General features: G+C 44.2%; 3 protein-coding genes across 4 annotated transcripts; 1 reads left to right on the plus strand and 2 right to left on the minus strand.

Moving 5' to 3' along the window:
- Positions 1 to 18,914: 18,914 nt before the first annotated feature.
- On the minus strand, positions 18,915 to 194,622 carry LOC128406025 (cullin-4B). Of its 2 annotated transcripts, XM_053373078.1 has the most exons (20): positions 194,205 to 194,622; positions 190,008 to 190,123; positions 186,905 to 187,008; positions 182,947 to 183,016; positions 179,634 to 179,707; positions 176,784 to 176,946; positions 176,598 to 176,687; positions 174,818 to 174,900; positions 173,865 to 173,932; positions 151,896 to 152,014; positions 150,911 to 151,109; positions 60,407 to 60,511; positions 53,835 to 53,945; positions 45,203 to 45,288; positions 33,670 to 33,777; positions 31,320 to 31,433; positions 30,362 to 30,467; positions 30,116 to 30,288; positions 21,598 to 21,750; positions 18,915 to 19,501 (listed from the first exon to the last, which is right to left on the minus strand). In XM_053373078.1, exons 1-20 carry the CDS (start codon positions 194,374 to 194,376, stop codon positions 19,406 to 19,408), a joined length of 2,310 nt encoding a protein of 769 aa, XP_053229053.1. In that variant the 5' UTR covers positions 194,377 to 194,622; the 3' UTR covers positions 18,915 to 19,405. The 2 variants fall into 2 exon arrangements, with proteins under 2 accessions (XP_053229053.1, XP_053229054.1); XM_053373079.1 differs by lacking the exon at positions 53,835 to 53,945.
- A 23,868-nt stretch (positions 194,623 to 218,490) lies between these two features.
- On the plus strand, positions 218,491 to 230,109 carry LOC128405976 (tigger transposable element-derived protein 1-like). Its single transcript, XM_053373031.1, has 3 exons — positions 218,491 to 218,785; positions 220,044 to 220,731; positions 230,017 to 230,109. The coding sequence occupies exons 2-3, from the start codon at positions 220,228 to 220,230 to the stop codon at positions 230,107 to 230,109; spliced, it is 597 nt and encodes a 198-aa protein (XP_053229006.1). The 5' UTR covers positions 218,491 to 218,785; positions 220,044 to 220,227.
- A 22,954-nt stretch (positions 230,110 to 253,063) lies between these two features.
- Positions 253,064 to 256,765, minus strand: LOC128406029 (jerky protein homolog-like). The gene is made up of 2 exons (XM_053373086.1): positions 256,059 to 256,765; positions 253,064 to 253,372 (listed from the first exon to the last, which is right to left on the minus strand). The coding sequence occupies exon 1, from the start codon at positions 256,753 to 256,755 to the stop codon at positions 256,384 to 256,386; it is 372 nt and encodes a 123-aa protein (XP_053229061.1). The 5' UTR covers positions 256,756 to 256,765; the 3' UTR covers positions 253,064 to 253,372; positions 256,059 to 256,383.
- Between the last annotated feature and the right edge of the window lie 31,593 nt (positions 256,766 to 288,358).

Consider the following 288,358-nt stretch of genomic DNA (forward strand, 5'->3'; position numbering starts at 1 on the left):
AGCTTGACCCCACAGTACAACCTGTCAGGCTCAAAGCCCGCCGGGTCCCATTCGCCCTGAAACCCCGTATAGATGAGGAATTGGACCAGCTTGTGGAGCAAGGAGTGCTGGAACCTGTGCCTAATGCCCCCTGGGAAACCCCGATCGTCACACCCGGCAAGCCTAATGGTTCGGTCCGTGTCTGCGCAGACTACAAATGTACCATAAACAAGGCCCTCACGGCCCACGCATACCCATTGCCAGTGGTCAGTCATGTCCTTGCCACCCTGGCTGGGTCAAAATTTTTTGGCAAGCTGGACTTGGCCCAAGCATATCAACAGCTGCCGGTAGATGAGGCCACAGCAGAGGCACAGACGATTGTGACGCACAGTGGAGTGTTCAGGGTAAAGCGGCTGCAATTCAGTGTCAGCGTGGCACCAGGCATAGTTCAGAATCTAATGGACTCTCTCCTTAAAGGGATTCCTGGCGTCACCCTCTTCTTCGATGATGTGCTGATTGCTGGGCCCACGCCAGAGGAGTTTGAGGACCGCCTCCGCACCGTTCTGCACCGTTTCCAGATGGCGGGTCTCAAGGTGAAGCGGGAAAAATGTTTACTAGGAGTGCCTCAGGTGGACTTTCTGGGATTTATGGTGGACGCAGAAGGGGTCCACCTGACTGGGGACAAGGTACGGGCCATTTGTGATGCCCCAGCGCCCAAGAGCAAGACTGAACTTCAGGCCTTCTTGGGACTACTGAACTTTTACCATTCCTTCCTTCCCCACAAGGCGGCGGTAGCGGAGCCCCTACACAGACTCCTGGACAAGTGGGCCCCTTGGGTGTGGGGCCAGCGCCAGGAGGCCGCATTCCAGGCAGTCAAGGACTTGCTTGTCTCAAACTCGGTCTTGGCACACTTCAACGAGAGGCTGCCAGTGGTGCTAGCATGCGATGCCTCGCTCTATGGCATCGGTGATGTCCTGGGACACCAACTCCCAGATGGAAGAGAGGTGCCAATGGCATACTTTTCCCAGACACTCGACTCAACCGAGCGGAACTACTCGCAAATCAACAAGGAGGGTCTGGCAATCGTGAAGGGAGTAAAAATAATCCATGATTTCTTGTACGGACGGCCCTTTACTGTGGTAACTGACCACGAGCCGTTGCTTGGCTTGTTTGCCCCCAAAAAGCAGACCCCCCAAGTGCTGTCTCCTCGCGTCCTCAGGTGGTCAATTTTCCTTGCCAGCTACCAGTATGCACTGATTCACCGCCCTGCGAAGGCGATGGGCCACGCGGACGCCCTCAGCAGGCTACCACTACCGGAAACAGGCCCCGACTCAGCACCCGCGCAAGAGGTTATGAGCCTGGAGCTGCTTCCCAACCGCCCCATTCAGGCACAAGAAGTTGCACACCATTCCAAGAAAGATAGGGTCATCTCCCGGGTCCTGGACTGGGTGTGGAGGGGATGGCCCAGCAGCAGCCCCGGACCAGAATTCGCCGGCTACACAACCCGCAAACATGAACTGTCGGCCCACAAGGGGTGCCTGTTATGGGGAAGCAGGGTCATTGTTCCCCCGCCCCTCCGCAAAAGGGTCCTCACAGCCCTACACGAGACACACAGGCTGTTTGCAACCCACGGGCTCCCTGACACTCTCGTCTCAGACAACGGAACTGCATTTACATCAGGAGAATTCCCAAACCTTCACAGCGCTTCACAACGCCATCTGCCACATCCGCTCGGTGCCATTCCACCCTGCCACCAATGGCCAAGCAGAATGCATGGTGCGGACCACCAAGGACACCCTCCGCCGCATGATGCAAGGGGATTGGGAGTACAGCCCTGCCACATTCCTTCTAGCACAGCACAGCACCCCCAGCTCAACGACTGGCCGGAGCCCCACTGAACTACTAATGGGCCGGTGGCGCGGCGGTAGCAGGAGGCCCCATTAGCTAAAGTGATGCGTCAGGTTAAGAACAGTTTCAGGTTAAGTACGGACCTCCGGAACGAATTAAGTACTTAACCCGAGGTACCACTGTACTGTTTGGAGGGGACAAGCAGGTGTTGGGGACTCCCTGGTCCTGAATAGGGTAACTGTGCCCCTGAAGGACCAGGTGTGCAGCCTGTGAGTAATTTTGGACTCACAGCTATCCATGGAGGCACAGGTCAATTCTGTGTCCAGGGCAGTTGTCTACCAGCTCCATCTGCTTGCGCACTGGTTCATCAGAGTGGTATATGCTCTGGTTATCTCCCACTTGGACTACTGCAATGCGCTCTACATGGAGCTACCTTTGAAGGTGACTCAGAAACTACAACTTATTCAGAATGCAGCAGCTAGACTGGTGACGGAGAGCAGCCACTGGGACCATATAACACCGGTCCTGGAAGACTTACTGTCAGAGGCTCAGGAGCAGAAGAGCAGGGGAGAGAGCAAATAGAGAGCGGAGGAGAGGAATCAGAGGGGAGCGTAGGGGAATATGACAGTGACCCGAGAGATTCCATGAGCTTCTCCAGCGAATCAGAAGATTCCCAGAAGGGGGCGCCTATGGTAAGGGCGAGGGGGGTCCCAGGGGGGACGCTCCATAAACAAGGGACCAGAGGGGACTCCCAAGGGAGCAGCGGAGGATCAGGACCAGTTCCCCCACCAGAGCACAGTGGGGGGGAAGAGTCACATGAGTCAGGACCAGCTTCTCCTCCAGCGGGGAGAGAAGATGAGTCAGGGGTAACCACGCCCCCATCGGGAAGTGGGGAAACGGAGGGAAGGCCAGGTCCAGCTAGCCTCCCCGAAAGAGGGAGCAGTGACACAAGTGTAACGGTCAGAAGGAAAGTGGGAGGCTGCGCGCGCGCGCCAAGTTCAAATGTGGAGGAGCGTGGGACAGCAGAAAACCCGGATTGGGAGCCAGGTCCGAAAGCCCGAAGGAGGGAGGGGGAAGAGTCAGGGGACTCAGCATCAGAGGAGTCTAGGAGGGCTGAGACTCCGACTAGCAGGAGGACCCAGAGAAGGAAGGAACAGAGGAAGAGGTGGAGTAAGGCTAGAATCTTAAACTGGTGTCAGGGGGGAGGAGATTCAGATGGAACTTCAACGGTCTAAGGTATAGACGTAGCGTTGCGCGCTGCGCGTCTGGAAATGAAACTGAACTTCAATAAAGACCTTTTTACTTGAGGAAGAAGCAGCGTTGGTCTTGTGTGAGCTGGGACCTTGGGCAGCGCTGACACTTACATTGGCTCCTAGTATGTTTCCAGGCACAATTCTAAGTATCAGTGCTGACTTTTAAAGCCCTAAACGGCCTCAGCCCTGTATACCTGAAGGAGCGTCTCTACCCGCATCATTCAGCCCACACACTGAGATCCAGCTCTGAGGGCCTTCTGGCAGTTCCCTCACTGAGAGAATTGACGCTACAGGGAATCAGGTAGAGGACATACTCGGTAGTGGCACCCACCCTGTGAAATGCCCTCCCATCAGATGTCAAGGAAATTACTAACTATATATCCTTTAGAAGACATCTGAAGGCAGCCCTGTTTAGGGAAGCCTTTTAATGTGTAATATTTTATTATATTTTTATATATGTTGGAAGCCCCCTAGAGTGGCTGGGACAACCCAGTCAGATGGGCGGGGTACAAATGTTGTTGTTGGTGGTGGTGGTTGTTCTAAAAAGCTTCGGGATTTCAGTCCTGACCTTTTTTTAGCCTTAGCAGAGAGAAAAGACTCTGCTTACAATCTGGAGTGAATCTAAAGTATGTTTCTATTAAAGCTATGGTATTGCCTCTGGAAAAATATTGAAAAAAATGAAAGTGGAAGGGCCTAAAGAGGAGATTGGGATACCATTGTAAAAGCAACAGGATATGGAATTGGGTATACAGAACTGGAAATTAATTAGGAGATATGTAATGAGAAATTAAAATGGAATAATACAATAAGAAATAGAACTAAATAGATGGGACTGGATCTGAACAAGTGGATAGATAATGAGAAACAAAAATGGAATATTGGTCTAAATATGTGATCATAGTGGAGAGAGTTTAATATGGACACAGACAGAAAAAAAATACTATTCAATATGGAGTAATGGTGGGAATCAATATAAGTAAAAGAAAAAGAAAAAAATGGTTAACATTAATAATAAAAATAACAAGGGAATCTATCTTGGACTTTCTGTGAGAGAAGGAAATGAATGACTGTGAGACACTTTAAGATGAAATATTGTTTACAAGAAAGTGGAGTAAATAGATGTTCACAAAATATATGTTTTAAATACAGTGAGGGGGGGAAAGTATTTGATCCCCTGCTAAATTTGCCCATTTGCCCTCTGACAAAGAAATGACCAGTCCATAATTTTAATGGTAGGTTTATTGTAGCTGTGAGAGACAGAATAACAACAGGAAAACCCCCAGAAACACAGAAGACAAAAGTCAGAGGTTGATGTGCATTATAATGAGTGAAATAAGTATTTGATCCCCTATCAACCAGCCAGATATCAGGTGACCTGGTATCTTCACTGTATGTAAGGAGCTGAAATTAGAAGCACCTGCTGTAAGGGAGAGGTCTTACCTGTAATCCCAGCTCGTTATAGCACCTGTACAAAAGACACCTGTCAACAGAAGCAATCAATCCAGCAGATTCCAAAGTAGCCACCAAGATCAAGACCAAAGAGCTGTCCAAGGATGTCGAGGACAAGATTGTAGACCTGCACAAGGCTGGACTGGGCTACAAGACTATTGCCAAGCAGCTTGGTGAGAAGGTGACAACAGTTGGTGCAATAATTTGCAAATGGAAGAAACACAAAATAACTGCCAACCTCCCTCAGTCTGGGGGTCCATGAAAGATCTCATCCCATGGAGTTGCAATGATCATGAGAACGGTGATGAAGCAGCCCAGAACTACACAGGGGGAACTTGTCAATGATCTCAAGGCAGCTGGGACCATAGACACCATGAAAACAGTTGGTAACACACTATGCCATGAAGGACTGAGATCTTGCAGAGCCCGCAAGGTCCCCTTGCTCAAGACAGCACATGTACAGGCCCGTCTGCAGTTTGCCAATGCACATCTAAATGACCCAGAGGGAAACTGGGTGAAAGTGTTGTGGTCAGATGAGACCAAAATTGAGCTCTTTGGCATCAACTCAAATTGCCGTGTTTGGAGGAGGAGGAATGCTGCCTACGACCCCGAGAACACCATCCCCACCGTCAAACATGGAGGGGGGGCATATTATGCTTGGGGGTGTTTTTCTGCTAAGGGGACAGGACACGTTCACCGCATCAAAGGGACGATGGACAGGACCATGTATCATCAAATCTTGGATGAGCACCTCCTTCCCTCAGCCAGGGCATTGAAAATGGGTCGAGGATGGGTATTCCATCATGACAATGACCCAAAACACACGGCCAAGGCAACAAAGGAGTGGCTCAAGAAGAAGCACATTAAGGTCCTGGAGTGGCCTAGCCAGTCTCCAGACCTTAATCCAATCGAAAATCTGTGGAGGGAGCTGAAGGTTTGAGTAGCTACTGTAAGTATATATTCCTCTAGTACATGACCGGCAGATGAAAAATCAGAGTCCCTCTTTTGGAATTTTTGTTAGTACATCTCCATTTTTGCTTTATTTGATTCTTTTTTTCTCTTTTCTCTCCTTATCTCTATTATTTCTTTCACTTTCTCTTTTGCCCCCCCCCTCAATTTTTTTGTATTGTGTGTGGTGCCCGACTCAGGGTTAAGGGGTGGTTAACATGCAGATGAAGGTGAGGATTAGCTGATGAAGGACCCTGCATGAGAGGCAGGGAAGGGAAGGCGGGAGAATAGGAGAAGAAAGAAAAGCTCCCAGGTGAGGGCTGGGAGGGTTCACCTTTCTCTGTTATGATTGATTGATTGATTGATTGATTGAAGCTAAGATCTACCTGTGAAGGATGACTTTATATTCTTTCCCCCTTTTCTTTCTTGATTCTTTGTTTTTGTTTAGATTAGGTTGTTCTTTTATTGTAATATATTATGAAAAGTCTTAATAAAATCTTTTTAAAAGAAGACAAAGAAAAAGCGATCTTGCAACACAGTGTAACACACAATGCAGTGTTGAGGATTTAAGAAAAACAACAGCAAAATTAATGTTGTTCAGTTTACAGGTGTAAAGGGGGTGGGGGGAAAGTAACTCCCCAGTCAGTGAGAGGTTGCAATGTTTTGAAAACATAATTTTGTTACCTTTCAGAACTTAGAGCAACAGAACTATAGCAGAAGAAAGGATGCCAAGGGTCATCTAGTCCAACCTGCTGCAATGCAGGAATCACAGCTAAAGAATCCCTAGCAGATGGCCATCCAATGGCTGTTTAAAAATCTCCAACGAAGGAGTCCACCACTTTCTAAGGCAGTCTGTTCCACTGTCCAATAGCTCTAAACATCAGAAAGTTCTTCCTAAAGTTTAGGAGGAATCTCCTTCCTTGTAATTTGAATCCATTGATTTGGGCCCTACCCCTCTGGAGCAGCAGAAAAGTGTGGGGCGGGGGGGCTGTAGCCCAGGGCACATAATTTTCATGGGGTGCAAACTAGACCCCCTCTCCACAGGGATCCCCATCCTGTCTTGCCTGCCACTGGGGGTTTCTGGGCCCCAGCACCTGAACTGGTCTTGCCCCTCACTGAATGGCCATCGGGCCAGTGTTGGGAGGATGCACCCACCAAGGGCAGTGTTGGGAGGCCGGGCTCCCCGCTGTCTGGATGGACAAGTGGCACAGCACAGCCCTGTGAACACTCCATGACCCACGCCTGCCCGGCGGCATCAGCAGTAAGGGCTAGACTGGTGCAGCAGGTTTTGTTCACCCTCTGCACCCCGCCCTACCTGGCACACATGTGCGCACGTGTGCATGCCCTGGGCACTGACAAACAGCACAATGCTGCTGACCAGAAGAAGGTGGGGTGTGACCAGGCTGAGGCTGGAGCTGTGTGTGGTGGAAGAGAAGTCAGCTTCGTGTTTTCGCCCAGCATTCCAGAGCTTGTGGAAGAGGGAAAAGGCCTGGGCACAGCAGAGCTGCTTCTCCTTAGTTTGTGCTTTCCCAGAAGTGAAGGATGGAAATGCAGAGCCATGAGTCTGAATGTGGAGGAGGCGAAGTTGAAGCAATGCAGCTGTCAGCTGTGAGGAGGGGAGAGCAAGATCAGAGGGGAAAGACACGGAGGAATGACTGAACAGCTGCCAAACCTGCACAGGTCCTGAGCCTGAGCAGCAGCAGTGAAGAGGAGCAGGAGGACACCAAAGAAGCCATGGAGGACAGTATGGAGGAGGCAGAGAGAAGACGAAGGAGGGGTGAGAAGTTCAGAAGCCAGAGAGTTAGTCCCCAAGAGAGTGCAGGTTTATTATTCTGCAGAGAGATTGGATCGTGGCCTCCAGTGGCTGAAGATGGAGCACCTACCTGCAGAGAACAGAGGCAGTAGGTGATCAAGCTGCAGGGAGCTGGCTTGGAGGAGCATTTGCAATGCCTGAAGGACACACTATGAGGGTGGGAGGTCCTCCTCTGAAAGAAACACTTGAGTGTTAAAGGAAAGGAGCATATCCTGGAGTTGGGTCTGAGCCTCATCCAGCCAGTGCGGGAACTGCAGCAGAGAGGCAGATACACTGGAATAGGAGCCAAGGACACAAGAACAGGCCCTGCTTGGCTCCTCCACCAGCCATCCCCAGCCCAAGGGAAAGCAGACTGCAGGGTGGATGGAAGCACATAGTGCAGTGCCAAGGAGAGGCCAGCCTGACCTGGCCAAAGAGATGGAAGAGAAGGCAGCCATGGATGATAGCCTTCTGAGAGATGCCACAGAGCAAGTTTCTTGGAGCAGGAAAACACGAGGCTGAAACCCAAGAATCCACAAGAACGGCAGGACCAGCCCCAGGGGCAGACAGGCACACTGCAGTTGTCAGGGGTGCAGGTCTCTCCCAGGGGACAGGCAATGGGGAAGCAACACAGCAGGGAGAAAGGGGGTGGCAACAAGGAGGGCAACTTGCTGTGTGAGGTAGCCAGCCAGCAGTGGCAGAAGGAGCCAAGGAGGTGCCACAGGAGGAAGAAGTGGCACAAGAGGAAGCGGGAAGTGGGGCATCTGGAAAGGGGAGTTGGAGCTGGTAAGTACAGTGGAGCTGTTGCTATATACCTCCATTTTACTCATTGCCTCCCTATAGGAGAGGCCACCCTGTTGGGAGATTCCATTCCACCTTTAGTTGCAGACATGGGATTGTTACGTGTCATATGTCTGTTTACATTCCAACACAGTTTGCTGGCATAAGCGGAGCTTCCACTGTATTGCTTTTGTTTTGACTCTCTGAGAAGACGGGAAGGAGAGACAACATGTTTCTTTGTCTTGATTTATGATTAATAAATCCGTAGTTTTTAGTAGGTATCCACAAGCCTCAGCCTCTTCTGTTGCGCAGTTCACATTGCTGAGTATAGTGTGCTCAAGTCTGGGAGGCTTGAGTCACTGATTTGTTGGAGCCAGAGGTTGATGGATCTTCGCAGCGGCACGGCTGAGAAGGAGACGATCCAACTGGGGGCTAGCCAGCTGGCCTTTTGACCCCCGGAGGCCGACATCAAGGCTTTACACCAGAGTAAGACTGCTGTTGGCTGCTGCAGTGTTCCAGGAAGGAAAGAGGTAATGTGGATCGTACTTTGGCCGTGACGGCAGGGAGGCTTTGAAGTCCGTGCCAGGCAATTAAAGCCGAGAAAGGCAGGCACTCCTGATTTACGAGCTGCCAGATAACAGACTGTAATTGACTATTTTCCTGGCTGAAAGAAAGAGCAGGAAAATGGATCCTTTGCAGGATGCATTGGGGAGCACCCAATGTCCCCAGTTAAATGAGGGGAATTATCAGACCTGGGCTGTCTATTGCCAGGCTTTGCTGAGGAGGGCTGCAGTGTGGCACACGGTCACAGATGATGCACCTGCTCCAGTGATGGCAGAATGGTCTGCTGCTGATTCAAAGACCATGGGCGTGATCCTCCTGTCTGTGTCTCTGGAGGAATTGATAACACTGGCTGGCAAGACTACATTGATTTTTATGCAGTATTTGACTGTGTTCTTTCCTTTCGGTTTTGAGAAAGAGAGGGGGAAGAGAGAGATATTTAGTGGCAATAGAAAATTTGATATTTTGTTTTTTTCTCTGACTCTCTCCCTTTATTTCTCGTAGTGGGTGATAAAATATTTGATGTGAGATGGCGGGGGGGGGGACCAACCTCGACTCCAGCTACAGTGCAGGGGAGAAGGGCCTCAACTCAGGAATTAGATCCTAAGTCTGAGATTGCAGAACTGATTTCAGAATTAAGGAAGGATTTAACTAAGGAAGTAAGGGAGAATGCCAAAACATTGGCATCCCAAATGGATCAGAATGCAAAATTGGTTTTAGACTTGACAGGACAAATTAAAGAACCACAGAACTGGGACTATCAGTACAGGATTTCAAAACTAAAACACAGGGACAAGAAGACAAAAACAAAGAAGGTACAGACTATGGGGAGGGACTTGAAAAGGGACCACGAAAAATTAAGAGAGGAGATGGTGGTGGTGGCTAACGACTCCCAGGAAGCAACCTGCGACATGATAGTGGTTTTAGAAATGAGACAGAAATAAATGATTCTCCGTTTTCAAGGAATCCCAGAGAAACCAGAGGAAGATTATTAAGGAGTTGTATGACTGGTTAGAAGTGCCGCGAGAATTGATCAAAAATTTGATTGATAGAATTTTCAAGTTTTGCAAAGACAAAAAAGTTACCAGAAGACTGTCTGGTAATTTTTAATTCATGTCCAGTTAAAGACAGAATAATACAAATGAATTATCAAAGCAGGCTACAGACAGGAGGAAAAAACATTATTCTAAAGGAGATTCCAACACGCCTTCTTAAAAAACGAGCTAATTAAAAATTCCAGACAGACGCTCTGAGAAACAAATACCATACAGATGGGAATTCCCAGAAGGAATCTCATTTATCTATAAAAGTAAGAAACAAAGATGTCAGGGATTGGTTTGCAGGGGAGGGGGGAGAGGCAGGAATGTACAGAGAGCCTCCCCCTCTGTTGAGCAGCTGTACTTCGTCAGAATCGGGGGAGGAGAAGCTTTCAGGAGACATGGAAGATGAGAGAGGGAGGAACCCAAAGGCTGCTACCAAAGAGAGAAAGGAGCAGTTTCCGTCGCTTAGTTTTCCACGTAAGGAAAGAAAAGAAGGGGGGCTTCTGGGTTTTTTCTGCTGGGGGGGGGAGAAACCAGCGTGGACCACTTCCGGATTCTAGCGATTGAGGCAGACATGCTTTTGAAACCTCTGCACTGTAGGGAGAAGAGTCGGTGGAAGAAGATTTACAGAAACATTGTAAAATGTATGAATGCTGATGACATTGAAATGAAATGAAGGGGGCTGTAAGTGGAAAAATACTGGCTGAACTGGAAAAGACCTCTCTCCTGGGAAAACTGCAGGAGCAGACAAATGTTTTGACTGTGAATGTCTCAATAATGAAGGGAACAGTAAATAAAGTTGCTGAGCCTGGAAGGGATATGATTCAAGATCCTGCAGATGAACAGGGAAGTGTTGTTGTTGATCCAAAAATCCTTACAGCCAAACAAGAGAAGGAATTTGAGTCATTTGAGGAGGTGTTTAAAGAGGAACATGAGGATCTGAAGGAAAAAGAAGGAGGTGCTGTGATGCTGCAGACGATTAAGGAGAGCCAGAGGCCTGTTAAGTTGGACACAAAGGAAAATAAGAACAGGATGATGAAAATTTGGTTGGAAGTGAAGAATGGAAATTGGAGAGATCTCCTCATATGGGGATCTGAAGACATATGGAATACAAATTTGGCTAATGTGGAATTTGGAGCCTTTGGGACATTTGGACTTATGAGAAGTAAGAAACAAGATCTTGGCTCCATTGTTAAATATGGAGGTCTGGCTGGAAGAAATATGGACCTTATTGGAACAGAGCTTCTTCGAGATTCGGAATTTAAAAGAAAGGACTATCAAAAAAACCGGCAGAGAGAAATTGAGAGAGAGTTAAGTGCCTCGGATGTGAGGTCGCCAGGCTGATTGTAGATGGACTGATGGACTTTGGTTGGGGTTCGAAACCGGGAAAAGGGGTGGTAGGGCTTCGGGAATCCAAAGGGTGTACAAATATATTTTGTTTTAATTAAGTTGGTTTTGCCACTAACATAAAAATGGGGATTTTGGGGAAGGGATTTGGGGCCGACCTTAGAAAAAGATTGTTAAGAATAAGTGTTGATGTATAAAGATTGAGGTTTTTAAGTTAAAATGGGTTAATTAAATTGATGGGGTGAATTTAGGAAAAGTATTTTAAGAATAAGTTTTGAAATATAAAGATTGAGGTTTATAAGTTAAAATTGGTTAAGTAAAATGAATCAGAGGAAACAAGGTAAAGTGTGGGGACAAAAATTTGCTGAGCTAAAAATTGGAATTGGAATACAAGAAGGGCAGGTGTGGGGAAGTCAAGGAAATTGGGTATGGAAAACAAGTAATGTAAACTTTTTCAACTGTTGCTTTTTCTTTCTTCTCTCTTTTTTCTTTTCTGGTTTTCTTTTATATTTTTTTTGAAAATTTCAATAAATATATTTTTAAAAAAAGAAATGAAATGAAGGGGTTCTAGCAACAAGATATAATGTAAGACTGGATTGATGACAGATAAAAATTTGAAATTATAATTTGGGAGGAAAAACAATTAAGGATAAAGTAATAGGATATGAATTTGCTGAACCAATTTTCAAAAAGGGATACAAAAAAGGGAGGCGTGAGGAAGTCAGGAAAATAAGTTAATCAAAGATGAGCAATTAAAAAAGAGGGATTTGTGTTTTTCTTTTTTGTGCGCTTATTTGTTTTTTCTGTTTTCTTTTTCTTTTTCCCCTGTTAGGTTAAATGTTTGTATTTTTGTATTGTGTAATTTTGTATTGTTGTGTTTTATATTTTTCTTGTGTTTTTATTGTTCTCTGTTTGTTGTTTTGGAATTTCTTTATTGTTAAATTCAATAAAATATTATTATAAAAAAAATGAAACCTCTGCACTGTACATAGTTTTGCACTCAATAAATCCTGTAAAAGACAGGCTGGAGTCCCGGGCTGTTATCTCCGCAAGCAGCCACATTCTTTTCTGACACAAAGATGCAGAGATACAAATGAGGCACAAAAGTTTTGGAGAAACTATAAAAAAGAACTAGGAGATGGGAAGCCTGTGACAGAAGGAGGGAGAGGGAGAAGAAACTCCTGAGGATATTACTGATAAACAGGAAGAAGTGAAAGAGAACTAAGACTCATAATTAAGTAGGTATATAAAATTTTAAAATAGACAGAATGGCGGACCTAAAAATATTAACTTGGAATGTAAATGGTTTAAATAGCAAAGCAAAAAGAAATAAAATATAACACATATTACGGAAACAAAATTTAGATATAATTTGTTTACAAGAGACACATGTTGCTAAAAGACATAGAAGAGTCTTGATAAACAAAAGGATTGGATTGGAATTTATAACATCAGATACTACAAAGAAAAGAGGAGTTGTACTATATAGTAAACCCACACTAGACCCGAAACAATTATTTAAGTATGACAAGGGAAGAATGATTGCAGTACAAATAACGACACAAGGTGAGAAAATAGTTTTAGTTGAAATATATGCACCGAATAAGAAAAAAATGGAATTTTATAAAATGTTAGAAAACAATCTGTTGGACTATATGGATCAGAAGATTATACTAATGGGAGATACAAACGGGGTAGTCTCTCTAGAGATGGATAGAACAATAAGGAAAACTGATTCAAAGGAAGGGAGACTACTTGTAACATTTTTCAAAATGGTGGAGAATTTAAATTTAGTAGATATATGGAGATTTAAACACCCACTGGACAGGAAATACACCTTTTTTCCCTCGAAGGAAAACCGATCTAGTGGAAGAATCGACTCAGTTTTGATCTCTAAAGAATTATCAATATTGGCTAAAAAAGTAGAGATACAACCAAGAACGCTTTTGGGACACAATTCAATAATCCTTGAATTAAAAGGAGAGAAAAATACCCCATTTAAATGGAGATTAAATGAATAATTATTAGATAACCAGAATATTACACAAAAAGCCGAAAAAGCCCCGAAAGATTATTTTGAATTAAATTTAAATCAAGAAAATGATAAGAGGACAATTTGGGATGCCAGTAAGACGGTAATGAGAGGTTTCTTTATTCAACAAAATGCTTATCAGAAAAAAGTTAGAGAAGAAAATAAAGGTATTGGAAGATTAAAAATGAGAAAGAATTAATTAAAAAAAACTGGAAAAGAATCAACAAAACAGGCAATAAAAATGTTACAAACATAATATTCAATGATAATTAACCAGGAAGTAGAGTGGAAAATAAAAAGGATGAAACAGAATTTTTTTTAATACGCTAATAAGCCAGGTAAATTACTGGCATGGCAATTTAGGAAAAAACAGGGCATAAATTTAATAAACAAATTAAATATAGAGGGGAAGGTAACTGACAGTCTGAAAGATATAAAACAACTTGTAAGATATTACACGGATCTATACCAAGCCGGTCCTGAAAAGAAAGAGGAAATTGAAGAATATTTAGAACAAAATTACCACAAATTACAAAATAAAAATTGGTTTTACTAAATGCAACAATAACGAGATCTGAAGTGCTAGATGCAATTAAGCAAGCTAAGACAGGTAAAACGCCAGTTTGTCAGCAAAATATTATAAAAAATTGCAGAATTTACTGGTACAACCGTTGAAAGACGTAATGAATGAGATTTTAAATGTAAGTAAAATACCAGAGAATGGGAAAGAGGCCTTTATCACACGGATCCCAAAGCAAGATGCAGATCTACTTTTAGTAAAAAATTGTAGGCCAATTTCTTTATTTAATAATCATTGCAAATTATTTGCTAATATATTGGCCAATCGATTGAAAAGAGTTTTGGTATAAATATTTAATCACAATCATGCTGGTTTCCTACTAGGATGCTAGATGAAGGATAATATAAGAATTATAATTGATATCATAGAATACCTGGAGGTCATGAATGAGAAGCAAGCGGTTTTAATGTTTATAAATGAAGAAAAGGCCTTTGATAATAGTTCATGGGCCTTCATGAAGAAGATGATAGAAATGATGAATTTTGGGGAGGCTTTTGTGTCAGGTTTGGTGTCTCTCCCACACACGGCAGATAATTATTTCAGATTTATTGGTCAATTACAAATGCCTGGTCGGAGCTCAGATAAAACATGCCTTGCTTGATGATCCAGTTGCTGAAACTGGGCTCCTCCTCTTCCGTCCCCAACAGGAAAGTCCCCACCTTCTCTTTCTCCCAGGCCCTCGCTTTTCTGCTAGCCTAGTTAATCTACAAGTCCCAGGCAATTCTACTCCCCCTATCTCTTCCTCTATGTCTGTTGTGTCATTATCAGAGCTTGCAAGCTGCATTCCTGCAAGCTGTGCCTCCCTGTCTTGCTCTCTGTGTACAGGGGTCAAATACTGCCGCTAACTGCTTCTCCCCCCTCCCTTAGGAATTCTCTCTCTTCTTCTGCTGTGTCTGACTCTTCTCCGCTTGTCAGTAATGGAACGTTTCTGACATTTTGGTAGAGGCATTGAGGCAATTTATTCAGGTAGGCCATGCTGATTGTGAATACAGTGGTACCTCGGGTTAAGTACTTAATTCGTTCTGGAGGTCCGTTCTTAACCTGAAACTGTTCTTAACCTGAAGCACCACTTTAGCTAATGGGGCCTCCTGCTGCTGCCGCGCCGCCAGAGCATGATTTCTGTTCTTATCCTGAAGCAAAGCTCTTAACCTGAAGCACTATTTCTGGGTTAGCGGAGTCTGTAACCTGAAGCGTATGTAACCTGAAGCGTATGTAACCTGAGGTACCACTGTAATGGGATTACGGGAAAATGTAAAATAACAAAGGGGAAAAGGCAGGGTTGCCCCCTGTCACCATTATTATTTATTTTGGTATTAGAAACCCTGTTTTGCCAAGAATGTTATTGCCAAGAATGTCAATCCTGGTGATAGGCGGTACTGAATGTTTTAAAGAATGGCAAAAAGATATTTCTAGATTCATCTGGCAGGGGAAGAATGAAAGGATAAAATATAAACTATTATCAGATGCTAAAGAGAGTGGGGATTTCACCTTGCCAGATTTGAAATTATATTACGAGGCATCCTGCATTTGCTGGATCCGGGAATGGATAATATTGAAAAATGGAGATATTTTAGATCTAGAAGGACATGATAATAGATTTGGATGGCACGCATATTTACGGTATGAAAAAGCAAAAGTACACAAGTACACAAAGGATTTCAGAATCATAAAGAAGAAAATCAATTTTTAGGGTATGGGAGAAGTATAAAGACTTATTAGAACAAAAAACAAACAACACCATGGTGACTCTCCCTATTAGAAGCAATATCTTTGAAAAAATTGAACATCACTGCTAATTGGCCGACATATAGAGAGCTGTTAATCAAAGTAGAAAATCAGGTAAAATTAAAAGACTTTAAAGAGATAAGGGAACTGGTAACAGACCCGTTACAGTATCATCAATTAAATGATATTTTTAAGACAGATAAAAAGAAAGTTTTTAGTTATGAGTTATCAAGATTACAAAAAGATGTTTTAGAAAATAATATAAAATTATTGTCGAAAATGTATAATTTGCTCCTGGAATGGCATACAAAAGACAAACAGGTTAAATCTGTAATGATACACTGGGCAAAGGATTTGGGGCATAACATTCAGATTGCAAGGACTTCTGGGTTAGCGCCATCGCCTAATGGCGGATTCCCTCCGAGCTCCGGAGGGAATCGGCTTAGTAGGGGTCGGGTCCTGCCACGGCGGCGATGCGGGGACCCTCAGAAACCACAGGCGCTGAAGCCTGTGGACCTGGTGACTTGGCGGGCACCATTTGCGCCCCCCCGACCCGCGAAGGAGCCTTTTTAAAGGCTCCGGAACGGGGGACGGAGAGCGGTGCGGTGCTGTGAGTCGACTGCTTCCCCTACTGAGTGAAGCCGCATGCCATGGACGGAGAGCGCTGACTTCTTTCTCTGAACATTTGGACTAAAAGTAACAACCCGTGAGTAATACGGAAATTGGACTTAAAAAGGGAAATTTTTCTTGGGAATTAGGCACGACCGGGTAAGGTGCAAAGAGGAAGTCCGCCTACCCGCCTTGTAAACATCTTAAAGCAAGGATTTTATAACTAAGGTTGAGAGAACACCTTTCTCTTTTGTGGATAAAAGCAATTAACTCCACATTTTGGCAATATAAGTGATTGTGCTGGAGGATAAGAGCTAATAATGAGAGCGGAATTGTCACCCCTCCCCCAAGACCCGGGAGCGATCGGTGAGAGAGCCTGCTGAAGAGATATAGAAGACTTTGACAGCTGTCAAACTAGCTGTCAAAGTAGGGAAAAAAGGAGAACTTTGTTTCTGTTGTCTTTGCTGGTTATATTTGTTACAATTTGGTAATAAATTGTTAAAAATAAAGAAGAAAAGGCTAATTTGACTTTTGGGTTGGAACTGGAAGATACTAAGAAACCAGAACCCCTCTAGAGGGGGTTCAGGACATTACAAGAATGGCTGTAAGTGGAAAAACACTGGCTGAACTGGAGAGGACTTTTTTTCTCTTGGGAAAGCTGCAGGAACAGAGTCATGTTTTGGCTACAAATGTTACAATATTGAATGGAGCAGTAAATAAAACTACTGAGCCTGGAAGGGACTTGACTCAAGTCTTTGCAGCTGAACAAAAAGGTTTTACAGCTGAACTAAAAATCTCTGCAGCTGAACAAGAAAAGAAATCTGAGAAATTTGAGAATGTGAGGAAAGAGATACATGATGATTTGAAGGAAAAGGAAGGAGGAGCTATTATGCCACGGATGATTAAGGAGAGCCAGAGGCCGGTTAAGATGGATACAAAGGAAAATAAGATCAGGATGATGAAAATTTGGTTTGAATTGAAGAATGGAGAATGGAGGGATCTCCTTATGTGGAGATCTGAAGACCTATGGATTACAAACCTGGCTAAAGTGGAAACTGGAGCTTTTGGGACATTTGGACTTAAGAGAAGTAAGAAACAAGATTTTGGCTCCACTTTTAAATATGGAGGCCTGGCTGGAAGAAACATGGACCTTATTGGGACAGAGCTTCTTCGAGATTTGGTGTTCAATATAAAGGACTATCAAAAAAACCGGCAGAGAGGAATTGAGAGAGAATTAAGAGCCTCGGACGTGAGGTCGCCAGGCTGACTGCAGATAGACTGATGGACATTTGCTGGGGTTCGAAACCGGGAAAGGGGGGGTGGGGCTTTGGGAATTCAAAGGGTGTACAATTATATTCTGTTTCTTTTAATTTTGTTTTGCTACTAATATAAAAATGGGGAATTCGTGGAAGGGAATTGGGGTCGACCTTAGAAAAAGATTTTTAAGAATAAGTACTGATGTATAAAGACTGGGGTTTATAAGTTAAAATTGGTTAACTAAAATGAATTAAAGAAAATAAGGTAAAGTTTGGGGAACTTGCTGAGCTAAAAATTGGAACTGGAATACAAGAAGGGGAGGTGTGGGGAAGTCAAGGAAATTGGTTATTGATAGTAGTCAAGCTTCCAAGACTCCAGACACATCCAAGTAAGGCGCTGCATGTGGCAGTTTGCCATTAAAAAAAAAAAAAAGATAGTAAGGAATGTAAATTTTATGTGTTCTTAATTGTTTTTTTGTTTTTTCTTTATTTTTTGAAAATTTCAATAAATATTTATATAAAAAAAATAACATTCAGATTGCAGATTGGGAAAGGTTATGGAAAACAGATTTGAAATTTATGGCAAGTTGTACGCTGAAAGAAAATTATATGAAAATGATGTACCGGTGGTATTTTGACTCCTAGTAATTTTTATCATATGTGGTGGATGTGTAAAGTAATTAAAATTTTCTGGGAGATGATATACAGTCATACATTGGGTTACAGACGCTTCAGGTTGTCTGTTTTCGGGTTGCGCACCTCGCCGAACCCAGAAGTACTGGAACTGGTTACTTCTGGGTTTTGGTGCTCGCGCAGAAACACCAAATCACGACCCATGCGGGTTGCGAACACTGCGGGTTACAAACGTGCCCCCTGCACGGATCACGTTTGCACCCCGAGCGTCCACTATATAATCAAATGAAAACATGTTTAAAATAACTTTTGTTAAAAAAACCAGAACTTTCTTATTAAGAATTATAGGTACCGAGATTCCAAAGGTTTATGTACGTGACAACAGCCGCACAGATGCTACTAGTCCAGAGATGGAAGAAAGAGACAACCCCGACCAGAGAAGAATGGCAAACCAAGTTGATGGACTATGCAACAATGGCAAAATTAACTAGGAAACTCAGAAGTCAAGACGACAAGAACTTTAAAAAAGAATGGGAAAAATTTATAAGTTATGCATCAGACCACTGCAAGCAGCTAAAAACATTAGCAGGATTCTATGTGTGGGGTATAAATAATAAATTATTATTATTATTATTATTATTATTATTATTATTATTATTATTAAACCACACTTTTAAAGTAATGGAAATTATGGATAATTTACAAGGATAAAAATTTGGATAAGTATTGATATGCAGTTGTAAATCTTAACATTAGGACCCAGGGAAGGGATGGGGGGAAGTCAGGAGATTCAGAGTAATCTCAAAATTTTGATTTTGAAATTTTTTGTGGTATGTTTATACTTTTGAAAATTAAATTTAAAAAATATTTTTAAAAATGAAATGTTAAGTTCATTAGCAGGATTAACTTAAACCAAACAGTTAAAATGAAACTTAAAAGGAAACCAAGGAGTAATTAATAATTGGATTAATGAAGAAAATGCAGTGTTATAAAATAGGGGGGGAAAGAAACCGCAAAAGGGGGGAAGTCAAAATATGTTTATTATAATATTGGATTTGTAAAAACTGAAAATTATATATATATCAGATGAGCATGAAGCTGATGTTTATTATTCAAACTAATGTGTGAAAACACATCCAACATTTTTATACAGCAGTTAAATGTGCATGCAGTTTATGCATTTTTAAAGACTACTTTAAGAAAAGGAAAAAGTTTATATTTTACCCTTACATTGTTTCAAGATGGAAAAGGGACAATCATCATATACTAAAGAAGGGCTGCTTTAAACCAAGTGCCCAATGGTATCACAAAGACCAGATACTTCCTTACAGTTTTCTGCACATCATACCAAACATCATGCAAAGAGTTCAGCAGCATTATTCTTAAAATGTAATTTCTATTCTTAAAATGGGCATGTTAAATCCACTTAGAAAGTCCACTCTACTATGTACCCTCCTCCCCCGGTTACGTTGCTTTCATTTCCATCACTGGTAATAGAAAAGGTTTAATGGGATCAACAGGCCAAGTAGAACATCAAGTGTGCAGAAAAGAAAGAAAAAGACACATTGTGTATTTATGCAATATAGTTGTACTGGTTTGGATTCTCCTTGTCTCTTTCCATGTAGTCCCTGTCAATTAGCGACTCTATTCTCTTCTTAAGGTCAGTGGGCTGTGAAAGCAATTCAGGAAGTCAGTAATGATTTTTGAATATTTTTTGCATTAAAATATGTATATAATGATCATTCAGCTTTTACTTGATATCAGGCTCAACCCAATTCCTTCAAGTGGGTGTCACGGTTTATAAACAGAAAGGGGTTAAGGGGATCATTCAGTTGTTTAGAGTGTGGTGCTGATAACACCAAAGTTGCAGGTTCAATCCCCCTATGAGGCAGTTGCATATTCCTGCATTGCAGGGGGTTGGACTAGATGATCCTCAGGGTACCTCCCAATTCTATGATTCCTAAGATTCACAACTCCATTCTATTTACATCACAAGTAGCTTCTTTGGATATGCACTCCACTATGTCCACAAAGTATTCCTATCCTGGAGGGCAAATTCTGACAACACACAGCATACAGGTACATGTTTTGAGTGCTTAAAATGACAGCCATCCTAATGTATTCTGTACTGGAATTCTTTATCATTGGCTGACTAAATCTTTTGAAGTTGCCTCATCGGACATTCTCAAAAACAAAACAATTTTTCACTTGAAAGTACTGTCACAATAAAAGTACAGTGGTGCCTCTCAAGACGAAATTAATTCGTTCCGCAAGTTTTTTCTTCTTGCGAGTTTTTCGTCTTGCGAAGCACGGTTTCCCATAGGAATGCATTGAAAATCAATTAATGCGTTCCTATGGAGACCGCCTTCAGACCAGAGAAGGACTTTTCTCCCCACCGCCAGCCTTCAGAACGGCCTTCTGAAGGCTGGCGGTGGGAAGAAAGGCCCTTCTCCTGCCGCCAGCCTTCAGAAGAGTTCCCGCAGGGCTGCCTAGGCTGTGGATAGCAGCCTGCTGCCCGGCGCGAGGGGCGCTCTGAAGCAGACATCTGCAGCTTGGGAAGCCCTGCAGGACTTCCCCGCAGGGCTCTCCAAGCTGCGGATAGCAGCCTGCTGCCCCGCACGAGGGGCACTCTTAAGCAGAGCGCCCCTCGCGCGGGGCAGACATTCGCAGCTTGGGGAGCCCTGCAGGACTTCCCCGCAGGGCTCTCCAAGCTGCGGATAGCAGCCTGCTGCCCCTCACGCAGGGCAGACACCTGCAGCTTGGGGAGCCCTGCAGGACTTCCCCGCAGGGCTCTCCAAGCTGCGGATAGCAGCCTGCTGCCCCACACGAGGGGCGCTCTTAAGCAGAGCACCCCTCGTGCGGGGCAGACATCTGCAGCTTGGGGAGCCCTGCAGGACTTCCCCGCAGGGCTCTCCAAGCTGCGGATAGGGGTAGCAGGCTGCTATCCGCAAGCTGCGGATAGGGGCAGCAGGCTGCTATCCGCAGCTTGGAGAGCCCTGCGGGGAAGTCCTGCAGGGCTCCCCAAGCTGCGAATGTCTGCCCCGCGTGAGGGGCAGCAGGCTGCTATTCACAGCTTGGAGAGCCCTGCGGGGAAGTCCTGCAGGGCTCCCCAAGCTGCGAATGTCTGCCCCGCGTGAGGGGCGCTCTGCTTAAGAGCGCCCCTCGTGCGGGGCAGCAGGCTGCTATCCGCAGCTTGGAGAGCCCTGCGGGGAACTCCTGCAGGGCTCCCCAAGCTGCGGATGTCTGCCCGGCGTGAGGGGCGCTCTGAAGCAGAGCGCCCCTCACGCGGGGCAGCAGGTTGCTATCCGCAGCCTAGGCAGCCCTGCGGGAACTCTTCTGAAGGCTGGCGGGGGAGAAGGGCTTTTCTTCCCACCGCCAGCCTTCAGAACAGCCTTCTGAATGTTGGCGGTGGGGAGGAAAACCTTCCTCCCACCGCAAGTCTTCAGGACAGGTCCGGGAACAGAGGAGAAGCGCTGCGCACCTTCTCCTCTGTTCCCGGACCTCCCACCGCAAGCCTTCAGGACAGGTCCGGGAACAGAGGAGAAGGCGCGCTGCGCTTCCCCGCTGTCCCCGGAGATTTCCCTATGGGCTTTCGTCTTGCGAAGCAAGCCCATAGGGAAATTCGTCTTGCGAAGCCGCTAAAAATCGGAAAACCCTTTCGTCTTGCGGGTTTTTCGTTTAGCGAGGCATTCGTCTTGCGGGGCACCACTGTATTGTAGGAATAAATTACTGCCAACAAGTAAAGGAAGAACATCCATACCACACCTTTACTGGGAATTTCAGTTGGTTGTATACTTCAGACACAAGAAGATTGTGGCTCAAAGTCTTGCGCATTTTCATGATTCTCACAATTGCGGCATCAATTTGGTATTGCCGATCCTGAAATACCCTCTCTGTAGTGCTTGCTTGTTCTTCTACCTGCAGGAGCAGGAATTTGGAAAAGAAAGTATATCAGAAATTGAAAAAGCCTGTCTTTGCCATCCCTCAAGTGAATGGATTAATTTCAATCAGTAGTGTAGTGTGGGCGTGGACAGGATTTTTGTTGGGGGTGGGCAGGACTTCTGTTGGGGGGCTGAACTGACGTGATTGGTCAGTTAGCTAAGTATATTGTTTTACTTGATCTGGGGGGAGATGCCCCCCCTGTGGCTATGTCCATGTAGTGTAGTTAATTTGGGTTGAGTGGATGAAATGGTATTGGTGTTCTTGGGGTACTACTTCTGATAAGTAAGGCCCTCCCCTTAAAACCACATATGAGAGTCCTTGCTTGTCATCATTGTAAAGGGGGAAAGAATCCTTTAGACTCCATCCACCTCACCATTTCACTATGCAAACTTTTGAAATAAATGTACAGAGCCAGAGGCAATTATGCTGCTTAAGGTCACAGTCTTGTATCCTAAGACACCTACTTACAAACAAGCCATGTCTGTTCATCAAGGTCATCTTAAGAGGACTGTCTTTTGGTGTCCCCACCTACTGAGGTCAGGCAGGCAATGACTGAGGATTAGGCTCTCTGAGTAGGAGCACACTGGCTTTAGAGTAGGGTTTCCCAAACTTGGGTCTCCAGCTGTTGTTGGACTCCAACTCACATCATCCCTAGCTAGCAGGACCAGTGGTCAGGGATGATGGAAACTGTAGTCCAAAAACAGCTGGAGTGTCAAGTTTGGGAAAGCATGCTTTAAAATACCCTTTCCATGACTGTGCCTATTCTCATGAGTTTTAAGAACCAGGTGAAAAAGTTTTAGTTTGTCCAGGTCTTTTCAATAGGATGCCATATTTTATTTAATGGATGCTTTTTGTAGTTGATTGTTCTTAGCCAAGTAAAAAGCAATACAATAAACAGGAGTTCTGCTAAATCAGACTAAAGGCCAGCTAGTCCAGCAAGGTGATCTCACAGTCGCAAACTGGATGCCTCTGGGAAGTCCAAAGCAGGACATGAGCACAACAGCCCTCTACCATTCAGAGCCCTCTACTGGTATTCAGAGGCATACTGCCTATGCTACTGGAAGTAGTACATAGTTCTCATGCCATTGACAGTAGCCACTGGCAACCTTAGCCTCCATAAATTTTCTAATCCCCCTTTAAAGCCATCCAACTTGGTGACTTACCATTACATTGATTCAAAAGGCGTTTTACAGTTTTATGACCTTTATACCTTTTTAATGCTGTGCTGTTTAATTGTAAGCTGTCTTGAAAAGAAATTTCATTTAAAAGCAAGATTAAAAAAGATTTCCATAAAAGAAAGTCATTTTGGGGTCAATGGGAAGGCTACACATTTTACAATGTGTAAGGTCAGATCACTTCCTGGTGCAACTGGACATCTCAGAGACTCTTCCCCTCTGCAGGGAGGTGGAACCTATTCGGATGTTCCGCCCCCGCCACTTAATGGATCCAAATAGCTTCCAGAGAGTGGTAGGGGATGTTTTAACCCATGCTGATGGCCTTTCAGCTGATTTCCTGGTGACCTGCTGGAATGCAGAGTTAACCAGGGCTATTGACTGTCTGGTTCCGAAGCGCCCTCTCCGATTGCATGGAGCTCGGACAGCCCTGTTGTTTCCCCCAGAGCTGAGGGCGATAAAACAATCATTCAGACGGCTAGAGTACCGGTGGCGGAAAACTCATTCTGAATCAGACCGGACACAGGTTAGAGCTCAACACTGAGCCTACCAAGTGGTTATGGTGACGGCGAATAGGACCTTCTTCACCTCCTCTATTGCATCTTCAGAAAACAGCAGCAGGAGACTCTTTCAGGTGGTTCACAATCTATCAGAACCACCTTCGTCATTGGGCCAGGTAGGGAACCCAGGATCTCCTGCAATGCTTTTGCAAAGTTTTTTGCAGATAAAGTCGCTCAGATTCGGAAGGAGGCAGATTCCACCATGGAAGCAGGGCCGAGGTGGGAGAGTGCTGGAGTCCTGTCTAGTCATATTATATGGGAACAATTCCAATCTGTTACCTCCAAGGATGTGGACAGGCTGCTTGGACGAGTGAAACCAACCACCTGTCTTCTTGATCCTTGCCAATCCTGGCTCATAAAAGCAAGCCGGGAAGGGCTGGGCGATGGGCTCTGCGGGGTGGTGAATGCTTCCCTCTGCGAGGGAGCCTTCCCAGACCCGCTGAAAGAGGTGGCCATTAAACCACTTCTTAAAAAAACATCTTTAGGCCCGGCCAATATGGCCAACTATTGCCCAGTCTCAAATCTTCCATTCTTGGGCAAGGTGATTGAGCGGGTGGTTGCTAAACAACTCCAAGCATGCCTGGAGGATGCAGACCATTTGGATCCCTTCCAGTCGGAATTCAGGCCTCATCATGGGACTGAAGCTGCCTGGGTCACTCTGGTTGAGGATCTCCTGTGGGCTAGGGACAAAGTTGAAAGCTGTTTCCTAGTTCTGCTGGATCTCTCAACAGCCTTTGATACCATTGACCATAACATCCTTCTGGACCATCTAGAGGGGCTGGGAGCTGGGAGGAGTGGTTCTGCTCCTTTCTCCTGGGCCGTGTCCAGAAAGTGGTGTTGCGGGATGAGTTATCAGACCCCTGGGCTCTCACTTGTGGGGTGCCTCAGGGTTCCATCCTCTCCCCCATGCTTTTTAATATCTATATGAAGCTGCGGGGAGAGATCATCAGGGGGTTTGGGCTGGGTGTTCATCAGTACACAGATGGTACCCAGCTCTACCTCTCTTTCAAATCAGAACCAGTGAAGGCGGTGAAGGTTCTGTGTGAGTGTCTGGAGGCGGTTGGAGGATGGATAGCGGCTAACAGATTGAGGATGAATCCTGAAAAGAAAGAAGTACTGTTTTGGGGGGAAAGGGGGCGGGTGGGTGTGGGGGACTCCCTGGTCCTGAATGGGGTGACTGTGCCCCTGAAATACCAGGTACACAGCCTGGGAGTCATTTTGGACTCACAGCTGTCCATGGAGGTGCAGGTCAATTCTGTGTCCAGGGCAATTGTCTACCAGCTCCATCTGGTATGCAGGCTGAGACCCTACCTGTCCACAGACTGTCTCGCCAGAGAGGTGCCTGCTCTAGTTATCTCCCGCTTGGACTACTGCAATGCGCTCTACATGGGGCTACCTTTGAAGGTGACTTGGAAACTGCAATTAATCCAGAATGCTGCAGCTAGACTGGTGACTGGGTGTGGCCGCCGGGACCATATAACACCGTTCCTGAGAGACCTGCATTGGATCCCAGTACATTTCCGAGCACAATTCAAAGTGCTGATGCTGACCTTTAAAGCCCTAAACGGCCTCAGCCCAGTATACCTGAAGGAGCATCTCCACCCCCATCGTTCAGCTTGGACACTGAGATCCAGTGCCAAGGGCCTTCTGGCGGTTCCCTCATTGTGAGAAGTGAGGTTACAGGGAACCAGGCAGAGGGCCTTCTTGGTAGTGGCACCTGCCCTGTGGAATGCCCTCCCATCAGATGTCAAGGAAATAAGCAACTATCCTACTTTCAAAAGACATCTGAAGGCAGCCTTGTTTAGGGAAATTTTTATGTTTAATGCTGTAATGTGTTTATAATATTTGATTGGGAGCTGCCCAGAGTGAGTGGGGAAACCCAGCCAGATGGGCAGGGTATAAATAAATAATAATAATAATAATAATAATAATAATAATCATTATTATTATCATTATTATTATTATTATTATTATTATTATCATTATCATTATCATTATCATTATCATCATCACAACACCAAGAACAACTAAAAATATGTTCAGCTCTAATTTAAACATTTGCAACAAAAAACAATTTCCATCCTCTTCCCTATCTTCCAAAAGACTGCTTGGCAACAGGAAGAAAATGGAAGTACAAGGAGATATTACAATAATTATGAAAAATTAAAAAAAATAGTATTCAAAAGCAGCTTCTCCCAGTTTAAATGGGTGCTGGATGGCCATAACCTTGAACAGATTAAATACTTCAGTTATCTAGGGCTCACATTCCATCATACAGGATCTTGGAAGCACCACTGGCAAACCTCCCTTCAAAAGGCGGAGATCACAAAGCTAGCCATACTCAGATTCTTTTTCACAAAGGGTGGCAAATGTGTTCCAGCATCCTTAAGGGTTTTCAACGCAAAACCCATTTCCCAACTCCTGTACGCAACAAATGTCTGGCATAATGGGGACGTGCCTAAGATAGACGGCTTTCAGGTAAAATTTCTACAATCTCTACTGCAGGTACTCAACTGTGTCCCCAACTCCATACTTATGTTAGAAGCTGGTGAATGCCCAATTTTAACTAAAGCATGGTGGGCTGCCCTAAAACATTGGCTCAGGATTGCAGTGTTTGATCTAGGGAAGGGTTTGTATCAACACCTGACCAATGAGGAGTTTGTCAGCAATTGACAGAAAACCATGGCTAGAAAAGTCACCTCTATTAGTCTGTCACCCCCCCCCAACTCTATTACCTGGTTATGAAGGCACCCTAAAGACGTTAAAGCAAAGATTATGGGATAATGTACACAGTGACTTGCGATCTCGATCACACACAGTTTGTAGTCCGCTGGCAGTAGGAGTACACTATGGGCATGTCTTTAAGTTAACACCTTACATTCAAAACCTGACAGTACCAAATTACCGAAGGTTATTCACCAAAGCCAGACTAAACATTTTTCCTTCTGCAGTGTTGGATGGCAGGTTGAGAGGAGTTCCCTACCAGGACAGACTTTGCTCGTGTGCCCAAGACATCAGTTCTATAAAACATATTTTGCTGCACTGTGCGAAATACAAATAATCCAGGGCTGAATTGATATTACCCTTGCTGGTACCTTTCCCAGGAAAATCAGAGGCTCACTATGTCAGGAAGACCGGACATACGCTAGAACATTAGCAGTGGCAAAGTTTTTGTCGGTGGTTGCAAGAACCAATGATCCCTAACTTTAAGTCTGAACAAAATGCTTGTTTAACCTGGAGGTAGGCTGTCTGAATTGTGTATTGCTTTGGAACTTCTGGTTAGCGCCAGCGCTTAATGGCGGATTTCTCCCGGAGCTCCGGGAGAGATCTGCTTCGTAGGTTCGGGTCCCGTCAGCTACGGCGGAGCGGGGACCCCCAAAAATCACAGGCGCGTAGCCTGTGAACTGGAGACTCGGCGGGCACCTTTGTGCCCCCCCGACGCTGTGAAATAGCCTTTTTAAAGGCTGCGGATCAGCGGAGGGTGTGTGGAGCGGTGCTGAGAGTCGTTTTCACCCAGCCTGCGAAACGAAGCCGCGTCGCCATTAGCGGAGAGCGCTGACTTCTTCCAGTGAATTTGGACTAAAAGGAACATCTATCCGTGAGTAGGATTGACTGCTAAGATATAATTGGGCACTAAAATTAAAGAAATTGGATACCGAGACGGACAAGCACCAAAAAGGAAGTCTGCTTTCCGTTCTGTAGCAAGATCAAAGCGAAAGGCATTTCAGCTGTAACTGTCTGAAAGGAGAGTGGTGGGAACTAATAAATCCATCACCAAGTAAAGAACTCCCTCCCCGAAGGCAGGGGGGGGGGGAGAAGATTTTAAAGTGTTTCCCTGCCATTTTAAAAGAAATTGAGCTATTTATCGCTGCTCCTGTACCTGGGGATCGGACTGCCGGAGAAAAGGCACCGGCTAAGGATTGTTGATATAAGAAGGTAAAAAAGTATCTTTAACTGACTTTGGCTACTCTCAACCTGAAACATTTATTTTGTTGCACAGCAAAGCTACTTGCAGGACATTATTGACTTGGATTTTTTAGAAAGAGTAAGAACAATAGAAAAGAACTTTGTTTATTTTCTGGAGAGTGGGGGATTAATTTGAAAGTAAAGAACTGACTGCACGCCCTCTAGAGGACTTATACATTGTTTCAGCAACAAGTGGAGCTTAAAATTTGAGAACTTTTGTCTGACAGCTCAAGAGTGTGGGAATGACCTTGAGTAAAAGACTTTGTTATGGCAGATGGTAAAGAGAAATCTCACAAGAAAGAGGATTTACAAGAAACAACCTTGAGATCTGGCAGACAATACAAAGTTGAATCTTTTATGCAAAGAAGGGCTTCTGTATCAGGAGCCCCTGGAACTACAGTTATTCCAAAGGCAAAAGTGAAAATAATGTCTTCAGAAGAATCCTTTGCTAAGGTATTGGAGAAGATAAATGACTCTTTAGAGGAATTAAAAAAGCAAGGTGCAGAAACCAAAGTACAAGTTGCTGAAACAAATAAGAAAATTGAAGAAATCTCTGGGAAAATTGATTCAAATACAAAAAGTATAACTGACCTTGGGAATAAAGTGAACTCAAATGCAGAAGCAATTGGGAAATTATTGGAAGAATCATCTACAACAAGAAAGATAGCTGAGGAAGCTAAAGAAATTGCAACTGCTGCTGAGGGAAAGTTTCCACCAGTGTTCAAGAAACTAGATGAATATGAACTGGCACTTTCTATGCAGGATATGCAACGCAAGGAGAGGAACTTAAGGATCAGACTTGTGCCGGAAAAGGAAGAAGACAACCTGGTGGACTATTTGACAAAAGAATTCTCTGACTTTTGGAAGCAGGAGCTGGACAAAGAAGAATTTAAGATAGAAAGTGCATTTAGACTGGGAGCAAGGCAGAGGAAGAACAGACCCAGAGACTGTTTAATAACTCTGAGATCAAAGGAGGAACGGGACAAAATACTGAACCTGCATTACCAAACAACCCTTCGAATTGAAGATTTTCACATTGAGATTTTTAAAGATATTCCCAAAAGCATTTTGGGAAATCTTGGAAAAGGAAGGGGATAAACTGAGATTGCAGAGTTTTGAGAAATTAAAAGGGAAGGTGAGAGATTGGTTGCATTATCATCAAATAAATGAAGTGTTTAAAATGGACAGTAAAATTGGCTTCCAGGTGGAAAAATCAAAATTGGAGACAGAATTGTTAGAACCAAGTACCAAGAATTTGTCAAAAATGTATAATCTGCTGCTGAAATGGAATACACAAGATGAAACGGTTAAATCAGCTATGATTAAATGGGCTCAGGACATTGGTCATAATATTTTGTTTGCTGATTGGGAAAAGTTGTGGACCACCGGGATGAAATTTACGGCATGTAATGCCTTAAGAGAAAATATTATGAAAATGATCTATAGGTGGTACATAACCCCAGTCAAGCTTGCAAAGATTTACCATTTGCCTGACAATAAATGTTGGAAATGTAAAGAAAAGGAAGGTACATTCTTTCACCTTTGGTGGACGTGCCCGAAGATTAAGGCATTCTGGGAAATGATCTATAATGAACTTAAAAAGGTATTTAAATATACTTTCACCAAGAAACCAGAGGCCTTTCTCTTGGGTATTGTCGGCCAAGGGGTGTTAAAGACAGATATAACTTTCTTCATGTATGCTACAACAGCAGCTAGAATACTCATTGCGAAGTACTGGAAGACGCAAGATTTACCCACACTGGAAGAATGGCAGATGAAGGTGATAGACTACATGGGCTTGGCAGAAATGACGAGCAGAATCCGAAACCAGGGAAGAGAAGCAGCGCAAGAAGACTGGAAAAAGTTTAAGGACTATTTAAAGAAATACTACAAAATTAATGAGAGTTAGAATGATGTTGGATTGGAAAGTAAATGGTTACTATTAGTAATGGTTAAGACAAGGAGAATAAGGAAGATTAGTTTGAATTTTTATTAAAATAAGGGAAGATTTGCTGAGTAATTGATAAGAACTTGGAATACAGAGAAGGGAGGCACGAGGAAGTCGGGGAAGAAAGGTGTAAGAAACTAAGATATGAAATGGTACATGTTTTTTGTTTTGATTGTGTTTTTTGTTTGTTTATGTATTTGTTATATGTTTGTGTTGTTATAAAAATCTGTAATAAAAAATTATTATAAAAAAAAAATGAATTGTGTATTGCTTTGTAATGATTTGTTGGGTCTCTGGACTGTAATAAAGATTGATTGATTGACAACAATAAGCTACAGCTAACAAGTCACCCAGCATGCAACTCCTAGCCATAAAAACCTGAACCACTAAGCATTCAATGTAAATAGATACTTAACCAAAAGCTAGGGAAATAAAAATCTAATTTAATGTACAAAACAGCTCACATTTCTTATAATGAGACAAGTACAAGTGTCTTGATGTCCCAATCTCAGGAAGAGAGGTTTTTGTAACCCATGCCCCTGGCATATAAAATGGTTCAGGATGACTCAAGCAGTATAAATTGAAAACTGGAGCCAAAATAATTGCCACTGAATTGCTTCTGGGTGATTCAGGGCACTCCCCAGGCACCCAGAAAATATACGACAGTAATCTGAAGGGAAAAAAGAACCAGAGACCGTTTCTTTCATCTGGATCTGATTGATTTTTATCCTGAATAGCTTATGTCTGAAGTCATCATTGCAAATAAATTTGTCGCCATCTTCCACATCTTTGCCTCTGGGGCTTTTTGTTAGCACTCTGGCCTTGCCGCAGGCTAATGACTGGAGGGTTCGTCGAAGGTCTCCATCCTCTAAAACAGAAAGAGATGGTTTAGTTTTTTAGCCACTAGCACTCAGAAGCCACAAGGAACATCCAATACGGACCTATTCCAGTAGCTTGTTTTATCTCCTCTAAACTGAATTCTTCACCTTCGTTAAACATAAGCAGCACTAAAGTCTGGAACAATGAGACCTGTAGCTCTTTTTTGCCCTGTCAGGAACAAAAAAAAGTGATAAAAATACTTCTGCATTTACTTATAAAATGTAAATAATTTGTTTAACAATAGTTCTAGATCCATGCACAGGGAGGTCCTACACTTTGCATTTATTTAACATTCATTCCATATAAAAGGAAATAATATCCATATGATAGCTGTGTTATCTTTATAGCAGAGTGCTTATACCTTGGGAAGACACTATGTGTAATCATGTTTGCCTTTTTAAACTACAGTTAAGAACTATATCTGAAACACTTCAACCACAGTTTAGCATTGGCCATGAATTTAACCATGGTTAAATCTACATTGAGCAAACCCTTGTTAGGACAGTTTCCCTGATTCTCTAGCCAATCTGTTTGCAAGGTGATAAACAGATCTTTCTGGTGTTTCCCTATTTCCAAGACCAATTCAAAGTGCTGTTTTTAAAGCCTTATACAACTTGGATGTAAATACAAGTCCATGGTCACCCAGCAAAAAGGAATATTTTTTGCAAATATATTTATGTAAGCCAATACAAATGGGCCCCTATTTACACCTGAAATTGGATAATTTTGATGGAACATGGAAAGTATTGTTCTTGGGGTGGATGGTTCATGAAAGGATGAAAGTTTCGTGAAAGGATGGATGTTTCATGCAAATGATAGCACAGGATGTTGGTGGCAGAACTGATGAAGAAACAAAATCAAATGAAATGAAATAAAGTAAGAACAATTCACAAAAGCTGAACAAAACCTAGAGACCAATATTTTAAAATGGGAATGACCACTTAAAAATCCCTGCTACATTCCACATCTACTAAATGGCTTCAACAAGTCATTAACAGTATACCAGAAAGCAAACAGTACCTCTTTAAATTCTGCTTTGAGTACGCAGTGTCCTAATGCTGATTGCCACTGTAGTTTCCTGCCACTGTGCTTTCCTAGATAAAATGTCTTGAATATCTCCTGCAGTTTTATCATCTAAAGAGAAGAGAGATATGAGCTTCAAGTACAGGGTTGCCATATTTCAAAAAAGGTTTGCTGAATTTTGTTCGGCAAAATTTCCTCATGTGCCATTTTTACACCTGAAAACCAGGACATGTCAGGAAGTTTCCTGACGTATGGCAAGTAAAAATAATCAACTAGTACAGTCTTATCTATGCTGAGCCATTAAAGGCTTTATAGGTCAAAATCAGCACTTTGAATTGGGTCCGGAAGCTATTTGGAAGCCAGTGCAGTCAGGCCAGGATTGGTGTGAGATGATCAAACCTTCTTGTCCCAGTGAGCAACCTGACTTTATTTTAAAAAGTCATTTATCCCAAATTGTTCTTTTAACCATTTTTTTAAAAGTACAATAAGTTTTAATCTTTTTGTATAGTGTTGCAACTACAAAGGGAGAGGCCCACAAATTACTTACTTAAACTATTTAACTTAAGTAATTCTCCCCAAATATCAAACCCAAAGGCTGATGCCAGAGGTTTCTTGGCAATTTGCCTAAGTTTTCCAATTATTAGATAAAGAAGTTTTAATTTTAATCAGTAGTATATAGCAGTGGTTTTCAACCAGCGTGCCGTGGCACCCTGGGGTGCCTTAAATGATGGTCAAGGGTGCGTGCAACGGGCAACACTGGCCTCTCTCCCTCTTTCTTCCCCTGTCTCTTCTGATGACCTCTCGTGTCTTTGCCTCCGAAATGCTTGCACAGTTGTTTGTTGCAGTAGCCCTGGCTACAAGCAACTGGTACCTCTGGGGCTGACCAGGGGATGTTGGTTGCCAGAAGCTGAGGCAACCTTGGAATAAACAAGCAAGTGGGTGAGGGAGCCCAGCCAGCCAGTCCACCAGCCCCTGCTGTTGGGAATGGACAGACAAGTGTGAGGCCGGGCAGGTAGGCAGGCACCGTGCTAGCCTTTCTTGTACTTGCTGTGTGCAAAGCCTACCAGGGAGTGGAGTGCCCAGTGCTGAAGGGGAGCCTTTCCACCATGCAGGCCCAGCAGCACCCACTGCTGCCACCCAAGGTAAGGTGCTGTCCTCAAGTTCATCTTTGGCCAGTCTCTGTTGGGCTACTAAGGCTGGAAGCATCCTCTTCCCAAGCCCCTGTGGCAGTGTGAGGAAGCACCTCTCTTGGGGGGGGGGGCGGCTCAAAGACCAGGGGCAGAAGCAGTGGCTGCCCAGACGACTCCCAAGGAGAAGGGAGAGGAGAGGAGGCTGAGTGAACACTCCAAAAGGGAGGGTGTTGGGAAAAGAGTGAGAGGTTGTTCGCTCTGCAGGCAAGGGGCGACATAACTGGGCTCCTGAGCCCCACAGGGGTGCCGCAGGAAGTATGCAGTGTTAGGGAATCATTCTGGCAGAAACAAGTAGACAGTTTCTAAAATGTTCCAGGTTTCCTTTATATATGGGAGTGGCACTCTGAGCTTAATTAGCATCAGCTGGAAGTGCCAATATGAAGAAAACCACACCACTTCGTTTTTGCAGATGCCTGATGGCAGATGTCTGACAGAAGAGTAAAGGTAAAGGTAAAGGGACCCCTGACTGTTAGGTCCCATCGCGGATGACTCTGGGGTTGCAGCACTCTTCTTGCTTTATTGGCCGAGGGAGCCGGCGTACAGCTTCCGGGTCATGTGGCCAGCATGACTAAGCTGCTTCTGGCGAACCAGAGCAGCGCACAGAAACGCTGTTTACCTTCCCGCCGGAGTGGTACCTATTTATCTACTTGCACTTTGACGTGCTTTCGAACTGCTAGGTTGGCAGGAGCAGGGACCGAGCAATAGGAGCTCACCCCATCGTGGGGATTCGAACCACCGACCTTCTGATCGGCAAGCCCTAGGCTCAGTGCTTTAGACCACAGCACCTGCCTGTAAAATCTGCTGAAGGACTGTTCCTGTAATTTACGGCATGTGGGAGATAAGAGAGCATTTGTTTGAAAGTGTGCTGTTAATTGCAGTTTATTTTAACAGTCGAAAATATATTTGCTACCGTAATGTTTCCACAGAGTTTGTGAGTTATCTTTAAAACAACTTCTGTTATTGACCACTGCTTCTGGGAAGATTAAGATTGCTCTGCTAAACAGTTTAAAGAGGTTTTACCTAAAAGTGTGTGGATGGTAACCTCTAATGGTTAAGGGAGCCATGGACTCAAAAAGGTTGAAAAGCTCTGGTCATCAGTATCAAACAAGAGTAATAAAAAGTTATTCCATTTTGGATGTGTTGTCCAGCTATCTTACCTCTGATGGCAGGAGGACCTCCATAGTCACGTAGGTTGGCCAATAGCCCATAGTCAAGATATTCACTGTGAGTTCAATGCTACCAGGTACATTCTGATTTTGCATATACTACAGCAGAATCAAAGTGACAGAATAACCATATGAAACTACAAACAAGTTAAAGGCACTGTTAACTGCACACCTCACATTAAATCAGTATTTGGATTCTGTCGTCCCTCCAAGGAGCTTAGGGTAGCATAAATCAAATCCCCACCTTTAATCCTTACAACCACCCTTAGATTAGCTGAGATAGATAGATAGATAATACTTTATTCGGCTATAAGCCCACAAGGTAAAACCAATCAGTAAATAAAATAGCATTTTACATTCTAAAATATCAACTAAAATATTTCAACGCATAATCTCCTTCACGTTACATACAATCTCTAGATGTACCATATTGTGGCCTTGAATATAAAGATGGTGGATAGAGTTTACTAGATTTTTAATAGTCATGCAGCATTCCATGAAGTCTTTTATATGAAAGAACTGAATTCAGGAATCTGGCAACCTGTAATGTTCTATAAGAGTCAATGTCCTGGAGTAGATAGGCTAGATGTAATTCAGGTGGTTTAGCAACAGTTTCCAAAATGATTGAACTCAGAATCCTTGATCGGGGAACAATATATAAAGGACAATTAAACAAGATATGATAAAGGGATTCTATTGATTTGTTGTCACATGCGCATAAAACAGAGGTTTTACCATTAGAAAATCTATTGCTCAGCACATTTGAGGGGAACACATTAAATCTGGCTCTAACAAAAGCGAATCTATGCGACGCAACCGATAAGGTAGACAGATATCGAGGTATCTGGGACATAAACGTAATGCCCTGATTTATCGGGGAACATGTACCTCCACCTGTAGTAAGATTTTGTTGCAAATCAACCTCCTCCAATCTTTGTTTGATGACCTTTTTTGCTGTAATTAGATCTAAATTTAGTATATCAGAAGGCGAGATTCCATAAGACAACAGTTTGGAATGGATTTTTGTTGCCCATGGGCTGGTAAATTCATCTCTCCAAAGGCACTGAATAAGATGGTAATTGGGCAATTTATGCCAAAGGGACAGCCAGTAATTAAAGGCATGTCTCCACATCAGGATCTCTAAGGAGGGGGTCTTAAGTTCTAAGCGAACAGCCGAGTTGCTTACACAGGAGGGTAGTTTCAAAAGGCGTCTGAGAAAAAGATTTTGCAATGTCGCCAGAGGCATGAGGTTTACAAAAGCGCCCCATAAAGGGACCGCATAGGCCATAGTTGCAACCACTTTTGCACTATAAACTTTTAAGGCAGATGGAACATGCATAGCCCCCTCTGTAAAGAAAAAGCGCAATAGAGCGTAGATAAGGGCTTTGCCCTTATTTTGTAAGTATGTGATATGCGCTTTCCATCCCATATTATGCTGGAAGTAAATTCCTAGATATTGAAATTTGTAGACCTGTTCAATTGGCTTCTCCTCGAGTTCCCACCTATACAATTTACGACTCCTGGAAAAAATTAGGACTTTAGATTTGGAATGGTTAATAGTAAGTAAATTTGTTTGGCAATATAACGCGAAGATCTTAAAGGCCCTCCTCAAACCGATTCTTGAATATGAGAGGATCACCGCATCGTCAGCGTACAATAGTAAGGGGCAGCGATAGTCTGCAAGCCTGGGTGCATGAATGGTGGTTTGGGCCTCAACTAGGCGAGTTCTCATGTCACTAATATAGAGGTTAAAGAGCTAGGGGGCAAGGATGCACCCTTGTCGTACCCCCTTATTTATTGGTACAGAGTTTGTGAGATCACCCTCAGGTGTTAACCTCACCCTAGCGGCCGTCCCTTCATGTAATTTGATCATAAGCCACAACAGCCTTTTATCTATGCCCCACTTTGCCAATTTTTCCCATAGCAGCTCTCTAGAGATACTGTCAAAAGCCACCTTCAGGTCTATAAAAGCGGCACATAGAAGACCATGAGTGGGGGAAGAATACTTCCGCGCCAAATGATATAGAATTATTGCATGGTCGATAGAAGCACGATTTGGTCTAAACCCGGCCTGTTCATGGCCTATCAGATTGGAATCTTCGGCCCATTGGGTTAGTCTGGTTAGCAGGAAACGAGTATAGATTTTTCCGATGATTGATAATAAACTGATATTACGATAGTTTCCTGGGTCCTCTGGTGGTCCTTTTTTATATATAGGAATTATGATGGACTCCTTCCATGATCTAGGTATCTGGCCCGTGGCATTAATTGCATCAAAGATTTTTGCAAGAATTTTGGCCCACCATGCTGGGTGTTGTTTAATAGCTTCCGCCGGGATCAGATCGGGCCCAGGGGCTTTATCAATTTTCAGTTTAGCAATTAAATAAACTATTTCCTCCGGGTCAGTATCTGGTCATATGGGCAAGTGACATGAAAGAGTATCAGAATGAATGTTAGAGATAACTGTCTGGGAGAAATAATTTCTTAGAAATTGTTCCCATGTTGGGGCTGGTATAACCGTCAATGGGTATTTCCTCGATCTTTTGTTGATTAAATTCCAAAAACCACGAGAGCTGCGAAGCTTAGAGGCAGCAATCAGCGCTTGCCAACGTCTTAGCTGCCATTCATGCTTGGCTGACTTCTGTGCCTGTTTGTAAGCAATTTTGGCCTGCAAGTACTCTGGGGGAAGAGTTTCAGCTCCAGAAGATTTATATCTGTTGTAGATACAACAGAGAGAGAGTCTAGCTTGCTTACATTTGGAATCAAACCAAGGTGCACCGAACCTGGGTTGATCTCGGTTAACCAGGTGAGTCGGCATCGTAAAGAAGCTAGTTAAATCTACAGAGAGGTGGGAGAACCACTCCAATATCCTATTTGGTTCAGACAACTCCGCCACTGAAACAATAAGGTGTTCGGAGATATTCCTCTGGAAGAATTCTGCGTATTTTTGGGCCTGTTTCATAGACCATTTAATGCTTCTTACTTGAGCTGCGGCATTTAAACCTACATGAATTGGGTGTGAACCGCTAACCGGGTGCCAGTCAAGCGTTAGCTTGGCCGCTAGAGGTAGGTGGTCACTGGATTGTACATTGTCTACTTTAAAATAAAAGAAGTTTGAGAATAGGTCTTCTGAAACTAGAAGGTAGTCTAGGACACTATTTGATGTTGTGCCCAAATGAGTGAATTCTCCTGGCCACGTCCGGAGGGCAATTGCCATTCAGAATGTTCAAATTCATACGAATGGCCAATTGATAAAGAAGGACTCCCGCCTCATTCACTCTGGTGTCCTTAGATCTTCTTGATGTAAAAGAGATTAAATCAGATTTTGGATAGGGGGGAGGTACCCACCACTTGGCCTTGATTATCCCATCCCAATTGGCAGCTGTACGTGCATTAAAGTCACCACCCATTATCGATGGAATATTAGGGTACATAACATAGCATGCCAATAAATGATCTTCCAGAGAATCCCATCTATAATGAGAGGTTGCAGGGAAACAGCTATTATCTTTACTGTAAGGAACAGGCTTGTGGAATTTTCCAACTGAAAGTAATTCCCGTGGGAACGACCTTGGGATGAGTGGCCCAACAGAAGACAGAATAACAACAAGAGCTAAGAGTAAAGTTGAACACAAAAGAAGGGGATCAATTACAAATCCAGCTGCAGCTGCTACAACTTTTTCTATGGATACAGTGACAGTGACACGGGCATTAGTTAAAATAAATGAATCTTTGGAAGTGCTCACAAAGCAGAGCACTGAAAATTCCAAACAGCTGTCTGAGTTGTCAACAAAATTGGATTTAAATACAGAGACAATAAATAAATTAGTTCAAGAAAATGAAATAACTAGAAAGATTGCGGAGGAGGCCAAAATTTCCGCAGAGGAGGCAAAAAATTCTGCAGAAACTGCACAGGAAAAGTTAGTTTGTTGTTTAGTCGTTTAGTCGTGTCCGACTCTTCGTGACCCCATGGACCAGAGCACGCCAGGCACCTCTGTCCTCCACTACCTCCCGCAGTTTAGTCAAACTCATGCTGGTAACCTCGAAAACACTATCCAACCATCTCATCCTCTGTCGCCCCCTTCTCCTTGTGCCCTCCATCTTTCCCAGCATCAGTGTCTTCTCCAGGGAGTCTTCTCTTCTCATGAGGTGGCCAAAGTACTGGAGCCTCAGCTTCACGATCTGTCCTTCCAGTGAGCACTCAGGGCTGATTTCATTAAGAATGGATGCATTTGATCTTCTTGCAGTCCATGGGACTCTCAAGAGTCTTCTCCAGCACCATAATTCAAAAGCATCAATTCTTCGGCGATCAGCCTTCTTTATGGTCCAGCTCTCACTTCCATACATCACTACTGGGAAAACCATGGCTTTAACTATACGGACCTTTGTTGGCAAGGTGACGTCTCTACTTCTCAAGATGCTGTCTAGGCCTGTCATTGCCCTTCTCCCAAGAAGCAGGCGTCTTTTAATTTCGTGGCTGCTGTCACCATCTGCAGTGATCATGGAGCCCAAGAAAGTAAAATCTCTCACTGCCTCCATTTCTTCCCCTTCTATTTGCCAGGAGGTGATGGGACCAGTGGCCATGATCTTCGTTTTTTTGATGTTGAGCTTCAGACCATATTTTGCACTCTCCTCTTTCACCCTTATTAAAAGGTTCTTTAATTCCTCCTCACTTTCTGCCATCAAGGTTGTGTCATCTGCATATCTGAGGTTGTTGATATTTCTTCCGGCAATCTTAATTCCAGTTTGGGATTCATCCAGCCCAGCCTTTCGCATGATGTATTCTGCGTATAAATTAAATAAGCAGGGAGACAAAATACAGCCTTGTCGTACGCCTTTCCCAATTTTGAACCAATCAGTTGTTCCATATCCAGTTCTAACTGTAGCTTCTTGTCCCACATAGAGATTTCTCAGGAGACAGATGAGGTGATCAGGCACTCCCATTTCTTTAAGAACTTGCCATAGTTTGCTGGGGTCGACACAGTCAAAGGCTTTTGCATAGTCAATGAAGCAGAAGTAGATGTCTTTCTGGAACTCTCTAGCTTTCTCCATAATCCAGCGCATGTTTGCAATTTGGTCTCTGGTTCCTCTGCCTCTTCTAAATCCAGCTTGCACTTCTGGGAGTTCTCGATCCACATACTGCTTGAGCCTTCCTTGTAGAATTTTAAGCATAACCTTGCTAGCGTGTGAAATGAGTGCAATTGTGCGGTAGTTGGAGCATTCTTTGGCACTGCCCTTCTTTGGGATTGGGATGTAGACTGATCTTCTCCAATCTTCTGGCCACTGCTGAGTTTTCCAAATTTGCTGGCATATTGAGTGTAGCACCTTAACAGCATCATCTTTTAAAATTTTAAATAGTTCAGCTGGAATACCATCACTTCCACTGGCCTTGTTATTTGCAGTGCTTTCTAAGGCCCATTTGACTTCACTTTCCAGGATGTCTGGCTCAAGGTCAGCAACCACACTACCTGGGGTGTACGAGACATCCATATCTTTCTGGTATAATTCCTCTGTGTATTCTTGCCACCTCTTCTTGATGTCTTCTGCTTCTGTTAGGTCCTTACCACTTTTGTCCTTTATTATGGTAATCTTTGTACGAAATGTTCCTTTCATATCTCCAATTTTCTTGAACAGATCTCTGGTTCTTCCCATTCTGTTGTTTTCCTCTATTTGTTTGCACTACATTATAGGGGATTGGAATGCTAAAGTAGGGAATCAAGAGATAAAAGGAACAACTGGCAAGTTTGGCCTTGGAGATCAAAACGAAGCAGGGCAAAGGCTAATAGAGTTCTGTCAAGAGAACAAGCTGGTCATCACAAACACGCTTTTCCAACAACACAAGAGACGTCTCTACACATGGACATCACCAGATGGGCAGTATCGAAATCAGATTGATTATATTCTCTGCAGCCAAAGATGGAGAAGCTCTATACAGTCAGCAAAAACAAGACCTGGAGCTGACTGTGGCTCAGATCATCAGCTTCTTATAGCAAAATTCAAGCTTAAACTGAAGAAAGTAGGAAAAACCACTGGGCCGGTAAGATACAATCTAAGTCAAATCCCTTATGAATACACAGTGGAAGTGAGGAACAGGTTTAAGGATTTAGATTTGCTGGACAGAGTGCCTGAAGAACTATGGATGGAGGCTCGTAACATTGTACAGGAGGCAGCAACGAAAACCATCCCAATGAAAAGGAAATGCAAGAAAGCAAAGTGGCTGTCCAACGAGGCCTTACAAATAGCGGAGGAGAGAAGGCAAGCAAAATGCGAGGGAGATAGTGAAAGATACAGGAAATTGAATGCAGATTTCCAAAGAAAAGCAAGGAGAGACAAGAAGGCCTTCTTAAAGGGGAAAAGTTAGTACCAGTCAGTAAAAAGCTGGAAGAACATGATGCGGCCCTGTCTCTATTGGAATTACAGAGGAAAAGTAGAAATTTGAGATTAAGATTGATCCCAGAAAATGAAAAGGACAATTTGATAGACTTTCTTACAAAAGAATTTCTGGAATTTTGGCAGGACGATTTGAAAGAAGAGGAATTTAAGATAATAACTGCTTTCAGACTGGGCAGGAGACAAAACAGAAAGAGCCCAAGAGATTGCTTGATAACTCTGAGATCTCAGGAGGAGAGAGATAAGATATTAAATTTACATTTTCAAAGACCCCTTGAGATTGAAGATTTTCGTGTGCAGATTTTTAAAGACATTCCTAAATATATCCTGGAAGTGAGGACCTACTACAAGGATTTGGTCACCCTATTGAGAAAGAACAACATACCATTCAGATGGGAGTTCCCACAAGGCCTATCTTTCAACTATAAGGGAAAGAAAATCAAGATAAAAACAGTGCAAGATAAAGAACAATTTTTGGCAAGGAACGAGGAGGACCTTTTGAAGGAAACGGTGGAACCTACGGACCTAGCAGAAGTACCAGACATCTCAAACCTATCCTTCGGGATCAAAACACCAACAGAAGAAGACTTGCTGGGAGCAGCTGGAGGAATAACTAAATAAATAACAAGATGTCTCTGCAAATTCTAAGTTGGAATTGTAATGGACTGAATCTCCCTAGAAAAAGACGTGAGGTTTTTCATATCTTGAAAAAAGAACAATTGGACTTGATTTGTCTACAAGAAACCCACGTGACCAGAGTACACCGAAAATTACTTATTAACAAAAGATTAGGACAAGAATTTATTTCATCGGACAAAGTGAAGAAAAGAGGAGTGGTGATTTATGCAAAGGAAAAGTTGGCCCCTAAATTAGTATTTAAAGATGAACAAGGAAGATATTTGGCAATTGAAATTCAAGTTCAAGGAGAAAAATTATTGATTATAGGAGTTTATGCACCGAATGAAGGGAAGTCAGAATTTTTTAAGAAATTGCATGAGACATTAATGGACTATTTGGATTATAATGTAGTTTTAATGGGAGACATGAATGGAGTGGTCTCTACAAATATGGACAAAGCACAAAGACAGGTGGTCTCCAAAGATGGGAGACTACCTAAGACCTTTTTTGAAATGACTGACAACATGAACCTGATTGACATTTGGAGAACAAGGAACCCTCTTGAGAGAGAGGGAACTTTCTTTTCTGAGGCAAAAATGACCTGGACTCGAATTGACCAAATATGGGTAACTAGTGGGATGGCATCAAAGATTAAGAAAGTGGAAATCTGCCCAAAGACTTGCTCCGACCATAATGCTGTAAAGATGGAAATGAACCTAACAACAGCTGGATCCTTTAGATGGAGGATGAATGACTCCCTGTTTAGAGATGCAGAGGTGTATAAAAAGGCCCAGAAGGCATTGAAGGACTACTTTGAGATAAATCTGAGAACACAAGTGGAAAAAAGAGTAATTTGGGACGCAAGTAAAGCCGTTATGCGAGGATTTTTAATACAACAGAATTCCATAAAAAGGAAGAGATATAATGAGAAGAAGGATAAGATTTTGGAAAAGATAAAAGAAGGGGGGAAAAATTGAGATCTAAACCAAAGTCACATGAAATCTTGAGAGAAATTAAGTTTTACCAGAGACAATATATGGATTTGATGAACCAAGAGATAGAATGGAAAATAAAACAAATGAGACAAAGGACATTTGAATCGGCTGATAAATGTGGGAAACTTCTGGCATGGCAATTGAAGAAGAGACAAAAACAGAATACGGTTACAAATCTAGAAGTGGAAGGAAAGAACATTTATAAACCAAATGAGATTAGAAACTGTTTTCAGAGTTATTTCAGGAGACTTTATGCACAAGGGCCGGTGAATGAAAAAGAAATAGAAGAATTTCTTAAAAAATACGGATTACAAAAAATTTCTGAACAAAGTAAAGTGATTTTGAACCAGAAGATAACTGATCAAGAAATTGAGGGAGCCATTCAAAGTATGCAATTGGGAAAATCTCCAGGACCTGATGGACTAACCTCCAGATATTACAAAGTTTTGAAAGAATGGCTTATACAACCGTTGAAGGAGGTTTGTAATGAAATTTTAGAGGGGAAGAAGGCACCTGAATCGTGGAAAGAGGCTTACATCACACTTATACCAAAGTCAGAGACTGAGAAGAACCAGGTCAAGAACTACCGCCCTATATCATTACTCAATGTGGATTACAAAATTTTTGCAGACATTTTAGCAAAAAGATTGAAAAGAGTTTTGGTGGGGGAGATTCATAAAGACCAAGCGGGCTTTCTTCCAGGAAGACATTTGTCAGACAATGTGAGAAACATAATAGACATTATGGAGTTACTGGAAGTTAATATTAATACCAAGGCAGTATTAATATTTGTAGATGCGGAGAAAGCCTTTGACAATATTTCTTGGAGCTTTATGAAAAAGAATCTCCAAGGGATGGGGGTAGGCCAAGGTTTCGAGAATGGTATAAGTGCGATTTATTCTGAACAAAAAGCAAAACTGATTGTAAATAATGTGGTTACAGAAGAATTTGCTATTGAAAAAGGGACACGACAGGGATGCCCAATATCCCCACTGCTTTTTATATCTGTCCTGGAGGTTTTATTAAACATGATTAGAGGGGACCAGCTGGTTAAAGGGATTCAGGTCGGAGCTAAACAGTACAAACTGAGAGCATTTGCAGATGATTTAGTTTTAACTTTACAAGAGCCAGACACTAGTACGAGAAGAGTTTTAGAGTTAATACAAGTATTTGGTCAAGTAGCAGGTTTTAAGCTGAACAAACAGAAAACGAAAGTACTGGATAAAAATTTAACAGTTGCAGAAAGAGAGAAATTCCAGAGTGATACTGGTTTAACGGTAGCAAAGAAGGTGAAATACCTGGGGATAAATTTGACATCCAAGAATGTGAATCTATTTAAAGATAACTATGAGAAATGTTGGGCAGAAGTGAAAAAAGACTTAGAAATATGGTCAAGTCTGAGACTTTCCTTGTTAGGCCGAATTGCTGTTATCAAGATGAATGTTTTGCCGAGAATGTTATTTCTATTTCAAACATTGCAGATTGTGGATAAAATGGATTGTTTCAAGAGGTGGCAAAAAGATATATCTAGATTTGTCTGGCAGGGCAAAAAGCCCAGAATAAAATTTAAGATACTAACTGATGCAAAAGAAAGAGGGGGGTTTGCCCTGCCGGACTTAAAACTGTATTATGAATCAGCGGCTTTTTGCTGGCTGAAAAATTGGCTGCTTCTTGAAAATACAGATATTTTGGATTTGGAAGGGTTCAATAACAGATTTGGCTGGCATGCATATATATGGTATGACAAGGTTAAAATCCACCAAGGTTTTAAAAACCATATTGTTAGAAAAGCCCTATACAATGTATGGATTAGGTATAAAGATTTGTTGGAAAACAAAACCCCCAGGTGGTTGTCACCGATGGAAGCTAAGGAAGTGAAAAAATTAAATATGGAATCCAAATGGCCGAAATATTGGGAAATTATAGAGTATGAGGAGGGAAAAGTTAAATTGCAGAGTTATGAGAAATTGAAGTTTAAAGTAAGAGACTGGCTTCATTATTACCAGATAAATGAAGTTTTTAAACAGGACAGGAAAATTGGCTTTCAGGTGGAGAGGTCGAAATTAGAAACAGAGCTTTTGGAACCCAGTACTAAGAATTTGTCAAGAATGTATAACTTGCTGTTGAAATGGAACACACAGGACGAGATGGTTAAATCAGCTATGATTAAATGGGCACAAGACATTGGACATGACATTATGTTTGCTGACTGGGAACAGTTATGGACCACCGGAATGAAGTTGCCCTAAGAGAGAATATTATGAAAATGATTTATAGGTGGTACATGACCCCAGTCAAGCTTGCAAAAATTTATCATTTGCCCAATAACAAATGCTGGAAATGTAATGAAACTGAAGGTACTTTTTATCACCTTTGGTGGACGTGCCCAAAGATTAAGGCTTTCTGGGAAAGGATTTATAATGAAATGAAAAAGGTGCTTAAATGCACTTTTGTGAAGAAACCAGAAGCCTTCCTCCTGGGCATGGTAGGCCAATTGGTGTCAAAGAAAGATAGGACGTTTTTTATGTATGCGACAACAGCAGCAAGAGTACTTTTAGCAAAGTACTGGAAGACACAAGAACTACCCACACTGGAAGAATGGCAGACGAAGGTGATTGACTACATGGGACTGGCAGAGATGACCGGCAGAATCCGCGACCAAGGGAAAGAGACGGTGGAAGAAGATTGGAAGAAATTTAAAGTTTATCTTAAGAACTGTTGTAAAATTAATGAGTGTTAAAATGTTTTGAGTAATGCAAAATAGAATTGCAGCGATAAACAACTGGACATGAGAAAAAGGATTTAAAGGAAGTGTTATAAGTAATTAAAATCAGGGGTTGCTGGAAAGATTTAAAACAGGGATGCAGAAAAAGGAGGTATGGGGAAGTCGCTGAAAGAAGGCTTAAGGAAGAGAAGGTTAAGAAATTATACGTGTTTATATGTTTGTTTGTTTATGTATTTTGTTTTGTATTGTCCTTTAATATGTGTTGAAAAATTAATTAAAAAATTTATTAAAAAAAAAAAAGAGAGAATCCCATCTATAATGGAGGTCCGATATAAGACCACCTGGAGGAAGATAAACATTGGTGATTAATAGGGAGAATTTTTCGCTTGAAATCAGACCTGTAAAGGCAAAAGGCGGAAAAAGATTAGCTGAGAGATGGAAACTGGGCCAAGGTCACCCTGTGAGTTTCTGAGTTTGGGGAAATTCAAACCCAGGTTTCTCCAGCCAGATTTCCTTATCTAGTGCTCCACCATTCCACCCAATAACAAAGAGCTATAAGAGCATTACCAATTTGGCATACAGAAAGCAAAGCACATTGATGGAACTAACACGAGGGGTAGCTAGCCCTGTTGTGAGGAAGAAGGAAAATGGAATATTTGCAATGTCCTTTTCAGATGTAACTGTACATGCTTAATTTATTTTGCCAAAATACCCAAAACTTAATCCAATTAAAGGATAACCCAGAAGCCAAAATACACCCAGAAAGAAATATTGATGCCAGGTTTTGTACCCATACCTGCTTAAACTGTATCATGATGTCTTTAGAAAGCTCCATGTCTTTAAACATTCCTTCAAGTTTGCTTGTGAAAGCAGCTCCACATTCTATAAAATGATAGTTGTATTGAAATTGCAGTTAGATATTTTGTCATTGTCAACAAAAGATTTAAAGTGCATCAATAACCAGATAGCAGAGAGGTATTTCCTGTTTCAGATAAAGGTAAAGATTACAACAGTATTGCAATTCTGCTCAGGAGTGGCTGGCTTGGTGGGCAGCTGTTGCAAATTGGTTCTGTTGGTGTGCCCTTGCTGCCCTGTCCTGGTAAAGCAGCAGTGATGCTGCTGCTGGAAGGCAAACTCTGTGGTAGCCAGTGGCGTAGCAAGGTCAGATGGTACCCGGTGTGAAAAATTTCTTGTCATCCCCCCCCCCCATTGAAATTATTAAAAGAAGGAAAAATAAGATACAGTCGCAAGTGTTATTTTCTGGTTTATTTACTTAACACTGTGAGCATAAGCACTTAAAAACTTTTTTTCGCAATGGGAATTTCTTATGAATGAAATTTTTTACTTAATTTTGCAGATTTGGCTTAACGTATGATGATCACAATGAATCAAGGAACTAAAAAATGTAACAAAAATAAATTCAGCACGGCACTTCAGTAATGATGCACAACTAACTCAACAGAATGACGTGGGGTGACTGACCGGCATGGCAGCGGATAGGATTGGTTGCGGGTTGGGTGATGATGAGTTACTGGTTGTTTACGTCTCGCTCAAGTATAAACTGTAGAGACAGACTGCGGCGAATCGGTAGAAAGCAACACCCACTCCCCTTCCTCATCCATATGCTCTCCACTATACAACATCAAGTTCAGCAGCGTTTCGTTGCATTTGTTGACTAAACTAAAAAGTTTCAATACGTATTATGTTGACTTGTTGAGGTTAATTAATTGTCAGACGAAGTTATTAAACTCGTTTTAAATAATTTTTTTCAAAAAAGTGTTGTGAGCCCCCCATTTTTTTTAATTTTAAAAACACATACTTTTGCCATTTTTGTCACCCCCCTCAGTGATGACACCCGGGGTGGCCCACCCCCCTTCCTATGCAACTGGTGGCAGCACCTTGGCAAACCAGTTGCTCTTCATTTATACTGAAGACTCTTTTAAAAAGAATGTGGGCCAAATTCTTAAATTGCTATCTATCCAGTTCAACTCCCAAAAAAGTAGCTACATGCAAGCTATGCATGTTTAAAAAGTGGCCTGCACTGCATTAAAATATTCACACACTGATTTTGTTATGGCACTTGCAGTTTATTGTGTTATGGCACTTGCAGTTTTTGCTTACTTTAGATCAGAGGTTCCCAAACTTATTTGGCCTACTGCCCCATTTTCAGGAAAAAAATTACTCAGCGCCCACCTGAAAATCTGCCTTCTTTAAGCGAACAAAAAGAAAGATGCAGTGACAAATTTGCATTCTTTTATGTATCTATATTTCTACCTACATCCTACAACCTAGTAAAGAAGGATAATTTTAAAATAAAAATTATAAATAATATCAAAAATAATTCTAATGAGAAGAATGAACCTGGTGTGCTGCTATCAATTTATTAACGTTTGGCTCTATTTTTGTCAGCAGGATTCTTAAATCACCACAATTAGCTATTTGGGGGCAGGTTCTGTTTTCAGTTAACAGATTTGTGACCGCACTGAACCCACATTCCACTAAATATGATGAAGGAAATATTGGCAAAACCTATTTGGTGTTTCGCAACTTTCTGACTAGTTGCAGGACCTTAGCCAGACCTAGCAGAGTACACGCAGAATCCACGGAAGCAATTGGCAACTTGGCTGCAGACAGGATAGACGAAGCAGGAACCAGGAACTTGTAGTTAGGTGTTTATTATATACAGTGGACTATTTACAGGAACAGAACACGGATCTTATGCTAGGTCTCTCTGACACGACTGACAACTCCTACACTCACTGACACACTGAACCACTCAACTCCAAACTCTGAACTAACAGTTAGTAGGCCATTAATTATCACTCCCTTGAGAGAGCTTGACCAATCAGGGAGCGGTCTCCATGTCTCTGTTATTACCAGGCAGACTTACTCCTTCAGATTGCCTTCTGGCTGTCTGCCAAACCTTAATTGACTCTGTGTGAGTAGCTGCATGTACACAGTTTCCCAACAGGAAATGCTATAGTATTGTACAGGGGAGGAGTTGACACTGTCCCACAACAGCGCCTGACCTGGCGGTAAGTGTCATTACACAACAAAGGAAACATGTACAAATGGTTTTTCCATTTTTCTTCTTCTCTTCTTTCCTTATGCTTCCACTGCCCCCTTATTTTTATTCCACACACCCCAATTGCACCTGAGGCTACTACTGCCCATCCTGAATCGTTCCAGTGCCCCCCAGGGGAGGTATTGACCACTTTGGGAAACACTGCTTTAGATGAAGTAAATACAGATATATTTCTAAGCCACTTCATGCATCCAGTGAAGTAAGTTGTAGCCTATGAAAGCTCATGTGACAATAAGTTTGCTAACTGCCACACAAATTTATTGTCTTTATGTCAGTACAACCTAGGAAATCTAAAAGGGCCATTACAGAACATGGTATTCTGAAAGGCGAAGTTTGAGGAGGTAAAACTCAAAACAGTGGATAGTTTACCAGCCTAAGCCTGGGATTCAAACAGGGGCATACCATGGGTTGCTGGCACCCAGGGCAGGTAAAGTGTCCTGGTGGACTGGGCAGCTGGGGCGGAGGCCACATTGGCATTGGCGGCTGCCCTGCTACTTCCCTCCTTCCTCCCCACCTTGTCCCACCCCACCCCAGAGGCACCTTGTGGCCACTGAATGGAGCGGCTGCCTGGACAATGAGGCAGCTGAAGCCCCTCGCAAAAGAGGGGGAAGCAAGCAGGGAGGCGTTAGTTACAGGGGTCCCTCACACCTATATTAAGTCTCTAATTGGGAATGTCTACACAGGTAGGACTTGAATGCACTCATTCAGTGCATTCAGTCTCTGTAAGAGTGTAAGCTAACTAGGAGGGGATGTTTTATCCCGTGTTGATGGCCTTTCAGCTGATTCCCTGGTGACCCGCTGGAATGCAGAGTTAACCAGGGCTATTGACTGTCTGGCTCCGAAGCGCCCTCTCCAATTGCATGGAGCCCAGAGAGCCCTGTTATTTCCCCCGGAGCTGAGAGCAATGAAACAATCGTTGAGATGGCTAGAGCACCGGTGGCGGAAAACTCATTCTGAATCGGACCGAACACAGGTTAGAGCCTACCAAGTGGCAATGGCAACGACGAAGAAGACTTTCTTCATCGCCTCTATTGAATCTGCAGAAAACAGCAGCAGGGGTCTCTTTCAGGTGGTTCACAGTCTAATGGAACCACCTTCGTCATCGGGCCAGGTAGGGAACCCAGGATCTCCTGCAATGCTTTTGCAAAGTTTTTTGCAGATAAAGTCGCTCAGATTCGGAAGGAGGTAGACTCCACTGTGGAAGCAGGGCTGAGGTGGGAGAGTGCTGGAGTCCTGTCTAGTCATATTATATGGGATCAATTCCAATCTGTTACCTCCAAGGATGTGGACAGGCTGCTTGGACGAGTGAAACCAACCACCTGTCTTCTTGATCCTTGCCCATCCTGGCTCATAAAAGCAAGCTGGGAAGGGCTGGGCGATGGGCTCTGCGGGGTGGTGAATGCTTCCCTCTGCGAGACCCACTCAAAGAGGTGGTCATTAAACCGCTTCTTAAAAAAGCATCTTTAGGCCCGGCCAATATGGCCAACGATCGCTCAGTCTCAAATCTTCCATTCTTGGGCAAGGTGACTAAGTGGGTGGTTGCTGAACAACTCCAAGCATGCCTGGAGGATTCAGACCATTTGGATCCCTTCCAATCGGGATTCAGGCCTCACCATGGGATGGACTTCATTACAGACTTACCAGCCTCAAGGAAACAGACAGTAATATGGGTGGTGGTAGACTTGGTTACTAAAATGGCGCACTTCATGCTGTGCCAGAAGCTGCTATCGGCCCAAGAAACAGCGCAGATGTTTGCAAAACATGTGTTTAAGCTGCACGGGTTGCCGTTGAGAGTGATTTTGGAAAAGGGGGCACAATTTACCTCGCAGTTTTGGAGGAAGTTAATGCAGCTTTTGGACGTAGAGGTGTGCTTGACCTCGGCTAGGCACCCACAAACCAATGGCAAGTCAGAGAGAACCAGCACTACGTTGCAACAATACCTTCGTTGCTTTGTGAAATATCAGCAAGAAGACTGGGTAGACAAGTTGGGACTGGCAGAGTTCGAGTACAGTAACGCAGTAAATACGTCTACCCAGCAGACTCCATTTACGGCAAACCACGGAAGACACCCAAGAGCATTTCCAGAGCCATGAAGCAACTTGTCGGTGCCAGCAGCGGAGCAGTTCATGGAGGAAATGCAGGCTCTACAGGAACTGCTGAGGGGAAACTAGACGCGGCTAAGGCCGTGTACAAGAAGAATGCTGATGAACATAGGCAGCAGGGGAGGAGATCGAAGTGGGGGATAAGGTGTGGATGTCAGCTAAAGACTTGCCAACTAAGGGGAGGTGGAGGAAGCTAGAGCCAAGAAGGCTGCGGCCATTTCAAGTGGTAGAGCAGGTAAATCCTGTATCGTTCAAACTTAAATTGCCTGCCTCAATGAAGATACACCCTGTATTCCATAGGACTCTCCTGTCACCATTTGTTCCTGCACACCAGTACCAGAAACTTAAGCAGGCACCTCCACCTCCAGTCATGGTGGAAGCCCAAGCGGAGTATGAGATCCAGGAAATATTGGATTCGAGGATTTGCAGGAGGCAGTTGAGGTATTTAGTGTCTTGGAAAGGTTATGCTGCTGAAAATTCCTGGGTACGAAGCCAGGATTTGCATGCCCCTGACTTGCAGAGGCAGTTCCACCGTAGGTACCCCCAGAAACCCAAACCCAGAGGGTGGAGGCCGAACCCAGTGAGGAAGAAGCTGACGAGAGTGAAGAATGGTGGGAACCTGCATCAAGAGAGCCCTCCATGGCAGGCAATGAAGCAGAGGAGGAGGAAGGGGGGCTTAGAGGAGGGGGTGATATCAGAGAAGCGGCTATTCTGACAGGCAGAGAAGAGTCAGAGGGAGAAGAATCAGAGAGCAGCAGAAATCTGCTTTCTTCGCACACAGAGAGTAAGGGAAGCTTATCTCTCCCAGGAATGCAGCCTGGCAGCTCTATTAATAGAACAGAGCAGAAAGAACAGGACACAACAGAGGGGGAGGAAGAGATCGAGGGGGTAGAGACTTGAGTCGTTTAGTAGAAAGGTGCATGTCAGGGAAAAGGAGGAAGTGGAGGCTTTCCTGTGTTGGCCAGAAAAGGAAGCCAAATCCAGCAACTGACTCAACTGGCAAGGAATGATTAATGGAGCTCCGACCGGGAGTTATTTTAATTGACCAATAAATCTGAAATAATTAACTGTCAGAGGTTGTGTCATGTGTGAGAGAGACATCAAACCTGACACTGCAATGCGCTCTACGTGGGGCTACCTTTGAAGGTGACCCAGAAAGTGCAATTAATCCAGAATGCAGCAGCTAGACTGGTGACTGGGTGTGGCCGCCGGGACAATATAACACCATTCCTGAGAGACCTGCATTGGCTCCCAGTATGTTTCCGAGCACAATTCAAAGTGTTGATGCTGACCTTTAAAGCCCTAAACGGCCTCGGTCCTGTATACCTGAAGGAGCGTCTCCACCCCCATCGTTCTGCCCGGACACTGAGGTCCAGCGCCGAGGGCCTTCTGGTGGTTCCCTCACTGCAAGAAGCAAAGCTACAGGGAACCAGGCAGAGGGCCTTCTCGGTAGTGGCGCCTGCCCTGTGGAACACCCTCTCATCAAATGTCAAGGAAATAAGCAACTATTTTACTTTTAAAAGACATCTGAAGGCAACCCTGTTTAGGGAAGTTTTTAATGTTTAATGCTGTAATGTGTTTTTAATATTCGGTTGGGAGCTGCCCACAGTGGCAGGGGAAACCCAGCCAGATGGTTGGGGTATAAATAATAAACTTATTATTATTATTTTATTATTATTATTTATCATCATCATCATCCCTTCAGTTCTTTCTGATAGGCCAGAATTGCAAAGTCAACACAGGTGGAAGAGTCCACATGACGGAAGGGGACACAAAACTCTGCAACACAGAGACTTTTTTCTGGTAGTACATTTTTAAGGTGTCATGCCTAGGCAATGGATTCTTCCTTGCAGGGGGTTGGACTACAGGACCTTTGGATGCCTTCCAAAACTACAATTCTATAATTCTATCTTCTTCTTAGGAAATACGGTAACAATCCTTCATATGCAAAGCTATCATTTTTAAAACACTTTCTACAATATGGATGTATTGGAAAGCCACTCTGATTTCTAAAGAAAGAAACATCTTGAGTTTCTGCACATTTTGATATATTAGGCTAGAGGAGTGGTGTTGATGTTGGAGAGAACATAAAATAGACAGCAAGCAATACATTAGAAAAAATGCAAAAAACGTTACCAACAAAGGGAGATTGGCAAAACAAGCTGTGTATCTGAAATTGGCAGTGGAAATTAGACAACAACCAAACCAAAAACTTAAAAAAGAGTGGGAAAGTGTAAAAAAATATTTGGCATAACATTGTTCTCAAATCAAACCCTTGATGTGTTTCAAATAAATTTCACAAAGTCAAAATGCAGATAAACAAGTTATTTATTATGTATTAAAAAGAAAATAAAGGTAAACAACACAATTGAAAGGAAAAATAAGATAGAAAAAGCTGCAGTGAGGTGGTGGGTAGTCACGGGTGAATAAATATGGATATTGTTTGGTTTACTTATGTATACAGTATATGTTAAATTATGGATTGGAATGTGTAAATAATTAACAAAGGAAAATTTAATAAAAAGCATTTTAAGAAAACACCAAAAAACAAAACTGCAACCCTTCCATACTGTTGAGGTTCCTTTAATTGCTGTTAAGTAAACTCTGGTGCACATGCTTCCCTTATCTTGCACCTGCAGGTCTTACGATTAGTGTTTGAAAGTCACTGTGACCTGACAACAGGCCAAGGGTGTGGTCATTCTTGAGTATATTGAGAGGGGGCTGTACACTGCCTGTTTGCTTTGGTGCAAGGAAGCTCTGCCAGATTGATACTGAACTCTGTGCTGTATGTATGCTGTGAGTTGTACTTCTTTGCATTTGAAGCCTGTACTTTATGTATATAGTGTATATAGTAAAAAGGTAAAGGGGGACCCCTGACCATTAGGTCCAGTCATGGCCGACTCTGGGGTTGCGGCGCTCATCTTGCTTTATTGGCCGAGGCAGCCGGCGTACAGCTTCCGGGTCATGTGGCCAGCATGACTAAGCCGCTTCTGGTGAACCAGAGCAGCACACGAAACACCGTTTACCTTCCCGCCAGAGCAGTACCTATTTATCTACTTGCACTTGGACGTGCTTTCGAACTGCTAGGTTGGCAGGAGCAGGGACCGAGCAACAGGAGCTCACCCCGCTGCGGGGATTCGAACCGCCAACCTTCTGATCGGCAAGTCCTAGGCTCTGTGGTTTAACCCACAGCGCCACCCGCCTCCCTTAGTGTATATAGGAAACTGCCTTAATGCTTTGGATCCGTCAGTAAAGGACTGAACTGACTGAAAAGCCTCAAAGCCTTGAAATAAAAAGCCAGGAAGCTCCCTCCCCACCTCAACACTGTGATCTTTTAACTCTTTATTTTACATTAGAAATGGAGATAAGTATGTGGAGGGTGGGTGAGGATTTCTAGATAATGGAGAAACTACTGAGGAACTTGCGAGCCCGTTTTGTGGGAGAGCTGGCTATTCCTTTTCCTTGATAATAAATGGGTGGTGGTGGCAGTGGCAGGTGAGAGGAAGAAGAGAAGGACCTGGAGTTTTGTAGATTTGTAGAATTGGAAGGAACCAAGAGCCCTTCAACGATTCTCTCTCCCTACACACACACTGCATTGCCAAAGCAGCCAGCCGACTGAGACGGGCTCAGGAAAGACTATGGGAACGGACAGAGTGTGGGCTGCACAGATTGCAGAAGCTCCTTTTCCCTGCTTCCTCTATGCTGCTCCCAACCCAGGCTACCTGCCTCCCCTCTGCTCCAACAGCTCCTTTGCAAGCACGGGGAAGCTGTGGCAGCCTCTGCAGCAGCAGCCACTCTTCCTCCTCTTCCCTCCGTGCCTCTTCTTCGTCATCCATTTGCTACCCACACACCACCATGCAGTGGCCTTCCTCTGGCCCAGGCAGCCCCTCCATCCTCCTCCGTTGTCCCCCTCTCATTTCCTTCAAGACCCCAGCCCTGCACTGGGTGGGCTCACCAGCAGCCAAACAAGAAGCAACTGCCCTTGCAGCGCAGCAGAAGGCTGGCGTGAGGATGCAGCAGGTGTCCCTCCAAAAATGTGCCTCTAAAAAAGTGCACCTGGGGCCACAGCGATGGTAGCTCCACCCACGCTGCAAATAACTTTTAATGTAAATAGCATAAAGTATACACATCATAATATGTAAATAATATTCAAGTGTCTTATCCTTTACAAACACAGGTTGGGGAGCTGCTATGACAGTGAACATAGAAAAAATTACAGAGTACTAAACCAAGCAACTTACCATGTTTGAGCTTGGAAAGCATAGATTTTTCAGCATCTACTGATGCACTTTTGCCTACCAATAACCGCTTTGCTAGATCTTTTTTGTAAAATGCCTCAAAAACATCCTTTCCTGTAGAAGACAAGTTTATTTAAAGCTCAGTTTGAAGTCTACATTACAACTGTCTCTCTTTAAATTACGGATCAGCAACTTGTGATTCCTGGATTCCATTTTAGCTCCCTAAGGCAGAGGTTTGCAACCTTTTTGAGTCCACGGCTCCCTTGAACAACTGCATTCTTTCTACAACTCCCCTGTGAGGAAATGTGCTCTGAGCCTCAGAAGCCCAGTTATGTCACCTCTTGCCTGCAGAGCCAGCAGCCCCTCATCCCTTTTCGAACACGCTCCCTTATGGAGTGTTCCCTCAGCCTCCTCTCCTCTCCCTCTCCTTGGGAGTCCTACAGCAGCCATCGCAGCCACCCTGAGCTGCTGCCCCCAGCCCCAAAGAGCTGTCTTCTCATGCCACCCCACAAGGGCCTGGGAAGAGGATGCCCCCAGCTTTAGCAGCCTGATGGTGACTGGCAAAAGGTGAATGCGAGGCCACCATTTTATTCACCTAGGGAAGCAGTGGGTGCCACCAGGCCTGCATGGTGGAAAGGCTCCCCTTTGGAACAGGGCACTCAGCTCCCAGGCAGGCATTGCACACAGCAAGCACAAGAAAGGCCAGCATAGCGCCTGCCTGGCTGGCCTCCCACTTGTCCGTCCGTTCCCAACAGCAAGGGCTGGTGGACTGACTGGATGTGGTCTGAGTTCACCTCAGCTCCTAGCAACCAGCACTCCCTGGCCAGCCCCAGAGGCACCATTCGCCTGGAGAGCTTGTAGCCTGTTGGTTTCTATTTCCCTCACTGAGCAGCAACTGCAGTCACAAGACATTGTTTTGCATTCCACAGTCCAAGTTACTGTTGGATTCCCACGGGAATGGGAGACTGGATGTGACGTTCACTGGTTTCCTGTTTTTCAGTGTTCTCTCGGTTTCTTTGTTAGAGAGACGGTTGCTTCTCTGCTCTCACAGAGGCAAGATGCATGTTTGTATTCTCTCAGCATAGAGTATAAATAAAGTTAAGAATGTGGCACATACTGCTTATCCTTCTGCTGTGTGGACTACTCTGCTTGGGCTCAAGATAAGACGAGCCTGTATCAGCTTCAGATGGGCCGAAGCTGGTCAAAATCTCACATTTTTGGTTATGGGCCCAGAAAAACGGAATCGGACTGAAGAATGGCTGCTGGCAGAGGAACAGAGAAACAGAGGATCGGAATGCCGGCAGAGGCAGAGAGACGGATCAGGTCTTATCTGCTCTGCGTGTCAAGAAGATTGATGAGAGGTATGTGCTCATTGCTCCGGGCAGCCTGCCAGCTCCTAATTAATGGCTTTATGGCTGGACTTTGAACTTTTAAAGCCGTTTGCCGCAGCACAGGCTCCAAGGCTTGGGAGGCTTGAAAACCGAAAGTACTTTTACAAGTGCTTTTGGTAGCAGCTGTACACAGACGCAGCTTGATTAATGCCGCAGAAGGCTAATGCCAGAGTCATGGCGGCTCTTCAGGATGCTTTCGGGATTCCAAAGCTCAATAAGAATTATGCGGAGTGGGTACTGTACGCAGAGGCTCTTCTGCGTAAAGAATGTCTGTTTAATGTTATTACAGACACTCCCCCAGCTCCAATAACAGATGAATGGGCAGCTAAGGATTCCAAAGCAAGGGGAACTCTTACATTGATAGTCTCCCCAGAAGAGCTCTGTCTGTTGCATGATAAGACCTCAGCCAGAGAGATTTGGGACACTTTGAGAGATGCTCATTTGAGAACACAGGCGGGTGCTTCTTTGTTCTACTACACCAAGCTGCATGATATGGCACTTGCTGAAGGTGCAGATGTGCGTACACATCTGATGGAGATGCAGAATCTGAGACATGAGCTGCAACAGAGAGGACTCACCTTTCCAGACATTCTTTGGGTTCAAGTTGGGAGTCCGTTGCCACTCAGATTGCTGTTCAGCCAACTGCTCAGATCACAGTAGCACATGTTACTGCCGTGATTCTGAATGAAGCGGACAGGCGAGGTGCTAGCTGCATAGGTAAGGGGGAGTCTTCACAGACGTCATCCCAGAATGCAGTGGAACCACCTGATGGCGCCAAAGCTTTGAAGGCAGTGAAATGCTACTCGTGTGGACGTCTAGGCCATATGAAGAGGGAATGCAGATTTCCCAGGGCCAAGACAGAGCAACGCAGCGAAGGCTCATCGCGTGGAAAAGGCAAAGGCAAAGGCAAAGGTCCAGTGTCCAGGACAACGCAGCACAAGACAATGGTCTCACGCTTCACTCCAAAGGTTGCAAAGGTCCAGAAGACATCTAGATCTTTCTTCGTGGTGGATTTGGCCGCAACACGCGACTGTTCGTGTCTTTTACACCGCAGGAAGGTGCGATTCACCAGGCGGATGACCACACGATCCCCAGTCAAGGCTACGGAACTGTTCTTCACAGTTTGGACTTATCGATACAAGATGTTCTCTACGTTCCAGATGCTTCACACAATCTACTCAGTGTTGCGCAGCTGAATGAACGGAAAATTGACGTTTCATTCAAGAACAAGAAGTGCACCATCACAAAGAAAAACGATTATGTATTGCATGCTGAATATGTTGATCGTTTGTTTGTTTTGTATTTTGATGATGATGTGCAGGATGAAACTTGTTGCATTGCAGGTTCTAACAAAAGTTTGCATGCAGGATGTATTCATGATTTTCACAGGAAATTTGGTCATTTGCATTTTGAGGCAGTATCTAAAATGCCTGCCTTGGTTGAAGGTATGACTATTAAACCTTGGAGGTACCACATGAAGTGCAAGGCATGTGCAGCAAACAAGGTGAAAATGGCTGCGAAAGGTAAGGTGTCTAGTAGGCAAGCTACAGAACCATACCAGGTTGTTCATGCTGATTTGGTTGGTCCACTGTCGCCCTCTTTGGGTGGAAACAGGTACTTCATGGTTCTCATTGATGCATTTTCCAAGTATATTTATGTGTACAATCTTGAGCAGAAATCAGAGGCATTTCCAAGGTTCAAGGAATTCTGTGCTTGGTTGGAAAATGTGCATGATAAGAAGATAAAGACTCTTTTCACTGATCGCGGGGGGGAATTCACTTCTCAGAAGTTTGAAGCTTTTCTGACTGAGAAAGGAATTCAGCACGATTTGTCTAGTCCTCGTTCGCCATGGCAGAATGGACTTTGTGAGAGGGTAAATCAGACATTGCTTCAAGGGTTAAAAACCTTGCTGCATGATGCCAATCTTCCAGAGAGTTATTGGGCCGAATCTCTCTCGTGTTTTGTTTACAGTTATAATCACAGGTTATCTTCAGCGATTGGTTGTACCCCCTATGAGAAGATGTTTGGCAAGAAGCCTTACATCAAACACATGAGGATATTTGGTTCTGACATGTGGGTTCACACACCAGAAAGCTCCAAGTTAGGCAAGCGTGGATTGCATGGTATCTTTCTAGGTTATCAGAAAGGTTCTTACAGAATAATGATGACTGACTCTAAGACAATTAGGCTCACAAGAAGTGTTGAGTACAATGCCAAGTGGGGGGGAAATGTGGGAATTTTCCAATGTTATCCTGATGACAGTGATGAGACTGAGGACAGGCCACAGCAACAGCAGCAGCAACAGCCACAGCTGCCGCAACCACCCACACCCACTGATGAAGGTCCTGATCCTGAGTCAGAGACTGAATCAGATGATTCAGAGGATTTCAAGAGTGTGAAAGCCTCTATGCGACCCTCTGAAGGCTCTGATCAAGAATTGGAGGAACCTTTATTCACAATAGGTCACTTTTCTCCTAAGAAGGAAGAGGAGAGTGTTGAAGACTTAAGGCTAATTCGCAGGTCTCAGAGAGCCACAAAAGGCAGACCTCCAAAGAGATTTGCAGATGAATTTGCTAAGACAGCAGTAGCAGCTGATAAAAGCTCCAAGAAGGTATTTGAACCTTCAAGTTTCCAAGAAATCCAGGCTTTGGGTTCAAAGGAGGCTGAGCCATGGTTAACTGCCATGAAGGCTGAGCTTGATTCCTTAGAGAGGAACAAAACATGGGAGCTAGTTCCAGTAGTTCCAGGAATGAAACTACTTGGAAGCAAATGGGTCTTTAAAGCAAAGACTGATCAGAATGGCAAGATAGACACAAAGCCAGATTGGTAGCCAGAGGTTTTTCACAGGTACCAGGTGAAGACTATCACAAGACCTACTCACCCATCGTGAGGTATGAGAGCATTAGGCTTATGCTCAAGCTTGCTGCAGAAGAGAATCTTCACGTTAGTCACCACGATGTGAATACAGCGTTTTTGTACGGATCTCTAGGTGAATCTCTTTATATGCTTCCACCTGATGGCGTACAGGTAAAACAGGGATTTGTTTGTGCTCTGAAGAAGTCCCTTTATGGTCTCAAACAAAGTGCACGGTGTTGGCACACAAAACTCACTGAAGTATTGTTTTCTCTAGGTTTTCAGCAAGGGAAAGCTGATCCATGTGTATTTGTCAAAGAGGAAGGGCAAAAGAAGCTGTATTGCTTGTTTTATGATGATGATATTCTGTTCTTTTGGAAAGATGTCACAATGTACAATAACGCCTTAGCTCAACTGAAAGAGCACTTTGACATGAAAGATCTTGGTGAGGTAAACAACTACCTATCTCTGGAAATAGAGAGAGATCAGGATGGTAACATTCTAGTACACCAGTCACGGAAAATTGCTGATGTGTTAAGCAAACTAAACCTGATGGATGCTAACCCTGTAGACACACCGATGACAACAGGTTATCAGGTAGATGACACTGAAGAAGCATTTTCTGACACTACACTGTACAGAAGTGTGCTAGGCAAACTAAACTTCATTGCCAGATGTTCAAGACCTGACATTGCTGTTAGCTATAATTTGCTAAGCAGACAAGTCAACAATCCTACTGTTAAGGATTGGAAAGCTCTGAAACGCATAGCACGCTATTTGAAAGGCACTATGCATTACAGACTGAGATTTAACAATCAGAAGTCTGGTGGTCTTGAGATATTTGCAGATGCAAGTTTTGGTGGTGACACTACAGACAGGAAAAGTACGTCTGGAGTTTGCTACATGTACAATCAGGGTCTATTTGATTGGTCATGCAAGAAGCAAACAACAGTTAGCTTAAGTACTTGTGAAGCTGAACTGTGAATAAGTCTTATTCGCTTAAGGATTGTGAATGGTTGTTACAATTGTGCAAAGACGTGAAAATTCCTGTCAAATGTCCAATCCAGGTTTATCAAGACAACAAAGCATGTTTGGCTTTGCTGAATTCTGAAGGTTGTAAGCAAAGCACGAAGCATTTGCAATTGAAACTGCAACATGCTAGGGAATGTGTTCAGAAGGGACTCGTAACGGTGTCCTATATGCCAGGTAATGAAATTCCTGCTGATGTATTGCCCAAGATCGTATCAAGGGATCAACACTGTACCTATGTGCAGAAGTTGGGTTTGTACTGATATTGTACGAACATGCTGCCCAGTGATGTTCACAGAAAGGGGGAGGATGTTGGTTTCTATTTCCCTCACTGAGCAGCAACTGCAGTCACAAGACATTGTTTTGCATTCCACAGTCCAAGTTACTGTTGGATTCCCACGGGAATGGGAGACTGGATGTGACGTTCACTGGTTTCCTGTTTTTCAGTGTTCTCTCGGTTTCTTTGTTAGAGAGACGGTTGCTTCTCTGCTCTCACAGAGGAAAGATGCATGTTTGTATTCTCTCAGCATAGAGTATAAATAAAGTTAAGAATGTGGCACATACTGCTTATCCTTCTGCTGTGTGGACTACTCTGCTTGGGCTCAAGATAAGACGAGCCTGTATCAGCTTCAGATGGGCCGAAGCTGGTCAAAATCTCACATAGCCAAAGCCACTGCACCAAACAGCCGTGCAATCCTTTGGGAGGCAGAGACATGAGAGGGCATCAGAGGAGGGAGGGAAGGAAAGAGGGATGGAGGTCACTGTTGCCCGTGGCACACCTGATCATCATTCAAGGCACCCCAGGTTGTCACGACACACTGGTTGAAAACCACTGCCCTAAGGGGAACCATTGAGCATCAACCATTCCCAAACCAACTCAGATGTATGGGCTTCCTAGCAGCTTACTTTGAGAAACGGAAGGGTGAATGGGAGTGGAGTGTTTGACTCCAAATCCTTATTATTTCCTCAAAGTAGCTCTACAATACAAGTAGCTGCTGTCCATGCATTCCACCTCATCCCCACCAACTCTTTAACAAGTCAAATAGCTTACAGATTCATAAAACACCTATGTGTATACAGTCATCCCTGTGAGTTAAGGGCAAGGAACCAATGTTATGTGACCTTGAGTAGTTAACTAGGGCTTAACCCTCATTTCTGCAGATCTAACCCAAAATAAAAGCCATTCTACTAGCTAAGAAACTGGGAGAATAGCAGTTAAACTTTGGATTCATTCAGCCTTATTGAGCCAATTTTTGCTGATATGTGCAGGTGTCTAATGCAAATAGGAAGTCCAGCTCTTACCATAGATGAACCTAAATATAATCATAATTTTATCCAACATCTTTTCAAGCTCTTCATCAGTAGCCTCTTTGTTTCCTGCACGAAGCTTTGAATCCACATACTTAGCTGAAGGAAAAACAAAAACAAAAAGTGATCAGATTTGAACTTGCATGCTTAAACAAAGTCTTAGTCTTACTCTAGACAAGGCTAGTGCTCTGCAAACTCTACTGGCCCATTGCCAGGTCTAACAGACAAGTGCCATGCAGACAACAGACTTGCCGTTCCCAAATGTCACATCATTGTGAAAAACAAAACAGAAGTTAATTCTCTGACCATTCGAAAGCACCATAATCTTCAGCCTCCTTCCTTGCTTGTAAGTATACCCTGTTGGGATGCAGCCAAGGAATCAGAGGCAATTGGCAGGCCCCCAGCTGGCCCCAGCCCACCAGTCGAACTCCACTCCTTGGATCAGCATGAAACTGCAACCCGAGCTTCAGAAGCTGAGCATGCAAGCCAGCAGAGTAAAACACTTCGCAACAGAAGGGAAGGGAGAGGCATATGTGAGCATATTTACAGTTTTATTCAGCATACATCAGGACAAAGGAAAACATGTCTTCTCCCCTTCGTGTCCAAAGCAAGGCAGGAAAACAATAGCCATATACAAACGGAAGTTCCCAGCAAACTGTGCTGGAGTGTAAACAAGCATGTGACACACAACAGTCATGCCTTTTAAGGTGGAATGGAATATTCTAACATACCCAACTATTAAATAACAGGTCTGATTGGAGGTTGAGCCCCGCACTCCATCTCAAATTCAGCTAAGGGGCTGCAAAGCTCCATCAGAGGAACTGGACTGATTTGTTAAACTTTGAAATATAGCCTTGTACAAGATATCTGTTAGTTATAATAAAGTTAACTGACAGTTCGGTTCTTTAGTTTATTGTTCTACCCAGAGGCCAAGACAAACTTGTAGCAATAGTATTTAACAAAATACAGAGCATACATCCATAATATAAGCCGACATCCATGATGTAAGAGAGATACCAGAGATAACCAAAAGCAAAAATCTAACTTAATTTCAGTTTAAACATCTGAATCACCAAAACAACTTATAGCAATTTTATCTATTTCATTTTTCCTGATTATTATTATTTTGCAGCCAGTGCATAGAGAGCCAGTCTGCACTACAAAGCTATTATTATCACTCAAAAGAAACTGAACCATTTCTGGGACTTCCTGAGAGGAATCAAGTAGGTTGGTCGCAGCTTTTGGAGCTCCCCAAAGCTGTAATTAAGCAGTGACTAATTACAACAAAGGGACGCGGGTGGCGCTGTGGGTAAAACCTCAGCGCCTAGAACTTGTCGATCGTCAGGTCGGCAGTTCGAATCCCCGCGGCGGGGTGCGCTCCCGTTGCTCGGTCCCAGCGCCTGCCAACCTAGCAGTTCGAAAGCACCCCCGGGTGCAAGTAGATAAATAGGGACCGCTTACTAGCGGGAAGGTAAACGCCGTTTCCATGTGCTGCGCTGGCTCGCCAGATGCAGCTTGTCACGCTGGCCACGTGACCCGGAAGTGTCTTCGGACAGCGCTGGTCCCCGGCCTCTTAAGCGAGATGGGCGCGCAACTCCAGAGTCGGACACGACTGGCCCATACGGGCAGGGGTACCTTTACCTTAATTACAACAAAGTTACAGAGATAACAGGAATAAACTCCTAGGTACTCCAGATGGATTGCTCACTGAAGAGGGATAGAGAAATCCCATCAGAAGGGTGAGTGAACCAGAAGTTCAGGTCAGGTGAGTTTGCTGGCCAATCAAGCACAGTAATCCCATGGGCATTGAACCAGGTTTCGGTACTTTTGGCAGTGTGGGAAGGTGCCAAGTCCTGCTGGAAAATGAAGTCAGCATCCCCATAAAGCTCGTCTGTGGAAGGAAGCATGAAGTGCTCCAAAATCTCCTGGTAGACGGCTGCGTTGACCCTGGACTTAATGAAGCACAGTGGACCAACACCAGCTGATGACATGGCTCCCCAAATCTCTTCTGATGAGAGCAGCTTTTGCATCTCATTTGGAAACCAAGGACCCAGAGTCTGGAGGAAGAATGGGGAGGCACACAATGCCAGATGCTTTAAGTCCAGTGTGAAGTTTCCACAGTCTGTGTTGATTTGGGGACTTGAACCCCACAGAGAATCTATGGGGCATTGCCAAGAGAAAGATGAGAGACATGAGACCGAACAATGCAATACAATGCAATACAATACAAAATGAGAAGCAGAGACTGGAGGGTGGAGCAAGGCAGGTGGAAGGAGGCCTTGCCTGATGAAGTCTTTCCCCTCACAGTTCTTCCTCCAGGCACAGCTTCCTTATGAGACGACCCAGGGCCAGGGGGTGGGGCAAGGCAGGTGGAAGGACGCCTTGCCTGATGAAGTCTCTCCCCTCACCCTGGTCTTCCATAACACCTCAGTAGTGCCACAGGCTGATAGCATCCATGCTACGCCGCATTGAGGCAGTAATTGATGCAAAAGGGGCCCAAACCAAGTACTGAGTACATATGCATGCTTCTACTTCTCAGAAGTCCAATATTGCTCTATTTGCAGTCCTTGTTTTGCTGATTTCATTTACTATTCTAATTTTCTGAGATTGTTAATTTGGGGTTTTCATCAGTTGTATGCCATAATCATCACAAATATAACAAATAAAGGCTTGACATACCTCACTTTGCATGTCATGAGTCTATCTCATATATAAGTTTCACCTTTTCAGTTGAATTACTGAAATAAATGAACTTTTCCATGATATTCTAATTTTCCAATTTTCACTTGTACTTTTGAAACTGCTATAAACCACTAAAGTAATTAAATAACTACTCAACTGTCGATAAACATGTCAATCTGAAATATGACCCTAAAGCTGGCTCAAAAAGAGTAGTAATTGAAGGCTGATTGTAAAACTGCTATCCAATAGTCTAATTTATTTATGGTAATGAGAATTAATGGTGGCATTGCACTAGCTGTGGCAAATGGAATGCTAAGGAGTGTAGGAATGTGTTGACTTTGAGCAAGTTCCTCTAGCAGCACCCATGATTGCAAGTATGTCAACTGTGGTGGATTTGCAAAAATTACTTCATGGGCAGAGAAAACAATTAAGAATTGAGATGCAGAAGATAATAATAAGCAAATCTCTGAATAAAGCGGAGGCCAGTGAGGAAGTACAGCCCCTGAGAAAAATTATTGGAGAAGATTTGTCAGATCAGGAAGAAGGTCTTACACAGTTCCCTGAGGGTCACAGCCATGCCTAGAGGATGGCTCAGTGCCACTGGAAGTACAATCTGGAATGATTTTAGAAGACAAAGCAACTAAGCCTCCTGCAGTAGCTGGAATGCTGGAAGGATCAATGTAATGCTGGAGCCAGGATGTTTAGAGCCAAGATGTTGAAGAACAAGATGTTCCAGAGGGGGAAGAGACATGTGTTAGTGATAAGTGACTCTTTACTGGGACTTCTGGGTTGGCGCCATCGGTAATGGCTGAATTCCTCTGACTAAGAGGAATTTGCTCCATGGAAATCGGGTCTGGCCGCCACGGCGAAAGCGGAGACCCTTCAGAAATCACAGGCGGGTGAAGCCTGTGAACGCGGGATTCGGCGGGCACCCTCAGCGCCTCCCCTACTCGCGGGGAAACCCATTCGCGGGCTCCGTAGCGAAGTGGGGTGAGCAGCGCGGTGCTGTGAATCAACTGCTCTTTCCACAGAGTGAAGCCGCATAGCCAGAGAGCGCTGACTTTTTCCTGTGAACAATTGGATTTAAAAAGACATTACCCGTGAGTAGAACAATTGGATCTCAAAGATATTATTTAAGAACAACTATATTGGAACTTTTTAAAGGAAGAAATCTGTAATTTGGAACTGTAGCGGGGAGGTATAAACAGGAAGTCTGCCTTCTGCTTTTGTAGACAGAACAAAGCAAAGAGGCTGCAAGCTAGAGTCTTGGAGAGCCGACTGGAAAGGATTAAAATCTCAATTTCTAAATTAGAAAACTCCCCCCTGGAAGCAGGAGAAGAGGGGGGATAAGTTTTGGACTTTTCATACCTGCGAGAGAGAGGGAAGGAAATCAAAACTCCACTGCTCAGACCCTGGGAACGGGCTGCAAACAGACAATAAGGTTGCCGCAATTGGAATGCGCTCTGTTAGCTGTCAAAAGAGAGATACATTCTGCTTAATTGTTTCTAACTGCCCTTCTGACTCTTAAGGGGGAGAAAAAGTAACAGAAAATTGAAACTAAATTTCTTTTTTGAGCTACGTTTTAAAAGGAGTTATTTTGGATATTTATAAGCAAAGATTGCAAAGATTGCAACTGTTTCCCCCTAGAGGTAGTAGTCAAAACTGTTGTAAGAGCCGGACCAGGGGAATTTTCCATTAGAAAGATAAAATTGTTTGACTGTGGGATTGACGTTGGACTTTTTGAGTGTTATGGCAAATGGGAAAGAGAAAGTAGATTTATCAACAACGAGATCTGGGAAGCCTTGGCAGCGAAGAGCGTCAGCATCTGGTCCTTCTGTACCAACTGCAGCTGCGCCAACTCAATCTAAACAAAGAGGAATGTCTTCTGAAGAGGCTCTAGCGGCGGTGCTGGGTAAAATAAATGAATCTTTGGAAAAACTCAGCAGGAAAGTAGATGAGACAAATATAAAAGTGGATGCATCTAATGCGAAGGTGGATGCCGCAAATGCCAAAATTGATATTAATACAGAAAGTATAAATAGTCTGGGACAAAAGGTGAATACTAATATAGAAGCAATACAGAAATTGATACAGGAGTCTGCCTCGACCCGTCAAATTGCAGAGGAAGCAAAGGGAAAAGTGGAAGTTGTGGAAACCAAAGTAACACAACTGGAAACAAAGAGAGTTCCAGATATTCAGAGACAGGTTGAGGATCACAGGCTGATTTTGTCTATGATTGAGTTTAAGGAAAAACAGACGAACTTGAGGATTAGAGGTGTACCCGAATTGGAGAAAAATACTTTGATAGAATTTCTTACGCAGGAATTTGCAGAGTTTTGGAAGTTGGATTTGGAACAAGAAGGAGTGAAAATCGTGAGTGCCTTCAGGCTTGGAAGAGGAGGGAAGAACAAAGAATCCCTTGGGTAGAGAGGGAACTTTCTTTTCTGAAGCCAAAATGACATGAACAAGAATTGACCAAATATGGGTAACTAGAGGAATGGCACCAAAGACAAGAAAAGTGGAAATTTGCCCAAAAACCTGCTCCGACCATAATGCTGTGAAGATGGAGATGAAACTAACACCAACTGGCTCCTTCAGATGGAGGGTGAATGACACCTTATTTAGAGACGAAGAAGTGACTAAGAAGGCCCAAAAAAACCTGAGAGATTATTTCGAGATAAACATGAATACTAATGTTGAAAAAAGAGTAATCTGGGACGCAAGCAAAGCGGTTATGAGAGGGTTCTTGATACAACAGAATGCAATAAAGAAGAGAATCCAAAATGAGAAGAAAGATAAAATTCTGGAGAAAATAAAGGAAAGTGAGAAGAAATTGAGAGCAAAACCAAAGTCGCAAGAGATCTTGAGAGAAATAAAGCTATATCAAGTACAATATATGAAAATGATGAATCAGTAAATAGAATGGAAAATTAAACAAATGAGACAAAAGACATTTGAGTCAGCTAACAAATGTAGGAAATTGTTGGCCTGGCAAATGAAAAAAAGACAAAAACTAAACACTATCATAAATTTAGAAGTGGAAGGAAAGAACATACAGAACCCAGCCGAGATTAGAAACTGTTTCCAGAGGTACTTTAAACAACTATATACACAAGGGCCACAGAAAGAAATTGATATAGATCGATTTTTAAAGATAAATGGATTACAAAAAATCTCCCAAGAAAATAAATTAATGTTGAATTATAAAATAACTGAACAGGAGGTAGAAGGTGCCATTCAGAATATGCAATTAGGCAAATCTCCAGGACCAGATGGACTGACTTCTAGATATTACAGATCTTTAAAAGAATGGTTAGTACAACCTTTAAAGGAAGTCTGTAATGAAATATTGGAAGGGAAAAGGGCACCAGAGTCGTGGAAGGAAGCGTATATCACACTTATACCGAAAACAGAGACTGAAAAGACTCAGCTCAAGAACTACCGCCCCATATCACTGCTTAATGTGGATTACAATTTTTTTGCAGATATTTTGGCTAAAAGACTAAAAAAAGTGCTGGTGGAGGAGATTCATAAAGACCAAGCAGGCTTTCTCCCGGGTAGACACTCGTCTGATAATTTGAGAAATATAATCAATATTTTAGAAAAACTACAAGTGAATATTAATACCAAGGCAGTTTTGATATTTGTGGACATGGAGAAAGCTTTTGACAATATTTCTTGGAGTTTTATGAAGAAGAACCTACAGGGGATGGGGGTAGGTCAAGGTTTTGGAAATGGTATAAGTGCAATTTACTCTGAACAAAAGGCCAAATTAATTGTCAACAATGTGGTGACGGAGGAATTTAAGATAGAAAAAGGGACACGACAAGGTTGCCCAATCTCCCCATTGCTTTTTATATCGGTCCTGGAGGTTCTGTTGAATATGATTAGAAGGGACCAGTTGGTTAAAGGTATACAAGTCGGAGCTAAACAGTACAAACTGAGAGCATTTGCAGATGACTTAGTATTGACATTACAGGAGCCAGAATCTAGTACTAAAAGAGTTTTGGAACTGATTCAAGAATTTGGTCAGGTTGCAGGATTTAAACTGAATAAGTTAAAAACAAAGGTTTTAGAGAAAAATTTAACAGCGATTGAGAGAGGGAGGTTTCAGAATGAGACAGGTTTAACAGTGGTTAAGAAAGTGAAATACCTGGGGATTAACATGACAGCTAAAAATGGGAATTTATTTAAAGACAATTATGAAAAATGCTGGACGGAAGTGAAAAAAGATTTAGAAATTTGGTCAAATTTGAAGCTTTCACTGCTAGGCCGCATTGCTGTGATAAAGATGAATGTATTGCCAAGAATGTTATTTCTGTTTCAAACATTGCAAATTTTGGATAAAATGGATTGTTTCAAGAAGTGACAGAGAGACATTTCTAGATTTGTCTGGCAGGGCAAGAAGCCTAGAATAAAATTTAAAATACTAACGGACGCAAAGGAAAGAGGTGGATTTGCCCTGCCAGACCTTAAACTTTATTATGAATCAGCCGCTTTTTGCTGGTTGAGAGAATGGATGCTTCTTGAGAACACTGATGTGTTGGATTTAGAAGGCTTTAATAATGTCTTTGGGTGGCATGCATATCTGTGGTATGATAAGGTCAAAGCACATAAAGCGTTTAAAAACCATATTGTCAGAAAAGCACTGTTTAATGTTTGGACAAGATATAAGGATTTGCTTGAGAATAAAACCCCAAGGTGGCTGTCACCAATGGAAGCGAAGGCTCAGAAAAAGCTCAATATGGAGGCTAAATGGCCGAAATATTGGGAAATATTGGAACAAGAGGGAGACAGATTAAAACTGCAGAGTTTTGAAAAATTAAAAAATAGAGTGCGAGGTTGGCTTCATTATTATCAGATAATGGAGGCATATAATTTGGATAAAAAAATCGGCTTCCAGGTGGAAAAATCAAAATTGGAAACAGAACTGTTAGATTCCAAAACTAAGAATTTGTCAAGAATGTATAATTTGCTGTTGAAATGGAATACTCAGGATGAAACGGTGAAATCGGTTATGATTAAATGGGCACAAGATGTTGGACATAACATTATGATGGCTGACTGGGAACAGTTATGGACCACAGGTATGAAGTTCACGGCATGTAATGCCTTAAGAGAGAATATAATGAAAATGATATACAGGTGGTACATGACACCAGTCAAGCTTGCGAAAATTTATCACTTGCCCGATAATAAATGCTGGAAATGCAAAGAGACGGAAGGTACATTCTTTCACCTTTGGTGGACATGCCCAAGGATTAAGGCTTTCTGGGAGATGATCTATAACGCAATGAAAAAGGTATTTAAATATACCTTTCTGAAGAAACCAGAGGCCTTTCTCCTGGGCATGGTCGGCCAATTGGTGTCAAAGAGGGACAGAACTTTCTTTATGTATGCCACAACAGCAGCAAGAATACTTATTGCAAAGTATTGGAAGACACAAGATCTACCCACTCTGGAAGAATGGCAGATGAAGGTGATAGACTATATGGAACTGGCGGAAATGACTGGCAGAATCCGAGACCAGGGAGAAGGGTCAGTGGAGGAAGATTGGAAGAAATTTAAAGACTATTTACAGAAACATTGTAAAATTAATGAATGTTAGAATGATGTTGGAATGAATCTATGTGACTTTAGCAAAAATGTAACAAAGATTTAAGAAAAATAGACTGTTAATTGGTGAAAAGAGGGAAAGTAAACTTATATTAAGATCAAGATAAATTTTTAGGATAAAAATTTTGAAGAGAGGGAAAGGATTTGCTGAAATGGATAATTGATTTAGAATACAAAAAAGGGAGGTGTGAGGAGGTCAGGGAAACAAGCAAATGAAAGATAAGTTATGGGAAGGTTCAATTTGTTTTTTTTTCTTTTTGTTTTTAATTGTCTCTATTTTTCTGTCTTTTATTGTGATGTGTTGTTTTGTTATTGTTTAATTTGGTGTTTTTTTCTTTTGCCTTTTTGTAAACTTAAAACCTTAATAAATACTATTAAAAAAAAAAGATAAGTGACTCTTTACTGAGGGCAACAGAGGCAGTAATGTGTGGAGGAAACAGGATGTCACAGGAGGTGTGTTTTCTGGGTGCAAAGATTCATGATGTAACAGAGAAGTTGCCAAGTCTTATAAAGCCCAATGACCACTACCCCTTCCTTCTGATTCACATGGGTACTAATAATATTGCCACACACAGCCTGCAACACATAGCAAGGGACCATGAGACACTGGGCAGGTAACTGAAGAGACGTGGGGCACAGGTAGTCTTTTCATTACTCCTTCCTGTTGAAGGTTGTGGCCCAGGAAGAGAGAGGAAAATACTTGAAGTAAACCACGAGCGGCAAAGGTGGTGTCATCAGGAAGGCTTTGGCTTCTTGGATCATGGTTTCCGCTTCCTTGTGGAGGGACTTCTGGTGAGAGATGGGCTGCACCTCACAGCAGTTGGCAACAATGTGTTTGCTAAGAGTCTCGAGAACCTGATCAGAACTTTAAACTAGATCTTCAGGGGGAGGGAGACAACATTACAAACGACAGAAGAGCACCTGGCACTGAGTAAAATAGCTTCATTGATGCACAGAAAACTGAGGTGCTCTACAAACCTGCTAAAGGGCAAGCAACTACAGAAAGGAAGGAGCTGGAGGGAACAACCCATGGTTTCAGTTGTCTCCGCACAAATGCACAGAGTATAGGAAACAAACAAGACGAACTGAAGCTTTTAGTACAGGATGGCAAATACGACCCGGTAGACATTACTGAAACCTGGTAGGATGAGACTCATGACTGGAATGTAGGAATTGAGGGGTATAACCTGTTCAAAAGGAATAGACCAAATGTGAGAGCTGTGGGCGTCTCTCCTCTGAGTTGTAAATTCTGTTGCCATAAATTCTGCAGAGTCACTTGAACAGCTGGGGGTTGCCCCCCTCCAGCCCCGGCTTCATTTTCTCTTCCCCGTGAAGAGAGGCAGGCCAGCAGAGATACTGTGAGAGCTGTGGGCGTCTCTCCTCACCACAAACGCCACAGGAGCCTCTTGAAGTTTTTATATTCTTTATTTACAGTATTTACAACGGGTCATTAGCACATCATTCATCCATCAGTATCACTCAGTTCAGATCTCTGCCGAGGCCTGTGTTTGCCTCTCCAATAGCTCATAAAATGATGAAGTCTCCCGCCTCACTTTTCAGCCATCTTTTCCCTGCATCTTGTGAGAGCAGCCGTAAATCTCTCCCCAATTCTGAGCTCGAGCTTAACCCTTGTGTTTCCTGTGAACTTCCAAGCTCACTAGCCCTTCCTGGGCTTATTTCAATAGCTCTCTCATCACCTCCCTCCACCTTGGGCACCTCGTCCACTTCTTCCACTCCCAGGCCTCCCCTTACCTCTGAGGAACTTGAAGCCTCTGGTTCGTCCCTGACACCAAACAGGAAGGGAGAAGGAGTAGCATTATATGTAAAGGATGTGAAAAGCAGATTGAGAGTATATGGGTAAAAACTGTAGGAGAGAAGGAACAGTGACCTTACTGTAGGTGTTTGCTATAGACCACCAAGCCAGACTGAGGACTCAGATGATGCCTTACTAGAGCAGATTACCAAACATTCAAAAAGAAGAGATATAGTAATCATGGGAGACTTCAGCTTCCATGATATCTGTTGGGACTCAAACTCTGTCAAGAATGTAAGATCTGACAAATTCCTTCATTGCCTCGCTGACAATTTCATATCCCAGAATGTGGAAAAGGCAACAAGGGGATCATCTATCTTGGAACTAGTACTCACCAACAGGGAGGAACTGACTGACGAAGTGGAAGTACTCAGAAACTTGGGAGGAAGTGATCGTGTTCTACTGGGTTTCATGATACAGAGGCAAGGGAAAACTGAGTGTAGTAGGACACGCACTCTGGACGTTAAGAAGTCAAATTGCAAAAAGTTTAAGGAGCTACTGGGTGTGATCTCATGGTCAGAAAAACTGAAAGAGAAGGGAGTACAAGAAGGATGGAAGTTTCTAAAAGGAGAAATATTGAAGGCCCAAAGGGAGACAATACCAACAGGAAAGAAAAGTGGGAGGCATCTAAGGAAACCGGTGTGGCTGCATAAGGAGCTTACAGATGAGCTGAGTTAAGAAGGGCATGTATAAGAAATGGAAGAAAGGGGGAAATGTCAGGGGTCCAAGTTCCCAGCTTGATAACACAGTAAGTGAAGGTAATTAAAAGTGAGGATTTATTGCAAAAACAAACAGATAGCTCCGGACAGCTCTAACGCAGCCGCCGGCATTATCACTCAAGATGACCCTTCTAAAGAGTTATTCCTGCGCCTTCAGCAGATATTGAACTTACAACCCCTACTTCTCTTGTTTTGCTTCCTATCTAACAACCCTCCCCTTCACCAACTCCTCGGACTGATTGGATCAGCTCCAACTTCTTCCGGGTCTGAGAGGGGTTAGTTCACACCTGATTGTGTTCCAGAAGAGCTCTGGCTGTGTTTCACCCTGCTCCCAGCTACAACCTTATCATCCTGCTCGTCAAGGTCAGGAAAAGCTGACGGCTGCAGCTGCTGGCTCTGCCCTGTCTGAGTCAGATCAAAGCCTCCCTGTTCCTGGCTGCTTTCTGACTTTGGCTGTAAATCTTCACTTGGAGCTGGCTCATTCCTGACACCACCCCCTCCTCTAGGTGTTGGGATTTCAGTTCCCACCAAGCTGCAGAGAAGCAGCAACATTGTTTACATCATGTGATGTGTCTGAGCATGAGATAGGAAGTCTTACTCAGTTCTCAGAGTTCTCAGTGTAACCGGGTGGAGTTACTGAGAGCCCCCTTCCGCTTCTGGATAAAAGCAGAGTCGAGTCACAGACTCTCATGCTGTACTGCTGAAGGCGAGCAGACATGATTTGAACAGTCAAACAAAGTAGCTGGTTAGACTACGGACTGTCTTCTTTCTTCTGTGATGCGATGCCAGGAGGAAGTGAGTGTGCTCCTCTCAGAAGGGAGGAGTCGCTTATTAACGGTCTCTCTGGACTAATGGTAGATTTTAGCCAGAGAGTGACCTCCGGAGAATGCCCCGGAGTGCCTGGGATGCTGGCAACCCTCCCGGGCGGGCGTTTTTCCAACATGTGGTAGCAGAGGATGGTTCTGCAATAGCCAGACCTCTGATGTTTTGCCAGCAGATGGCTGGTGGTTGCCTGTATGCAGATGGATGCCGATGCGGATTGATGGTCGAAAGGCTCGACTGAATGGTGCCGATCGGATCTCTGAAGTTCTGCAAAAGAAGCTGCTGCTTTGGAACAAAGCACTGGCCAGTTCCTCATTCCGGGAGAGAGTTTTTGAAGCAGCCTGTTACAGCTGTTTATCCTGCTGGCAGACAACGGAAGCCAGGACTGCTTGCCGCTAAAAGGGAAGTGTGAGTAATCAGCTTTTGATTTATGAGGCTGCTAAACCTCAAAGAGAGAAGCAAGTTGGAATTGAGCAATTAAGAGGCTCATAGACTGAAGATTTACAGCTTGTTGCTCAGTAGGAGGTGATAGCTGCTTAATTGGAGCCAAGATGGATTCCTGGGAAGGGGACGGGAAGATGATTTGCCCCCTCCTGACCAACGATAATTATTCAAGCTGGTGTCTGAAAATGAAAGCAATGTTACAGCACCAGAGAATATGGGATGTGGTTGAGAACGCGGTTCCTGCAGCGCCTGGTAGGCTATGGAACGATCGCAATACCCAAGCAAAGGCTGCAATAATTCTGTGTCTGTCAGATGACCAGTTAATTCATGTGCAAGATTGTGCACACGCAAGGCTAATGTGGCAGTCATTACGCCGAGTGCACATGCGTGAAGCAGCCAGGACGGCTTTGCTGCACTTTCAGCAGCTCACCAATATGAGGTTCAAAGTGGGAGATCTCCAGGAGCACCTCACTAAAATGCAATATTTGCGTAACCAGCTGGCGCAGCGGAATTTTCCACTAGATGAGGATGTTTTGCTACATGATGATAAACAGTCTAGACCAGAGGTTTGGGACTGTTGCCAGTCAGCACCCTGCCAGCTGCAGATCTGAACGTCTCAAGGATTTGTGCAGCTCTTATGAATGAGAACGATCGATTGGCTGTATTTGCCGTTTCTGAGGGGGAGAGTGGAGCTACGTCAGCTTCCCCCACAGTTTCTCAGGAGGAGCAGGCAGTTGCCTTAAACGCCATTCATTGCCACAGGTGTGGCCTTCTCAGCCATGTGCAGAAGAACTGCAAAAGCAGTGTTTCCAAAGGAGCCAAGGGGAGGCTCTGGAAAAACAGAGGCCGGTAGCAAGGGTCGTGCTAAGCCTCAGACAAAGCCCGCTAAAGCTTTGTTTTTGTTTGTCACAGACACGGGCGCAACAAACCACCTCTCAGGAGGAAGAGGATTATTTTCCATGTTTGAGAGTCGACGTTTCTGTTGGGATACTGCCAGGGAGACAAAGTCCATCTGAGCCCCCAAGCTCCTGCCTGACGATCCATCGATCTCCCGTAGACACGCAGTATCAGCAATTAGCGACACGAAGCCTCAAGAATAGATTGCCACATTCTTAGGCTGGTGCACACTCTATCAGCAGAATTCACACAGCAAAAGATGCACAGCAGGAGAGCATATTTACAGTTTATTCAGCGTTGGTCAGAACAAAGAAACCATGACCGCCTGCATCGGTATGTTCAGGCACGCAGAAGAAACGAAAGCAACTGAAAACATAAACATCCTGTGAACAGGAAATACGCAGACTCTGTGACTCACAAAGCCTGCTCCCTTTTAAGGTGGAACGGAAATATCCTAACATCCTCCCCCTTTCCGTGTAACCTGTAGTACCTGTGGTTCAACCCAATTGCAACCTTTGTACATAAACCTTAAGTTGTTCTCTGTTAACAACCTTAGACAACAGATCAGCAGGAATTTCATTTCCTGGCATGTAGGACACCTGAATGAGTCCTTTCTGAATACACTCTCTTGCACGATGTAGCTTAATCTGCAAGTACTTGGTTCTTTGCTTGCAACTCTCCGAGTTCAGCAAAGCCAAACAAGATCTATTGTCTTGATACACTTGTATAGCACATTTTACAGAAACCCCGATGTCCTTAAACAGTTGCATCAACCATTCACAATCCATGAGTGAAAATGACAGAGCATTGAGTTCTGCTTCACAGGAGCTTAGGCTAACTGTCGTCTGCTTTTTGCACAACCAGTCAAACAGACAGTGGTTGTACATGTAGTATACTCCAGAAGTGCTTGTACCATCCGTGGTGTCACTTCCAAAACTCGCATCTGCAAAGATTTCAAGACCTCCAGTCTTCTGACTGGTGAACCTCAGCCTGTAGTGCAAAGTCCCTTTCAAATAGCGGGCTATGCGCTTCAGAGCTTTCCAATCCTGAACAGTAGGATTGTTAGCATGTCTGCTAAGCAGGTTAGTGCTTACAGCAATGTCAGGTCTTGAACATCTAGCAATGAAACTCAACGTGCCTAGAATACATCTGTACAGCGTAGTGTCAGAAAACGCTTCAGCAGTACTATCTACCTGGTAACCTGTCACCATTGGTGTGTCTGCTGGGTTTGCATCAACCAAATTCAACCTGGTTAATACATCAGCAATTTTCTGTGTCTGGTGTACCAGAAAATTACCTGCTTGGTCCCTCTCCACCTGCAGAGAAAGATAGTTGGATACCTCACCAAGATCCTTCATGTCAAAGTGCTCCTTCAGCTGAGCTAGGGTGCTTTGGTAGAAAGCCTGATTCTTCCAAAACATCAGAAGATCATCAACAAAACATAAACAATACAGTTTGTTTTGCCCCTCCTCCTTGACAAACACACACGGATCAGCTTTGCCCTGGTGAAAACCTAGAGCAAGCAACGTCTCAGTGAGTTTTGTGTTCCAACACCTGGCACTCTGCTTGAGACCATATAAGGATTTCCGCAGTTTACAGACCATTCCCTTCTGTATCTGCATCCCGTCAGGTGGAAGCATGTACAGCTCCTCCCCCAAAATCCCAAACAAAAAAGCTGTATTAATGTCATGATGGGAAACATGCAGTTTCTCCTCCGCAGCGATCTTGAGCATCAGCCGAATGCTCTCATATTTGACCGTGGGTGAGTAGGTCTCGTGGTAATCCTGTCCTGGTACCTGTGAAAAACCTCTGGCAACCAATCTGGCTTTGTGTCTGACAACCTTGCCATTCTGGTCTGTCTTGGCCTTGAAGACCCATTTGCTGCCAACCAGTCTCATCCCTGGGACTACCGGTAAAAGGTAAAGGTACCCCTGCCCGTACGGGCCAGTCTTGACAGACTCTAGGGTTGTGCGCCCATCTCACTCAAGAGGCCGAGGGCCAGTGCTGTCCGGAGACACTTCCGGGTCACGTGGCTAGCGTGACAAAGCTGCATCTGGCGAGCCAGCGCAGCACACGGAAACGCCGTTCACCTTCCCGCCAGTAAGCGGTCCCTATTTATCTACTTGCACCTGGGGGTGCTTTCGAACTGCTAGGTTGGCAGGCGCAGGGACCGAGCAACGGGAGCACACCCCGCCGCGGGGATTCGAACCGGTGACCTTTCGATCGGCAAGCCCTAGGCGCTGAGGCTTTTACCCACAGCGCCACCTGCGTCCCACCCGGGACTACCGGTACCAGCTCCCAAGTTTGGTTCCTGTTCAAGGAATCAACTTCAGCCTTCATGGCATTAAGCCAAGGCTCAGCATCTTTAGAGGTTAACTCTTGAACCTCTTTGAAGCTAGAAGGTTCCCACACCTTCTCTGAGCTACTAAGAACAGCAGTTGCCGTCTTAGCAAACTCATCAGCAAATCTCTTTGGAGGTCTGCCTTTGGTCGCCCTTTCAGACCTGTGAACCAGACGCAAGTCTTCTGGACTCATCTCCTCCTTCTTAGGAGAAAAGTGACCAATGGTGAACAGTGGTTCTTCCAGTTCATTGTCAGAGGCATCAGATGGTCTGACTGAGGCCTTTGCGCTCTTGTAGTCTGCTGTGTCATCACTGTCACTGACACCAGCAGCAGCGCCGCCCACTGAACTGGAATCCGAACTATGATCATCATCATCATCATCCTCAGCTTCCTCAGCATGATCTGCTTTTTTCACATCACCTACATCTTCCTCTGGGTAACTCTGGAAAATTCCCACATTTCCCCCCCACTTAGGATTGTACTCAACACTCCTTGTGAACTTAATGGACTTAGAGTCAGTCATCCATACCCTGTATGCACCTTTTTCGTACCCCATGAACAAACCATGTGCCCCACGCTTCCCAAGCTTGTTGCTCTGTGGGGTGTGTACCCACATGTCAGAACCAAAGATTCTCATGTGCTTAACATTAGGTTTCTTACCAAACATCTTCTCATAGGGAGTACAACCAATAGGTGATGACAATCTGCGATTAAAAGTGTAAAAATTCGAGAGAGCCTCCCCCCAAAACTTCTCAGGGAGGTTGGCATCATGCAACAAGGTTTTTAGTCCTTGCAGCAACGTTTGATTTGCTCGCTCCGCAAGCCCATTCATCCATGGCGATCTAGGCGTTGACAAGTCATGCTGGATTCCCTTCTCAGTCAGGAAAGCTTAAAACTGCTGAGAAGTGAACTCCCCGCCCCGATCAGTAAACAGACAGCCGATACGGTTTTTATTATTATTATTAAAGGTTTTTTTATAACAACAAAAACAAAACAAGACAATACAATAAACACAACAAACAAAAAACAAAAACAAAAAACAAGTACAATTTCAGATCTTATTTTCTTATACCTTACTTCCCCGACTTCCTCATGCCTCCCTTTTCTGTATTCCAATTTCTAATCAGTTATTCAGCAAATCTTCCCTTATTTTAACTTAGTTTGATCTTATTTATTCTCCTTATCTTATCCATTACCAGTAATAACCATTTATTTTCTAATCCAACATCATTTTAACTTTCATTAATTTTGTAATATTTCTTTAAATAGTCCTTAATTTTTTTCCATTCTTCTTCCGCTGCTTCTCTTCCCTGGTTTCAGATTCTGCTCGTCATCTCTGCCAGGCCCATGTAGTCAATCACCTTCATCTGCCATTCTTCCAAGGTGGGTAGATCTTGTGTCTTCCAGTACTTTGCAATGAGTATTCTTGCTGCTGTTGTAGCATACATGAAAAAAGTTATATCCTTCTTTAACACCCCTTGGCCAACAATACCCAAGAGAAAGGCCTCTGGTTTCTTAGGGAAGGTATATCTAAATACCTTTTTCAGTTCATTATAGATCATTTCCCAGAATGCCTTAATCTTCGGGCACGTCCACCAGAGGTGAAAGAATGTGCCTTCATTTTCCTTACATTTCCAACATTTATTGTCAGGCAAATGGTAAATCTTTGCAAGCTTGACTGGGGTTATGTACCACCTATAGATCATCTTCATAATATTTTCTCTTAAGGCATTGCATGCTGTAAATTTCATCCCGGTGGTCCACAACTTCTCCCAGTCAGCAAACATAATGTTATGACCAATGTCCTGAGCCCATTTAATCATTGCAGATTTAACCGTTTCGTCCTGTGTATTCCATTTCAACAGCAAGTTATACATTTTTGACAGATTTCTAGTACTGGATTCTAACAGTTCAGTCTCCAATTTTGATTTTTCCACCTGGAAGCCAATTTTACTGTCCATTTTAAACACTTCATTTATTTGATGATAATGAAGCCAATCTCTCACTTTCCCTTTTAATTTCTCCAAAACTCTGCAATCTCAATCTGTCCCCTTCCTTTTCCAGAATTTCCCAATATCTTGGCCATTTAGACTCCATGTTTAACTTTTTAACTGCCTTAGCTTCCACTGGCGACAACCACCTTGGGGTTTTATTTTCCAACAAATCTTTATATCTAGTCCAGACATTAAATAGTGCTTTTCTGACAATATGGTTTTTAAAACCTTTATGTGCTTTAACCTTGTCATACCACAGATATGCATGCCACCCAAACGTATTATTAAAACCTTCTAGATCCAAGATATCTGTATTCTCAAGAAGTAGCCAGTCCCTTAGCTAGCAGAATGCTGCCGCTTCATAATAAAGTTTAAAGTCTGGCAGGGCAAATCCCCCCCTTTCCTTTGCATCCGTTAGGATCTTAAATTTTATTCTGGGCTTCTTGCCCTGCCAGACAAATTTAGATATATCTTTTTGCCACTTCTTGAAACAATCCGTCTTGTCCATTATTTGCAATGCTTGGAACAAAAACAACATTCTTGGCAATACATTCATTTTTATGACCGCAATTCGACCCAACAAGGAAAGCTTCAACTTTGACCAAATCTCCAAATCTTTTTTCACTTCTGTCCAAGTTTTTTCATAATTATCTTTAAATAAATTCACATTCTTGGCTGTCATATTTATCCCCAAATATTTCACTTTCTTAACCACAGTTAACCCTGTCACATTCTGAAACCTTTCTTTTTCAAACGATGTTAGATTTTTCTCCAGTACCTTAGTTTTTAACTTATTCAGTTTGAATCCTGCCACTTGACCAAACTCTTGAATTAATTCCAAAACCCTTTTCGTGCTAGCTTCTGGCTCTTGTAATGTAAGTACCAGGTCATCTGCAAATGCTCTCAGTTTATATTGTTTAGCTCCGACCTGAACCCCTTTAACCAACTGGTCCTTCCTAATCATATTTAGCAAAACCTCCAGGACCGATATAAAAAGTAGTGGAGAGATAGGGCACCCCTGACGTGTCCCTTTTTCTATCTTGAACTCTTCTGTAACCACATTATTTACAATTAGTTTTGCTTTCTGTTCAGAATATATTGCACCTATACCATTTTCAAACCCTTGACCTACCCCCATCCCCCGGAGGTTCTTCATCATAAAACTCCAAGAAATATTGTCAAAGGTTTTTTCGGCATCCACAAATATCAAAACTGCCTTAGTGTTTATATTCACTTCCAGCTTTTCCAAAATGTCAATTATATTCCTTACGTTATCCAACAGGTGCCTCTTCGGGAGAAAGCCCGCTTGGTCCCCATGAATCTCCTCCATCAAGACTCTTTTCAATCTCTTTGCTAAAATGTCAGCAAAGATTTTATAATCCACGTTTAATAACGAGATGGGTCGGTAGTTCTTAAGTTGGGTCTTTTCAGTCTCTGTCTTTGGTATAAGTGTGATATAAGCCTCTTTCCACGTATCTGGTGCCCTTTTCCCTTCCATAATTTCATTACAGACTCCCTTCAGAGGTTGTAATAACCATTCCTTCAAAACTTTGTAGTATCTGGAAGTCAGTCCGTCCGGTCCTGGATATTTGCCCAACGTCATGCTTTGAATGGCACCTTCTATTTCTTGTTCTGATATTTCCTGGTTCAAAATTCTCTTACTTTCCTGAGAAATCTTTTTCAGTCCATTTTTCTCAAGGCATTGTTCTATGTCCGTTTCTTTCTGCGGCCCTTGTGTATAAAGTTGTCTAAAGTAGCTCTTAAAACAATTCCTAATCTCCACTGGGTTAAATATATTCTTTCCATCCACTTCTAAGTTTGTTACCGTGTTGAGTTTTTGTCTCTTCTTTATTTGCCAAGCCAATAGCTTACCACATTTATCTGCAGATTCAAAAGTCTTTTGTCTCATTTGTTTAATTTTCCATTCTATTTCTTGATTCATCAATTCCATAAACTGTGTTTGATATAGTTTAATTTCTTTTAGAATCTCTTGCGATTTCGGTTTCGATCTTAGTTTCCTTTCCCCTTCTTTTATCTTATCCAAAAATTTTCCTTTCTTCTCATTTTGGCTTCTTTTCTTTAATGCATTTTGTTGTATCAGAAATCCTCTCATCACGGCTTTACTTGCGTCCCATATTATTCTTTTTTCTACTTTAGTCCTCAAATTGATTTCAAAATAGTCTTTCAAAGTTTTTTGGGCCTTCTTGCGAATCTCCTCATCTCCAAATAAGGTGTCATTCATTCTCCATCTGAAGGAGCCAGTTGATGTTTGCTTCATCACCATCTTTACTGCGTTATGGTCGGAGAAGGTTTTTGGGCAGATTTCCACTTTCTTTATATTTGATGCCATTCCGCTAGTGACCCAAATTTGGTCGATCCTAGTCCATGTCATTTTGGCTTCAGAAAAGAAGGTTCCCTCTCTTTCTAATGGGTGTTTTATTCTCCAGATATCAATCAAGTCCATATTGTCAGTCATTTCAAAAAAGGTTTTTGGTAGTCTTCCATCTTTTGTAACTACCTGTCTTTGTGATTTGTCCATATTTGTCGAAACTACTCCATTCATGTCCCCCATCATAATTAAATTGTAATCCATATAGTCCAGCAATGTCTCATGCAACTTCTTGAAAAACTCGGCTTTCCCCTCATTTGGTGCATAAATTCCCACTATCAAAAACTTTTCTCCTTGAGATTGGATTTCGATTGCCAAATATCTTCCTTGATCATCTTTAAAGATTAATTTCGGCTGCAATCTTTCCTTTGCATAGATCACCACTCCTCTCTTTTTTACTCTGTCTGAAGATATAAATTCTTGTCCCAATCTTTTGTTTATAAGTAATTTTCTATGTGCTCTTGTCACATGCGTCTCTTTAGGCAGATCAAGTCCAATTGGTCTTTTTTTAATGCATGAAATATACTTTTCCTCCTTCTGGGGATATTTAGACCATTACAGTTCCAACTTAGAAGTTGCAGAGCCATGATGGGGCTATTTACTCTTTCCTCCTACAGCTCCTAGTTGTTGTTCCTCTTCTGTCGGTGGTTCCGTTCCATACGGTGGATTAACCGTATCTAATGATCCCTTGCTTGAAGGAAGTAGCACTTGTCCCGAAAACACCTCCTTCTGTAGGTCTTCTTCGTGTTCTCCTAAGAACTTGTCTTTATCACTCACTGTCTTTATTCTTCTTTTCTTCCCCTTATATTTGAAAGACAAGCCTTGAGGAAATTCCCACCTGAATGGTATGTAGTTCCTTTTCAGTAGTATCACCAAGTCCTTATACAGGCCTCTTGCGTCTAGAATGTATTTAGGAATATCTTTAAAAATCTCAATATGAAAATCTTCAATCTGAAGGGTTCTTTGGTAATGCAAGTTCAGTATTTTGTCTCTCTCCTCCTTTGATCTCAAAGTTATTAAACAATCTCTCACTCTGTTCTTCCTCTGCCTTGTTCCCAATCTGAATGCGCTCTCTATCCTAAATTCTTCCTTATCCAGCTCCTGCTTCCAAAAGTTAGAAAATTCTTTTGTCAAAAAGTCCACCAAGTTGTCTCCTTCACTTTCCGGCACCAGTCTAATTCTTAAATTCCTCTCCTTCCGTTGCATCTCCAGCATGGACAGTGCCAAATCATGCTCATCCAGTTTCTTGAGCACCGGTGGAAACTTTCCCTCAGCAGCAGTTGCAATTTCTTTAGCATCCTCGGCTATCTTTCGCGTAGTAGATGATTCCTCCAGTAATTTTCCAATTGCTTCTGCATTAGAGTTCACTTTATTTCCAAGGTCAGTTATACTTTTCGTATTTAAATCAATTTCCCCCGAGATTTCTTCAATTTTCTTATTTGTTTCAGCAACTTGTACCTTAGTCTCTGCTCCTTGCTTTTTTAGCTCCTCCAAGGAGTCATTTATTTTCCCAAGTGCTTTAGCAAGTGCTTCGTCAGAGAACATAGTTTTCACTTTTGTCTTTGGAACAGCTGCAGTTCCAGAGGCTCCGGATGCGGAAGCCCTTCTTTGCTTGGAAATATCAATTTTGTATTGTCTGCCAGATCTCAAAGTTGTTTCCTGTGTGTCTCCTTTCTCTTTACCATCTGCCATAACAAAATCTTACAGTCAAGGTCATTCCCACACTCTTATGCTGTCAGACAAAAGTTCTAAAGTTTTGAAGTCCAATTGTTGCTGAAACTATTCACAAATCCTCTAGAGGGCGCAGAGCGAATTCCTGCATTCGAACCAGTCCCACAATCTACAAAAAAGACACCCTCAGAAACCTCAAAGTCCCTTTCAAATGGTTTTAAAAAGATCCAAGGCAATACTGTCCTGCATAAGTCTTTACAGTGCAACAAAGTAAAGTATTTCCAAGTTGAGAGTTACCAAAGTCAGTATCTCAGTTACTTTTTTACCTTCATGTAGCAACAGTCCTTAGCCGGTTTTCTTTTCTCCGGCAGTCCGATCCCAGGTTTAAGAGCAGCGGTATACAGTCCAAATTCTTTAAAAAAGCAGGGAAGTACTGTAAAATTTTCTTCCCCCCCTCTCCTGCCTTTGGGGGGGGGGAGTTCTTTTTCCTTTTTAACGGTGGATTCCTTAACTCCCACCAGTCTCCTGTGTAAGGTTACAATTTTGATGTCTTTTGCTTTGATCTTACTGCAGAACGGAAAGCAGACTTCCTTTTTAGTGCTTGTCCGTCTCGGAACCCAATTTCTTCAATTTTAGCGTCCAATTAATCTTTAAACTTTAATCCTACTCACGGAAAGTTGTTTCTTGTTAATCCAATTATCCGGAAGAAATCAGCGCTCTCCGCTAATGGCGACGCGGCTTCACTTCGCAGGCTGGGTGAAAGCGACTCTCAGCACCGCGCCGCACACCCGCAGCTGTTCCGTAGCCTATAAAAAGGCTCCTTCACAGCGTCGGGGGGGCGCAATGGTGCCCACCGAGTCTCCAGTTCACAGGCTTCGCGCCTGTGATTTTTAAGGGTCCCCGCTCCGCCGTAGCCGCAGGACCCAAACCCACGAAGCAGATCTCCCTTGGGAACTCCGGGGGAAATCCGCCATTAAGCGCTGGCACTGACCGGAAGAATCAATTAGAACCATGAAGTACCTTGCTCCTCCCAAAGAGGGCGCAAGTGGACCAACCAGGTCTGCGTGCACTAGCTGGTAGGGTTTGGAAGCCTGCCTGCTAGACTCCTTGCCTTTTGGAGCAACCTTCACCTTGTTCTCTGCACAAGATACACATTTCATGTGAAATTTACAGGGTTTGATGTTCAAACCTTCAACCAACCCAGGCATCTTGGCCAGCGCTTGCCAAGAGAGGTGACAAAATCTTCGATGTGCAGCGTGAATACATCCTGCATGAAGAACCTTGTTAGTTTGTGCAACACAACAAGAATCAGCATTAGACACAGCAACAGCATTGTCATCATAAGTTATACAGAATAAGCCATACATAAACTTTGCATGCAAAATGTCCTCTTTGCCTTTCCTGATGACACAAACGCTCCTCTTGAAGGGTATCTCAAAACCACACCCAGTCAGCTGTGGGACACTAAGCAAATTGTCCACAGCACCTGGAACAAAAAGTACATCTCTGATGGTAGTTTGCAGACTTGCAAGTTTCACAGTCCCAACTCCTGCAATTTGCAAAGTCCTTCCATCAGCCAGGTGGATCTCACCATCTTGAGGTGTGAAGGAGATAAACAGGTGGCGGTCTTTTGAAAGATGGCGACTGGCACCAGAGTCAACAACAAACCTGGCCTTGGCCTTTGGAGCAGGTTTTCCAGCAAGCAAAACCTTGTTTTCCACCGGCGTGGGCTTTTGCAGCTTGCCCCCCTGCTCCTGGCCATCAGACGTGCCTTTAGCCTTTAGCCTTTGGTGAAACTGTGCCAGCAAACAAAATCTTGTTTTCCACTGGCGTGGGCTTTTGCATCTTGCCCCCCTGCTCCTGGCCATCAGATTTGCCTTTAGCCTTTGGTGAAGCTGTGCCAGCAAACAAAACCTTGTTTTCCACTGGCGTGGGCTCTTCACCCTCTCTCTGCTTCGGGCCATCTTCAGGCATCTTGCTCTGTTTACCTCTGGCCTTCCGGCCTCTGCAAAGGCCTTGGTTCTCACAAGAAACAGAACTCTCAGCTGCCCGACTCCTTGGCTCCCCCTGGAGGCTGGAATGCTGCCTGGGATGACGTGACAGTCTGCTCCCCCTGCAGCTTGCAACCGGTGCCCTCAGCATCCCTGCATTCACTCGCATTCTGGGAAACAGCCAGGACCTCCAATGCAGTCAAATTCTGGGCTGGGATGACTGGCAGATGGGCTTTTTTCAAAGCATTCCACATCTTACGTGCCGTCACATTTCCAGCAAGCGTTTTTATGTCCTCCAGAGAGACGGACAAGACTATTACGTCTATGGCCCTCAAATTCTGGGCTCTCCATTTCTCTGTCAGAGGAACTGGAGGGGCTTCAGACACAGTATGCCACACTCCAAACTGACGCAGCAAACTTTCACACCATTTTGCCCAGGTCTCATAATTGTGCCGATTTAACTTTGGGCACTCAGTGGCCTCAGAAGCTTGGAAAAACTCCATTCCAGCTTTTTGCTTGAGCCGTGAGCCTTTATGCCTTCAAAGACGTCTTATCTCGGCAGCCCATTAATCACGAATTCTCTGGCGCCGCTCCCAGATCTATTAGTCTTGCCGGACATCAAAAGCTCTTCCACGGCATTCAGAAAAGCCTCTGCTTTCGCTTTTCCAACACATACCTTTCAGCAGTCTGTCGCAGTCTTACTCTCCTGTAAGTGCCGTGAATCTGGGCCCATAACCTGTTGTTGGGATACTGCCAGGGAGACAAAGTCCATCTGAGCCCCCAAGCTCCTGCCGGACGATCCATCGATCTCCCGTAGACACGCAGTATCAGCAATTAGCGACACGAAGCCTCAAGAATAGATTGCCACATTCTTAGGCTGGTGCACACTCTATCAGCAGAATTCACACAGCAAAAGATGCACAGCAGGAGAGCATATTTACAGTTTATTCAGCGTTGGTCAGAACAAAGAAACCATGACCGCCTGCATCGGTATGTTCAGGCACGCAGAAGAAACGAAAGCAACTGAAAACATAAACATCCTGTGAACAGGAAATACGCAGACTCTGTGACTCACAAAGCCTGCTCCCTTTTAAGGTGGAACGGAAATATCCTAACAGTTTCACCGTGAAGCAAGCTAATGGTCAGGAGCTGGAAGCCACTGGGTTTGGGACTGTGTTTCTTTAGAGTCTCAATCTGACCATTAGCAAGGTGTACTTTGTGCCACGTTTGGAGTTCAACCTGCTCAGCGTGTCACAGCTAACAAAGCAAGGACTGGTGGTGTCCTTTGATAAGAGAAGATGCACAATCTTCTCTCTCCTGTTGTGCAGTGCATTCTACATTCCTAGTAAGAATCACTGTGTCAGAATCAGGCAATAAAACTTGGTATTGACCATTCTCATAACCCATGAAAATGCCCCGTGCACCTTTTGCACCTTGTGGTGCTTCTACCCACATGTGAGACCCGAAAACCTTTAAGTGCTTGGCAGAAGGTTTTCTCTGGAACAGTTTCTCAAAAGGAGAACTTTCCATACCTGCTGAAACCTTTCTTACCCACATGTAAGAAAAAGCGTTCAGCGACTCAGGCCAAAACTTCTGGGGCAAACCTGCACTTAGCAGTTGTGCTTTCATGCCTTGTTGCAACTCTGTGTTCACCTTGACACATGCACTCTTGTTCCATGAAGCTTCTGAGACAGCATCTTTCTGCTCAATCTCCTGTTCACCTAGGAAATTTTGAAATTCCTGTGAAACAAAAACCTGCTTTTCATCAGTGAAAAGACTTTCAATATTAGCATCATGAACAAATTTCACCTTATCACAAAATTCTTTGAACTTTGTTAAGGTTTGCTGGGGTTTCTGCAAGATATACACCCATATTGAGAAAAACAATCAACCATTATCAGGTAGTACTTGGCTTTGCCTCTAAAAAGTGGTAGAGGTCCAACCATATCAGCATACACACACTGGAAAACTCTGGTGACTTTGCCAGGCTTCTTGCCTGTGGGACCTGTAACACAAGATACAGCAACACCATCACAATTCTTACAATCAGTACTATCAAAGGAAAGCAAATAAAGCCCATCTTCTTTGTAGGCATAAAGAAGTGGTGTCCCATCTCTGGAGATCACACATCTCTCCTTGTTGCAGGATATCTCAAAACCCTGCTCAGTCAGGTGTGACACACTCAACAGGTTGTACTTTAAACCTGGAACAAAATAAACATTGTTAATGGTGATTTGGAGACTCTCAAGAAACACTGCTCCAAACCCAGTGGCTTCCAACTCATGACCGTCTGCTTGCTTGATGGTGTAATGCCGATCCTCAAAAGTGGTAAACAATCCCTTGCGTCCAGTCAGATGGACTGTGGCTCCTGTGTCGACAACAAAAGCATTCCAAGTTGACGCTGTCTTCTGTGTAATCAAAGCAAGACCTTGCTTGGACTGGGGCTTAGTACGCTCTCTGCTACCGGCCCCTCTTTTCTCTGAGCTCCCCTTGGCTCCTTTGGAAATTTGGCTCTTTCGACAGTTTTTCTGTAGATGGCCAACAATTCCACAATTGTGACACCAAATGGCCTTAAGAGCAACTGCCTGCTCTCCTTGAGCAACTGTGGGGGTGACTTTGAAGCTCCACTCTCCCCGAGATGTAGCAATTGCAGCCTGTCGATCGCTCTCATTCAAAAGTGGCACAAATCCTCGGTACCATGAGATCTGCAGCAGGCAACATGCAAGCTGTGACGCAACAGTCATAAATCTCTGATCCAGACTGTTAATCAACATGAAACAGAACACAGGCTCCGGCAGTGGAAAATTCCTCTGCACCAACTGACTGTGCAGGAATTTCATCTGCGTCAGGTGCTTTTGGGGATCCTCTCCTTCCTTCAGCCTCAAATTTGTGAGCTGTTGGAAATATAGCAAAGCTGTCCCAGCTGCTTCTCGTATATGAATGTGACGTAATGCTTCCCACATATTGCATGCGTGGGCCTGATCCTGAATGTGGATCAGTTGCTCATCTGATACACACAGAATTATCGCAGCTTTCGCTTGCATGTCGCGATCATTCCACAACCTCCCAGGCGCTGCCGGAATGGCGTTCTGAATAACATCAAATACTCTCTAACGCACAAGCACGGCCTCCATTTTGAGAACCCAGCTTGCATAATTCCCATCTGTGAGGGGAGGGCAAGACAATAACCCTACTCCGTTTTGGATCCATCTTGGCTCCAATTAACAGCTCTTCAGCTCCTTCTAGGTAGCAAGCTGTAAATCTTCAAGCAGGCTCAAGCAATTAAGACCTACTTCTTTGAGGTTTTATGGCCTCAGTAAATCAAACTGGTTACTCACAGTTCCAAGCGGCAAGCAGCCAAAAGCCTCTGTCTTTGTCCGGCAGGAATGCAGCTCTCCATAGCTGGACCAAGGTGTTAGGATATTTCCGTTCCACTTTAAAATGGGAGCAGGCTGTTGTTTGAGTCACAGTCGGCGTACTTTCGGCTCACAGGAAGTTTCTCTTTTGTATATAGCTTTTGTCTCTCTCTCTGTGCCTGGACATCGAAGCAGGCAGTCATGTTTTTTTCTTTGTTCTGACCATCGCTGAATAAAGTTGTAAATAATGCTCTCCTGGGTGCATCTTTCGCTGTGCGAACTCTGCTGAAAGGGCGTGCACTAGTCTTGGAATGTGGCATGCTATTTCTGAGGCTTGTGTCGCTAATTGACTGATACTGCGTTTCTACGGGAGATTGATGGATCGTTCGGAGACGGCGTGGGGGCATGATGGCCTTTGTCTCCCTGGCAGTATCCCAACAACAGGTTTCGGGCCCAGATTCACGGCACTTACAGGAGAGTAAGACTGCGACAGACTGCTGTGAGGTATGTGGAGAAAAGTAAGGCTTTTCGTTGCCGCGGCAGAGCCTTTGATGTCTGGCTGGCTAATTGGCCTGGGAGCCGCGTCAGAGGCTTCAAGATTTATGAGCTGCCGAGATAAGAAGTTTTTGAAGGCATAAAGGCTCCTGGCTCAAGTAAAAACCTGGAATGGAGTTTTTACAAGCCTCAGATGATGGCACTCAGTGCCCAAAGTTGAACGCCCACAATTATGAGACCTGGACAAGTTGCTGTGAGAGCTTGCTGCGACAGTTTGGAGTGTGGCATACTGTGTGTGAAGCCCCTCCAGTTCCTCTGACAGATAGATGGAGGGCCCAAGATTCAAGGGCCATAGACGTAATAGTCTTGTCCGTCTCTCTGGAGGAAATTGCAACACTGGCTGGCAGCACGACAGCTTGTCAGATGTGGAATGCTTTGAAAGTAGCCCATCTGCCAGTCATCCCAGCCCAGAGTTTGACTGCGTCTCAGGTCCTGGCTGTTTCCCAGATCGAGAGTGATTGCAGGGATGCCGAGGGCACTGGTTGCAAGCAGCAGGGGGAGCTGACTGTGATGTCATCCCAGGCAGCATTCCAGCCTCCAGGGGGAGCCAAGGAGTCGGCAGCTGAGAGCTCTCTTTCCCATGAGAACCAAGGTCATCTTCGCAGAAGCCGGAAGGCCAGAAGTAAACAAAGACAGAAGCCTGCAGATGGCCCGAAGCAAAAGGGGGGTGGAAAGCCCACGCCAGGGAAAAACAAGGCTTTGTTTGCTGGCACTGCTTCTCCAAAAGCCGAAGGCAAGTTTGATGGCCAGGAGCAGGGGGGCAAGCAGCAGCCCAAGCCGGTGGAAGACAAGGTTTTGCTTGCTGGAAAAGCTGCTCCAAAGGCCAAAGCCAGATTTGTTGTAGATTCTGGCACATCAAGGCACATTGCCAACGACCGGCATCTCTTTATCTCCTTCACACCTCAAGATGGAGAGATCCACCAGGCTGATGGAAAGACGTTGAGAATCGCAGGAGTCAGGACTGTGAGACTGGCAAGTCTGCACACAACCATCAGAGATGTACTTTATGTTCCAGATTCTGCAGACAATTTGCTCAGTGTCCCACAACTGACTGGGCGTGGCTTTGAGATTTCCTTCAAGAGGTGCGTCTGTGTCATCAGGAAAGGCAAAGAGGACATTTTGCATGCAAAGTTTATAGATGGTTTGTTCTGTATAACTTATGATGACAATGGTGCTGCTGTGTCTAATGTTGATTCTTGTTGTGTTGCACAAACTAACAAAGTTATTCATGCAAGATGTATTCACGAGGCGCACCGAAGATTTGGTCACATGTCTTGGCAGGCACTGGCCAAGATGCCTGAGTTGGTTCAGGGTTTGAACATCAAGCCCTGTAAGTTTCACATGAAATGTGTATCTTGTGCAGAGAACAAGGTGAAGGTTGCTCCAAAAGGCAAGGAGTACAGCAGGCAGGCTTCCAAACCCTACCAGCTAGTCCACGCAGACCTGGTTGGTCCTCTTGCGCCCTCTTTGGGTGGAGCAAGGTACTTCATGGTTCTAATTGATTCTTTTTCCAGGTACATTCATGTGTTTATGCTGCAGCAGAAATCAGAAGTGTTTCCTAGGTTCAAGGCATTCTGTGCTTGGTTGGAGAATGCTCACAGTAAACGTATCGGTTGTTTGTTTACTGATCGAGGCGGGGAATTCACTTCTCAGCAGTTTGAAGCTTTCCTGAGAAGGGAATCCAGCATGACCTCTCAATGCCTAGATCTCCATGGCAGGATGGACTTGCTGAGCGAGCAAACCAGACTTTGCTCCAAGGCCTAAAAACCTTGTTGCATGATGCCAATCTCCCTGAGAAGTTTTGGGGGGAGGCTTAATAATAATAATAATAATAATTTATTATTTGTACCCCGCCCATCTGGCTGGGTTTCCCCAGCCACTCTGGGCGGCTTCCAACAAAGATGAAAAATACACTAAAATGTCACGTATTAAAAACTTCCCTGAACAGGGCTGCCTTCAGATGTCTTCTGAATGTCAGGTAGTTGTTTATCGCTTTGACATATGATGGGAGGGCGTTCCACAGGGCGGGCGCCACTACCGAGAAGGCCCTGTGCCTGGTTCCCTGTAACTTGGCCTCTCGCAGTGAGGGAACCGCCAGAAGGCCCTCGGAACTGGACCTCAGTGTCCGGGCAGAACAATGGGGGAGGAGACGCTCCTTCAGATATACTGGACCGAGGCCGTTTAGGGCTTTAAAGGTCAGCACCAACACTTTGAATTGTGCTCGGAAACGTACTGGGAGCCAATGTAGGTCTTTCAAGACCAATGTTATATGGTCTCGGCGGCCGCTCCCAGTCACCAGTCTAGCTGCCGCATTCTGGATTAGTTGTAGTTTCCGGGTCACCTTCAAAGGTAGCCCCACGTAGAGAGAGCATTGCAGTAGTCCAAGTGGGAGATAACCAGAGCATGCACCACTCTGGCAGGACAGTCTGCAGGCAGATAGGGTCTCAGCCTACGTACCAGATGGAGCTGGTAAACAGCTGCCCTGGATACAGATTTGACCTGTGCCTCCATGGACAAATGTGAGTCCAAAATGACTCCCAGGCTGCGCACCTGGTCCTTCAGGGGCACAGTTACCCCATTCAGGACCAGGGAATCCTCCACACCTGCCCGCCTCCTGTCCCCCCAAAACAGTACTTCTGTCTTGTCAGGATTCAACCTCAATCTGTTAGCCGCCATCCATCCTCCAACCACCTCCAGACACTCCAACCGCTTTGAACACGTTTGTTTATTCCTTTAACAGGAGACTGTCATCACCTATTGGTTGTACTCCCTATGAGAAGATGTTTGGTAAGAAGGACTTCCGGTTGAGCGCGAACTCGTCGCAAGCGGGGATTTTTCCAAGCGGAGAATCCCGGGTTTTTCGGAGGAAATTTGGGGTGCCACAGGGCGCAGTGGCCCCCAGGAGTAGTATCTGGAGCGTGTCCAGGTACTCTGGTTCCCACTGAAGCCGAAACGCAGACCACCCGGCCGCCAGGTAACTCCCGGTGGAGCGAAGAGTGCGGGGGGGGGAGAAGCGGGCTGAAGGGAAGCCATAGCTACCTCCAGAAAACGAAGCCCCGAGCTTGCAGGGTAAGCGCTTAATTCTCAATCGCAAGAAATTCGGACCCAAAAGTGATTTAAAAAGACAGATTTTAACATTTGGAAGGATTCCGATACAAAAGGAATAAATACAGAGGTCAGCTGTCATCTGCAATCAGCTTAGACGCATTAACAAAAGCAAAGCGGAGAAAGTGAAAGTGACTTGCCGCTAGCGGCTTTTGTTTCTTTCCCCCTTCTAACTTGTAAAGAAATAACTTTTTAAGAAGAAGATATAGTAACGCAAAGTGCAACAAAGTTAAAAGGGGGGACAGAGAGATAAATATTGGAAATTGAAGGTCCTCTTTGTAACTGTGAGAGAAAGGAAAAAGGGAAAACTTTCCCAGTTTCATTTAAAAAAAACCACAAAACTGCGCAACGGAACAGGAGCTTCCGACTCCATTGTTTCTTTTTATAGACAGACGGAGGTAATTGTGGAAGAGAAAGCATATTCCTTTTCTACATTTTGGACACTTTTGCCCACTTTTTGGAGGGTTAATAAATGAAAGAATTCTTTTTATTTTCTGCTGGACATTATTATTATCTGGAATCTAAATTTACAAGTAAAATTTGAAACTTTTAGTTCTTTCGGTGTTCTTGCCTCTGGTGGTCAGAAGAGAAATTACAACTTGTTTTTTTTCTCCGTTCCTTTTGTCTTTGGCTTGTTCCTGCAGTGGTGATAGGTGTTTTTTTTTCTCTCTCTCTTCCTGGACTTCCTTTACTCAATTTCAAATTTTTGACTCCTCTAAAGTAGTCATTTGGATGTTTCTCATCAGGATGTATTGGATGTATATGGATATAAGTTTGATTCAATTTTGAAAAGGACTATTTTATTTTACGCTGGGAGATAAAGATTAGAAGATTATTTTTCAACTTCCAATTTTTTAAATTTTAAATAATTATAAAACTAAATTGGATTATAAAATAAATTGGATTAAAAGTGGAATATAAAAGCCAAATTGGATTACAAATTGAATTACAGCTGGATCATAAAGATTCGGAAAGGATTAGCCTAATTGGTGGCAGAATATTTTTATTATTGGTGCATATTGGAATACAATTGGATTATAATTGGACTATAACAGGTGTGCTGGTCCCAGGGGGAAGGTTACGGTTGACATAGTCGAAGTCCAGTCCTGGGTCGCTAGCCTGGAAACAGTTCGCAAGGAGTGGGGCGAGGTCCGAAGCAGGAAGCCGAGCGGGGACAGGAACACTGGAGGGTTAGGTCTGGGTCCAGACAGGAGCAGGTACTCAACGACGACGTTGCTCCCGCAACCTGGGACCGGGCTGACTGGCCTTTATCTTCTCTGAGGCCAGGGGCGGTCCCGGCCCCCAGGAGACCCGCCTCTCCTGGCCTTAAGGCGAGCACTCCTCCTGGGAGAAACCAGTTCCCTTCACCTCTCTGCCCTGAGCCTCTGCAGTTCAGGAGAGGCTGAAGGGTTACTGGGCCCAGGGGGAGACTCACCTGTAGGCACTGAGTCCTCAACTACCTCTGGAGCCAGAATGGATTCACCTGGTGCCTACTCCTGAGGATCCGGCACAGGTGCAGGCGCCTCAGAATCAAGGCCCTGCCCCAGTTCAGCCGGCCCTGGAGGCGGGGACTCCTGTGCAGGCTGGGATTCCTCCGGTTCATCCTCTGAATCGGATTCCCAGGCCATCACACCAGGTTTCCATAAGGAGTAGCCTAATTGGTGGCAAGAAGAATATCTATATTTGGGCCTCTGCTGTAAGCGTAAGGATCGGATTGGGCTGAAGATAATTGAACTATAAGTAGAGATCAGGATTTGGAACATACAAAGAACTGAACTAAAAATCCAACACTATACATTCTTTTTTGGCATAAATTATTGAGTTTGAATTGAAGAGTATAAGATTAATAGATATTATCAATTGGATAAGAGTTAATAGAGATTTGTGTTCTGAGAAGTGGAGGTGGGATTTTGTTATCTCAGATTTAATTTGGAACTGTTTATAAGAGGTATATAAGCATAGTTGGGGAAATGTCTCACCAATCGAAGAAAGGAGGTGAGGGGGGAACACCAGCAGACAGAAGGGGGTCGAAGCAAGAATCAGACTTTAAAGGAGAAATATTAAAAATGTTTGCGGAAATAAGGCAAAGTGAAAAGGACTTAGAAGATAAATTAGGACAAGTAGATACGAGACTTGGTAAAATGGACATAAAAATTGATGAGACAGTAAAGGAAATGAAAGGGCAAATTAAAGAGGTGTCTAAAAGAACACAATCCCTGGAGGAAGGGATGAAGAAGACAAGAATTGAAATGAAGGAAGTGAAGCGCGAGGAAGAGAAAATCAAAGTGGGGCTATTGGAAATTAATAAGTCACAGGAGGAGATATGGGACGCTATTGCCATGAATGAACTAAGGCAGAGGGAAGTGAACGTTAGGCTGAGAGCCGTACCTGAAGTTCAAGGAGAGAATATTAGAGAGAAACTAATAACGGAGATAGCACAATGGTTGGAGATACAAACTGAAGAAGTGGCAAGAACAGTACAGAATGCATTCAGGATGAGAGTAAGAACAACTAAATCAAGAAAAGTTCCAGGAGACTGTTTAATCACCTTTAAAGACAGAGAAATGAGTAATTTGATACTCCAAAAAAACAGAGAAAAAAGATTAAACATCGGCGGGAATTATATAATTATTTTTAAAGACATCCCAATCAGATTATTGAAACGAAGAGACCCATATAAACCATTGGTACAAATTCTTAAGAAGAATAAGATTGAATTCAGATGGGAATTCCCGGAGGGGATTTCCTTTTCTTACAAAAGCAAGAAACACAGACTTACAAGCCCAGAGGAAACGGGTAAATTTCAGAGAAGATACAAGGAATTAACAGCAGAGGAGGAAGAAGGAGCAGTAGGAGGGGTGAGCGCCACTGGGGGGACGCATATGGAAGAGAACGAGGAAGAAAAAGAGGAAGGGACGGAGGAGGAACAAGAAGAAGAAGTGGACAGATTATAAAAAATAATTTAAATTATTTTTAATTTGGAAATCAATATGGTGCTGAAATTATGGAATTGGAATATTAATGGGATGAACGACAGAAACAAACGGAATAAAATTGAACAATATTTAAAAAGGAGACACACGTGGCAAGAAGACATAGAAAATTTTTGATTAACAAGAGATTAGGAAATGAATTTATATCTTCTGACAAAGGGAGAAAAAGAGGAGTTGTTTTATATATAAGAAATAAAATTGAAGCCCAGCAAATTTTTAAGGATGAAGAAGGAAGAATCATTGCTGTCCAGATCAATTGGCAAGGCGAAAAACTAATAATAGTCGGGATCTATGCACCTAATGGAAATAAGACTGATTTCTACAAAAACCTAGAAGAAAGACTGTTTGAATATATGGATCAAAAGATTATAGTGATGGGAGACTTGATTGGGGTAGTTTCAATGGAGATGGACAGATTAAGAGCTAGAGAAGCCAGTAAAGAAGGAAAACTACCTAAGACTTTTTTTACGATGACTAAGAATTGTAACTTAATTGGTATTTGGAGACTTAGACATCCATTAGAGAAACAGTTTACATTCTACTCAGAACCAAATCAGTCAATGTCAAGAATAGATCAAATTTGGGTCTCTAACGAGCTAACTCCAAGAATCCTACAAATTGAAATTCAACCAAGAGTAATTTCGGATCATGGTCCTATAAAAATGGAGATTAAAGGCTATGAAGAAAGAACATTTAGATGGAGAATTAATGACTACCTCTTAGACGATCAAAAAATTGTACAAGAGGCACAAAAGAAGTTGACAGAATACTTTGTGGACAATTGTAATAAAGGTATAAAGATGAGCACAGTTTGGGATGCAAGCAAGGCGGTAATGAGAGGTTTCTTCATTCAACAGAACACAATTAAAAATAAGCACAGAGAGAAAGGAAAGAAAGAAATTTTAAAGCAGATAATGGACAATGAACAAAAACTAATTAAGAAACCAAATAATTCAAAAATAAAACAAAGTATCAAAGCTTTGCAAACACAATTTGCAATGATAATAAACAAAGAGGTGGAATGGAATATCAAAAGGTTAAGACAAAGAAATTTTGAATTCGCCAACAAGTCAGGAAAATGGCTTGCGTGGCAAATTAAGAGAAGGAACAAAATACAATCAGTAAAATTATTGTGAATGGAGAAGAGATAGAAAACCCAAAAGGTATCAGAAAAGGTTTATTGGACTTTTATAGACACTTGTACAGAAATAAAGAGAAGAACAACATGAGGAAAATAGAAAGATATCTAAAAGGAAAAAAGGTGCAAAAGATCCCGACAGAAAAGAAAGACAGACTGAGTGCCCCAATTGAGAACGAGGAAATATTAGAGGTTATAAAAGAATTTAAAAAAGGAAAGGCCCCAGGACCAGATGGATTTACGTCAAGTTATTATAAAGAACTGAGGCACACCCTGACGGTACCGTTGAAAGAAGTGATGAATAATATTTTGAAGGAAAAAGACATACCTGAGACTTGGAAAGAAGCATTTATTACACTCATCCCGAAACAAGACTCCGATTTAACACAAGTTAAGAACTAAAGGCCGATTTCATTGTTGAATACAGATTACAAAATTTTCTCAGGCATATTAGCAAAAAGATTGAAAAGGGTTTTGCAAGAATTTATCAATGAAGATCAAGCAGGGTTTCTCCCAGGCAGACAGATGAAGGATAATGTTAGAAATATAATTAATATTTTGGAATATCTGACTGCCAGGAATGAGAAACAAGCTATCTTGATATTTGTAGATGCTGAAAAGGCCTTTGATAATATATCATGGGAATTTATGTTGAAAAACTTAGAGTATATGGAGGTGGGGAGTGATTTTTATAATGGAATAAGGGCAATTTATACGGAGCAGAAAGCAAAATTGATTGTGAACAATGTAATTACGGAAGAAGCGAAGATTTCGAAAGGTACAAGACAGGGATGTCCTCTTTCGCCATTGTTATTTATAACGGTCCTGGAAGTCTTTTTAAGGTCAATTAGACAAAACGAACTAATAAAAGGGGTAACAGTAGGTCAGAACGAATATAAAGTTAAAGCCTTTGCAGATGATCTGGTAATTACGATAGAAGATCCTCTAAAAAGTGTAAATGAGGTGTTGGAGGAGATTGAACAATTTGGCAATGTGGTAGGATTCAGATTAAATAAGAAAAAAACTAAAGTGATTGCAAAAAATATGGAGTACAGAATGATAGATGAAATGCGACAACAAACAGGGATTGAGGTGGCGAAGAAAGTAAAATATCTGGGAATATGGTTAACTCCTAAAAATATTGATTTATTTCAAAATAATTATATACCGGTGTGGAATGAGATTAAAAAAGATCTGGAGGTGTGGGGAAGGATGAAACTTTCTTCCTGGGGTAGAATTTCAACGATTAAAATGAGTGTGCTTCCAAAGATGTTATTCTTATTTCAAATGATCCCAATAATTAAAGGGACAGCGATTTTTAAGGAGTGGCAAAGAATAATTTCAAGATATATATGGCAGGGCAAAAAGCCAAGGATACAATTTAAGTTACTAACAGATTTGAAGGAAAGAGGAGGCTTCGCCCTGCCAGACTTGAAATTATATTACGAGGCGTCGTGTCTCTGTTGGTTAAAAGAATGGATAAAATTAAAAAATACTAAATTGTTGGATTTAGAAGGATTCGATAACAGATTTGGATGGCATGCGTATTTATGGTCAGAAAAGAAGAAAAGTCATAAAGGCTTTGAGAACCATATCTTCAGGAGATCTTTAATAGAAATATGGGATAGGTATAAAAACCTATTAGAACCAAAAGTTCCACACTGGCTGTCTCTATTAGAGGTTATGAGTATAAAGAAAATCAATATGAGAGGGAGTTGGGTTACATATGGAGAACTGATAATCAAAGGAGGAAGAAAATGGAAAATGAAGCCATATGAACAAGTAAAAGAATATGTATTTGATTGGTTGCATTATTTTCAGGTAAATGAAATGTTTAAAAAGGATTTTAAAGAGAGTGGATATGCAGAAAAGGAATCGAAATTTCAAATGGAAATAATAAATAATGATTTTAAGATACTGTCAAAAATGTATAAAATGTTGTTGGAATGGTATACGATGGATGAGGAAGTAAAGTCGGTTATGATATACTGGGCAAGAGATTTTGGATACAATATACAATTGGATGATTGGGAAAAAGTATGGAATCAAAATATAAAATTTACAGCATGTACTGCGTTAAAGGAAAATATCATGAAAATGGTATATAGATGGTATATCACACCGGTTAAGTTAGCAAAAATGTTTAAAATGTGTAATAAGTGTTGGAAATGTAAAGAAAAAGAAGGATCGTTTTATCATATGTGGTGGGAATGTAAAAAGGTGAAGGGTTTCTGGGAGATGATATATAATGAGTTGAAAAAGATGTTGAAATATAAATTTGTAAAGAAACCAGAAGCCTTTCTGTTAGGAATAACAGGAAGTGAGATAAATAGAAGGGACTATAAACTCTTTCAATACGCAGTAACGGCAGCAAGAATATTAATGGCCCAGAAATGGAAACAGGAGGAACTACCGACCCTTGAAGAGTGGAGAATGAAACTTATGGACTATGCAGAGTTGGACAAACTAACTGGGAAGATTAGATACCAACAGGATCACAAGTTCATTGAGGACTGGGGAAAATTTACAGAATATCTGAAAAGTATATGTGATGAACAAACGCCGCTAGTGGGATTTAAAGAAGTTTTGTGAAAGCTAGAGGAATATTGTTAAAAAGAAACAGGATAGTAAGGGTATGCGAAAAGGCAATATTATATTTAGAGAATGCGTAAAGTATGTAAAAAAAAATTTGCAGAGAAGCTGATGGAAGTCTAAAAAGTTGAAATTTGTGGAAAAAAATTGATATGGTGAATTTGTATAATGGAAAAATTAATAAAAATTATTATATATAAAAAAGAGAAGATGTTTGGTAAGAAACCTTACCATGAGAATCTTTGGTTCTGACATGTGGGTACACACCCCAAAGAGCAACAAGCTTGGGAAGCGTGGGGCACATGGTTTGTTCATGGGGTACGAAAAAGGTTCATACAGGGTATGGATGACTGACTCTAAGTCCATTAAGTTCACAAAGAGTGTTGAGTACAATCCTAAGTGGGGGGGAAATGTGGGAATTTTCCAGAGTTACCCAGAGGAAGATGAAGGTGTTGTGAAAAAAGCAGATGATGTTGAGGTAGAAGAGGAAGCTGAGGATGATGATGATGATGATGATCAGAGTTCGGATTCCAGCTCAGTGGGCAGCACTGCTGCTGGTGTCAGCGACAGTGATGACTCAGCAGACTACAAGAGCGCAAAGGCCTCAGTCAGACCATCTGATGTGTCTGACAATGAACTGGAAGAACCACTGTTCACCATTGGTCACTTTTCTCCTAAGAAGGAGGAGATAAGTGAAGAAGACTTGCGTATAGTACGCAGATCTGAAAGGGCCACAAAAGGCAAACCTCCAAAGAGATTTGCTGATGAGTTTGCTAAGACGGCAACTGCTGTTCTTAGTAGCTCAGAGAAGGTGTGGGAACCTTCAAGCTTCAAAGAGGTTCAGGGGTTAACCTCTAAAGATGCTGAGCCTTGGCTTAATGCCATGAAGGCTGAAGTTGATTCCTTGAATAGGAACCAAACTTGGGAGCTGGTACCGGTAGTCCCAGGAATGAGACTGGTTAGCAGCAAATGGGTCTTCAAGGCCAAGACAGACCAGAATGGCAAGGTTGTCAGACACAAAGCCAGATTGGTTGCCAGAGGTTTTTCACAGGTACCAGGACAGGATTACCACGAGACCTACTCACCCACCGTCAAGTATGAGAGCATTCGGCTGATGCTGAAGATTGCTGCAGAGGAGAAACTGCACGTTTCCCATCATGACATTAATACAGCTTTTTTGTACGGGGTTTTGGGGGAGGAGCTGTATATGCTTCCACCTGATGGAATGCAGATACAGAAGGGAATGGTCTGTAAACTTCGGAAATCCTTATATGGTCTCAAGCAGAGTGCCAGGTGTTGGAACACAAAACTCACTGAGACATTGCTTTCTCTAGGTTTTCACCAGGGCAAAGCTGATCCGTGTGTGTTTGTCAAGGAGGAGGGGCAAAACAAACTGTATTGTTTATGTTTTGTTGATGATCTTCCACCAACCCCACTCAACCTCAGCAACCAAACTAACATTTCTCACTCTATATATACAACTTGGTGCAGGCTGCTGACTCATGCTGACCCAGCTTTATTCGCATTAAAGAAACAGCGGCCATTTTAGCCGTGACAGTCTTGGTGCTGTGCCCCCTCTAGGAAGTGGCACCACACCTCCAGAGCATCCCAAATAGCAAGCATTTCTCGTTCCCAAATGGTGTAGTTCTGCTCTGATGGATTCAGCTTGCACGAATGAAAGGTCTCAGGTCCCCATTCTCATCCTCTTGCAACAGAACCGCTCCTAGTGCCCTATCGGACACGTTGGTCTCTATCATTGGCTTGTGCGAGTCAGAATGTGCTACGTACTCCTCTGAGACAAACATGGCCTGGAGTCTCTTGAATGTTCTCTGGGCCTCTTCTGTCCATCGGAACGGGCGCTTGCCCCTTAAACAATCCGTGAGTGGAGCAGTCAGCCCCGAGTATCTGGGTATAAACTTATGGTAGTAGTTTGTGAAACCCTTGGTTCTTGGAAGCATGGGGTATGAACAAATGCCTACATAAATCCACAGACACTGCGTGGACCACTTGAATGAAGCAGGCGATGGCCTGAGAAGCCGCAGTTTGTGCTGTCTGGCAGTGGTTCCCGCAGTTTCAGACGGGCTGAGGTAAAGTACCGTATTTACGCGGCTCTAATGCACCCTCAAATCTAATGCAGACCCTAATTTTCACGATGTAATTTGGCAAAAAAAGGTGTGTATTACATTCAAGTAAGTACGATATCTAAAACAACAGCAGGCTTAGGAGTGACAGTGAAAGATCTAGCAGCTAAAATATCACAGATAGAGGATTCAATGAAAAAATTATTAGGAGAAAATAAATAATTCAAAAAAAGAACAAGAAAAGATTAAAGAGGAAATAGTGTCAAATAAAGTCCAACAAGAGATTCTTGCAGCTCAAATAGCTATCTTAGAATTATATCAGAAAGAACGTTTGTTACGTTTTTGAGAGGTTCCGGAAGAACAGGAAAGAGATTTGGAAAAAGATAGCAAAGCAACTGGCAATACTAACGGAATTACAGGAGGAGGATAAGGTCAAGGCGATAGACACAGTCTATCGAGTAAAATCAACTTTCACAAAATCTAAAAAACTCTCAGGTTCCAAAACAGTGAAAGACAAAGTGTTACAAGGCCACTATCAGAAAATAAATTTAAGGAAATTCCTTCCAGATTACTGAATTAAGAGAAGAAATTACAAGTTACTGAGGCACTAAAGAGGAACACAATTCCATTTAGGTGGGAGTTTCTGGAGGGGTTGACCTTCTCATATAAAGGGAAGAGACATAGTATTACCAAACCTGTAAAGGCAGAAGAGTTTTGGAGAAGATACAGTGGTCTACGAACAGCCTAGTTCACAAACTATTTAGAACATAAACACTTCAAAACCGGAAGAAGGTGTTCCGGTTAGCGAACTTTTTTTGGAATCTTAATAATAATAATAATAATAATAATAATAATAATAATAATAATAATTTATTATTTATACCCCACCCATCTGAATGTACTCTGTTCGGGGGTGCACTTCTGTTTTGAGTGCCACACTTCCGTTGTCCAGCAGTAGAGAAGGGGGTCGTCGCGGCGTTTCCCACAGCAGGGAGGGAGGGAAGCTGCGTGCCCGCAAACCAGATGGTTTGCAGGTGCACAACTCCCCCCGTGCCGCTGTGTGCCCGCAAACCAGCTGGTTTGTGGGTGCGCAACTCCCCCCCATGCCGCTGTGGGAAGCGCGCACTCTAGGGAGCATTTCCCGCAGCAGCATGGGGGGGGGGGAGTCTGTGTGAATCCCAGTTCAGCTACTGATTGATTGATGTGACTGCAGAAATGGATTAAAGCCCCCCATCCAAACAATGACTATCATCAGTGCAGGTAAGAATTTTTTTTTAATTTTAATTTTTATCACCTACAATGCTGTTTTATTTATTTTATAGTACAGAACACTGATTATTGCTTTCATTTTATGGATCAATGGTCTTGTTAGATAGTAAAATTCATGTTAAATGGCTGTTTTAGGGGTTGTTTTTTAAAGTTTGGAACAGATTAATCCAGGGGTCAGCAACCTTTTTCAGCTGTGGGCTGGTCCACTGTCCCTCAGACCATGTGGTGGACCGGACTATATTTTTTTTTTTGGGGGGGGGGAATGACCGAATTCCTATGCCCCACAAATAACCCAGAGATGCATTTTGAATAAAAGCATGCATTCTACTCATGTAAAAACACACTGATTCCCAGACCGTCTGTGAGCCGGGTTGAGAAGGCGATTGGGCCGCATCCGGCCCCCGGGCCTTAGGTTGCCTACCTCTGGATTAATCCATTTTGCATTACTTTCTATGGGAAAGTGCACCTTGGTTTAAGAACACTTTGGTTTAAGAATGGACTTCTGGAACGGATTAAGTTTGTAAACCAAGGTACCACTAGTATTGGAAAGCACTGGGAGAGGTTGAGGACGAACAAGAACAAGAGTAGATGATATACAGCGAAAATGAACGAACTAAGATTTTTATCTTGGAATGTAAATGTTTGGAATGTAAAGTCAAAAAGAAACAAAGTTATTGAAGCAGAAGTTGGATGTAGTATGTTTGCAAGAAACACATAAAAAGGAAACAGATTATTAATAAACGAAGAGTTGGAATAGTGTTTATTGCTTCCAATAAAGTTTTTAAAAAGAGGAGTTGTGATATATGGCAACCCTAAATTGAATCCCAGAAATGAAACTTTTCAAGGTGTATAAGGGCAAACTAATAATATTGGGAGATTTCAATGGTGTAATTTCATTAGAACATGACAAAGCGGTCAAGCAAGGTATATCTAAAGAGGGGAAATTCCCTAAGACATTTTTTAAAATGGTTCAATCTATGGATTTACCGTATTTTTCGCACTATAGGACGCACCGGCCCATAGGACGCACCTAGATTTGGGGGGGGGGGAATAAAGGGAAAAAATTATTTCCCCCCTCCCAGGCGTGGGGCTGGGGAAGCTCGGGCTTCCCCCTCCCCCAGCCCCCAGAACGGGACCCAGAGCCATGCCGAAGCTGCGTGCAGCTTTGGCATCGCTCTGGGAGCTTGCGGGGCTGGAGGAGGGGGAAGCCCTCCGCCAGCCTTCTAACCAAGTCGGGGGACAGCGGGAAAGGCGCGCTGCGCCTCTCCCGCTGTCCCCAGAGTTTGCGGGGCTGGCGACGGGGAGGAGCAGGCTTCTCCCCCCCGCCAGCCTTCTAACCAAGTCGGGGGACAGCGGGAAAGGCACACTGCGCCTCTCCCGCTGTCCCCCGAGTTTGCGGGGCTGGCGACTGGGAGGAGCAGGCTTCTCCCCCCGCCAGCCTTCTAACCAAGTCGGGGGACAGCGGGAAAGGCGCGCTGCGCCTCGCGCTGTCCCCCGAGTTTGCGGGGCTGGCGACGTGGAGGAGCAGGCTTCTCCCCCCCGCCAGCCTTCTAACCAAGTCGGGGGACAGCGGGAAAGGCGCGCTGCACCTCCTGCTGTCCCCCGAGTTTGCGGGGCTGGCGACGGGGAGGAGCAGGCTTCTCCCCCCGCCAGCCTTCTAACCAAGTCGGGGGACAGCGGGAAAGGCGCGCTGCGCCTCGCGCTGTCCCCCGAGTTTGCGGGGCTGGCGACGTGGAGGAGCAGGCTTCTCCCCCCCGCCAGCCTTCTAACCAAGTCGGGGGACAGCGGGAAAGGCGCGCTGCGCCTCCCCGCTGTCCCCTGAGCTTGTGGGGCTGGCGGTGGGGCTCTCCAGGCTTCAGCGAAAGCCTGCATTCACCCCATAGGACGCACACACATTTCCCCTTCATTTTTGGAGGGGAAAAAGTGCGTCCTATAGGGCGAAAAATACGGTAATAGATGGGTGGAGACACAGGACCTCCACTAAGCACGAGTTTACCTATTATTCCCATGCCAAAAAGGTTCATTCCAGAATATATATGATTTGGTTATCAAAGGAGCTCACAACAAGAATTTAAAAAATAGAAAATCATCCTGTCCGACCACAAACCAATCAAAATGCTCCGAAAGGGTGAAGAAAAGTCAGTGTTCAGGTGGAGATTAAATGAGAATCTCCTAAAGAATGAAGAAGTAATACAAAAAGGGCCAGAATGGGCTTCCGGAGCAGCGTGCTCAGTGACCAGGTGAGGAACTGCGTTCCTGGCAACTCGAGGCATACCCAGCGCCGGAGAGAGACCACAGGGAAGGAGAGGCGTAAGTTACCCCGACCTCAGGTGGGGATCCTGAGGGCAGAGCCCAAAGCGGCGCATCAAGGGGTTTCCCCAAGTTTCCGCTCCTTTGCTATTTAAAACATTTATCAGTGGAGACGGCACGGGGGAGAACCTCAGCGTAAATGGGCAGAACCACTCTCCCATGCTATCGCCTCAAAACCTGGCAAGTCAGCGCTGAACTCTCCATTAATTTAAAACTGACAACAAAGAGGGGGCTCCCCCTGAAGTTAATATACAACTGAAATAATGAAGTGAGATGCAGCGGAATAAAGGGGGGCAGCGTAAAAGTTTCAAAAAGTGAAAACTTTGAAAGCTGTGAGGGGTTCACCCCCCACAACGCATGTAGTATCTGTCACATTGCTTCACGAGGGGTCCCTAAAAGACTTGAGTAGCACACCAAAGTTTCAGCGACCAGTAAAATAAACTCAATCGACCTCCCGTACTCCCCTGAAAGCTACAGCCTCAAACAAAAACCTTTTAATTAAGGCATAAAATCCTGGGTTAAGTAAAGACTTCAAGGCAGGAGACTGCCAGGCTTTGTGTGGAGGAGTGAATGAGCCAGCATAATGAGGTGCCGCCATAGCGGAAGTTCCAGCAAACACAACCAGGAAAAGATGCCCAAGAGCAAGTTTGCAGAACAAACTAGCAGAACAAAGGAAGAGAAGAGGAGAGAGAAACACAGTGACTACTAGTGCCAGTCAAGAAAGGACTTACAACTAATTACAGAACAACTGGGCTGCAACACCACCTATGGGACAAATTTAAAATTGCAACAATAAAAATTAAACAAATGAAAAGAGTGGAATAAGCAGTGATTGGGAATTACAGACATAGGGAAAATTTTAAACCTCTATTTTAATAAATTGTAAAAAAGCCAGAAAAAAGCTATATACATCCAGAAGTGAATGGAAATATAATATATGTCAGCTTCGTTCCGGAGCTGACAGAGGCTGGGAATCTAAGCAAGCTGAGGGAGATAAGGACACTGGCATGCGGACTGGAATGTGAGAGGGAGGAGGGGCAGCCCAGTGGTAGTGTTTCAGAGAGCAGACAAGCAGAAGATAGCAAAGCCCTAAACACCAATCTTAGGTCAGAGACAGAAGGGGAGAGGCCGGGAATAGCTAGCCCAAAGACTCGAAGGCGCGAAAAGGTCAGTGAGAGGAGGGAAAAAGAGCGGAAGCGAAAGGGTTTTTTCCACTGTTGGAAGAAGAGGAAGGGGCGGAGTTTAGACTTGGCAACTGCTAACTTGGAGTAAGACACGGAGTGAAGGAGCTCCGGAGTGATTTATGTGTTTGAGCAATAAACCTGAGATAATTACTGCCGGTGTCTTGCTTCTGTGGGAGAGCCAAGCCATTACAGATTGCCGAGTCTCATCTTAATCTCTCACGCCAGAGGACATCAAAGACCGTGATGGATGGGCAAGTACCGGATGTGGGAAGTGCGGCTGGGGGAGCAGCTGGGGGGGGGCAGGAGAGCCCAATGACCCCATAACAGAATTAAGGAGCTACACGTGGCAGCTCAAAAGCCAACTAGACATTTTGGCAGGAGCACTGCAGGAACAAAGGTTGACTTCAGAACAGGAAAGGAACCTCAGAGCCAGCAGGGGCTACATTTTGGACTTGAGATCAGCTGAATTCAGCTCAGATAAGCAGCGTGTTGCATGTCTGATCAGTTGGCTGGGGGGAACAGCTAAGGACTGGGCTATCACCCTTATGGAGACCCAACACAGTGCTCTAGGGAACCTGCAGGAGTTCTGGAGACTGATGGATGCCATGTTCAAGAGCCCACTGGAACATGCTACTGCAGAGCAGCAGCTACTGAATTTGCGACAAGGGGGTGACTCTGTGGCCTCTTACTGGACTACCTTCAATTCACTAGTGCACAAGGTGGGCTGGGGACAGAACACAGGGCCCCTTGCAGCCATGTATCGTGCAGGGCTGAGTCCTTCGATCCTGGATGAGATGGCGAAGATGCAACCCATGCAGTCATTGGAAGAAATAGTTCAAGCGTCCTTACAGTTAGGGCTACGCCAACAGCAGAGGAAGCTAGAGAAGAGGGGGGCAGGGGGACCCTTGGAGGTAAGGGCCTGTCGCGTATTCCACGCGGCGCTTTCAGCGAGACACTAAGAGTTCCAGGTTTTTCCAGTGCAGCCTTTTTTTAATGTGAGCTATATACAGGCATTTACAAAAGAAACAGTCCATACAGAGTACTTACAAACGAATACTCTCCACCACAGCACCACCACACTACAGCACAACCACCACACCCACTGTTAAACAGGCTTTCCTTTTAAAACAGGTGATAGCAGGAGTGTGATTAGTGTGATTGGCTGAGTCACTCTGACCCAGCAGAGTATTGCATCATCCTGTTGAAGCCTGCAGACTTATCCAGTATCCTGCGAATCCCAACACTCCTCCTTAAGTCAAAGGCTTAAGACCTAATAATTCTCTTAAGTCTCGAAATTTAGGAGCATCCAAACATTTTGTATACAAATCTGCCACATTACATTTTGTGTTACAGTGCTGTACCTTTAACACATTTCTTTCCAAAGCATTTTTCATATTTCCGTATCTTATAGCAATATGTTTACTCTTGCTTTTAAAGTTCTGTTGGTTGGCAAGCTGTTGTGCAGCCATGTTGTCACTTAGCACAGTGATTGGCATTTCAGAAGGTATTCCAAGCTCTTTTGTTAGGCAAGCAAACCATTCTATTTGTGATACACATTCGCTTATGGCTGAGTACTCTGCTTCACAAGTACTTGTGGCAACAAATGTTTGTTTCTGGGATTTCCACTGAACCAGGGCATTTCCAATATATATGGCATAGCCAGTGGTAGACTTTCCATTTTCTCTGTCCCCCCAGCTGGCATCAGCGTATGCATACACTTGCTGATCATATCCTGTATCCAGCACCAGTTTGTAATCTTTTGTGCCTTTCAGATACCTTAGGATTCTTTTAAGTGCTACCCAATCTCTCTGAGCCGGGTCTGCACTTCTTTGGCTTAACATATGCACTGGCCAATGTTATGTCGGGTCTTGTCCAACAACTTAAATATAACAGAGAACCCAACAGAGAATGAAACGCTGTTGCATTCTCACATTTTTGCCCTTCTGGTTCATTTTTGTACTGGGTAGTTATGGGAGTGTCAACCTCATTTGCCCTCTCCATTCCATATGTCTTCAGTAACTTTTCGATTTTTTCCTTCTGACTCAGAGAGTAGACGCCCTCTTCATTTCTCTGAACCTCTACTCCTAAGTAATTCTGAATCTCTCCCAAATACTTCAGTTTGTATTTGTTACCTAGGCTGTTTATAAACCAAGACACTTGCTTTTGTGCAGTTGTTATTAGACAGATATCATCAACATACAAAAGTAAATAACAAACACTTCCTTGCACCATTGCTGAATATAAACAGGAGTCAGCCAGGCTTTGTTTGAATCCCATCTTTTTCAAAGTTGTGTCTATGCATTCATGCCATAGACGTGCACTTTGGTGTAAACCGTATAGTGCCCTTTGCAGCTTTAACACCATGCTGTCTTTTTTCAGCTCATAACCTGGTATTTGCTGTAAATACACCTCGGCGTCAATAGGAGCATTTAAATATGCTGAGGCAACATCAAAATGATTAACTTTCAACCCTCTCAGACTTGCCATTGCTAAAACTGATTTTACTGTTTCAGCCTTTGCTGTTGGGGCAAACACTTCATCATAATTTATCATTTTCCTTTGTGTAAAGCCCCTTGCAACCAACCTGGCTTTCCTCTGACAACTACCATCAGCCAGTTTTTTCACTTTAAAAACCCACTTACAGCTTATGGGCTTTTTACCTTCAGGCAATTCTGTAGGTACAAAGACATTGTTGTTTAGCAGAGAGTTATACTCTGCCTGCATTGCCTTTAACCACGCCTCTTTCTCTAGAGTAGGTAACTCTTGCACTTCTTCAAAGTTTTCTGACTCAGTTACACAAACCTGGTTTATGGTGGCTGGGAACCCATAACGGTCTGGAGGTTGACCTTTATTACTTCTTGCAGACCTCCTTGGTTCATTAATCTCACCCCCTGGGCTACCTTCAGGACTGCTTTTGGGGTGGATTGACTCTGTAGATCTACCTCCTCCTGTCCCTGTTGCACTTTCTTCTCTCCCCTGCTTTATGCTAGCAGCTGGAGAAAAATGCTCAATCTTTACCTCCTCCCTTTCAGTTTCTCTGGGAGAGCTGCCAATTCTTAACTTTGTTTCAGCTGCCTTATCAGGTACGCTCGGCAGTAAAACTTTTTCTGGCAGCAGGTTTGCATGTATCTTGGGCCAATTTCTTTGCTCATTAAAGCTGGCTGATCGACTATAACTCAAAAGATTTTTATCATCTTCAAACCTGTAGGCTTTTGTACCACTTTCATACCCAAGAAATAGCAACTGCTGTGCCCTTTTCCCACCTTTTCTTCGGTTTTTTACAGGTATGTCAACCCACGCCTTTGTCCCAAAGATTCTCAAATGTTGCAAACTGGGACTTTTGTTATAGAGTATTTTATAGGGTATGTCATCTAGTACCCTTGACCACAAGCGATTCCCAATATAATTTGCGGTCTTAATACTCTCAGCCCAGTACTTAATTGGAAGATTTGCATCTGCTAACAATGCTTTCATTTTTGTCTGCAAGACACCTCCCCTACGCTCTGCTACCCCGTTCTCCTGAGGCGTCGCCACATTGGTAAGCCTACGTTTAATCCCTTGGGAACGCAACCAGTTTCTTAGGGAGCTTGCCATAAACTCTCCTCCCCTGTCTGTCTGAATAGAGCACACCTTTTCGCCAAGTTGCCTTTCTACCCTTCTTACCCAGAACTTCAAAGTTTGGGCAACGTCAGACTTTTGCTTTAATGGATAGACCCAGCCAAATCTAGAATAGTCATCCACTAGGATCAAACAGTACTTGTTGTGGGAGACACTTGGTGGAAAAGGACCAGTTACATCAGCATGAATCAACTCCAGTGGTTTTTTGGTTTCTCTCTGGCTTGCTCTTGCTACTGGGCAAGCCCTGCTTTTAACCTCCTTGCAGATATTACAGTCTAAGTAATTATCACAACTTTTAATGTTTTTCATCCCCCCACACAACTCCAATGTTTTGTTCAGCACCTTATAGCTTGCATGAGCCAGACGCCTGTGCAGGAGATGAATACACATATCATGGGTTGGGACATTTTGCACATTTGCAACCTTAGACTCACACTGCAGTACATACATATTAGTTCTAAGCTTAGCATTTGCCAACACTGCCCCATTTTGCTTTATCTGGCACTGATCTCCCACAAAGTTTACTTCAAAGCCTGCTTTCGCCAAGTCAGGAATGCTCAGGAGATTGTTTTGCAAACTAGGCACACACAACACATTCCTGAATGTGTGTCCCAGCTGTGGAAACACAACCTCCCCCTCACAAACCACATTAGCTTTCTGGCCCGTAGCAAGACTTACATGTTTTTTGTTTGAAGCCCTAGCATCATTTAGCAGTCCTTTTCTTTTACAAAAGGTTTGAGAAGCTCCACTGTCCAGAACCCACAGCTCTTCATTTTCTTGACCATCTGCAGACACCCAAGCAGTAGACTCTCTCTGCTGCCTCCTGTGCTTCTGCTGTTTTTTTGGGCAGTCCCGCAGCAGATGTCCACTGGACTTCCAGCAAAAGCACCTTTTTACTTTGTTGACCACCGGCTGGTCTGCAGCAGCTCCTCCTGGCTGTTTCTCCGGCTCCCGACACCTCTGCTCTTCCCGGCTGTTGTTCCCTCTGGGATGCTCCAACAGCTGGGCTGAGGTCATCTTTCGCTTTGCACGCCTGTCCTCCTCTGCATACAACCGTCCGGTAACATATTCCAGAGGCAGCTTATCAGTCTCTACCGACTCGAGGGAGTTGACCAGCATATCATAGCTGTCATCAAGGGAATTCAGGACTATAAAGACTTTGTCCTCTTCCCCCACAGGCCTCCCTCTTAAGGCTAGCTCCTGGAAACAGCCTGTTAGGAATTTTAGGTGGTTTACCAGGGAGTCCCCTGGTTTCTTCCGACACCGGTACAGTCTCCTGGTCAGTGTTATCAGTGAGCCAGCTGTCTCTCGCTCATGGACAGCCTTGAGCGCATTCCACGCCTCACTTGCCGTCACCTTATCAGCTACGTAGACCAGCTGGCTGTCGTCCACTCCAAGGATGATCATAGCCAAAGCTTTCTCATCCTTTTCAAGCTGGGCCTCTGCTAGTGCCAGCTTTTCATCGTCGTCCTCATCCTCCTCAGGGGGCTGCAGTGGAGTTTCCACCACCTTCCACAGGCCCTCACGCTTGAGGAAGTGTTGCATGCGGACCGACCAGATGCTGTAGTTCGTAGCCGTCAGCTTCTCCAGCAACACGCCAGTTCTGGACTGCTCCATCCCTGCAGCTCACCTCCAGCACCCACGGCTAGATAACTGCCACCTGTACTCTTGCGCAGCGGAAGCGTGCTGGGCCCATAACCCTGTCGCGTATTCCACGCGGCGCTTTCAGCGAGACACTAAGAGTTCCAGGTTTTTCCAGTGCAGTCTTTTTTTAATGTGAGCTATATACAGGCATTTACAAAAGAAACAGTCCATACAGAGTACTTACAAACGAATACTCTCCACCACAGCACCACCACACTACAGCACAACCACCACCCCCACTGTTAAACAGGCTTTCCTTTTAAAACAGGTGATAGCCAATCACACTAATCACACTCCTGCTGAGTCACTCTGACCCAGCAGAGTATTGCATCATCCTGTTGAAGCCTGCAGACTTATCCAGTATCCTGCGAATCCCAACAGGGCCTACACTCCCAAGCCTGCGGAACAGGGGGTTGGCAGCACACCTAGTCAGGGAGAAGCTGTTGAACCGATGCAGATTGGATCGGTGGAAGGGGAGAGAACCAAGAAGGTATGGAAGGAAGGGAGTCAGTAGCGTCGGGAGACACGCACTTGCTTCGTGTGTGCTAGGCAGGGGCATTTGGCTAAACAATGTCCTGATAGGAAGACAGAGGGATTCCTTTCAGGGGCCAGGGTGGAGGAAAAGCCCAAACCCCAAGCAGAACAGTTGGGAAACAGCCAATCCCAGCCCTTAAGAGAGGCCAGGGGCTGGGAGACAAATCAGTAGAGGGGCCTCAAATGGAAACAGCCATTCCTGGGATAGCTCTGCCCGTGACACTACAACTCCCAGATGGTTGCAGGGTGCAAGGGCAAGCGTTGGTGGATTCGGGGGGCTTCTCTAGACTTTGTCGATGCAGATTTTGTGAAGCAACACAACCTTGGGACACAGCAACTAGACTCCCCAATCGACTTACAGACGATAGATGGTAGACCCTTAATGGGGGGGAGGTGTTTCAAGCCACACAACCGTTAGGGGTGGAGGTGGTGGGGCACAAGGAGACAATGAGGTTCCATATCACTAAGTTAGCGACACACCCCACAGTCCTAGGAATGACGTGGCTCACAAAACACGATCCTGTCGTGGCCTGGTTCCAACGCTCCTTAACGTTCGCGTCAGCCTTTTGCCAAGCGAACTGCTTGAGACTTGAAGTACCTAGAGAGGTGGGAGCAAAGGGGGGTGGAGGTAGAAGGGAAACTCACGGGAGAAGAGAGTTCCATACCCCCGCAGTATAAGGCCTTCAGAGACAAGTTCTGTGAGGAGGAGGAAGACCAGTTACCCCCACACCGCCCTTATGACTGCAAAATAGACTTGGTGCCAGGGGCCCAGATACCCACCAGTTGCCTCTATTCCATGTCAGAGACAGAGCTAGCCGAGCTGAGGGAGTTCTTGCAGAAGAATTTGGCAAGGGGTTTTATCCGACCAACAAAGGCACCAGGGGGAGCCCCAGTTTTCTTCGTAAGCAAGAGGGACACCCCGGAAAAAAGGCTTGTTGTGGACTATAGGAGGACCAACAAGCTCATGATTCCCAGCCGATACCCCTTGCCACGTATTGGGGATCTGCTGGAGAGGTTGAGATCAGCGAAAATTTTCACCAAGTTGGACCTGAGGGGGGCCTACAACCTGATACGGGTGAGGGAAGGCGATGAGTGGAAGACGGCCTTTAATACAAGATATGGGACTTTTAAGTACTTAGTGATGCCGTTTGGGTTGCAATCGGGCACAGCCACCTTCCAGGTCTTCATCAATCATGTTTCGGCAGACTTGCTAGACAGGAACGTGGTATCTTACCTTGATGATCTTTTGATATACTCAGAAAGTCCTGAAGAGCACGTGCGACATGTAAGGGAGGTGTTGCAATGGCTGAGGGTGCATAGACTCTATGCCAAGTTGGAGAAATGCCAGTTCCACGTGACAGAGGTGGAATTTTTGGGGTATCGCGTGTCTCCTGAGGGGGTGCATATGGATCCGGCGAAGGTGAAGGCGGTGTTGGAGTGGCAGAAGCCTAAGACCAAGAAGGACTTGCAGAGGTTCTTGGGCTTTGCTAACTACTACAGGAAGTTCGTGCCTAACTACTCGCAACTCACCACACCCCTCACTGACTGCTTGAAGGGCAAGAAGCCGTTCGTCTGGACGGAGGAGGCGCAGTGTGCGTTTGAGAGGCTCAAGGAGATATTTGCCGTGGAGGAGTACCTGCACCACGCAGATCTGTACAGACCGATGGCAGTGGAGACGGATGCTTCTGAAAGGGCAGTAGGAGCGGTGCTGCTGCAGGAGGACAGCCACGGGGACTTACGGCCGTGTGCATTCCACTCGTGGAAGCTTAACGCCTCGGAACATAACTACACCATTTGGGAAAGGGAGATGCTGGCTATAAAAGAGGCCTTGGAGACATGGAGGCATTTCCTAGAAGGTGCACAACACCAAGTGGAGGTGCACACTGATCACAAGAACTTGGAATATTGGCAGACCGCGAGACAACTGAACCAGAGACAGATCAGGTGGTCACAGTTCTTTGCCCGCTTCAACTTCTGCATACAATATGTACCGGGGCAACTGAACCAGAGGGCGGATGCCTTGTCCCGGAAACCGGAATACATGAGGGGAGAACAGAACCAAGAATTGAAACACATTCTGAAGCCAGAACAGTTGCAACTAGCGGCGACATCAATTGTCGGAGTAGAGAAATTCAAGCGCCAAACACAAGATGAATTTGTGCAGCAGAAACTGGTAGTAATACGTAACAAGGAGAACAGCGCTGAAGGATTAACTGAAAGGGAAGGCCTCTTGTTTAAGGGTGAGGTGCTCTACATGCCAGAAGGGCATTTGCGAACACGAGTCATGCGGCAGTGCCACGACAACCTGGCGGCGGGTCACTTTGGGCAGTACAAGACCGTAGATCAACTAAGGAGACGGTTTTGGTGGCCCAGGATGAGAGAAGAGGCCCAGGAGTATGTCAGGGCATGTGACACTTGCCAACGAGCAAAAACACCTAGAGCAGCACCAGTGGGACTTCTGCAACCGCTTGCGACTCCGCAAGGACCTTGGGAGGCGATCGTGATGGATTTTATCACAGACTTGCCACCTTCTCGAAAGCAGACAGTGATCTGGGTCGTGGTGGACTTCTTCACGAAAACGGCGTGCTTCGTGCCATGCCCAAAGCTGCCGTCGGCACAGGAAATGGCCCAGATGTTTGTAGACCACGTGTTCAAACTGCACGGGCTGCAGTTGCGAGTGATTTCGGACAGAGGAACACAATTTACCTCACAGTTTTGGAGGAAGCTGATGCAGCTTTTGGAAGTTGAAGTGTGTCTGACATCAGCGAGACACCCTCAAACCAATGGAGAGTCAGAGAGGACCAATGCTACGTTGCAGCAATACCTGCGTTGCTACGTGAACTACCAGCAAGAGGACTGGGTGGATAAATTGGGACTAGCAGAATTCGCGTATAACAATGCGGTACATGCGCCTACCCAACAAACACCGTTTCTGGCCAACTATCGACGACCTCCAAGGGTGTTTCCAGAACCAGAGGACCCCTTGTTGGTGCCAGTGGCAGAAGTTCGTAGGGGAGATGCAGGCGTTACACGAACTACTGAGAGAAAAGCTGGACGCAGCTAAAAACGCGTATAAGAGGAATGCTGATGAACGTAGACAGCAGGGAGAAGAGATCAAGGTGGGGGACAAGGTGTGGTTGTCAGCCAAGGACTTACCAACAAAGGGGAGGTGCAAGAAGTTAGAGGCAAGGCGGTTGGGACCATTTGAAGTGGTAGAACAGGTAAACCCTATAGCGTTTAAATTGAGATTGCCTGCCTCGATGAAGATACACCCTGTATTTCACAGGGCTCTCCTGTCACCATACGTTCCTGCACATCCCTACCAGGAACCTAAACAGACACCTCCTCCTCCGGTCACGGTGGAGGATCAGGAGGAGTTTGAGATCCAACAGATTTTAGACTCGAGACTGTGCAGAAGACAGTTACAGTATTTTGTATGGAAAGGTTATGGACCTGAAGAAAACTCCTGGGTACGAAGCCAGGATTTACACGCCCCAGATCTGCAATGGCAGTTCCACCATAGGTTCCCCCACAAACCCAAATCCAGAGGGTGGGAGGAAGAGGGCGGCCTTAGCAAAGAAGAAGCTGAGGAGACTGGCACATGGTGGGCATCAGAGCAGAGAGAGCCCTCCGAGACAGACAGCGAAGCTGAGGAGGAAGAAGGGGGGCTTAGAGGAGGGGGTGATGTCAGCTTCGTTCCGGAGCTGACAGAGGCTGGGAATCTAAGCAAGCCGAGGGAGATAAGGACACTGGAATGTGGACTGGAATGCGAGAGGGAGGAGTGGCAGCCCAGTGGCAGTGTTTCAGAGAGCAGAAAAGCAGAAGATAGCAAAGCCCTAAACACCAATCTTAGCTCAGATACAGAAGGGGAGAGGCCGGGAATAGCTAGCCCAAAGACTCGAAGGCGCGAAAAGGTCAGTGAGAGGAGGGGAAAAGAACGGAAGCGGAAGGGTTTTTTCCACTGTTGGAAGAAGAGGAAGGGGCGGAGTTTAGACTCGGCAACTGCTAACTTGGGAGTCAGACACTGAGTGAAGAAGCTCCAGAGTGATTTATGTGTTTGAGCAATAAACCTGAGATAATTACTGCCGGTGCCTTGCTTCTGTGGGAGAGCCAAGCCATTACAATATATTAATCTAAAGGGAATTCCCTGAACAGAATAGAAGCACCGAGGGAGACAATAACAGAGGAGTTGAAGGGAAGATATTCTAATGGGATCAAGGAAGATACAGACAACGATCGGCTTAACATCATCCTCAAATCAATCAAGGAGAACATCAGTAGCAGAAAGTGAAAATAATATGGACATGAAAGAATTACTAGCGGCAATGGAAAGAATGTAGAAAAATTTAGGAGATAAGATAACCATTTTAGACGGGAATATTAAAGCACTAGACGGGAAAGTGGAGAATATGGGAACAAAGATTGAAAAACATTCTACTTTAATGATGGACCTCTCCAGTCAAGTAAACCAATTAACTACAAAAAAACAAAGAACTGGATAAGACGATCCAAGAGGTAAAAATAAAGACACAAAAACAAGACAAAACCATGAAAAAAATCCAGGTAGACCAAAAGGAAACAAGGAAGTCTCAAGAGAGAAATAAAGAAGAGATTGGTGAACTGAAGAGAATACAAGAGCAGACCTGGGACGCTCTTGCCATCCTCGAGATGAGACAAAGAGAAATGATTCTTTGCACTCGCAGAAACAAAGAGGACCAAAATGAGGAAATATCAACGAAATTACAGAAAGACCTGGCGGATTGGCTAAGAGTACTGGAAGAGGACTTGTCTCCAGATATTGAGAAAATATTTAGAACAAGAGTGAATAAGTAAAAAAACAGGAAAGGACCGGGTGACTGTCTAGTATTTTTGAACTCGAGGCTACTCAGAGACAAAATCTTGTTGAAGGGCAGAGCAAACCCATTGTGTATAGATGGGAAACATATTGAGATAATGAAAGAAGTCCTGACCCATCTGTTAAAAAAGAGAGACAATTATAGTTTTTTGACATTGGCGCTTAAGAAAAACAAAATATTATTCAAATAGGAATTCCCTGAGGGACTCACCTTTACATATAAAGAGAGGAGAACTTTTGGATTGGTGGAAGAAACCAGAATCTTCTGGAGGAAATACAGGGAAGATTTAGGAGGAGAGAAGCTTCAAGAGTGAGAAAATGAAAACAAGATAAGACTAAGACTTTTAATTACGATTCCTATTTTTTGTTTCCCTTTCTTTCCCTTTCTATCACTGCTTGATTACTTAAGTAAGACTTGACAAATTTAATAAAATTGTATGGCTTTTAAATGTATCTCCTGGAACGTGAATGGGCTGAACAGTAAACTAAAAAGGAATAAAGTAGAATGTATATTAAAGAGAAAAAATTGGGACATTCTATGCTTACAAGAGACCCATATATCTAATAAGCATATAAGGGTTTTAAAAAATAAAAAACTGGGTCTAGAGTTTATACCATCAGGTACGGAGAAAAAGAGGGGAGTGGTCATCTACGCAAAACCAATCCTAAACCTGCAACTGTTATTTCAAAATGAAGAAGACAGAGTCCTAGGGGTAGAAATACAAATAAAAGAAGAAAAAATAATTTTGGTGGGGATTTATGCCCCAACAATAAATTAGAATTCTACAGAAATTTGGAAGAGAGACTCTATGCCAGTGAAAATATAATAATTATGGGGGACTTAAATGGAGATATAGCCATGGAAATGGATAGAACGGACAGCGATAGGCTATCTAACTCGGGTAGATTACCACTCTTCTTCCAAATGACAGAAAATTTCAATCTTTATGATACTTGCGAGAATTAAACATCCTAACGTAAAAGATATCACTCATTTTTCTGAAGTTAAAAAATCAGGTGGGAGAATTGATGCGATCTGGACTTCGAAAAAATTGACACTGAACTTGGAGAAAACAGAAATTTTGAATAGATCCCTGTCAGACCACAACCCAGTAACAATACGTATGAAATTTAAAAACGTACAAGGGGGAGGTGGAGGATGAATGATGAATTGTGGAGAGATGATCAAAGGGTAATTAAAGCCAAAGAAGTGCTGAAAGAATTTTTTGAAATAAATGAAAAACAAGATACAGATATGAAAATAATCTGGGATGCAAGCAAAGCCTACATGAGAGGCTTTGGAATACAACAAATGGGGAGGATCAGGAAGAGTAAAGAGAATACTATAATGGAAATAAATAAAGAGATTAGAGAAAATGAAAAAGAGTTGGTAAAAAACCCTAAAAATGAGAAAATACTCCAAAACATAAACAATTTACAATCCCATATATCCAATTTAATAAATAAAGAGGTGAAAAATAAAATCAAATGGACTAAACAAAGAAATTTTGAATCAGCTAATAAACCTGGCAAGATGCTGTCCTGGATAACAAAGGAAAGACAAGTGGAAAGAGTTATAAATAAAATAACAGACCAGGGAAAAGAAATTACTGACCCAGATCAAATTAAAGATAAATTTATGAATTATTACAAAAAAAATATGAACTAGAACATAAAGATGAGAATAAAGTTTAAAAATATCTGATAGAAAATAAGCTGCCGGAGATTGAGGAGGCTAAATATAGCCTACTAAACTCAAATATAGAAACAGATGAAATTAAAGAAGTAATAAGGAAAATGAAAGTTGGAAAATCGCCAGGTCCGGATGGGATTTCGATAATAGTTATCCCTAAGCTTTTAAAAAATCATGAATGAGATATTGGAGAAAGGGAAAACGCCAGAATCCTGGCATGAAGCACTAATAACACTCTTACCAAAACAAGGTACGGATCTGAAGCTTATTATGAACTATAGAACATTTTCACTACTAAACATGGATTATAAAATATTTATAGGTATCCTGGCTAACAGGCTGAAAAAATTCTTAAATGGGGTAATAGGAAATGACCAAGCCATGACCAAGCCATCTTTTTGCCGGGGAGGCAAATAAAAAATAATACAAGAATAATTATTGACTTACTGGAATATACAGAAATGAAACCAAGCAAAAAGGTCGCAATGCTACTGGTAGATACGGAGAAGGTTTTCGACAGCGTATCGTGGAACTTCTTAATTAAAACTTTTGAGAGCTTGAGAATAGGAAACAGCATCATGAATGGAATTAAGGCAATTTATGACAACCAGAAAGTCAAAATAATTATAAATAATGAAATCACTGAAGAATTTAATATTGAAAGAGGGACTAGACAAGGTTGTCCCTTGTCCCCACTCTTATTTATTACAATGTTGGAGACACTCTTAATAGCAATAAGGAAAGACCAGGAAATACGGGGCGTCAATTTAGGTAGCTGATATTACAAGGTGAAGGCATTCGTTGATGATGTGATTATTACCACCGAAAACCCAATTGAAGGTATACAAAAAGCACTAGCGAAAATTAATGAATTTGGCAAGGTCTCAGGATTTAAACTGAATAAAGATAAATCTAAATTATTAACAAAAAATATGGGAGAGAAGGAACAAGACCTAGAAAGAATAACGGGTCTAAAGACCACAAACAAAGTAAATTATCTGGGGGTCTGGATTACAAATAAGAACACCAATTTATTTAAAGATAATTACACCAAAAACTGGAAGGAAATTAAAGGAAATTTAGAAAATTGGAGTAAATTGAAGTTGTCATTATGGGGCAGAATATCAATGATTAAAATGACAGTACTTCCCAAAATCCTCTTTCTCTTTCAGACAATTCCAATAATTATTGGGACAAAATGCTTTAAAGATTGGCAGAGGGATCTGGCCAATTTTATTTGGCAGGGTAAAAAAGCAAGAATGAAATTTAAATTGTTGACGGAACCCAGAGAAAGAGGGTTCGCGGTCCCGGACCTCAGAATGTATTTTAAGGCTGCATGCTGGACTTGGCTGAAAGACTGGATGTTGCTTAGGAATACTGAAGTCTTGGACCTAGAGGGCTGGGACAAGGTTTTCGGGTGGCATGGCTACTTATGCCACGATAAAATAAAAGCACATAAGGGCTTCACGAATCACCTAGTGAGGAAGGCCTTATTCGAAGTTTGGGAGAGGAATAAATCCAAAGTTATAACAAAAAACCCTTGGTGGATATCACCTATAGAGTCATCTGCCATCCATAAGAATAACATGAACAATAACTGGCCAACTTACAGAGACTTGGTGGATGAGATAAATCATTGCCGCAAACTGAAAAGGTTTGAAGAACTCAAACAACTTGGGGTAAGTTGGTAGAATACTACCAGCTTAGGGTGACCTTTGAAAAGGATAAGATGTTAAAAGGGTATAATAATAAAGTATCAACTTTAGAGAAGGAGGTTTTACAGAACAACCAAAAGACTCTCTCCAAAATGTACAAGCTGTTACAGAATGCTCAAATAGAAAAAGAGGAAAAGGGAAAGGCCATAATAAGATGGGAGCGGGACTTAGGTTATGTAATTGAATATAAAGAGTCAAAAAAACTGTGGACAAAAAATGTGAATTTTACAGCATGTTATTTAATAAGAGAAAATTTCCTGAAAATGCACCATAGGTGGTATTTAGCACCGGAGAGATTGGCTAAAATGAACAAATCACTTAGTAATAGGTGTTGGAGATGCACAAAGCAGATTGGAACCTTCTACCACATGTGGTGGACATGTCCAGAGATCAGAAAGTTCTGGGACATGATCCATGAAGAAATAAAAATGTTACTAAGAACTTCACATAGTAAAAGACCAGAAACATATATTTTGAGAATATTGAACAGTGATATTCCAAAAGAAAAAACTAATTTTTTTCTGTATGTGACATCAGCAGTGAGAATTCTGGTGCCTAAGTACTGGAAGGGTAACCAGGTACCGACCAAAATGGAATGGTTATGTAAATTATTTGAATATTTGAAACTGGCCAAATTGACGGATATAATAAGACTAAAGCCAATGAATACAGTCAAGAAGGAACGGAATTGCTTGAATGACTGTTTAGAAAGACAAGGTTCTAATGTAAAAATTTGGCTGTGTCTAGAATGACCTCGTGAATGGAAAAGGGGAAATATACATATATAGACATTTATATATTAAGATGAAAATATTAGTGAAATACAGATAAAATATAAAATGTGAAAGAAAGTGTTGTGAGAGTGATGGAAGTCTATTATTTTGTACAATAGTGTTTATTGTATTGAAATATTATACTTTATTCTTTTACTGTCTACTTTTCTTTGCATTTTTTCTTTTTCTTCTTTACTTTTTCTTTCTTTCTGTTTTATTGGATATTATTCTTTATGTATGGTTTTGTTTGGATGCATCTACTTTGCAATATAATAAAGAAGTAAAAAAAGGGGGGGCAGAATCGATAATATTTTGAACTGAATTCAAATAAAGGGACGAGCCAAGAGGTAATATGGGATGCCAGTAAAGAGGTTGTAAGGGTTTTTTTTAATCCAACAAAATGTTTATTATAAAAAGAAGAGAGAGGAAGAAAAACAGAAAATAATGAAGGAAATGTTAATTTAAGGGGAAAAAATACTGCTGGAAAAACCAGGAGATCTAAAAAAAATACTCCAGAAACAATTTGCCATATTAATGCAAAATTAAGTAGAGCAGAGAACAAAATCTCTGAAACAGAAAGAGTTTGAATCTGCAAATAAACCTGGAAAACTCTTAGCATGGCAATTAAAAAAGGGAAAGAAACTCAATACTATAAATAAAATTGCAGTAAGGGATTGAGTAATATCATCATCAATCTTTATTACAGTCCAGAGACCCAACGAATCGTTACAAAGCAATGCACAATTCATACAGTCTACCTCCAGGTTAAACAAGCATTTTGTTCAAAAGATAGGGATCATTGGTTCTTGCAACCACCGATAAAAACTCCCTCGCTTTTCAAAAGAACAAACAGAACATCTTAATGAACCAATTTCAATGGTGGAGATTGACACAACCATCAAGCAAGTGAAAACAGGGAAATCAGCTGTCCCTGACAGACTTACAGCTATGTATTATAAAACTTTTCTGGAGATGATAGCAGCACCACTGAAAGATGTGATGAATGGAGCTCTGCAATGAAAAGTTATGCCAGCATCATGGAGGAAGGCATTCATAACGTTAATTCCCAAGCAGGATACCAGTATGCCCCAATCAAAAATTTTCATGCCTATCTCTTTACTAAATAATGACTAGAAACTTTATACTGCAATATTGGCTAAAAGATTGAAAGACGTATTAAACGTATACATTCACAAAGATCAAGCAGGTTTCCTACCAGCAAGGCAAATGAAGAACAATATTAGAAATGTCTTAAACATAATAAAATATTTAGAAAAAATAAGTGACAAAGAAGAAGGTGCTGCTATTTGTAGATGCAGAGAAGGCATTTAATCCTATTTCGTGGTTGTTTATGTTGAAGATTCTAGAAATTATGGAATTTGGAATGACCTTAATCTTAACGGGATTAAAGCAATATACTACAAACAATGGGCAAACTTAAGTGTTAATGGCAATGTATCAGGAGAGTGCAGTATTCAAAAAGGCACAAGACAAGGATGCCCTTTGTCATCACTGTTATTTATCTTGGTCAGGGGTCCTCAAACTTTTTCAGCAGGGGGCTGGTTCACTGTCCCTCAGACCTTGTGGGGGGCCGGACTATATTGTTAATAATCGAAGCTAGTCACGTGAGCAAACACAAAATGGTGGCCACAGGTAATCATCCCAAACAAAAACAAACTCCAAGCATGTGACAGGAAAATTTGTTGGCCACGGCAAAGGAAACTATGGAGCAGCGAAGCAAGCCACTAGGGAGGTTTAAACCGGCACCAAAAGAGCAGGAATACAATACAATATGCGGGGGTGTGCTCTATTTGTTTGTTTGTATTTTTTAGAAGCAGAACGATTCAGAGCAGTGCCATGCGCTGCAAAAGATGTTGGCTGTTTGCAGTATGGTAGCGCTGCAGAGAGCTTGCTGGGGAGACCATGCATTAAAAAGGGACTCAAAAATAACTTAAACAAGGTTTTAATTACAAAAACAAAAACTCCTTTTACACTAAATACATTAACAAACATGACCCAACCACCAACCCATCCCCCAGGGTAATGGGAGAGCTAGGTGCTGCTCCTTATATACTACACCCAAATGCTGACACACCTTAATCAAATACAACTCAGCAGCACCTGCTATGTTTCACAGCTGTAAAGCTGGGTCTCATTATCTTGCTCTGGACCCTTAAAGACATACACATCGAGTGGAACAATGATGAACCTTTACATTTAAAGAAACCATTCAACATTTCCCCTGCGGTTCATCATTGTGGAACAAAAACATAAAGCATACTTTGTACATGTCTTTCATGTGTAACCTTTGGAAGTGCTTTAGTAAAAATGTCCGTAATTTGATTGTCACCTGGAACATATTCAAATACAATAATTTCGTCAGCAATTAGTTTCTCTACAAACTGTAAACGTAACCTTAAGACTCTAGTGCGCTGCGTATTGGTCTCTGAACACAGGATAGCAAGTCCGCTCTGGGAATCAAGGTAAACTTTTACAGGTAGTGTTACTTGCATCTGTAGGTCTGCAAATACTTGCAGATACCATTCTACATCACGAGTGGCCTGAACACATGCACATAATTCACTCTCTGTTGTGGAGAGACAAATAATGGTTTGTGTCTGGGACTTCCATTCAAATGGACAACCGTTATAACAAAACACCATACCAGACACACCCCTGCAATTATTTTGTTCCACTGCATGAGATGCATCGCAGAAAATTTCAAAACCTTTATCAATACAAGTTGTAAACTGCAACCTATAATGTTTGGTATGTTTAAGGTACATTACCACTCTCTTAAGAGCAGAGAAACATTGCGTAGTGGGCTTTGTAGAGACCAAGTTTTATGCTCATTTAAAGAAGCTATCTCAGAGTCCATAGCTTTATACCAATTTACAGCTTGTTGCTTAGGTAATTTCTGAACATCATTGTAGCTTTTTGGCTCAAAAACTGCCTTATTGGCATACACAGTATTAAAATGTTCATCTGCAAAACATTGTGGCTTCTGTCTCTTTCTATCTGAACGTCTCAGTCCGGAAGGAGAGTCAGACTCCTCAGACTTAATGGGACTAAGTGAACCACTAGTTTCAGGTTGTAAATCATTGTCAGATTGAAGAGATGCCTGTAGGCTAAGCTCACGGTCAGAAAAATCAAGAGAATCTAACCTCCCCTCGGGTGCCTGTGACTTTAAATCATCAAACAAATCAGATTCAACAGACTTTTTGTCTTTTTCCATTAATTCAGAAGCACCATTTCCTGCTGCTGCTGCTGCTGCTGCTGCTGCTGCTTCCTCTTCTTCCTCAGTATTATCTATACCATCAGTATCTTGGAAGACAGCAACTCCATTCCAATTTACAGTTTGTATCATGCTTCTGGTAATATGAAATTTGCCAGTTGCTGGTATGTAAATTCTGTATGCCCCCTGCTGGTAGCCCATTAATTTTCCCTGGACACTACGTTCACCCAATTTCTGCTTAGCGGGATAATGCATAATTACATCTGAACCCCAAATGCGTAGGTATTTCAGATTAGGGCGTTTTTTAAACAGCTTCTCATAGGGGGTGACATCTAAACCAGAATGATAACTGCGATTTCTAACATAACAAAACGCATTAAGCGCTTCAGCCCAAAAGTCTTTGGGCAGATTAGCATTGTGCAGATACGTTTTAACCCCTGCCTGTAGGTCACGCTGCACAACTTCAACAAGCCCATTTTGCCAGGGACTTCGGGGGCAAGATAACTCATGAGTAGTCCCCTGCGCTTCCAGGAATTTCTCAAAATCCTCAGAAACAAATTCCCCGCCCCGGTCAGAAAACAGGTTCTTAATAGGTTTGTTAAAATGCGTTTTTACCCAGCTGCAAAAAACTTTATACTTTTCAAATGCTTGGGACTTCTCAGCTATTGCGTAAGTCCAACAGTATCTACTATGCTGGTCTATCAGAGTGAGCCAGTACTTAGAACCTCCTAATGATGGTGGGAGTGGCCCAACTAAATCACAATGTACACGCTCAAATGGCTCAGTTACTTTCCTATCTGAGCACCTACCCTTGCGTGCAACCTTAATCTTATTCTTGCAACAGGATAGACATTGCATAAAGAATTTACATGGTTTTAAGTTGAGGCCATTAACAATATTCTTTGTCTTAATTACATCAGCAAAATTCAGATGTCCCAGAATTCTGTGTGCCTCATGGACACACCCGGAATGTGGCCTTACATTCCTCAACCCCTGGCTTGACTGTGCTGCTCTGCAATTTATAGGCGATTGTGAATAGGTGCGAAAATACAGTCTATACAAACCATCAGATTCCCGGGCATACAATAGACGTTTGTTCCCATCGGAAAAACTCACACATTGACTTTAAGAAACGCACAGTTATGCCTTGACGAGCAAAGCACCTTACTGACATTAAATTGTCCACTGACTGGCAGTAAATGCAGTTCGCTATTGTAATGTTTAAAGAGTCAAGTTTAACGGTACCCCTGCCAAGCGACTGCAAGACTTGTGAATTGGCTAAATGTACATTACCAATTTCCTCTTCGAAAGAAATAAACAAGCTTCGATCATTGCAAACGTGCTGAGATGCTCCTGAGTCGATAATAAAAGACTTCCACTTGGCATCTTTAATTCTTTTACGATCTGTTGTCCGAGCATGAAAAGCTCGCGGCTCGTTTCTGTCTTTACGGTGCGATGTTGGCTGCTGAGATGACAACCGTGACTGACGAACAGAAACAGGCTTGGGAGTACTTTGCTTTCTTTTGGCTCTGCACTCTTTTGCAAAATGTCCTTGCTTATTGCAGAACCAACAACGCTTGGCAGCTTTAAATGCAGTCGTATCACCACAAGTTTGCATATGGCGTTCCTCATTACTTCTGGAAATAGGAGTGCTTATGGCACAAGCCTCCCTCCTGTCCAACTCGCCCATTAATCTTGCCGTCACCCCTTCCACAGTTAATTGTGCTGGTGGAACGGCAGATATCTGGCTAGCTACACCATCGAAGTCCTCATTAAGGGGACAAAGGATGATAAAAACATACTGAATATCAGGTATGTCCATGTCCCTTCAAATTAATTCGCCGCGTATTGCCTCCAGATGTCTCAAGTGTGCTGCCAAATCACCACCAGGCTGCAACTTTGTCTGGTACAACTGCTTGAAAAACGTCAATGCAGATGCTGACTCTTTTCTAACATGCACTGCTGCAAGACTGTCCCACATTTCTTTGGCAGTTTTCTTATTTCTTATATAGACTACTTGCTGGTCGCTGACTGCCAAATTAATTATCGCCCTGGCTTTTGCATCTCCTTTCGACCAAGCATTAGTCACAGGGTCAGGAGGGTCATCAGTTACATAGGTCCATACTTCTCTAGAGGTCAAAAGCGCCTCCACCCGAAAAGACCATAAATTATAGTTCTCATCTGTTAGCTGTGGGAAGACCAGAGCCTTCTCAGCTTCAGGAACCCGGTCAACCATTCTGGAACTCTTCCAGACCCACAGAACTACGCTAACAGGAGAAGGAGTTTTCAAACCTTTCTCAGAGTCCAAAAATATGCAGTCATCCACTCAGCAGCTGGGCCCATAACCAAAGATGTTGGCTGTTTGCAGTATGGTAGCGCTGCAGAGAGCTTGCTGGGGAGACCATGCATTAAAAAGGGACTCAAAAATAACTTAAACAAGGTTTTAATTACAAAAACAAAAACTCCTTTTACACTAAATACATTAACAAACAAACATGACCCAACCACCAACCCATCCCCCCAGGGTAATGGGAGAGCTAGGTGCTGCTCCTTATATACTACACCCAAATGCTGACACACCTTAATCAAATACAACTCAGCAGCACCTGCTATGTTTCACAGCTGTAAAGCTGGGTCTCGTTATCTTGCTCTGGCCCCTTAAAGACATACACATCGAGTGGAACAATGATGAACCTTTACATTTAAAGAAACCATTCAACAAAATCACCCTACCCCAAGCGGCAAGCCGTTTGCTGCAAACCCACACTCTTTATGTAAAAGCAGTATAAGCGGCGCAGAACATGTAAAAGACCCCCTCAGTGGACACAGACCCCAACACACCCACATGGCAGGATAATGTTCAAGAGTGCCAAAGCTGTGTAGGGGGGTTTTTATAATGGAGTCCCACACACAAACAGCTATTCCTGCTCACCGCAGCAGCGCACAAAAACTTTGGGAAAACTGCCTGTCCAGTGCGTTTCCCTGCGCAGAAAATACTGCTTTTCCTTCTGCACAATCTTCTGGGAAGAACATCACCTAAGGCAGGTTAGCAGAGATGCAGCGTTGCCTCCGTGTGGAAGGAGAAGGAAAGAGTCCAAACACTGTACTTCTATTCTACAGCGTTTATTTTACAAGCAATAAATCAGTCTATACACCATCAGAACTTTCCGGCATCCTCTCTCTGTGCTCAAAGCACGCTCAGACTGTCTGCAGCAGCTCTCAGCCTAAAACTGAAAGTACATCTCACAGACAAAGAGATGACGTGACTTCCCATCGTGACTTCCCGTAGAAGTCCCTCCCAGGCACAGGGCATACCAGAGGTTAACCACCAAACTCCACAAAAACTACCCAGGTGACTAAGGCAAAATCAACCCCCCCTTATTTCTTTCTTACTTAAATTTTAATGCAAGGAGGGAAAATTGTCCACTAATGAGGGCCACACTTAACTGAACACAAGCAAACAAAATGACACACAATTCCCGCACAATTCAAGTAACAAACACACACAGAAAGAAGGGTAGCCAGCGGTAACAATTCAACCAGAACGAGAACAGCAAACGACCACGCTCTTGCCCCCACTCTCTCACCACACGCACACAATACCAGCTCAGTCGACACGATCAGAGGGGAAGGACGGCCACAGATTCCTTACCTGCAGGACAGTGTGTAGGTGAAGAGGAAGTGGCAAGCGCCGTTAAACCCGACAGCTGTGTCATGGGGAGGGAAGGCTGCACACTCGCCAGCCATGTTGTGAAGGGACGACCCTGCCATCAGCCGAGTGCTCAAAGGAGCTTAATGGGGAGAGCGAGCAGAAGCGGCCGCAGTAGCAGTGGAAACAGCAGCGGGAAATGGCGGCCGCTTGAGCACTCACGCCGCTGCTGCTGGCACCAACCAAGCCCAGCCCCCTTCCACTTGGCTCTAGGCAGGGCGGGGAGAAGCCAGGAGGAGGGAGGGAGGAGGAAAGAAAGCTGCTGGCACCAATTAGAAGGAAAGAATCCTGCTGGCACCAATCAAAGCCCAGCCCCCTTCCTCCTCTAGGCAGGGCGGGGAGAAGCCAGGAGGAGGTGCCGCCGTCGCTGTGTGACGGAGAGGAAAAGAACACGCATGCTGGTGCAGCCCAAACAAACAGATCCACACCGATTCCCGGACCGTTAAGTTGGCCGGATTTAGAAGGCTATTGGGCCGGATCCGGCCCGTGGGCCTTAGTCTGCCAACCCATGATCTTGGTGCTGGAAGTACTGGCCAGAAAAATTTGAGAGAAAACCAAAAGTAAAGGGATCCGAGTAGGGCAAAGAAGCTACAAACTTAAAGCCTTTGCGGATGATGTAGTTTTAACATTAGAAAATCAGATGAAGAGTGTACCGAAGGCCTTAGAAGTAATAACATCATTTGGATAACTCACTAGTTTTTACATTAACAAAGAGAAGAGACTAAGATGATTACAAAAAATATGGAAAAGCAGACAAAAGAAAATTTAGAAAGGACATTGGGAATCAAGGGGGGGTAGTTAAATATTTGGGAGTATGGCTTACTCTTAAAAATCTAAATTTGATCCAAGACTTAATGGACTTAATGGATTTCATATTGCAAGGGGGAAAACCTAGGATTAAATACAAAATTTTAATAGATGCAAAGAACAGGGGGGATTTGCTCTCCCTAACATACAAATGTACTATGAGGCAGCATGTTTAGTATGAATGAAGGAGTGGGTGGAACTGAAAGATGAGGGAATTTTGGACTTAGAAGAATTCGATCTAGCGTTTGGCTGACATGGTTATCTGTACTATAATAAGACCAAAGCACATAAAGGTTTTTTTAAGTCATGTGATTAGAAAGAGCCTGTATAATGTCTAGGTAAGTTATAAAGAACTTTTAGGGGGGGAAACCTCAAGCTGGATGGAAAGAAAGTGGGGAACATATAAAGACCTCCTCAAATTCAAAAAGGGCTCTATAAGACTTTTAAAAAGGGAAGAAGTAGCAAGTATAATAACTGACTGCTTCCAGTACCTTCAAGTAAATGAGATTTTTAAGGAGGACAAAGAGAGAGGATCTGTTGAAGGTGGGTGAGAATTCGAAAAAACAATATTGGGAAACAACAAAAAATCTAGTATCTAAAATATACAAAATATTGTTAAAATGCGAAACTAAAGATGAGCTCGTCAAGGCTGCAATGATACACTGGGTGTCAGATATCAGACATAATACTGAATTGGCAGCGTGGGAGAAACTATGGAATAGAATGATAAAGTTTTCAGCCTGTTATTTGATTAAAGAGAATATCCAAAAGGTGGTTTATAGATGGTATCTGATGCCCAGTAAACTTGCTAAATGTATAAGAAAGGATCAAATCTCTGTTGGAAGAGCTCAGAATAAGAAGGCTCTTTAATACATATGTAGTGGTTATGCAAACATGCCAAGAAATTTGGGGAGATGCTATACAAGGAATTTTTTTAAATGTTTAAATTCACTTTCTAAAAAAAAAAAAAAGGAAGCCTTCCTGCTGGCAATAACAGGAGAGGAGATTCCAAAGAAGGTTCACAATTTGTTTCTATACACAACAGCATCTGCAAGATTAGCCTATGCAAAGAACTGGGAAGAAAACATGATCCCAACAAAAGATCAAAAGTTACACAAACTAAAAGAGTTTGCAGACACCTAGCTACAACACCTAGCTATAAATCCACCTAACAGTTACCTCGTTCAACCCACATTTTACCAGCTTTCTCACGAGAATATCAAGGGGGAATTTGTCAAAAGCCTTACTGAAATCAATATACAGTGGTACCTCGGGTTACAGACACTTCAGGTTACAGACGCTTCAGGTTACAGACTCTGCTAACCGAGAAATAGTACCTTGGGTTAAGAACTTTGCTTCAGGGTGAGAACAGAAATTGTGCGGCGGCGGCGCAGCAGCAGCAGGAAGCCCCATTAGCTAAAGTGTTACCTCAGGTTAAGAACAGTTTCAGGTTAAAAACGGCCCTCCACAATGAATTAAGTTCTTAACCCGAGGTACCACTGTACACTATGTCCACAGCACTCCCCTGATCCACCAAGTTCATAATTCCATCAAAAAAAAAATTTGAATTGTTTGCCATTACTTGTTTTTGAGAAAACCATGTTGAGTCTTAGTAATCACAGCATTCTTTTCTAAATGTTCACAGACTGACTGTTGAAATCTGTTCTAGGACCTTCCCTGGTATCGATGTCAAGCTCACCGGTCGGTAGATACCCGGATCTTCCTTTATTCCCTTTTTGAAGATGGGGGCAGCATTTGCCTGCCTCCAGTCTGTAGGGACCTCCCCTGTTCTCCAAGAATGCTCAAAGATCATAGACAAAGGCTCTGAAATTACATCCCAAGCTCATTTAGTACCCTTGGATGCAGCTCATCAGGCCTTGGAGAGTTGAATTCATTTAATCTAGCTAGGTGTTTCCTTACTCCCTCTTTTACTATATTGGGCTGCAGCTCCCTCCTTACATCATTTATTCTGTTATCGCCAGGCTGGGTGTCACTTTCCCTTTGGCTGAAGGCAGAGACAAAGTAGGTGTTGAATAATTCCGCCTTCTCTCTGTCACCCAATAGCATTTCTTCATCTTCTCCACGCAGAAGAACTACCACTTGCTTGTTCTTCGTCTTACTTCGGACACAGCCAAATAAACCTTCTTTATTATTTTTAACCTCTCTTGCAAGCCTGAGCAAATTCTGAGCTATTGCCAGCCTGAGCTTCTCCCTGCAACTATTGACTACTAGTGTATACTCCTACTTTGGGATTTCCCATTTCAATAATAATAATAATAATAATAATAATAATAATAATAATAATATATTATTTGTACCCCACCCATCTGGCTGGGTTTCCCCAGCCACTCTGGGCGGCTTCCACAGAGTCCCAAAATACACTAAAATGTCACACATTAAAAACTTACGTGAACAGGGCTCTCTTCAGATGTCTTCTGAATGTCAAGTAGTTGTTTATCGCTTTGACATCTGATGGGAGGGCGTTCCACAGGGCGGGCACCACTACCGAGAAGGCCTTCTGCCTGGTTCTCTGTAGCTTTGCTTCTCGCAATGAGGGAACCGCCAGAAGGCCCTTGGCACTGGATCTCAGTGTCCAAGCTGAACGATGGGGGTGGAGACGCTCCTTCAGGTATACTGGGCCGAGGCCGTTTAGGGCTTTAAAGGTCAACACCAACACTTTGAATTGTGCTCGAACGATCGGCTTTCCAAATTAAAAGGAATCGATTGGGGAACATTGGAACTGACTAAAATTGCTGATTTGGACCTAATTCGACGCAGACAAAGGGTAAACAGGAGGTCAACTTTGTCTGAAATCCGAAGCGCACACAGGGACTATTATCAGTGCGGAGCGTAACTGTGAGTAAAAAACAAACGGAGGCTGTTTGGCAAGAAGAACTATCTCGTTTTTTTGTTTCTTATTTTGGGCATTTTTAATGGACTTATATGAAAAGAAATTAACAGTGGGGGGAAGAAGATTGAGGAGATAGAGGGGACAATTTTCTTTTTTCAGTTTTGTGGAAGATTAAGATGTCGGGAAAGGATTCAAGACTGGATTATTTTACTTTCGATTTTAATGAACTGCGCAATGAACTGTGAAGCTCCCATTCCTAACTGTTTTTTTTACCCTCACCTTTGTGGCACCGTTTAAAGGGAAGATAAGAATTACGTCTTTCTTTTTTTTCTGTGGTATCTGTTTGAGAGATTGGATTTAGATATTTTGGGACATTCAGTTGGATTATCTGCTAAAGCTTGGACAGTGGGTGAAAGCCTGCCCCCCCTTAATATCCTCTTTGTTTAAGAGGAAGAAAGGAAACGCCATTTTAATTTACTGGTGGATACTTGGAGAAGTTTGGATTTGTGCTTGGATTTGTGTCTTTTTTTCCCTTTTAACCTCCCTTTCTGAACTCCTCTGGTGGTTATTTCTTTTTGGGGGGGGGGTTTTGCGGAAGAGTCTTATAGGATTTATTTTTCCTCCTTGGGTTTTTTTTATCGGGATTTAAAAATTTAAAAGATTTTAAATTGGGAATTTTTATGCTTACTGGCAGAGTGGTTTAGAATTTTAAACAGAATTGGATTTGGCCATCCAAGTGGCGAGAAGAAGTATTGGATTTTTACTTTTTATTTATTATTTAATTTTATTTTTTGTTTTTGTCTCCTTTTGGATAACATCTGGCTAAATAGTTAAAGAACGCCCTCTAGTGGATAACCATATAAATATAGTAGTTACAGAACTGAAATTGATTTTAGGTTTGCACTGCCCCCTGGTGGATAATATTATTGGTGCATTAATTTTTAATTTATAAGATGACTCACATGCAGAAGAAAGGAGAAGGAGGGACACCAGCATAAAGAAAGAGTTCCAGACAAGAATCTTATATTAAAGGAGATTTAGTAAAGATGTTTACAGAACTCAAATCTGATCTTAAACAAGAAATACAAAAAAGTGGAAAAAAATATTAAGACATAATTGGAGCAGATGGATAAAAAAATAGATGTGACTGAAAAAAATTGATGAAACAGTTAATGAAATAAAGGGGCAGATGAAGGATATGACAAAAAGGACACAAAATTTGGAAGAAGGGGCGAAAAAGATTAGAACAGAAGTCAAAGAGATTAGAAAGCAAGAAAAGAAAACCAAAGCAGAAGTAGTAGAGATCAATAAGACACAAGAGGAACTGTGGGACGCAATTGCGATGAATGAACTGAGGCAGAAGGAAAATAATCTGAGATTTAGAATGGTCCCGGAGGCCCAAGGAGAAGAAATAAAGGAGAAATTGATTAAAGAAATTGCTATGTGGTTAGAGATGCAAGAAGAGGATGTTGCAAACACAATACAAAACGCTTTTAGAATTAAAGTAAGATCAACAAAAGCAAAGAAATTCCCAGGAGACTGTTTGGTTATATTTAAAGATAGAGAAATGAAAAATTTAATTTTACAAAAGAACAGGGAGAAAAGACTGAATATTGACGGGAATTATATAATTATTTTTAAAGACGTCCCACTTCAGTTGTTGAAAAAACGGAACCAATATCAACAGTTGGTGCAAGCGCTGAGGAAAAACAAATTTGAATTCAGATGGGAATTCCCAGAAGGAGTATCGTTTGCTTACAAGGGGAAAAGACATAGACTAACAAGGTTGGATGAAATGGATAAATTTTTGAGAAGATATAAAGAGCTGGGAGGAGAAGATGAAGAGGCAGCGCTGGCGGAGGCAGGAGCTGGAGGAGGAGGCCCACAAGATTCAGAAGAGGAAGAAGGGGTGGAAGAAGAGGAGAAATAAGATTTTAAGACTATAATTTAAATTAATTAGAAATCAATATGGCGTTGAAAATTTGGACGTGGAATATTAATGGGATGAATGAGAAAAAAAGAGAAATAAAATTCAACAATATTTGAAAAAACAAAATTTGGATATCATTTGTTTACAAGAGACTCATGTGATGAGGAAACATAGAAAAATTTTAATAAATAAAAAACTGGGAAATGAATTTATTTCATCGGATAAAACTAAAAAGAGAGGAGTGGTACTATACATCAAAAACAAATTAGAAGCACAACAAATTTTCAAAGATGAGGGTAGAATAGTGGCAGTACAAGTTAAATGGCAAGGAGAAAAAATAATAATTGTCGGAGTATATGCACCAAATGAAAACAAAATAGACTTTTTAAAAGATTTAGAGGAAAAATTATTTGAATATTTGGCTCAAAAGACAATAATAATGGGTGATATGAATGCAGTTGTGTCAGTGGAGATGGATAGATTAAGAGCAACAGGTAAATCTAAAGAAGGGAAATTACCAAATACATTCTTTTCAATGGTAGAGAACTGCAATTTAATTGATATTTGGAGACTAAAACACCCATTAGAAAAACAATTTACCTATCAGTCAGAAGCAAATCAATCAATGTCAAGGTACTCTCGGATCATAATCCAATAAAATGAATTTTAAAGGGATATGAAGAAAAATCTTTCCGGTGGAGACTAAATGAAAATCTCTTTGATGATCAAAAAGTTGCAGAAGAAGCACAAAAGTGCTTAACGGTCTATTTTCTAAATAATATGAATCATGGAACTAAAATAAGTACTGTTTGGGATGCTGGTAAGGCGGTAATGAGAGGTTTATTTATTCAACAGAATTCAATCAAAAATAAACTTAAGAGAAAAAGGGAAAAAAGAAATCTTAAAACAAATAATGGAAAACGAGAAGAAATTGGTTACCAGACCTGAAGATAAAAAACTCAAATTGAACATCAAAGCATTACAAGCACAATTTGCAATGATAATAAATAGAGAAGTAGAATGGAACATTAAAAGAATGAGACAAAGGAACTTTGAATTTGCAAACAAATCCGGAAAATTGTTAGCTTGGCAGATAAAAAAAAGGAAATAGCAAAATACCATACATAAAATAATTGTAGAAGATAGAGAGATCGATGATCCGAAGGGAATAAGAAAAGGATTTGTGGACTTCTATAGACAACTATATAAGAGAAAAGAAAGAGGGAATATTAAAAAAATAGAAGAGTATCTAAAAGAGAAAGGGGTGCAGAAGATTCCGACAAAAGAAAAATGTAAACTAAAGAAGATGATAGAATTAGAGGAAATAACAACTGCAATTAAAGAATTAAAAAGTGGAAAGACACCAGGACCGGATGGATTTAGTGCAAGATATTATAAAGAAATGAAGGACATCCTACTTGTACCGTTGAAAGAAGTTATGAATAACATTTTAACAGAGAAAGAAATACCAGAAACTTGGAAAGAAGCATATATTACTTTGATACCCAAGCAGGATTCTGATTTAACGCAAGTTTAAAACTTTAGGCTGATCTCACTTTTGAATAATGATTATAAGTTATTTGCAAATATATTAGCAAACAGGTTGAAAAAAGTTTTGAGGGAGTTATTACATAAAGACCAGGCCTGTTTTCTTCCAGGCAGACAAATGAAAGATAATATCAGGAATGTAATTAATGTTATGGAATACTTGACTGCCAGGAATGATAAACAAGCTATGTTAATATTTGTGGATGCAGAGAAGGCCTTTGATAATATTTCTTGGGATTTTATGTTAAAAAACGTTGAAATGATGGAGATGGGACAAATGTTTTTAAATGGTATTAAGGCAATATATATGGATCAAAAAGCTAAATTAATAGTTAATAATGTGTTGACAGAAAACATAAAAATAACTAAGGGTACAAGACAAGGTTGTCCTCTATCACCACTGTTATTTATCGCGGTCCTGGAAGTCTTTTTAAGGGCAATTAGAAGTAATGATCAAATAAAAGGGGTAACGGTGGGTCGAAAAGAATATAAGGTTAAAGCTTTAGCAGATGATTTAGTATTAACTCTGGAAGACCCCATGACTACGGTAACAGAAGTGTTGAAAGAAATTGATCAGTTTGGTCAGCTGGCAGGATTTATTTTGAACAAGAAAAAAACTAAAGCAATCATTAAAAACATAGATCAAGAGGCAATTAATAGACTACAGCAACAAACAGAGATAGAAGTGGTCAAGAAAGTTAAATACTTAGGAGTATGGTTAACCCCCAGGAGTATTGATTTGTTTCAGAATAATTATGTTCCAACTTGGAATAAGATTAAAAGGGACCTAGAGGTGTGGGGAAGAATGAAATTGTCATTTTGGGGAAGGATTGCAACAATTAAAATGAATGTGCTACCGAAGATGTTATTCTTATTTCAAACGATTCCAGTAATCAAAGGGGCAGCAATTTTTAAAAATTGGCAAAGAGAAATTTCAAGGTATATCTTGCAGGGTAAGAAGCCGAGGATAAAATTTAAGATATTGACAGATGCGAAAGCAAGATGAGGCTTCGCCCTGCCAGACTTGAAACTGTACTATGAAGCATCCTGCCTCTGTTGGTTGAAGGATTGGATGAAATTAGAAGATACTGATTTGTTAGATCTGGAAGGTTTTGATAATAGATTTGGGTGGCATGCGTATTTGTGGTATGACAAGAAACGTGTACATAAAGGATTTGAAAACCACATCATAAGAAGGTCTCTGATTGAAGTGTGGGAAAGATATAAAAACTTGTTGGAACAAAAAACTCCATATTGGTTATCGCCGTTGGAGGCGATGTGTGTGAAGAAAGTCAATATGACTGGGGGATGGGTGACATATGAGAAGCTAATAAGTAAAAGAGAAGGTAAATGGAAAATGAGACCATTTGAAGAAGTTAAGGAATATGTTAATGATTGGTTGCATTTTTTTCAGATCAATGAAATGTTTAAAAAAGATTTGAACCAAAGGGGTTTTGCAGACAAAGAATCAAAATTTCAAACAGAAATATTGAATAATGATTTTAAAATGCTAGCAAAAATGTATAAGATATTATTAGAATGGTGTATAAAGGATGAAGAGGTAAAATCAGTTATGATTGATTGGGCCAAAGACTTAGGACACAATATACAAATGGAAGATTGGGAAAAATTATGGAAAGAAGGTTTAAGATTCACTGCATGTACAACTATAAAAGAAAATGTGATGAAAATGATGTATCGATGGTATGTAACTCCGGTAAAATTAGCAAAAATGTATAAGACGAGTAACAAATGTTGGAAATGTAAAGAAAAAGAAGGTACTTTCTATCATATGTGGTGGGAATGTAAGAAAGTAAAAAGCTTTTGGGAAATGATTTATAATGAATTGAAGAAAATGTTGAAATATACATTTGTTAAGAAACCAGAAGCATTTTTATTAGGCATTATAGGTAATGAGATAAATAAGAAAGAAAAGAAGTTATTTTTATATGCAGTGACAGCAGCAAGAATATTGATGGCCCAGAAATGGAAACAAGAGGAGCTACCTACGTTAGAAGAATGGAGGACAAAAATGATAGACTACGCAGAATTGGACAGAATGACAGGAAGGATCCAAAACTGACAAGATCAAAGATTCACAGAAGATTGGGAAAAATTTATTGAATATTTGCAAAAATTAAGTGATAATCAGATTACGTTTGTAAGTTTTAATGAAGCATTGTGATGGGAAATAAGCATTAAAAGGGGATGAAGTTTTACAGTAATAATATAAACAAAATAGAAATGTGTTTAAAGTTAAAATATGAAGGATTTGCAGACAAGTTGAGGGAAGTCGAAAAAAGAGAAATAAGATGTAACTAAGATGTATGGAGTGTATAATTTTGTTTTGTATTTGAAAATTAATAAATATATACCGTATTTTTCCCTCTATTACACGCAGATTTTTTCTCCTAAAAAGTAAGGGGAAATGTCTGTGCGTGTTATTGAGCGAATGTGTGGGGTCCCTGGAGCTGACAAGCGTGAGTGAAGGCAAAAATCAGGCAAATATCAAATCGTCCGGAGAAGGGAGGAAAGGAGGAAGCTGCTGCTTTCCTGCATTCTGCCTCAGGGTCTTACTGCCCACCCGCTTCTGTTTCCTTACTGTGTTTGCTCAAATGGAACAAAGAGCAGAGAAAACCCCTCCCCTCCAGGCAAGCAGAGCGTCCTTCCTTCTAATTCCTCTCCGTGCGTCTGGGACTCGAAGGCAACATGCAGGTTGGGGGGGGGGGAGAGAGAGAGAGAGAGCTGGCTGGCTTGTGGGGGGGGGGACTTTTGCCTTCCTTTCCTCCCTCCGGTAAAACCCCTCTCCTGCATTCTTAGCCAGCTGCTTCTCTGCACACCCCTCTCGTTCTCTTTGTCGCTTCTATGTTTTTCCTTCCCTCCCTACTTAAAACGTGGTTCCAATCATGGATCCACATGGATCCTCAGGATCTTTGCATTGAGTCACCCCAAATTCACCATCAGATCACATAGCAATGATCTGATGCAAAAACAGGGCTGCAATGGTGCAAAAACATGGTTACAAAGCACGGATCCACATGGATCCTCAGGATCTTTGCATTGGGTCACCCCAAATTCACCATCAGATCACATAGCATGTCCATGGCTACAGCCTGCACCAAAAAAATCACGCACCCACTGTTGCCTGGGGCTGCAATGGTGCAAAAACGTGGTTACAAAGCATGGATCCACATGGATCCTCAGGATCTTTGCATTGGGCTACCCCAAACTCACCATCAAATCACATGTCTGTGGCCGCAGCATGAAGCACAAAAATGATACATCCACTGTTTCATTCAGAATTTTTTTTTCTTGTTTTCCTCCTCTAAAAACTATGTGCGTGTTATGGTCAGGTGCGTGTTATCGAGCGAAAAATACGGTATATAAAAAAGAATTGACCTGCACCTCCATGGACAGCTGTGAGTCCAAAATGACTCCCAGGCTGCACACCTGGTCCTTCAGGGGCACAGTTACCCCATTCAGGACCAGGGAGTCCTCCACACCAGCCCGCCCCCTGTCCCCCCAAAACAGTACTTCTGTCTTGTCAGGATTCAACCTCAATCCATTAGCCGCCATCCATCCTCCAACTGCCTCCAGGCACTCACACAGGACCTTCACTGCCACCACCACTTTCTGAACACGGCCCAGGAGGAAGGAGCGAAACCACTGTATAATATGAAGAAGAGCCGCGGAAGGGACATGGAAGAGACTTAAGAGCCTCGGATATAAGGTTACCAGGTTAATGCGCCAGATCAATGGGATAAAAAGGACTGACAAAACCCGTGACCAGGAGAAAGGGACGCTGGATGAATATTGGATTGTCTTTATTTCTTTTTTGTTTTGTTACTAAGATTGTTTTATAAAATTGATGAATGTTAGAAGGATGTTGAAATGAAATTGCATGGCCCTAGCAAAAATGTTTAAAGAATTAGGAAAGAATATTATGGTTATTAGAAGTTGGTAAGAATAAGACTTAAACTGTAAGTTTGAAGGTTGTCTATAGGATAAGATGATATTAGATTAAGGTGACATTATTTTAAGACTAAAGATTAGGATAAACAAAGAGGGGAAGGATTTGCTGAACTAACAAATTGAAATGGAATACAAAAAGGGAGGTATGAGGAGGTCCGGGAAACAAGCAAATGAAAGAAAGTGATGGAAAGATGGAATTGTTTTTTAACTATTTTTATTTTGTATTTTTCTTTTTTCATTCTGTAAAATTCTAATAAATATCTTTTAAAAAAAACAACAGTGCCTGCAGCTCCCAGCCCCCCTAGACGGTCCAGAAGGATGTTATGGTCGATTGTATCAAAGGCCACTGAGAGATCCAGCAGAACTAGGAAACAGCTCTCACCTTTGTCCCTAGCTCACCGGAGATCATCAACCAGCACGACCAAGGCAGTTTCAGTCCCATGATGAGGCCTGAATCCCGATTTGAGGGGATCCAAATGGTCTGCATCCTCCAGGCGTGCCTGAAGTTGTTCAGCAACCACTCGCTCAATCACCTTGCCCAAGAATGGAAGATTTGATATGCACTTCTTAACTCTCAGCTCATTTGTAAGCTCCTTATGCAGTCACACCAGTTTCCTTAGATGCCTCCCACTTCTTTCTTGTTGGTATTGTCTCCATTTGTGCCTTCAATATTTCTCCTTTTAGAAACTCACATCCTTCTTGGACTCCCTTCTCTTTGAGTATTTCTGACCATGGGGTCACACCCAGTAGCTCCTTAAGCTTTTTGAAAGTGGACTTCTTAAAGTCCAGAGTGTGTGTCCAACTACGCTGCGTTTCCGAGTACTTCCAACTTTGTCAGTCAGTTCCTCCCTGTTGGTGAGTACCAGGTCCAAGATAGATGATCCCCTTGTTGGTTCTTCCACCTTCTGGGATATGAAATTATCAGCGAGGCAATGGAGGAATTTGTCAGACCTTACATTCTTGGCAGAGTTTGAGTTCCAACAGATATTGGGAAAGTTGAAGTCTCCGATGACTACTGTATCTCTCCCCTATGCTGTGCGCGGAACTGGCAGAAAAAATTGTTGGTGCTCAGCCCCTTCAAACCCGGCACCTATCCTTAAGGAAGCAGCGACCATGATCCAAGGAGCCAAATCCTTCCTGATGACACCACTGATGCAGCCAGTGGTTTACTTCAAGTATTTTCCTCTCCCTTCCTGGGAAGGAGTGATGACTACCTGTGCCCCAAGTCTCTTCAGCTTCCTGCCAGGGTCTCAGCCCCTTGCTATACGTTGAAGGCTGTGTGTGGCAGCATTATTAGTACCCACATGATTCAGAAGGAAGGGGTAGAGGTCAGTGGGCTTTAGAAGACTTGGCAACTTCTCTGCCACATTGTGAATCTTTGAATCTGGAAGACAGCACACCTCCCAGAACATCCTGTTTCCTCCACACACTACTGCCTTGGCCCCACCCCCCAGTAGGGAGTCACCTACCACCACCAAACATCTCTTCCTCCTCTGGGGAGTGGCAGGAATCTTTCTATATGCTGTTCCTTCTAAAGCCTCTTTGGAGAGTCCTAAAGTCTGCAACTGCTGTTCTTGAGTCTTCCCCTTTTGTGTATTGGAGCTTAGCTGGATACTGTTGGGATAGGTTACAAAACTTATGGCTCAAGTACTTCTTACTCCTTCCTCTCAGCTTGCCTTCTCCAGACTACAATTCCCTTTCTCTGATCCAGAATCGGTGTCTAAGGTGAGAGCATGGAAGCAATTTTGCAGCTCCAGCGACAATTCAGTGTTCAGATTGTTAATAGGACCCAAGTAGTCCAACCATATTGTATCATTTATGGCCTGGTTGCACTGGATACCAATATATTTTAAAGCCCAATTCAAAGTGTTGGTCTTCACCTATAAACCCTGTATAATCCCTTATACAACAACTGCAATATTAATAACTGTCCATTAAACTTTAATTAGTTTAATGTTAAGTAAACGTCCAGTGCGCTTCCAACGCCATAAATCTTATCTCAGCAGAGAATTTCGTGCAGCGGTTGAAGAAGGCAGGAGAGTCAGTACCTTTCAATGAAGAATCCTGGAGCAAGCACTTTGGAACTCAGGAAAAAACTTTATTTACAAAAGAAAAACCCTGGCGATAAAGCACACATGCTTTTATCTCCGGCATAAAGAAAACTTTACTCTAAACTTAACTCATATCAGCAAACACGCCCATGGCCACAAACTGAGACTGCGAGTCAGGTCAAGGGGAAAAACACACGGGTGAACTGACTATTTATACAAACTAACTCACATTCCTGGATGCTTAATGACTTCCAGCTGCTCAGTGATTAGAGCGACTTGTTACTTCTTAACCCTTTAGTACCAACACCCCCTCTCGCTCGTAACACTGAGCTGTACCAACCTTAATTCAAATTTAAACCTGAACAGAAATATTTATGAGATTGCGGACTCAAAGCTTTTGTAAAACCGTCTGCGAGATTTTCTTTGCTTGGATAATACTTTAGTTCAATTAAACCTTGTTTTACACTTTGGCATACATTTTGATAACGGATATCCAAGTGTTTTGTGAGTGCCTTGAATTGACCTGATTTAGCTAGTTTAATACAAGGTTGATTGTCTTCCCACACTCTGATAGGTAGGGAACATTCTCCAAACAATTCTTGTACCAGTTGCTTATAAAATTCCAGTTCTCTACATACATCTGATAATGCATTGAACTCAGATTCAGTTGAACTTAAAGCTATAAGTGATTGCTTTCTTGATCTCCAACCAATTAGTGCATTTCCAAATTTTATCACCATTCCTGACACTGATTTTCTATCTGGTCCAGCATCTGCCCAACTGCTGTCGGCCCAACATTCAAGTTGTGTGCTGCCCTCTGCTGATAGTTTTAAGCAAAACCTTTTGGTAGTTTGGAGATACCTTAAAACTCTTTTTACTCCTTACCAAGCATGCATTGTTGGTTTTTCAGCTTGTCTACACAGCATGTTGATAGCATATGTTATATCGGGCCGAGTCCACTGTGCAATGTGGAGTAGACTGCCTATCGCTGACTGGTAAACCCCGGGATTACTGAACTCTGCCTGTTGCTCGGCTTGAGCATCCTTTGTGTAACTTAACTCCATTGGGGTTTTAACACCAGCACAGTTGTCCATTTTAAACCTTTCCAGCAACTGCTGGATCTTAGCTTCTTGGCTGAGCCAATAGTTCCCATTATCATCTTGCTGAATTTTAACTCCTAGATAAACAGATACAGTGTCTAGTGATTTTATCTGAAACTTTTCTCCAAGCTTTGTGGCAAAATGTTGTGCAAGTTTATTGTCCTTTCCACTGTATAATAAATTGTCAACAAATATCAAAACTGCTTCTTGTTCACATCCAGAGCCTTTTAGATAAAGACACGCATCTGCTGCGCTCTTTCTGAACCCCATGCTCTCTAGAGCATCGTTTAAGCAGGAATTCCAATTACAGGCGGACTGTTTCAACCCATAAATGGATTTGTGTAGGCGCCAGACCTGGTTTGGCTTGTCTCCTTCAAAACCTGGTGGTGGTGTCATATAGACTTCCTCCTGTAAGTCTGCATTTAAATAAGCCACATTGACATCAAAATGAAACAGCTTATTTCCCTTCTTAGCTGAAGAGGCTAAAAGCATTCTTAATGACTCCGATCTTGAAGTAGGGGCATAGATTTGAGAATAGTGAACACCTTTGCGCTGCGAAAAACCTTTTGCAACTAGTCGGGCTTTATATTGCAACTCCTCAGTAGTTGTGGGCTTTAAACGATATACCCATCGACAACCTACAGCTTGTTGCCCTTTCGGAAGCTCTGTACTTGTAAACACACCGAGAGACTTCATTGAAGCCATCTCCTTTTCCATTGCTTCCTGCCACTTTACGGCTTCTGAGCTTGGAAGCTGTTGTACCTCTATATAGCTATCTGGCTCACACTGTGCCATATTTACGTATACACTTGTCACCTTAAACCGCTCTGGTGGTTTGCCCTTTGTGGCACGTTTTGATCTGCGCAATTGTTCCTCTTGTGCCCCCTCTGACCGTTGGCTGTCAGAATCTGTCTCAGACTTTATATCTGGATGCGCCCCTAGGGATAAAGACCTCCGTTTAGATACCTCCCTTGGGCTTGGTGTTGCAGGCGACCTGCTTTGCTTTTGTTGTCTGCTAGGCCTACTGACTGGCGATGTTGGAACACTCCTAGATTCTGGCTTTTCTACCTTAGGAGAAGAACCTTGTGCCTGGTCAGAATCTGCATCTGAACCATGTGCACCATCCCCTTCTGGCTCACCACCCTCTGGACTTTCATTCTCAGCATAAATGCCTAAATCATCTCTCAAAATGTCAGGGTTAGCATGTAAGTGAGTCCATCCGGATTGCTCACAAAATTCAGCGCTCCTACTGATGACCACTCTTGTAGTATCCCCATCTGGGTTCACGAACCTCCAAGATTTGGCGTGTGATTCGTACCCACAAAAGATGAGTTTCCTAGCCCTTGGACTTCCCTTTTTCCTTAACGCTTTTGGGATAAGTACATAGGCTTGAGATCCAAACACCCGAAAGTAATTAACTTTGGGCTTCTTCCCGTATAAAGCAAAATATGGCGTAGTATCAATTACCGAATTATATACTCTGTTCAGAATATGAGTAGCCGTCTGCCAGGCTTCCGCCCAGTAACTTTGAGGGAGTTTAGAATCAAACAACATAGAGTTTGCCAACTCTTGCAGAACCCTGTTTTTACATTCGGCCACGTCTCCTTCTTGGGGGGAATAAGGTGTAGACAGACGATGCTTAATTCCCTTTTTCTTAAAGAAATTCTGCAACACAGACCCGGTAAATTCTGGCCCTCTGTCTGTCTGAAAAGCAAGTACTCTAGTACCGAATTCAAGTTCTACTGCATGAACCCAATTTTTAACTGTTTCTGCAGTATCTGCTTTTGTTTTGAGAGGAAAAAACCATGTGACTTTTGTTTTGTCATCCGAGAGACACAGTGCATACCTCGAACCTCCCATGCTTGCAACAGGCATTGGGCCACATAGGTCCATATGCACAAGTTGGAATACTTTGTCAGATTTCCTATCTGAACTGGGATAGCTGCATCTATGAACCTTCGCCCTTTTGCATGCAGTACAATCCAAATACTTAGTACATTTGTTCATTTTGCACCCTTCTGATAATTCAGGTTGCCTTTTAACATACTGAAAATTAATATGTCCCAAACGGCGGTGCCATAAATGAACACAAGAATTATGGGTAGGCAAGTTCACACAACCAGCATGAACCTGTTCAACTTCATCTGGACTTGTCTCAAAATAATATAACCCATTTCTGCATTCCACCTGCAAAAGAGATACGTTATTCTTTGAAATAGTGCAAACCCCATTTTCAAACACAGTTTTAAACCCATCTCTATCAAGTTCTGACACAGACAAAATACACCCCTTCATTCCCTTTAGCACATAGGCATCAATTTCTGTATGCAAACAATTCAAGAACACTGTGCCTACGGTCTTTAAGGAACGTTTAGTTGAATCTGCCATTGTCACAACTTTAAGGGTTTGCAAATGTCTGCAACTCTGCAAACGGACACTAGATGGCGCCACCAGGTGGTGAGATGCACCACTGTCGATCAACCAGCGTAGATTGCTGCCTTGGCCACGCCCTTGCATCAACGCCATTGCTGAAGCCATGTGCTGTGTGCTGTGGGAGTAGCCACGACCTCCTCCTCTTCTTCGACGTCCCCTGGAACTCCTTGTCTGGTAACTAGGGGTAACGGCCTTGGTGCTGTCTTGACCAGGTTCACGTGTGCAGTTCCTGATTAAATGGGAAGAGGAACCACAGCGAAAACAGTGTCTAGCTGCAAAAGCATTTACTGTGTTCTCAAACTCAGCATCCCCACTCTTAGGCACAGCACAACTCCCCTTTGAAGACAAACCTCTTTCTCTTTGCCTTTTATCCTGTTCATCTGCAAGCCGAGAAGAAATGTATTCAAGGGTTAATTCAGCTGAAGGCATAGCTTCCAAAGTTAAAGCTAGAGTCTCATAGCTTTTATCAAGAGAAGACAACAATATGTATGACTGCTGCTCCATAGAGAAAGGAATGCCCAGCTGTCTTAGTTGATTAAAGGCAGACACCATTTTGGCAATATGTTCTTTCACACACGCTCCCGGTTGGAGACGTAAATCAAACAAACATCTTGTAGCATGGATCTTGGCCCCCGCAGTGTTTCTGGAATTTAGCCACTGCAGAACCGTCCAGACCTCATGCGTGTTCTTTAACTCAGAAACATAAGGCATTTGCTCTGGTCCCACTGCCAAAACTAATAGACCTTGGGCTTTCCTGTCACATTTCTGTGAAGCTGCTGCTGCTGCTTTGTCTTCTGCAGACACGTCTGCAGCTGCCTGCAAAGGCGGTGCTTCAGTACAACTCCACAACTCTTTTGCTTGCAACCAAACCCTTACTCTAGCCTTCCAATCTTGCCAATTTTTCCCATTGAGTTGCTTAAACGGGACAGCAAAACTTTCCTGGGACTCTGCCATCCTCCCTGGGGCTTAGGAACGATACTCACACACCTGTAGACCGTCTCCCAGCTGCTGAGGTGGTTCCTTGAGGAATAAGACGTCTTCCAGCGAGTACAAACTGCGCAGTGCCTGTTTAAAACTTTTTCTAGGCACGTTGCAGGACTCAAGCTGCTTTGAAGGCTTTCGTGGTCGGCAACCGCTTCTGTCTTCGCTCCAGTCCTTTCATAAATCACTCGGAACTGCACTCCTTATCTCCTTCTTGACGTACAAACCCCCATAACCTGTCCATTAAACTTTAATTAGTTTAATGTTAAGTAAACGTCCAGTGCGCTTCCAACGCCATAAATCTTATCTCAGCAGAGAATTTCGTGCAGCGGTTGAAGAAGGCAGGAGAGTCAGTACCTTTCAATGAAGAATCCTGGAGCAAGCACTTTGGAACTCAGGAAAAAACTTTATTTACAAAAGAAAAACCCTGGCGATAAAGCACACATGCTTTTATCTCCGGCATAAAGAAAACTTTACTCTAAACTTAACTCATATCAGCAAACACGCCCATGGCCACAAACTGAGACTGCGAGTCAGGTCAAGGGGGAAAACACACGGGTGAACTGACTATTTATACAAACTAACTAACATTCCTGGGTGCTTAATGACTTCCAGCTGCTCAGTGATTAGAGCGACTTGTTACCTCTTAACCCTTTAGTACCAACAATAACTTCTATTTGTGCTGACACATTAAATGATTTATAAAACTACAAGAGAAGCACTCAAACTATATCCTTGTTCTTCCTGTGTGTGGCAATTATTCTGTCCATCGTGTTTCTTCCTGTCCTTGTAAAATGTAACCAGGACCGTGACAGTTTGCTATGGCCAATCTATGTCCTGGCTGGGGTGCAAGTTGGACAGTGCCTGGTCTACAGATATCACCACGGTGCTGCAGAACCTTCACACGCAGGTAGCTATGCTCCAGGTGGAGGTTCAAGTGCTTCAAGCGGTCCTGGCTGCGGCTCCGGCCCGACATGACCCCGTCGTCCCATCGCCAGAAAGGTTCAGGGGGGAGCGTGGGGCCCTTCGGGGTTTCATGAGCCAGTGCCGGCTGATGTTTGCCACCTGCACAGCAGACCTTCCCACTCCACGGAGCCAGGTGTGCTTCTTGGTTAGCCTGCTCGCGGGCCCGGCGGGCCCGGCACTTTCCATATCTGGAGGCCGACAACCCCCTGCTGGGGAATATGGACGACTTTATCACCGCCCTGGAGGGCATGTTCAGGGAGCCGAACCACGCCCAGGCCGCTGAGATGGCCCTGCAGAACCTCCAGCAGGGCACTCATTCGGTTACTGAGTACGCCGCAGAGTTCCGTTGGTGGGCTGCAGACACCCTGTGGAATGAAGCTGCCCGTTGGTTCCACTTCCACCAGGGACTTCATCCATGCCTCAAGGACGAATTGGTGCGAGTGCCCCCCCCCAGCAGCCCTGACAGACTTTATCACGCTTTGTATTAACATTGATGCGCGCCTGTCCGAGAGAGATTCCGAGTGCAGCTCGAGAGGGCCCCCAGAGCCGAAGGCGGAGGTGGGGCTTGAGGAGGAGCCCATGCAAGTAGGTGCGGCCCCCCGCTCTCTCTCCAGCCACGTGAAAAGCCAGAGGCGGGCCCTGGGCCTGTGCTTGTACTGCAGAGAGGGAGGCCATTTTGCGGCAGGGAGCCCAGCAAAGAGGTCCGTGCCGGGAAATGACAAGCCCCGGCTGTGCTAGGAGGGTCTCAGCCACTGCACACCCCATTTCCTGCTCCCTATCCGCATTCTCCTTCCCCGGGGGGGCATGCTGCTCCTGGAGGCAATGATTGACTCCGGAGCCTCTGGCATCTTCATGGACATCAGTTTCACCGAGAAGTACCAGGTACCATTTGTGGTAAAAGCAGCACCTGTTCCAGTGGTGGGCCTGGATGGGACCCCCCCTCGCATCGGGACCCATTACCCATGAAATCTGCCCACTGGCTATGTTGGTGGCAACCCGGCACCAGGAACTATTAACACTTGAGCTGGTCCAGACCCCACATTTTTCGGTGGTCCTCAGGAGCATCTGGTTGGACCAGCACGACCCCACCATTTCCTGGGCGCAACAGACATTGTGTTTCTCGTCATCATTCTGCCACGACGTCTGTGCCCAGCCCATGTTGCCTCCATCGCAGCTGGAACCCGCGTAGTCCCACCGACTGGCCCCCAGTTCTTCCACTTTGCATAGGACTGCCCCAGATGGGACAGGGCCACCGGACGCCAGCCTAATCCCCGAACACTAGCGGGAATTAGCTAACGTATTTGAGAAGAAAGGGGCTGAGGTGTTGCCACCCCATCGGACTTACGATTGCCCTATTGACTTGCAACCGGGAGCATAGATTCCCTTCGGCCACATTTATGCCCTGTCGGCTCCTGAGCTAGGGGCCCTTTTAGAGTACCTAGAAGACAACCTTGCCAGGGTTGTCTTCTTCGTTAAAAGGACGGCGGGCTACGTCCGTGTACTGACTACCGAAAGCTGAACCAGCTTACCATCAAGAATCGCTACCCCTTGCCGTTAATTCCTGAATTGTTTGAGAGGCTGCAGGGTGCGAAGGTTTTTACCAAGTTGGATCTACATGGGGCATACAACCTGGTTCGGATCCGGGAGGGGGACGAACGGAAAACAACGTTCCGAACCCGGTACAACCATTTCGAGTACCGGGTCATGCCCTTTGGACTGTGCAATGCGCCGGCCACGTTCCAGCACTTCGTAAACGATGTTTTTCATGACTTACTGGACTTACTGGTTCGTGGTCGCATACTTGGATGACATATTGATATTTTCAGTGCCCCCAGAAGAGCATCACCAGCATGTCCATCTGGTCCTGCAGCATCTTAGGCAGCACCGGCTGTATACCAAGCTGGAAAAGTGTGCGTTCCACCAGGAGCGCATGGAGTTCCTGGGTTACATCATCTCCCCTGCAGGCCTCCAGATGGACCCCCGAAAGGTGCAGGCGGTGCTGGACTGGAGGCCCCCCCCCAGGGATGTAAAGGGGGTGCAACGGTTCATTGGGTTTGCCAAATTCTACCGCTGCTTCATCCAGGGGTTTTCGCATGTGGTTGCCCCTTCTGCGCCCTGGTCCGGAAGGACGCCGTGTTCCAGTGGATGCCAGCAGCACAAGAGGCCTTCGCGCTCCTGAAGGAGGCTTTTACCTCTGCCCCCATCCTGGCCCATCCTGACTCAGTTCCCCTTTGTGCTCGAGGCGGACACCTCAGACTGGGCGATAGGGGCCGGGCTGTCTCAAAGACAGGGGCCACAGCAGTTGCTTTCTTCTCCCAGCAGTTTACTTCTGCGGAGCGGAATTATGATATTTGGGACCGTGAACTCCTCACCATTAAAGTGGTGTTTGAGGAATGGCATCACTTGCTGGAAGGGGCCCAGCACCCAGTTCAGGTTCTCACGGATCATTGGAACCTCGAACATTTCCAATCCATGAAATGCCTCAAGCCACGCCAAGCACGCTGGGCCCTGTTCTTCACGCGCTTTAACTTCCAGGTCACCTATCCTCCCAGTGCCCAGAATGGGAAGGCTGACACTCTCTCCCAGAGGGATTCCGGCTCAGAGGATGACGGTTCAGAGCCAACGCCCATGTTGACCCCGACCAATTTCCTCCAAGGAACCTGGGAGCAGGACTTTCAGGTGCAGGTTCGCTTAGCCATGCGCCAGGATCCGTTTGCCAAGGACTGGTTAGATACCGTCCCGGTTAGATTGGTTAGATACCGTCCTGGTGCCTTCGGGACCGGGGTGGGTGGGCCGCTTGATGTCCAGGATGGGTGTATGTACCATTGCGGCCGGCTCTCAATTCCGGAGGGGCAACTCCGGACCCAGGTCCTTGAGCAGTGCCACGACGCGCAAACCGCCGGACATGGGGGGTACGTGAAAACACTGCAGCTACTGTCCCAGGCCTTCTGGTGGCCAGGGGTTTGGTCGTACATTAAAAAATACGTGTGGTCCTGTGAGATTTGCGCTCGGACAACAGAGACCCCTGGGACTCCTCCAGCCATTACCCACCCCCAAAGGTCATGGTCAACACTTTCTATGGACTTCATCGTGGACCTGCCAAGGGATGGTGTCTGGTGGTGGTGGATTCACTCACCAAGATGGCACACTTTATCCCGGTCCGAAGCCTCCCCACAGTGCAACAGACGACCCATCTGTTTCTTGAACACGTATTCTGGCTACATGGGCTCCCAGACACGGTGATCTCAGACAGGGGGCCCCAGTTCGCGTCCCAGTTCTGGGCCGCCTTTCTCAAGGGACTGGGTATCGAAAGGCGACTCTCCTCTGCGTATCAACCAGAGACAGACGGCCAGAGAGAGAGGGTTAATCAAGTTCTGGAACAATATCTCCGCTGCTTCCTGAGCTACCATCAGGACAACTGGTCGGATCTGCTGCCATTGGCTGAGTTTGCCTACAACGACACCTGCCATGCCTCCATGGAACAGAGCCCTTTCTATGCCAACCTCGGGTACCACCTGTGCCACCACCCCTGCACAACGGAGGCGTCTCTCGTGCCTTCCGCCAGTGATCTGGTCTTCCACATTCAGAAGACACAAGCCAACCTGGTACGGCACCTAGAGAGAGCCAAGGCCGATTATAAGGCGCAAGCTGACCGACGGCATCAGCAGGGGCCCACGTTCCAGGTCAGGGACAAGGTCTGGCTGTCCTTGGAGCACCATCATACCAGACATCCCTCGGCTAAGCTGGACATTTCCTCATCCTGCAGCAGATCAATCCGGTCGCCTACAAGCTGGAGCTTCCCCCTTCTCTGAAGATCGACCCAGCTCAAGCCCTGCAATGCAGACTATTTTCTGGGTTGCGTCGCCCTGCCACAGCCGCCGGTCCAGGTTGACGGCCATGAGGAGTTCCAGGTCGCCCAGTTCCTGGACTCGAAACGGCTCCGTGGCAAACTCCACTAATTGACTGGGTGGGCTATGGGCCCGAGGAAAGATCATGGGATCCGCCCAACTTCGTGCACGCACCTGCCAAGGTTCGGGCCTTTCACCGGAGGTTCCCAGACAAGCCAGGACGGGGGGGGTAGTACTGTCAGGAGTGGGTGCAGGAACTAGGCCCTGTGACTGGTAGGGCCTCGCAGAACTGGGGCCTTCCTAAGTTTGGCCTGGAAGGGCAAGGCACGGCCACACAGATGAGGCTTGACAGAAGTCTCGTAGCACCTGGTAACAAGGGCCGGGAAGGGATATATAAGACCAGCATTTTCCTCTGGCTCTTTGCCACAACAACACGCTACCCACCTAGCTGTGCTTCAGCTTCCTGACTCCTGGTATCCTGACTCTTGGACCCTTGGCTTCCTGACCCCTGGACTGCTGACCCTGGACTGCTGATTCCTGCTTCCCAACCTCTACCCCAGTCCCGACGTACCAAGCCGGGACTCCGACTGCCCGTAACACATCCTTCTGTCCAACTGAAGATAAATGATGTTATACTGCTAAGAAAATTAAATTCCAAGTCCTTTTAGGGTTATTTAGTTCACTCCGTAAATAATAAAAGTTGGGGAAGAGTCAGCTGTAAGTTTCCATTGTAAACCCTTTGTAAAATAGAGCTTCCCTCCATTTTCCCATTTTTTTAATACACACAGTTCCGTTTGTTATATTCCATATCTATAATCCAATTTCATCCCTCCGCACTTGTAAATATATAATTTGAACTAACATATGTAGAGGAAAAAGCTTTATATAAAGAAACCGTAGGCACCGCCCCACCGTCTTTTGCATCAAATGAAGTCTTCTCTCAAGTTCAAACCTTAATGACCTTGCAGCTGGTTCAGTTCCACAGTTTATGATCTCATCTCTTCTAGCATGTGTCTGTATTTTAGTCCAAATTAAGCTCTAATTAACATGAGAACCTCTGCTTCTTAATGGTGGTGTAGGAGGGTTTTTGGTAGGTGAAGTGCTTTTGCACTCAGTGCCTCCCTGCCACCCCCATTCCATGCCGGAACGAGAGCCAGGTACCAAGACGAACTGCAAGTGAAGCCCATTCTCCTGGGAGAAACTTGCAAGTACAATTACCCTAAATCATCCCGGTTTTTCCTTCGTCAACAATCTCCCGCTGTCGTGGGAGCTGCCTCCATTAAGGCAGACTGGACCCGGAAGCCCTGTATTTTATGCTTTAGAAACATATGAAAAGCCTGCGGGATAAGGCCAATGGTCCATCTAGCCCAGCATCCTGTTTTCACAGTGGCCAACCTGATTGCCTACAGGAAGTCCACAAGCAGGACCTGAGTAAAACTCTACGCATTTGTGATTCCCAGCAATTGGTATTTAGAGGCACACTGCGCCTCTGACAGTGGAGGGTTGCCATATGTCCTCTTTTTCTAGGACACGTCCTCTTTTTCATGCATATGTAAAATGAGTCGTCATAGAGATCCATAGTTGAAAGTAGAAGTTGGCAAATGTGTCCCTTTTTTTGCTCTTCAGAATATGGCAACCCTTCTATGAATTTGTCTACTCCTCTTTTAAAGCCACCCAAGTTGGTGGCCATCACTGCCTCCTGTGGTAGCAAGTTCCATAGTTTAACTATATGCTGTATGAAGTACTTTTGTCTGTCCTGAATCTTCCAACGTTCAACTTCATTGGATGTCCACGAGTTCTAGCGTTATGGGAGAGAGATAGAGAATGCAAACTTGTCCCTATCCACTTTCTCCATGCCATGCGTAATTCTATACACTTCTGTTATGCTTCCCTCTTACTCGCCTTTTCTCTAAACTAAGAAGTCCCAAATGCTGCAACTTTTCTTTATAGGGAAGTCACTCCATCCCCTTAATCATTTTGGCTGGCCTTTTCTGAACTTTTTCCAGCTCCACAATAACCTCTTTGAGGTAAAGAGACCAGAACTGTATACAGTACAGTATTCCAAAAGCGGTTGCACCATAGATTTGTATAATGGCATTATGATACTGAAAGCTTTATTTTCAGTTCCTTTCCTAATGACCCCCAGCAAGGAACTCAATTGTTTTCACAGCTGCCACACACTGGGTCAACATTTTCATTGAGCTATCAATTACATCTTGAGACTATTATTAGAAGGAGTTTGACAAGTTGAAATAATAATAATAGTAAATACCTGTACCTATAAGTTCAGCAGGTTTATTTGGTCTTTTGTTGATGAACGTTTCAAAGGCTTCTTTCATGGCATTGACAAACTTCTCATTCTTCAAAAAGCAAATGTCAATTATATGATCAACTTTATCCTTAAAGTCCAGCAGTTCTTGGACCATGGTTTTGTCTTTTTCTGGATTTATTACTATGGTGCTTCCAAATATCTACAAAGGAAAAAAAATGTTATTTAGAAACAATTCTGTTGACTGCCACACACAGCTCGTGTAAACAAGACCCAGTTTGTAAGCAAAAACACTGCATGTTTTAGACATAAGCAGTTAGCTCCAGCCAATTCAATGTCTGTTTCATTTATATCCTGCCCTTCACCCAAGGAGCTCAAGGCAGTGTAAACTGTTTCCCCCAAGATTGTATTACTACCACAATTAAATTAGGCTGATACAAAGGCAGTCAGTGAGCTGCATTGCTGAGTGGAAATTTGAATTTAATATTTAATGTATGCATATACTGCCTTTCTGCCCAAATACCCAAGGTGGTTATTTCGCCACACCCCCCCCCAAAAAAATTGAGTTGTAGTTTTCTTTGTACTAAAGCTTTGTACCAGGACAAACATAACCACCAGTAATCTATAGTAAAGATTTGGGAACATTTTAAAATCAGATATAAAACCAACCTAGTACTATAAACATGGGGAACAGTATCATTTGGGGATAGAAAAACATCCAAAATAAAGCATTTATTAGGCACCCAAGTAATCAGAATGTTATGTCAAGAAAGAAAATCCAATGCACCCAATGGATATGATAGTTCCCCACTGTAATTTTGATATGTTGGTGCAAATTTGCACAGGCTGTATTTTAGAAGACTATGACAACTTCTTAACCACATAATTTCCATATATAGGCCTATTTTACAACTTTACAGGCATCTTCCCCCACTTTAAAGATTTGTTCCTCCTAGATAACCTTTGGATATCAGCCACACATTGCTACCTTTATATACTCAATCCACTGCTGCAAGAGAGCTTGTACTCCATTTTTCACCTTACTGAACAACTGATATAATAGAGACAAGTCCTTAATTCGGTTTTCATCTAGGAGGTGATTTAAACCTGCAAGATAAAGGTGTGTTACCAATTACTCCAAATGAATGCATCTTCATCCAAACAAAACAAAAGTTTCAAACTTCAGCTTAACCAATAATAATAATAATAATTAATATATTTGTACCCCGCCCATCTGGCTGGGTTTTCCCAGCCACTCTGGGCAGCTCCCAACAGAATATTAAAAAGAGTATAAAACATCAAACATTTAAAAATTCCCTAAACAAACAAACCATTCCTTCCCATTACCATTTTGACTACATAAAGTTTATCAGAGCAAAACATGAGGAAAATGGCATAGATATACTCATTCTGTTACTGCTGCTGTCTCTTTTTTTTTTTTTTTTGACAGATTCTGGGGAAGCCATTAAAGTTTAGAATATTTAAGGAACTTTGTGTCAAAAAGGAAATAAAAGAATGGATAGGAGGAAATGGAGACAACACATTAGCCCAGTCTGGATGTAATGCTAAGCCATTTAGTGAAGTAGGAGAGTTGAAAATACTGCCAATATATTTCACATCTGGCAACCAATGTGCCCCTTTGGTTTCAGATAGTACATGGGTAGAAGAGTCTAAAAATCCCGGGACACAAATTTTCACAGCTCTTTAGCAGCTACGGTGGCTCATTTACCAGAAGTAATGTTTTTACCATTAACTCTGGAAATGTATTCTCAATTCTGATCAAACTAAGCCTCCTGATGTATATTTTGCTCTAGGACAGGCATAGGTAAACTCGGCCCTCCAGATGTTTTGGGACTATAATTCCCATCATCCCTGACCATTCGTCCTGTTAGCTAGGGATGATGGGAGTTGTAGTCCCAGAACATCTGGAGGGCCGAGTTTGCCTATGCCTGCTCTTGGAGGCTTAGTTTGGTCAGAAAAGAGTATACATTTCCATAGTTAAAACTATGGCTTACTGAAGCAAGCCATGATCAAACCATTTTGTCTGTAGGGGGCCACATTCCTTGAGGAATTATTTGTCATGGTTGTATTGTTGGTAGTGGGCAGTGCCAAAGTCAGTGGTAGGGTCACTGTTTTTCCCTCCCTGCTCAGCAACAATCTGATGATGGAAGAGGAACAGTCTGCTATTTCCAGAGGTCTGAAAGCTTGGCAAGGCATTTTAAAAATTAGGCATAAGTCCACGGGTTACCCTTTTCTTTCTTTCTCCAAATCTTTATTAGCCATTACGGATATAGACCATCTTAAAACATTCATACACACACACATATATATATATATATATATATATATATATATATATATACACACACACACATACGAAGAAGCAGCCGTATAAGATATATAGTAACAGAAATTTTCATTGGAGTGTCTTCCCACTAAACCGTGCTATTTACCACTCTAATAGATACTATTGACAGAAACTCAGCCACCCTTGCAGTTACCTCTGGCTTAATATCAGACAGGTAGAATCTGATTTTCTCATTGTGCCATGTTGTTAAACTACCCCAAAAGAGGGATAACACGTTTACGTAGCTGGTTGTACAATGGACAGTAGAAAAGAATATGTACTACAGCGTCCGACAAATTCAAATAACATCTGCAATGTCTATCATTTCTAGGGATGTTTAAATATCTGCCCTTGACAAAAGCTGAGGGGAAAACATTCAGTTGGGCTAACATAAATGCCCTGCGTTGGGCTAGAATTATTATCTTTGAGATATAAGTGATCCTGTTATCGGTTTATGGGCTACTACTAAAATGAGGCTGCATTTTAAATTGTATTTTAACTCGTATTTTAACTAACTGGTTTTTTCTTTTTCTTTTACGTTTTATTGTAATTTTATTGGTGTTAGCCGCCCCCCCCAAGCCCGGTTCTGGCAGGGTATAAATAAAAAATTATTATTATTATTATTATTGTTATTATTTAAACCATAGAACTTGGGGGAGCAGATTTTATTTACAGCTGACTCAATGTTTTGTTTTTCAGTATCCCTTAATCTAATTTGGATATTGGGATAAATATATTGCTCAGTAGAATTTTACAATAATTCCAAGTCAATACCAATAGATCTAATTTTGCTGTGTATGAGTTGGAGCCATCTGGATTTATAGAAGTCCTTAAGTAAATTGGAAAGCAGACTCAAAGGTTGGGAACGAAAATGGCAATGCAGCCAGTATTTTATAGTGTGAATCCACACCCAATATTCCACCATGTGTATACCTAATTCTGCATACATCGTCTCATACTTGATTTAATTTGGGAGCCCAAGGATACATCTCAGGAAACTTGAGTGTATCTTATCAAAATCACTATTATATGCTTATATCCATATTGGGATCTCAAAAAGTAGATGATGACACTTTAGCTTGAAAAATCTGAATGGCAGCTGGTATAAATTCGTTACCTTTCTGAAAATAAAAGCATGCTGCTGCTGAGGAGGTGCACTTTGCCTGTTTTATAGCACTTGTGCGATGGTTTGACTAACCTGAGTTGCTCTGGAATAAAATTCTGAGATTTTCATTCTTTCCCATGCTGCAGAGTGTGTGTGACTACTAGATCACATGCTCTGTGTGTTGACATTCCATTCTTTGGAAGCATGGGAACGGAAGGAGCTCTGTGCCACTTCCATCTTCTTTGTTCTTTGTTCTGTTCTGTTGTTGTTCTCTCTCGGAGACATGCCATAATGGCTCTGTTATTTATTTCGATCCTGTAAATAAATCTCTAAACCAAGATGCTAGGTATCCTCAGTCTCAGCTTCTGCTAAGCTCTGCTGCTTGCTTGAATGTCCGGAGGAGTGAATGCTGTGCTATGCGTTCCGGACCAGTGCCGGGAGAAGGCCGTCTCCCACCGAGAAGCACCAACAAATGGTTACAGGGCCCAGAGAAACAGGCGTCTGATGCTTGGAGCCAGAGACTGTGTGATTTACGAGGCTGGAATGCTGGACACATTGCGAGGTATGTGGCTCGGGTTACTGCAGGAAGCACTGCTAGCTTTCGCTATTCAGAAGCAGGAAAACAGCGGCAGTTCACTGCTCATGATTTACGACTGCTAGCAGGTTTTCAGCAGCAGTTAAGGATTACCCAGAGCATTAAAGGGGTGTAGCCTTCCCCAAATTAATGCAGGGAATTATCAAACCTGGGAAATTTATGCGAAGGGATTTCTATGGAAGGAGGGAGTGTGGGAAACAATGGAAGACCCAACCCCAGGAGATCATTTAGCCACTTGGAAGAAAGTGGATTCCAAGGCAAGAGGCTTATTAAACCTTGCAGTATTTCCTGAAGAATTACTCCTTCTGAGAGACAAAGGGTCAGCCAAGGATATTTGGAAAGCTCTGCGGGATGCCCACCTGAGAGTAGCAGCAGGAGCGTCACTACAGTGGTATCTCAGATTAAGAACTTAATTCGTTCTGGAGGTCCGTTCTTAACTTGAAACTGTTCTTAACCTGAGGTACCACTTTAGCTAATGGGGCCTCCCGCTGTCACCGTGCTGCAGCTGCACGATTTCTGTTCTCATCCTGAAGCAAAGTTCTTAACCTGAGGTAATATTTCTGGGTTAGCGGAGTCTGTAACCTGAAGCGTCTGTAACCTGAAGCATCTGTAACCCAAGGAACCACTGTACTCCATTTCAGGAAGCTGCACAGAATGGCCTTACAGCCAGGGGGCGACATGCGTGCCCATTTGATGCAGATGACGACTCTGAGGCAAGAGCTGATACAGAGACAGACTGAGATCCCAGAATCTCTGTTCTGCTTTCTGATTCTGGATTTGTTGGACAGTTCGTTTGGTAGCATAGCGTCACAGCTGGCTGTCTTACACACTGCCGATCTGACGGTGCAGCATGTATGTGCAGTTCTCCAGAATGAGGTTGATCGCAGGAAAGCTGCAGGTCGTGTTCAGGGGGAGTTGACTGTCATGTCACCCCAACTAGCGATGCAGGCACTAGATGGCGCCAAAGCTCTGAAGGCAGTGAGGTGTTTCTCATACGGCAGAATGAGGCACATGCAGAGGGATTGCAGACAACGCCCAAATGCTAAAGAGGAAACCAGCAAAGGCTCTAAAGGTGCAAAGAGCAAGAGCTCTGGCAAGCCTAAACCTGCGCAACACACGGCTTTGGTCGCACACTGGTCCAGTCCAACAGCCCAGAACGATTTCGTCACAGATTCTGGAGCAACAAAGCACCTGTGCCGCGATAGACATTTGTTTGTCACATTTATGCCACAGAAGGGAGCTGTGCAGCAGGTGGACGGTCAGTATTGCAAGCAGAAGGAGTTGGATTTGTCTCACTTCTGAGGACCATAATTCGTGATATGCTTTTTGTTCCAGGTTTGGCGGACAATTTACTGAGTGTCTCTCAGCTGACAGCACAAGACTTTACTGTTATCTTCAGTAAACAGAGATGCACCATCAGGAAGAATGGAAAAAACATTTTACATGCTGAATGTGTTAATGGCTTGTTCTTATTGTCTTATGATGATGATGCTGTTGATGTTGATATGCAAAGTGAAGTGACATGTTGTGCTATGTCTACTAACAAAATTTTGCATGCAGGTTATGTCCACGACCACCACAGGAGGCTTGGCCACCTGAACTTTCAGGCTATTGCCAAGATGCCTGATCTGGTCCAGAGGATGACCATTAAACCCTGCAAATTTCACATGAAGTGTAAGTCATGTGCAGAACACAAGGTCAAGGTTGCTCCAAAGGGTAAGGTATCTGGCAGGGAAGCCAAAGAGCCCTACCAGAGTGTGCACGCACACCTTGTTGGTCCACTAAAGCCCTCATTAGGCAAGGCAGAATTTTTCATGGTACTGATAGATCAGTTTTCCAGATATATTCATGTTTTCGTGCTCAAGCAGAAGTCAGAAGCATTTCCTAGGTTCCAGGAATTCTGTGCTTGGCTGGAGAACGTCCACAAAAAACAAGTGGGTTGTCTTTTCACTGACAGGGGTGGGGAGTTCTGTTCTCAGCCATTTGAGGCTTTTCTAGCTGAGAAGGGAATCCAGCATGATGTTACCAATCCCAGAGCACCATGGCAGAATGGTCTCTGTGAAAGGGTAAATCAGACTATCCTACCAGGCATGCAATCTCTTTTGCATGATGCTAATTTGCCTGATTCATATTGGGCTGAAGCTTTGAACTGTTTTTCTTATGTGTATAACAGGAGAATTTTTTCACCAATAGGATGCACTCCCAATGAGAAGCTGTTTGGTAAGAAACCATTTGTCAAGCACCTGAGAATTTTTGGTTCTGATATGTGGGTTCACACTCCTCAGAGTGGCAAGCTCAGCAAACATGGTTTGCATGGTATTTTTGTGGGATACAAAAAAAGGGCATACAGAGTGTTAATGTCTGACACGAAGACAGTAAGATTCACCAGAAGTGTTCAGTACAATGCAAAGTGAGGAGACAATGTGGGAATCTTCCAATGTTACCCTGATGCTGATAACGGTGAGGAATCTGAGGAGGAGGGGGGTTCAGATGCCAGTTCAGTGGGAAGCGGTAGTGCTGTGGACTCGGATGACACAGTGGACTACAAAAGTGCAAAAGCCTCTCTCAGACCATCTGACGAGTCTGACACTGAATTGGAGGAACCACTGTTCACCATAGGCCACCATTCTCCTAAAGAGGAGAAGCCTAGCATGGAAGACTTGCGTATAGTACGCAGATCTGAAAGAGCCACAAAGGGTAAACAACCCAAAAGGTATGCTGAGGAGTTTGCTAAATCAGCCAAAGCAGATACAGCTGTTGTAACTCAGAGAAGGTTTGGGAACCTTCAAGCTTCCAAGAGGTCCAGAGTTTAACCTCAGAGGATGCTGAGCCATGGTTAAATGCCATGAAGGCTGAACTTGATTCCTTAAGAGAGGAACAAAACATGGGAATTAGTTCCATTGGTACCAGGGATGAAGCTGGTTGATAGCAAATGGGTCTTTAAGGCCAAGACAGATCAGAATGGCACAAAGCCAGATTGGTCACCCGAGGTTTTTCACAGGTACCAGGTCAAGACTATCATGAGACCTACTCACCCACCGTCAAGTATGAGAACATTAGGCTTATGCTCAAAATTGCTGCAAAGGAGAAACTGGACATTTTGTATCACGATGTGAACACTGTTAGGATATTTCCGTTCCACCTTAAAAGGGAGCAGGATGTTTGTGTCACAGCCTGTGTATTTCCTGTCTCACAGGATGTTTCTGTTGTCAGTTGCTTTCGTTTCTCTCTTCTTGCCTGAGCAGACCGAAGCAGACGGTCATGGATTCTTTGTTCTGACCAACGCTGAATAAACTGTAAATATGCTCTCCTGCTGTGCATCTTTTGCTGTGTGAATTCTGCTGATAGAGTGTGCACCAGTCCAAGAATGTGGCAATGTTTTCTTGAGGCTTTGTGTCGCTGATTGCTGATATTGCCTGTCTACGGGAGATCGATGGATCGTCCGGCAGGAGCTTGGGGGCTCAGATGGACTTTATCTCCCTGGCAGTATCCCAACAAACACAGCATTTTTGTACGGGGACCTGGGTAAGTCAATTTATATGCTTCCACCTGATGGAGTACAGGTACAGAAGGGATTGGTTTGTGCTCTCAAGAAATCCCTGTATGGTCTCAAACAAAGTGCCAGGTGTTGGAACTCTAAACTAACGAAGACATTGTTTTCTTCAGGTTTTCACCAAGGCAAAGAAGATCCATGTGTAAAAGAGGAGAAGCAAAACAAACTGTATTGTGTATGTTTTGTTGATATTTTTCTTTTCTTTTGAAAGGATCAGGTCTTATACAATGGTACCCTTGCTCAACTGAAGAAGCATCAAGTTTGTTGCTCAAAACACACAAATCACTCTGGACCTCAGTCACTCAGCGTCTGCTTCCAAAATAGTTGTTGCCGAGTCTGAGTTCTGCCCCTGCCTCTTCCCACATTTAAAGCACCACTTTCGCTTCCTTTCCTGTTCACGCCTCACATTAATTATTGAGTGCCTATGCATCATGGGATGGGCTATTTCCAGTGGCCCTGCCTCTGAGTCCGAGCTTAAACTGTCAGTCTGTGTCTTCTCCCTTGAACTCTCCCCTTCCTTCTCCTTGTTCTCGGAGCTCAGGCTTCTACTGAAACTAGGCTGCTTCTCCCTCGTTCCGCATTCCTGCCTAATTACCTCCTCCTGTCTCTCCACGCTCTCCCCCTTTGTCAGCAATGGGACGTAGCTGACAGAGGGGATATTTTGGTACACCAATCACAGAAAATTGCTGATGTATTGACCAAACTGAACTTTGTTGATGCTAATCCTGTGGATACACCAATGGTAACAGGTTTTCAGTTAGATGACACCGATGAAGCATTTTTTGATGTTACACTGTACAGATGTGTTCTAGGCAAGCTGAATTTCATTGCCCAGTGTTCAAGACCTGATATTGCAGTCAGCACAAATTTGCTGAGCAGACACGCTAACAATCCTACTGTTCAGGATTGGAAAGCTCTGAAGAGCATAGCACGCTACCTAAAGGGTACTATGCACTACAGACTGAGATTTACCAATCAAAAGTCTGGAAATCTTGAGATATTTGCAGAAGCAAGTTTTGGAAGTGACACCACAGATAGTAAAAGCACTTCCGGAGTGTGCTACATGTACAAACAGTGCCTGTTTGGTCGTGCAAGAAGCAGACAACAGGGAGCCTAAGTTCTTGTGAAGCTGAACTCAATGCTCTGTCATATTCACCTTTGGATTGTGAATGGTTGTTGCAACTGTTTGAGGACATGAGGGTTAATGTAGTGTCCTATACAGGTTTATCAAGAAAACAGGTCATGTTTGTCTTTGCTCACTTCTGAGGGATGTAAGCAAAGAACCAAGTACTTGCTGTTAAAATTACAGCGTGCAAGAGAGTGTATGCAGAAAGGACTCATTCAGGTGTCCTACATGTCAGGAAAAGAAATTCCTGCAGATCTGTTGTCAAAAGTTGTTAACAAGGAACAACTTCAGATATATGTACAGAAGCTGCGGTTAAGCTAAACACTGCAGCAACTATTACCATGAAAAGGGGGAGGATGTCAGGATTTTCATTCTCTCCTGTGCTGCAGAGTGTGTGTGACTACTAGATCACATGCTCTGTGTGTTGACATTTCATTCTTTGGAAGCATGGGAACGGAAGGAACTGTGTGCCACTTCGGTCTTCTTTGTTTTTTGTTCTGTTCTGTTGTTCTCAGAGAAGAGACACGCCATAATGGCTCTGTTCTTTATTTCTATCCTGTAAATAAATCACTAAACCCAGATGCTACGTATCCTCAGTCTCAGCTTCTGCTTGCTTGAACATCTGGAGGAGTGAATGCTGTGCTATGCGTTCTGGACCGGTGCCGGGAGAAGGCCGTCTCCCACCGAGAAGCACCAACAATCTATGCATCTTTACTTGAGGAATTTCTTGTCCTCTTATTTTCCATTTCTCTAGTTTCCGGGAATTAGAGAAGACCAGAATTTATGTCTTCTCATAATTTAAAGAGCATTTGTTAATTTCGCAGTAAGAAACCAAGGAGAGTAAAAGACAATTCAAACCTATCCTCGTCAGTGATAATAAGGTTGCATCATCCACATACAGTAAAAGTGGAACTGGGTTTTGGTAGATTTGGGGGGCATGTGATTCTATTTTTTTTTTATGTGCTCTGGAAGATCTGATAAAAATAAATTAAAAAGAAAAGGGGCAAGAATACACCCTTGTTTTAAACCTTTCGTGTTAGGGATATCAGAGGAGAGGTGACCTTTGATATTAAGTTTCATTTGGCAGATGTTAAAAGACTATAAATTCTATCTTAAGATCAACAAATGTTTATCAGTCCCTAACTCTGCAAGCTTCTTTAACAATATCATACAATTAACTGAATCAAAGGCAGCATGGAAATGTACGAATGCTGCACAAATCTTGGATTGATTTTGAAATCCGTATTTTTCAACCAAATGCGTAAGTATGAGACAATGGTCTAAAATGGAGCAGGCTTTGGAAAAACCTATTTATTCTTTCCCTAGTAAGTTTAGATTTTTCATCCAGGTAAGCAGTTTAAGTATAAAGTGCTTAGCATAGATTTCCCCTATCACTGAAAGTAGGTCTGTAGTTCTTTGGTTCTCCTGGATCACCTTTTCTTAAAGATTGGAATAATTATTGATCTGAGCAATATTTCAAGGATGACTCCATATTTATTAATAAGAGTAAATAACTGAGCTAGGGGTTCTGCCCACCAATCTATGAAAGTCTTAAATAATTCTATTGGTAGACCATCTGGCCCTGGTGACTCGCCCAATTTAAAAGTATTAACTATCTGATAATAATGAAGCCAGTCTCGCACTTTATCTTTTAATTTCTCAAAACTCTGCAATTTCAATTTGTCACCTTCTTGCTCCAAAATTTCCCAATATTTTGGCCATTTGGCCTCCATATTGAGCTTTTTCTGAGCCTTAGCTTCCATTGGCGACAGCCACCTTGGGGTTTTATTTTCCAACAAGTCTTTATATCTTATCCAGACATTGAACAATGCTTTCCTGACAATATGGTTTTTAAATGCTTTATGTGCTTTAACCTAGTCGTACCACAAATATGCATGCCACCCAAAAACATTATTAAAACCTTCTAAATCCAAAATGTCTGTGTTCTCAAGAAGCAGCCAGTCTTTCAACCAGCAGAAAGCTGCTGATTCATAGTACAATTTAAGGTCTGGCAGGGCAAATCCACCTCTTTCCTTTACATCAGTTAATATTTTAAACTTTATTCTGGGCTTCTTGCCCTGCCAGACAAATCTAGAAATATCTCTCTGCCACTTCTTGAAACAATCCATCTTGTCCAAAATTTGCAATGATTGAAACAAAAATAACATTTTTGGCAAAACATTCATCTTTATAGCTGCAATTCGACCCAACAAGGAAAGCTTCAAATTAGACCAAATTTCTAAATCTTTTTTAACTTCTAACCAACATTTCTCATAGTTGTCTTTAAATAGATTCAAATTTTTCGCAGTCATATTAATCCCTAGGTATTTCACTTTCTTCACCACAGTTAAACCTGTTTCATTCTGAAACCTTTCCTTTTCCACTGATGTTAAATTCTTCTCTAATACTTTAGTTTTTAACTTATTTAATCTAAATCCTGCCACATGACCAAATTCTTTAATCAATTCTAAAGCTCTTTTCGTACTAGATTCTGGCTCCTGTACTGTCAAAACCAGGTCATCTGCAAAAGCTTTCAATTTATATTGTTTGGCTCCGACCTGAATTCCTTTAATAGACCGGTCCCTTCTGATCATGTTCAACAGCACCTCCAGGACCGAAATAAATAATAATGGAGAGATAGGGCAGCCCTGACGTGTTCCTTTTTCTATCTTAAATTCTTCTGTCACCACATTATTTACTATCAATTTTGCTTTTTGTTCTGAATAGATTGCTTCTATGCCATTTTCGAACCCCTGTCCCACACCCATCCCTTTAAGATTTTTCTTCATAAAGTTCCAAGAAATGTTATCAAAGGCCTTCTCCGCATCAATAAAAATTAATGCTGCTTTTGTATTAATCTGCATTTGCAACAGCTCCAAAATATCAATTATATTCCTTGTATTATCAGATAAATGTCTACCTGGGAGAAAGCCTGCCTGATCCTTATGTATTACTTCAGCTAACACTTTTTTAAGTCTATTAGCCAAAATATCTGCAAAAATTTTGTAATCCACATTTAAAAGGGAGATGGGATGGTAGTTCTTTAGTTGTGTCTTTTCAGATTCTGTCTTCGGTATCAGTGTGATGAATGCTTCCTTCCACGACTCCGGCGCCTTCTTCCCCTCCATAATCTCATTGCAAACCTCCTTTAATGGTTGAATTAAATAGTCTTTCAAGATCCTATAGTACTTGGAGGTTAGCCCGTCCGGCCCTGGAGACTTGCCCAGTTGCATATTCTGAATGGCACCTTCAATCTCAAGATCTGTAATTTTATAATTTAAAATTGTCTTATTTTCTTGAGATATTTTTTGTAATCCATTGGTTCTTAAAAATTGATCTATATCCGTCTCTTTCTGTGGCCCTTGCGTGTAGAGTTGTTTAAAATATCTCTGGAAGCACCTTCTAATCTCCACCGGGTTCTGTATATTTTCCCCTTCAATCTCAAGATTTGTAATCGTATTTAACTTCTGTCTTTTTTTCAACTGCCACGCTAATAGTTTTCCACATTTATTAGCTGACTCAAAATTAGCTGACTCAGATTACTCTTTTTTCCACCGTAGTTTTCAGATTTACCTCAAAATAGTCTCTCAAGGTCTTTTGGGCCTTCCTTACAATCTCTTGATCTCTTAACAAGATGTCATTCATCTTCCCTCTGAAGGAACCGATAGGTGTTAGTTTCATTTCCATCCTTACAGCATTATGGTCGGAGCAGGTTTTTGGGCAGATTTCCACCTTTTTAATCTTAGGTGCCAGTCCTCTAGTTATCCATATTTGGTCAATTCTAGTCCATGTCATTTTGGCTTCAGAAAAAAACGTCCCTTCTGTACCTAGGGTGTTTTTGGTTCTCCAAATGTCAATCAAATCCATATTGTCATTCAGTTCAAAAAAAGTTTTCGGTAGTCTACCCTCTTTCGTTACAGTCTGTCTTTGTGCTTTGTCCATGTTCGTAGATACCACTCCATTCATGTCTCCCATCATAATGATGTTATTATAATCCATAAAGTCCAACATTGTCTCATGCAACTTCTTGTAAAATTCCAATTTCCCCTCATTTGGTGCATAAATTCCTAGAATCAAAAAATTTTCTCCTTGGGTTTGAATTTCAATTGCCAAAATTCTTACCTGCTCATCCTTAAAAAGAAATTTTGGTGATAGGCTTTCTTTTGCATAGATAACCACTCCTCTCTTTTTTACTTTGTCTGATGAAATAAATTCTTTTTTTTTTAAATTATGTTTATTAAAATTTTCAAAAAAGAATACAAAGGAAAACAGAAAAGAGAAAAAGAAAAAAAGAAAAAAGAAGAGAAAAAGAAAAACAGCAGTTTAAAAAGTTTACCATAATTACATTCCATACCCAATTTCCTTGACTTCCCCACACCTGCCCTTCTTGTATTCCAATTCCAATTTTTAGCTCAGCAATTTTTATCCCCCCCCCTTTACCTTATTTCCTCTAATTCAATTATCTTAAACAAATTTTAACTTCTAAACCTCTATCTTTATATTTCAAAACTTATTCTTAACATACTTTCCCTAAATTCCTCCATCAATTTAATTAACCTATTTAAACTTAAAAATCCCAATCTTTATACACAAAACACTTATTTTTTATAATCTTTTGCTAAGGTCGGCCCCAAATCTCTCCCCAAATTCCCCATTTTTATGTTAGTGGCAAAGCCAACTTAATTAAAACAGAACCATATTTTTACACCCTTTAAATTCCCGAAGCCCTCCCACCCCCTTTCCCGGTTTCGATCCCCAACCAAAGTCCATCAGTCCATCCAAAATCAGCCTGGCGATCTCACATCCGAGGCACTTAACCCTCTCTCAATTTCTCTCTGCCGGTTTTCTTGATAGTCCTTTATTTTAAATTCCGAATCTCGAAGAGGCTCTGTTCCAGTAAAATCCATATTTCTTCCAGCCAGACCTCCATATTTAACAATGGAGCCAAAATCTTGTTTCTTGCTTCTCATAAGTTCAAATGTCCCAAAGGCTCCAAACTCTGTACTGTCCATATTTATATTCCATATGTCTTCAGATCCCCATAAGAGGAGATCTCTCCAGATTCCATTCTTCACTTCCAGCCAAACTTTCATTGTCATGTTCTTATTTTCAATTGTTTCCAACTTAACAGGCCTCTGGCTCTCTTTAGCCATCTGCAACATCCCAGCGCCTCCTTCTTTCTCATATTCTTTAAATGGCATCTCAAATGACTCAGACTCTTTCTCCTGTTTGGCTATAAGGGTTTTTGTATCAGCAACAACACTTCCCTGTTCATCTGCAGGAGCTTGAATCATATCCTTTCCAGGTTCAGCAATTTTGTTTACTGTTCCCTTCATTGTTATTACACTCATAGTCAAAACATTTGTCTGCTTCTGTAGATTTCCCAAAAGACGGAAGGTCTTTTCCAGTTCAGCCAGTATTTTTCCACTTACAGCCATTTTTGTAATGTCCTGAACCCCCTCTAGAGGGATTCTAGTTACTTAATGACAAATTAACCTTTTCTTCTTTGTTTTTAACAATTTGTTACCAAATTGTATCAGATGTAACCAGCAAAGACACAGTTCTCCTTTTTTTCCCAACTTTGACAGCTAATTTGACAGCTGTCAAAATCTATAAACCTCTTCCACAGGCTCTCTCCCCGATCGCTCCCGGGTTTTGGGGGAGGGGTGAATTCCGTTCTCTTATCCTCCAGCACAGTCACTTAAATTGGCCCAATATAAAGTTAATTGCACTTTTCCACACACAAAAAAAGACATTCACACAACCTTAGTAATAAAATCCTTGCTTTACGATGTTTACAAGGCGGGCAGGTTGACTTCCTTTTTAGCACCTTACCCGATCTTGCCGAATTCCCAGAAATAATTTTCCCTTTTAAGTCCAATTACCGTGTTACTCACGGGTCGTTACTTTTGATCCAAAAGTTCAAAAGAAGAAATTAGCGCTCTCCATCCATGGCATGCGGCTTCACTCAGCAGGGGAAGCAGTCGAACTCTCAGCACCACACCTCCCTCCGTCCCCCGTTCCGAAGCCTTTAAAAAGGCTTCTTTGCGGGTCGGGGGGCGCGCAAATGGTGCCCACCGAGTCACCAGGTCCACAGGCTTCAGCGCCTGTGGTTTCTAAGGGTCCCCGCGTCGCCGCGGCGGCAGAACCCGACCCCTGTTGAGCAGATTCCCTCCGGAGCTCGGAGGGAATCCGCCATTAGACGATGGCGCCAACCCGGAAGTCCCCCTGATGAAATAAATTCTTGGCCTAGTTTTTTATTAATTAAAACTTTCCTGTGAAGCCTAATCACATGTGTTTCCTGCAAACAAATTATATCCAATTGTTCCTTTTTTAATAAATGAAAGATTTTTCTCCTCTTTTCAGGGGAATTCAAACCATGAATGTTCCAACTTAGTAGTTGCAGGGACATGTTGAAGTAGTTCTATTTTCCTCCTACTGCTCCCAAGAGTTTTTCCTCCTTTGACTGTGGTATCTCTTTGTCAGGCTCTTTCAACCCCCAAGGTGTAGGTAGCAAACTTAATAGTCCAGGTCCTAAGTCTCTTATTTCTTCTACGACCCCTTTCTGAAGGTCTTCTCCGTAATCCTTCAGAAATTTTTCCTTGTCCTCCACAGATTTAATCTTAACTTTTTTCCCTTTAAAGGTAAAGGACATCCCCTGGGGGAATTCCCATCTGAAGATAATTCTGTTGCTTCTCAGTAGTGTCACCAGATCTCCGTAGTTAGATCTAAGGTCTAGTAGATGTTTCGGAATATCCTTGTAAATTTCCACCCTTGAGTCTTTGATCTCTAAAGACTTCTTAAAGTGCGCACTCAGAATCTTGTCTCTTTCTTCCTTCGTTCTGAGGGAGATCAGACAGTCTCTCGACTTAATCTTCCTCCCTCCCTTTCCCAATCTGAATGCACTTACAATTTTAAAATCTTTCTCCTCTTCCAGAGACCAGAATTCTGCAAATTCCTTTGTCAAATAATTGATTAAGTCCTCTTTATCAAGTTCTGGTACTGACCTTATTCTCAAATTGTTTTCCTTATTTTTTAATTCTATCATAGACAGAAGTGCCTGGTGTTCCCCTATCTGTTTACGCATAGGTTTAATTTCTTCTTGGACTTCCTCCACTTTCTGCTTGGCCTCCTCAGCTGTTTTACGATTTAAAGTAATGTCTTCCAATAATTTCCCGATGGCTTGCGCATTTAAGCTGACTTGCTGGGTCAAATTGTTGATACTAGCAGTATTTTGGTCAATTTTAGTTGACTGGTCAGTCACTTGCTTACTCAGACCCTCCAATTTTTCAAAAATTTTATTTAACACTGAAGTAAAGTCCCCTCCTGAGGCCATTCCTTCAGGCCTAGTTTGATCTAGGTCTTCCTCTTGTGTCACAGAAATCGTGGGAACAGATGATCTGCGTAGCTGTGAAGTTATAGTAGTCTGCTGTGTTTTGGCTTTAGCTGATCTTGTCTTCCCACTCATCCCACTTCTTGTCTATGCGTCAAGGTCAGTCCCACAGTCTGCTTTTCCCATGGAAATCCCCAAGTCCACAGATGGAAAATTCCCCCAGTGTGTTGTCAAACTTCAATACGCCACTAGAGGGACACTATGTTTAAAGATGTCGCAGTTTGTAAAGTTTCCCCCAAAATCACAAAGTGTCCCCGAAAAGTTAACAGTAGCCAGTCACCAGAGGACCTTCAGAATCCTTTAAAATCCTTTAAAATTCCGCAGAGTAGCTCATAAGAAATTACAATGTCTCCCAAGAAAGGTGCAAGATACAATGTAACAGTTCCAAGCAGCCTTCTAGTTCCAGAGTTGACAGCCCGATAACCGGGAGTTCAGTTATTTTATATATCCAGAAACGAAGAGGTAAAAGTCAATTTTCCCTTCTCCACCCCAAGTAAATTGAGGTGGGGTCTTCTGCTTGATGTACAGATTTAACTCTTTTAAAGTCCCAATTCCAAAAGCATAGGTTGATTAAACGTCGTTGCTTTAATCTTTAAACAAAGCCGAGAGATGGACTTCCTGGTTGCGTCTCCCGCTTCTATGCCAAATTAAATTATTTTTAGTCCTGATTCAATCCCCTACTCACGGGTAGTTGTTTTCTTTTAAGCCGAATAGTCCCAGGAAAAGGGTCAGCGCTCACCGACAGCAGCTTTGCGGCTTCACTCCACAGAAAGAGCGATCGACTCACAGCACCGCTCCAACCCCGTCACGCTCCGGAGCCCCTTACGGGGTCCCTTTGCGTTTTCGGGGGGCGCTAATGGTGCCCGCCGAGTCCCACGGCCACAGGCTACCGCTGCCTGTGGATTTCCGATGAGGGTCTCCACTTCGCCGTAGCGGACGACCCGTTTCTGCGGAGCTTCCCCTTTACAAGTAGAATGGGACCGCCATTGCCGTTCGCGCCGCCCCCGGAAGAGATATTAACTATCTCTCGAATTTCCTCCTCTTTCACCCTTGGCCACTCCTCCAGTCTCTCCAGTTTGTTATCATTGGTCTCCTTTCCAATTCAATTCACAGTGCAGGTCACTAAATATGGATATGAAATACTGGGTCCATTTGGATTCTGCAATTGGTGGAACAACTAAATGGTTGCCAGCTTTCAGGCTTCCATACACTAACAACCAAAACTCTTTGTAGTTTTTGTTTTGGATGGAGTCGAGAAATTGGGACCATTTTGGGGAGGCATATTTTTGTTTCTTTTCAGCCAAAATATTATGATATTTTCCTTTTTCATCAAGGTAGACAGGTTCTACTTTAGTATGGTTATCTCTGAAAATTTGGCGCAATTTTCTTTTAAGTTGAAAACATTTGTCGTTGAACCAGGAACTAGTTCTGTATTTAAATGCCCTGACATTTGGTGGAGTGTTGAGCTCTTCAAACGTTTTGAAAATTTCAGTATATACTTTCAGAATACGAGAATTTATATTCTTTAAATTAGAGAGTACCTGATTTCTAAAATGAACTGCAAGTTTTTGCCCCACTACTACTCATTTCCTGAGACCATTTTAGTTGGATCATTTGCTCATGTTGGCAAAATTTTGTGTTATTCCAATTAGTTGTTTCAAACCTAAATTTAAATTTATAGACATCAACAGTGGTTGGTGATCACTTTCAGTATGCATCCCAATTTTGAAATCCACTATCAGATTTACAATATTGTAAGGGACCAGCATTTAATCAATGACACTACATCCTCAAGGGGAAAACTATGAGAATTCCACTTATCTATCCCCATCTGTTGAGCCATTCACAATTTGTAAATTAAAATTGTTACACAGCTCGAGCAAACATATACCTTCCCTGTTTATAACCTTGTCTCTAGGGAGTCTTCCTATTTTCATTGAATATGCAATATCATTGGTGGTATTCCAATTTAAAGTAGTAAATAATTGTTCATTATCAATTCCCACCCTAGCATTGAAATCGGCTGCTATTATTGAGGTGTTTACTGTAGGTTTTATCAGTCAAATTTTCAATGTAAGAGTTTAATTGTGACCAATTTTCAGCAGAGATAATGTTTGGTGCTGTAGGGGGGATATAGACATTGACAAGCAACAAGATATCATTTTTAGTAGTTAAAAGTAGAACTTGTGCAAGTGACGAGAATTTTAACTGTTTTGACTTCAAAACCTAGATGGTCTTTAATCAGACAGCAAAAACCTGCTTTGGGCCAGCTCTTAGAATTAGGTTTCAATGCAGGAATCATATAAGAGGTAAAAGCATTAATTTTGATATCTCTAGTAGACCAGGTTTCTGGTAAAATAATTATATCAAAACCTTCAATGAAATTCATTAAATCTGGGTCTCCACCTTTGCTTCCCCACCCAGCAATGCTCCAGGACAGCAGGTGTAAAGTCTGATTTTGAGTTTGTGACTGGTTGGAAAGATTTAGTCAATCAAGTTCAGTTATTTGATTCAGAGAAATATTTTGTTCTGTGTAAATAGTTTTAACTGTGAAAGTGCACTCCTGGCCACTGCGGAAACCTGGGCACCCAGGCTCAGGGTTGAGTCCAGGAGCACACCCAAACTGTTACCCCATCCAACACAGGCTGAATCCCTATGCCCTGTTCTGCCTTCTTCCTGTCCAAGAGCACCTCTGTCTTGTCAGGATTAAGTTTCAATTTGTTTACCCTCATCCAGTCCATTACTGATGACAGAAACCAGTTTACAACAGAGACAGTTTCATCAATATTGAAATACTTCAATATTTTTGGTGGTCCAAGGTGAGGGAGGATGTAAGGGAATATGTAAAGGGGTGTGACACCTGCCAGAGGGCCAAAGGGGAGAGGGCGGCTCCGTTTTACAACAGTATTTGCGGTGTTATGTCAGTCAGAGGCAGAACGACTGGGTGGACAAACTAGCTCTGGTGGAGTTTGCTTACAATAACGTGGAGAACGTATCCACAGGGATGACTCCGTTCTTCGCCAATCATGGGTGTCACCCCAGGGCCTTTCCGGGGAGGGGAGAGGAGTCGTGGAGTGTGCCTGCCGCAGAACAGTTTGCGGAGGAAATGGAGGCGATTCACCAACAGCTCCAGTTGAACTTGGAGAGGGCCAAGGAAGTTTACAAGAGAGAGGCAGACAAGCATCGGAGACCAGGGGAGGCCATCTGGGTTGGGGACAAGGTATGGTTGTCCACGCAAGGGTTGCCCTGGAAAGGGGGGTGCAAGAAACTCAAACCCAGGAGGGTGGGGCCCTTTGAGGTGATCCAGCAGATCAATCCAGTGGCATTTAAATTAAGGTTGCCTGAGAGCATGAGAATCCATCCCGTATTTCACAGGTCACGGCTGTCGCCCTACAGGGAAGGGGGCATGAGGCAAGGTAGAGGGGGAGCGGAGCTTCCACTGCCCGAAGTTGAGGAGAAAGAGCAGCGCAACAAGGTAACTGACATACTGGACTCTCATTGGAACGGGGAGGAACTAGAGTATCTTGTGGCTTGGGAAGGCGCCTCCAGTTCAGAAAACACCTGGGTCCCGGCAGATTGCATCACTGATGAGTATCTGGTAGAGGAGTTTCATGATTTATTTCCCGACAAACCCAAACCCCGGGGTAGGTTTTTTCAACAGGTGTGTTATATGTCAGGGATGTGTATACCTGTGAAGAGATCCAAGATTTAGAACCCCAAAGCCAAAGTGAGAGCATTTGGGTCAAAATTAAGGGAGAGAAGAATAACAGAGACCTCATTGTGGGAGTTTACTATAGATCCCCAAGCCAAACGGAGGACATAGATGATGCCTTCCTGGAACAGATGGCCAAGCATGCAAAAGGAAGGGAGATAGTAGTAATGGGGGACTTCAATTACCCGGATATTTGTTGGATGTCAAACTCAGCCAAGAGCATAAGGTCAAACAGATTCCTCACTGGCCTTGCAGACAACTTCATTGTCCAGAAAGTGGGAGAAGCAACAAGAGGAACAGCCATTTTAGATCTGGTCCTAACCAATGTTGATGACCTGGTTAGTGGGGTAGAAGTGGAAGGATCATTAGGCGCGAGTGATCATGCTCTTCTGAAGTTTACTATACAGCGGAAAGGAGCAGCCAAGCATACTAGGACTCAATTTCTTGACTTTAAGAAAGCCGACTTCATAAAACTTAGGGAAGTGCTGGGTGAGATCCCATGGACAGTAATACTAAAAGGAAAGGGAGTTCATGATGGCTGGGAGTTTGTTAAGAGGGAGATAGTAAAAGCACAACTTCAGGCAATACCAATGAGACGGAAACATGGAAGGTGCCTAAAGAAGCCAGGGTGGCTATCTAAAGAACTTTTAACTGAGTTAAGATTAAAAAAGGATGTGTACAAAAAACGGAAAAGGGGGGAAACCACCAAAGAGGAATTCAAACAAATAGCCAGCACATGTAGACACAAAGTCAGAAAAGCTAAAGCACAGAATGAACTCAGGCTTGCTAGAGAGGTTAAAAGCAACAAAAAAGGCTTTTATGGGTACGTCCGTAGCAAAAGGAAGAACAAAGAAACAGTGGGGTCACTCAGAGGAGAAGATGGTGAAATGCAAACAGGGGACACAGAAAGGGCTGAACTCCTCAATGCCTTCTTTGCCTCAGTCTTCTCCAATAAAGAAAACAATGCCCGACCTGAAGAATTTGGAGCAAATGATTCAGCAGAGGAAACACAGCCCAGAATAACTAAGGAGATAGTACAAGAATACTTGGCTAGTTTAGATGTATTCAAGTCTCCAGGGCCAGATGAACTGCATCCAAGAGTATTAAAAGAACTGGCAGATGTGATCTCAGAACCACTGGCAGTCATTTTTGAGAATTCCTGGAGAACAGGCGAAGTCCCGGCAGACTGGAAGAGGGCAAATGTCCCTATTTTCAAAAAGGGGGAAAGAGAGGACCCAAATAATTATCGCCCAGTGAGTCTGACATCAATACCAGGGAAGATTCTGGAGCAGATCATTAAGCAAACAGTCTGTGAGCACCTAGAAAGGAATGCTGTGATTACCAATAGTCAGCATGGATTTCTGAAAAATAAGTCATGTCAGACTAACCTGACTAACTAATGCAGTGGATGTAGCCTACCTTGATTTCAGCAAGGCATTCGACAAGGTGCCCCATGATATTCTTGTAAAGAAGCTGGTAAAATGCGGTCTTGACTATGCTACCACTCAGTGGATTTGTAACTGGCTGACTGACCGAACCCAAAGGGTGCTCATCAATGGTTCCTCTTCATCCTGGAAAAGAGTGACTAGTGGGGTGCCACAGGGTTCTGTCTTGGGCCCGGTCTTATTCAACATCTTTATCAACGACTTGGATGATGGACTCAAGGGCATCCTGATCAAATTTGCAGATGACACCAAACTGGGAGGGGTGGCTAACACCCCAGAGGACAGGATCACACTTCAAAACGACCTTGACAGATTAGAGAACTGGGCCAAAACAAACAAGATGAACTTTAACAGGGAGAAATGTAAAGTATTGCACTTGGGCAAAAAAAATGAGAGGCACAAATACAAGATGGGTGACACCTGGCTTGAGAGCACTACATGTGAAAAGGATCTAGGAGTCTTGGTTGACCACAAACTTGACATGAGCCAACAGTGTGATGCGGCAGCTAAAAAAGCCAATGCAATTCTGGGCTGCATCAATAGGAGTATAGCATCTAGATCAAGGGAAGTAATAGTGCCACTGTATTCTGCTCTGGTCAGACCTCACCTGGAGTACTGTGTCCAGTTCTGGGCACCACAGTTCAAGAAGGACACTGACAAACTGGAACGTGTCCAGAGGAGGGCAACCAAAATGGTCAAAGGCCTGGAAACGATGCCTTATGAGGAACGGCTAAGGGAGCTGGGCATGTTTAGCCTGGAGAAGAGGAGGTTAAGGGGTGGTATGATAGCCATGTTCAAATATATAAAAGGATGTCATATAGAGGAGGGAGAAAGGTTGTTTTCTGCTGCTCCAGAGAAGCGGACACAGAGCAATGGATCCAAACTACAAGAAAGAAGATACCACCTAAACATTAGGAAGAACTTCCTGACAGTAAGAGCTGTTCGACAGTGGAATTTGCTGCCAAGGAGTGTGGTGGAGTCTCCTTCTTTGGAGGTCTTTAAGCAGAGGCTTGACAACCATATGTCAGGAGTGCTCTGATGGTGTTTCCTGCTTGGCAGGGGGTTGGACTCGATGTCCCTTGTGGTCTATTCCAACTCTATGATTCTATGATTCTATGAAATACTTTGAAGCTGCCAATAAATCTCTGTATATATGGCTGGATTCCGGGATTCTTATCTCAGCTAGCATTCACAGCACATTCTCTAACAACTGGTTAGATGCTGTCTACATTAACAGCCGTTCAGGAAAAGCAGCTTTCACTCTCTTTGAAAAGCATATTGTCTTTTGGAACACAAAGTGATTTATTACACAGTTTAAAAAGGCAGGAAAGTGAAGTATTTGCTGTTTGCAGAATGTAGCAGTTGATCTGATTCACCCCTTGCCCTCCACAGAAAGATGACATCTGTACTGAAACAACTTGCCTCTTAAATGCCATCTAGAGTTGACATGTTATCATACATACACCCTCCACCCATATTTGCTGTTTTTTGTTTTTAACATCATCAAGTTTTCATTCTGAAAAACATCTGAAGCCACTACTGTGGCTTACCTTTATGATCAGGGTAGGCAAAGGGGATTAAAAAAGTGGCAACTGAATGGGTTAGTTCCATTCAGCATAGGGAACTGAAAACCCTGAAGAAGCAGTAAACAGAAATATTTCTATAAAAAAAGATAGGTTACCTTTCTGTAGAATGGCTGTTAAATGTTCACCTAGCAGCTGCTTTTCTACAGTAGCAATTAGTGGTTTCCTATCGGAAAAAAGTGTTTAGAATTACATTCCTTTTGCTTGCCCTTTAACCACTTTCAACCAAACTTGAACATCAGGTTGCTTCAAACAGCAACATTCCCAACTACTTCTAACAATGTGTTTATGGCTCACGTGATTTGTGTGTGTGTGGAAAAACTGCTTTTGGTCTCTCCTACCTTCTTTAAAAAATGAAGCTCGATCATCTTCTAGATTCTAGAACAAAGGTAGCCAACATGATACCCTCCACATTTTGAGGGGCTACAACTCCCATCATCCTTGACCACTGGCTATGCTGGCTGGGGCTGATGGGAGTTGAGAATCCAACATCCAAAAGGCACCACTTTGGGTATCCTCAATCCACAGCTAGTAGCAGCTGAAGAGACATAACACTACTGGGTGGTGCTTTGCAGGGTACAATACAACCAGGCCCATCCAAGGAATGTACAATTTTACCACTCGGAGCTCCTTTGAGAGGAAGGACAGGACAGAAATTTAATAAATAAAATTTCCATATAGAAGATAGCAAAAGGAGAGGCAAGAGCAGGGCCTAAGATTTGAGTATGGCAGCCATATGATGATTTTTGGAACAACTATGGACACAAATAGGTATTTTTAAATAAAGACATGAATATGGAAGCAAGATTTGGTAGCATCCAATTTATTCTCAGAGCTTGTTTAAGTTTTGCATGGTTTGAATTGATGGAGTCAACTCTTCTTCTTTTGGAAACTATACTATTTATGTGAACAAACCCATGTAATGTGGCCTTGTCTGACATTATTCTTTACATATAGGAAATGATCCCACACTGGCAAAAAGCAGTGGTGGAATGAGGAGTCCAACATGAACAGCTTTAACACACCAGGTTGAGGGTGTCTACACACTTACTGAGTGCTTTGATCCAAGTAAGTGATAATCCTGTCTGTTTCTTCCTCCAAGCGTTTGTTGACATGATGGAGGTATTCTGGAACCTGTCAGAGTCAGTAAGTTATGGAGAAAAGCTAAATAAGACAAATCCTTTGGAGGGGATTTATTATATCTGGTCATATTAGTGCTGTAATACTTTGCAGGCATGCCTAGTTTTATTGTGCATCATTTTATTGTACTTCACAGATGATGCTCATTATGAGGACGCAGCTGCAGGCAGCCCGGCTGCTTCCAGGAAAAGGAAGCCCTCTGCTGCCACCACCCCTCTTCTGGCCACGGGAGTGGAGCTTAATCCGCTCCACTTCCCAGTGGGGAGGAGTTGCGGTGGACCACATGGCCACCCACTCCCCTCCGGGGACGGGGGACAAAGTCCTGCATCCCCCGGAGGTTCTCAGCCATGTCATTCGCCTGCCAGCCAATCCGCTGGCTGGGGGGGCATGGCCGGGCCCCATTTAATTGAGGCACAAGCCCGAGAGCTTCCTCTTGGCTCACTTCTATCTCCCGCCCTCCCTCCCTATTATCAGGTTTCAAATTTGGCCTTGCTATGGACCTTGGTTGGTCGCTGTTGAGGGGCCTGGTAGGAATTTTTCCACTTGGCAAATTGGCATGGGCCATTTGGTTTTCGCCTACCTCGTAGCAATCGTCACAACTTTGTAAGGTTTGGCGGTTAGGCATTGGTTGATCTTATAATGGGGGAGGGGAGGTGTGGCCAACAACTGCCCCTCCAAGCTTAAGGGTATTCCGTTAAAGGAAATTGGGTGTGTGGATCTTGTCCGAAGTCCAGGGCTGGGCTAGGGCCATGCCACAACCCCATCGGGAACCCAGGGGGAGCTCGAGTTGGTTTGCATCAACGGGGCTCCCCCTACCAGTGGTTGACCCTTACTGGACTCCCTGCATGACAAGCAAGAGTCAGATATAGTCGGGTGAATTCCAATGCGTAAGCCAATACCGCTCACATTCTGTAACCAATAAAAGGTAAATGTAAAGGGACCCGTGACCATTAGGTCCAGTCGTGACCGACTCTGGGGTTGCGGCGCTCATCTCGCTTTACTGGCCGAGGGAGCCGGCGTACAGCTTCCGGGTCATGTGGCCAGCATGACTAAGCCGCTTCTGGCGAACCAGAGCAGCGCACGGAAACACCGTTTACCTTCCCACCGAAGCGGTACCTATTTATCTACTTGCACCGACGTGCTTTCGAACTGCTAGGTTGGCAGGAGCAGGGACCGAGCAACGGGAGCTCACCCCGTCGCGGGGATTCGAACCGCCAACCTTCTGATCGGAAAGTCCTAGGCTCTGTGGTTTAACCCACAGCGCCACCCGCGTGCCTCTGTAACCAATAAAGTTGTGACCTAAATTTGCCCAATAACATTATCCTAATATCTGTGTCCTAGTGTCTTATTCATCAATGAGGGGGTCGTCTCGGGGTCTCGACACGCAACTAGGGCTGGAGGCGGGATTTTCCCCTCCTGAGCCAAGAGTAGAGGGGCTGGCTTAATAGACTACAGTATAGTGTAAGCATAATTTTATATGCACTGAGAAACAAAAAAATGTGTGACTCACTTTATTGCGCTATTCACTTTATTGTGGTGGTGTGGAACTGAACCCACAATATATCTGAGTTATGCCTGTATTGTAGTCCCTATCAGCAGGGCAAAACACATCATGGGAGCTCCTGTTCTGCCCTCATAATCAAGAGATTAATATCCTCGTGGTGCCCATGAACAGTAAGGTAATAAAATACCTCTCTCTCTTGCATAAGCCTCTGTCCTTCTGCTGCATATAAGCGATTCGTTTCTTCTAAGAATCTGTGCTCAAAAGAATCCTGATAAATCTGGGGAAAACAGAAATGAGTCATTTCCTTAGGATGCTCTCATAGTTTCATTTGAAATATTATACAGGTTAAACATGGTGGGGATCCCTGACTCACCTGAAGATCTGAAAGCATGCTGAGGAGGCTGCGAAGCAGGCTCCTGTCAATAGCCTCACCATTTCTCTCTCGCTTAGTCAACAGAAGAATGCCATCAATGGTCTTGTTTTGGACTTTCTGATCGCTAATTATATGTGCCCTAAACAATTCTAGCCCCATATCCCTGAAAATAAAGAAATAATGATAAAGAATCAAAGTTCAACACAGGGAGGCAGCATATTGGATACCTTTGCATCCATTTATTCAGGACTGATCAGGTGTTACTTTCTGAATACTGTGTAAGAAAAAGTAAGTTCCTGGCTCTTTTGTGCACACATGACCTGACCCGATTATCATGCCTTCTCATATTGGGTTCAGCAACTTGTGTCTGACCAGGCTTCAGTCATTAATTATGCAGACTTTTAACTGATCTACACAAATGTCCATAGCAAGCTCTTACTAGAGGGAACAATCTTATTTGCACATTTTCCTGAGAACCCCAAAATGTGTGTAAATCCAGTTAAGGGGCATCTATATATGTATTCATATAAATTGAAATTTGGATAAATACATAAACACTAGGAACTATTCCAAGGTTAAATTGTGAATGGGCTTTAAAAGATTTAAAAAACAGTTGGTTGGGGGAGAAAACAACAGGAGTCCTCCCGGAACTTAATACTAGTAGCAAATTCAAGTTTAATGCAAGCAATAGGGTTGGAACACAACTTAGTTTGTTCCTTCCGTGAGTGGTATGATAAACTGAGGTCCAGCCCAATGTGTACCACTTCTAGAGATACTGCACTGGTAAAACAAGGCTCTAAACCAAACTCTAACACAGAGTGTTCCTGTAAAACTCATTGTGGAAAAGATTTTAAATAAATACATAGACAATATGCAGAGTGCTGAGGGCATTACCCAAAGATCTGCATTTTGTTAAGCATACATAATTACAAAGTAAAAAACAACAACAGTCAATTGTTTCAGATTTACAGCATTCTACATTGGCATCACCTGCTTTAAAATCTCAGACTAAACTGCTATTTGTTTTTGTCCATGGCCCTGTTTATACTTCATAAAGGTAAAAGTACCCCTGACCATTAGGTCCAATCGCGGATGACTCTGGGGTTGCGGCGCTCATCTTGCTCTATAGGCTGAGGGAACAGATGTTTGTCCGCAGACAGCTTCCAGGTCATGTGGCCAGCATGACTAAGCTGCTTCTGGCGAATCAGAGCAGCACACGGAAATGCCTTTTACCTTCCCGCCGAAGCAATACCTATTTATCTACTTGCACTTTGACATGCTTTCGAACTGCTAGGTTGGCAGGAGCTGGGACCGAGCAACAGGAGCTCACCCCATCGCGGGGATTCGAACCATAATTAATGGTTGATTGTGAACACCTAAATCTTGATTGTTTTGTTCCTGGCTGGCTGTAAGTGTGCAGAGGAAACAAACCACAATTCCTTTCTTAGCATTATACCTGAACCAGAGATTATGGTTTGTTTTGCTCAAACAAACCATGTTTGAGAAGTCAATAACAAAAGACACAACACTGACTGTGGTTTGTTTCTCTCCACTGCTAGCAGAGAAGTATGAAGCAAGTGTAATTGGCTCATTCGTGACAAATGTGTGGTGTGTGGCTTATTCTTATATATGAACATGGTGTCTGAAGACAGAGACAGTTTTGCCAAGCTGGTTCTTGATGGCTCAGTCATTCCCAACATGTAGCACTGCTGCCATTCTTGGTCTCCAATCAATATACACAATGACCTCCTTCACTGCCATGGAGATTCTCTATACTTTCAAGATCTGAGCTTCTTGGTTTAGCTTAACTTTATCTTTAAAGTACCACACCCACATCCCTTATGAAAATCTGGGGGTGAGACAGCAAAGAAAACACATAAACCAGCCATGTTGCAAAGATTCTCTATTCTCTGTCAGTTTGTCATCTATCAGAATGAAAGGGAATAATTTAAGAAGAGCCTGCTGAATCAGGCCCATAACCCATCTAGCCCAGCATCCTGTTCCCACAGTGGCCAACCAGATGCCTGCGGGAATCCCGCAAGCAGGATTCAAGCACAAGAGCATTCTCCTCTCCTCTGGTTTCCAGCAACTGGTATTCAGAAGCATTGCTGCCTCCAACTGTGGCGATAGAGCATACCCATTGTGGCTAGTAGCCATTGATAGCCCACTCCTCCATGAATTTGTCTACTCCTCTTTTAAAGTCATCCAAGTTGGGGGCCATCACTGCTTCCTGAGGGAACAAGTTCCATAGTTTAACAACATTCAGCTTCATTGGATGTCAATGAGTTCTAGTGTTACGAGGAAGATAAACTTCTCCCTATCCATTTTCTCCATGTCATACATAATTATATAAATTTCTATCATGTCACCTCCTACTTGCTTTTTCTCTAAACTAAGAAGTCCCAAATGCTACAACCTTTATTCATAGGGGAGACACTCCATCCCCTTTAATCATTTTCTGAACTTTTCCCAACTCCACAATATAATTTTTGAGGTGAGGCAACCAGAATTGTACACAGTATTCCAACTGTGGTCACCCCACAGATTTGTATAAAGGTATTATGATACTGGCAGTTTTATTTTCAATTCCTTTGCTGATGATCCCTAGCATGTAATTTGCCTTTTTCCACAACTGCCGCATAATGAGTAGACATCTACTGATACTTGAGGGGACTCCATTTTTTCCTTCTTTCCATTCAGAGAACTGTTCAATTATTCTTATTTTTTGCTTCCTGCAACTTAACCAATTCCTGATCCTCAAGACGACCACTCCTCTTATTCCTTGACTGAATACATATTTTAACAGAGCATCTAAAAGTCTAACATCAATACTTCTCTTTTCTTCCTCACCAAATTGATGGCAGCTTTGAATTTTGAAGAACATATGTTCGATCCAGGAACAAAAAGATACTTCTAATCATTATCTGCAAGGGAGGAGGGAAAACAAAAATCAAGCCATAAACACACTGACCAGTTTTAAATGCTATGTCTACTATTATGTATCCATCTCAATATCATTCTTGTGCCCCAATCCTAAATATGCTTACTTGGAAGGAAAGGCCACCACATTTTAACGGGACTTGCTTCCAAATAGGCCTGCTTACTGACTGCAACTTTAGAAAGTCAAGTATATGAACTGACCACCTCCTCCCTCTTGCTCTATTCATGTTCTTTAAGATGAATGGTGCACATCCTCTTAATTGCCCCATCAATGTGTATGCTTCCACAACCAGGTCAGGTTAAGAGACAATAGCTGCCCCACTTCCCTTCACCAGGAGAAACTTCATTCCCTCCACATACTGAGATGTGGATAAATTTTAATCTATTTCTTCATATGATATCTTAATGAAATGCTTCTTCAATATGCTTTTATGGCATTGCCTTTTTAAGCTGCTGAGATCTGTCCCAATAAAGGTTCTCTTAATAAGACTGAAATATGCTGCATAACTCCTAGGGGTTCTATGTTCCCTGGCTGTATAACAGAGTCTGTATTCTAAGTCACACAAACTGTCTCTAAGAGTTGCAAAATGAATGCCCAGCCATCTGGTCACAAAAGCAATACAACAAAAAATAAGTATTAAATACAAATTGCAAGCATCATTACCTGACACTGGTACAAAACAAAAAGTTGTATTTGCCTAAATATCAGTGAGCAGAAAGCTTGTGTGTGTCAGTATTGTAATGTCTCATTCTCACATTGCATAATGTTGTTGGTTGCTTTTAATTACTTAATTGATGTATGAGTATGGGAACTATTTAAATGTCTCCTCCCTCTCTCTGCTCTCTGCTCCTCTGCTGAAAAAGAGGGATGTGAGAGTTGTCTTGCTGTTTTGTTATTTGCTTTATAAATAAAACCTTTGATGTTACTATTCCAACCACAGTTGCTTCTGCTGCATTCTGCTGTAAAGGACTGAGTTTACTACAGTGATACCTCGGGTTACATATGCTTCAGGTTACATACAGGTTAAACTCAGAAAATTATAATATTGTGGAAAAGTTCATTTATTTCAGTAATTCAACTTAAAAGGTGAAACTAATATATGAGATAGACTCATGACATACAAAGCGAGATATGTCAAGCCTTTATTTGTTATAATTGTGACGATTATGGGGTACAGCTGATACAAACCCCAAATAAACAATCTCAGAAAATAAGAATATTGTGAAAAGGTGCAGTAGCTATTCAATCCATAACACCTGCAATGGGTTCAGTAGGAAGCACAATCATGGGGAAGGCTGCTGACCTGACAGTTGTGCAGAAAGCCATCATTGAGACCCTCCATAAGGAGGGAAAGCCTCAAAGGGTAATTGCAGAAGAAGTTGGATGTTCCCAAAGTGCTGTATCGAAGCACATTAATGGAAAGTTATGCGGAAGGGGAAAGTGTGGAAGAAAAAGGTGCACAAGAAGCAGGGATGACCACAGCCTAGAGAGGATTGTCAGGAAAAGACCATTCAAACGTGTTGGGGACTTTCACAAGGAGTGGACTGAGGCTGGAGTTAGTGCATCAACAGCTACCACACACAAACGGATCCTGGAGATGGGCTTCAAGTGTCGTATTCCTCTTGTCAAGCCGCTCCTGAACAAGAAACGACGTCAGAAGCATCTTGCCTGGGCTAAAGAAAAAAAAAGAACTGGTCTGTTGCTCAGTGGTCTCAAGTCCTCTTTTCTGATGAGAGCAGCTTTTGCATCTCATTTGGAAACTAAGGACCCAGAGTCTGGAGGAAGAATGGGGAGGCACACAATGCCAGATGCTTGAAGTCCAGTGTGAAGTGTTGATTTGGGGAGCCATGCCATCAGCTGGCATTGGTCCACTGTCTTCATTAAGTCCAGGGTCAACGCAGCCGTCTACCAGGAGATTTTGGAGCACTTCATGCTTCCTTCTGCAGACGAGCTTTATGGGGATGCTGACTTCATTTTCCAGAAGGACTTGGCACCTGCCCACACTGCCAAAAGTACCAAAACCTGGTTCAGTGCCCATGGGATTACTGTGCTTGATTGGCCAGCAAACTCGCCTGACCTGAACCCCATAGAGAATCTATGGGACATTGCCAAGAGAAAGATGAGAGACATGAGACCGAGCAATGCAGAAGAGCTGAAGGCTGCTATTGAAGCATCCTGGTCTTCCATAACGTCTCAGCAGTGCCACAGGCTGATAGCATCCATGCCACGCCACATTGAGGCAGTAATTGATGCAAAAGGGGCCCAAACCAAGTACTGAGTACATATGCATGCTTCTACTTCTCAGAGGTCCAATATTGCTCTATTTGCAGTCCTTGTTTTGCTGATTTCATTTAATATTCTAATTTTCTGAGATTGTTAATTTGGGGTTTTCATCAGCTGTATGCCATAACATCACAACTATAACAAATAAAGGCTTGACATATCTCGCTTTGCATGTCATGAGTCTATCTCATATATTAGTTTCACCTTTTAAGTTGAATTACTGAAATAAATGAACTTTTCCACGATATTCTAATTTTCCGAGTTTCACCTGTACGCTTCAGGTTACAGACTCCGCTAACCCAGAAATATTACCTTGGGTTAAGAACTTTGCTTCAGGATGAGGACAGAAATCGTGCAGCGGCGGCACAGCGGCAGCAGGAGGCCCCATTAGCTAAAGTGGTACTTCAGGTTAAGAACAGTTTCAGGTTAAGAACAGACCTCCAGAACGAATTAAGTTCTTAACCCGAGGTACCGCTGTATCTGCAACTGGGCGTTTAATCCTCAGTGTGTGCGTGTCCAATTATCTTGCCCCCCCTGCAGCTATCTCTGACCCTTGGAAAGCTGCTCAAGATAGTCTATGGACCCCTAGAGCCAGTTTTCAGGGAGCTGCAGATGGGGGGGAGCCATCTTTGAATCCAAGCTCACATACCGAATTTTTTGCTCTATAAGACTTACTTTTTCCCTCCTAAAAAGTAAGGGGAAATGTGTGTGCGTCTTATGGAGTGAATGCAGGCTGCACAGCTATTCCAGAAACCAGAACAGCAAGAGGGATTGCTGCTTTCACTGCGCAGCGATCCCTCTTGCTGTTCTGGCTTCCGAGATTCAGAATATTTTTTTTCTTGTTTTCCTCCTCCAAAAATTAGGTGCGTCTTGTGGTCTGGTGCGTCTTATAGAGCGAAAAATACGGTAAATATTATTTGAAAGAAAAATAAGCCTTACCATTTGTCTACAGTGGTCTTGCCAACATTTGTCTATTTTCTTGAGAAAAAGAACACTGTCCAATGAATCCATGAGGAAGAAGTTAAGAATATTTAACACAATAATTGAGACAACACCAACACCTGATGATACTGTTTTTCTGCATCATTGCTAGAAAATTCATTTTGAAACAAAAGAAACTGTCAAACCCTATTTTAAAGCCTTTGTTAGTTTAGGATATGGCTATGCAAAAGATGTTCACCTAAAAACAGCTAAAAGCATAGAGACCAGAACAATTACCCCACAATTCAAATCTAAAGGTGTACTATGTTGGTGGCACGTTGCCACTAAAATCAGTAGTAGAGTCATGAAATAAGTTAGCTAATCTTCCAAGTTATTTGTTAAAAATTGATGTTAATACCCATAATTTATTCAAAACTTTGTAATCCTGCAATATTGTAAGCATGCGCACAGCCTCAGGGTTATGAACATCAAATCCTGCCTCCCTTGCTCCTTATTGTTTCAAAAGTCCTTGCATTAGAGCCCAGACAGACTTTTAAGACCCATCCTACAGTTTAACAGGGGAGATGCTCAGATGGAAAGAGAGAAACACTGATGTGTGCATCTCTCTGGATTTCAGCCATTATAAAAATGAAGGTCAAAGAGGCTCTTTAGGTACTGAAAAGTCAAGGCTTCCTGGAGCTTTTGGCTGAACACAACCCCAATACTACAAATTCCTATATTTTAAAACTTCAGGGAACATGTCCTTATGAAGCTTGGGGGTATGCAGCTTGGGGGTACTTCCAGATACATTGCTGTCACTGGAGGTTCAGGTGGCCTTGGTGGTACAGACTGCCTTCCATCAGCTGAACCCAGCTGAACCCCTATCTAGACAGGGATAGCCTAATTTCTGTTGTCTATGCTCTGGTAACATCTAGGTTAGATTGCTATAACATGTTATATGTGGGGCTGCCTCTGAAGACAGTTCAGAAACTTCAGCTGGTGCAGAATTCAGTGACCAGTTTGCTCACCGGGGCAAGACAGTTTGAGCATATAATGCCAATCCTGGCCCAACCGCCAATCCGTTTTCAGGCCCAATTCAAAGCGCTGGTTTTGACCTATAAGCCTGAAATGGCTCAGGACCACAATACATCAAGGACCGCTTCTCCCCATATGAACCGACTCAGATCATCTGTGGCCCGTTTTTGAGTGCCTGCTTCTTGTGTTGCCACCCTCCAGGCAATGGGACTTTTCCGTGGTGGTTCCCCATTTGTGGAATGGTCTCCCCATATCTTTAAGTGCCAGGCAAAAACACTGCTTTTCAACAAGGTATTTGGCTGTTAAACAAACTATGGGATCTCAATGTAGTCCAGCAAGGCCAAAATTGTCATTTATTTTTTTTTTGAAATTTCAAACACTCATAACTCAAAAATGGGATGAGATATAAAAATTAACATTTTAGATTTAAACTTAGTTCTGATTGTTATCGTTCAACAAGTGTACAAAATTTTAAGAAAATTGGACATGATGTAAAAAAAAATCATTAAAAAAATGGACCACTTGATATGGAATGACCCTGTTATGCATTTTGTGCTTTTATGTTGCAAACTGTCCTATGATCTTTGGATGAAGGGTGATAAGTAAATTAAATAGATAAATAAAAACAATAATGTTAATAATAGAGGTTCACATAGTACAAGTAAAAAACAACAAGAACCCAAACACACACACTGCGTGTATAGAGTGACATGCATGTTTCTCTGAATTGGGACTTATATTGGTAGGAAAATTATTACAAGAGCATGCTGTATAGAATGCTGCAGAGTGGCTTGTTACCAAAAGTAGATCTGTCTCCTGTTGAAACATTAAAACAAACAATTTGAATATTAATCTCTTCAAGCTTCCTTTGTTTAACCCCCATTTCAAGCAACTGTAATGTATAGTAGTGGGTGGCATTGCCAGTATCCCAGATAATAAGGTTAACTAGGGTTGCCATATGTCTGGATTTTCCCAGACACGCCCTCTTTTTCAGGCTTAAAATTTATGTCTGGACAGAATTTTAGAATGTGGCAAAATGTCTGGGTTTTTTTGTCAACATCCTCCAAGCCTCGTCCCTTGGAGTGCGAGCACTCTCTTGCCCATCCCGTCCCTAGGCGTGCCAGCCTGTGTGTTTGTGTGCATGTGAGTGGGGAAGGGGGAGGGGGAGAGGGAGGGGGAAAGAGCAGGAGGAAGAGTAACCGAGAGACAGTCAGCCACCTCTCAGCACCCGACTGTGGCATCACTTCCCAATCAAAGCCCCCTAGGACAAAATCAGTAGCAGCCTTTCTCTCTCTGGCTCTGTCCCCTCCCTCCCCAGGCACACGTCCTCCACAATCCCCTTCCCCCACTCTCTTTTTCCATCCAACAATCCCTCCCCATGCCGCACAACCACCCTTCTACCCCCTTTTGGGGGGGGCACCCTCCCAAAAACAAGGCTATCTTTGCCTCAGGGAGACCCTCCTTTCCCCAAACTGGGATTTTTTTATTTAATTATCCCCCCCTCCCTCCTTTACTTGCATCTCTGCAGCACATTTTTCCCCAAGTGGGTTTTCTGCTGCAATTTCTGATAGCTCCCCCCTCGCTTGCTCTCCCTTTCTCTGCTGCTGCATTCCCTTGCCCCCCCCTCATTGTGTGGCTTTTTCAGTCCTTTGCCTCCTGCCTGCAGTCCCCCCCACAAGCACTCTCCTCGTCTGGACCCTCTTCCTTTCCTTTCTTTCCCTCTCTCTCCTTCTGTCAGGCTCCATCTTCCTTTATCTTTCCTTTCTTCACTTCCCCGACTCCCTCATCCCTCATCCCTCCAAGGGCTTCCCCCTCCCCCTCCCCCCTCCTCTGTGTCCCTTTTCTCCCCCCTTCAAGTCCAGCGTTCTACCCCCTACACTACGGTGGCTGCCCAGCCTCTGCCTAATGACTTCCTATGAGTGAGAGCCTCATCCAGAGTCTGTCCATCTCTTTAAACCTCTCTCTGCTCATGCAATCTTCTGTTTATTTTAGGGCCATAGTTTAGTGGCAGAGCATCTGCTCTTAATGCAGAAGGCCCCAGATTCAATCCCCAGCATCTCCAGGTGGGTCTTTGGAAAAGAGTCCCTGCCTGAAACCCTGGAGAGCTGCTGCCAGTCAGTGTAAACAATATTGACCTAGAAGTCGGCAAATTTTGCTCTTCAAAATATGGCAACCCTAAGGTTAACCAACCCTCCCCATTCTGTTTTATTTCTAACCAACAGAATAGTTCAATATTTTCTAATCAGTCTAATAATAATAATAATAATAATAATAATAATAATAATAATAACAACAACAACAACAATAACAACAACAACTTTTATTATACCCTGCCCTCCCTGGCCAGAGCCAGGCTCAGGGTGGCTAACACCAGTAAAATTACAGTAAAAACATAAGGGGGGAAACCAATTTAAAATACAGGTTAAAATGCAATTTAAAATGCAGCCTCATCAAAACCATAAGGGGAGGGAAACATAAGGGTCAGACTGAGTCCAAACCAAAGGCCAGGCGGAACAGCTCTGTCTTGCAGGCCCTGCGGAAAGATGTCAAGTCCTGCAGGGCCCTAGTCTCTTGTGACAGAGCGTTCCACCAAGTCGGGGCCAGTACTGAAAAGGTCCTAACCCTAGTTGAGACCAATCTAACCACTTTGCGACCTGGGACCTTCAAAATGTTGTCATTTGTGGACCTGAAGGTCCTCCGCGGGGCATACCAGGAGAGGCGGTCCCGTAGGTACGTGGGTCCAATGAGCCTTATGCTACCCCTTTTCAAGAGCCCAGAGTTACATCAGTCATGACACAACCAGCATAAGAATTCACAAGTAATGACTTTGAATGGTTCTTAATCCATGTGATTCTCATATTGCATTTTACAGGACTTCAAAGTGACACACTGAGTGGTGAAACTCTTTTCAGCCACGTTACTTACTACTCAAAAAGGATATTCTCTTAACTGATGGATCTGTGCTTTGATATGGTCTTCACAAATCTGTCTTAATTGCTTGTACAAATTTTCAGAAATCTTATATGAGCAGAGATTTTCAACAGCCTAAAAAAAGAAAAGGATATATGAAAGTAATCCACAAACATTTGCAGAACTCCATCTGCAATATATAGCTTTTTATTTACACGTCAGCTCTCAAAAGAACACAAGCTGAAATTATTTCTTCCAGGTGAGTTTAAAAAAAACAGGCCTACCTGATGTGGGGGCATCACCAGACAATTACAAGATCAAAGTTAAGAGTTGTATTCAACACTAGTCCTACTCAGAGCAGACCTACCGAAGTTAACGGATTTGGCTTAGTTTCAGGAATTTCAATGGGTGTGTTCTGAGTAGGACTTAGTTGACTATCACCCTGTGTCAGCAAATGTCTTTACAATATCACCACTAAAAATTATACAGACCTAACATGAAATACAAACAGTAACAAAGAAATATAACAGGTTTTGAGTTTACAGAACTGTTTGTAGTCAATGAAATATATACTTGAGGCACTGATCTAGAGAAGCACAATCACAAGTAACATAATTTCAAACCATAGCAAAATATCCCTTGTTATTGGCCACTATCCTGAAAATTCTGAGCACATGGGGTGTGATCCAGATACGTTTTTGAGTAAATACAAGGCACTGCTACTTGCATGCTCCTCTGGAGGAACATGCTCCTCTGATTTTTCCACTGCCTTCACCTTGGTTGCAGCTTTCAACACTACTTCTGATACCATTCCAAAGCAGAGTGATAGCTTGCTGTTGCATGATAGAATTAATGCTTTGAAAGAATTCTGAATGAATAATAATAAATTTTATTTATAATGAATTTATATTTATATTAATTTATTTATTTATATTATTTATAATGAATTTACTTTATTACGTTCACAGACCAGCATAAGCAAAACATCTAAATAAATAGCATAACTGTATCTCTAAGTGGATAATTATTAAATTAATTGGGAGCAAGGACCAAATGTAGATTAAAACATATACATAGAATACTTGATTAAGCATAGATAATGGATGAATAAAAACCAATAAGGAAAATTTAAGAGAGATCAGTTAAAAAAGAACAGCTGTATGGGATGGGGCTTCAGAAGTGCGGATATAACAATATGGGCCTTCTATTTAGGTCTGATTAGTAACATAGACCATCCTTCGGCGAATATCTATCATGGTGGTGCAAAATCTGGCGACGAAATATGTCACTTCTGGGCTTTCGTCCTGTAGTAATAGGGAGGTGTAGTGTTGTTCTGAATGCCCAGGGAACTTACATAGGAGGGGCTGGATAAACCTGGCTCAAATGTCTATGTAATACTGGCAATGAAGAAGGGCATGCTCCGTTGTTTCCTGCTGCCCAGAGCCACATGGGCATTTCCTCTCGTCATATGGTATCTTCCTATAACGGCCTTCCTGTACTGCTGAAAGGAGGGCCTGACAATGGGTCAAGGTGAAAGCCCTTGGTTGTTTTGGTATTTTAAGATTAGCTATGTATGGCATTTGGGAAGTTGAGTATCTTCTGGTTTCGCCAATTAAAAATTTGGGGGACCTGGTTAGGTCTGCCTTTCGTTCTATGTCTACCACACGCTGTTTAATAATGTTTTTGCTTGTTCGTTCCCCATGCTAAGTAAGAACTGTGGATTGAATCCTAGAGTTATTATATTATCCACTGCTCGTTTCCATATCAAGCGGAAATCATCTTTGATAGTCAAGGAAGCAAGGCCGCTCAGAAGGGAGGCTAGTCTCAGCCAATAATTAAGAGTGGCAAGCCGCATTCTGGCCTTGATTCTTATGATTCTTTTTAAAATGTGTTCCAAAGCAGAGTGATCGCTTGCTGTTGCATGATAGAATTAACGCTTTGAACGAATTCTTGTTAGTACTTCATTTCATTTAGTGTGACAGCACCAACACTGTGGAACTCCCTGCCTATTGATATCAGGCAGGTGCCTTCACTGTATTTTTTCCAGTGCCTGCTGAAGACATTACTATTTAAACAAGCCTACCGAGATGTTTAGAAAGCTTGTTTTAGTTTGAATTTGTTATAGCCTACTCTATTATGGTTTGAACTTTCTGTATGTTTTAAATTATGGTTGCAATTTTTTAGTGATAATTTTATTATTTTATCTTTTTTGTAAACCTCTTTGAAAAAACACAGTCAGCAACTTAAGTTCCATATTGTTAGCAATACTGTAACTTGGATTCTACTCCTGGCAACTTTATTTTCTAGCTGTTTCCAGTTACTGATGCATACCCCTTAACTATCTGAAGAACAAGCCAAGATTAGTGCACTAATTTTCATTCCCATTAGCATCACAAGTTGAGTGCTGCACAGCTTGGTAAACACCAAGAATGTTTTATTGTATTTTATGTCCTATTTTATCAACTGCTGTAAACCATATTGACATTTTATAAGAGTGGGCATATATATATATCAGAAGGCAGGTCCACTTGAACTTCCTGACACTCCAGATAGAGGTCCTGTAAAGGAGACTCCCTGTCCCTCTCTTCTGGGATGATTAAACTTCACAACAAGTCTGTACTAGCACACCACAATCCTGAAGCAAACTGGGATGGAAGTGTCCATTCCAACAATAAGACCCTTTGCTTCCTTGTGAAACTGCTCAGCATATCTTGGGTCAGGCAAGCACTGCACCCTTGGAGATGTGCTTTGAAGTGTAGTCTGCCAATCTCTGAACTGCAGGACACTTAAAATTGTGGCCAGTGTTTGTTAAAGCACTACTATAAGCCAATAGTGAACATACCAGAAATCAGCAGGTCAGATTAACATATGAATATTTCTACTGGGCTGATGGAAAAAGTAAATCTCGCTTGACAAGCCCAGAAATGAAATTGTGAAGGAGCTCTTGTTGGTCATCTGAAATGCCATTTGTCCAACCTGAGGTCACACCTCACTGAGTGATTATGAGAGCATTCCCACACTCGAAATCAGGATCTTGTTTGAGGCCCTACAAAGTGGCCTAAAAACATCAGGATTGCTTTCAGTCATGTAGGACTTTACCTATGGTTCTGAACACTACAAGTTTTGACACTTACCTGATAGAGCTCTTCTAAGTTGTACTTAATGGAAGTACTGTTTTGAATAGCTTCTACAGCTTCTTTCAGTTTTTGCCAGGTTTCATCTGTGTAATTTTCAGGCAGTTTAGGTTTATCTGGAAGATATTTTTTTAAAAAGTGTATTTTTAAAGAACATAAGAACAGCTCTTCTGGATCCAACCAAAGGCCCATTTAGTGAGCTTTCAATAGTGACCCACAAGATTTACTTCTGTGTCACTGGGCTACTGCCTGGACACAGCAGTGAGCTTGAATCCTGGTAAGATGGAGGCACTGTGGGTTAGTTCATGTCTGAAAAACTGGCCAATTGCCTACCCTGGATGCGGTTACACTCCCTCAAGGAGGAGGTTTGCAGTTTGGAGGTGCTTCTGGATCCAGCTCTGTCACTGGAGGCTCAAGTAGTCTCAATGGCTAGAAGTGCCTTTTACCAACTCCAACTGGTTTGACAGCTACAGCCATTCCTGGACCAAGAGAACCTGGACACAGCATTTCATGCAGTGGTTACTTTGGGATTGGATTACTGCAATGTGCTCTTGGGCAGGGGGGTTCCCTTGTACTTTATCCAAAAGCTGCAGTTAGTACAGAATGCTGCAGCACAACCGCTGGCAGGAGTGAGGCCTTATCAGCATATAACACCTGTGCTTAGAGGTCTGAACTGGTTGCCGATTTGCTGCCAGGCCAAGTTCAAGGTGTTACTATTAGTATAACGGTAAAGGGACCCCTGACCACTAGGTCCAGTCGTGACCGACTCTGGGGTTGCGGTGCTCATCTCGCTTTATTGGCCGAGGAAGCCGGTGTACAGCTTCTGGGTCATGTGGCCAGCATGACTAAGCCGCTTCTGACGAACCAGAGCAGCACACGGAAACGCCTTTTACCTTCCCGCCAGAGCGGTACCTATTTATCTACTTGCACTTTGATGTGTTTAGGAACCGCTAGGTTAGCAGGAGCAGGGACCAAGCAACGGGAGCTCACCCCGTCGCGGGGATTCAAACCGCTGACCTTCTGATCGGCAAGTCCTAGGCTCTGTGGTTTAACCCACAGGGCCACCCGCGTCCCTCTACTATTAGTATATAAAGCCCTTAATAACTTGGGATCAGTTTACTTATGAGATCACCTTACCCATGTGCCCACTCAACCACTTCATTTGGCAGAATTCAGTGTTTTACAGGTGCCATATAATACCCACACTTCTGTAAGACATCAATCATTTAGGTTTTTTCTACTATCAAGCAGTACATAAATTTGATGTAATAAATAAATAAAAAATAAAACTCAAAACCTAGGAAGAATGTCTGTTTATATGGTTTCTACTGTAAGGGGTTTATGTTTTATTGCTGTAAACTGTTGGGTTTTTTTTAAGATAGCAGCAGTGCTATTTTTCTAGAAAGAGAGGTGCCAGAACTCACCATGAATGCTTCCCTTGCTCTCTTATAATGGCAATAGTACCAACCTGAGAGGTGCAGGAACTGAGTTCCTGTGAGTTCCAGCTGAAACCAGAACTCTCTCCCATCAGTAGCTAAAGGTAGAAGTTCTTTAGTGTTGCAATTTATTTATCCACAGTGGTGACTTCCAAGTAAAACAAATTAAAACCAAACATTAACTCTTAACAGCACAGACCTCTACCAAACTATGACCCCATCAGAGTGGTGAACCAGTTGAATTGGGGAGGACAAAAGAACCATCAAGCCAACTGATTGCAGATCATGAGGACATTCACACTGAACTTGACAGCTTTGCTAATTACATAGGTGTCCTGTAGAAAACTAGGATGCCAATTTTCTTTCATATTCAGACCTATAAAGCATTTATGCCTTCAGAAATATTCTACTATAATGTGCTGTATGCAAAGCTTCTCTTGAGGATTTTTCAGAATCTTCAGCAGGTAGACAATGTAGCAGTCTGTCTCATGGCATGGATCTATCACCAGATGCACATTAGACAAGTACTCCAATACATGATTTTAACTTTAAACCAGTTTCAGGCAATGTATCAATACATGTGACCTGAACACCAGATTTTCTAGTACAGTTGATATCAGTACCAATTCTAGAGCTACCAATTCAGCTAAAGAAATATCCTCATCCTCAGACGTTTGCACACTCTTCAGTTGTGGTAAGAGTGGTGTATATAGAGCAGGCATGTCCAAAGTCCGTTTCAGGGGCCTAATCCGGCCCGCCGGTCAATTTAATCTGAACCCCATGGAAGTACATGTCTTGGGGTAAAATCCTAAAAAAAACACCTCAGCAACCTCAATCCTAAGAAAAGCTCAAGAACTTTGGGGTAAAATTGTAAAAAAAAGTTCAACAATTCTGGGGTTAAATCCTAAAAATGCCCAACAACTTCAGTTCTAACAACAACTTTGGTCGGCCCTCACTCGTGTTCACTTCATCAAATCTGGCCCTCTGATATAGAGGAAGGAGAAGACACAGACTAGATATGCAAATTCACAGCACATGTGTGGTACCATTAATTTGACACTGAGACATTTACCCAAAAGGAGCAAAAAATAATCAAATAGGTGCTCAATAAGAACTGGATTTACATATGAGACAGGAAATACATCTACAGGATTCACATTTACCAGTCAGAAGCAGATTTTTTTTTTAAATGAGTGGAAGTGTCTGGGAAAGGCAAACATTGTTTAACAAAAGGCAACTTGATATGCACTTTTAGGGTACACAAACAGGAATGTGCTTATGATGGTGAGGCCAAAATTACAAAAATAAGGACCACCTGTATTGCTTTTTTTAATAGAGTGAAGGAAAGAAACAAACCACCAAGATATTCTAATTAGCTGTCATTCCCTGAAATAAGATACTTATTTATTTTAAAAGAAAGTATCTTAACTAATGTGCTTAAGAGGCAAAACTGTCTTATGAGACATATTTAAAGACACAAGGGATTTTTCCAAACAGGATACAACAAAGCTCTTCAATGCCAAAGAAAAACATATTCACACCTGCTTTACAGGTATGAGCAGGTATCACTCTAAGCTTTCCCCCTCTTACCCATAAAGGTACCAGAATTAACCAAAGAATAGCAGTTCATGGTCTTTTATTAGCTGAAGTTCAATTTATCGAAGGAACTCCACATTCCCAATTTAACACCCTAATTACATCATGCTGTAAAATTCTGAGGGTTCAGCCAAGATCAACTTCAGCTCCCTCTCATTTTCTGCCTGTCCTTTTACCTGGGACTCAACCAAACACCAGAGGGAATATTTTTGCATCTGTCCATATTTTGTCACTTTAGAAGACCCTGACAGGTTCTCAAATTATAGAGGCAGACAAATCTTGGGGAACACAAAATTCCAGAAAAGGATAGGCTCCTTCCCTTCCCCACAAGATGAATTGCCTCTGGCAAACAACTGTGCTTGATTCAAATTACATTTGTAGAGATGATTGTATCTCTAATGTTTTACCCCAAACCGACTGAGGAAGAAGGAAACGAATGAAGTGCTGCCACCTCATTTCCTGTGTATGGTTTTAGGAGAGGGTCAAGGATGTTCTGCACTATTCTGTGTAAGTACTGTACTACTACTCCAGAGCAGAGGTCCTCACATGCATGATGCAGCCGCAGGGAATGGCACACAGCTTTGCTTGAGACGCTCCACCCACTAACTTATGGAATAGAGCTGTAAAGCTTCACAAAAACTTGGTTTTTCCAAGTTACAGTTTCTATCTATAACTATTTAAAATTAGGCTGCTCTTGACTTTTTCTCTTTTTGTTGTACTTTTAAAAACTTCATATTCCATTACACACTAAAACTGCAGCAAGAAATGGAACCTGGAGCAGGGATGTATAGTGAAGGGGTGTGGCCATGTTGAGGAGGACTGGCTTAATTCTGAATGCCATTGGAGAAGAAAAAACAATCCCTGTTCCTCCCCCTCTAGTCACCAGTTACATGGAGATTAAACCCCACAGAGCATGCCTCTTTTGTGCATTCTATATGAAAGAGCAGCTGACAGTTTTTTGGTTTAGCAAAAAAGAAAGGGCTACACTGGGAGATAAAGTTGTAACAGAGACCTGGTAAGTGGCCTGGCTTCCTCTAACAAAGGATTCCATGTCACAGTGTAATGAATAAGCCCTCACCCATGCAAGATTTCTGCAATATACTGTACAGGCCATCCCTCACGTAGATACATATTTCAGAGATAAAGAATGGCATCATCATGTTACCTTTAAAGTTCTTGATCACTAACTTCTTGGATGACCCAGGTTTACCATTGGCAAAACTGGAAACAGTAGAGGAGGTAGCTTTGGTCAGGCCATTTGTGTGATGTCCCACAGCTACAGAGGAAATTAAGAGACTTTTGTTTTTGAGCTGCTGCTGGGAAGACTCTTCGGCCATCTTCACATCAAGTCCAAAAAGGTCCAATGAGTCCTTAAAGCACAACTTCTTCTGCAGGTGATGGTTGGAAGAGACCCCAGATGAAAAAAGGGAGGTGGTAGTAGTAATAATAGATGATATGGAGGAGTTGCTTCTGGAAAGAAGGGAGGAGCAAGAGGAGATGGATTCAACTTCTCACTCGATACTGTTGCTATTTAGTTTTCTCTTCTTGGAGTTGCTGCTACTAACATCAGTGGCAGGTCTGACCTCCTGCTGGGGGGAAGAGAAACCTGTGGGGAACATGAACACCAGTGAGGTGAACAGGCTGAATGGCATCAAATCCTTCTGCTGTAAAGGACATGCAAAAAGAGCCCCAGAGCAGGTCAGATTACCTCTGCCTTGTGGTCCAGGTCCAAAGAGAGAACAGCTGCTACCTTGTTAGACGGATCCCCTCCCTTGTCTTTCCTCTCAGGAGGAACCCTTATTGGCCCTTCTGTCTAAGATGTTTGCTTCCCCCAAAGGGGCGGGAAGGTCTCCCTGGCAACCCTACCCCGACTCTTGCAAGGTTCTATCAGCAACTCATGGCCCCTCCGCAGCTCCTAGAAGGAGGGTTCTTTCAGTCTCTGCCTGGTTCCTTGTCCGAAACCGCCTCTCTCCTGAGGGGGCAGCGGAGAAAGGAGTCACGCCCCCTTTCCCCCCACCTCTTTCGCGATCCAGAGAGGGGAAGGAGGTAGCTCTGCCTCACTCATTGTTACTGTCAAAACATCAGCGCAGTGACAAGTGAGTCTAAAGGATGGCGGCACATCCGGCCGCTCGGCAAACTGGGAGTCCACCCTCCCCAGAAACATTTGCCGGGTAGCTCGAAAAAAGCTTCAGGTTTTTCGGCCACAATCTCACTTAGGGTGTGGAGAAATGCAGTGGGCAAGCCGGCTCCTGCCCTCTTTTCCGCGCTCATCCGCTCACTCAAACAAACAGACATTAACTCGCTCGCTTCTGCTTTTTCACCTACCTTCTGACCTACCGGAAGTGATCATATTACCGGGCGTCTGCTGCGTCTCTCGAGCCCAGTGATGAGGCTCGGGTTCGTTGGGAAGCCTCACGCTCCAGCCCGTTGAAACGTTTCTTTACGTAAAGAGGTGGGGCTACCGCCGCGCTGTGGCTCTTCCGCAAAGTGTTGGTAGTGGGTATCATGAGGCACATCACATGCTGTAGTAGCAAGCGTGGTATTGCTCGTACTACTAGCTGCGATCCTTCCTCTCTTTCTTTTCCTCCTCCCTACCACTCGAATTAAGCCCTGTGGGTTTTCTTAACTGAGTGGATAAAATCAAGGGAGGAGGGCTGGGCTATTTCTTGAGAGCAGCTTCTTTCCCTGCCTAATCTTCGCTTTCTCTTTGTTCATTTCGGTGGGTAGAGTGAAGAGATGTGTCCCATACCCCCTTAAACACTGTACCCAGTACAGCTTTCGCCACTCTTTTGTTGAACACTGTCCAACCATCTCGTCTTCTGTCGTCCCCTTCTCCTTGTGCCCTCCATCTTTCCCAGCATCACGGTCTTTTCCAGGGAGTCTTCTCTTCTCATGAGGTGGCCAAAGTATTGGAGCCTCAGCTTCAGGATCCATCCTTCCAGTGAGCACTCAGGGCTGATTTCCTTAAGAATGGATAGGTTTGATCTTCTTGCAGTCCATGGGACTCTCAAGAGTCTCCTCCAGCACCATAATTCAAAAGCATCAATTATTTGGCGATCTGCCTTCTTTATGGTCCAGCTCTCACTTCCATTCATCACTACTGGGAAAACCATAGCTTTAACTATACGGACCTTTGTTGACAAGGTGATGTCTCTGCTTTCTAAGATGCTGTCTAGGTTGGTCATTGCTTTTCTCCCAAGAAGCAGGCGTCTTTTAATTTTGTGGCTGCTGTCACCATCTGCAGTGATCATGGAGCCCAAGAAAGTAAAATCTCTCACTGCCTCCAATTCTTCCCCTTCTATTTGCCAGGAGGTGATGGGCCCATTGGCCATGATCTTCGTTTTTTTGATGTTGAGCTTCAGACCATATTTTGCACTCTCCTCTTTCACCCTCAATAAAAGGTTCTTTAATTCCTCCTCACTTTCTGCCATCAAGGTTGTGTCATCTGCATATCTGAGGTTGTTGATATTTCTTCCGGCAATCTTAATTCCGGCTAGGGATTCATCCAGCCCAGCCTTTCGCATGATGAATTCTGCATATAAGTTAAATAAGCAGGGAGACAATATACAGCCTTGTTGTACTCCTTTTCCAATTTTGAACCAATCAGTTGTTCCATATCCAGTTCTAACTGTGGCTTCTTGTCCCACATAGAGATTTCTCAGGAGACAGATGAGGTGATCAGGCACTCCCATTTCTTTAAGAACTTGCCATAGTTTGCTGTGGTTGACACAGTCAAAGGCTTTTGCATAGTCAATGAAGCAGAAGTAGGTGTCTTTCTGGAACTCTCTAGCTTTCTCCATAATCCAGCGCATGATTGCAATTTGGTCTCTGGTTCCTCTTCCCCTTCGTGCATAAACTTGGATTACTGTGATGTTAAAAGGTCTGCCTTAGATTCGTATCGAGATCATTCTATCATTTTTGAGATTGCATCCCAGTACAGCTTTCGCCACTCTTTTGTGGACGATGAAGGCCACTCCATTTCTTTTACGGGATTCTTGCCCACAGTAGTAGATGTGATGGTCATCCGAACTGAATTCGCCCATTCCCGTCCATTTTAGTTCACTGATGCCCAGGATGTCAATATTTATTCTTGCCATCTCATTTTTGACCACATCCAACTTACCAAGGTTCATGGTTCTTACATTCCAGGTTCCTATGCAATATTTTTCTTTACAGCATTGGACTTTCCTTTCGCTTCCAGGCATATCCGCAACTGAGCAACCTTTCAGCTTTGGCCCAGCTGCTTCATCAGCTCTGAATCTACTTGTACTTGTCCTCCGCTCTTCCCCAGTAGCATGTTGGACGCCTTCCGACCTGAGGGGCTCATCTTCCAGCGTCATAACTTTTATATGCCTGTTGTCTTTGTCCATGGAGTTTTCTTGGCAGGGATACTGGAGTGGCTTGTCGGTTCCACCTCCAGGTACTCTCTAGCTTTCTCCATAAACTAGTGCATGTTTGCAATTTGGTCTCTCGTTCCTCTTCCCCCTCGAAATCCAGCTTGCAGTTCTGGGAGTTCTCGGTCCACATACTGCTTGAGCCTGCCTTGTAGAATTTTAAGCATAACCTTGCTAGCGTGTGAAATGAATGCAATTGTGCGGTAGTTGGAGCATTCTTTGGCACTGCCCTTATTTGGGATTGGGATGTAGACTGATCTTCTCCAATCCTCTGGCCACTGCTGAGTTTTCCAAATTTGCTGGCATATTGAGTGTAGCACCTTAACAGCATCATCTTTTAAAATTTTAAACAGTTCAGCTGGAATATCATCACTTCTACTGGCCTTGTTATTAGCAGTGCTTTCTAAGGCCCATTTGACTTCACTCTCCAGGATGTCTGGCTCAAGGTCAGCAACCACGCTACCTGGGGTGTACGAGACATCCATATCTTTCTGGTATAATTCCTCTGTGTATTCTTGCCACCTCTTCTTGATGTCTTCTGCTTTTGTTAGGTCCTTACCACTTTTGTCCTTTATTATGGAAATCTTTGCACGAAATGTTCCTTTCATAGCTCCAATTTTCTTGAACAGATCTCTGGTTTTTCCCATTCTGTTGTTTTCCTCTATTTATTTGCATTGCTCGTTTAAGAAGGCCTTCTTGTCTCTCCTTGTTATTTTTTGGAAATCTGCATTCAATTTCCTGTATCTTTCACTATCTCCCTCACATTTTGCTTGCCTTCTCTCCCCTGCTATTTGTAAGGCCTCGTTGGACAGCCACTTTGCTTTCTTGCATTTCTTTTTCATTGGGATGGTTTTTGTTGCTGCCTCCTGTATAATGTTACGAGCCTCCATCCATAGTTCTTCAGGCACTCTGTCCACCAAATCTAAATTCTTAAACCTGTTCCTCACTTCCACTGTGTATTCATAAGGGATTTGATTTAGATTGTATCTTACCGGCCCAGTGGTTTTTCCTACTTTCTTCAGTTTAAGCTTGAATTTTGCCATAAGAAGCTGATGATCTAAGCCACAGTCAGCTCCAGGTCTTGTTTTTGCTGACTGTATAGAGCTTCTCCATCTTTGGCTGCAGAGAATATAATCAATCTGATTTTGATGCTGCCCATCTGGTGATGTCCATGTGTAGAGTCGTCTCTTGTGTTTTTGGAAAAGAGTGTTTGTGATGACCAGCTTGTTCTCTTGGCAGAACTCTATTAGCCTTTGCCCTGCTTTGTTTTGATTTCCAAGGCCAAACTTGCCAGTTCTTCCTTTTATCTCTTGACTCCCTACTTTAGCATTCCAATCCCCTATAATGAGAAGAACATCCTTCTTTGGTGTCATTTCTATAAGGTGTTGTAAGTCTTCATAGAATTGGTCAATTTCAGTTTCTTCAGCACCAGTGGTTGGTGCATAAACTTGGATTACTGTGATGTTAAAAGGTCTGCCTTGGATTCGTATCGAGATCATTCTATCATTTTTGAGATTGCATCCCAGTACAGCTTTTGCCACTCTTTTGTGGACGATGAAGGCCACTCCATTTCTTTTACGGGATTCTTGCCCACAGTAGTAGATGTGATGGTCATCCGAACTGAATTCGCCCATTCCCATCCATTTTAGTTCACTGATGCCCATGATGTCAATATTTATTCTTGCCATCTCATTTTTGACCACATCCAACTTACCAAGGTTCATGGTTCTTACATTCCAGGTTCCTATGCAATATTTTTCTTTACAACATTGGACTTTCCTTTCGCTTCCAGGCATATCCGCAACTGAGCAACCTTTCAGCTTTGGTCCAGCTGCTTCATCAGCTCTGAATCTACTTGTACTTGTTCAGTTTCTGTTAATTGGTTCTCATGGGAAACTTACAGATTCTGGCTTCACACAATTAACTCAAGGCAGTGTCAATTTACTCTTGGCAGAAAGCCAAGGTCAGCTTGACCTAGAAACTACTTACTCTGATTGGTTAACGACCAGCACTCAACTCTGTTATCTAGGGATTGCTAGCACAGTGTGATGTTAGGTGTCAGGGAACTGCCATCTGAGACGCAGGAGGTGAAAGGGCTCACGGAGGGTGAGAGAGACCATTCAGCTGAGGAGGGGACCAGCAGGGGGAGAAGTGGAGTTCCAAGGGAAAGTGAGTCGGAGGGGGGGCTCAGAGACACTTCAAGCGAGAACAGTGGGGAGGTTTCAGGACCTCCTGTAGGGACACCCACTCCTCGCCGGAAACTGTCACGCCGAGAGTCCAGAAGACGCGTTTCCGTTAAGGAGCTTTTATGCTGGAAGAAGTTCCGTAAACGCCCACTGTCCGATTCAACGAGCGACTGATGGAGCCATGCTTAAGGAGCTCCGTCACAGACAGAGGTTTGTGGACTTAGCCAAACTCTGAGGGACTAGGATTTTACGCACAAGCAGCTCACCATCCCATCACAGCAATCGGACAGTCCCTGAAAGCAGCTTGTGCAGAGAGGCATCATGAGCAACCCAGCCGGAGCCGGGGGAGCAGGAGGAGCTGGAGAGGGTCCAAGCCTGGAAGAAAGGTACAGGGTGTTGGAAGTCCAGCTAGCACTGCAAACGGCGAGGCTAGAAGAAAGGAGGGCGCAGGATGCAGAGAAGGCAAAAGGCGCTACACTAGCAAGAAAGATGCCAGGATTGGTGCAGAAGTTTGGGGGGGACCCCAGGAACTACCAAGCCTTTAGGACAGAGATGCAGTATGCTCTCGAACTGCAGTTTAACGACTTTCCCGACGAGGCATCGCGAGTGGCGTTTGTGATTGGCCATCTCGAAGGGGGGGCGAGAGACTGGGTTAGACCCCTGATGGCAGGGAATAGTGAAATGCTGAAGGACACGAGGAAGTTTTTTCGCGCCATGGATTTGATGTTTTCCAGCGAGATTGAACAGGGACTGGTGCACAGACAATTGATGGCTTGCAAACAGGGGAGCCGATCGGTTCGTGAGTACTGGACTGAGTTTACAATGTTGATACATAAATTGGGATGGGACCTATCGGCGGAACCCATTCAAATGCTCTTTGAAGAGGGGCTTTCTTCGGCGGTGAAAGACAAACTTTCCCGGGCGCCCAGGGCGGAGTCTATGGACCAGCTGACCAAATCAGCGCTGACCATTGGAGCGCGCCAGGAGGCAAGAGCCTTGGAGAAGCGGGAGGGGAAAGGAGAGCGTTGGAGGAATTTCCGCATTCCAGAGATTCCAGAGCCAAGTTTCCCGCCAGGAGAGCCGATGGAAGTTGGAACAGCGCGCGCGCGCGCAGTTTCAAATCCCAGTGAAGGGAGGAAGAAGGAGGGAAAGAGCGCCAAGAAATGTTATCTCTGCCAGCAGCCAGGTCACTTTGCCAGAGTCTGCCCGCAAAGAAAGGAATGGCAAGGGATGGCGGGAGCTGTTGGGGGGAAGGAGGAGGGAGTCCAGGAGCCAGTAAAAGCCAACGCCTGGCTGCCACCGTCAGGGCACTGCAGCCAGGCCAAGGAGCAGTAAAAGTGCCCACTCCGGAACCTCCAAGACCAACCCTAGTATTAGAGGTGTTGCTAGAGCTGGCAAACGGATACCCACTAAAGACAAAGGCGCTGTTGGACTCAGGCAGCTCCTGTAATTTTATGAGTAAGGAGTTTGCAGCTGAACACCAGATACAGACACTCCCTTTAAGCAACCCCCTGCAGGTGACCACGATCGATGGGAGGGAGCTGTTGGGAGGAGAAGTTAGCCTACAGACCGTCCCAATGGTTATGAGGGTGGCCAGGCACACCGAAAGGATAGCGTTCAATGTGGCCACCCTGGGAGGGGCTCCCGTCATTTTGGGAATGAGCTGGCTAGCGTTGCATGACCCGCTAGTGGGCTGGCATCAGAGAGTGGTCTCCTTTGGGTCAGCACATTGCCTGGAACACTGCAGAGAGGGAAAGGTGCCAGAAGGGGCAAAAGCCTTTCTAGCAGGGACGGAAGGGGCGGACAAAGGGAAGGTGCCCAAACAATACGCTGACTTGAGCAAGGTCTTCAGCGAAAGGGAAGCAGATAAACTACCACCGCATAGAGACTTTGACTGCCAAATTAACCTGGTCCCTGGGGCCCAGCTCCCCGTGGGCAAGCTGTACGCCATGTCAGACAGGGAAATGCAGGAGTTAAGGGAGTTTATTGATAAAAACCTGAAGAGGGGCTTCATCAGAGAGTCCAGAGCGGTGGGGGGGAGCCCAGTGTTTTTTGTGGACAAAAAAAACACGGATAAACCCAGGCTTGTAGTGGACTACCGGCGGCTAAATGCCGTGTCAGAACCAGTGACTTTCCCCATGCCCAGGATTGATGACATTTTGACCAGGGTGAGGAAGGGAAAGATATTCACGAAACTGGACCTGAGAGGGGCATACAACCTGATACGAATAAAGAAAGGGGATGAATGGAAAACCACCATGTTCACCCCTTTGGGGGCTTTTGAATATCTCGTTATGCCATTCGGATTGCAATCAGGCTCCGCCTGTTTTCAATCGCTCATGAACCATGTCCTGGGACCTTTGCTCTACAAGAATTGCGTGGCCTTCCTCGATGACGTGCTGATATATTCAGAGAATGAGGAGCAGCATGTAAAGGATGTCAGGGAAGTGCTGAGCCAGCTGCAAGCAAACCAGCTGTGGGTGAAATTGGAGAAGTGTCAGTTTCACACCAAGGAGGTGGAATTCCTGGGGTACCGCTTATCAGACAAGGGATTAGCCATGGATCCAGGCAAGGTCCAGGCGGTGCTGGAATGGAAGACACCGAAAACGAAAAAGGATGTGCAAAGGTTCTTAGGGTTTGGGAACTTTTACCGTAAATTCATCAAGAACTTTGCCCACTTAACGGCTCCCATCACGGACTGTCTAAGCAGCAAGAAGAAATTCGTTTGGACGGCGGAGGCGGAGCAAGCATTTGAGGAATTGAAAAGGGCATTCGCTTTGGAAGAACAGCTCCTGCATGTGGATTTACAAAAACCCATGAGAGTGGAAACTGATGCCTCAGACCGGGCGGTGGGGGCGGTGCTGCTTCAGCCAGGGAGCAATAAGTCGGAATGGAGACCGTGTGCCTTCTTTTCGCGTAAGCTGAACAAATCCGAGAGGAACTACACCGTATATGACCGAGAACTACTCGCCATTCACGAAGCGTTCCGGAGATGGAGACACTTACTAATTGGCGCACAGCATAAGGTGCAAGTGTGTACGGACCACAAGAATTTGGAGTATTGGAGAACGGCACGAGTGCTCAACCAACGACAAGTGAGATGGGCCCAGGAGTTCTCCAAATTCCATTTTGAAATCTGCTATGTGCCAGGTCCAGAAAACATCAGATCGGACGCTCTCTCTCGCAAACCTGAATATTTGGAGGGGGAGGGAGCGCCTGAAGAGAGACATATTATCCCAGAGGACCACTGGGTGTGTGGGGCGGCCTGGGTGGGGCAAAGAGAACTGGTAGAGGGAACGGTAAATGATGAATACGCCCAGGATAAGCTCAGAGGTTTAAGGAGAGAGGGAGAAGACCCCGGAGGTTTTGAAGAAAGAAACGGGGCATTGTATTACAAAGGGGCACTATATATACCCGAAGGGGAATTGAGGGGGAGAGTACTCAAACAGCTGCACGACAATCCCACAGCGGGGCATTTTGGGCAACACAAGACCATGTGGTTGGTGACCAGGGAGTTTTGGTGGCCCAAGGTGAGGGAGGATGTACGGGAGTATGTGAGAAGGTGTGACCAATGCCAGAGAGCCAAAGGAGAAAGGCGGGCACCAGCGGGGTTATTAGAACCGTTACCCACACCAGAACGACCGTGGGAGGCGGTATCGATAGATTTTATGACTGATCTGCCTAAATCCCAGGGGAAAACCGCCATACTAGTCGTAGTAGACCTGTTAACTAAGATGGGTCACTTTGTAGCTTGCTCACATGCAGTCACGGCGGAAGAGACAGCGAAATTGTTTGTAGAACATATTTTTAGGCTGCATGGCGCCCCCTTGAGGGTGGTCTCCGACAGAGGGAAACAGTTCACGTCCAGATTCTGGAGGAAACTTATGAGCTTGTTGCACGTAGAGGTCAACTTTTCGACTGCCAGGCACCCTGAGACCAATGGGCAGGCGGAGAGGGCAAACGGTATCCTCCAACAATACCTGAGGTGTTATGTCAATGACAGAGAGAACGATTGGGTCGAAAAGTTGGCGCTAGCGGAATTTGCTTACAATAATGCAGAAAATGTGTCCACCGGGATGAGCCCCTTTTTGGCTAATTATGGGTGCCACCCCAGGGCGTTTCCAGGGGGAGGAGGGGAGAGATGGAGTGTCCCGGCCGCCGAACATTTTGTAGAAGAAATGGAAGCGATCCATCGTCAACTCCAACTCAACTTAGAAAGGGCCAAAGAAGAATATAAGAGGCAGGCAGACAAGAGCAGAAGGGAAGGTGAAACCATTAGGGTGGGGAGTCAGGTCTGGCTATCAACCCAAGGGTTGCCGTTCAAGGGGGGTTGCAAGAAATTGAGACCCAAAAGATTGGGACCATTTGAGGTCATCCAACAGGTCAACCCAGTGGCTTTCAGACTCCGGTTACCGAACCACATGAAACTGCACCCAGTATTCCACAGGTCATTACTGTCACCATATAGGGGGGAAGGTGAAGGGGTATCCACACGGGGCCCAGCCATAGAAGAAAGGGAAAGCAGCAACCATGTGGCGGAAATCATCGACTCCAGGTGGAAGGGTAATCAGGTGGAGTATTTGGTCGCGTGGGAAGGGGAACCGGAGTCGGAAAACACCTGGGTGACGGCAGAGGAGGTCCGTGACGAGATCTTGATCGAAACGTTCCACCAAAGGTTCCCCAGGAAACCTCAGCCAGTAGCGAGGTTCCGGAGGGAGTACTTTGGCACCACCGACGATGAGGAGGAACTGGAAGGATTCAGGGAATCGGAGTTGGAAGAAGGAACAGACTCCGATGAGGAGGAGTACTTGAAAACCGGAAACAGCAACAGGTGGAGGGAAGTGTTCGAAACTTCGGAAGATGAGGGAGGTTCCTTCAGGGGTTTTGCTCCCTCGCCTCCCGCAGAGGAGGGGAGGGAAGGGGGTGAAGGGGGCCCTGGAGGGGAGGTGGATGTCAGGGAACTGCCATCTGAGACGCAGGAGGTGAAAGGGCTCACGGAGGGTGAGAGAGACCATTCAGCTGAGGAGGGGACCAGCAGGGGGAGAAGTGGAGTTCCAAGGGAAAGTGAGTCGGAGGGGGGGCTCAGAGACACTTCAAGCAAGAACAGTGGGGAGGTTTCAGGACCTCCTGTAGGGACACCCACTCCTCGCCGGAAACTGTCACGCCGAGAGTCCAGAAGACGCGTTTCCGTTAAGGAGCTTTTATGCTGGAAGAAGTTCCGTAAACGCCCACTGTCCGATTCAACGAGCGACTGATGGAGCCATGCTTAAGGAGCTCCGTCACAGACAGAGGTTTGTGGACTTAGCCAAACTCTGAGGGACTAGGATTTTACGCACAAGCAGCTCACCATCCCATCACATTAGGTGTGTGTTAGGAGTAGCAGTGCTGTGTATGGTTAAGAGAGAGAGAGAAAGAAAGGATTTATTTTGCTTTGTTTTGTATGCAGAAACTCTGCTGGTTTTATTTTTCCTTTTAATAAATCCTGTAAATAGTTATTCTGAGTCTAGCTGGCTAGTCATTTCCACCTCAACTAGCTTCTTCGCTGTGCAGGAAAACTCTGCTACGTTTGGGCTAAAGCCATTAGAGCTATGCCTGACACTTCAAAGTTCCATGAGTACTTGTCCTCCGCTCTTCCTCAGTAGCATGTTGGACGCCTTCCGACCTGAGGGGCTCATCTTCCAGCGTCATAACTTTTATATGCCTGTTGTCTTTGTCCATGGAGTTTTCTTGGCAGGGATACTGGAGTGGCTTGCCGGTTCCTGCTCCAGGTGGATCACGTTTGGTCAAAACTCTCCACTATGACTTGTCCATCTTTTGTACTTATCTGCTTGTAATTGTCCCAAATAGTGGTGACTTGCAATAGTTCCAAAGTCTATGTCTCCACTTTATTCCTTATTTGTAATCCCATGGCATTTTGACTTGATGTTTAATTCACAAACAGGCTGGAGTTCCAATTGGCACGTCTTTCTTGGCAGGCACTTGCAGTCTTTTGGGGCAGTAAAGTTACTTTGGAAGCTGTTCCAGGCTCTTTCCCACTTTTTGGGGTTTCCCCACAGAAGTGCCAAGAGTTCCCTGCTAGCTCCCCTTTTATGCCTCCAGACCCCAGAGTCTGGGATTTTTTCTTTCCCCTTTTGCTCTTCAGGTTCCTCCAGCTGTCAGTAAGTTTTTTACTTTGTAACTCAATAGGCAACTTGATACAATTATTCTAGTATATATCCGTTAGAATGTAACCATCCTCCAAGTCAGAGTTAAATGTTTCAACTCTCTGTTGCTGTAAGCAGTCTCTGTGTCCCATTCACAAAAAAATCCCTTTGCAGAGCTCATCCGCAGAAACCGGAAGGTGACTTCCTGTTTTGCTTCCCTTTCACCAAATTGCCTTATTAGCCTCTAATTTTAAGTTTTAAATGTTTTATTTGACTTTTACCTCTAATTGGAAGATCTACTGCTTCTGGTGACGGTTCGTGGCTTTGGCAATATGGTACGATGAAGCCGCGAGTGAACTCAAGCCTCTTCCCCTCCCCCCCCCCCACAACAGCGGCCGGGAGATGTTTGGGGGGGGTGAGTTTTCTTTGCTCCGCTGGAGCCTTAGGGTCTCCACTCTTCCATGGGGGGGGTTGTCGGGGATGCGTCGAGCCCTGGCAGCACCCTCAACCCCTAATTTGCCGGACCTGTGTGGTCCGAAACAAAAATATTTTGAGCATGCCAATAAATCAGGAAAACATCTAGCATGGCAGTTGAAGAAAAGTGAACAAAGAAACTCCATAAATAAAATTAGCATAAATGGAAAGATCACAGATAAGATGAAGGAAATAAGAGCAGCATTTGCAAAATATTTCTCAGAATTGTACAGGAAAGGGAAGGAGAAAATTTCTAAAATAGAGGAATAAATTAAAAGTAGTAATCTACCAAAAATAGAAGAACAAATGGTGATCTTAAATACTCAAATAACAGTTCAAGAAGTGGTAGAGGCAAAGAATGGCAAGTCTCCTGTCAGTGTTGAGTTATGAGTGCTCAGCGAAGATAAGAGTCCGGGAATCCAGCCATATTTACAAAGGTTTATTGCCTCTTTGAAGCTATTTACAGAGCAGTTCAAAAGTGCGACTCAATCATGGTCGGTTAGTTGTCCTGACTGTCTTGCTTTCGTTTTTGGCCAGCAGAGCCACCTCCGGAACCCGGCCCCGCTCCTTCCTCTCTGACGAGAGGCACTTGGCCCAGGAAATTCCTCCTCCCTCTCAGATTCACTCCCCTCTGACCCCCCTTCTTCTTCTCTCTCTTCCAAAGACGAACAGCTGCTTATTAAAGGAACTTTCTCCTGGTAAGTTCCCATTCCCTCCTCCTTCTTTGGCGCCAGTTCCCTGACATCTCCAGACCCAGATGGGTTAAAGGCAAAGTATTATAAAAAATTAAATGAACAATTGGTAAACCCATTGAAAGATGTCATGAATGAGATATTGATTACAGGTGAAATTCCAGAAACACGGAAAGAGGCTTTGTCAGGGAACTGCCATCAGAACAGGGGCGGGAAACAGAGGGGCGGTTGTGTTACAGGGAGCCTCCGAAAATCTTGCGAAGCAGTTCCTCTTCCGGTGATGAGGGAAACCCCACCTCCAGTGGGGAAGAGGTGAAAGGACCAGAGGATGCTGGTGGAAGCCTCAGCACCACGTCTGGCAAAGCCGGCCAGGAGGGAAGCACACCCTCTCCTTTGCCCACCCTGCGCAGAAGTCTAAAGTGCAAAGAGGGAAGGAAGAGGCTGGGCGTAACAATGCTTTTATGCTGGAGGAGGTCCAGGAAACAGGCACTCCCAGATTCTGCTAGCGATTGAGGCAGACATGAACTTTGGGGTTCTGCACTGTAAATAGTTTGCACCTGGTCCTGCCTGGTTACTCATGAGCAGCCACCCTTGCCATCTGACAAGCTTATATCACAGTAATTCCAAAACAAGATTCAGATTTGCTGCAAATTAAAAATTATAGGCCTATCTCATTGTTAAACAATGATTATAAATTATTTGCAAACATTTTAGCAAACAGAATGAAAAAAATATTAAATGAGTATATACATCAATATCAGGCAGGATTTCTTCCAGGTAGACAAATGAAGGAGAATATAAGAAATATTCTGAATGTAATTGAATAGCTGGAGGTTAAAAATGAAAAGAAAGCAGCAATGATGCTTATTGATGGTGAAAAAGCTTTTGACAACGTTTCTTGGAATTTTATGACAAAATTACTTGAAGAAATTAATTGTGGATCTAAATTTTTAAAGGGAATACAAGAAATATATACAAGGGAATACAAGCAATATATTCAGTTTGGAAGATGGCGTCGTTAGTGGTAGCTCCGCATCAGTTGATGCGGTTTTTATTATTTTTATCAGTCTTTTATTAGCTTTTATCAGTCGCAGTATTTTATCCCTGTCATTTGGCAGCTATTATATTCACAAAGCTTGAGTTAAGGGCTTGAGTTAAAAGTCTTAGAGAAAGTCTAGGAAAGTCTCAGAGAAAGCCTTAATTAGCTCCAGCTCAACTAAACCTACCAACTACCTATCAGCGGGAGTGGAGATTAAACACCCTATCTTGGGAGGACACCGAGCTTCCTAATTTATGGCAGAAATTAGTAGCGGCTCTATCTCTGGGAAAATGTCTAGGAAAAAGAAGCAACCGTCCTCATCTCCACAAGTGAGCCCACAGCAGAAGAGCAAGCAGAGTAAAATGGATGATTTTGTAAGAGCACAGAACTCAGAACCTACTACATCAAATAGAACTCATTACCAGGTAGGTGGGGATGCTTTAATGGGTGGAGATCACCCAGGGGAGAATGCTGAGATGAGTGCTCATGAACTATCCCATGATCTACTATCTGAGGGGGCACTGCTCTATGCGGAAATACTAGCGGACCACTGTCTGCTGACAGCAAGAACAGTGGAGGAAATTAACATCAAATTAGAAAAGGTAACGTCTCTCCTGATGGAGTTGGTGCTTCTGGCGGCCAGAAATAGCTCCCTCAATACTAAAGAGGCTGACCACAGTGCTGCCCTCCCCCAAGACCATCATGTACAGGGGTGTAACCGGTCTGGACTTGATAACCGAGAGACTACAAATAGTAAAAACAACAAAAGCAAAAGTAGGGATCTGATCCTACAAAGCACTCAAGTAGCTCTCGATATATATCCTTTTAATGGTATGCTGCCTTACTGGAAATCAATCGACAGTGTGAAGAGAAACTTTAAGCTTTTACTAAATATCCATTGCAACACTCTGATTGCGATAAACTTGCTTTGCACGGACCCCCAGCACACTAGGCTCATGCTGACATTTTCCAACTCGGCTACCCCTAAAAAGCTCCTGAAAGATAGGGCCCTCTTACAGGACTATAATATTGAGTTGAGGCGCGTTTTTAAAGACACAGAACGAAAACAACTACTGCCAAACTTGTCGTATAGCCGGACCGACCCCAAGCAATCAACGCCCTCTCTGCTGAAGGGCTTTCGCCATAGGGCCATGATTCATTCAGAAGGGCCATCAAAGATGGATATGTGCAGTGAACCCAGCTGTAACACTCCCTTGGAGAGGAAAACATCAGAGCAAAAAGGCCAAACACAAAAAGAACGCCAGCCCAATCTAGATAATTCAAAGATAGGACACTCCATTACGCCTTTGGTAGATCCAGAATTTCACCACTCTTTACCCCGGCTGGAATCTGATCAGCCAATGCCAAGTGACGCTCCTCCCAAGGGAAATGCGACACACAGAAAGCCAGAGACAGATTTAATTATCTTTGACGAAGACCCCCCAATGGTCCCAGCAATTCAGATAACACCATCGATGCCGGGAAATCGGGAAAATGCTGCAACTCAACCCCGAGAACAACAATACCGTGCATATCCTAAGAATGGTTGCATCACTACCGAACCAGTGGGAGAGCTGATAACAATTTCCCCACCACAATGAAGTCAAGCCAATTATGAAACGTGCAGCATTAACATTTTCTCATGGAACATAGCGGGTTGGGCCAACAAACTTGGGGACGAGCCATTTTGTGAATATATAACGTGTTTTGACATAATAATGCTGCAGGAAACCTGGGCAACTGACAACATAGTTCTCAACAGTTACCGTGCCTATGAAATCAAGACCTCTAAACCACTTGGAAGGGGACGACGGGGGGGGGGGCCTAGTAACTCTGGTTTCCACTAAATTGGCGTCACAGGTTACTGAGTGCTCAGTTTTCAAGCAGCTGGCACTGGGGATCACTTTGCATCTGGAATCCAAGAGTATCATTCTTGTTTCAGCTTATATCCCACCATATACAGTGCAAACACAGATTGAGAGCACATGGCGTAAATTCCATAGTTTCCTTTATTCCCTACAAATTAAGTACCCCAGATCACCATTTTACCTAATGGGAGATATGAATGCCAGAATAGGCTCAAATGATAGCCAGGAAATAAAATTCCCAATATTAAGAGATCTAAAGGAAAATAGTGCCCTCTTTCTAAACCCAACCCCTCATAGACATTTGAAAGACTGCCAAATCAACTATGCTGGCTTCTGCCTGGCTTTTTTACAAATAAGTCTTGACCTTATCATTGTTAATGGGGTATTCCCCGAGGACAGAGAAGGCGAGTACACATTCATAAATACAAATGGAGCCAGCATAATAGACTACTGTCTCACCAACAGGGAGGCCTTTGAATCAATTAAAAAATTCAACATAGATAATAGGACTGAAAGCGATCACCTACCTGTAATCGTCTCCATTACTGGCCAAAATTCAATTCAGCGCTCTTACATAGAACATGAGGATATAGATAAAGCAAATGATCCAGCATTGCGTAGAAAAAAATGGACACCTGAGATAGCAATTGCAGTGGAGAATAGATTGAATTCACAAACTGCAATTAAGTTAAGATCAATTATAATAAACAATTTATCAATAGATTCCTCCCTGACGGCTTACCAAAATCTCATTGAGTCCTTGCAGGATGTGGTCTCTATCAACATAAACTCAGCTGGCAAGCCACGCACTGCTAAAGGGCGCTGTTGGTTTGACCAAGAGTGCCGCACAAAGAAGAAAGCCTTAAGGAACGCTTATTTGGCCTATAGAAACGCTGGACTAAATTACTTACCTCCATCTTATTTCAAAATAAAAAAAGAGTATAAAGCCCTTTTGGCTTAAAAGAAAAGGCAGTCCGAACAAAATTCCTGGTCCCTGCTATTGAATGCCTCACTAAACAATGAAACTAAACTCTTTTGGCAACTGGTCTCCGACTCAATGAAAAATAGCTCTTCAGCCCCCAGCTGTGTCATTCCAGTTCAGGTTTGGGAGAACCACTTCAGAAATATATTTATGGAAAATCCAAACCTCCCTTCCAGCTTCCAGGATGATGACAGGGCAGAATTGTCACTGCTCCCTCATTGGAGGCCTGTTACTGTGGAGGAAGTCTATACATTAATTGGGAACCTGAAGAGCGGAAATGCTCCGGGGAAAGACTTTATCCCAGCAGAGTTGATTACATCAAACCAGCACTGATGGGCTCCGCTTCTGGCAGCACTTTTTTAAAAAAATAATTTTTATTAACAGGCCAATCAAATCACATTAATTCCAAATCACATTAGTTCCAAATTATACAGCCAATTTTTTAAAATTTTGTTGGGGGTACCCATACTTCGAGCTCCGAAAGGGATCCAAACATCACTCTTGCTGCTGCTTTAATTACACAGTTCTGTCCAGATAGTCTCTTTGTTATTTTCCTCAACTTCTTGTTGTTATCATATATTCCTTTCTTTGTGATCTCTGATAATCTTCACAAGCGGGTTGAAAACAAACATATCCTGTGTGGATTTTACACTCTCCAAGAGCCATATCGCATAAAGGACAGACGCCATTTCCACACCTCCATAAAGAACATTCCCACAGTCTGTCCGTTGATTTCCACAGGCCTGTCAATCTGTATTTCAGGGGGCTCTGCCAGGTCAAATTCACATTCTGATAACCATACATTCACATTCCGATGACCATGGTCCTCCTTCCCCTCGTCCTCCTGTGGGCAGGCCTGTCTTAACGAATCTCCATTTATAACTGCGTCACAAAGCTTTCTTTCCATTCCCGATGATTCCCACCAGTCCTCTCTTTGATCAGTAATTCATTTCCACACAGTTATTAATCTCCTGCATGTGATTAGTAATTTGCAACGATTCTTTCTCTCTGGGGGGGAGGGTTATTGGGTACTCACATAAGACAAAAAAGAAAAGTTTTTTCCTCCCCCACCCTTTCCATTTCGCTCTGACATACCTATCTTTTAATGATGAGTCTTCACTTAATTTATTGTCCAGCCTGTCGCTCCGCATCACAGAGATCCCATTAATCAGCAGTCTTTACTCCCGATCTTCGCTTGAAGTATGTGCATTTGCTTCTTTTTCCAATTACCGTACTTTTCTCTCTATAACACGCAGATTTTTTCTCCTAAAAAGTAAGGGGAAACGTCTGTGCGTGTTATTGAGCGAATGTGTGGTCCCTGGAGCCGACCCTCCCGAGCGCAGGGGAAAAATCAGGCAAAAATCCAATCACGTGCATCAGGGAGAAGGGAGCTCCATGAGAGAGGAAGCTGTTGCTTTCCTGCATTCTGCCTCAGGGCCTTACTGCCCACCCTCTTCTGTTTCGGTTGCTGTTTGCTCAAACGGAACAAAGAGCAGGCAAATCCCCTCCCCTCCAGGCAAGCAGAGGGGAAAGGAAAGGATCTCCGTGCTCCGGTGCTGCTGTGTCCAGGGAAGCATTTTAGGGACTCGCAAGCAGCCGGAAAACATGCAGGTGGGAGAGAGAGAGAGAGAGAGAGAGAGAGAGAGAGAGAGAGAGAGAGAGAGAGAGCTGGCTTGGGGGTGTGTGTGTGGGAAAACTTTTGCCTTCCTTTCCTCCCGCCCGTTAAACCCCTCTCCTGCATTCTTAGCCAGCTGCTTCTCTGCACACCCCTCTCGTGCTGCTTGTCCCTTCTGTGTTTTTCCTTCCCTCCCCACTTAAAACGTGGTTACAAAGCACGGATCCACATGGATCCTCAGGATCTTTGCTTTGGGTCACCCCAAATTCGCCATCAGATCACATTACATGTCCATGGCTACAGCCTGCACCAAACAAATCATGCACCCACTGTTGCCTGGGGCTGCAGTGGGGCAAAAACGTGGTTACAAAGCATGGATCCACATGGATCCTCAGGATCTTTGCATTGGGTCACCCCAAGTTCACCATCAGATTACATAGCATGTCCATGGCTACAGCCTGCACCAAAAAAATCACGCACCCACTGTTGCCTGGGGCTGCAATGGTGCAAAAACGTGGTTACAAAGCACAGATCCACAGGGATTCTCAGGATTTTTGCATTGGGCTACCCCAAACTCACCATCAGATCACATGTCTGTGGCCACAGCATGAGGCACAAAAATGATACATCCACTGTTTCATTCAGAATTTCCCCCCCTTGTTTTCCTCCTCTAAAAACGATGTGTGTGGTATGGTCAGGTGCGTGTTATAGAGCGAAAAATACGGTATATATTTCGAGCTGATGCAAACCAGTGCGCGATTAGAGACAGCATCCAGGAGAAGCTGACCCCACCCGAGGGCTTCGTGCCTAGTGCCCTCACCCCCTTCTTTCAAATCCGTGGGTGAATTATGGGCACAGCAGGCAAGGCAGTGCCCCCCATTCCCTTGGGGGGCAAGGGAGGCTGCATACTCCCATATCAGCCTCTTAATTACCTCGTGTGGGTCGGAGAGATGTTATTGTCGGCCATCTTCCAATGCGCCCCCTGGTGGCCCCCCCTTCTGGCAGCACTTTTTACGGTAGTAAATAACTTGGGTAAAGTACCATATAGCTGGAAACATGCTATAGTAGTCCCAATCTTTAAGAGAGGCCACCCAAATGTACCCTCCAATTATAGGCCAATTAGCCTGCTTTCAATAATTGGGAAGCTGTATGCCCGATTCCTCAGTAGCAAACTGACAACTTTTCTAAATGAACATAATATACTATCTGAAGCCCAGGCAGCCTTTCGTGAGAACCATTCAACATCAGACCACTGTCTAATGCTGTCCTTCTTAGCTGAGAAGTATACCAGGCCTCTACAGGGTAAACTCTTCATTGCCTTCATGGAACTGAAATCAGTGTTTGATTCCATCCCCAGATCCCAGCTATGGTCCAAATTAAATCTGATTTTTCAGGACAAACGACTCCTCTTTCTTATAAAAGCACTGTACAATGGAACCAAACTGCAAGTCCGATGCGGTCGGCAGGGACAGTTATCAAACAGTATCAAGATGACTAGGGGGGTGAGACAGGGATGCATTTTGGCCCCCACATTGTTTTGTCTATTCTTAAATGACCTAGAAGAGAGCTAATGGACCCAGATGGACACATTCCAAAAATAGGAATGAGAAGGACCCCCTTGTTGTTATATGCAGATGACGCGGCCATCATCTCACATTCCAGACCGGTTTGAAATATCTACGATCTCTGCTGCAGGTACCCAACTGTGTCCCCAACTCCATAGTTCTGTTAGAAGCTGGTGAATGCCCAATTTCAACTAAAGCATGGTGGGCTGCCCTAAAACATTGGCTCAGGATTTCAGTGTTTGAGCTAGGGAAGGGTTTGTACCAACACCTGACCAATGAGGAGTTTGTCAGCAAATGGCAGAAAACCATGGCTAGAAAAGCCACCTCTATCGGTCTGTCACCCCTCCAACTGTATTACCTGGGTTATGAAGGCACCCTAAAGACGTTAAAGCAAAGATTATAGGATAATGCACACAGTGACTTGCGATCTCGATCACACGCAGTCTGTAGTCTGCTGGCAGTAGGAGTACAATATGGGCATGTCTTTAAGTTAACATCTTACATTAAAAACCTGACAGTCCCAAATTATCGAAGGCTTTTCACCAAAGTCAGACTAAACGTCTTTCCTTCTGCAGTGTTGGATGGCAGGTTGAGAGGAGTTCCCTACCAGGACAGACTTTGCTCGTGTGCTCAAAACATCGATTCCATAAAACATATTTTGCTGCACTGTGCAAAATGTGAGCAAGCCAGGGCTGAACTGATATTACCCTTGCTGGTACCTTTCCCGGGAAAATCAGAGGCTCACTATGTCAGGTTCCTATTGGAAGACCGGACATACGCTAGAACATTAGCAGTGGCAAAGTTTTTATCAGTGGTTGCAAGAACCAATGATCCCTATCTTTTGAACAAAATGCTTGTTTAACCTGAAGGTAGGCTATATGAATTGTACATTGCTTTGTAACGATTTGTTGGGTCTCTGAACCGTAATAAAGATTGATTAATTGATTGATTGATTGATATTAAGAACAAAAAGCTAAATTAATTGTAAATCAGGTGATAACGGATGATTGTAAGATACAAAAAGGAACTAGACAAGGTTGTCCGCTATCACCGCTTTTGTTCATTCTGGTCCTGGAAGTACTTGCCAGAAATATAAGATAAAAACTGGGGGAAGTGTGTACAAACTGAAAGCATATGCTGATTATTTAGTGATTACAGTGGAAGATGCAAAAAATTATCTCCCTAGAGTTATAGAAAAAAATCAAAAAATTGGGGAAGTGGCAGGATTTAAATTAAATAGAAATAAAACTAAGTTGTTAGTAGAAAATCTGAAGGAAGAAGAGAAAAAAGAGTTGCAGCAAAGTATTAAGATAGAAGTCCATAAAAAAGTAAAATATTTAGGGATATGGTTAACTGTAAAAAATATAAATATTTACAAAGATAATTATGAAAAAGTGTGGCTTGAGATAAAAAGAAATTTGGAAATATGGAGTAGAATGAACCTCTCCCTACTAGGAAAAATAGCAGAGGTAAAAATGAATGTTCTGCCAAAAATGCTCTTTCTCTTCCAGACAGTCCCAGTAATGGTGAAAGATGATTGCCTCAAAAGATGGCAGAAGGAAATTTCCAAGTTTATCGGGGGGGGTGGGGAGGCCAAGGATAAAGCATAAGATATTTACAGACACAAAAGAAAGAGGTGGTTTTGCTCTCCCAGCTGCATGTTTGGTATGGAACAGGGACTGGATTAAACTGGAAAAGGAAGAAGCATTGGACTTAGAAGGCCACGATAACAGATTTGGATGGCATGCATATTTATGGTATGGGAAACAAAAAGTACATAAAGGATTCTACAATCATATAATTAGGAAATCATTAATGAGGGTTTGAGAGAGATACAAAGATTTAATAGAATAAAAGACACCTTGGTAGCTTTCACCAACTGAAGCTCAAACCACTTGGGAAAAATGGGAAGTGGCTTACATACAGTGATTTATTAAAAGATCAAGAAGGAAAATGGAAATTAAAAGAATACGAGGAAATAAAAGATCATTTTCAGAGTTGGTTACATTACGGGCAACTACATGAGCTATACAAAGAAGACAACAAGAAAGAATTTAGTTATACCACTTCTAGTGAAGTTGCTGAAGGGTACATATAGTCCCGTTAGAATGGGAAACAAAGATGAGGAGGTAAAATCGGTCATGATCAAATGGGCACAAGATATAGGACATAACATACAATTTGAGGATTGGGAAGACTGGAAAACAGATTTAAAATTTACAGACTGTTCTCTTTTGAAAGAAAACTATATGAAAATGATGTATAGATGGTATATAACACCAGTACAGATAGCAAAAAATGTATAAAACTGGTCAAACATATGTTGGAAATGTAAAGAAAAGGAGGGGACGTTTTATCATATGTGGTGGGAATATAGAGAAATTTAAAAATTTTGGGAAATGATATATAATGAATTGAAGAAAATGTTTAAAATGACATTTGTAAAAAAAAACAGAAGCATTTTTGTTAGGGATTGTAGGACAAGACCTGCCAAGGAAAACAAAGAATTTATTTATGTATGCTACAACAGCGGCAAGAGTCTTGATAGCACAAGGGTGGAAGAATGAGGAAACCCCGACAAAAGAACAGTGGCAAGAGAAATTGAAGAACTACAGTATGCAGAACTGGCTAAGTTGACATACAAACTGCAAGATAAGGACAACTGTGACTTTAAAGAAGAATGGGAACTTTTTACAAATTACTTAAAAAGACAACAGAATGAATTGGACTCCTTGGCACGTTTTTAATAAACATACACAAATTTATTGACTGTTAACACAGTAGACAGATAATATAAGGACTTAAACAATTTTACAGTATGCGGAGAACAATATGTGGTGAGAAATCAGAGAGAGGAGCTGAGGGAAGTCTCGGGGGAGGGGGGAGGGTTTGATGGGGAGGTGGGGGGAAAGGGGGGGAAATAACGAATATGACATGTTTTGATATTTTGTTATGTTGAATTGTTAATAAAAAACTTTTAAAAAAAGAAAGGAAAAGGGTAAAACCCGGATCTACATGGATCCTCATGGATCCTCCACTTTTTAAAAAATAACTAAAACACATCCAGTGTCAAATCACATCTGGAAACCAGGCCTACAACCTGGACTATAAAAACGTGGATACAACACTTTGCTGCACTGCAGCACCACAAAAACATGGATCCGAGGCATGGATCCTCATGAATTCATATGATTCTTATATTGAAACAAAATAAAACCACCATGATACTTTAGACCACGTCTTAGTCTGTAGTAGGCAGCACCACAAAAATCACGCATCCACATTTTTGTGGCGCTGCAATGGCGCAAAAACATGGATAATAATCATAATAATCATAATAATCATAATAATAATAATAATTTATTATTTGTACCGCGCCCATCTGGCTGGATTTCCCCAGCCACTCTGGGCAGCTTCCAACAAAGATTAAAAATACATTAAAATGTCACACATTAAAAACTTCCCTGAACAGAGCTGCCTTCAGATGTCTTCTAAATGTCAGGTAGTTGTTTATCCTCATGTTTTTTGCATTGCACCATGCCAAACTCACCGTCAAATCATACATCATGGCCATGGGCACAGCCTGCACCACAAAAAACACGGATCCACGGCTTCCTGGACACACCGTGGCCCAAAAATCTGGTTTCGAAGCACAGATCTTCATGGATCCTCAGGGTTTTTGCATTGGGTCACCCCTAACTCACCATCAAATCATACATCATGGCCATGGGCACAGCCTGCACCACACAAATCACAAGTTGCACCACAAAAAGCCCCCCACCAGCACTGTTAACGTCACCACTGGAACGTTATTATTAGAGCTGAGAGGAGAATGTACGGCTATATTTTGTACCAAGATACAGTTCATCTTCAAGAACAGATCAAATACATGCCAAAGTATTAAAGAGGAGAAAAAATATGAAACTGCTTACATACTGTCAACTAATAACAAGATTAAAAAAAGACTCTATGGCAAACAGTTAAATCAGAGAAAAGACAAAATTTGAGTCCATCATAACAGAGGACCACCTTTTGGGTAAAATTTACAAACTATTACTCAAATATGACACCAAGCCTGAACTAGTAAAACCTTGTATGACAAAATGGATGCAAAAAATTTAAGAGCAGATTACAGAGGAACAATGAGAACAATTATGAAAAAAGGGGAAAAATTCACTGCAATTTAAGCCCTAAAACAAAATTGGTACAAACATGTTCTTTCGATGGTATATAACTGTGGAAGATATACAGAAGATGAATAATGAAATGAATGGACATTGCTGGAAATATCATAGACCTCAAGGGACATTCTTCCATTTATGGTGGACCTGTGAAAAGACCAAAAAAATTTTGGAGGAAAGTTCATTTCGAAATGCAAAAAATGTAAAAAACTAAATTTGCATTGGACCCCAAAAGTATGCTGTTGGGAATGACTCCTTCAGCTAATGTGAAATCGTCAGTGGAACTATCCAGTTATACAGTGGTGCCCCGCAAGACGAATGTCTCGCAAGACGAAAAACTCGCTAGACGAAAGGGTTTTCCGTTTTTCGAGCTGCTTCGCAAGACGAATTTCCCTATGGGCTTGCTTCGCAAGACGAAAACGTCTTGCAAGTTTGTTTCCTTTTTCGTAAAACCGTTAATACCCAGGGTGCATTGCTTGAAGAGGTTCAGTTGCGACTTGACTTCGAGGAGCAACACATAGCACGCGTTGTGGTAGCCTTTTTTGAGGTGTTTGAAGACTTTGCTGAATTTTTGAAGCTTTTCCAAAACTTCTTTTGCAGCCATTTGGTAAGTCAAACTTTTGAAACTTTTTTGGGGGTTTTTGGATTTTGGGTTGGGGTGTTTGGAATTCAAGGACTTGGTGTTGGGGAGAGGTTTGCAAGAATCTGGGAGCTTGTGTGGTTTTTTTCTGCATTTTTATGATTTTTTGTGACCATTGGGCCACTCTGCTGTTTTTTTAAAAAAAAATTCTGGGTTTGAATTTCTGTGTGCTGGGTGGCTGGGGGAACAGTTGAGGAGGGGTTTGCAAGAATCTGGAAGCTTGTGTGGTTTTTTCTGCATTTTTATGATTTCTGTGACCATTAGGCCATGTTGGTTTTTTTAAAAAAATAATAATTCTGGATTTGAATTTCTGTGTGGTGGGTGGCTGGGGGAACAGTTGAGGAGGGGTTTGCAAGAATCTGGAAGCTTGTGTGGTTTTTTTTTTAAATTTTTATGATTTTCTGTGACCATTGGACCATGTTGTTGTTTTTTTTAAAAAAAATTCTGGATTTGAATTTCTGTGTGCTGGGTGGCTGGGGGAACAGTTGAGGAGGGGTTTGCAAGAAGCTGGAAGCTTGTGTGGTTTTTTTCTGCATTTTTATGATTTTCTGTGACCATTGGGCCATGTTGTTGTTGTTTAAAAAAAATTCTGGATTTGAATTTCTGTGTGCTGGGTGGCTGGGGGAACAGTTGAGGAGGGGTTTGCAAGAATCTGGAAGCTTGTGTGGTTTTTTTTTTTTTGAATTTTTATGATTTTCTGTGACCATTGGGCCATGTTGTTGTTTTTTTTTAAAAAAAATCTGGATTTGAATTTCTGTGTGCTGGGTGGCTGGGGGAACAGTTGGGGAGGCGTTTGCAAGAATCTGGAAGCTTGTGTGGTTTTTTTTTTTAATTTTTATGATTTTTTGTGACCATTGGGCCACTCTGCTGTTTTTTTAAAAAAAATTCTGGATTTGAATTTCTGTGTGGTGGCTGGCTGGGGGAACAGTTGGGGAGGGGTTTGCAAGAATCTGGGAGCTTGTGTGGTTTTTTTCTGCGTTTTTATGATTTTCTGTGACCATTGGGCCATGTTGTTGTTTTTTTAAAAAAAATTCTGGGTTTGAATTTCTGTGTGGTGGCTGGCTGGGGGAACAGTTGGGGAGGGGTTTGCAACAGTTGGGGAGGGGTTTGCAACAGTTGGGGAGGGGTTTGCAATTTCTGTGTGGTGGGTGGGTGGCTGGGGGAACAGTTGAGGTTTTTGATGACTTTGGTGATTTTTAAAGCTTTTCCAAAACTTCTTTTGCAGCCATTTGAGGATTTTGAAGACTTTGCTGATTTGCAGCCATTTCGTAAGTTAAACTTTTAAAAGTTTTTTGGGGGGTTTTGGATTTTGGGTTGGGTGTTTGGAATTCAAGGACTTGGTTCTGGGTTTGAATTGCTGATTTTTTTTTTTCTTTTTCTGAGTTTACGAAGGTAGGAGCTGTGCTGCTATGGGACCCAAGAAGACTGCTGCTGCAGAGGCCGGCAAGAGGAAGAAGGAGAAGGTGACGCTGGAAATGAAGAAGGAGATCATCCGGAAGCACGACGGTGGAATGCGTGTGACAAACCTCGCCAGGGAGTACGGCAGGAACCCATCGACCATCGGCACCATCCTGAAGATGAGGGAGAAGATCCTTGCGACTGATGCAGCCAAGGGAGTCACCAGGATCGTGAAGAACCGCCCAGCTGTTCTGGAGGAGGTCGAGAAGTTGCTGCTCATCTGGTTAGAAGAGAAGCAGCGTGCAGGGGACACAGTGACTGAGGCCGTCATTTGTGAGAAGGCCAAGGCCTTGCACGCAGACCTCGTCCAGGAACAGCCAGGAACCTCAGGCGACCCAGAAGTCTTCAAGGCAAGCAGAGGTTGGTTTGACCGGTTCAAGGCAAGATCTGGAATCCACAGCGTGGTCAGGCATGGAGAGGCTGCCAGTTCTGATGTTCCTGCGGCTGAAGAGTTTGCAGCGGAGTTCCTGGTGGCTGTGAAGATGGAGGGCTACGTTCCACAGCAGGTCTTCACCTGCGACGAGACCGGGCTGTTTTGGAAGAGGATGCCCAAAAGGACTTTCATCACACAGGAGGAGGCCAAGTTGCCTGGCCACAAGCCCATGAAGGACCGTCTGACCCTGCTCTTCTGTGCCAACGCAAGCGGCGACCTGAAGATCAAGCCCCTGCTGGTGTACCACTCGGAGAACCCACGGGCCTTCAAGAAACACAAGGTCGACAAGGAGCGGCTGAGTGTCATGTGGCGATCCAACAGTAAGGCTTGGGTCACACGTGTGCTGTTTGTGGACTGGGTCAATCTTGCTTTTGGCCCTGCTGTCAAACAGTACCTGCTGGACAACGACCTGCCGCTGAAGGCTTTGCTTCTGATGGACAATGCTCCTGCTCATCCTAAAGGCCTTGAGGTGGACTTGCTCGAGGAGTTCAGCTTCATCAGCATCATGTTCCTGCCGCCTAACACCACGCCAGAAGTGGAAGGATTCAAGCCAAAAGTCAGAGGAATTGGCCACCCTCCAGGTGCCCGGCTTGAATCCTTGTTGACCTCCCTGTCTGCGACTCCCGGCAAGATCAGGTGAGATCTCAATCGGCGATCCTTCTCAACGTGAGAAGAACACACCACTCCTCCCCTACCATCCCCAGGGAGGGGAGAGAGACAGACAGAAATGTATTTACATGCCTTTATTTCTGTCCTTCCAGCAGTACAGAGAAAACGTGACTGCACTCTCTCATCACCAACAGCAGAGAGAGAATACTCCTCCCATGTACATCCAGTACAGATCATGTGACACTCTGAGCTAACATCCGGTGCTCAGCGGTGTGAATAGACTGTTCCTTTGTTCCCACGGTACAGTCCCAAAACATCAACATCCTGTTTGGCTATCCAGCCACCTGGAGCACACTGCTGCATTGCTCCTTTTTCGTAACATCCTCCCCCAAAAGAATCAATGCGTGTTGCGGCAAGCAAAGCGTGATCCAGAGAAGAAAACAAACAGTTGTTATACACATAACATTCCCCTGTTGTTACAGTTCCACCCTTGGAACTCCTCGCCACTGGTTTCCCCAGTGTACCTCTCTGGTTGTCTGGCTTCCAAGGAATGAGTGCATCTGCATTACCTTGGCTAGCAACTCTCTGTTGTGTCTTTGTCTCTGACTTAGACACAGCTCCAACCTGTCCTCGGTTGTGTACAACAGCAACACATGCAACAGCTAAGTTAGCAAATTCTTTTGAGTACCTCTTGGGTGGTTCACCCTTTGTAACTCTCTCAGACCTTCGTATGAGGTGCTGATTCTCTCTGCTCACTGGTTCAGTCTCAGGACTCTTTGGAGAACCAGTTCCAATAGTAAACAGTGGTTCATCCTTCACCTGTGAAGGTCTATCTATTGTGTGAGATTGCCTCTCAATGACTGTGACAACTGAGCTCTCCAAGCTATCACTGTCGCTCTCAGTACCACTGTAATCTGTAAAATCATCATCATCATCTGAATTGTCCTCTGTGGGAAATGTGTGTACTATCGCTCTCTCCTGTTCAGGAGCACTCTCTAGAAATTTTGTGAGAATCACCTGTCCAGATTCAGACAAAATTACTCTGTAGAGGCCCTTTTCATATCCCACAAAAATGCCTCTGGCATTCTTTACTCCACCTGGAGCTTCTGTCCTCACATGAGACCCAAAAACCTTGAAATGGGCAACAGAAGGTTTTCTATGGAACAGTTTCTCAAAAGGAGAACTTCCCAACTCTTTTGAAACCTTTCTCAACCACGTATAACAAAACGACATTAGAGACTCCGCCCAGAACTCATGTGGCAGATGTGAACTAAGCAATTGCGCTTTCATCCCCTTTTGCAATTCTTTGTTCACCCGTACACAGACACCCCTGTTCCACGCTTCCGCTGAAACAGCAACCTTGTGTCTTATCCCTTTCTTCTGCAGGAACTCCTGAAAATCCTGTAAAAGAAATATTTGCTTCTCATCTGTGAAAAGAAAATCAATGTTAGCATCATGCATATTTTCAACCTTGTCACAAAACTCGTGAAACCTTTCCACGGCTTCCTGTGGCCTCTTTAACACATAAATCCAGACAAAGTTAGAGAAATGATCCACACACACAAGATAAAATCTTGCATTGCCTCTAGATGGTTCTAGAGGACCAATCACATCAGCATACACCCGCTGAAATGCTCTGTTGACCCCGGTCACCTTCTTGGTCACACCTGCGAGAGAAATCAAGTTAGACTCAGATGCATTACATTCCATGTAATCACTTTGTGCATAAGTCAACAAATACAGTCCATCTTTCTCTCTGGCAGAAAGATACAACTCTCCATCTTTGAAGATCTTGCAGCTCTCAGCATCATAGGACAGTTTCAGTCCTTTCTTTGCAATCTGCGAAACACTCAGCAGATTGAACTTCAATTCCAGAACCAAGTGAACATTGTTTATAGTCAGGTTCAGACTCTTAAGATACACAGTCCCTATCCCGGTCGCTTCCAGCTCCTGACCGTTGGCTTGTTTCACAGCGAAGCTTTGCTTCTTAAACGTTGAAAAGAGTCCTCTGTGTGGGGACATATGAACCGTGCTCCCCGCGTCGATTACAAACGAGTTCCCAACATCTGGCGTGGTTCCTTTCGCCATCAAAGCCTTTGCAGGTTTCACCGAAGACTTGGTATGACCTTTGCCTGACACCTCAGGCTTTGCTGAGCGGCCCTTAGCTCCTTTTGGCTGGCGTGGCTTCTTACAGTTCCGCTGAAGATGCCCAGTCTGTCCACAATTGTAACATTGTACAACGTTCAAAGCTACAGCATTATCTCCAGTAGCAACATCAGTGGGGGAATTAGAACTCCGTTCCTCCCTCCCCCTGTCCTTTACTTCCAGTGCAGCAAGTCTGTCATGTTCGTTCAAAACAACGGCACACACCCTCTCCGCGGTCAAATCTTGAGCCGGGAGGGAACCAAGCTGACTGGCAACCGTTTTGTAAGTCCGATTTAGGCTGTTTATCATCATGAAGCAAAACACTTCCTCCTGTAGACGGAAATTGCGTTCCACCATCTGTTGGCGCAGATATTTCATCTCAGTCAGGTGCGCTTGAACATCTCCATCAGGCGCAAGCCTCAGATTGGTCAGCTTCTCAAAATACAGCAACGCTGAAGAACCAGCATCCCTCTGATGTGTTCTACGCAGCGTCTCCCAAATCTCTCACGCATACTCTAAATTCTGAATATGCACCAATTGGCTATCTGAGACACACAGAATTATAGCCATCCTGGCCTTTAGATTCTGTGATTCCCAACCTCGCGTTGGTGCTGCAGGGATTGGGTTCTCAATCACCTCAAAGATCCTCTGATTCTGCAGCAGGGCCTTCATCTTTACAGACCAAGATGAATAATTGTCATTAGTCAGGGGAGGTGGATAGGGTAAACCTCCCCCCTTCTTGGCATCCATTCTGAATCCAAGTGTCTGCTCTCACTTTCGAGCCATTAAAATCCAAAAGTCTCTTTCAGGTTGTTTACTGCCTACACTGGCAGGCAAACTGCAAGCTGTTTCAGAGTCCTTGCAAAAGTCCTTAGCCAAAACAATCTTTGAGTTCCCAGGCTCTCTAACTGAGCCAGTAACTTTCCACTGTACTGACTGTCGTTGCCTAGCAACTGTGCATACTTTTCTTCAGACAGGAAATCTTATCAACCACAAGAATTCCTGGTATGCAAGCCTTTGCTCTCAGAGCTGTTTCTCCAAACGCAGCTCCCGTGAACCAGAGAATAAATCAATCTGCGTTCACACTTTTTAGCCCGACATTCAGCATACCTTTGGGGCTCCGTTGCCTGGAAAACACCCCCTCTCGGTGTCCAGCCGTCTGTTGAGCTTCTGACTGCACGCAGACGTTATCTTCTTCTTTGGTGCAGAGGATGGCAACGATCCATCGACCTCTCACCTCTCATGCTGATTCCCATGGATCAGATAACCATCGGCTAATGCTACCAGTTGTCGATTTCAAGCCAAAAGTCAGAGGAATTGGCCACCCTCCAGGTGCCCGGCTTGAATCCTTGTTGACCTCCCTGTCTGCGACTCCCGGCAAGATCAGGCGAGATCTCAATCGGCGATCCTTCTCAACGTGAGAAGAACACACCACTCCTCCCCTACCATCCCCAGGGAGGGGAGAGAGACAGACAGAAATGTATTTACATGCCTTTATTTCTGTCCTTCCAGCAGTACAGAGAAAACGTGACTGCACTCTCTCATCACCAACAGCAGAGAGAGAATACTCCTCCCATGTACATCCAGTACAGATCATGTGACACTCTGAGCTAACATCCGGTGCTCAGTACACTGAATAGACTGTCCTTTGTTCCCACGGTACAGTCCCAAAACATCAACATCCTGTTTGGCTATCCAGCCACCTGGAGCACACTGCTGCATTGCTCCTTTTTCGTAACAGGATGTGCAGGCTTTTACACAGCGGCACCACCCTGACAAGCACGTGGCACATGAGCTTGGGAACACTTTTGGTTTTTTTTGTTTTTTAAAATAATATTTATTAATAGTTTCAAGATTACAGAAAAAAAAGAGAAAGAGAAAAAAGAAAAAATAAGAAAAAACAACAACACAATATATGAAAAGGAAAAAAAAAGAAAAAAAACATAAAAAACCAATACATCATCACAACAAAAAAAGGAAAAAAAAAAAATACCAATCCCTTTTTTTGCCTATCTTTACCTTTCATTTGCTTGTTTCATTGACCTCCTCACACCTCCCTTTTTGTATTCTAGCTTAATTAGTTGTTTCAGCAAATTCTTTCCATCTTTCTAACTTTTTATTAAACAATTTATCTTAACCGTCTAACCTATTACTTAACTCAACAAATCCTTACCATCTTTCACCATATTCTGTTATTTAATTTACCTCAATTTATTTAACCTTATCTTACCATAAAATACCTTAAAGCTTAAAACTTAAAACTTATTTATACATAACTCCTTATATCATTTCTACTAAAGCCAGATAGTTTCATTCCAACATTTTCCCCAATATTCATTAATTTACACTAATTCCCAATATAACAATTTTTCTTTATAAACTTTTTTTTTCCAGTCTCCATCCAACGTCCCTTCTTCCTGGTCTCGGGTTACTGTCCATTCCATCTAGTTCATCAACCTGGTAATCTTATGTCCGAGGCTCTTAAGTCTCTTCCATGCCCCTTCTGCAGATCTTCTTCATCTTGTTTATACTTGCACTTTTCCTTGTCTTTTGTTGGTCTCTTTCCTGGTTTCTTTCCTTTCTCATTGGAGAGTAGGTCTCTGGGGGATTCCAAACCAAAATTATCTCCGCTCATCCAACCAGCCCATTCCCCAGAGTCCCACTCCCCGCAGTCGTCAGAATAATCCAAAAAGTATTTAACAACATGTTTCAAAGTCCTTCCGAAATTAAGAGCCTCCTCCTCTCCAGACTTCTCCTGGCCCATTCCAAATTCAATCTTCAAAGACAGTAGCTTATGCTCCTGCGGGGCCTCAGATCTCTCCATTTGTATTGCTTGAGGTGCAACCGCAACCTCGTCCATTATCTTCTGCACTTGTACTTGCCCAGTTAAGACAGGTTCCTGAGTTAGTTCCTGCCCTACAGCCGTCATCAAATCCAGTTTTTTGTTCATCAAATCTACCTTCTCATGCAACTGCTCCAGCAGAGCATTTGTCTTACAGAGAGCAAGCATCAAAGCTTCCTCCCGACACATTATTATTCAAGGTCAAAAGACTAATCCCACGATCTTAATCTTACAGCTGTAGAGTCCCCAAGCAGACTGCAGCAACAATTTAACAAACTCCCTCTAGAGGAGACAATTTTTATTTGTATCCATCTTTTTAAAGCGAGTCCAACAAAGAAAGATTACTTTCGTTTTTCAAGTACTTTGTTTCTTTAAAATGCAAAAGGCAACATTGGAATCAGATTGTTTCTCTTTTTTTTAACTATCTGTCAAAATGCTCCATTCACAGTCAATGAACGTCTCCAACAATTTCTGTCTCTGACACCCCGTTCCCCGGTTTGAGACGATGGAAACTTATCTTTCTTCACTCCCTCCTGCAGGCTTGAACAGTCAAAATTCCCCCCCTTTTCTCCTGTTTCCAAGGGGGTTTTAGTGATTGTAAATGAAGGAAATTTCGACCTTTATAAGCGACTTTCCAGGCTATTAGCTTACAAGGTTTTGCTTCAGTCTATTTACAAAAAGCGGAAGGCGGACTTCCTGTTTTGAACCTTCCCGCTTCGGTGCCAAATTAACAAGTTTCTTGATCCATTTTTTCCGTTTCTACTCACGGGTACTTGTTTTAGAGTCCAATTGTCCACAAGAAAAAGTCAGCACTCTCCGGCAACGGCTATGCGGCTTCACTCCACAAAAGTAGCAGTCGATTCAAAACACCGCGCTGCTCACCCCACGTCGTTTCGGCACCCCAAGAAATGGGGTTCCCTGCGAGTAGGGGAGGCGCTCCTGGTGTCAGCCGAATCCCACGTTCCCAAGCTTCATCCGCCTGGGATTCTTGAGGGGTCTCCGCCTTCGCCACGGCGGCAAGACCCGATTTTTGCGGAGCGGGTTCCTCCCGGTCAGAGGAACTCCGCCATTGCCGATGGCGCTAACCCGGAAGTCCCGACCTTGGGAACACTTTTGATACGAGGGTCATGCCGCCTTTCGGGGAGGTGCTGAAAAGGCGGATGAAGCAGCAGACCATGGACAGGTTCTTCAGCAAGAAGCAAAGAGTGGAAGAGGAACCTTCTTCGAGTGGTCCCCCAGAGTCTTAGAAAATGTATGTACTGTACACTTTGTTGATTTTTAAATGTTTTTCTGTCATGTTTAGAAACTTAATTTATTGTTCCTTCAGTTTTTGGAATGCTCTTTACAGTATGTGTGACTTTAAAGAGCAGTTAATAAACTCTTGTTGTACCAAATTTGGCTTTGTTTGGACTTTTTTTGACCATAGGAACGCATTAATTGAATTTCAATGCATTCCTATGGGATTTCGTGCTTCGCAAGACGAAAAATTCGCTAGACGAAAAAACTCGCAGAACGAATTAATTTCGTCTTGCGAGGCACCACTGTATGACCACAGCAGTCAGAGTGGTGTTGGCTAACATTGAAATCTGACATATGTCCTGAAATGTATGCATGGAAAGAGAAACTATCAGAATATGCAGTAATGGCAAAACTCACCAATTTAGTAAATAATAGACCCATGGAGGAACATCAAAAAAAAACTTGGAATCTTTATATTTTGTATACAGCTTAACAGAACTGTAACAAAATGAGCATATGTATGTATTTGTATAATAGACCTTAGGTTACAAAAATATTTCCTGTTTAAAAATAGAAGCTTTGTGTGTATATGATAAAGAAAAATATATAGTTGAAGAAATCTTGTCTGTCTGATCTAGAAATGAAATCATATTTTTAAATAATTTTTGCTTAAATTTTTATAATCATATATGGTATTTCTCTTATAGCTACCAAGAATTGGAAATAATATTTAGTGCACAAACTTTTGTTTAACTCTTAAAAAATGTCAGCTTGTTGAGTTATTTTGAACCATTGTGATTCAATTTTATATTTGTGCTTAGTACTTTGTAGGATTTGATAATCTTTATAGGTCATTAAAATTTCTAATCTATCTATCTATCTATCTATCTATCTATCTATCTATCTATTTGTCTATCTGTCTATCCCCTCCCCCTTTTCCCTTTCTGTACTTCCCTTATCCCCCTGGTCAGGGGTTCGGGTTCTGGCTCGTGTTCCAAGGATGCTGGCTGTGATGGGGCCGTTTGGTCTTGCATAACCAGCTCACTCAGTCGTGGCTCTGGTTCCGGTGTCTTTCTGGCCTCGCGGGTCCTCTCTGTATTTACTGATTCTGCCTCCCCTGCTGGCCCCTCCTGCTCTACGGGCCTCACTGTTCCCTTGGGACTCCTCTGACCTGTCCTCCTGATTTTCTTCCGGGAATCGTCGCCGTAGCTAGTCGCAGTGGCGGGGCCAGCATTGCCCCCCCTCCGTTAGCACCTCATACGACACGGGGCCAGTGACCCTGGTGACTGTGGCGGGTACCCATGCCGGGCCTGCCCCAAAATTCTTTGAGTACACTGGGTCCTGGGCCATGAAGGTCCGGGGGTTCCTGCCTTTCCCCACCACTACCTTATCCTGAGCTCTGTTGGGGTGAAGGCAGTCCAGTCAGATTGTGAGGCGCTGGCCCATTTGTAGTTCAGTGGGGCTCCGGGCCACTTGTTGAGCTGGGGGTGCTGTGCTGTGCTGTGCTAGAAGGAATGTGGCAAGGCGGTACTCCCAATCCCCTTGCGTCATGCGGCGGAGGGTGTCCTTGGTGGTCCGCACCATGCGCTCTGCTTGGCCATCGGTGGCAGTGTGGAATGGCACCGAGCGGATGTGACGGATGGCTTTCTGCGCTGTGAAGGTCTGGAATTCTCCTGACATGAATGCGATTCCATTGTCTGAGACGAGAGTGTCAGGGAGCCCGTGAGTTGCAAACAGCCTGCGTAGTACCCAGATGGCTGTGGATATAGAAGTGGACAGTACCAGTGCGACTTCCAGCCATTTGGTGTAGGAGTCCACCACTATGAAGAATGTTTTCCCCTGAAAGGGGTCAGTGAAGTCCACGTGCAGGCATAACCATGGTGCTCGGGTGGACTCCCAGAACTGGATTGGGGCCCTTGGGGGATCTGGGCGGGATTCTTGGCAGGCCTGGCAGTGTTCGACCCAGGCCTCTATCCCTCCGTCGATCCCCGGCCACCACACATAACTCCTGGCAAGGGCCTTCATTCTCACTACCCCTGGGTTTGTCTCACATAGGGCTGTGAGGACCCTTTTGTGGAGGGGCTGGGGAACGACGACCCTGCTTCCCCATAAAAGACACCCCTTGTGTGCCGACAGTTCATGTTTACAGGTTGTGTAGCCTGTGAATTCTGGCCCGGGGCTGTTGCTGAGCCATACCCTCCACACCCAGTCCAGGACCCGGGAGACGACCCTATCTTTCTTGGAATGGTGTGCAACTTCTTGTGCCTGAGGGGTCTGCTTTTCGGGGGCAAACAAGCCAAGCAACGGCTTGTGGTCAGTCACCATGGTAAAGGGCCGCCCATACAAGTAATCATGGATTTTTTTTATTCCCTTCACGATTGCCAGACCCTCCTTGTCGATTTGCGAGTAGTTCCACTCTGTTGTGTCGAGTGTCTGGGAAAAGTATGCCACCGGCACCTCTCTTCCATCCAGGAGTCCCAGGACAGCGCTGATGCCGTAGTGCGAGGCGTTGCATGCTGGCACCACCGGCGGCCTCTCGGCGAAGTGTGCCAAGACCGAGTTTGAGACGAGCAAGTCCTTGACTACCTGGAATGCGGCCTCCTGGCGCTGGCCCCACACCCAAGGGGCCCGCTTGTCCAGGAGTCTGTGTAGGGGCTCCGCTACCGCCGCCTTGTGGGGAAGGAAGGCATGGTAAAAGTTCAATAGTCCCAAGAAGGCCTGAAGTTCAGTCTTGCTCTTGGGCGCTGGGGCATCGCAAATGGCCTGTTCCTTGTCCTCAGTTGGGTGGACCCCTTCTGCATCCACCATAAATCCCAGAAAGTCCACCTGAGGCACTCCTAGTAGACACTTTTCCCACTTCCCCTTGAGACCCGCCATCTGGAAACGGTGCAGAACTGTGCGGAGGCGGTCCTCAAACTCCTCTAGCGTGGGCCCGGCAATCTACACATCATCGAAGAAGGGGGTGACACCGGAAATCCCTTTAAGGAGAGAGTCCATTAGATTCTGGAATATGCCTGGTGCCACGCTGACACTGAATTGCAGCCGCTTTACCTTGAATGCTCCTCTGTGAGTCGCAATCGTTTGTGCCTCTGCTGTGGCCTCATCCACCGGCAGCTGTTGATATGCTTGGGCCAAGTCCAGCTTGCCAAAAAAATTTTGACCCAGCCAGGGTGGCGAGGACATGGCTGACCACTGGCACTGGGTATGCGTGGGCCGTGAGGGCCTTGTTTATGGTACATTTGTAGTCTGCGCAGATGCAGACCAAACCATTAGGCTTGATGGGTGTGACGATCGGGGTTTCCCAGGGGGCATTAGGCACAGGCTCCAGCACTCCTTGCTCCACGAGCCGGTCCAATTCCTCGCCTATGCGTGGTTTCAGGGCGAACGGGACCCGGCGGGCCTTGATCCTGACAGGTCGTACTGCGGGGTCAAGCTGTAGGGCAATGGGGGGGGCGTATACTGTCCCAATTTCCCATCGAAATCCCCTGGAAATTCCTTGCATATGGCATCCACTGTTGGGATACTGCCAGGGACACGGAGGCATCAGGCAGGCCTCCAAGTCTCCTCCAGACGATCACCAGTCTCCCGTGGAACAGCATCAGTCAATTAGTGACACAAGCGTCAGAGACATTCCAAGACTTGTGCACACCCTTTTCAGCAGTCTCCACAATGGAAGATTCAGATAGGAGAGCGTATTTACAGCTTTATTAAGTGTAGATCAGAACAAAGGAAAAACATGACTACTTGCCTCCGTGTCCAGGAAAACAGCCGGAACATAAGCTATATACAAAACGGAAGTTCCCAGCGAGACAGTGCTGGGAGTAAACAGGCATGTGATACACAACAATCATACCTGACCATTTAAGGTGGAACGGAAATATCCTAACATCCTCCCCCTTTCCATGTAACCTGTAGTACCTGTGGTTCAACCCAATTGCAACCTCTGTGCATAAACCTCAAGTTGTTCTCTGTTAACAACCTTAGACAACAGATCAGCAGGAATTTCATTTCCTGGCATGTAGGACACCTGAATGAATCCTTTCTGAATACACTCTCTTGCACAATATAACTTAATCTGCAAGTATTTGGTTCTTTGCTTGCAACTCTCTGAGTTCAGCAAAGCCAAACAGGATCTATTGTCTTGATACACCTGTATAGGACATTTCACAGAAACTTTGATGTCCTGAAACAGTTGTATCAACCATTCACAATCTATGAGTGAAAATGACAGGGCATTGAGTTCTGCTTCACAGGAACTTAGGCTTACTGTCGTCTGCTTTTTGCACAACCAGTCAAACAGACAGTGGTTGTACATGTAGCATACTCCAGAAGTGCTTGTACCATCCGTAGTGTCACTTCCAAAACTAGCATCTGCAAAGATTTCAAGACCTCCAGTGATGTGACTGCTGTTAGACCCTGGATTGCAAAATAAATAATACAGTATAGTGGGAAAACCTATCTTGAAGGACAAAACAAATATATTCCACTGCAAATTGCTGCTGTTTTGTTGTTTTTTAAAATTTATTTAATCATTTTTTCAATACAAACAACCACAAAAGACACATACAACAAAAACCATAACAACACTAATAACACAATTTGACAATTCAGATTTGAATACACTGATATACCTATGACTACACATTTTAAACAATATTTTCCCACCTCTCTCTCCTCCCCCTACTTCCCACCACTATCCGCCTTATCACTTAAATATTTCTTCCATATTTCTTCATATTTATCCATTCTTAATTTGCGTCGACATGCAATTCGTTCGTATGTAGCTAATCTGTCCATATTATCAATCCATGTGCTCAATGGAATCTTTTTGTGGCTCTTCCAATTCATCAAAACAAGGTTTTTTTGCTTCTAATATAGCATGGTACATCCATATTTTTTTTACCCCTTGTAATCTCCCACGTTTCTGGAATATAATTTAGAATTAAATTCAATTCCCCTGAATAAGAATTTATTTTTATTACTCTTGCTATAAATATCCTCACCTTGCACCAAAATCATCTTATCATTGGGCAGTTAATCATCATATGTACTAAGTTTGCATTTTTACTCCCACATCTCCAGCAGTTGTCTAAACTTGTTATTTTCTTCTGGTATAGTTTTGCTGGAGTCCAGTGGACTCTGAATATTATTTTCTGTTGAATAAGTCTTAGTCTTAGATCCATAGAGGCTATTTCTGTTGATTTTATACTTGACTCCCATATATCATTTGTTATCTGTACCCCTAACTCTTCACTCCATTTTTGTCTATCATATTCTAAATCATATTTCTTCCTGTTGAGTAGGGTTTGATATAGCACAAGTGTAGAGTTTCTTGTTTTTGTTGCAGAGATTAAATCTTGTAGCAGCATGGGTGTTCCTGATGCTGCTATAGCGTGAGGGCCAAACTGCCTTTCCAACATATGTTTCAATTGGATGTATTGCCATTGTGTTTCACTGGTTAATCCATACTTTACTTGCAAAGTCTTATATTCCACAGATTTGTAATTTTCATCAATTAATTGATTCAATGTCAAAATACCTTTTTCCATCCAATTTTGCCAAATTATTACTTGATTTCCAATTTTTAATTTTGGGTTGGCCCATATTGTTAATTTCTCATGTTGAAATTAGGGGTCATCCTTATTATTTTTATTTATATTCATCCAATTTTTTATAGGTACTTTAATAGTCTCCAGGATAATAGGATATTTCATAAAATTGGAGCCGAGTTTAGTCCACCCTACAAGAGGTTCAAAGAAACTATATTCGAGAGTAGCCCAATTGGGATTCCTGCTAGCTCGTCAATCGTTAGTCTTACTCAGCAGGTAGGCTTGGTGATATAGTTCCAGATTTGGGAGGCCAAAGCCACCTTCCTTAGTTGGAAGTTGCATTTTATGTAATGATATTTTTGGTGGCTTTGTACCCCAGAGGCACAATCTCAGTCAGTTTTATTGCACATAGCCAAAGGCTGCCGTAATGTACACATAATTATTTGACAATTAAAAGAAAATATACTGAATTGATAAAAAAAGACTTAAAACATTTATATTATTAAAACATTACGTACACTAAACAAAGCTATAAAAATACCCTAATGTACAAATAAAAACATTAAACAGTAAAATTCATAAGCTAAAATCATCACATGGTCACTAATGTTAAAAACAATATCAATTAATACAGTGTGCAATTTATACTCAAAGTGTGGTGACAAAGATAGAGCATAGCCTGAGGTAGATAGATAGGATCAAATAAATTCTTCACCTTTACAGTTAATGGCTACCTTGGCTATATAATTTGCTCTAATTTTCCTAGCAGCAGCTGCAAAAAGTGCTACCCATCAGGTCACATACTTATCTGTGTCTGCAAGGAGATATAAAATCATGTTAAGGGGGTTCTGGCCAGGGGACCCTGTCATTATAGGTACCAAAAATCTTTTCCTTGCATCATTATATAACGGACAGTGCAAGATATAATGCATAAGGTCCTCATCTGGTTGCCCAAGGCACAAATGGGCTGGGCTACTCGTTAGAAGCATCTGTCCAAGGAAAGGATTGGGTGACATATTTTACAGAAATATATGGCCCCTGTCTTGACTCACCCCCACAAGTTTACTATACTCAGTTATCAGAACTGCCAGATTGGCCAGACGTCACGCCCAATCAGATTAAGAGGCTAATTGCAAGCCAACTAGCTAATAAAGCTCCAGGAGAAGACATCATCCCAATGGAGATCTATAAGACCTGATTTCTGGTCTCCCATTTTTGCAAAATTGTTTTCATACATTAACAGCTCATGTCGCATACCTGAAGGGTGGAAGTTGACTATAATTGCCCCAATATATAAAAAGGGTGATAAGAAAAACCCTGCCAAGTATAGACCCATTAGTTTGTTAGATGTAGCCTCCAAACTATATGCCAGGCTCCTTCTTGGGAGACTAGAAGAATGGGCAGATACAAATAAGGTGATATCTGAAGTCCAGGCAGGTTTCGAAAGAGGGAAATCCACAATGGACCAGTGCTTTGTGCTGAACTTTCTGCTATGTAAATACATCCATAATTTGAAGCATAAATTATATGTTGCTTTTATCGATCTAAAGTCAGCTTTTGATACGGTCCCAAGACACGCACTGTGGCAAAAATTGGAAAAGACAAATATAGACCTCCGTCTATTATTTCTCATCAAAACATTATATACTGACACATCAATACAAGTAAAGGTGGATCTGGCTGGCCATCTCACCACTAGAATTAAGACCATTACTGGAGTCAAACAGGGATGCATTTTGGCACCTTTCCTGTTCAATTTTTATATTAATGACATGGTTAAAGAACTGGAGGGCCTACAGTTTGCCCCTGTCACAATTCTCGACCAAAAACTCAGTTTTAATGTATGCTGATGACCTAGTACTTGTATCTAGAACCCAGGTGGGCCTGAGACGGCTGCTTACAAAATTAAGTTCATATTGCATGAGGAATGCTTTATCTATAAACTATGATAAGACGCAGGTCATTGTATTTGGGAAGTGTTCTAAAAAGCATGTTTCGCACCTGGATGAACACATCATAAACCAAGTATCTGGGATTTATTTATTCAGAAACGGCATCTTGGAATACACAGCTATCCAATATTAAATTGCAAGCCTTTAAATCAGCAAAAGCCATTCTGAAATTCGCTGCCTGTAAAGGTGGAAATCTGGTCAACCCAGCTCTATCTGTGTATAAAGCAAAAACAATGGCCCAGATTTTATATGGTGCAGAAGTTTGGGGTACCTCAAAGGTCTCCGGTCTGGAAACCCCACAGAATTATTTTTTAAGAGTTCTTTTAGGTTTACCCAAAGACGTGCAATCTGCCATAGTCAGGTTGGAAACTCGCATGTTGAGCATAGAGAGCCAAATAGATAAAAGAATTCTCTGTTACTGGTTTAGAGTTCAACAGATGGACAACACTAGGCTACCAAAAAAATGCCTGATTGAGCTCTCAAATGGATTACCCCTTAAAAACTAGGTACATCATGCTGCCCAACTGATGGGCAAATATGACCTCTCAGTGACTGAGATTAAAGAACTCCCCTTATATTCACAGAAAAATATTTTTAAGCGAACCATAAGGGCAGTGGCAACTAAAAACGATCTAAACTCTATGTGCACATCTACATGCGCCCCATTGTATTTTAAACTTAGAGAGGTCAATGAACACATATCTTATTTTAATGAATTGACTTTTGCACAGAGGCACAATCTAAATCGTTGATTTATTTTTTGGAAGTAACATTTGGGAATATCAATCAATCAATTTCCTTTATTCGACCGATAGTCAGAAATAAAACATTACACAATAATTATAAACTATAACATCATAGGGGTACATAAATAAGGTAGGGCCACAGTACTAGACCTCTCACAGATAACCCACATCAAAGCAATCAGTTATACGTTTCCGACACTTGAGTGCCAGGAAAAGGAATTTAGCCACTGACAAAGTTGTTTTCCCAGAAGACTTATTTAGCAGATATGCTGTCTGCTTTCCTCTTTGTCGGGAACTGAGCTGGGGTAAGTGTGGAGTTATAAGGTACTGTCTTAAATCGTTGTAAATGGGACAGCTCAGTAAAATGTGCTCTGTGGATTCTACCTCACCCAATGCACAGTGGCATAATCTCTGGTCATATGGGACTCCTCCATATCGTCCCTTCAGAACCGCCGAGGCAAGAACATTCAGCCTAGCCGCAGTAAATAGTCTGCGGTATTCCACGTAGTGGATATCCGCCAGGTAGCGAGCTGGAGCAGCCCGATACAACTGCTCCCCCAGAAACAACCCAGGTTTCACACGGGCTATGTCCTCCTGCCTGGCAATATCCCTTAATCTTTGAGCGATCACCGCCTTTGCGTGGCTATACGTCATGGACTCTATATAAAGGGAGGACAACCCGCACTTCTGCACTTCCTCCACTATCTCCCCTTCCCATGGAGATTTAAAGTTATCCCTCAGAATTAAGGGGGCCAAACCCACTGGTCTGAAACAGAGCTTGAGCCATAGCCATAACTTCGCTTTCAGGGCCACATACCTAAAGGCTTGACAACCGGTTTCCAATCTCATGATCGCGCCTGCCACGGAGGGGGGGATCCTGAGTATGGCCCTGAGGAATTGGGTTTGGATAGATTCCAATTTTTCAAAGTCCCTACGTGAGCCCAAGGCAATGCCCACCAGCAGAAGAGGGAGGACTTTCATTTTAAAGAGTCGCAAGGCAACTTTGACAGTTTGTGCCTGTTTCTTGGAGTACAGGGTTCTAATCACCAAGGCTGCTTTGGATGCGTTCGAGGCTATGTATTCTCTGTGCGCCAAGAAGGACCTATTTGATCTTACAACTTGACCCAGGTATTTGAAGCAACTGACCTGCTCTAAAGGGATACCATTAATTGACCATAAATTAGGTTTCAGTCAAGCAGCAAAGACCATTATTTTGGTCTTGGCATAATTTAGTTGGAGCTCGTGTTGGGTCTCATATTCATGAAGAGCTCGAAGCATCCTCCTTAATCCGATGGGGGAGGTAGCTAATAGGGCGGCATCGTCCGCATACAGTAGGACATTCAAGGCTCGTCCTGCCTGTTTTGGTGGATGGAAATCAGCATTTGCCATATGCACCACTAGCAAATTAATATAGAAATTAAACAAAGCAGGGGCAAGCAAACAGCCCTGTCTTACCCCCCTAGTGGTGGCAACCGGATTGGAGACTAGCCCCTTACCATCTAGCCTAATCCTCAGGAGGGTATTTGTATGCAAATTAATAATCAGCAGGAGAAGGCAGCGGTCGATAGATGTCGCTGCCAATTTTGTCCATAGCTGGTTCCTGGGAATTAGATCAAAGGCCTGCTTAAAGTCTTTAAAGGCGACGTGGAGGGCTTTTAGGCCATTGCCAGCGTACTTGGTGGCCAAGTGATTTAGGATTAAGATTTGGTCTGTTGTTGATCTTCCGGGGCGGAAACCTGCCTGTTCCTCTGCGATGATATTGTTGCTTTCCATCCAGGTCGTTAATTTGTTAAGTAGAAATCTTGAATAGATCTTCCCGATAACATTTAGCAGGCTAATTGGTCTAAAATTGGCTGGGTCTGTGCGCGGCCCTTTCTTGTGAATTAACACAATCAGTGCAGAGTTCCAGCTTGGAGGAAATTGTGCTGTTTTGTTTATATAAGTAAAAAGAGCTGCTAGGGGTGGACACCACCAGTCCTTATTGGCTTTAATAACATCTATGGAAATAAGATCGTCTCCGGGTGCCTTGCCCGCCTCAAATTGGCCTATAAGTGTTTCCACTTCAGAGCAGGTAACAGGATCCCACTCAGGCAAGGGGGCCAAATCTAACCTTCCTCCGCTGGCAGCGTGAGCTGCATATAAATCTGAGAAGAAGCTTTCCCAGGTGTCAGCTGAAATTTGGGGTTCTATCCTTGACAACGGCCTACCCAGGTATTGAGAAATTTGGTGCCAAAAGGAGGAGGGATTTCTATTTTCTGCAGCTTTTAGAAGGTTCTTCCAATCATTTCTTTCTGCCGCAAGCTTCTTTTCCTTTAATAGTGCTTTATACCTTCTCTTGAGGTTCATAAGGTGATTGCTAGGTGCGGGGTCATTTGATGCCCTATATGCCAAGAATTCATTATACAGGTTGTTCTTGAAGTGTCTACATTCCTCGTCAAACCACTTTTTATGAGAGAAATGGTTACTATTCATTACCGGGGCCTTAGCCAACGAAGGTTTTAGCAGTTCTACTAAATTGTCATATATTGGCAGTGGCTCAACTGCCTGAATAAGGGAGTCCCTTGTCTCTTGCAGTTGGTCAGACCACAGGAGTTCATTTATCCGTTGAGCCATATTGTCGGTCCATTTTAAGGCGGTGGGCCTCATCTGAAGCTGGTTATTTGTAATAGGCACACAGGAATAGGTAGCCAATTCTCCATCCAGGATCAGAGAGAGTTCTAATGGAAAATGGTCACTTTCCAACCTCGTTACCACCCTAAAGTTGGAAATTTTGGGAATTAGGTCTACTGATGTCCAAATAAAGTCTATGGTAGAGGCTCGGGAACCTGACCAGAAAGTTAATTCGGCAGGGTAATCAGAACTGAGAGCTCCGTTTAGAAGGTGAAAATTAAGAGCCATCAAAGTTTGTCTACATTTAAAACCTGCGTATGTAGCAACACTGTCTTTAAAGTTCCTGGGTAAAAGGTCTGAGGTTAAAATGGGTAGTGAAGGATATTTATTATATTTAGCAAATAATGATTTATCAGAGTGAGACAATCGGCCGTTGAAATCTCCTGCAACTAGGAAGGTGGCTTCAGGATATTTCTCTAGGAGAGTTTCAAGAGTCAGTTGAATTATTTGGGAATATGTATTGGTAATCCTCTAAGTATGTATAAAAGCTTTGCAACAACATTCATTTTGAGGACATTAACCTTTCCCCAAAGGGAGAGGTTTAGAGGCCCCCACCTTTCAATATCAAAAGAAATCTCATTTATAATTTGATTCAAATTTAATTTTACAATTTGGTCTATATCTGATGAAATCATTATACCCAAGTATTTAATAAAGTCTTTGCACATCCGAAATTGATGCTTTCTATACAATGTAGCCCTTGGCCCAATTGGTAAAATCTCTGGTTTTATCCAATTTATAGAATATCCCGATATTCTGCCAAAGGTTTTTATTTTCTCCATAGTTTTTGGAATTGTTTCTTCTGGTTTTGTAATAAATAAAAGGATATCATCCGCAGATAATACAATTTTGTAATTATCTTTGTTGTGCTTTACACCCTTGATATGCCCATCCTGAATTATTGCTCTTGTTAATGGTTCCAGGCAGAGATTAAATAATAACGGAGAAAGAGGACATTCTTGTCTCATTCCTTGATTTAAACTAATCAAATTTGAAATTCTTCTATTTGTAACAATCCGGGACATTGGGTTTTTACAAAACATTTTAATCCAATTACAGTATTCTATAGGTAAACCAAATTTACGTAACACAAACCCTATGCATTCTTTATATATTCTGCCAAAAGCCTTTTCTGCATCTAATGCCAATATCATAAACGCCTCTTCATCTTTGTTTAAATCTATCAAATCTATTGTTAATCTGATGTTATCTGTAGCTTGTCTTGTTTTTATAAAACCTGTTTGATTGTGATTCGAGGACCCGATCCCCGCTTGGGGAATAAAGACACGTGGACACAGAATGTAAGGTTAATGGGTAAGGTAAAGGCCACAACTTTATTGATTACAGCATGTGAGAAGGTATTGGCTTAGGCATTGGACCACGGAACATTAGACTCCACCCACTCGTAGAGGGGTGAGTCTGAGGAGGGGTTAACCACCAGTAGGGGAACCTGTTGATGCTAATCCAACTATAGGCTCTCTTCCTGATGTCACCGAGGGTCGTGCCATAGCCCCCCGCCACATGGGCATCGGACAGGATCCACGACCGCCGGATTCCTTTAGTGGAATACCCAAAATTGCCGGGGAAGGCGATGGCCACACCTTGCCCCCACGATGGTAGCCCCAGATTAGGCATGAAGCTGGAACTTGCTGCCTAGAGGCGGGCCCAATGCATGATACTGTGGCCGCAAATCCACACTGGACTACCGAAGACAGCTAAGAATAAAGAAAGAAAAGACAGGTAAGTGGAGCGTTCTCAGAATACTTTTGTAGGCATTAGATTTCCAGCGGCCCATCTCCTTGATCCTGTCTGCCGGAAGGCCCATGTCTGTGGCCGTTGTGGCCACACCAATCCTAAATGAATGTGCCGTGTAGTCTTTGGAAGGGAAACCGCAGGCATCTATCGCTTTGCGAAGTACCCTGGTGAACTGGTGCCTCTTCAATCGGGATCCATCCTCATTAATAAAGAGCGGGCCAAGGCTAGGAGGTCTGAGGTAAAGGTATCTCCTGGTGTCCTTTACTGGGCATGGGCCCCTCTGGCCGGAGGCCGTGAGTTGGACTATGGTGCCCTTACCGCCCTGGTCCGTCTTAGACTGACGCACCCGCACCATCACACCTGAACTGGACACGTGCACTTCCTCCAGGAGGAGGCCGCACGTTTTCCCACTTGAGGAAACCACCTCACCGACCCTAAAGGCACCAAAGAAGGCTATAGTGTATGCTGCAGAGAACAGCTGGGCCTCAAACTTGGAACAGCAAATTGACCTAAGTTTCATACGTTAGGGGAAAGGGACGATACTTTGGACCTGAAACCCGTGAAGTCACACCATACTTTCTTATAAGACCTGAGGGTAGAGGGTGCAACAGACGCAAATACTCCCTTGATCACTTTGCGTCTCCAAAGTTCCATAGGTGATCCGGAAAGGGTTCTGGCAGCAGCTGAGCCCAAGGTGCTAATGGCACAAATGATCAAAGTAGGCGAGACCCCTCTCGGAACGTGATGACTGGTAGCCAGTACGTTAACCACCACCTGGTTATCAGTTCTGAAGCACCCGGCGATTCCAGAACTCCTCAGTCCATATGTGAACAGCCACAACTATGAGAAAAAACTCCAGAAAAGTGAGATTCCGCATGATGGCCTCCCCTTGCCACTCCGCTGGCCAATGTTGCGCACGCCAACGTCCCTTAAAGAACAGACCAAAGGCCAGGGACCCTGCCGCATTGGGGTGGACCTGGAAATCAGAGGCCAAATTAAGGATTTCCTGCGATAGGGAGTCTCCGTTGCAGTGTTCCAGAAATCTGATCCACATCTCAAGGTCTGCCTTGACCGACTTGGGGAGTCTTACTCTATGGTGTGGATGTTTGAAGGCCCGCTGACAGCCTGGCTAAGCAGGAGCAAGATGGGCGGCCCAGTGAAACTACTCTACACGCGAAGTTGAAATGATCTAGCAAGGACTGGACCTGTCTAAGAGTGACCTATCTATTTATTTATTTATTTATTTATTTATTTATTTATTTTAGGGGAAGGGTTTGACGAATTGTTTCCTTAAGGGCAATTATTTTCTCCTCTAGCAGGCGGGCGGATTGAGCTGCTGTGTCAAGCTCTATATCCAAGTAAGTAAGGCGCGTTGTGGGTCCGTCTTATCTGCCTCGAGGGGAACTCCCAGCTCCCGGGCAAAAGCTGAAAAGGCCTCCAGAAGGGAGGCACATTCGCCGGTATTGGGCTTCCCAACAAGTAGAAAGTCACCGAGGTAACGCGTCACCCCAGGTGAGTTGGTTCTGTAGCGCAAGGCCCAGTCCCAAAAGGTGCTAAATGACTCAAAGGCCGAGCAGGCTACAGATCAACCCATCAGCCTAGCCTTGCCAATGTAATATAATAATAATAATAATAATAATAATTTATTATTTATACCCCGCCCATCTGGCTGGGCCTCCCCAGCCACTCTGGGCGGCTTCCATAGAAACCAAAAATACAGTAAAATATCACACGTTAAAAACTTCCCTGAACAGGGCTGCCTTAAGATGTCTTCTGAATGTCAGGTAGTTGTTTATCGCTTTGACATCTGCTGGAAGGGCGTTCCACAGGGCGGGCGCCACTACCGAGAAGGCCCTCTGCCTGGTTCCCTGTAGCTTTGCTTCTCGCAATGAGGGAACCGCCAGAAGGCCCTCGGCGCTGGACCTCAGCGTCCGGGCAGAATGATGGGGGTGGAGACGCTCCTTCAGGTATACTGGACCGAGGCCGTTTAGGGCTTTAAAGGTCAGCACCAACACTTTGAATTGTGCTCGGAAACGTACTGGGAGCCAATGTAGGTCTTTCAAGACCGGTGTTATATGGTCTCGGCGGCCGCCCCCAGTCACCAGTCTAGCTGCCGCATTCTGGATTAGTTGTAGTTTCCGAGTCACCTTCAAAGGTAGCCCCACGTAGAGCGCATTGCAGTAGTCAAAGCGGGAGATAACCAGAGCATGCACCACTCTGGCGAGACAGTCCGCAGGCCGATAGGGTCTCAGCCTACGTACCAGATGGAGTTGGTAAACAGCTGCCCTGGACACAGATTTGACCTGTGCCTCCATGGACAGCTGTGAGTCCAAAATGACTCCCAGGCTGCGCACCTGGTCCTTCAGGGGCACAGTTACCCCATTCAGGACTAGGGAATCCTCCACACCTGCCCGCCTCCTGTCCCCCAAAAACAGTACTTCTGTCTTGTCAGGATTCAACCTCAATCTGTTAGCCACCATCCATCCTCCAACCGCCTCCAGACACTCACACAGGACCTTCACCGCCCTCACTGGTTCTGATTTAAAAGAGAGGTAGAGCTGGGTATCATCCGCATACTGATGAACACCCAGCCCAAACCTCCTGATGATCTCTCCCAGCGGCTGCATGTAAATGTTGAAAAGCATGGGGGAGAGGACAGAACCCTGAGGCACCCCACAAGTGAGAGCCCAGGGGTCTGAACACTCATCCCCCACCACCACTTTCTGAACACGGCCCAGGAGGAAGGAGCGGAACCACTGTATGACAGTGCCCCCAGCTCCCAGCCCCTCAAGACGGTCCAGAAGGATGTTATGGTCGATGGTATCAAACGCCGCTGAGAGATCCAGCAGAACTAGGAAACAGCTCTCACCTTTGTCCCTAGCCCGCCGGAGATCATCAACCAGTGCGACCAAGGCAGTTTCAGTCCCATGATGAGGCCTGAATCCCGACTGGAAGGGATCCAAATGGTCCGCTTCTTCCAGGCGTGCCTGGAGTTGTTCGGCAACCGCTCGCTCAATCACCTTGCCCAAGAATGGAAGATTTGAGACTGGGCGATAGTTTGCCATCGTGGCCGCATCTAAAGATGGTTTTTTAAGAAGCGGTTTAATAACCGCCTCTTTCAGCGGGTCTGGGAAGGCTCCCTCACGGAGGGAAGCATTCACCACCCCACGAAGCCCATCGCCCAGTCCTTCCCGGCTAGCTTTTATAAGCCAGGATGGGCAAGGATCCAGGAGACAGGTGGTTGGTTTCACTCGTCCAAGCAGCCTGTCCACATCCTCGGAGGTAACAGATTGGAATTGATCCCACTCAACTTGACTAGACAGAACTCTAGCACTCTCCCGCCCCGGCCCTGCTCCCACGGTGGAGTCTACTTCTTCCCGAATCTGAGCGATTTTATCTGCAAAAAACTTTGCAAAATCATTGCAGGAGAACATGTGTCCCGTACTGGGCCCCGATGTTGCAGGTGGTTCCGCTAAATTGTGAACCACCTGAAAAAGTCTCCCTTGAAATTTGAGTCCCAGCACATGGAGGTCATTGGGATGAACCGGCAATAGACGGAAGGCTGTCACATTTTGCCAAGAGTGCCCCATGACCAAAATTCTGGATAAGTCTTACTGCCTGATCGAAGGTGGCATATTTTGTTCGGGTCAATTTCGTCCAGGGGGTCCGGCACACTTCTCTTGCGCAGCTCTGGTCTTCCCCCCTGGTACCTTTGACTCAGCAGAGCGTAAATCACAGCGGAAGTAGAAGCAGAAGCAGGAACGTTCTGTCGTGTGGTAATAACTCAGGCTGACACTTAGCAGTCTCCTTATCTTTAAAGTCTTTATTCCTTAGCAAAACACAATAGCTATAAATCTCCTGCCTGGCGAGAGTTCGCCCATGTTGCTCCTTTCTCCATGGAGCTAAACACGCAGACTGAAAGAACACAGAGAAACCACGCCCTTTCCGTGTTCTATGCCCGCCCTCAGAATGTGAGGCGTCATCACTCAGAACTCTTAACCCTGTAAGTTCTGAGCCTCTCCTATCATATTTTACTGAGCACAATTCCGGTGGAATGGCATCGTATACTGGGCCACCCTTAGGGGAAGAAAGGTTGTGGATTAATCTGAACTCACCATGGGTCTTTTTGGGTACAATACCAAGGGGCGAGGTGTGCAGGTTTGGGATAGGGGGGTGTACGAATGGACCAGCCACCCTCCATGTGGCCACTTTCTTAGCTATTTTCTTTTCTGCAACCTCAAGCCTTTCCCTTACTGACCTCTGGTTAGGGGAATCCTTTGCAATTAAAGAGTCGGTTACTGGTATTCTGAAACCCTCTGAAAAAACCCTTCCAACAAAAGGATGCTGCGCTTTCGTCTGGATAGCTAGACAAGAGGTTGCGGAGAGGAGGGAGCTGGATCAGTGAAAATGCTAGACCCAGAGGGTCCCTATCGTCTGTTCCCTGCTGCGGGGGCTCCTCTGGAACTAGAATGATGGAACCCCCGACCTCCCTGAAAGGGCTGCTTCTCTTTGTAACATGCTGTGGCTGGGTGTACCCCTGCACACCTCTCACACTCGTGCGGATACTTACAAGACTGCCCTTGGCATGACCCCTTATTGAATTCCTAACACACCTTGCGCTTTTTTTTTTTTAAAGAATATTTATTAGATTTTCCAATTTTTTAAACAAACAAACAAAAACAGAACAAACAAAAACATTAAAAAAGACATAAAGTTAATAAATCATACTTTTAAATAACAAATTTCTCAGACCTCCTCATACTTCTCCTCCTTGTATCCCAATTAAAGTTATTTGTTCAGCAAATCTTTCATTTAAGCATTACAGCTTATAACATTACCTTATTTTTCAAACCCTTATTTTCCCTTCTATGTTCCTTAATATCATTACAGCTAGAAACCACTCAATTTCGATCCAACACCATTTAACTTTCCTTAATTTTACAGTATTTCTGTAAATAGTCCTTAAATTTTTTCCAATCTTCTTCTGCCGACTCTTCTCCCTGGTCACGGATTCTGCTCGTCAATTCTGCCAGTCCCATACAGTCAATCAGTTTCATCTGCCATTCTTCCAGAGTGGGTAGATCTTGCGTCTTCCAATACTTTGCGATAAGTATTCTTGCTGCTGTTGTAGCATACATAAAAAAAATTCTGTCCTTCTTTGGCACCACTTGGCCAGACATACCCAAGAGAAAGGCCTCTGGTTTCTTCAAGAAAGTATATTTAAATACCTTTTTCAATTCATTATATATCATTTCCCAGAAAGCCTTAATCCTGGGGCACGTCCACCAAAGGTGAAAGAATGTACCTTCATTTTCCTTACATTTCCAACATTTGTTGTCGGGCAAATGATAGATTTTTGCAAGCTTGACTGGGGTCATGTACCACCTATATATCATTTTCATAATATTCTCTCTTAAGGCATTACATGCCGTGAATTTAATCCCGGTGGTCCATAACTGTTCCCAGTCAGCAAACATGATATTATGTCCAACGTCTTGTGCCCATTTAATCATTACAGATTTAACCGTCTCATCCTGAGTATTCCATTTCAGCAGCAAGTTATACATTTTTGACAAAGTCTTAGTTTTGGATTCTAGCAGTTCTGTTTCCAATTTAGATTTTTCCACCTGGAAACCAACCTTCTTGTCCAAATTGTAAACCTCCCTTATCTGGTAATAATGAAGCCAATCTCACACTTTATCTTTCAGTTTCTCAAAACTCTGCAATTTCAGTCTGTCCCCTTCTTGTTCCAAAATTTCCCAGTATTTTGGCCATTTGGCCTCCATGTTAAGTTTTCTCTGAGCCTTAGCCTCCATTGGTGACAACCACCTTGGAGTTTTATTTTCCAATAGATCTTTATATCTAGTCCAAACATTAAACAGTGCTCTCCTGACAATATGATTTTTAAAAGCTTTGTGTGCTTTCACCTTGTCATACCACAAATATGCATGCCACCCAAAAACATTGTTAAAACCTTCAAGATCCAAAATGTCTGTGTTCTCAAGAAGCAGCCAGTCTTTCAACCAGCAAAATGCTGCTGATTCATAGTAGAGTTTGAAGTCTGGCAGGGCAAATCCACCTCTTTCCTTTACATCAGTTAATATCTTAAATTTTATTCTAGGCTTCTTGCCCTGCCAGACAAATTTAGAAATGTCCTTCTGCCACTTCTTGAAACAATCCATTTTGTCCAAAATTTGCAAAGTTTGAAACAAAAACAACATTTTAGGCAATACATTCATCTTTATAGCTGCAATTCGACCCAACAAGGAAAGCTTCAAATTCGACCAAATTTCTAAATCTTTTTTCACTTCAGCCCAACATTTTTCATAATTGTCTTTAAACAAATTCCCATTTTTAGCTGTCATATTAAGCTTTGGCTCACCTCTTAGGTCCGGCTTACCCATGCAATAAGAATCTAATGGCTTCTTCTCAACATACGGGATGACCGCCACCTCAGCTGTCTGAAGCTCCCCCTCCAGCTGCTGTTCCTTCTCACCGGCTGACGAGGTGCCCGATTCTGGAAGCTGGACCCTGGGCTGCTTATTCTGTGAAGGACTGAAAGAACTGGACACAACAGGGTTATTGACACAGGCCAGCGGGCTCCACGCAGGCAACCCAATGCTGTTCTGAGGACCAGATGATGCCAAGTGAGCCCGAGACCTAGTATGCACTGCCGCCGCTACTGCCTGAGAGCTTGGGCCTGTGCCTGAGAACTGAGCATCGTTGAAGAGGGCGGCAGAGGTGCCTGGGGGGTCATCAACCTGGGTGAGAGGTGGGCTCTCTGGAACCCCCTGGGTATCTGGCATCATATCAGGGGTAGCAGCGGAGGGCATGGGGTTAAAAACGCTGCTCATAATCATCAATGAACGATCTAAAGGCATTTAGGATGTGTGAAATAGGTTTGGGGTTATTATCCCGTCCATGTGGCACCCGCGATCTAAAGGCATTTAGGATGTGTGAAATAGGTTTGGGGTTATTATCCCGTCCATGTGGCACCCGCGATAAATTACGGCTATTGGCACCCATGCAGCCTGAGGTGTGAGCTGATTCCGCCGCAGAGTGCTTCCTCTTAGGTGCCATGGATAACGCGCTAAAGCAACTTCCACAAATGCGTGCTACTGTTTACAAGCGGTTGTACAGGTACGTGTTATTTATTCTGAAACGAATGTGCTAAATAACGATTCTTCCAAGTATTCAATTAAATGTTTAATTGTTTATCCACTTAGAATGTGTGCGCGTGTGTTATTCATATATATATATATATATATATATATATATATATATATATACACACACACACACACACACACACACACACACACACACTTCTTTTCTTTTCTTTTTTATATTTATTTATTTATTTATTTATTTATTTATTATTATTATTATTATTATTATTATTATTATTATTATTAAAGATGCTTCCTACTTCATATTATATCTCATTCAATCCCCTGCAATGCAGGAATATGCAGGGGTCCCATACCGGGATCAAACCAGCAACCTTGGCCTTATCAGCACCATGCTCTAACCAGTTGAGCTATCCAGGCTCGCTAGAATTGTGTGGGACCCCGAGGGTCATTTAGTCCAACCCCTTGCAAGGCAGGAATATGCAGCTGTACCATACAGGGATCAAACCTGCAACCTTGGCGTTATTGTCACCAAGCTCTAACCAACTGAGGGTTCCTAAATATATGTAAATTATTTATTATTAATTATTATTTTTTTAAAAATTATCTATTTATATGTTTATCTTATATTTAATTAATTAATTAATTAATTTAATCTTGGTATGTGATGCCATTCCACTTATTCTCTTTATTATTATTATTATTATTATTATTATTATTATTATTATTATTATTATTTTATCCATTTATTTTATTTATTATTCTTATTATTTCTATTATTATGTATCTATTTATTTATTATTATTTATTTGTTGTTATTATTATTCTTATTTATTCTTATTGTTATTTATTAAAATCTATTCCTGTATTATTTGTTCAATCAATTACCACTGTAAGTAGAATTAATTGTCGATACTATCAATTGTCTACCGTAACTTATGATGATATGAAAAAATTATTTGTCACTTGACTGTTCCGTTTGTATTTGTCTATAAATTTATTTATTTGCCACCAAGCAAATGGGTCAGGTGGATAAACACAGCTAAATATTTAAACCTGCCTCCTGAGGAACAACTCACAAGTATTCTTGGGCAAGGTGATTGAGCGGGTGGTTGCTGAACAACTCCAAGCACGCCTGGAGGAAACGGACCATTTGGATCCCTTCCAATCGGGATTCAGGCCTCACCATGGGACTGAAACTGCCTTGGTCGCGCTGGTTGATGATCTCCGGCAGGCTAGGGACAAAGGTGAGAGCTGTTTCCTAGTTCTGCTGGATCTCTCAGCGGCCTTTGACACCATCGACCATAACATCCTTCTGGACCGTCTAGAGGGGCTGGGAGCACTGTCATACAGTGGTTCTGCTCCTTCCTCCTGGGCCGTGTCCAGAAAGTGGTGGTGGGGGATGAGTGTTCAGACCCCTGGGCTCTCACTTGTGGGGTGCCTCAGGGTTCTGTCCTCTCCCCCATGCTTTTTAATATCTATATGAAGCCACTGGGAGAGATCATCAGGGGGTTTGGACTGGGTGTTCATCAGTATGCAGATGACACCCAGCTCTACCTCTCCTTTAAATCAGAACCAGTGAAGGCGGTGAAGGTCCTGTGTGAGTGCCTGGAGGTGGTTGGAGGATGGATGGCGGCTAACAGATTGAGGTTGAATCCTGACAAGACAGAAGTACTGTTTTTGGGGGACAGGGAGCGGGTTGGTGTGGGGGATTCCCTGGTCTTGAATGGGGTAACTGTGCCCCTGAAGGACCAGGTGCGCAGCCTGGGAGTCATTTTGGACTCACAGCTGTCCATGGAGGCGCAGGTTAACTCTGTCTACCAGCTCCACCTGGTACGCAGGCTAAGACCCTACCTGCCCGCGAACTGTCTTGCCAGAGTGGTGCATGCTCTAGTTATCTCACGCTTGGACTACTGCAACACACTCTACTGCAACACACTCTACTTTGAAGGTGACCCAGAAACTGCAATTAATCCAGAATGCGGCAGCTAGACTGGTGACTGGGAGTGGCCGCCAGGACCACATAACACCGGTTCTGAGAGATCTGCATTGGCTCCCAGTACGTTTCCGAGCACGATTCAAAGTGTTGGTGCTGACCTTTAAAGCCCTAAACGGCCTCGGTCCTGTATACCTGAAGGAGCATCTCCACCGCCATTGTTCAGCCCGGACACGGAGATCCAGCGCCGAGGGCCTTCTGGCGGTTCCCTCATTGCGAGAAGTGAGGCTACAGGGAACCAGACAGAGGGCCTTCTCGGTAGTGGCGCCCGCCCTGTGGAACGCCCTCCCATCAGATGTCAAAGAGATAAATAATTACCTGACATTCAGAAGACATCTTAAGGCAGCCCTGTTCAGGGACGTTTTTAATATGTAACGCTGTACTGTTTTTAACACTGATTGGGAGCCGCCCAGAGTGGCTGGGGAAACTCAGCCAGATGGGCGGGGTATAAATAATAAATTATTATTATTATTAATTATTATTATTAATATTATTGTTGTTGTTGTTGTTTGTTGTTGTTGTTGTTGTTATTATTGTTATTGTTGTTGTTGTTGTTGTTGTTGTTATTATTATTATTATTATTATTATTATTATTATTATTATTATATAGTGATGTAACAATAGGAACAGCAGAGCAACGTAACCCCCACACTGCAATCAAATGGAATCAAAGAAAATCGCTCTCAGGGAAATGTCCTTTAACTAACACTTTGCAAAACAAAAGGTAATGCTGGAGCCCCAGTGGAAGGAGAATGCTGCCAAAGACAATGTATCCTTGATCGGCCATCCGCCAGGTACTTGAATTCACAATGTGAACTGCCTGTTGTTAAGCGACAATGTATCCTGCCTGGAAGCCGGGACAATTGTGAAGGCATTTCTTAAGCCAGGCAGCAGAATGAGTCAGACGAAAAGAAGGAAATAAAACTTTTTTAAGGGCGGGGGCGGGGGCTAGATCACAAGCGAAATGAAAATAAATAAATAAAGGGGGTACACGAAGGGGAAACTTAAAGGCGGGTCCTTATGAATTGCGCAGAGCAGAACAGGCAAGGAGAAGGGGAAACAAACAAAATAATAGCGCAATAGGGAGCCCCAGATCTGACTAAATTAACTGATGCCTCAATCGAACCCGAGAATTATACAGAGAAGCGACCACACGCACAATCGCAGCTGACCAGTTACCCTGTTGCTTAGCTAAGCAAGAATGTAAAACGAGGCTAGCCAAAAATCGGCTGGAGGAGGGGGGATAGTGGGCTGCCGGCTAAATGATCAAGTATGAAGGCGGAAGGAAACTAAACAGTAGATAAGGTGACTGCTGCCCCAGGTGCCTCAGTAAATGAAACGCTGCACAACTAAACCCCTAGGTGGCTCCCTGGCAAGTCCTGCTGCCCGGGTAAAGCAGCTTATACTTTTGTCCCGCACTAGGAGAGAAGGAGGAAGGAAAGGTGATTTTTTTTCTATCACACGCTCCAAACCTTTGCACGTAGCCTGCTTTTTTTTATCGCTGCTGCTTATTTTAAGAATATGCAAAGTCTATGACATCACACTCACTCTGTCCCTGCAAAGATTTAGCTAGCTGCAAAACTAAAGTCTGACACTGTTCCCCTGGTAAGATCAAGCTAGCAGCAATGCACTGTCCCCCTGAAAGGATATATGTGGCAACAACAAATGAAGTCAGACAACTAAAAAAGCAGGCAGGAGTTTGCTGGCAGCAATTAACACGGGCAAGATGCAATAGGAACGTAGGGATCACTTCTCTGTGATGAGAGAGAGGGATAAAAGAAAAGGGGGGAGGCTCAAACGCACGTGTGGCTGCCTGCAATCAGTTTACAACACCGAGAATGAACATAAACTGGTAAAAATAAGAGAGAAGCCAACCGTTATTATAGGAGCAGCGGCCCCCCACCTCCAAAGCAATAGGAAATAACGCTAGAATGGGGGGGGGTTAAAGCTAAAGGGAAAACCTCAAAGGTCCCTCTAGAACAAGGCAGGGGTTCGGGGCTTCCAAAGCCTAGCGGCAGCCCCAGAAAAAAAACATGGGGCTTTTGGAGGCGTTTTTTACTGCCCCAGTGTTTTTACTGCCCTGGTGCTTCCAATTTATTATTATTATTTTTTGAAATAATATTTATTAATGTTTTCAAGATTACAAAAAGAAAAAAAAAGAGAAAATCACGAAAAAACAACACCACAATACATAAAAAGGAAAAAAAATACATAAAAAACCAATGCATCATCACAACAACAACAAAAGAAAGAAAAAATCCTTTTTTGCCTATCTTTACCTTTCATTTGCTTGTTTCATTGACTTCCTCACACCTCCCTTTTTGTATTCTAGCTTAATTAGTTGTTTCAGCAAATTCTTTCCATCTTTCTAACTTTTTATTAAACAATTTATCTTAACCGTCTAACCTATTACTTAACTCAACAGATCCTTTCCATCTTTCACCAAATTCTGTTATTCAATTTACCTCAAATTATTTAACCTTATCTTACCGAAAAATACCTTAAAGCTTAAAACTTAAAACTTATTTATACATAACTCCTTATATCGTTTCTACTAAAGCCAGATAGTTTCATTCCCACGTTTCCCCCAATATTCATTAATTTACACTAATTCCCAATGTAACAAATTTTCTTTATAAACTTTTTTCCAATCTCCATCCAACGTCCCTTCTTCCTGGTCTTGGGTTATGTCAGTCCTTACTGTCCATTCCATCTAGTTCATCAACCTGGTAATCTTATGTCCGAGGCTCTTAAGTCTCTTCCATGCCCCTTCTGCAGATCTTCTTCATCTTGTTTATATTTGCACTTTCCCTTGTCTTTTGTTGGTCTCTTTCCTGATTTCTTTCCTTTCTCATTGGAGAGTTGTCTCTGGGGGATTCCAAACCAAAGTTATCTCCCTTCATCCGACCAGCCCATTCCTCAGAGTCCCACACCCCGCAGTCGTCAGAATAATCCAAAAAATATTTAACAACATGTTTCAAAGTCCCTCCAAAATTAAAAGTCTCCTCATCTCCAGACTTCTCCTGGCCCATTCCAAATTCAATCTTCAAAACCAACGGCTTATGCTCCTGCAGGGCCTCAGATCTCTCCATTTGTATTGCTTGAGGTGCAACCACAACCTCGTCCATTGTCTTCTGCACTTGTACTTGCCCAGTTAAAACAGGTTCCTGAGTTAGTACAGCTGTCATCAAATCCAGTTTTTTGTTCATCAAATCCACCTTCTCATGCAACTGCTCCAACAAAGCATTTGTCTTACAGAGAGTAAGCACCAAAGCTTCCTCCCGACACATTATTATTCAAGGTCAAAAGACTGATCCCACGATCTTAATCTTGCAGCTGTAGAGTCTCCAGGCAAACTGCAGCAACAATTTAACAAGCTCCCTCTAGAAGAGACAATTTTTATTTGTATCCATCTTTTTAAAGTGAGTCCAACAAAAAAAAAGATTACTTACGTTTTTCAAATACTTTGTTTCTTTAAAATGCAAAAGGCAACATTGGAGTCAGATTGTTTCTCTCTTTTTTTTTTTTTTAGCTATCTGTCAAAATGCTCCATTCACAGTCAATGAACGTCTCCGACAATTTCTGTCTCTGACACCCCGTTCCCAGGTTTGAGACGGTGGAAACTTATCTTTCTTTACTCCCTCCTGCAGGCTTGAACAGTCAAAATTCCCCCCCTTTTCTCCTGTTTCCAAGTGGGTTTTAGTGATTGTAAAATGAAGGAAATTTCGACCTTTGTAAGCGACTTTCCAGGCTATTAGCTTACAAGGTTTTTGCTTCAGTCTATTTACAAAAAGCGGAAGGCGGACTTCCTGTTTTGAACCTTCCCGCTTCGGTGCCAAATTAACATGTTTCTTAATCCATTTTTTCCGTTTCTACTCACGGGTACTTGTTTTAGAGTCCAATTGTCCACAGGAAAAAGTCAGCGCTCTCCGGCAACGGCTATGTGGCTTCACTCCACAAAAGTAGCAGTCGATTCAAAACACCGCGCTGCTCACCCCACGTCGTTTCAGAGCCCCGAAAAAGGGGTTCCCTGCGAGTAGGGGAGGCACTCCTGGTGTCAGCCGAATCCCACGTTCCCAGGCTTCACCCGCCTGGGATTTTGAGGGGTCTCCACCTTCGCCGCGGCGGCAAGACCCGATTTTTGCGGAGCGGGTTCCTCCCGGTCAGAGGAACTCCGCCATTGCCGATGGCGCTAACCCGGAAGTCCCAGTGCTTCCAATTTTTTAAAAGGCAAATTGCGGGAGAAGATGCAGCAGTCAGTCACTCTCTCACTCTCTCCAAGCACCCACGCTAGCTAACAAACACACAGGCAACCACACACTCACAAAGCACACACACTAGCAACACAAAGTTGCTCTGCACACACAATCAAGCAATCAGAGTGGCCAAACCTCGTGGCAAGTACTTCCCTGGCTTCTGCTGACCGCAACGAAGACGACCCTGTTGACTCGAAGAAAATGTGTGTGCAATGGTGGGGATGGCTGCCGGGGCTGCATTTGAGCAGCAAGCCACGCCCCCGCCGAGCTTCCCTATTGGGTGCCCAACCGGGGAGGGGCGTGGCACGCCAGCCCTGGAGTTAAAGCAGGGGGCGGAGCGCCCCCTGCATGACACAGGAATCGTCTCCCGATCACAACCCCTTCCCTTCCTGGGAGGAGGAAAGGCTTTATTAGGTATCAGGTCTTGAATAACTTTTTGTAATTTTACTGCCAATATTGCATTCAAAATCTTTGCATCAACATTCATTAATGATATTGGTCTATAATTTGCACATTTAGTAGGGTCTTTGTTAGGTATTGGTATAATTATTATTAAAGCTTCATTGAATGTTGTAGCAGATATACCTTTATGAGCTATTTCCTCATAGACTTCTAGAAGTCTGGGGACTAGTCGGTTTTTGAATATTTTATACCATTCTATAGGAAAACTGTCTGGTCCAGGTGATTTCCCATTCCCCATTGTTTCTATTACATTCTCAATATCTAATATATTTATGGGTGCTGATAGCATATCTTTTTGATCTTCTTCAATAGTTGGTATTTTAATATATTGAAAGAAGTTCTCCACCTCCTCTGATTTATTTTCTGGCCCTTCATATAATTTTTTGTAGCATTTTAAACATTCATTATTGATATCTACTGATGAGGTTGCTGCGATGTTATTTTCATTTCTTATTAAGGGTATTATTTGGTTCGCTTTCTTTTGTTTTAGATGATTAGCTAGAATTTTTGTCAGTCCTTCTCCCTGTTCCCAATATATTTGTCTTAGACTAAGTAGGCTGAACTCAATTTTTTGAGCTAGTATATTATTCAGTTCTAATGTTGGTTGTTGTATTCTTTCATATGTAACCGTAGATGGGTTATTTGCCATATCACCCCATAGTGTTTTTAAAGAATTTTTTAGATTATTTTCTTTTAATCTTTGCGGCTTGGCTTTGTTGGCAGAAAAGGATACTATCTTCCCTCTGATGTAAGCTTTATATCCTTCCCATTCCATCAGTCTTGACATTGAAGATTTGGAGTTATTTTTAAAATATATTTGTGTTTCTTGGGTTATATATTGAATGAAGTTTTTTTTTCATTTAATAATGATATATTAAGATACTATCTCCTCATACTTTCCTGGGTTTTAGATAAATTATATTCCAGTATTACTGCTGAGTGATCAGCTATAATGGGAATATCAATGTCACATCGGCTAGTAAAGGGATGTAATGATGCTGATGTTAGAAAAAAGTCAATTCTACGCTGGGTTTTATGAATTCCTGCAAAATATGTATATGATTTTTCCTTGTTGTTGCTGTTGTTTAGTCGTTTAGTCGTGTCCGACTCTTCGTGACCCCATGGACCAGAGCACACCAGGCATTTTTCCTTAGGATGGTGCAATTTCCATGAATCCACTAAATTCCACTGTATCATATAGTTATTAATTGTCTCTCTAACCTTTGTCCTTTTTTTCCTGGGTACTCGGGTGGTATCCATCTGTGGATCTAAAATTTCATTAAAGTCTCCACCCATTATCAAGTGCTGATACGATAGAAAGCGTAATCTCTTAAAGCAATTGTTAATAAACTTATGGTCATCAGTGTTTGAGGCATAGACATTTACTATTGCTATTTCTGTCCCTTCTGTTTTAATTACAATTATTAAGCATCGACCATCTTCCTCTCTTATTATATCTTGTATTTCATAACGCCAGCCTTTCCTAAATAAAATTGTGACTCCCCTGGCATTTTTGTCTAAGTTTGTTGAAATAACTTCTTTTACCCATTGACATTTCAAAGTTTGAGCCCCTTGTTCTGTCAAATGTGTTTCCTGTAATAGACCTATATCAGCCTTTAATGACTGGAGATATTTGAGTGTTAGGATTTGTTTTTTCTTTTCCTTTAACCCCTTGACATTCATACAGTGGTGCCTCGCAAGACGAAATTAATTCGTTCCGTGAGTTTTTTCGTCTAGCGAATTTTTCATCTTGCGAATCACGAATTCCCATAGGAATGCATTGAAAATCAATTAATGCGTTCCTATGGTCAAAAAAAGTCCAAACAAAGCCAAATTTGCTACAACAAGAGTTTATTAAGTGCTCTTTAAAGTCACACATACTGTAAAGAGCATTTCAAAAATTGAAGGAACAATAATTTAAGTTTCTAAACATGACAGAAAAACATTTAAAAATCAACAAAGTGTACAGTACATACATTTTCTAAGACTCTGGGGGACCACTCGAAGAAGGTTCCTCTTCCACTCTTTGCTTCTTGCTGAAGAACCTGTCCATGGTCTGCTGCTTCATCCGCCTTTTCAGCACCTTCCTGAAAGGCGACATGACCCTCGTATCAAAAGTGTTCACAAGGTCATGTGCCACATGCTTGTCAGGGTGGTGCCGCTGTGCAAAAGCCTGCACATCCTTCCACTTCTGGCAAATGTCCCTCAGTTCTTTGGAGGACAGCTGTTCCTCAGTTGCTTCCTCCTCTTCCAGCGAGGCCTGCTCCTGTGCAGCCTCTGCCTGCAGTTCGACCAGCTCCTGGGTGGTCAGCTCGTGGTCGTGCTACTCCACCAGCTCGCTGATGTCCTCCTCTGTGACCTCCAGGCCCATGGTCCTCCCCAAGGCAACAATGTCCTGCACCACTGTTGACTCTGGTGCATCAGAGTCACTTGGTGCCACACAGTCCGGCCACAGGCTGCGCCAAGCGCAATTCAAATTTCTCTGGCTGATCCCGTTCCAGGCCGTGGTGATCATCTTCAAGCAGGTGACAATGTCGAAGTGGTCCTTCCAGAATTCCCGCAGGGTGAAGGTGGTGCAATCAGTCACCTCGAAGCATCGCCTGAAAAGCTCCTTGGTGTAGAGTTTTTTGAAATTGGCGATGACCTGCTGATCCATCTGCTGGAGCAGTGGCATGGTGTTAGGCGGCAGGAACATGATGCTGATGAAGCTGAACTCCTCCAGCAAGTCCTCCTCGAGGCCTTTAGGATGAGCAGGAGCATTGTCCATCAGAAGCAAAGCCTTCAGCGGCAGGTCGTTGTCCAGCAGGTACTGTTTGACAGCAGGGCCAAAAGCATGATTGACCCAGTCCACAAACAGCACATGTGTGACCCAAGCCTTACTGTTGGATCGCCACATGACACTCAGCCGCTCCTTGTTGACCTTGTGTTTCTTGAAGGCCCGTGGGTTCTCCGAGTGGTACACCAGCAGGGGCTTGATCTTCAGGTCACCGCTTGCGTTGGCACAGAAGAGCAGGGTCAGACGGTCCTTCATGGGCTTGTGGCCAGGCAACTTGGCCTCCTCCTGTGTGATGAAAGTCCTTTTGGGCACCCTCTTCCAAAACAGCCCGGTCTCGTCGCAGTTGAAGACCTGCTGTGGAACGTAGCCCTCCGTCTTCACAACCTTCAGGAACTCCGCTGCAAAGTCTTCAGCCGCAGAAACTTCAGAACTGGCAGCCTCTCCATGCCAGAAAAAAACACACAAGCTTCCAGATTCTTGCAAACCCCTCCCCAACTGTTCCCCCAGCCACCCACCACACAGAAATTCAAATCCAGAATTTTTTTTAAAAAAACAACAACATGGCCCAATGGTCACAGAAAATCATAAAAATGCAGAAAAAAACACACAAGCTTCCAGATTCTTGCAAACCCCTCCCCAACTGTTCCCCCAGCCACCCACCACACAGAAATTCAAATCCAGAATTTTTTTTAAAAAAACAACAACATGGCCCAATGGTCACAGAAAATCATAAAAATGCAGAAAAAACCACACAAGCTTCCAGATTCTTGCAAACCCCTCCTCAACTGTTCCCCCAGCCACCCAGCACACAGAAATTCAAATCCAGATTTTTTTAAAAAAAACAACAACAACATGGCCCAATGGTCACAAAAAATCATAAAAATGCAGAAAAAAACACACAAGCTTCCAGATTCTTGCAAACCCCTCCCCAACACCAAGTCCTTGAATTCCAAACACCCCAACCCAAAATCCAAAACCCCCCAAAAAAGTTTTAAAAGCTTAACTTACCAAATGGCTGCAAAAGAAGTTTTGGAAAAGCTTCAAAAATCACCAAAGTCTTTAAAAACCTCAAAAAAGGCTACTATGTACACTGCGTTCTATGAGTTGCTCCTCAAAGTCAAGTCGCAACTGTATTAACGGTATTAAGAAAAAGGAAACAAACTTGCAAGACGTTTTCGTCTTGTGAAGCAAGCCCATAGGGAAATTCGTCTTGCGAAGCAGCTCAAAAAACGGAAAACCCTTTCGTCTAGCGAGTTTTCCGTCTTGCGAGGCATTCGTCTTGCGGGGCACCACTGTAGTTATAATTCTCATTATGGCTTTAATCTGTAAGTTTTATTGTCCTCTATTTTATCTTTAGCAAAATTGTTTGGAAGGCCTAATATAAACCAAATATACTAAAAATTATTAGCGCTCCAACCTGAGTAATATATTAACCGTGCTTATATTTAATATATGGATTACAAAATCTATGAATAATTAACATTCTTACATATCTAAATATATATATGGCAGACTCTACCCGTTATGTCTATATACACACTGAAATTAACTTTAAGTATTTCCAATCAAATAATTATTATTTGAAAATATTCAAAGAAGGAAGTAGAGAGAAAGGTGGAAAGTACCGTATTTTTTGCACCATAACACTCACTTTTTTCCTCCTAGAAAGTAAGGGGAAATGTCTGTGCGTGTTATGGAGGGAATGCCTACGGGTGGCATGCCTACAGATTTTCCTCCTCTAAAAACTATGTGCGTGTTATGGTCGGGTGCGTGTTATAGAGCGAAAAATACGGTAGTTCTATCAACAGTAAACAGGATTTTGAAAGGGTAGGCTCAAATATATACCAATAGCCAACAATTAATAATATAATATCAGCACTAACAGTAAGAAATGAAAAAGAAAACTACTTAATACACTCAACAATAATACAAAAGTAAATAACAAAAAGGAACAAACAAACAAAAAGAAGGGGGGGAAACCAAATGCAGGACTTCTGCTCTGTAGGAGATGCAAACATTCACCGCTTTGGGCTCCTAGGTTCACATATATATAATAGTCAGGAGCTTCTTTTTTGTTTTGTTTTTTAATTTTTATTGATACAGCAAGAAAAAAGAAAAAACACAAATACTAAATTACACACAGGAATAACCATAGACAAATAATTTTCTTTTTTCCCCAATTTTTTTTATTGATTTTCACAAAATTAAAAACACACTAACAAATAAACAGACAAACATAAATCATAGCCTTATTGAAACTAATCTTAACATTGTTAAGATCCTTGTATCCCCCTAGCTGTAGCCCCCTAGTTGAATTTCAATGCATATCATATTAACGGTTTGAAGGAATGGGTTTCTGTGCAGTAAGTTTAAAACTGACTCAACCCCCCCCCCCTTTCTTCTTTCTCCAAGAGAGCACTCTAAAATGTGTAAAACTTGAGCTGTTGAGCAAAAAGCATAACAAGGACACAGCTGCATAAACAAGCTCTCTCCTTTATCAGTCACGGCAAGAGATGACCCTGGCTCTCTAGGGGAACAGAGAAAACACGTCAGTACCTTATCTTATGTGCTGACCACAAAAGACGCACAGACCGATGTCTGGGAAAAACGGCAGAAGTGTGTTCCCAGAGATGATGACCTCTTCCTCCCAGATAAGAGTAGGAAGGAAGATCCTTTTATGGTTGAGAGTACCAGAGCAGGAACATATGTGATGTCAACCTGCGTACATAGGCTGACGTGGTTGGGTTCCTAGGGGAGGAGGGAGAGGGTGCCTGGAGGATATATATACTGCATGAAACTTCTCATTTCTTTGGAATTGCTGTGGACTTGATCACACAAGTGCCTTCTGCTATCCGGAGAGCAGAATAAACTCTTTCTTTGAACCAACCTCGGTGTCATTTGACTTCCTTCCTCCTGTCCCGGAGCAACGCAGACCCAATCGGTGAACTCAAATAAGGCTACAGGTTTTCCAAATCAAGGTTCTTATAATCTTAACTTAATCACTTAACATCACTCTTTCTTCCCAATTCAGCATTAAACATAATAATTCATCACATTACTAATTTAAATCCTAAGCCTAACTAGTAATTGCAAGCTTTTTCCAATTAATTTAACTTAGCGTATTTAACTAAATAGTCATTAAATTTCATCCATTCTTCCTGATCCTCCTCATTCTGGTTGCGGACTCTTCCGGTCAGGCCGGCTAGCTCCAAAAAGTCCATCATCTTCATCTGCCAGTCTTCCACAGTTGGTAGTTCTTGCGTTTTCCACTTCTTAGCTAGTAAGATTCGAACAGCAGTTGTGGCATACAAAAATAATTTATAAAGAAGTTCCTTCTTTTTCTTTACATTTCCAACATAGGTTCTCACAATTATGATAAATCTTTGCTAGTTTAACAGGAGTCAAATACCATCTATATATCATTTGCATCATATTTTCCTTTAACATTGTACATGCAGTGAACTTGTCCCCTCTCTTCCACAATCTTTCCCAATCCTCAAACATTATGTTATGTCCTACATCTCTTGCCCAATCTATCATCACTGATTTAACATGTTCATCCTTTGTATGCCACTCCAAAAGTAACTTATACATTTTAGACAGATTTTTAACTTTAGTGTCCACCAACTCTGTCTCCAACTTAGATTTTTCAGAGGCAAAACCGTTTTTCTTATCTAATTTGTACACTTCATTAATCTGGTGATAATGTAACCAATTTAACTTATATTTAACTTGATCAAATGGTTTTAGCTTGTAGAGTTTGGTGGTTAAAGAGTTAACCTCCTTTGTGTTCTGCCCTGGGAGGAGGAGCGTCCAACTGACGCTACACTGTTTCGTCACAGTTCTTTGTTCTGTGAGGGTTAGTTTCACTTCTGCTCCGACTGCGAAAGGAGTCAGACAAGATGGATTTGAGTTCTGATGAAATGAAATGCTTCACGCTGTAAATAAAGCTTTAGAATAGAGAATGCTGTCTGGACTTGCTTTATAACTCCTCTTTCTCACATGGAAGAAGCTGCATATCTGCTATCTGACTTTTCCCCGGGGCCGTGCTTAGTAGAAGGAGCATGGCTGGACGGAAAAAGCAATAAACAAACAGATTATGGAAACTGACGCTAATTGTGTGAGAAGGGAGTTCAAAGCCTGCAGCTAGCTTGATCTACTGCCAGGAGCTTCACAGGCAGTTCTGAGGTTGCTGGCGAAGCATGGAGCCAAGTCTTCGGAGCCCGGTTGGCAAGGCAAGAAAGTGAGTACCTTTTAGCCCGGGGGGGGGGGGAGATGGCTGAGACCCAAGGAAATTTTCCTTACTTTAAGAGACTAAATGGACAAAATTGGCTTGAGTGGTCTTTTCAGATGGAGTACCTGTTGCTGGGGGAACAGCTGTGGCAATTTGTGCTACCCCCACAGCCTCAAGCTGGGAAAGCTAAGGCAAAGATGACTGCAGTCCAAAATGAGATGGAGCAGCGTGTGATGAGAATTCTTGAAGCAGGCATTGAGGCTTGTCTTTTGCCAGTCCTGGAGTGTGTCAAAGAGCCAAGGGCCGCTTGGGAATCCCTCAGGAAAGCTTGTGAAGCTGGAGTGGGAGGCAAGGGCCGAGAAATGGCTGAAGTGACACCAGAAGGAGCAAAGTTGTGCTCTGAGAGGGCAGTGCGTCCAGTGAGCCTTGTGAGCCAAGATGGCGCTGGCCAGAGCCTTGTGAGCTCATTGGAGGCTGAGAGGAGCCTTGTGCCCCCAGAGGGGGAGTGAAGGGACTGTTGCTGCTACTGTTGCGTCTGTTCCTGTTTTTGTGCCTGAAAGCTGTTTGGATGCTGCAACACGTCTGTGTGAGGAGCCAGGAGAGAGGCTAAGAGCTGAGAGGACAGCAGTGGCAAGCTGTTCCTCATGCTGTTTTTCTGGAAGCACTGCGCCCAGCAGAGGGGGTGCAGGCAGAAGTTCTGCTCCCAGCAGTGGGGGGGGGGGGCAGTCAGCAGTGAAAGCTCTGAGAAGCCGTTGTCTCCAAAAGTCACCAAGTGCTGTTTACGCCGAGAGCCGGAGTCTAGCTGTGGGAAGCTTTGTGCTGCTAGCGTTCCCAAGGCCGCACAGCTGGGAAATCTGCTGATAACGGGCGGTTATCAGGCTGAGCCGTGTGAGAACACCGGCAAAGGTCCTGTCACCATGACGACTGGGAGAGCTGCAACTACGATAGCTGTGAAGGCCGTTGGCAAGTCCCCCAGCTGGGGGGAGAGTGTTGCTGTGGCAACTGTGCCGGACGTCTGCAGAGGCCCCAGCCAAGGGGACAGCCGGGGGGGGGGGGAAGCGTTGCCATGGCAGTTCTTCAGGAATGTCAACAACCAGCAATCCTCACTGTCGTCATCGACTCAGGAGCCACAAACACTTTGGTTCCCTCTCCTGATTTTTTGAGGAACTGCAGGAAAGTGAAAACTGCTCGATATGTTAGGTTAGCTGATGGAACTAGAAAACAACTCACACAGTCTGGGACACTTTATTGTTCCTTTCTTAAACATGAAGTCCAAGCTTACCGTATTTTTCGTTCTATAGGGCGCACCGGCCCATAGGACGCACCTCGTTTTTTTTTTGGGGGGGGAAATGAATAAAAAAAAAATTATTCCCCCCCCAGCCGCGGCTGCCGCCCCAAGCCTTGCGCACACCTGCCCGAAGCACGGGGCGCCCTCCGGAGGGCTCCGCATGCTTCGGGGTGCAGGCTGCCGCCCCAAGTCTTGCGCGCCCGGCGGGAGCTCCCGCCGGGCGCGCAAGGCTTGCAGACACTCGCCCGAAGCTTCGGGTGACAGGCTGCCGCCCCAAGCCTCGCGCGCCCGTCGGGACCTCCCGCCGGGCGCGCAAGGCTTGCAGACACTCGCCCGAAGCACGGAGAGCCCTCCGGAGGCCTCCCCGTGCTTCGGGTGACAGGCTGCCGCCCCAAGCCTCGCGCGCCCGTCGGGACCTCCCGCCGGGCGCGCAAGGCTTGCAGCCTGTCGCCCCAAGCACGGAGAGCCCGCGGAGGCCTCCCCGTGCTTCGGGAGACAGGCTGCCGCCCCAAGCCTCGCGCGCCTGTCGGGACCTCCCGCCGGGCGCGCAAGGCTTGCAGACACTCGCCCGAAGCACGGAGAGCCCTCGGGGGGCTCCCCGTGCTTCGGGTGACAGGCTGCCGCCCCAAGCCTCGCGCGCCCGTCGGGACCTCCCGCCGGGCGCGCAAGGCTTGCAGACACTCGCCCGAAGCACGGAGAGCCCTTGGGGGGCTCCCCGTGCTTCGGGTGACAGGCTGCCGCCCCAAGCCTCGCGCGCCCGTCGGGACCTCCCGCCGGGCGCGCAAGGCTTGCAGACACTCGCCCGAAGCTTCGGGTGACAGGCTGCCGCCCCAAGCCTCGCGCGCCCGTCGGGACCTCCCGCCGGGCGCGCAAGGCTTGCAGACACTCGCCCGAAGCTTCGGGTGACAGGCTGCCGCCCCAAGCCTCGCTCGCACGTCGGGACCTCCTGCCGGGCGTGCAAGGCTTGCAGACACTCGCCCGAAGCACGGAGAGCCCTCCGGGGGGCTCCCCGTGCTTCGGGTGACAGGCTGCCGCCCCAAGCCTCGCGCGCCCGTCGGGACCTCCCGCCGGGCGCGCAAGGCTTGCAGCCTGTCGCCCGAAGCACGGAAAGCCCTCGGGGGGCTCCCCGTGCTTCGGGTGACAGGCTGCTGCCCCAAGCCTCGCGCGCCCGTCGGGACCTCCCGCCGGGCGCGCAAGGCTTGCAGCCTGTCGCCCCAAGCACGGAGAGCCCTCCGGAGGGCTCCCCGTGCTTCGGGCGACAGGCTGCCGCCCCAAGCCTCGCGCGCCCGTCGGGACCTCCCGCCGGGCGCGCAAGGCTTGCAGACACTCGCCCGAAGCACGGAGAGCCCTCGGGGGGCTCCCCGTGCTTCGGGTGACAGGCTGCCGCCCCAAGCCTCGCGCGCCCGTCGGGACCTCCCGCCGGGCGCGCAAGGCTTGCAGCCTGTCGCCCCAAGCACGGAGAGCCCTCCGGAGGGCTCCCCGTGCTTCGGGCGACAGGCTGCCGCCCCAAGCCTCGCGCGCCCGTCGGGACCTCCCGCCGGGCGCACAAGGCTTGCAGACACTCGCCCGAAGCACGGAGAGCCCTCGGGGGGCTCCCCGTGCTTCGGGTGACAGGCTGCCGCCCCAAGCCTCGCGCGCCCGTCGGGACCTCCCGCCGGGCGCGCAAGGCTTGCAGACACTCGCCCGAAGCACGGAGAGCCCTTGGGGGGCTCCCCGTGCTTCGGGTGACAGGCTGCCGCCCCAAGCCTCGCGCGCCCGTCGGGACCTCCCGCCGGGCGCGCAAGGCTTGCAGACACTCGCCCGAAGCTTCGGGTGACAGGCTGCCGCCCCAAGCCTCGCGCGCCCGTCGGGACCTCCTGCCGGGCGCGCAAGGCTTGCAGACACTCGCCCGAAGCTTCGGGTGACAGGCTGCCGCCCCAAGCCTCGCTCGCACGTCGGGACCTCCTGCCGGGCGCGCAAGGCTTGCAGACACTCGCCCGAAGCACGGAGAGCCCTCCGGGGGGCTCCCCGTGCTTCGGGTGACAGGCTGCCGCCCCAAGCCTCGCGCGCCCGTCGGGACCTCCCGCCGGGCGCGCAAGGCTTGCAGCCTGTCGCCCCAAGCACGGAAAGCCCTCGGGGGGCTCCCCGTGCTTCGGGCGACAGGCTGCCGCCCCAAGCCTCACGCGCCCGTCGGGACCTCCCGCCGGGCGCGCAAGGCTTGCAGACACTCGCCCGAAGCACGGAGAGCCCTCCGGAGGGCTCTCCGTGCTTCGGGCGACAGGCTGCCGCCCCAAGCCTCACGCGCTCGGCGGGACCTCCCGCCGGCACGCAAGGCTTGCGGACACTTGCCGGGGCTGCAGGCTGCTGCCCGCAAGCCTTGTGAGCCCGCGGGAACTCCCGCCGGGCTTGCAAGGCTTGCAGATAGCTTCCTGAAGCCTGGAGAGCGAGAGGGGTCGGTGTGCACCGATGCCTCTCGCTCTCCAGGCTTCAGCGAAAGCCTGCATTCGCACCATAGGACGCACACACATTTCCCCTTCATTTTTGGAGGGGAAAAAGTGCGTCCTATGGTGCGAAAAATACGGTATGTTGTGCCTGAGTTAGCAAATTGTCTGCTAAGTGTGTCTGATTTAATTGCTGCCAATTTCTGTGTGTCTTTTGCAGGTACCAAATGTGTTTTTTCCAGGAATGGTGAAGAGCTTTACACAGTGCAATCCAAAGGCAATTTGTTTGTTGTAGAGATGCCACTTGCTACAGAGGATGCCACTGAAGATGCAAGGGTGCAATGTGTGAATATAGCGCCACATAGAGGGTGTGCTCATCTCTGGCATTGCAGATTTGCTCATTTGGGTTGAGGTTATGTTAAGAAAGCCCTGGAACTGACAGAAGGCTGTCAATTTAAGGCTTGTGACAAATTCTTGGATTGTAGAGCTTGCAAGCAGTCTAAGATTGTCACATGCTCTTATCCCAAGTCAGAGAGGAAATCCACTGAACCCTTTGAGTTAGTGCATGTAGATTTGTGTGGACCAATGTCAGTTGAGTCGTTGGGAGGTTCAAAATTTGCTCTCCTCCTCATTGATGATTTTTCAAGATCTGCTTGGGTTTTTTGTTTGCGTACCAAGGGGGAGGCTGCTGGGTTGATCAAGGATTGGATCACTGCAGTTGAGGTAACCTTCTCCACCAAGGTGAGGAACTTTCAGAGTGATCGTGGGGCGGAGTTTACTGGGTCTGCTTTGCAGAATTTCTTCAGAGAGAAGGAGATTAACCACAGGTTGACCACGCCTCATAGTCCACAGCAGAATGGAATCATGGAGAGACGGAATAGGACTATTCAAGAGGCGGTGTCATCAATTCTTTTTGATGCAGGGCTACCCCAGCGCTATTGGGCGGAAGCCTGGAAATTTGCAGTGTTCACGCAGAACAGAGTGTACAATTCAAGTGTAGGGAACACTCCCTATTTCCCGCTGCATGGTAAGAAACACAAGGTGCATTACCTATGTGTGTTTGGTTGTGAGGCCTGGGTTCTTATTCCAAAGGCTCTACGCAAGAAGGGTGAGCCAAGATCCAAGAAAATGATCTTTGTAGGGTATGAGCCTGGCTCAAAGGCCTGGCGTTTCGCGTACCCAAGTGGGAACCAGTCTAGGCTGGTGATTAGCAATAGTGCTGAGTTCTGTGAACAAGCTGGTTGGTCACGTCTTCATGGGAATCCAGACGTGCTTTCGCAGCAGTTCTATGACTCAGACGGTGAGGAGGAAGAGGAACTTGTTGCTGAGGACCAAGGTCCGGAGCAACAGGGTCCACCACAGGGACAGAGTCCAAGGCAGGGACAGCTCAGGATCCCTCAGAGGGGGGAACCTAGAACACCTCCTCCAATAGCTGTTAAGTCTGAAACAAAGAGTGAGCCTTCCTCACCTGCTGGACCGGCTGTGAGGCCCAAAAGGTGCAGCAGGTCAGAGGGGAAAGACACTGACATTGAGGATGATTTAGCTGGACCCAGTGGGTCAGAAGGAGCGCCAGGGTTCACGCTGAGGAGGTCAGCAAGGTCAACCAAGGGAAAGCCACCAGTTTGAAGCTACTGGTGTGTGGGTTGGCGTGGCTAGGTGTGAACCTGAATCCTTCGAGGATGTTCAGAATTTGCCTCAGGAAGAAGCCAGCAAATGGCATGAGGCGATGCAAAGAGAGATGAGACCCATGGAAGATCTTGGTGTGTTCTCACTCACAGAGTTGCCACCGGACAAACAAGTTGTGAGTTGCAGATGGGTTTACCGCCTTAAACCCACAGAAGCTGGAGAACCACAATATAAAGCATGGCTTGTTGCCAGAGTGTCAGGGAACTGACATCGGAGCCAGAGGCGGAGGCAAGGCTCCCAAGCGATGCTGGAGAAGGGCCCAGCAGGGAGAGAGGCAGCTCATCAGCTGGGGAAGAAAATGAGCGTAACACCAGGGATAAAGGGGGGCAGATGGGAGAATCGGCGAGGGGGCTCCAGGACTCCTCGCCGGAGACCAGCGGGGAGAGCACGGGTCCTCCGCTACCCACACCCTCTCTGCGCAGAAGACTTCCGCGCAGAGAGAGTAGGAGGAGACTTGGAGTCAAACAGCTTTTATGCTGGAAAAGGTTTAAGAAACGCCCACTGACGGATTCTGCTAGCGACTGAAACAGCCACGAAGTGAAGGGCTGCCCAGACAGAAAAGGCTTAGTCAGGCACACTAGCCAGGAGTGGCGGCAACTTACGCACGAGCAACCCCTATAATCACTACAGCAATCCGTCAGTGCTCCTACGTTGCTTGTGCGCAGCGACAGGCAGGCAGCATAATGAGCCAAACCGGAGAAGCCGGCGCCACGGAGGGAGCAGCTGGAGTGAAAAATCTAGTGGAGAGGAACCGAGATTTGGAACAGCATGTGGCTCTTCTGACGGCGCAGTTGGATGAAAGGCGGGCTCACGATGCACAGGTCAGACCCACCCCCGTAGCAAGGAAGGTACCGGGACTGGTACACAAGTTTGGGGGGAAGCCCCAGGACTACAACGCGTTCCGAACGGAAATAGAGTATGCTTTGGAACTGCAGCATAAGGATTGCTGACAATGGGGAGAGGGTGGCCTATATTGTCGGGCATCTACAGGATGGGGCCAGGGAATGGATCAGGCCCCTGATGGCAATGCAGAATGCCGCCTTGAAAGACCTTAGGAAATTCTTCCAGGCATTGGATGCGATGTACTCCAGTCATGTGCAGCAAAGTGTGACTCGGCGAGAACTGATGAACTGTAAACAGGGGCACCAGTCAGTTAGAGACTACTGGTCGCGCTTTGCAATGTTAATCCACCGACTCGGGTGGGAACTGGACTCTGAACCCATTCAGATGTTGTTTGAGGAGGGGTTGTCCCCAACGGTGAAGGACGAGCTTTCCCGCGCGCCCCGCCCGCAGTCGATGGATCAGCTGACCAAGGCTGTGCTTGCGATTGGCGTAAGACAGGAAGAGCGGGCTCAGGAGAAGTGCAAAGGGAGAGGGGAACGTTGCCATGACTACCGCATTCCTGAAATACTGAGGCAGCCTTCCCCGCCGGCTGAGCCAATGGAAATAGATGGCGCGCGCGAGAGAGAGGTTTCAAACTCCAGTGAAGGTTGCAAGAGGGAGGGAAAGGATTGGAAAACCACCAAGAAGTGTTTCCTCTGCCAACGGCCAGGACATTTTGCCAGGGTCTGCCCTCAAAGAAAGGCCTGGCAAGGGATGGTGGGAGCTGCTGGCGGTGAGGAGGAGGGGGGAAAGGGGCAGGAGCAGGGAAACGCCAACGCTTGGCTGCCAATCAGCGGGCACAGCAGCCAGGCCAGCAACCAATAGAAGTGCCCCAGCCAGACCCCCCCCAGGGCGGCTATAGCCATAGAAGTGGTGCTAGAACTCCCGAATGGGCACCCAGTCAAGGTGAAGGGGCTGCTGGATTCAGGCAGCTCCTGCAATTTCTTCAGCAAGGATTTCGCTCTAGAGCACCAGCTCCACCTGCTGCCCCTGGATTTTCCCTTGCAAGTGACCACCATCGATGGCAGGGAACTTCTGGGAGGGGAAGTGACGCACCAGACCCCACCAATGAGAATGAGGGTTTCCAGGCACACGGAGACCATTGCCTTTCATGTAGCCACACTGGCAGGACCCCCAATAATATTAGGGATGAGCTGGCTGGCACTACATGATCCAGTAGAGGCATGGCATCAGCGGACGGTCACCTTGTTAGGATATTTCCGTTCCACCTTAAAAGGGAGCAGGCTTTGTGAGTCACAGAGTCTGCGTATTTCCTGTTCACAGGATGTTTATGTTTTCAGTTGCTTTCACTTCTTGTTGCCTGAGCAGACCGGAGCAGGCGGTCATGTTTTTCTTTGTTCTGATCAACGCTGAATAAACTTGGAAAAATGCTCTCCTGCTGTGCATCTTTCGCTGTGTGAATTCTGCTGATAGAGTGTGCACCAGCCTAAGAATGTGGCAATCTATTCTTGAGGCTTCGTGTCGCTGATTGCTGATACTGCGTGTCTACGGGAGATCGATGGATCGTCCGGCAGCCGGCTTGAGGGCTGAGATGGACTTTGTCTCCCTGGCAGTATCCCAACACACCTTTGGGTCAGCTTACTGGTTGGAACACTGTCTAGGGGGGGAAAACCCAAGGATGACCGTGGCCAGGGTGGCTGGGATAGCTGTGGAGCCAAAAGGGGAGGTGCCACCACAATATGCTGACCTGCAGGAGGTCTTCAGCGAGAAGGAGGCGGATAGACTACCCCCCCATAGGCCCTTTGACTGCCAAATCAACTTGCTCCCAGGGGCTCAGCTGCCGGTGGGTAAACTGTATGCCATGTCGGACAGGGAGATGCAGGAGTTGCGGGAATTTATTGACAAGAACCTGAAAAGAGGTTTCATAAGAGAATCAAAGGCGGTGGGGGGCAGTCCGGTGTTCTTTGTGGACAAAAAGGATACTAATCAACCCAGGCTCGTTGTGGACTACCGGGGGTCAATCTGGTGTCAGAACCCGTGACCTTCCCAATGCCCAGGATTGAAGACATTTTAACACGGGTGAGGCAGGGGAATTTTTTTACCAAGCTGGACCTCAGGGGAGCATACAATTTGATTAGGATGAGGGAGGGGGACGAATGGAAAACCACAATGTTCACCCCCCTGGGGGCCTTTGAGTACTTAGTTATGCCATTTGGATTACAGTCGGGCTCCGCCTGCTTTCAAGCTTTCATGCACCACGTGTTGGGGTCTCTGCTGTACAAGAACTGCGTAGCCTTCTTGGACGACGTCTTAATCTATTTGGACGATGAAAGGCAACACGTCAGAGACGTCAGGGAAGTGCTAAAGAGACTGCAGAAGCACCAGTTGTGGGTCAAGCTGGAAAAATGTCAGTTTCACGCCAGAGAAGTCGAGTTTCTGGGGTACAAGTTGTCAAACAAGGGCCTAGCTATGGACCCAAGCAAGGTGCAGGCGGTGCTGGAATGGAAGGCCCCCAAAACCCGGAAGGACGTGCAGAGGTTCCTAGGGTTCAGCAACTTCTACAGGAAGTACATCAAGAACTTTGCCCACTTGACAGCGCCCATCACAGATTGTCTCAGTAGCAAAAAGAAGTTCATCTGGACAGAAAGTGCCCAGCAATCCTTTGAAAGACTGAAGAAGGCGTTCGCTTCGGAAGAGCAGCTCCTGCACGTGGATCTGCAGAAGCCAATGAGACTGGAGACCGACACGTCAGACCGAGCCATCGGAGCGGTACTGTTGCAGCCAGGGGCCCAGGGGCGCTGGAGGCCATGCGCCTTTTTCTCGAGGAAAAAAGCTGAGCAAGTCGGAGCAAAACTACACGGTGTATGACCGCGAATTGCTAGCAATTTATGCAGCTTTTCGACGATGGAGACATCTGCTAATAGGGGCGCAGCACAAGATCCAGGTGTGTACGGATCACAAGAACTTGGAATACTGGAGGACTGTGCGAGTACTCAACCAGAGACAGATTCGATGGGCACAGGAGTTCTCCAAGTTTTCCTTCAAGATCCGGTACGTACCAGGAGAGGAAAACGTAAGAGCAGATGCTCTCTCCCGGAAGCCGGAGTACATGGAAGGAGACGGACCGCCGGAAGCCAGACACGTGTTCCCTGAGAACCGATGGGTGTGTGGGGGAGTGTTGGTTGGGAAACGAGAACTGGCCGGGCTTACTAGAAACGACGAATTCGCTCAAACTAAAATCAGGGATATCAGGGACGGAAGGGAAAACCATGGAGGGTTTGAGGAAAAGGAAGGGCTACTGTACTACAAGGGGGGGCTGTACGTACCGGGGGAGACCTTGAGGGGAAGGGTACTCAAACAACTCCACGACAACCCAACAGCGGGGCACTTTGGTCAACACAAAACCATGTTGCTTGTCACCAGGCAGTTCTGGTGGCCAAGGGTAAGGGAAGATGTACGGGAATATGTACGGGGGTGCGACCGTTGCCAGAGGGCAAAGGGGGAGAGGGCTGCCCCCGCAGGGTTACTAGAACCCTTACCCACGCCGGGAAGACCCTGGGAGGTGGTATCCATCGATTTTATGACAGATTTGCCCAAGTCAAGGGGAAAGACAGCAGTCATGGTAGTGGTCGATCTACTGACAAAAATGTGCCAATTCATAGCTTGCTCACATGCGGTGACGGCAGAGGAAACAGCCAGGTTGTTTGTGGATCACATCTTCAGGCTTCATGGGGTTCCCTCGAGGGTCATCTCCGACCGCGGGAAACAATTTACTTCCCGGTTCTGGAGGAAGCTCATGAGCTTGCTGCAGGTCCCCCTCTCTGGGTATTTCTCTGTCAAGTTGTACAAAGAATTTCGAAATGAAGAGACTTCCTGTTCAGGGATCTATTTCTAGTAGATCATCTTTGGTGTTCCAACAGTCGAACCAAATTGTTAAAAATTTTAATTTGGAGGGCTCCTCACAGTTACCATCTTCCCAATGTAAAATAACTGATTTTTTTGTTACATCTTCTGTCTCTTCTAGAGAGTCTGCCCCTCCTTCGCTTTGACTGTTAAAAGAACAACACAGAAGTCCCCAGCTAGCAGTCCTAAGTTGGAATATTGCTGGCTGGAAAAGGAAAAGATTAGATCCCGAATTTTTGTCCTATATAAACTCTTTTCAGATAATCCTTTGGCAAGAAACATGGGAAGAAGATAAAATAGATATAAATGGCTTTGAACTGATATCACTTCCAGCTAGTCCCTCCCAAAAAGGTGGCCGGTCCAGAGGTGGTCTTGCAATCGCCATATCGCTTAAAATGAGCGCTAAACTCTCGCTAGTTCAGACTTTTCCTCCTTTTGCCTTTACAGGTCTCATTTCAAGCGAAAAATTCTCCCTATTAATCACCAATGTTTATCTTCCTCCAGGTGGTCTTATATCGGACCTCCATTATAGATGGGATTCTCTGGAAGATCATTTATTGGCATGCTATGTTATGTACCCTAATATTCCATCGATAATGGGTGGTGACTTTAATGCACGTACAGCCGCCAATTGGGATGGGATAATCAAGGCCAAGTGGTGGGTACCTCCCCCCTACCCAAAATCTGATTTAATCTCTTTTACATCAAGAAGATCTAAGGACATCAGAGTGAATGAGGCGGGAGTCCTTCTTTATCAATTGGCCATTCGTATGAATTTGAACATTCTGAATGGCAATTGCCCTCCGGACGTGCCAGGAGAATTCACTCATTTGGGCACAACATCAAATAGTGTCCTAGACTACCTTCTAGTTTCAGAAGACCTATTCTCAAACTTCTTTTATTTTAAAGTAGACAATGTACAATCCAGTGACCACCTACCTCTAGCGGCCAAGCTAACGCTTGACTGGCACCCGGTTAGCAGTTCACACCCAATTCATGTAGGTTTAAATGCCGCAGCTCAAGTAAGAAGCATTAAATGGTCTATGAAACAGGCCCAAAAATACGCAGAATTCTTCCAGAGGAATATCTCCGAACCCCTTATTGTTTCAGTGGCGGAGTTGTCTGAACCAAATAGGATATTGGAGTGGTTCTCCCACCTCTCTGCAGATTTAACTAGCTTCTTTACGATGCCGACTCACCTGGTTAACCGAGATCAACCCAGGTTCGGTGCACCTTGGTTTGATTCCAAATGTAAGCAAGCTAGACTCTCTCTCTGTTGTATCTACAACAGATATAAATCTTCTGGAGCTGAAACTCTTCCCCCAGAGTACTTGCAGGCCAAAATTGCTTACAAACAGGCACAGAAGTCATCCAAGCATGAATGGCAGCTAAGACGTTGGCAAGCGCTGATTGCTGCCTCTAAGCTTCGCAGCTCTCGTGGTTTTTGGAATTTAATCAACAAAAGATCGAGGAAATACCCATTGACGGTTATACCAGCCCCAACATGGGAACAATTTCGAAGAAAATATTTCTCCCAGACAGTTATCTCTAACATTCATTCTGATACTCTTTCATGTCACTTGCCCATATGACCAGATACTGACCCGGAGGAAATAGTTGATTTAATTGCTAAACTGAAAACTGATAAAGCCCCAGGGCCCGATCTGATCCCGGCGGAAGCTATTAAACAACACCCAGCATGGTGGGCCAAAATTCTTGCAAAAATCTTTGATGCAATTAATGCCACGGGCCAGATACCTAGATCATGGAAGGAGTCCATCATAATTCCTATATATAAAAAAGGACCACCAGAGGACCCAGGAAACTATCGTAATATCAGTTTATTATCAATCATCGGAAAAATCTATACTCGCTTCCTGCTAACCAGACTAACCCAATGGGCCGAAGATTCCAATCTGATAGGCCATGAACAGGCCGGGTTTAGACCAAATCGTGCTTCTATCGACCATGCAATAATTCTATATCATTTGGCGCGGAAGTATTCTTCCCCCACTCATGGTCTTCTATGTGCCGCTTTTATAGATCTGAAGGCGGCTTTTGACAGTATCTCTAGAGAGCTGCTATGGGGAAAATTGGCAAAGTGGGGCATAGATAAAAGGCTGTTGTGGCTTATGATCAAATTACATGAAGGGACGGCCGCTAGGGTGAGGTTAACACCTGAGGGCGATCTCACAAACTCTGTACCAATAAATAAGGGGGTACGACAAGGGTGCATCCTTGCCCCCTATCTCTTTAACCTCTATATTAGTGACACGAGAACTCCCCTAGTTGAGGCCCAAACCACCATTCATGCACCCAGGCTTGCAGACTATCGCTGCCCCTTACTATTGTACGCTGACGATGCGGTGATCCTCTCATATTCAAGAATCGGTTTGAGGAGGGCCTTTAAGATCTTCGCGTTATATTGCCAAACAAATTTACTTACTATTAACCATTCCAAATCGAAAGTCCTAATTTTTTCCAGGAGTCGTAAATTGTATAGGTGGGAACTCGAGGAGAAGCCAATTGAACAAGTCTACAAATTTCAATATCTAGGAATTTACTTCCAGCATAATATGGGATGGAAAGCGCATATCACATACTTACAAAATAAGGGCAAAGCCCTTATCTACGCTCTATTACGCTTTTTCTTTACAGAGGGGGCTATGCATGTTCCATCTGCTTTAAAAGTTTATAGTGCAAAAGTGGTTGCAACTATGGCCCTTTATGGGGCGCTTTTGTAAACCTCATGCCTCTGGTGACATTGCAAAATCTTTTTCTCAGACGCCTTTTGAAACTACCCTCCTGTGTAAGCAACTCGGCTATTCGCTTAGAACTTAAGACGCCCTCCTTAGAGATCCTGATGTGGAGACATGCCTTTAATTACTGGCTGTCCCTTTGGCATAAATTGCCCAATTACCATCTTATTCAGTGCCTTTGGAGAGATGAATTTACCAGCCCATGGGCAACAAAAATCCATTCCAAACTGTTGTCTTATGGAATCTCGCCTTCCGATATACTAAATTTAGATCTAATCACAGCAAAAAAGGTCATCAAACAAAAATTGGAGGAGGTTGATTTGCAGCAAAATCTTACTACAGGTGGAGGTACATGTTCCCCGATAAATCAGGGCATTACATTTATGTCCCAGATACCTCGATATCTGTCTACCTTATCGGTTGCGTCGCATAGATTCGCTTTTGTTAGAGCCAGATTTAATGTGTTCCCCTCAAATGTGCTGAGCAATAGATTTTCTAACGGTAAAACCTCTGTTTTATGCGCATGTGACAACAAATCAATAGAATCCCTTTATCATATCTTGTTTAATTGTCCTTTATATATTGTTCCCCGATCAAGGATTCTGAGTTCAATCATTTTGGAAACTGTTGCTAAACCACCTGAATTACATCTAGCCTATCTACTCCAGGACATTGACTCTTATAGAACATTACAGGTTGCCAGATTCCTGAATTCAGTTCTTTCATATAAAAGACTTCATGGAATGCTGCATGACTATTAAAAATCTAGTAAACTCTATCCACCATCTTTATATTCAAGGCCACAATATGGTACATCTAGAGATTGTATGTAATGTGAAGGAGATTATGCGTTGAAATATTTTAGTTGATATTTTAGAATGTAAAATGCTATTTTATTTATTGATTGGTTTTACCTTGTGGGCCTATAGCCGAATAAAGTATTATCTATCTATCTATCTATCTATCTATCTTGCTGCAGGTCGAAGTGGGCTTCTTGACGGCGAGACACCCGGAAACCAACGGGCAAGCAGAAAGAGCGAACAGTATACTCCAGCAATACCTACGCTGCTACGTCAGCGAGAGACAGAACGATTGGGTAGAGAAACTAGCGCTGGCTGAATTTGCGTACAATAACGCTGAACATGTGTCCACGGGAATGAGCCCGTTCATGGCCAATTATGGGTGTCACCCAGGGCCTTCCCGGGGAGTGGGGAGGAAGGGTGGAGCGTACCTGCGGCAGAGCAGTTTGTGGAAGAAATGGAGGCCTTGCACCAGCAACTTAAGATGAACTTGGAACGGGCCAAGGAAATTTACAAGAGGCAGGCAGACAAGCACCGTAGGGAAGGGGAGACCATACGGGTGGGAAGACACAAGATTGGAAGACACAAGATCTACCCACTCTGGAAGAATGGCAAATGAAGTTGATGGACTATATGGAACTGGCGGAAATGACTGGCAGAATCCGAGACCAGGGAGAAGGGTCGGTGGAGGAAGATTGGAAGAAATTTAAAGACTATTTACAGAAACATTGTAAAATTAATGAATGTTAGAATGATGTTTGTCAGGGAACTGACATCGGAGCCAGAGGCGGAGGCAAGGCTCCCAAGCGATGCTGGAGAAGGGCCCAGCAGGGAGAGAGGCAGCTCATCAGCTGGGGAAGAAAATGAGCGTAACACCAGGGATAAAGGGGGGCAGATGGGAGAATCGGCGAGGGGGCTCCAGGACTCCTCGCCGGAGACCAGCGGGGAGAGCACTGGTCCTCCGCTACCCACACCCTCTCTGCGCAGAAGACTTCCGCGCAGAGAGAGTAGGAGGAGACTTGGAGTCAAACAGGGGAATGTGTCCACGGGAATGAGCCCGTTCATGGCCAATTATGGGTGTCACCCAGGGCCTTCCCGGGGAGTGGGGAGGAAGGGTGGAGCGTACCTGCGGCAGAGCAGTTTGTGGAAGAAATTGAGACCTTGCACCAGCAACTTAAGATGAACTTGGAACGGGCCAAGGAAATTTACAAGAGGCAGGCAGACAAGCACCGTAGGGAAGGGGAGACCATACGGGTGGGAGACCGGGTGTGGTTGTCAACCCAAGGGTTACCCTTTAAGGGGGGGTGCAAGAAGTTGCAGCCAAGACGGCTGGGACCTTTTGAGGTGACACAGCAGGTGAACCCCGTGGCATTCAAGCTCAAGTTGCCTGACAGCATGAAGATACACCCGGTGTTCCATAGGTCCCTACTCTCACCATACAGGGAGGGGCGGGAATTCCCGGGGCGAGAGGGAGAAGTCACCACACACCCGCAGATAGAGGAGAGGGAACACCACAACCAGGCCACGGAAATACTCGATTCAAGGTGGCGAGGGCGCCAGGTGGAGTACTTGGTAGCTTGGGAGGGAGAACCCGGGTCGGAAAACACGTGGGTTCCCGCGGAGGCAATCAATGACAGGTATCTTGTAGAGGAGTTCCACAGCCTGTTCCCGGACAAACCTAAACCACTAGCGAGATTCTGGGAGGAGCAATTTGGAACCACAGACAATGAAGAGGATTTTGTGGGTTTTTCTGCCTCCGAAGAGGAGGGAGGAGAGGCTTCGGAGGAAGAAGAATCAGACTGGGAGGCCCACCCCGCGGGAAGAGATCAGAGCGGGTGGGAAGCGGGTTTTGAATCCTCAGAGGATGGCGACAGCTCCTTCCGGGGATTCCCCGCCTTGTCGGCCGAGGAAAGGGACGAAGTTGGATCACAAAGTCGGGCCGGGGGTGGAGGGGGTCCTGGGGGGGAGGTGGATGTCAGGGAACTGACATCGGAGCCAGAGGCAGAGGCAAGGCTCCCAAGCGATGCTGGAGAAGGGCCCAGCAGGGAGAGAGGCAGCTCATCAGCTGGGGAAGAAAATGAGCGTAACACCAGGGATAAAGGGGGGCAGATGGGAGAATCGGCGAGGGGGCTCCAGGACTCCTCGCCGGAGACCAGCGGGGAGAGCACGGGTCCTCCGCTACCCACACCCTCTCTGCGCAGAAGACTTCCGCGCAGAGAGAGTAGGAGGAGACTTGGAGTCAAACAGCTTTTATGCTGGAAAAGGTTTAAGAAACGCCCACTGACGGATTCTGCTAGCGACTGAAACAGCCACGAAGTGAAGGGCTGTCCAGACAGAAAAGGCTTAGTCAGGCACACTAGCCAGGAGTGGCAGCAACTTACGCACGAGCAACCCCTATAATCACTACACAGAGGTTTCACCCAGAGGAAAGGGATTCACTTCACGGAAGTGTATTCGCCTACCTCTAGGAGTGAAACGCTACAAATGCTTCTAGCCATTGCTGCACAAAGAGGTTGGAAAGTAAACCACTTTGACGTGGATGTTGCCTACCTGAACTCAGATCTCCAGAAGGAGCTGTACATGCTTCCTCCTCCAGGGTTTGAGATCATGAGGCAAGGCATTGTGTGGCGGTTGCACAAATCCATCTATGGGTTGCGTCAATCTGCCAGAAACTGGAATATGTGCCTGAATGAAGCTTTGGAAGAGCTAGGTTTTAGAAGAAGTGTTGCTGATAGTTGCCTTTACCTGAAAGGGTCTGGTGTGACACAGGAATTTGTGCAAGTCTACATGGATGACCTGTTATATTTCGCAGCGACAGGTAAACAGGTAGAGAAGTTTGCTAGGGAGCTTGGTAAACGGTTCAAGCTCAAGCAGCTTGGAGCTGTTAAGACTTATCTGGGCGTGGATTTTTTAGGGCACAAGATGGAAGTTTCTTGCTCAGCCAGAGAGGCAAAATTGAGCAACTGCTTAAGAAATTCAGGATGAGCGATTGTGCAGGTGTCAGAAGCCCTATGGAGACTAATTATGTAAAGGATAGTCAGCAAGTAGAACGCGCTGTGTTCGAAAATGTTGAAGTCTTTCAGTCAGCTCTAGGAAGTTTGCTGTATTTGTCCCAGTGGAGCAGACCAGATATAGCATTTGCTATCAATCTGCTCAGCAGGGAGGCTTCAAATCCTAGTGTGCAAGCCTGGAATGGCATCAAGAGAGTTCTGCGTTATCTACAGGAAACCAAAGACTTTTGTCTTAAGTCATATGTCATCATATGTCATCATCAATCTTTATTACGGTCCAGAGATTTGTCTTAAGTTGTCAGCTCAGGGTGAAGTCAAGCTGACCTGTTGGGTGGACTCGGACTGGGCTAATCTTCAGGATCGCAAGTCCGTGTCTGGCCTAGTAGTGAAGTTTGGAAACTCAGTAGTTGGGTGGAGGTCCAGGAAGCAGAGCCTCATTGCGCTCTCATCCACTGAAGCTGAGTTCAGTGCTCTTTCTGAAGTGTGCAGAGAGTTAGAGTTCTATGCCTGTTTGGTCCAGGAACTCTGTGGAGAGAATTGTTTGCCCATAGTTGTCCAATAAGACAATCAACCGTGCCTCTGGTTGGCACTTCAACTTCAAGATGAGGCAATTCAAGGCAAAGACCAAACACCTGCATATTCGCTTTCAGAATGTATGTCAGAGTGTTCAGGAGGGGTTAGTTGCGCTGAAGTACGGTCCCTACGCCAAGAACCTCTCTGATGGGTTCACGAAACCACTTACCTTCCAGAGGCATGGGGAGTTCTGTGAAGGTCTGGGTTTGGGATGAGCTTTGATGCTTGTTTCCCTCCCAGTGCAGAACAAGAGGGGGTGTAGAGTTTGGTGGTTAAAGAGTTAACCTCCTTTGTGTTCTGCCCTGGGAGGAGGAGCGTCCAACTGACGCTACACTGTTTCATCACAGTTCTTTGTTCTGTGAGGGTTAGTTTCACTTCTGCTACGACTGCGAAAGGAGTCAGACAAGATGGATTTGAGTTCTGATGGAATGAAATGCTTCACGCTGTAAATAAAGCTTTAGAATAGAGAATGCTGTCTGGACTTGCTTTATAACTCCTCTTTCTCACACGGAAGAAGCTGCGTATCTGCTATCTGACTTTTTCCCGGGGCTGTGCTTAGCAGAGTGCACAGAAGGAGCGTGGCTGGACGGAAAGAGCAATAAATCAAACGGACATAGCTTATGACCTTCTTTAGTCTCCAATAACAAATCTGAATATCTCAACCATTTGGTATCCATATTTAACTTTTTCTGGATCTTCGCCTCCATCGGTAAAAGCCATCTGGGCGTCTTCCTTTCTAAAAGATCTTTATATTTTTTCCAAACGTTGTACAACAATTTCCTAATTACATGATTTTTAAATGCATGATGGGCCTTTACCTTCTCATACCATAAATATGCATGCCATCCAAAAACATTGTCGAATCCCTCCAAATCTAATACATCAGTATCTTCTAGTTGTATCCACTCTTTAATCCAGCAAAGCGCTGCTGCTTCAAAATAGATTTTCAAATCTAGCAGGGAAAACCCCCCACTTTCTTTAGAATCCTTAAGTACCGTATTTTTCGCTCTATAGGACACACTTTCCCCCTCCAAAAATGAAGGGGAAATGTGTGTGCGTCCTGTGGAGTGAATGCAGGGGGGAGGCAGGCAGGAAAAGCCCCCAAAGGCCGCACACAAGCTCCGTGCGGCTCTTGCGGGCTTTTCCTCAGGGGGGAGAAGGGACTGACGCGGCCAGTCAGTCCCTTTTCCCTCCTCGTAGAAACGCCCACAGGAGCCACGCGCTCCTTAAAGGGTGCACGGCTCCTGTGGGCTTTTGCGGGAGGTGGGGGTATTTCCCTGCCGGAGAGGTTGTGCAGGGCTAAAGAAGCCATAGCCCCGCTCAGCCTCTCTCAACTGGAGAGGTTGCGCGCGGCTATGGCAGAAGCCTCTTTAGCCGCACACAACCTCTCCAGCCGGGAGAGGGTGCGCGGGGCTAAAGAAGCCATAGCCCCGCTCAGCCTCTCTTGACTGGAGAGGTTGCGCGCGGCTATGGCAGAAGCCTCTTTAGCCGCACACAACCTCTCCAGCCGGGAGAGGGTGCGCGGGGCTAAAGAAGCCATAGCCCCGCTCAGCCTCTCTTGACTGGAGAGGTTGCGCGCGGCTATGGCAGAAGCCTCTTTAGCCGCACACAACCTCTCCAGCCGGGAGAGGGTGCACGGGGCTAAAGAAGCCATAGTCAAGTAGGAGAGGGAGGGGGAAGTCCCCTTCACCTTGGCTCTTTATCCACATTTATTGCTTGTAAATAGGATATTGCATTATCATGATTTTGAAAGCGATGCAGTTCATCATTTATCTTTAGGCAGAAAGTAGCCGGGAATATTGTGAAATGCTGTATTTTTAATTCCCTTGCTACCTTACGAGCAGGGGCAAATAGTCATCTTTTTTATGCCACCATTGGAGCATAGTCTGGGAAAATAGAAATTTTATTTCCCCTCCATTCAAGGGGTTTAGCATTTGATTTTCACCAGAATTTTTAAAGGATATCATCTCGCACCCTTGTGCGCGAAAATTGAATTAATGTTATAAATGTTTCCCCTCTTGCTTTCTTGGTTTTCAGTGAGAAATTTTAAACATCATTTATCTCCGTCCTTAAATCCAGTTGTTGTAGCTCCAACAGTTCCGTTAAACAGTTCACAGTATATTCAATTGCCTGAATTCCTTCAGGTGGGTGGTTTTTAAAACCTATAAGTTTAAGGTTGTTCCTTCTAAGTTCAGATTCCAATTGGAGTAAGCGTTTGTCGGTCTGGTTCTGAGCTGCAAATGAAACTTTCTCCAAGACATTAACGCGCTGTTCAATTGTATCCATACGAGAGGAGAGTAAGACAGCGACAGACTGCTGAGAGGTATATGCTGGGAAAGTGAAAGCAGAGGCTTTTCTGAATGCCGGCAAGAGCTTTTGAAGTCCAGCAAAACTAATTGGCCTGGGAGCCGAGCCAGAGGCATCGTGATTTATGGGCTGCCGAGATAAGACGTCTTTGAAGGCATAAAGGCTCACGGCTGAAGCAAATAGCTGAGATGGATCTTTTACAATCCTCTGAAGCTGCTCCGTGTCCACTAAAGCTAAATGGCCACAACTATCAGACCTGGGCAAGGTACTGTGAGGGCCAGATGAGAAGGCTTGGTGTGTGGAATACTATTTCTGAGGCCCCCCCAGCCCCTGTGACAGATGAATGGAGGGCACAGGACTCGAGAGCCATGGGGATAATTTTACTCTCAGTAGCTCCTGAAGAGTTAATCACCCTGGCTGGCAAGGCCAGTGCTCGTGCGATGTGGGACGGGCTTAGAGCCTGTCATCTCCGACAAGAGGCTGGGTCTGTGTTGCTTTATTTCAGAAAGCTGCACAGGAAGCGTTTGCAGCCAGGGGAAGACCTTAGAGCCCACGTTTTACATTTGCAGCATCTCCGACAGGAATTGACTCAGAGAGGTTTCAATATGCCTGAGTCACTGTTTGCAATTCTCATCCTGGACTCCCTGGATGAAAGCTATCATGCCGTGTCAAGTCAGCTGGCGACCCTCCCTGCACAAGACCTCACTGCTACAAAGGTCTTGGCGACTTTGCAAAATGAATACGACAGGAGAAATGCAGCTGAATCGGCTTGTGCGCTGCAGGGGGAGCAGACTGCCACGTCATCCCAGGCAGCATTCCAGCCTCCAGGGGGAGCCAAGGAGTCGGCAGCTGAGAGCTCTGTTTCTCGTGGGAACCAAGGTCAGAGCCTATGCAGAGGCCGGAAAGCCAGATGTAAACAAAGGATAAAGCCTGCAGATGGCCAGGAGCAGGGGGGCAAGTTGCAAAAGCCCACGCCAGTGGAAAACAAGGCTATGTTTGCTGGCACAGCTCCACCAAAGGCTAAAGGCACGTCTGATGGCCAGGAGCAGGGGGGCAAGTTGCAAAAGCCCTCGCCAGTGGAAAACAAGGCTATGTTTGCTGGCACAGCTTCACCAAAGGCTAAAGGCAAGCTGCAAAAGCCCACGCTGGTGGAAAACAAGGTTATGTTTGCCAGCACACCTGCTCCAAAAGCGAAGGCCAGGTTTGTTATTGACTCTGGGGCCAGTCGCCATCTTTCGAAGGACCGCCATCTGTTTATCTCCTTCACACCTCAAGATGGAGAGATCCACCTGGCTGATGGAAGGACTTTGCAAATTGCAGGAGTTGGGACTGTGAAACTTGCAAGTCTGCATACTACCATCAGAGATGTACTTTTTGTTCCAGGAGCTGCGGACAATTTGATTAGTGTCCCACAGCTGACTGGGCGTGGTTTTGAGGTTTCCTTCAAGAGGACTGTCTGTGTCATCAGAAAAGGCAAAGAGGACATGTGGCATGCAAAGTTGATGGATGGTTTCTTCTGTCTAACTTATGATGACAATGCTGTTATGTCAAATGCTGATACTTGTTGTGTTGCACAAACTAACAAGGTTCTTCATGCAGGATGCATTCACGATGCACATAGAAGATTTTGTCACCTCTCTTGGCAAGCGCTAGCCAAGATGCCTGGGTTTGTTGAAGGTTTAAACATCAAACCCTGTAAATTTCACATGAAATGTGTATCTTGTGCAGAGAACAAGGTGAAGGTTGCTCCAAAAGGCAAGGAGTCTAGCAGGCAGGCTTCCAAACCCTACCAGCTAGTTCACGCAGACCTGGTAGGTCCTCTAGCACCCTCTTTGGGAGGAGCAAGGTACTTCATGGTTCTAATTGATTCTTTTTCCAGGTACATTCATGTGTTTATGCTCGAGCAGAAATCGCAAGCATTTCCTAAGTTCAAGGCATTCTGTGCTTGGTTGGAGAATGCTCACGGTAAACGTATTGGTTGTCTGTTTACTGATCGAGGCGGGGAGTTCACTTCTCAGCAGTTTGAAGCTTTCCTGACTGAGAAGGGAATCCAGCATGACTTGTCAACGCCTAGATCGCCATGGATGAATGGGCTTGCGGAGAGAGCAAATCAAACGTTGCTGCAAGGGATAAAAACCTTGTTGCATGATGCCAATCTCCCTGAGAAGTTCTGGGGGGAGGCTCTGGCGAATTTTGTTTATTCTTTTAACAGGAGACTGTCATCACCTATTGGCTGCACTCCCTATGAGAAAATGTTTGGTAAGAAACCTAACACCAAGCACATGAGAATCTTTGGTTCTGACATGTGGGTACACACCCCACAAAGCAACAAGCTTGGGAAGCGTGGGGCACATGGTTTGTTCATGGGGTACTGTCAGCGCTGCCCAAGGTCCCAGCTCACACAAGACCAACGCTGCTTCTTCCTCAAGTAAAAAAGTCTTTATTGAAGTTCAGTTTCATTTCCAGACGCGCAGCGCGCAACGCTACGTCTATGCCCTAGACCGTAGAAGTCCCATCTGAATCTCCTCCCCCCTGACACCAGCTTAAGATTCTAGCCTTACTCCACCTCTTCCTCTGTTCCTTCTTTCTCTGGGTCCTCCTGCTAGTCGGAGTTTCAGCCCTCCTAGATTCTTCTGACACTGAGTCCGCCGACTCTTCTCCCCCCCTCCTTCGGGCTTTAGGACCTGGCTCCCAATCCGGGTTTTCTGCTGTCCCGCGCTCCTCCACATTTGAACTTGGCGCGCGCGCGCAGCCTCCCACTTTCCTTCTGACCGTTACACTTGTGTCACTGCTCCCCCTTTCAGGGAGGCTAGCTGGACCTGGCCTTCCCTCCGTTTCCCCACTCCCCGATGGGGGCGTGGTTACCCCTGACTCATCTTCTCTCCCCGCTGGAGGAGAAGCTGGTCCTGACTCATGTGACTCTTCCCCCCCACTGTGCTCTGGTGGGGGAACTGGTCCTGATCCTCCGCTACTCCTTTGGGACTCCCCTCTGGTTCCTTGTTTATGGAGCGTTCCCCCTGGGACTCCCCTCGCCCTTACCATAGGCGCCCCCTCCTGGGAATCTTCTGATTCGCTGGAGAAGCTCATGGAATCTCTCGGGCCACTGTCATATTCCCCTACGCTCCCCTCTGATTCCTCTCCTCCGCTCTCTATTTGCTCTCTCCCCTGCTCTTCTGCTCCTGAGCCTCTGACAGGTACGAAAAAGGTGCATACAGGGTATGGATGACTAACTCTAAATCCATAAAGTTCACAAGGAGTGTTGAGTACAATCCTAAGTGGGGGGAAAATGTGGGAATTTTCCAGAGTTACCCAGAGGAGGATGAAGGTGATGTGAAGAAAGCAGATCATGCTGAGAAAGCTGAGGAAACTGAGGATGATGATGATGATGATGATGATGATGATGATGATGATCAGAGTTCGGATTCCAGTTCAGTGGGCGGCGCTGCTGCTGCTGTCAGTGACAGTGATGACACAGCAGACTACAAGAGCGCAAAGGCCTCAGTCAGACCGTCTGATGAGTCTGACAATGAACTGGAAGAACCACTGTTCACCATTGGTCACTTTTCTCCTAAGAAGGTGGAGATGAGTCCAGAAGACTTGCGTCTGGTTCGCAGGTCTGAAAGGGCGACCAAAGGCAAACCTCCGAAGAGATTTGCTGATGAGTTTGCTAAGACAGCAACTGCTGTTCTTAGTAGCTCAGAGAAGGTGTGGGAACCTTCAAGCTTCAAAGAGGTCCAGGAGTTAACCTCTAAAGATGCGGAGGGAGGAGAGGCTTCGGAGGAAGAAGAATCAGACTGGGAGGCCCACCCCGCGGGAAGAGATCAGAGCGGGTGGGAAGCGGGTTTTGAATCCTCAGAGGATGGCGACAGCTCCTTCCGGGGATTCCCCACCTTGTCGGCCGAGGAAAGGGACGAAGTTGGATCACAAAGTCGGGCCGGGGGTGGAGGGGGTCCTGGGGGGGAGGTGGATGTCAGGGAACTGACATCGGAGCCAGAGGCAGAGGCAAGGCTCCCAAGCGATGCTGGAGAAGGGCCCAGCAGGGAGAGAGGCAGCTCATCAGCTGGGGAAGAAAATGAGCGTAACACCAGGGATAAAGGGGGGCAGATGGGAGAATCGGCGAGGGGGCTCCAGGACTCCTCGCCGGAGACCAGCGGGGAGAGCACGGGTCCTCCGCTACCCACACCCTCTCTGCGCAGAAGACTTCCGCGCAGAGAGAGTAGGAGGAGACTTGGAGTCAAACAGCTTTTATGCTGGAAAAGGTTTAAGAAACGCCCACTGACGGATTCTGCTAGCGACTGAAACAGCCACGAAGTGAAGGGCTGTCCAGACAGAAAAGGCTTAACCAGGCACACTAGCCAGGAGTGGCGGCAACTTACGCACGAGCAACCCCTATAATCATTACAATGTTGGAATGAATCTATGTGACTTTAGCAAAAATATAACAAAGATTTAAGAAAAATAGACTGTTAATTGGTGAAAAGAGGGAAAGTAAATTTACATTAAGATCAAGATAAATTTTCAGGATAAAAATTTTGAAGAGAGGGAAAGGATTTGCTGAAATGGATAATTGACTTAGAATACAAAAAAGGGAGGTGTGAGGAGGTCAGGGAAACAAGCAAATGAAAGATAAGTTATGGGAAGGTTCAATTTGTTTTTTTTTTCCTTTTTGTTTTTAATTGTCTCTATTTTTCTGTTTTTTATTGTGATGTGTTGTTTTGCTATTGTTTAATTTGCTGTTTTTTCTTTTGCCTTTTTGTAAACTTAAAACCTTAATAAATACTATTTAAAAAAAAAACACAGAAATTCTGAACAGAGACACTCTGCAGGTTCAGCCCCCCAAAGAAACTGCTTTATGGTCTCTGTGTTGGAAATGGGAACAGATCTTGCTCATCACCAACTTTCCCTCCGCAAATCAGTATCACTATGAGGCCTAACTGAACAGCTTGCTCCAGAGTTTTAAGAGATATGTTTCTGTGGTGTAGTGGTTAAGAGTGGCGGACTCTAATCTGGTGATCCGGATTCGTTTCCCTACTCCTCCACATACAGTCTGCGGGGTGACCTTGGGCCAGTCACACTTCTCTCTGAACTCTCTCAGCCCGACCTACCTCGCAAGGTGTCTGTTGTGTGGGTGTAAGGGAAAGGAGATTTTTAGCCACTTTGAGACTCCTTAAAGGTAGAGAAAAGCAGGATATAAAAACCAACTCCATGAATAAGAATTCTATGGAAAAGGACCATCCTTGCCATGATGATGAGAACTATGTGTTTGGATTTTGCTGTATTATACCAACCTGTGGAATATGACAGTTTGCAGTTTCAAAATCTATTTGGCCACAGTGGATTGACAATCTGGACACACAAAAACCTGTGGAAGATCTTTTGAATAATGCCTATGCAAAAGCAGTGGTACCAGTCCTTGCAGTTTCTTTCACAGTAAACCATAGATAGGTCACCACTGGGCCTCATTCACCTTTCCTTCAAAAAACATAGTGACCAGCAGCCTTCAAACAAGGAAGGTAAAATATCTGAGCAATAGGCTAGTGTATCCTTCCATCCCTCTGGGCATGATCTAGACACAGTAATGTGACTCTCTTTCAATATTTGTCCCTTCTTGGGAGGAACAGCAGCAATTTTCCACAACACTTCTGCTTTTGAGATGGAGGCGTGAGCAGACACGCTGAGAAGCTCCGCAGCAAGAATGCAAGGAGGAGCATAAATTAAAGGTGATTAAAACCTATTTAATGATTTATGGACTGGAGAAAGGTTGTGGAGGGAACTTAAGAACAACTTTATTTCAAAAAGACGCTGAGGGCCTGCGGAGGGCTAGAAGACCAAGTCAAATAACAAATGAAGCGAGATGCATCAGTTCTAACTCCCCCAAAATCCACAGAAAGAAAGAAAAGCTTTGATAACAGAGCATTGGAACTGGAGCAGGAAAACCAAATAAAAATGTCGGAGACACAGGAGATGATTCATCTATTAAGGTCTCTTAAAGAAGACATGGGGGCGCTTAAGACAGAAATTTCAGCGATTAAACAGTACACTTCACAAATGAGAATTGATTTACAAGTCTTAACATCTCGTATGGATACAATTGAACAGCGCGTTAATGTCTTGGAGAAAGTTGTTGGGATACTGCCAGGGAGATGAAGTCCATCTGAGCCCCCAAGATCGTTGCCGGACAATCCATCGACCTCCCGTAGTCAGGCAATATCAGCAATTTAGCGACACGAAGCCTCAAGAAAAGATAGCCACATTCTTGGACTTGTGCACACTCTTTCAGCAGAATTCACACAGCAAAAGTTGCACAGCATGAGAGCATATTTACAGTTTATTTGGCGTTGGTCAGAACAAAGAAGACATGACCGTCTGCTCCGACTGCTCAGGCAAAACAGCAGAAAACGAAAGGAACAGACAACAGAAACATCCTGTGAGACAGGAAACGCGCAGGCTGTTATACAAACATCCTGCTCCCTTTTAAGGTGGAACGGAAATATCCTAACATCCTCCTCCTTTCCGTGTAACCTGTAGTACCTGTGGTTCAACCCAATTGCAACCTTTGTGCGTAAACCTTAAGTTGTTCTCTGTTAACAACCTTAGACAACAGATCAGCAGGAATTTCATTTCCTGGCATGTAGGACACCTGAATGAGTCCTTTCTGAATACACTCTCTTGCACGATGTAGCTTAATCTGCAAGTACTTGGTCCTTTGCTTGCAACTCTCCGAGTTCAGCAAAGCCAAACAAGATCTATTGTCTTGATACACTTGTATAGGACATTTCACAGAAACCCCAATGTCCTTAAACAGTTGCATCAACCATTCACAATCCATGAGTGAAAATGACAGAGCATTGAGTTCTGCTTCACAGGAACTTAGGCTAACTGTCGTCTGCTTTTTGCACAACCAGTCAAACAGACAGTGGTTGTACATGTAGCATACTCCAGAAGTGCTTGTACCATCCGTGGTGTCACTTCCAAAACTTGCATCTGCAAAGATTTCAAGACCTCCAGTCTTCTGACTGGTGAACCTCAGCCTGTCGGGCATAGTCCCTTTCAAATACCGGGCTATGCGCTTCAGAGCTTTCCAATCCTGAACAGTAGGATTGTTAGTGTTACGAAAAAGGAGCAATGCAGAAGCAAGCACCAGGTGGCTGGAATGGTAAACAGGATCTGGATGCTATTGGATTGTACCGTGGGAACCAGGGACTGTTTGTAAAGTGCTCTGAGAGCCGGATGTTACCTCAGAGCAGCACATGACCCTGTACTGGAAGTACATGGGTGGAGTTTATTCTCTCTCTGCAGTGGGAAGCAGAGTGTGCAGACATGTTTTCTCTGTACTGGTGAACGACAGGAATAAAGACATGTAGATATATTTCTGTCTGTCTCTTTCCCCCTCCCTGGGAGAGGAGTGGGAGAACTGGTGTGTTCTCCTTCACGTTGAGGAGAATCGCCGATTGGAGACCTCCTTTGATCTTGCCGGGAGTCGCAGACAGGAGGTCATAAGGATTCAAGCCGGGCACCTGGAGGGTGGCCAAATTCCTCTGGACTAAGAGCTAAGCTGGAGGCTCTGACTTTTGGCTTGAATCCCGACAACTGGTAGCAGTCCGATGGATATCTGATCTATGAGAATCTGCATGAGAGGTGAGAGGTCGATGAATCGTTGCCATCCTCTGCACCTAAGGAGATAAAGAAAAGCGTCTG

Source organism: Podarcis raffonei, chromosome W (assembly GCF_027172205.1).
Source record: "Podarcis raffonei isolate rPodRaf1 chromosome W, rPodRaf1.pri, whole genome shotgun sequence".
Taxonomy (NCBI): domain Eukaryota; kingdom Metazoa; phylum Chordata; class Lepidosauria; order Squamata; family Lacertidae; genus Podarcis; species Podarcis raffonei.

Coding starts and splice junctions, on each gene's coding strand:
- LOC128405976 (XM_053373031.1), top strand. CDS start 220,228: ATGGGACCCAAGAAGACTGCTGCTGCAGAGGCCGGCAAGAGGAAGAAG. Junction 220,732..230,016: donor TTCCTGCGGCTGAAGAGTTT/GCAGCGGAGTTC, acceptor TCTTCCATCCAG/GAGTCCCAGGACAGCGCTGA.
- LOC128406029 (XM_053373086.1), bottom strand. CDS start 256,755: ATGTTCCTGCCGCCTAACACCATGCCACTGCTCCAGCAGATGGATCAG.
- LOC128406025 (XM_053373078.1), bottom strand. CDS start 194,376: ATGGCCGAAGAGTCTTCCCAGCAGCAGCTCAAAAACAAAAGTCTCTTA. Junction 183,017..186,904: donor CAGATCCATCAGTTAAGAGA/ATATCCTTTTTG, acceptor CTTCTTCCTCAT/GGATTCATTGGACAGTGTTC. Junction 30,468..31,319: donor TCAAAGCAGAATTTAAAGAG/GTACTGTTTGCT, acceptor TGTTCCTGACAG/GGCAAAAAAGAGCTACAGGT.